The sequence below is a fragment of the Passer montanus genome, unplaced genomic scaffold, assembly GCF_014805655.1.
Source record: "Passer montanus isolate IOZ18808 unplaced genomic scaffold, ASM1480565v1 scaffold64, whole genome shotgun sequence".
Lineage (NCBI taxonomy): Eukaryota > Metazoa > Chordata > Aves > Passeriformes > Passeridae > Passer > Passer montanus.
Window position 1 is genome coordinate 565,523 of NW_024371482.1, and position 284,749 is coordinate 850,271.

General features: G+C 49.0%; 5 protein-coding genes and 1 long non-coding RNA gene across 13 annotated transcripts; 2 read left to right on the top strand and 4 right to left on the bottom strand.

Moving 5' to 3' along the window:
• The first annotated feature begins 8,774 nt into the window (after positions 1 to 8,774).
• EMILIN3 (elastin microfibril interfacer 3) lies at positions 8,775 to 18,500 on the top strand. Its single transcript, XM_039728165.1, has 4 exons — positions 8,775 to 9,140; positions 12,060 to 12,182; positions 15,163 to 15,410; positions 15,926 to 18,500. Exons 1-4 carry the CDS (start codon positions 8,944 to 8,946, stop codon positions 17,818 to 17,820), a joined length of 2,463 nt encoding a protein of 820 aa, XP_039584099.1. The 5' UTR covers positions 8,775 to 8,943; the 3' UTR covers positions 17,821 to 18,500.
• A 3,388-nt stretch (positions 18,501 to 21,888) lies between these two features.
• Positions 21,889 to 29,750, bottom strand: LPIN3 (lipin 3). The gene is made up of 18 exons (XM_039728143.1): positions 29,559 to 29,750; positions 29,127 to 29,222; positions 28,162 to 28,373; positions 27,832 to 27,936; positions 27,282 to 27,402; positions 26,693 to 27,122; positions 25,993 to 26,092; positions 25,711 to 25,871; positions 25,535 to 25,628; positions 25,286 to 25,355; positions 25,104 to 25,196; positions 24,468 to 24,529; positions 24,195 to 24,324; positions 23,805 to 23,953; positions 23,559 to 23,645; positions 22,480 to 22,632; positions 22,087 to 22,198; positions 21,889 to 21,996 (listed from the first exon to the last, which is right to left on the bottom strand). Exons 1-18 carry the CDS (start codon positions 29,748 to 29,750, stop codon positions 21,889 to 21,891), a joined length of 2,475 nt encoding a protein of 824 aa, XP_039584077.1.
• Positions 29,751 to 37,528: 7,778 nt separating this feature from the next.
• ZHX3 (zinc fingers and homeoboxes 3) lies at positions 37,529 to 84,013 on the top strand. Of its 5 annotated transcripts, none has more exons than XM_039728099.1 (4): positions 37,529 to 37,872; positions 54,683 to 54,789; positions 74,324 to 77,210; positions 78,421 to 84,013. In XM_039728099.1, the coding sequence occupies exons 3-4, from the start codon at positions 74,474 to 74,476 to the stop codon at positions 78,429 to 78,431; spliced, it is 2,748 nt and encodes a 915-aa protein (XP_039584033.1). In that variant the 5' UTR covers positions 37,529 to 37,872; positions 54,683 to 54,789; positions 74,324 to 74,473; the 3' UTR covers positions 78,432 to 84,013. The 5 variants fall into 5 exon arrangements, with proteins under 5 accessions (XP_039584033.1, XP_039584037.1, XP_039584034.1 ...); XM_039728103.1 differs by having other exon boundaries at positions 37,530 to 37,872; positions 74,324 to 77,044; XM_039728100.1 differs by lacking the exon at positions 37,529 to 37,872 and adding an exon at positions 39,200 to 39,306.
• Positions 83,612 to 125,736, bottom strand: PLCG1 (phospholipase C gamma 1). Of its 4 annotated transcripts, none has more exons than XM_039728097.1 (32): positions 125,470 to 125,736; positions 107,786 to 107,938; positions 107,341 to 107,434; positions 106,847 to 106,894; positions 102,509 to 102,593; positions 101,379 to 101,462; positions 101,187 to 101,209; positions 100,023 to 100,095; positions 98,914 to 99,015; positions 98,127 to 98,245; positions 97,254 to 97,339; positions 96,800 to 96,920; positions 96,258 to 96,426; positions 95,751 to 95,873; positions 94,775 to 94,876; positions 94,354 to 94,541; positions 93,843 to 94,043; positions 93,327 to 93,446; positions 92,790 to 92,970; positions 92,443 to 92,520; positions 91,884 to 91,987; positions 91,541 to 91,637; positions 91,369 to 91,438; positions 90,984 to 91,141; positions 90,389 to 90,485; positions 89,728 to 89,952; positions 88,805 to 88,953; positions 86,959 to 87,073; positions 86,685 to 86,846; positions 86,092 to 86,180; positions 85,305 to 85,492; positions 83,612 to 84,996 (listed from the first exon to the last, which is right to left on the bottom strand). In XM_039728097.1, exons 1-32 carry the CDS (start codon positions 125,669 to 125,671, stop codon positions 84,954 to 84,956), a joined length of 3,849 nt encoding a protein of 1,282 aa, XP_039584031.1. In that variant the 5' UTR covers positions 125,672 to 125,736; the 3' UTR covers positions 83,612 to 84,953. The 4 variants fall into 4 exon arrangements, with proteins under 4 accessions (XP_039584031.1, XP_039584030.1, XP_039584029.1 ...); XM_039728096.1 differs by having other exon boundaries at positions 85,305 to 85,489; positions 91,369 to 91,441; XM_039728095.1 differs by having other exon boundaries at positions 91,369 to 91,441.
• Positions 125,737 to 130,317: 4,581 nt separating this feature from the next.
• Positions 130,318 to 196,299, bottom strand: TOP1 (DNA topoisomerase I). Its single transcript, XM_039728126.1, has 21 exons — positions 196,130 to 196,299; positions 195,609 to 195,633; positions 167,114 to 167,216; positions 157,168 to 157,294; positions 156,571 to 156,629; positions 153,758 to 153,853; positions 151,274 to 151,349; positions 150,228 to 150,325; positions 145,784 to 145,899; positions 142,407 to 142,528; positions 141,562 to 141,684; positions 139,960 to 140,147; positions 139,191 to 139,335; positions 138,012 to 138,155; positions 136,796 to 136,981; positions 135,236 to 135,304; positions 134,527 to 134,641; positions 133,701 to 133,828; positions 132,530 to 132,624; positions 131,689 to 131,838; positions 130,318 to 131,558 (listed from the first exon to the last, which is right to left on the bottom strand). The coding sequence occupies exons 1-21, from the start codon at positions 196,160 to 196,162 to the stop codon at positions 131,456 to 131,458; spliced, it is 2,301 nt and encodes a 766-aa protein (XP_039584060.1). The 5' UTR covers positions 196,163 to 196,299; the 3' UTR covers positions 130,318 to 131,455.
• A 544-nt stretch (positions 196,300 to 196,843) lies between these two features.
• LOC120511315 lies at positions 196,844 to 202,353 on the bottom strand. The gene is made up of 3 exons (XR_005629694.1): positions 202,222 to 202,353; positions 200,522 to 200,676; positions 196,844 to 199,142 (listed from the first exon to the last, which is right to left on the bottom strand). It is a non-coding gene; the product is annotated as an uncharacterized LOC120511315 (long non-coding RNA).
• Positions 202,354 to 284,749: the final 82,396 nt, after the last annotated feature.

Consider the following 284,749-nt stretch of genomic DNA (forward strand, 5'->3'; position numbering starts at 1 on the left):
CCTCAGCCCTCATCCCATCAACCTCCTCCACAGGAGCATCCAACTGTGCCCCAAACCTGGAGCCACAGCTCAGATCAAAATTATGGGAGTCGGCTTTTTCACTTCCTCCCCCTCTCACAGCCAGCCTGAGCCCAGATGTTTATTCAACCTGACAGGCGAGTGACTTGAGCCTTGGAGGCGATGTCTTAATTGCAGGACATCCTCCATGGCGTTTTCTGGCCATGGCCAGTAAAAGAAACTTCTCTTCGCCGTCCTCCCTCTGCCCCCCCAGCAGCACTGAGCCGTGCCGAGCCACGAGAGCTGCCCAGACAGTGGGGATATTGTTTTGGCCATTGCCTGAATGGCCCAGCCTCCTCAGCTGTAAAATTACCTAGAGGATAACTAAACAAATCCCAGACAAACACTTCTTTAAAGGCACTGCTTACTTTGCAGCAGCAATTTCCCCCTGCCCGCCACATGTGCTCATGCTGGGTTTTCTTTTCCTCCTTCTCTCAAGGGTGACACACTTGCAATGCCCTTGCAAGGCATTGGATGGGGAAGAAGGGACATGGGGGGGCATGGGGGATGCCATGGGCTCTTCTGGACCAGGCTCTGCTCAGCCCAAACCCAGGAGAGGGAGACCTTGCCATGCCAAGGCATCCCAAGCAAACAGGGAGGCAGAGAGCAGCTCCTGGGGCTGGTGCTTGTTGGAGCTGGGAGGGGATGGTGTTTCTAAGGGTTCAGCTCTGACCCATTTCCTGCAGCCTCTGGGGTTTTTCCCAGAGGAATACTGGTCCAAAGTCCACTGAAGCCAGTGGAAAAGCTGTCCCAGACTCCAGCACCATGCATGGCCCAGGGTGTTGCTGAGCTCCTGGGGACAAACCCAAGAGTTAAGGGATGATAAAACCCCTCTGGACTGTACTGGTTAAACAGGGAGGTCAGGACTGGTCCCCTCTGGGAGGTTTTGCTGCTTTCCAACTATCCCTTATAAATAGGAGAAAAGTTCTGGCCAAATCCTCCTTCAGAGTCAATCTAAGCATTTCCTGAGTCGGTGTTGATTTCACAGATTAAAGCTGGTCAAAAACAACCTGGTTGCAATCCAGACAGCATTAATTTTAGGAAAAAGACCTTGAGGAATTTCCTTTGAGTTTGTTCTGATGGTAGGGGCTGTGCTCTTCCCACCCAGAACCTTGCTTGCTTTTGGAATACGTGCGATAAACACATGAACATCGAGCCATAGCTACAAGCAGGAAGGCTGCCTTCTGCTGCAAAGGCTTTTTTTTTGTTGTTTTTTTTTTTTTTTGGTAAAAATATGGGTTACTAGTTAAGCTGAGGTTATGGCTTTAATTTCAGGTCCACCACTAACCCAAAGCATTACAACTGCACCCAAGTTTCCATGTTCATGAGGGCTGCAGTAAAAGCCTGTGTTTTGGCATGGGGAAGCAAGACAGGAATTTAGGATCAAAAATCCCACTGATCCCATAATAAAGGGATGTTAAATAAATCCCTCTGTATTCCTGCAGCCTGTCACAATGAGACTTTCCTTTCTGTTGTAGTTGACTCATTCAGAGAGCCCTTGCAAAGACAGAGGTGGAAACCTAAAACACAGCACCACAGCGTGTGCTCTGGAAATATGCACAGCCCCACTGAGGCAGATCCCAAACTTTGGCAGATTCCTAAGATCAGGAAATTCCTTGAGAGTTCGGGAAATTCTCCAAGGCTGAACCCAAGCTATTTCACTTGCAGAAGATATCAAGTTCTCCTCCTCCTCCTCTTTTTTTTTGTTTGTTGGTGGTGGGTGAGTGGGACCTTGGCGAGCGCACGTTGCTGGACAGTGAGACAGAGGATTAGCAAACCCAAGCACAGATGCAGGGCTGCAGGAACAGCTGCTTGCAAAGGGAAGAGGGTGAAGCCAAGTATCAGCCATGAGCTCCAGGCAGGTCTGGAGGGAGCCCAAGCTGGTTTCAGTTACTCTTTCTTCCCTGTGCATAAATAACCACCTGTTATTTACGGCCATTCTCATCGCACCCGCGTGCCTGCGGTGTCACCTCAGGGGATGGGGCAGAGCTGGCTGCAGCAACAGGACATGAAGGGGCCCTCTTTGAACCCAAAAATAACTGCCACTCATCCTCTTGCCTCAAGAGATGTGGATGATGGCAGGGTTTCAGCCCAGCTGTCCCACATTTGGTATAGCCAGAGTCACCCAGTGCTTGGGGACATGAGGGAGCCGTGCTGCCCATGCCTTGGAACAAGCAGGTCATGGCCACAGCCAAGAAAAAGCAGGGCTGAGATATGGGAAAACTTCCTGCTGTCCCAGGACCCCATCTCCAGGAAAAATTGCCATGGCTAGGAAAAAACAGGCACAAAACAGAGAATGAGATGTGCAGGATAACTTATCCCAGGTTGGCTGCTCTCCATCAGTCACCACAGAAACACTCACTGGCCACTGGGACAATCCTCATCCAAGGGGAGGTGCTGTGGATACATCCTGGGAAGTTCTATGTGGCTTGTGCCTCTAAAATGCAGGAGATGGGGGAGAGGGGACAAACCTCAGGCTGCTTCTTCACAGAGCCCTGCAGCAGCCTCTGCACTTGGCCATCACCCCTTTGGGCTCACCAGGTACAGGGAAACCTGTATCCACAGCTGTGCCTCATGTTGCCCTCTCTTGCTGAAGTCACCCCAGCAGACCTGGCTTGCTGTCCTTCCCTTGCCTGCACAAACCAGGTGCCCAGGGGTGAATTTAAAAAACCAGTCACCTAGGAAGTTTGTTTGTATTATTGCCCTTCAATATTCCTCACATCCCAAAGAAAAAGTGTTTTCTTTCTGCTCCTCTGGTGCTTTTCTTCCACTGTGTACAGCAGTGAGGTCACTGAGCAGAAGTGTTGTGACTCAGTTGCTGGGTGGCTGCCATCATCCTGTTCCCAGGAAAGGCAGAAGGTGACTCAGCTGGACATACAGCTAAGGAAGAATACGGATCTTCCTAAAATCCAAAGGCACAGCAAAGATCAGGCCGTGCAGAAGCAATCAAACATATCAGTTCTGGGGTGTTTCTTTAACCCAAAAGCAGTTTCTCGGACAGTCCCTAGTGCAAGACATTGACACAGGAGCCCTGAAGCCACACAGTTCCCCAAAGCCAGGGCTGCTCAGGCCCTGCAGACAGCAGTCTGTGGGATAATGTGATGCTGCTGGGGATGAGCTGTCCCAGATCCATGGACTGGCATCGCAGACCCCTCTTCTCATGGCTGATTCTCTGTGAGGACACCAGGGACCCCCATGGTCTCAGCCAGGCTGAGCAAACCCATGACCTGCTGCCAGAGCCCTCTCCAGCAAAGCCAGGATGGACAGGAGTCTCCAGGATGGACAGGAGTCTCCAGGATGGACAGGAATTGCCTTGCAAGGTCCTCAGCTACACAGCAGTCCCTTCCCTCACTGCACATGGCTCCAGCCCTGCTCCTGCCAGCACAGTCTGTGCCTGACACAGCCTCAAGCCTGCACTCCAAAGGCATTTTCCTCTCCTGCCCCTTTCCTTTGGCTTCAGGGATATCCTTTCAGGTAGGCAGGAGCTGACTCACTTTTTTCTTGCCCTAGGGATCCCTCCCAGATCTTTACCTGCCCACAGAGCAACCTTTTCTCTCATGCCCTGGGAAACAAAACCCCTACTCCTCCCTAGCCCTGGCACCAGCCTTTTACAGCATTCCTAGGCTCCTGCTCAGCTGAGATCAGGGCTGCTCCTCCTTGGGGCTCCCAGGGCCATCTACCCCACCACCACAGCTTCCCAGAGCCCCACCATCACCATGCTGGGGTTTACTGGGTGGGTGTCATCTCCTCCTTTCTTCAGGCTTCATCCTCTTCATCCTGCTGAATCCTGCTCCTGCTCCATCTCCACGGCTGTTGCCTGTTAATGCTCTCATCCCTGGAGTCCTGGCAAAGCTGGGAAAAGTTTTTTAAGCACATCACCTCCTGCCTGCCCCTCATCCTTGCTGAATCTCCCACTGCCAGTCTCCCTGCACATTTTCCTGCAGGAAAGACACTAATGGATATATAAATAAAGCAACCTGTGTATTCTTTTCCCTGCTCAGAGCTTGGATAACCTGTGGTTGACCCCTCCTAGTCCTCCCTAAACCACAAGCCCAGTATGTGCTGCCGCTGCTGCTCTGGCATTTTTATGAATGGCCGTGAGCCCGGGGAAGAGACGTGAGCCTGGATTTGGAGCAGCTCCATCCCTTCCACCGCAGCGCTAATCTTGACAAACGATCAGCGTGTGCCTTCCAAAGCACAGATAAGGCTGGCTGGCCACTTCAAGCCGCTCTGCTTTCCCACGAAGAAAGGGATTTTGTTCTCAGCCCCCTTCCTCCAGAGCCTGGGCAAGCCCAGGTGCCCCCAGCCCGCAGTTTGGGGGACACACTCTGCAATGACAGCCCTGGGAATGCAGCCAGGGGCCAGCTCAGAACAAAGCCTTGGCAACCTCCAAACAGGGCAAATGTTGTGACCTTGCCTGGGTTTCTGATGCACCAGGGATGCCTCCTGCCTGCACACCTGCATCTCCTGCCTGTTGTGACCAATGGGAGAAGTGGTCCATGCCTGGCAAGGAGCAGGAAAGGATGTTCTGTACTGTCTTCCAGTCCTGTAGCTGAATCATGAGCATGGTGGACTTCCTTGAGCTCACTTGTAAGAGCTGGAGCACTTGCAGAACTCTCACTGTTCTGCTTGAGCTGGTACCCCACTGCACTGCTGTGGCATTTGGGACAGGCCTCCTGCCTGACAGTTTGGGCAACACAGTGCCCCCACCCCTCCCCAGGGCTGGGGAGGCAGTGTGGGATAGCTGTGGGAGCTTCCCAGGGACTGGGACATGGGAAAATGAGCCCTGAGTGGCTCCTGATGGATGTGCACCTGGGAAATCCAGGCTGTGCAGAAGGCTCCCTCTGTCACACAGACACAGACACGCTGCCAAGAGAAAAGGCCTCTGTGAGTGCCAATTCAAGGAATGCCTTTGATCCAGTGGGAATCACTAGGGAGAAACTCTGCCTCTAAATAGAGCTGCTCTCTTGCCTTGCCACTTTGGGAAATGAATTTGTACTTGGAAAAAACTCAGGCTGGGAGAGCTCTTGGGAAGCCATCCAATCCATTTCCCTACCCCAAATTGGTCCTGACAGGTTTTTTTTTTTATCTAACCTTTCCTTTAAAATCTCCAGATGGCTCAATACAGTCTCCTCCAGGGCTATATTATTTTTACTAGCAGATACTGTTTTATTATTAATATTCAACTGAAATTTCCCTTGCTGCAATCTGCTCCTATCCCATGGCAACAGAGAGAGCAACTGCCCTCTTATTGCCCCGCATGCTGGGGGGTTTTCCACCCTGGTACCTATTTAAAGCTCAGCATTAGGGTGGGCAAGGCTGGTCCTGGCCAAGATCAGGCTGAGCTGCAGAGTTCCTGGGCTGTGCTATCACTGTTGCTGTCTCTGTGGGTCTGGTGGTACAAGAGCACACACCCACCCCTGTGCAGGCTCCAAACCTCGTACCCAGATGGGAACGGGAGGTCAGGGGCTGCTGGCTTGTTGACCCATGAAGGGAGGCAATTACTCAGCTGATGAGGCCATGCAAGTGTTAATTAAAAAGCATGGGAAGCAGACCAGGTCAGTGTTTGGTGCCACCCGCTCGTGAAATTAGCCTCGTGGTGATTCCCCAGCCCTCCCCAGGGGCTGGAGCAGGGGAGCAGCTGCCCGTGGTGCCTCTGCTCTTGCTCTCATCTCTTCCGGCTCAGCTCCTGTTTCTGGGTGCCTCCTGTGTCCTGCATAATGCTCCTGCTGGATCCTTGGTAGGGGAAAACTTCTGCCTATTCATTTCTGGGCTGGCTTGGAGCAGGAGTGAGAGGTGTAACCAAAATAATCAGCTCGTGGCGGTCCAGGTGGAGAAGGAAGCTCCCTAGGCACATGGCCATTGTAGGATGTGCTCATATGGAATGACTGATGGACACAACCCTCCTGGTTAGGCACCCCTGTGGTAGGGATTTCCCTACCAGCATCCACATTTGAGCAGCAGCAGCAGCTCTGCTCTGACCCCCTTTACTCTCCAGGTGAAGCCAGGGGACAAAGCAGATCTTTCCTCTGGGAAGCACCGAGGGCTGGTGCTCCCTGACCAGAGAGCAGCTCTGCAGAGCCTTTTGGCAGCAGTTCAGTGTGGCAAAGCCCTTCCATTCTGCTGGAGAGCTCAGTGCTCAGCATGTGCTTCACAGCTCTGGGAGATGGGGCTTGGCATCTTCTCCATCAGCCCTGGGACGTGCCCATGTTGGGAGGATGCCCTGGGAGAAAGGAGTCTCCTGTTTCTTCTCCACATGAGACCTCTCCAAAGCCAGGCTGCCATGCCAGGCTCCTCATGGGCACCTTCCTGTGCCTGGCCAGGGCTTGCAGGGTGGTGGGGACTGGCAGAAGCACAGCTGAGCACCAGAGTTCAACCTGAGCTGCTCCCTGATAAGAGCAACTTCACAAATCCCAGTTTCCTGCTGCTCTGTGTCTCATGGCTGGATTAGCTCACAGCTAATAAGGCACATTAGGGTTTTCCCCATGATTTGGGGCACCCATAATGGCTCTTTCCTGTATGGATTCCTTGATGTCTTACAAAAGAGTTGGTGATGAATCCATTTCCTCAGCTGGGACCTGAGTTTGGCGTTCTTCTGTCTACTCAGATGTCTTTTTTCATAAACAATTAGACGATAGAACAAGAAAATGGGATTCAGTGTCTCTGAGGATCTGCCTCACTCTGAAATCTGGCAGAAAGGGACCTGGTGCTTCAAAGGTGGGTTTGGACAGACAGACAGACACACCCACCCCAGAGCAATGGCTCCCACCTCCCTCCCTCTCCCAGCCAAGCTGGTGAGAATGAACGAGCACTTTTAACTCGGGCCCATTGTACCCATTCAGCACAGCACAGGCTCCAGGGCTGGGGCCAAGGGCCCTTTCTGAAGCCGTGCAACACCAGATGTTTTTTTCCGGAGGCCTCAGACACACACGTGCAGCATGCTGTTATTAGAACTGGCTCACACTCCCTGCGCACAGGGAAAAAAAATTAAGGCCGTGCTCAACTTCGTTCTCCACTTTGGCATCCAGCATTAAACCAGGCAGGCTCGGTCAGCTTTTGTTTGTTTTTACAGAACTGCTTGTGGCCCGTCCCTCCTGCAGCATCCCAGCGGAGCAGAACAATTCAGTGCACCAGCTGGATGAGCATTGCTTCATGTGCTGCCAAATGTACCACCACAAACCACGCTGCAGCACCTCTGGGGTGCAGCCTGACAGGCCGTGGCAGCTCAGCAACACCCTGCAGCAGCTTGAACCAAGAGGATGCACTGCTTCAGCGCTCAGGCTTCCTCCTCTTGGTTTTCTGCCTGGTCTGTCCAGCTTGCCTCTCCCAGCTCGGCCTTCTGATGGATTTTTCTTCTCCTGATAATGTTTCCGTACTCACCTCAGACCGAGCCAAAGACTCATTTTAACTGACAAAGGCTGTTTGTCTCAGTATCTTATCATCTCTGTCTCAGCCCGAGCCTTGATGCCTCCTTCCCCCAGCAGCAGGTTTCACTCCTTCGTTTGGAATTTCACACAGCCACCTTTTCTTAGCCACCTCCTGTTTTCCTCCAAGAGTTTTGGAGAAGCACGACACACCTTGTCATGGTGCTTTCCTGGCTTCTGCCAGCCAATGTTGCAGCCTGAAAGCCAAGATAGGACTCTCATCAGAAAACCACTGGTGAGGTTTTGGTGGGATGCTCAAGGGTGTAACTGCCTGCATATATCACAAAATTTCTTGGTCCCTGGCATGGCTTCACCTCTGCAGGACTTCAATATGACCTCTACTAGGTACCAGGGATGTTACCCCCTCCCAAAATGCCCAGTGCCTCAGGGGAGGGTCCTTTCCCCCTACCAACAGCCGTGGCTCACACAAAGGGTCCTGACCCGCTGTGGTTAATGGTGTGGAGCCTGGGGAGGGCTGGCAGGGCAGGGCAGGGTGCTCAGGGTGCTCCCTGTCGTGGGTCACCCGTGGGTGGGGGCATTGGGGTGCAGGATAGCAGGGATCTCTGCAGGGCAGGATGGCAAGGAGACACAAACATGCCTTCCAGAGCCATGAAAGATGAAATGTGCTTGGCTGTGGGAGATCCAGGGGTCTGCAGGGAAAGGCAAGGGATTACCCCCTCTCCTGGAGCCTGGATCCAAAGCCAAAATCTGGGGAGGGCTCCAAAACAGCACCACTTCCCTCTCCCCCTTCCTGCAGGTGCTGGGTTCGCTGGGGAATGCTCGATGCGCCAGGCTGGTGCCAGCCATATGATTGACAGCTGCCAATCTCCAGCAGCACAGATATCCCCGGGGGCAGCGTTAGGGTCGATTTGTCCTTTCTCTCTCTTGTGCTCCGGGATGAAGCGGGTCAGAGCTGGGGATGGGGGGAACCAGAAGCCACAGGGCTCAGACCCCGCTGCACCTGCTACCCCGGGGGGGCAAACTCCAGTGCGCAGGGAGGGGGCACCGGGAGACGGGGGGAAGAGGGGTCGGGAGAGGCTGCGAGCCCCTTGCAGCCGCCGCCGGGGTGGGCAGCGCGCTCCGCCCGGGCTGCACGGCCGGAATGGGGGTCGGGGGGCTTCGCTTTGTCTCCCCGCCCGCGGGGCCGGGGTCGGCGGCCGTGGGAGGGCGGGAGGAGGAGCGCGGCCCGCCCCCGCCGCCGCCCTACAAAAGGGACGGGCGGGCGGCGGAGCGGCGTGTGCCGCCGGGCAGGGCTGGGGACAGGGACAAGGACGGGGACAGGGAAGGGGACAGGCAGGGCAGGGGCCGGGCAGGGCGCAGCGGGCGGCGCTCCGCTCCGCTCCCCTCCGCAGCGCTGTCCCGGCGGGGCCCCGCGTCCTCCCCATCCCGTCCGGTCCCATTCCATCCCCTCGTATCCCATCCCTCCCGTCCCGTCCCGTCCCTCTCCACCGCCGCCGGGACCATGCGGCGGGCGCGGGCGCTGCGCCGCCGCGGAGCGCTGCTCGCCTGCCTCTCCCTGGGGACGCTGCTGGCCCTCGCCGACGCCAAGGGCGCCTTCTACCCCCCCGCCGCCCCGCTGCCCTTCGGCGGCAGGTACAGCCTCTACACGGCCGGTTCCAGCCCGCAGCTCGGCGCCGGCAAGCCCGTGGGCAAGCACAAGTAAGCGACCCCCGGCCGCGGCCGCGCAACCCGTCCGGAGCGCCCCGGAGCCGCCGTGCCCCGCACCGAGCCGGTGTCCGTCGGGCATCCTTTACCGGGAGCAGAGCGTCTGGGCTCTGCGGGCAGCATCCCCGGGGACGGGCTGCCGCGGTGCCCGAGCCCCGGTGCCGGCCGCGGGACCTTCCCCAGGGCTGGGCGGGAGTCCCCGGTCGCGGCATCCCGTGCTCCCCGTCATCCGCCAGGTACTGAGCAGGGGCTGGCAGTGCCCGAATGTCTCAGTGCCTCCCTCCATCTAGAGGAGGCTCCGGGAGTTGTATTCCCTATTTCCAGCAGGGAACGGGCTGCGGGCTCTGGGGACACGTGTGCTGCGGGACGGGCCGGGGGAGGTGGGGATGGCGGTGCCCGTGTGTGGTTTTGGGGTAGGTGCATGTACCTGCTCTGCGTGACATCGGCGGGGGTGCTGATGTGCGGGAGGGGAGGATGGCAGTGCACAGACCTGCGTGTGAAACAGCTTGGTTTGGGGGGAATTGCTTGTAAAATGCATACATGCTGGAGTTTAAATACGTTTTCAAGAAACCTGGAAAGCTGAGGCAGTGAGGAATGTGGGTTTTACACAGACTGTAGACTTTTTCCGTTCAGTTGCATAAGAGCTGTTACATTGGGGGCGGAGAGGGGGGTGTTGCTTCCCTCTCTGCTTGTTTGCTAGGGCAGTTTCTGCCGGGCTCCTTTGAAAGAGGGAGGATGTGGGGTTACGAGAAGCTGAAATGAATAAAGTAACGCTAGGGATGAACAATACTGGCAGTGCCAGTGAGAGCTTTCAAAAACCCATAACATTTTCCAGCCGCTCACTCTAAAAACATCAGGCTGGAGCTATAAAACTGCTTGCCACAGGTGTGTGAGAAGGGAAGGGGTTCTGAGAGGGAGAGAGAGGCAGAACCACACTAACCTGAGCAGCCAGGGCAGGCAGGGTTTATTAGCAGTGGCTAGTAGATCTGCCTGCATTGGCTGCCAGCTACCTTAGAGGTGTTTGTAAGCAGGTCCTGGATTTATGGATAGACGGTGATCCTAAATTTCCACATACACACATGAGCTCCCTTGCCTCCAGCTGAGAGAAGTGGCTGGCCTTCCTTCTCCTGGGGTCCTGTGCACGGATGAGTGACTCACTCGTGGAGGAGCAGGGAGCAGCACAGGGCTCATGCTCTGAGCCTGGCAGCCCCTTGCCAGGGCAGAGCTGCTCAGGAATGGGCAGGCTGGAAATGCCAGTGGTGTGCCCATCCCAGGGGTCAGAGAGGGGCTGGGGGGGATGTGCTGCTGCAGCTCGTGGGGGGAGCAGGTGGGGTGTGCTGGGGGTGTGGGATCGGGGGATCCCTGCTGGAAGGGAGCAGAGAGAGGCTTGGAGGGAGGATGGCCCTGCTCACACCTTGCTGCTTCACAGAGAGAGCTCCTGGCCCGGGTGGGCTGTTGGAGATCGTGTAGCCTCTGAATGGGGGCTCTGGGGGGCAGCTGGGGCTGCTGCAGCTCAGCTGCCTGGCCACAGGCTGGGATGCAGCCAGAGTTCCCTGGCATGGCCACCACATGGCCTGTGGAGAGCAGCCTCGGGGCTGAGCACAGAAATGAGCTGCAGGGCCTCAGCCCAGCTCTCATGGCCTTGCTGTGAGGGTCTGGACGATGTTGAGACACTTCTGGCAGGTGGAGGTACAGGAAAGGGACTGTGACTGTCAGGATGGAACAGAAGGGTTTGGTAAGAAGGGCTGTGGTGTCTCCTGTTTGAGTGAGTGTGTGTGCATGCACAGGGTGGGTGTGCACAGCCCTCCCCCAGCCTCCCCACCACGTCAGGGGCCAGAGTAGTAGGATTTTGGCTCGCCCTGAGTGGGGAAAGGTCGATGAAGGAGGGACAATCACTGATGGCAAACAGGTGAAGACAAAGTGTGTTCCCTACCCGTCCATAGCAAGCCCCCAGCTGGCACAGGGGCAGCCACGTCCTCCCGCCTCACTGAGCACCTCTCTGCACCTGCAGCTTGTGCTGGCCCATCTGCTCTGTCCCGCTGACCCCCTGCCTCAGCTCTGCTCTGCTCCGTGGGCCTGTGCCCTCCTCTCCTCCTGCTCCGCCGTCTGCCACATCCCCCTGCCCTTAATCCCTGCCTCCCCACACATCCCTGCTGTCTCTGCCCCTGTGGACCAAGTCCATCTGCTCCTGCCATCAGCCCTGCCTTCAGCTGGAGCAGCCTTGGCCTCCATCTGTCCTACAGCACTCCTGCATCCTTCCCACGCTGCCTTCCTCCCAGCCAACTTATCCTCAGCACCTGGCTGTGCTGCTTGGCTCAGGAACGCTGACTGGTTCCTGTGGCACCCAGCTCAGGGGGATGGCAGGAGGGGAGAGGCTCTCAGTACTCACTGTCCCACAGATCTGAGGGGGTTTCCAGCCTCCACCACAGATCCACTCCATCCCTGCCTCCCTGATGGGGGGACCCACGATGCTGCAGCCCTACAGAGCAGCATCTCCTCTCTGTGCCTTGTCTGTGGCAGCACCCACAGCAAGGGCTGAAGGCTTTTGGCTTGGCCCCTGCACTGGCAGCACTCCAGGAGCTGCAGCAGGATGGATCACCCTGCCAGGCACTGCTGGAGCTGTTTCTGGGATCCCATTCCTACAACTGCTGCTGCTGGGATTCTGATTGTCCTCAGAGTCCATGCTGTGCCGAGCACAGCCCAGCTCTGGGGACACCACCAGCACTGGTGGCAGCATGGCTGTGACTGACACTCCTGCAGCATGGTTGCGATGCCCCTCCCCAGCATCTGCCCATGCTGGGGGGCTCCTTCCAGCTCCTGCCCCCCGAGCTCGCTGGCAGTGTCTGGCAGTGCAGGCACTGCTGTGTGCTGGGCAGGGGTGACAGTGGTGACAGTGTCTCTCTGTTCCCCCAGGAGCTACTGTGCCTACGTGGTGCAGCGCAACGTGACGTGCACGCTGCAGGACGGGGCCGAGAGCTATGTCAAGGCTGAGTACCACAAGTGCAGCTGGGGACCCAAGTGCCCAGGGAAAGTGCTGTGAGTATGGGGGGCACTGGGGCACGGCTCCCTTCCCCTCCCAAAGAGCTTTATCTCCTGTGCCACCTTTCTGACCCTGACCCCCACTTTCCAGAGGGCAGTGAAAGGGGCTGAAGGGCTTTTCCTGGACATGGCAGGGCAGTGGTGCTGGGAGGAGGCAAGGTGGGATCTGCCAGGAGGGAGAGGGAGCTCTATCCCTCCTCTGAAACTGTCAGGGGGGGTTTAGATTGGATGTCAGAAGAAGGTTTTCACCCAGATGTCAGTTGAGCATTGGAAAAGGCTCCCCAGGGAAGTTGGTCATGGCACCGAGCCTGACAGAGTGGAAGAAGCATTTGGGCAATGCTCTCAGGCACATGGTGTGATTTTTGGGGGTGTTCTGTGCAGTTGCAGGGCACAATGATCCCTATGGGTCCCTTCAAACTCAGGGTATTCAAAGATTCAGAAATAGATCTGTAAATCATGGGAAGTGGGGAGGTGCCTGTGCAGGTGTGTAGGAAAGCAGTTTGTCACAGACCTGCCGTGTGGCAGAACGATGGCAGCTCAGTGAGAACCTGGCTGAGAGGAAGTGGAGCCTGTGGCTGGGGATGGCTCAGTGCTTCCTGCTCCAGGAAAATACTTACAAAACTCTGCCACCTCGTCAGTGCTGGAGGGAAACACTTTACTGTGCCACAGCTGGAGCCACCGCTGGGTCTTTGTGCTTCACCACCCTCCAGGGACACTGCTCCACGTGGAAAAGCTCCTCTCCTGCATCCTCCCCAGGCTGGAGGAGTGGGGCAGAGCTGAGCACAGAGGAAAACTGGGATGAGAGAAGCTTTTGTCAGAGCCTAGTACCCATCCTGTGGCAGCTGGCTGGACTCTCCCTGCCCCAGTGGTGCCATGGGCTCTGCTTGCATTCTCTCCTGGCAGAGACAGCAGCTGGACCCACTCACTCACTTGTTCTTCCCATCACAAGTGTTTTAGCAGCATTTGGGGACTTCAGGACATCCTGCAGCTGCTGGTACCCATGGAGGAGATCTCCAAAGCCTCTCCCCTCTCCATGATGCCCTCTGTTTGTCTCCTTCAAACAAAACCAGGGTGAAACCGGGGTGTTTTCTGAGAGCAGATGGACCCACAGCTGAATTTTCTGCAGAGCCTCAGATGCTGCATCCATGGACAACAGGGAAACATGGATTTTCCACGTGCTGGGGCCATCAGTGAATGTTTGTGCAGCTGGCTGCAAATACTTCCCCTTGCTGCTGTTTGGAGCAGGAGTGGAAAGATTTGGAGGTGCCCAAGGCTTTGAGCTGCTCTGTAGAGGCTGGGATGACACAGAGAAGGTGCTGTGCCTTGTGGATGCCACCCTCCTCCTTTCTTCACCCCCTGACAGTGGCTGGAGCAGCAATGTCTCATGGTACATCCAGGAAGGTTTCTGCACACTACAACAGAAGGAAAGATCATTGAAACTCAGCAGCATCTGTGAAGAGGAGTAACAAGAAGAGCTTGTTTTGAAACTGTCCCTTTGGGAAATTGATGTTGAGAATTTTTTGAAGAGATTCAAAGAGCAGAGGCTTTGGGTTTGCCTTACCCCCCTGCCCTGTGTGTGTATGTCTCTGGGAATCAAGAGCAGAGGCTTTGGGTTTGCCTTACCCCCCTGCGTGTGTATGTCTCTGGGAATTGTGTGGAAGCAGCACTGCCAGGGGCTGCAGCCTGGGCTGGGGACGCTGTGGATTCAGACAAGGACGTGGATGGCAGGGGATCAGCCCCACGTGCTGCCCTGACTGATGGATTAGTGCCTTCTGCAGCCCCTCTGCAGCACGGGTGGCTGTGCTGCTCCTCAAAGACCTTCTGCTGAACATGAAGAAAAAGAGGCTGGTGGTGTTTGTTGTTGCAAAACAGCAAACGTCAGGATTTTCAGGCCCTGGTAAATTCAGGTTGGATATTTCCAGAAGGCAGGCTTAAAGCATTGGTATTTAGAGGTGGTGAGAAAAGTGCCATGTTCAGCCCTGTACAGCTCAGCTGGTGGGAACACAGGTGCCAGCAGGGCCCTGCCCCATCACTGCTGCCTCACAGGACAGCAGGGAGCAGCTGGATTCTCCCCATCCAGAGCGAGAGCAGAGGGGGAAGCTGTGAGGGGAGCTTGCACCCTTTGTGCTGGGTATGGGAGGATCAATGCTGTAGTACCCAAATTCATGATGGAGACACTTCCCAGGGCATCCCAGCAGGGTAAGGAGCCATCCCTCTGTGCACATCACAGCATCACCCTGGAGACCCTCACCAGGCCAGCTCAAGCTCCTTTAGGCTTCCCAGCAAACTGATGCCCTCCACACAGAGAGAAAACACCTTCCCAAAGGTATTTCAACCCTCATGGGGACTTCCAGACAGGATTACAGTTGAGAAGAGGATTTTTTTTGATCCCACTAGGAAATTCTGTAGGTCAATTCAAAGTGCAAACCACTTTTACCAGCAGTCCATTTCCCTCTTGGAAGTGATGTGGGCTTGCAGGGCTTTTGAAATCAGTTCCACCACTTCATCTTGTGCTCTGCTGGCCAGAAGTTGCCAGTGTGGCATCTGTCACAGTGGTCACCTATCAGGCCAGGGATTGCAGCAATTGTGGGCTTGCAGGGCTTTTGAAATCAGTTCCACCATTTCATCTTGTGCTGGCTGGAAGTTGCCAGACAGTGTGGCATCTGTCACAGTGGTCACATATCAGGCCAGGGACTGCAGCAAGACACTTAGAGCTGCAGTTCTAAATCAACCCAGTGTCCCAGGTTAAAAAATACTTGACCAAACCCCCACCATAATGCTGCACTGAGCTATGGTGCAGCAAGAGCTCTTGGAGAAGATGGGCCATGGTCTGCAGGTGCAACACAAGGATTTCAGCCAGGCTTCCCCCTGTGCCCAGATCTCCCACATCCAGATCTGTGACCCTGCACTATTGCTTGATGTTGAGGTTGTTTCTCTAAACTGTCTTCTCTCTCTCTCCCTCCCCTCTCCTGGCAAGGTACCGCACCTTCTTCAGGCCCAAATACAAGATTGGATACAAGACAGTGACCGAGCTGTCCTGGAGGTGCTGCCCAGGCTTCATGGGAGAAGGGTGCCATGACAGCCCAACAGACCAGCCTGGCCTTCTGCCCCAGCATCCCAGCCCTAAAATGCCCCCTGGGCAAAAGATGTTTCCAATGCCCAGACTTCCTCCCTATCCCAAAAGCCACCCTGACCTGTTTCCAGGACCAAAGAAGAATCAATATGGTGAGATCCTCCTCCTGCTTCATGTCCCCAGGTCACCACACCATTGTCATGCACTTGAACATCCAGGTTCTCTCTGTTCCAGTGCAGAGCAACAATCTGGCAAAAATTCAGTGGGTGACATGTTTTCCATCAGAGTCCTGACATTTGATTGCTTTGAGGACCAGTTGCTTTTTAAATCTTGTTTCTTTCAAAACATGCAGCTTCAAAATTGCCTTTCCTCATTGACTTAGAGCATTTTCCCATTAATTATGGGGTTGATAGGGGATGTCTCAAGAGGAAGCTCTCCTGGGCTGTTATCATCACCTGCTGTTGAACTTGGGAACAGAGGGCTGGATCCCAAGAGGAAAGAGGGTTTCCTGATAGCTTAAGGAGAGATGTGGGCTGAGATTTTGCTGAAATGCCAATAACAGAGGGCAGGACACAAGATTATTATGGGAAAGGACTCAAAGGAGGGAAGTTAAAGCAGCACCAGCCCTCACCCTCACTGTGCCCTCTCTATTTCTTTCCCTGTGCAGGCAGGAAGCTGCCTGGCCTCTTCGGGGACCGCCTGGATCGGCTGGAGGAGGAGGTGAGGCGCCTGTCCCAGTCCTACGACAGCCTGCACACCATGGTGAGTGGGCTGGGGGACCGCCTGCGGTTGGCCATCCAGGAGGACACCACCAAGATGATCGGCTCCCTGATGAACAGCCCAGGCACGCCAGACTCATCCGTGGGCTTCGGCATCATTCCCGACGGCCTGGTGGATGTGGCGGACAAAGCTGACATGGCCACCTACCCTCCCGTAGGGGACATCCTGACCAAAGTGACCGAGGTGAGCGACGTGCTGAAAACCAAGGCAGATCTGCTGCACGAGGTCCGGGGCATGGTCCTGGACCACGACGGGCAGATCAAGCACCTGCTGGAGTCCTCCCGGCCCTCACCCCTCACCTCCATCGACCTGCTGGAGGAGTATGTGGACACCAGGCTGAGCAGCCTGCGTGGAGAGCTGCTGGATGGCTTCGAGAAGAAGCTGGGCAAGATCCAGACCACGTGTGATTTCCGCATCCAAGAGGTGCGGCAGCAGTGCGAGGAGGAGAAAGCCGCCAACCTGCGGCTGCAGCAGACGCTGGATGGGAAGGAGCTGGAGATCAAGAAAGAGATCTCTCAGCTGGAGACCCAGATCCAAGGGCTGACGGTGGTGGAAAGCTGCTGCAGCAACCTGGACTACCTCACCGATCGCATGAACATCCTTGAGAAAGGCCTTCACAGCATCTCTGAGTCCCAGAAGAACCTGCACTCACGCCTGGATGGAGAAATCTCCACTGCCACCCTAGGGAACCTCTTTGAAGGGCGCTTCGAGGACCTGGAAGCCAGGCTCAATGACACAGAGAGGGAAATGGGGAGCTGCTGCTCTGGTATAGAGGACAGCATGAAAGGCACAGTGGTGGCAGAGGTGGATGGCATGAGGACTGCTTTTGAAGACAAAATGCAGACCCTGGAGGACAGGTTCATGACCATTGTGGGGGAGCTGAACAATGTCAGCTCTCCCATGGGCATGGACGGAGCAGTGGTGCCTGTGCTGGAAGGGGAGCTTGCCAGCATGAGGAAACGGACAGATGAGACACTGGAGGCGTTGCAGAATCGCCTCATCACCCTGGAGACCACCTGCTCCCTGGGCTGCACCTCTGCCTCCAAAGATGTGGAGACCTTTCGGACGGAGATCGAGGACTGCCAGAACAAGAACCAGGACCTGCTCCTCCGGATGGACAGCAATTACGACCTCCTGCGCAAGCTGAACGCCACCATCCTGGAGATCCAGCGGCGAATCGAGGAGGAGGCATCGGGGGCTTTGCAAGGGGAGATCACCTTGCTGAAGATCAACCTGAACACTGTGAGCAAGTCTCTGACAGGGCTCAAGGACTCCGTTTCCCAGTACTCAGACACCGTGACACATGTCAACTCCTCACTAGATGAGCATGAGAGGAAGATTGAGGATGAGGTCCACTCCATCCAGGAGAAAGTCAACGACCAAGGTTCCCAGCTTTTCTTCAGCAACCGCCGCGTCCTGAACCTCAAGGGAGACCTGGAGCGACTCAAAGCCAGGATTGTCAGCGACCTGAGCTCCTGCAAGAGCGTGGCCCACGGCCTGCAGCAGGAGGTGTCTCGCTTCGACGAGCGGGTGGCGCGGGTGGAGAGCGCCTGCGGCAGGCTGGGGGCCATCCCCGGCAGCCTGGACGACATCAGGGAGGAACTGGAGAAACACACAGGCAGTCTGTGGGACTACATGGACCACATGAACGGGACACTGGCTGCCCACTCTCAGGAAATAACAGGACTGAAGGACAACTTGCTTGACTGCCAAGCCAAGGTCTCTGAGCTGGCAGAACAGGTCGGGCACTTGGAGGAGAAGGCGGAGAGAAGGCAGCACTAGCTACATTGCCATGCCATGTGTCTTCCTTCTCCTGCTGTGAAGGACAGGATTAAATTATATCACACAGACTCACTCCAATGTGACAACAGTTCTTGGGATAACTTTTTTTTATGAAAAGCTGCTACATTTTTTTCCCCTTAATCTTGTTGGTCCCACTTCTCCTTAACTCCACCGTGCTGGTGCTCCCCTCCTGATGCTCAGCAACTGTCCTGACCCTGGCACAGCAGTGTCACTGCCTCCTGGCTGGAGGTGTTGCTTTGGCTCCTGGGCTGATGACCCCAGAGGGACAATTCAAGAGTAAGCTGGAGGCAGAAACATTTTTTTTTAATTTCATTTTTGTGGATTTATCATTTCTTGAAGAATAAAACCCTGTAGTTATCAGCTGAGGAATAGTTTCTCTGACCTAAAGACCACCTGCATCTTAATCCAGAGACTGAACAGAGCCAGGGCTCCTTGCAGGGAACAAAACTCACCACAGGAATCGTAGATTTCAAAGAACACACGTATTCACACGTCCCTCCGGGAACTGGCTTCCCTTCTCCGAGATGGCAGCCCTCCTTGTGTATGGTAAATCCATTTATAATGCTCCCTCCTCCATGCAGATGCATATGCCTTATGGAGCATTAGGATGTGCATTAGGAAAACACATATGCATATATATATATATATATATGGTATGTGTATGTATATTTTTGAATGATTCTGTGTCATGGTGCTCATCTGATTCCAGTTTCCTACTGCTGCCCCCATGTCCTCTGCCAGATTCCAAAGACCCACACTGAGTAGCTAAAAGCTGTGGCAGCAGTGTTTGGAGAGAGCCCCATGGTCCCTGGGGTTGCTGTGCTTTGCAACCCCGCTTTGCTGGGCTCTCTGGTTACACCTGGGACTGACATGATGGTTATGGAAAACACGTGTCTTCCCTGAGGAGAGATGTCCATAGGTCTCTGCAGAGACCAAGCTGGGCACAGAGCAGTCCTGTCCTCCAGCTCTGGCTCTCTCCTGTTTTATTGCTTAAGCTGTGAACTCCATCATCTCATCCCAGGCAGGGTGTGAGTGCAGCAGTGGAGGAGCAGGAGCCTGTGTCCTCCTCATGCTCTTCTGATCCCACTGGGATGCCAGTAGCCCTCGGACCAACACCAATGTGGAACCAGGCAGGCCATCTGTGAGAACACCTCTGGAGGCCTGTTCTCAGCTCAGAATGAAAAACCCACATCATTTGCCCAGTTTGACTCTGGTTTCCCACAAATAGGCAGGCTGGAAAACATTGTCCATGTTCCTGAGCAGCTCCAGCCTTGTCCTACAGAGCTGTTGCACACAGAATCCACCTCTCCCTAGGAGCCCACCATGGGCACCCTCTGCTGATCAGCCAGTGGGGACTTCATTACCAGGATGAGGAGGAAATTAAAGAGCCTCCATCCAAGTAACTCTGGCACTTTATAGAAGAGGAACTTACTTTTGCCTCAGCATTGTAGCTTATGAACCTCCCAAACCAGCCAGGCTCTCACACAGTGCCTGTCACCCTCAGCAGGCTGTCCCTGCTCATCGTTCCCTCCTTGATCCCCCTGATTGCATGAAGGAGCAGCTCTGTGCTCTGACTAGCAGAGCTCAGCAGCTGCTCCCAGCAGAGATGCATCTGGGCACCTTTTTCCCCCAGAAAATCTGGGTGAGCTCCCTTAAGCATGCTTCCAGTTTAGGGAGGACCACAAGGATCACTGAGTCAAGTAGCCACACCATATTAAAAGCTCAGTCCCCTTCCAGAGGAGCACAAGCTGTGGGAGCATGGAGAGGACACATTGCTCCCTCACCACTTGCCCACCCCTGGCCAGGTGCTCACAGCACCAGAATTCACTCTCACTGCTCTGGGCTTTGCTGATTTGGAGCTACCCTCCAGCTGCTGAGACACTTCTCCAGCTGAGGAACAGCCTCCTGCTGCCTTTGGGCATCCTGCAACCTGCTCTTAGACAACAAAACTTATTTTTTCCTCCAGCCTAAGGAAGGAGTCTCAAGGCAACCCTGAGTACTTTGTGAAGGGCCAGGGGAGCCCTCACCCTGCAGGGGGAGCATCCTGCCTAAGCCCCTTTTCCATCCCCTCACACCAGGGAGAAAACCAAAGAGAAAACCAAGACAAGGGCCAGGCTACCTGTTCCCCAGCCAGGGCTGGGTTAGAATGGGTGAACAGGAACAGCTTCCCCAGAAAAGAGGGAGCCAGAACTGGCCATTACAAAACTAGGACAAGGAAGAAGTCTGACCTTCCGGAAAATGGTGCTATGTTTGGACTATTCCTGACTAGTCACTTGAAGCTATGGACAGTTTGTTATTTCAGTTCTCAGCTATTCATGTTTAAAAAATGAAAGGAACTTTGTACAAAATGGGCATTTTATAAAAATTGCTTGCAAAGTAAGGAAATGCTGCCCATTGGGTTGTGCTTGCATGGGCAGCTTTCTGAGGCAGTTGATAACTGATCCTGTTAAAAGACTGTTCTGTTGTTTTTAAAACCATGTCTATTTGTTCAGATTTTAAAAGCTGAAAAACTGTTTGTACTGGAAAGGAAAAAAATAAAGTATTTCTTGCTGAGGTTTCCAGGATCAAAATGACTTGTGTGGCTTCCAGAAGTGGCAGACAAGATGACATACACACAGGGGTCAGGGAAGGAGAAGGTAGATGCCAGACTGGAGGAAGGTGCCCAGCAGTGCTTCTGCCTTTGTTTTACTTTGTAACTTCCCAAGAAGAGAGAGTTGGGGATGCTCAGCCTGGAGAAGAGAGGCCATGGGGAGGCCTCACTGCGACTGTGCAGGACTTGAAGGGTCCCTTAGGAAAGATGGGGACAGAGTGTTCAACAGGGTCTGTGGTGGGAGGAGAAGGGGGGATGGCTTTCAGCTGCAGAAGATCAATTTAAGTTGTAACTTAGAAAACTGTTATTTTATTAAGGGTGGTGAGGCACAGGCCCAGACTCTGCACAGAGGCTGTGGATGCCCCATCCCTAGGAACATCCATGGCCAGGCTGCATGAGGCTCCTAGCAAGCTGGTCGTTTCTGCCTTTGTTTTACTTTGTAACTTCCCAAGAAGAGAGAGTTGGGGATGCTCAGCCTGGAGAAGAGAGGCCATGGGGAGGCCTCACTGCGACTGTGCAGGACTTGAAGGGTCCCTTAGGAAAGATGGGGACAGAGTGTTCAACAGGGCCTGTGGTGGGAGGAGAAGGGGGGATGAGGCTCCTAGCAACCTGGTCGAGATAGAAGCAGATCCCATCACCCCCAGGACCCACTTGGTAGGATGCTTGAATAAGACCAATCACATTTTAGAAAGGAGTTGCAGCCTGGCTCCCACTTCTATGTACAGGGCTGCAAGAGACAGCCTTGTTTAAGGCACTATTTACTATTGGGTTTTGTTCAGAACACTCAAAACCCCAGCACCTTCCATTGACCTTTACAAGTTGGTGGGCAGTTTCAGCTACCAAACTGCAGGTAGCTGGACTGTCTGGATCACTGGTCATACCAAAGGTAGTAATAGCTATGTCAGAGGCTCATCAATAAATACAACAGTGAACAACCACCACCCTTAAAAAAGAGCCAGGCTTTAGAGGAGCTAGAAACACCAAAAAAGACACAACTTCCAGGAAATTGTGTTTAGCAATTGGAGTTTTTATAGAGTCAGAACTCTCTCTTACCCCCTTAGGCTTCCTGCTAAGGAGTGTCATGACCTCTATTACAAGTGCAAAATGCCCAAGCAGCAAACAGGGAGGATGAGGTGCATCTGGAGCATTTAGTCCTGGCAAAGAACACGCAGGAGACTCTGGGTCAGGTCTCCACAGGGATGGGGTTAGGGCGAGCCATTCAAGTCATCATCAGGCAGTGGAGGTCTCCAGTAGGCAAAGTGGCTGTGCTCTGAGGACATCAGAGCAGTGCTCTCCCTCTGTCCCACAGGAGGGAAGAAGACCTCCACCAGCTCCGACAGCTCCTCATACCTGTGGGGGTAAGAAAGAAGTTACATTGGGGTCACTGGGTGTTTGTTTGATGCTTCTCTGCATCAAAGCTGGTTCATCCTGAAGATGCAGAGGAACAAACACTTTGCTTACGTTGACTTTTGGTTCTTTGAGAGCTCCTGGATCAGCTCTCCTTTGGGGTTTACTGTGAATATGCGGCTCTCTGGCAGCCCCACTTGCTTGTAGGCGTAGACATCCTGCCCAAGGAAGGCCAGCATGGCATGAGAGCTGCAGGAAGGCACCAGCACCCAGCCTGAGCCCCCCTGCACACCTGGGGACACACTCACATTGGGCCTGTTCCCAAAGCCTGCATAGAAGGGAAACTTTGTAGCAAACAGTTTTCGGATGTCTGTCAAGCAGGGGACCTTGAACACCTCTGGGTTCTTCTCAATCACCTCCCTGCAGCACAAGAGACACGGTCACAGTGCCATCAGCTGGCCAGGACTGTGGCACCAAACCTGTCAGGGCTCAGGGAAGTGATTTGAAGGGGAAGAAGTTTTGTGCATCAGAAGCTCCACTGTGAAGCTCCAGCAAGGCCAGGCAGCTCCCCTGCTGCCTCCCACCAAAGGCATTGTGCACCAACGAGGGCAGAGCAGGTCAAGGCCAGGACAACCCTCAGGGTCAAGCTGGGGAAGGGGGTGCTGTCCCAGGGTTACAGGAAGTGCAGGAAAAGAAAGTACCTGTGGAAGGCAGACAAGAGGCTACTGGGGGAAAGCAGCATGGGGCCCATGGGGAGGCCACAGCCTTGCTCATTGACCCATTTGAGGTAGCCTTTGGTGATGTGGGCCATGCCAATAGCCCTGGCTGAGCAGTAGAGGAACTTGTAGCCATTCCTAGAGAGAACACAGGGAGCCACTCTGAGCTGTGGCTTGGGCAAGGCATTCTCCTGCTCTGAGGAGGGAGAGGTAGCCAAATATCAGGCCTAAGACCAAATCTTCCTGCAGCAACCAAGGTGGCTCCACAAAGAACACGAATCCCTTATGTGGAAACCCCGACTAATCCCAATCCTCACCTGCCTCACACTGGGAGCCCCTGCACCACCCTCCATGCTCGTCCCAGCACCACACACCCCCAGCGCAGCTGCACAGCCCCCATTGGTGCTCAGCACCCTCACACAGCACTTGTACCCCACAGCGCTGCCTGTCAGTTGTGGGGGGCTGTACCCAGCCCTTGCAGACGCCCGGGCGGGGCACAGCTCGGCAGAGGTGGCACCGGGTGGCCAGAGGCAGCCGAGGTGCCGGTCGGGTCCCTGCAATCCCCCGGAGTGCATCCCTCCCATGCTCCTCCCGGGGCCACAAGGAGACATCCACGGGCCTGCAGTGCCTCTCAGTGGCCACAGGAGCCAGGCACCAAGCTAGAGGCTCTGCAGGGACTCACTGCTGGTGTCACCCCTTGCAGGTGAGTCCCCTGGGCTGTGGGAAGCGATCGCTGGGTGCCCGGAGAGGTACCAGCACCGCAGTGCTGGGGACCCCCGTGCCACCTCTCTCAGGTGTGACCTTAGGTGGTCTTGTCTCCTCTGCTATTCAGCTACATGTCCCCAGCAAAGCCTCCTCTGACACACACTCCTTCCAGGGAAGGTAATGCCAGCATCTGCTCCCAGGGGACTCCCTGCTTTCACCCCTCAACATCGTGTAGGCGTCGCAGCCAGCATCAGGCACCACTGACAGCAGATCTGGGCCTGCATCAGCGAGTAAGAAGCCCTGACTCTGACTCAATCAGCCTCCCACTTCCCCTTGAACTCAGCTGACCCAATACCTACAGGTGGATTTTGTGGAAGAGTTTAACAATCCCAGGATGAGTCCAATCTTTACCCAGCTGTGGCAAGATCTGTCCAAGAGCATCGGATCTCAAAGGAAAGGAGGCTGGGTTAGTGTCATCCAACGTGGTAACTGTCCACCCCCACCCCAATCTGGTTTGTGCTCCCTTCTGCTTATGCAAGCCTTTAAAGGAGACTTTCCCCTAACAGGGGAAAACAAGGATTTGGGGTGGGAGAAGAGCCTTTTACTTGGTGATGGTGCCATCAATGTCTGAGATGACCACTTTCTCGTTCCAGTTCCACAGGTAGATGGTGGCCTCACAGCGGCACGTACCCTGGTACTGAGTTGTCACGCTGAATGCCACCTCATTGGGACCATCCTGCAGATTCAACTTTACCTGGGGCAGAGGGGCACCAAAAGTGTTACACCAGCACCAATTCACACTACTCCAAGGCTTGTCAGAGACCCAACTGCCACCCAGCCAGGCCAGAGATGCCAAGACTCTACAGGGTGGCCAACAAGGGCAAAATATTTGGATGCCCTATGAAAAGATGAGGTAAGGAGTAGAGAAATCCCTGTTTAAGGGTTGTCTCACCCCTATACACATGGACAGTGAAGATGGAGGAATAAATACATACAATTTGTTCAGAGGAGAGCCGTAGGGTTTTCCTGAAGGTTGGCAGAGGTTTCTGAGAAGGAGCTTCCTCTTCCAATATGTCCTCAGGATGCTGGGGCTCATTGCCATTGGGTGACTCCTTTTCCTCCTGCCTACACAAAGAAGAGAAGGGGTCAGCCAGAGTCTTAAAAAAGCTTTCTACACTCTTTTATTCGGCAAACTTAAGAATAATTAGTCACATAGGAGAACAGGAGTATCCAGACTCCAGAAGATGGCCTGGGAGGGAGGCACTCACCTCTGCTGAACAAAGTCACGCCACATTGCTCCCAGGCTGGCTTTCTCTGGCCTTGGCTGCTCCTGCAGGCAGAGAGGGGTGTGCTGGTTCTGGTTAATTTTCTTCACTGTGACTGGTATGGAGCTGTGTTCTGGATCTGGGCTCAACACAGTGTTGGATAACAGAGCTGTTTCTGTTTTTGCTGAGCAGTGCTTGCACAGAGCTAAGAGCAACAGCATGGGCTGCTTTGCTTTTCTTCCAGTTGGAACAGAATGCCAAAAGAGTTATCACTGCAGTCCCTGCCTTCACAGGGACACTGCTGATGGAAGAGGAAGCACAGCCTGATGCTGTGGTGGGGCAGGGAGACCAGCAAGCACACATGGTGCTCAGGGACGTGGCACCATGACAGGTACACAGCAGGAGGTCTCACCACTACAAGGTCCACATTACTGCATTACCAAGTGCTGCTCTGCTGCTCAGGCATTAACAGACCAAAGGGGACAGGTAGCAACCTTAATAAGTCATCTCATCAGGTCCTGGATGTCCTCATAGTCAACCTCAGGCCATCCCCCAGACCCTGCTCCCACCCTGGCCAGTCAGCAGAATGATGCCTGTCCCCTGGGGACATGGTTGTCATATCCACTGCTGCAAACATACCTCCTCTGTTGGGGATTCTCTCCTCCTCCAGGAGAACCAATATCTTCTGTCTTTCTTGGGCATCTTCTCCTTCACCAATTCGTCAATGATGCTCTGTGAACATGGCAGAACATGGGATGAGGTCACTCCTCAGCCCAGGCCCTGCTGAGAATCATAGCCAGCAAATGTGTTGCACCACTGACCTCAGGAATGTTCCTCTGGAAAGCCTGCAGGGCCAGGACTATGGGACCAGCCACTTCCCAGTTGTAATACCTGGAAAAAGCAAGAGGGATGAGTACATTACCATCCTGCAGCATGGGCAGGTCCCACAACTACTTTGGTACAATCATGCTCTGGGATGGAGTCACATTCCTACAGGAGGGTTTCCACAGGGACAAAAGGGCCATGCTGTCCATTGTGGGATGAAGCAGCAGGAAGAGTAGGCCACTCACTTCTTGTTGATCATTATCACCAGGTTTGGGTCACTGATGAGCCTTGGATTCTCAGCAAACTGCTCGTAGGAGACCATGTGCTCCATGAACTTCTCTGGTGGGACAGAGGCTGTGTCATGCCATTGGAGGATAGAAAGCATTTCAGGGCTGCAGATTGCCCCTCTCCTCCTACCCACCATGAGAGATCTGTTGCTCCCTGAGGCCCCCACACAGTGACAGGGCAACTGTGGGCATCGAGTCAGAGTCCATGGGGCTGTTGGCAGGCAAGGTGGATGGCAGCTGGATAAGCAGAGGGTTGCTGGAGTCTGTCACAGAACTCCAACTCTGTTCTGTGTCACTGCCAGCAAGGGAAGAAATGGAGGTGACATCAGAGAATAGCTTTAAACAATACCTCCATCCTTTGTGCCAGGGGAATTGCTCAAAAATGTCTGAGCTTGGCCAGCTGGGGCAACTCATACCTCTCGGCCAAATAGAGAGCCACTGGCTTCTTGCTCGGATCGGAGAAGTCTTCCAGGTAAATGGCTCTGGGACCTGAGTGAGGACTTCTCTTGGTGGATCCTCAATGCATAGAGAGAACAGAGAGAGCTTAGTTGAATCACCTTTCCAATCACCCCAGCATTTATTGAGAAAACCAACAGCATTTTCCTCACATCCATGTACCATACAAACAGGGCAGACATTTTCCTACTGGAGAAACTGCCATAAGTCAACAGCAACAGTAGTGCCTCAAGACACTTGCACTAGCATGATCCTTAAATACACTGTGGAGGAGGGCACTGAAGTGCTTCTCTATGATTTTCCCTGACTTGGCAAGCTCAGGATGAAGACACAAGTCAGGCCAGATGCTGTCTGACACTTGAAATTAAGATACGGCCTGTACTGCTGAAAAATCTAAGTATGCAAAAGCAGAGACATTGAAGGATGGACTTCAGGTAACATAAGGCAAGAAAGCCTTCCTGGGAGCTGGGTGGTCACTGAAAGGTGGACACCTAATGCATGTCTCTTCAAAGCAAAACAGCTGGTAGCACACAGAGAAGGCAAAGAAAACACACCACATCTGGAAGTCATGGAATTACGCTGAAGGGACAACCCAGGGGCTCATCTGAGTCAGACACATCTGTAGGCTCAAACACCAAGCAGCACCAGTCACCCTCTCACCTTGCATCCTCTGCCTCTCCAGCTGGGACGTGGAGTCTTCTGAGCCCGTCTGCCTTGGAGCAGTGGCTCCCTCAAAGTGCTCCACACCTGGCTGAACCTCTGGCACAACATTCACTTCTGCCTTCTGTTTCTCTTGTGGGACTGAGTAGGCCCCCAAAAATTTCTTTACCCTGGCAGCACGGAAGACACCCTTCAGTTTGGAGATGCTGTTCCCAGTCTGGGATGCAAGTGCTGGCTCAGTTGCAGAGGCAGCCAAGGAATGGGGCATGTCCTGAGGTTCTGCTGGGCTTGAATCCCTTCCTGGATGTTCAGAGGTGGCAACAAGAGGGGTTGCCTCATTCACTGGGACCAGTTTCGCAGAGGTGGTGGTTGCTGCAGCAGCAGTGGTCTTTCTGGACTTGGCTGGTTTAACTTTCACCAATTTACTCACCTCAAGGGAAGCAGAAGAACAGGTTTGAGGATGGGAAGTAGCCCAAAGCATCACACAGAAGAGGACAACTTCTCTAAGGCTCCCTGGCCACAGCCTCCTCTGCTTTCTGCAGGTCTTTTGGACACCCATTCCCAGCAAAAAGCAAGAGCAGAGACTTACCTGAGGGAGCCTTCCCCAGGTCCACTTCATGCGGGATTCAGCCCCTAGAGAAAAGCTTTCCCGTGGTTTGATCTCCAGTTCAGAATCACTTTTGGGAGAAGACTGATGGCTCAGCATGAAGCTGCAGGGAGAGAAGGTGATGTGGGGCCTCACCTACACTGCAGCCCCATGCTCTCCTATCAGTGCAAGGACATTTAGGGCCAAGAACCCTGTAAGGCAGGTTTCCTATAAAGTCACTTCTATCCTATGAGATTGTCACTCCTGAAGGACCAAGATCTATGGAAGCTGAGGCCCAAGGAAGCAAGGTGATATGCCAGCAGTTGCCCAGATCAGCAGACAGTCCTGTGCACACAGGCTTCTCACACCTGTGACCACGGCCACAAATGTCCCTTACGGTCTCTGAGCTTTCCTCCAGGCACAGCATATCAAGCTAGGAGAACTCTCCTCTCCTGACACCTCCAAGTCACTTTTCCATACCTCCTTCCCTGCCATGGGGCATGTGCCCTGTCCTCACCAGAGCTGAGCAGAACACCTTGGCTCTGCCTGTTACCTGTTCCCTTCGAGCCTCTCCCCGTCAGAGTACGGGTGTAACTCTTGGGGCTGCAATGACCCAGTTTCTTCAAGGTGATCAGCGAAGGATGAACGTGATGCATCACTGCAAAGGAGGAAAGAGAGGGAACTTGTGCTACTCTCAAGTGGCAGCCTCCTCTCCAGAAAGCTGGTAATACCCAGTTTCACCATTCTCCCTGGCCTTTTACTCCACAGGAGACTGGGCTCCAACTTGCAAACACTTTCCCCCTGTGTCAGTACTGCTAGGCATCACCAAATGAACCCACAGGCTTGACCTACTGCATCACCCTGCCCAGACCAAGCAGCTCACCTTGGGGCTGGCAGCTCTTTTTTGATCTCATCACTGCTGTCAGAATCTGAGTCCAACACCTCCTTCTTCCTGGGCCTTCTCCTGCGTCGCTTCCTCCTGCGCAGGATCACTCCAGCTCTGGAGACCTCCAGCCCATAGGAGGGTTGAACAATATCATGTGGGTCCCAGTCCTTGCAGATGGGGGACGTGCAGAGGAAGACGGGGATGGTTTCCTGGAACAGGGATGGGGCAGAGCCCATTAGCTCCCTCCAGCACACTCCTTTTCAGCCTAACACTCCTTGCTCTCTATGGAACAGCACTATCAACACCACCGAGCCCTCAGCTCAGGGGTGGTTTTGTGGCCTGGCCTAAAAGGAAAGGATTTGTACCTACAACATGTGAATAAAAGAATATTATGGTGATCCAGCCACAAGCTAAAGACATCCTTAATGTGGGCAAGGAGAGACAGGCAGAAGATGGCACCACAAGACCAGAATTACCAAGGCTGCAAATGGGATTTGATTCCAGAGCCCTTTCCTACTTCCAAACCCAGCCCGAGCCAGCAGTGACCACAAGCATGCCTGACAGAAGAGCTGCCAGGATTTCTGGAAGCCACAGCTAGTCTCATCCCACTTCCCATTGGAGCAGGCAGCCTGCCACAGCATCTGTCTCATTCTCATCCCTGCCACAAGATCACCTGAGAGGCCAAGCTCCAACATATCCACCTGTCTGGACAGCAGCCATGCCCATTGACGGAGACCAGTCTGGGATGCAGATATTTGGTCTAATATTCCCTCAGGGTGCTCCACCACATGGGTTGCAAGGTCCTTTGAGCAGGAACCTTTCCAGACACAGAAAACATCAGATGGGACAATGGAGTCACTCTGGGGAACAGCAGCATTCCAAACCTGGTCATTCTAACTCAACACTGCACTTCCAGGGAGTCACACCAGGACACAGACATGCAGCACCTCCTCATAACCAACCTTACGCTCCTCTATCTCCTCGACAAAGAAGGCTTCTCCACTGTCTCCCAGCTTCATCTGCAGGTCCACAGGCTTTCCGTTGATTTCAATGTCAACCTAGCAAGGGACAGAAGCAGCCTGTCCATCTGAACCCCCTCATCCACTGGAGCACAAGGGCACTTCCAGATGGAGAGGGTGGGTTGAAGTTGCTCACAGGGCTGACAGCCACACAGCCTTTGAGGAAAGGGACCTCTCCCAATTTTCCTGGAGAGCACATCCCTCCCTGGAAATGGATGGGCTCCATTTGGGGGCACCCCCTCAAAAACTTGGCAACCCTTTCAGTGGGCTCCCACTCCCCTCAAACAAAGTTCTTCCATAACCTGTGGGTTATAGAAGATCCTGGGTCTGGAGACACTGGGAAGGAAGTGTAGCCCCAGAGCAGGAACCACTTACCACCTTCTCCTTGGAGTGCAGCACCCCCAGCTTCCCAAAGCGCACATGAAATGGGGAGCACTTGAAGGAGTTGTCGGGCTGCCTCACCACGATCACATCGATGCAGCCCGACAGGTTGGTGGGGTTCAGGTCATGGTACAGATTCTTCACCGTGACGAAGACATTCTCAGCCAGGTTCCCCACATAGTTCATGGTCGGAGACTGCAAGCGAGAGACACAAATAGACCTAGGCAGGAGAAGAGAACTGCAGCAACTAAAGGCAATGTGAGTTTAGTGTAGGAGAGTCATGTCATGGCTGCAACACAGCCCCATCATGGGGACAGGTAAGCCTCTAGAGAAACTGAGGGAAACACCTGAGGGCTTTGATGAAGACCAGCCAGGGCCTCTGTGGGCACCAGAAAACAGGACAGAAGCCAGAGCATGAGTTATTGCATCCAGCTTGAAGGAGAGATGTCCTTGCCATTGGGATACACCGTCACATCTCCTCCTTGAGAGGACAAATACAACCTCACAGCAATACCGCACAGCCAAGCTGCCAACATCCCATTCAAACAAGAATTGGGCTGGCAGGAGACCTCCTGTCCTCCACTAACTTATGGCAGAGAGGTGGGAAGTCCGAGCTACTCCATACACCACACACTCACTTCCAATAAAGTCCAAATCTAACATTTGCCACTCAGAAGGAAAGGCATCCCACTTAGGCATTGCAGAATTGGTCAGACATGGCTCCTGTGCTGGGCAGCATGACCAGGTGAAGGTGTGGTGTCCCCAGGGACTTTCAGCACAGCACCCAGTGCACACTCATCCCAAAGAGCAGCTGGGGGGAATTGGTTCCTTACCCAAAGGGATGATGACAAGCATGTGCCATACAACAAGCCCTCTGCCCCAGCGGGTATCCAGCCTCTCCGATCCGTTTTGCATAAACTCAGCCCTGTCCCATTCCCAGACATCCCTCCTGGAAGGCAGTCTGAGCAGGCAGATGTGGTTCCCACTCCATGCCCTGTCCCCCACCTCTCCCTGGCAGCCAGGAGTAAGCCCAAATCCCAGATCCTCTCTGGAGGATGACAGCAGGGAAGTGCTAGCCAGCTCCCGAAGCTTCGGTAGCTCCATCAGCTCTGCTGTGAGCGGGGCTCGGATCACGGGGCCTCTCACCAACCTGCTGAGCCCAGCTTTCCCAGGCATTGCTGCCGGGGCAGGCAGCCCTCCAGCTGCTTTCCCTGCCTTGCCAGAGGGCCTGGCAGCAAACAGGAGACAGCTCCTCTCTGCGCATGGGGGCAGATTTGGAGAGGAGGAATGATCAGACTGACCTGGATGCTCCCCGGGCAGCACTAATGAGCTTCCAGTTGAGATATACACTGACACAGACCTGAAAAGTGCATAGGGAAAGTCCTGGGCAGAGAAATCCCACAGAATTTGGAGTGTGGGCTTGGAAATTATCCCCAGATATGATGGACTGAGCACCACCTTCATGGTGAATGCAGGGTGCAAGAGCTCTACACAACACTGCAGCCACACAGCAAAACAAGTGTCCCCTCTGCAGAGCCACTGTCCCCCCTTGCCTCAATGGGCAGCTGCCCACTCCCCAACTATCTCATTGCTGGGGACTGCATGGCTATGGTACAGTTTTCAGCTCAGTAAATTTAATTCCCTGTGGGTCTCACCTGGGACATCTTGAGGAAGGCAGGGAACGGAGAGAAAGAGGCTTTTCCCTGCAGGCCTCGGCCCCACCATGGATGGAGTGGGCCTGTCAGGGAGGTGAAGGGTAGGTTATAGTTTGGAGAGACATTAATAGGCAGACAGGACAAAAGAAATGGTCTTCAAGTCATATTCAATAAATAAATCCTCTAGAGGAATGGAGCATCTCCAGCCCTCAGCCCCAAAGCTGCCAGGATCACAGCCCTCCGCCACGCAGCTCTTGTGGAGGATGAAGGGGACAGTCCTCCCCTGCCAACAGCTCACATCAACCTCCAGACCCAAAGAACCGCCCAAAATAAACCAGGTGCCTTGCTGACACCAGTGTGCTTTGCTCCTGGGCCACCCTGCCCACAGCCACAGCCACAGCCGTGCTCCCATCCATCTCACGCTGCAAACCAACAGGGCCTTCTCTGTTACCGGGGCAGCTGCTGAGCCTCAGCACCGCCTCGACTTCGGGGCAAAACCAAACCCCGGGGCTGCTGTGTGCCGGCAGCAGCACTGACCCTCAGCTCCTCCTGTCCCTGCCGCTTCCTTCCTCTCACCCGAGCGAGCGGAGGGCCCGTCCCCGGGCAGCCCCGGGCTGCGCGCCCTGCCTCCCGCTGGGCCTCTGAGGGCCCGGCCGGCCGTGCCCCTGCGGCGGCGCCGGCACCTGCGGCTCGTCCAACTGCCCCTCGGCTCCTGCAGCCCCGGGCACGGCTGCCTTGTGCCCGTGGAGACCCTTCCTTCTCCAGCCCACCGTCCTGCGAGGACACGGTGAAGCCTTAATGAGGCATAAAGGGTGGCCAAACCTCAGGGGCTCCTCTGGCCTGCATCGTCGCCATGGGAAAAGAGGGCGCGGTGAAAGGAGGGCGCGTAAAGGAGACAAGAAAATTGATGCTCTCCAGATCTCAGGGAGCCTGAGAGCAGTGGGGGAGCGATGTGGGAATAGCTGGGTGGACTCAGGTCCTGTATTTACCTGACTTCTGTGCTGGTGATTCCCCAGCAGCCTCTCTGCTGGGTTTTGGAGTGATGGGGATTGAGTGGTGGCACTTTAGGGATGGAGGCTCTCCAACACATCGCTCATGGAGCTGACATTGTGCTGTGAGGGCAGGGAAGCACCAAAGATCAAGGGTGGCTGCTTAGGACATCTTTAGACCCTGAAGAAGGGTCCGGAGCTTGTTGGTCCCAGATGATGGATTGATCTGCAGAAATGCCACAGCTCATTCCCAGGCAAGCCCTCTCAGCACCCAGTGCCTCCCTTTCCTCAGCTATGCTGCTGGCAGCTGGAGGCACAGACACCCTCTCTGTGCCTGTCCCGTGCCAAGCATGGCCTGGGCACAAGATCCCAACATGGGAACTTTCCTGAAGGCTGTGGCAAATCTGCTGAAGAATGAAGCTTATTTTCCAGCAGCTTAGTCTTCTGAGAGCTCTGGCCCTCAGTGAAATTGGACTGAAAGCAGCTATTGTAGATGGCCTGGCATGGCTGCAGTCCCTGAGGAGGGTGGGCTGGCACTGCAGGGCAGGCAGCTGCCACCAAACCCCACAGCCCATGGCCAGGTCACTGGGCACGTCTGCCCAGCAGGGAGGAATCTGCTGGAACCTCCATCAAGACAGCTTGGGTGTGATATTTCAGGTGATTTCCTTAGACTGATTGCTGATTCCGCTGGAGTGGGTCCCACCCAGGGCAGGAGGTTACATCCTGCAAGCCCTGAGCGTGTAACACAAACCCCAGGGCTGGAACACAAAAGCAGTCCCCCATTTCAATGCAGATTTCAATGCAGATGGCTGCTAACTGGGAGGACTGCAAATACCTGATAATTGGTAAAAAATGCTGCAGAAGACATTCAGCAAAGGACATCCGAGCACAGGACACCATTTCTTCCTCAGCCAGCTGAGTGCATCCTCAGATGAACATGGAGAAGGAACAAAATGCCAGCAGGAGCAAGCGGACAGCTCAGCCTTGCTGTGCCTCCAAGCCCCCACCCCCTGGACACAGGGATGAGCTCCTGGCACTTGGGAACCCTGCAGAAGTACAGACCCCATCACTTACCTCCAAGGCTCCTTGCCCAGTTGGTTTTCCCCACCAATCTGTATTCCTGGTTCCTGAAACACCAACCTTTGCTTGTGCCCCCGTGGCCCTGCAGCAGATCCCCAGCTGCACCATGGCTGTTCTGAGTAATGGCTATTCCTCTCTGCATCCTTTCCTGCAATCCAGGCTTTTACTTCCCTCTCCTTTCCTTCTTTCTCCTCCCAAGAGCTTAGAACACTTTTAATTGCTGTGGTAATTTTTTGCAAAGCCATAAAATCATCCTTGGTTCCTGCCAGCTGCTTTTCATACTTTCTCTTACTCCCCTTTCCTCTTTTTTGGAAGGTGAGCCTTGCAGATCCATCCCTCCTTGTGCTTGTAACCCTGCACCCCCCAATTTCTCTGCAAATTTTGTGCATCCTCCCCCAGGAGCTGTTCCATCAGGGAAAAGTTTCTTTCCCCTTTTGGGAACTCCACAACCCACAGATGTTTGCAATGAGCCTTTGCATAACAAGACAGATTTCTTTATTAGTCAACTGAGATGCAATATTTTCAGCTCCTTGCATTCCAAAAAGCTCACAGGCACATCCAACCTGGCAGCTTTTGTCCTGCATCCCAGCACTCCCCATCCTTTCTGGATGGCAGCCTTCACCCCTAACGGGGCACCTCTGCCTTGTGGGCTGCCCATACCTCCACTGACTCTTGTGCTGAAAGCCCTACACCCTGAGATCCTGGGCTTCTCTAGGAAAACTCCATCCATCCATCCATCCATCCATCCATCCATCCATCCATCCATCCATCCATCCATCCATCCATCCATCAGCTTTGCAGTTGGGAGCACCAACAAACTGCCCAGGAGCCTCCTAAATTTTCCTCCCAAAAAGCAAGTTATGTCTTTGTTCACAGGGTGGGAGAGTGGACAAGCTGCGTCAAAAAGATGGGCTTCTTCTTCCCCCTCTTCACATTTTGACAGCTGCTGCAGCCCAGCCAGGTCACAGCCAATTCTCCACCTGCCTCCAAGGTGGGAGTTCATGAGGGCTTTGCCTCCTCTCTTGACCAATACATTATTTCTCTGGGATTTTCCCAGCTGTTTAATATTTGAGCTGCCTGGGATGCATCTCCTTGGATCCTGCCTTGCTCCATGCCTTTTCACAGGCCTGAAATGTCTGCAGGGAGGTCAGAGAATCCAGCAGTGAGGCAGACTCGAGGAGCTGGCTGAGACCCGACACAGCTCAGCTCCCAGAGATGCTGCAGAGGACAGGAGGGGAGCCAAGCTGACTAAAAAAGGGTCTTTGCTTTTCAGACAAGCAAAGCTGGGGCTGGAACAGGAGAAATCCCCCCAGCTGTGGGGCTCAGCCAGTAGCTGGGGACACCAGTACTATTTGATAGCTGGAAGCCCACACTGCAAACTCCTGCAGCATCTGAATCCTCTTTTCACCCCAGAGCCAGGAAGCAGTGTTCTCCTGTTTCCTTTCCCACACCAGAAGGATGCTCCAGAACCTCACTGTTCTGTGGCACAATCCTCTGATGACCACTAGCCTGGCTCTTTTCTGAACCTTTCTGTGCCACTGTTCTGTGGCACAATCCTCTGATGACCACTAGCCTGCCTCTGCTGTCTTTACCTTCACCAGTGTCCCCTTCACATGGGGCTTTCCTGAGATGCTGGCAAAATCCAGGCAGCAGCCAGGCAGGCTGAGGCACGGCTGTAAGGATGCCTTTTCCTGTAAGGATGCCTTTTCCCGAGTGCTGTGCACTGAGCAGGATGCTGCAGGCACCACGGGTCTGGTGAGATGGGGCTTTCCTGAGATGCTGGCAAAATCCAGGCAGCAGCCAGGCAGGCTGAGGCACGGCTGTAAGGATGCCTTTTCCTGTAAGGATGCCTTTTCCCGAGTGCTGTGCACTGAGCACTGCAGGCACCACGGGTCTGGTGAGGGTGGCCAGAGCCGTGGGGCTGGGTGACAGCAGTCAATCAAGCCAGCAGGTCCAAGGTCCTTGTGCCAGGCAGCTCCCAGGAGCAGCTGCCTGCTGCTGGCCGAGTTTTCAGCCCTGACTGACATTCCTCTGCTGTGACCCTCCGGGGAATCCCTGCCAGACACTGGGATGTGAAAGGGCTTTCTCATTATCATGGCCCCTTCTCCCAGCAGGGAGAATCAGCATTTTAAGAGGAGGGGGAGCTTCAGGAAGGTTGGCAGAGCTTCCTGACCCTCAGCTGACTGGGCTGGGGCTCCCATTTCCTTTCCTGGATCAACAAAGAGCTCCAGAGGCTTGTGAAAGGAGTGATTCAGCAAAACAGGATGAGAGGAGATGCAGAAACACCAAGTCAGCACAGCTGGATGGGGTCAAATTCCCATCCTGTGAAAGCCATGGGGAGCAAGGCTCAGGTGTCCTACTCCCTCAGGCATGGGGACAACTCCTGAAAGTCCAGCTGTTCTGGATACCAGCTCTGGAGTCAGGAATACAACAGGAAAACAGCGTTGTTGGTTTTGTTTTTTCATTCCCATTCCCAGAAAGATCAAGTCAGACTGGCCTGGCATGCGATGGAGTGGGTGGGAAAGCCATTTTGCCTGAAGAGGAGGAAATGCCATCCTCAGTCCCCAATCACAAGCATTGAAAAAGCTGAATTACAGCAGCAGGACTGGTTGAAACCGTCCACTCTGGTTTAAAAACATGTTCTGCTGATTTGGCTCCTAATTTCTGACCTGTTGGAAGTTCACATTTCTTCTGTAAACACAAAGGGTTCAAGCTTACTTAATAAAAAACCCCCAGAAAGCTGCAAATCCCACGCAGTTGTGTGGCTCCAAGAGCCAGGGCTTGCAGAGAAATCCAGCAATACCCTCAAACTGGGAGAGCGGAGAGCCCTGAGGAAAACACAGTCCTGAAAAATGAAGTCTCTGAACTGAGAGCCCTCAGCTTTTGTGTCCCAGCTCCCAACAATCCAGCCAGGACACGCACTCTAAAGCCAGTAGCTTTAGATAAGTGATATATTTACATCAGTGTAACTGTGAGCAGAGTCTGACCATCAGCTCCAAATCCAGGAAAAGTGAGATAATGTGCACATTTAGGCAACTGGAAAATCTTTTATCTTTTGTCCAAAGCTGGTGTCTGATTTCAAGACAAGATCTTTCCAAGACACACTTTATTTAAAGGAACTAGTTGGTGCTCGGTTCATTCCTGACCTGCTCACAGCAGGCGGGAGTGACGCTACCAAAGCCTTGGGGTGCAGCGGTTTGGGCACCCCAAGCACCTCTCCAGCCCGGGGAGTGCCGGGGGGCAGACAGCAGCTCTGGGGTCCAGCTCACCCCTGAGCCCCCCGCCCGCAGCAGCTTCCCGTCCTGGAACAGCCCCACCGGCCGGGGGACAGCGGCTGGGAAAGGGAAGGCTCTGGGGGCTTCCAGCCACCAACCACCCATGCAGGGCTGCCCGCCCCGAGCCGCCCGCGGTTCCTGACAACGCTGACCGAGACCGCGGACCGAGCGCACTGGTCACCCTCTGGGCCGGGTCAGCTCCCTGCGGGAGCGGGGGGAACAGCGGGGCCGGTGTGCTCCGCGCCGGGCCCGGCCCCGGCCGCACGCTCCGCAGCACCCTCCGCGTGTTCGGGGCTGCTCCCCGGGACGCGCACCCCTCGGGCGCCCGGGGGCTGCTGCGAGCACTCGGGGCAAAGCCCGGTGCAGGCGCTCGCCGCACGCCCCGGTGCCCGGTCCCGGTCCAGATCCCAGTCCCGCTGACCGATCCCGTTCCAGATCCCAGTTTCGGTGCCCTGTCCAGACTCCAGTCCCGCTGACCGATCCCGGTCCAGATCCCAGATCCCAGTCCCGGTGACCGATCCCGATCCCGGTCCAGATCCCACTCCCGGTGACCAGACCCGATCCCAGTTCCGATCCCAGACCCAGTGACCAACCCCGATCCCAGTCCCGGTGATCAGTCCCGATCCCGGTCCATATCCCAGACCCAGTGACCAACCCCGATCCCAGATCCCAGACCCGGTGACCAGTCCCGGTGACCCGTCCAGATCCCAGTTTCGGTGCCCAGTCCCGATCCCTGTCTAGATCCCAGTCCCGGTGACCAACCCCGATCCCAGTCCCGGTGCCGGTCCCGGGACTGCCCCGACCCACCCGGGTGTCCCCCGCGCGCACGCGCGCTCCGGCCGGCTGCGGTGACGTCAGCGCCCCCCCGCCCGGCGATGGAGCCCGGCTGATGCCGGTGTGTGTCGCGCCCGCCGGGGCCGCGCTGCCCTGGGCTCGCCCGCAATTAAAATTGAAATAAACCCAGTTAGAAATCGGGTCCCGCCGCTGTGGGAGCGCGGCGTGAGCACCCGGCGGCGTGGGGCGGCCCGGGACCCACTCGGCTGCGTGGGGCGGCTCGGAACCCCTCTCCCCCGGCTGGTCTGGGTTGTTTTTTAGTCTGGGTTTTTAGAGGAAGAAAAGTGCTTTTTTCTAGCCCTCACTAGCTGCTCGCTCTGCGGGCAGCAGACCCCACTCGTGTCGCAGCCGGGGCTTGGAGGGTTGCTCGCAGTGGGGAATTTTGGAGCTGTGGGTGTTGCGGCAGTGCCAGGTTTAAAGTGCCGCTGCTCGGGACAAACCGGGATGAGAGCAGACGGCATCTCCCTGCTCACAGGTAGGAAAGCTGAGCGGCCGCTGAGTGACGAGCCCGAGGCCGCACAGGAAATCTGCGGCGGAGCCGGGACTAAACCCCACATTTCCCGCTCGGTGCTTTGCTTGCCTGGCTGGGGACAGTGGTTTAACCTCGCACTCCGGGCTGCCGGGTAAAGTCCTGCCCGGGCTGTGCCAGCTCCCAGGCAGGGCTCCTGCGGGGGCAGGCGGGCGTGGGGCCAGGTGCCAGCAGAGCGAGGCCTCTCCGCTGCCAGAGGTGGATTTGGAGCAGGGATGGCCCTTTGGATAGGATGTGGGTCCAAGGTGGAGACTGGGTTTGTGCCGCTCGGGTGTCACATTGGCTTGGCACGCTGGCCTGTGTGAGAAGTGCCCCATCGTGCTGCTCAGGGCACGCTTTGTTGCACCCCCAAATCTCAGAGAATACGATTTTTCAAAGGAGTTCTCTGCTACTCTGATTACCTGGTGGGAAGCTTTTGGGAGAGTGGTAGGTGATGTGTCTTGTAAGGCCATGCGACATACCTTGAACATCTCATATACAAGCCTTTCTTGGTCTGTTTTTTCCCATTTCTGCCCACTAAAGGCATGAACTCTGCCCAGCCAGCCTTGGGCTTTCTCTCTGCACAGTGCTGTAGGGTGGCTCCAGTTGCACAGGGAGGATTTCCCTGCTCTTCTCTCCAACCACCTATTCTGGCTGCAGTCCCCAAACAAGGATCATAGTGTCCTGAGGAGCACTTCTCCATGGATAGGAAGCCAGAAGTTTACTTCATTATCTGGAACAGCTTATTCTAAACTAATCTCTCTTTAAGAGATGAAGAGGAAGGGAAAACCACCCAGATGCTCAGATGCGTTTTATTTACCGTAAAAGAAAACAGCAATTTAATGATAACTTCTATTAACTAGGTTGGGTCTGTGACCTTGATGTATTTTACAACGTAGCTGAGAAGAGGGAGCAGACTGTTCCAGTCTGTTTATTGTTTCCTCTTAGTGCATCCCAGTAACTCACAGCACACAGATGCCCACACAGTTCTGGAGTCCTGACCCACCTTTGGGGGAGGGAAAGAGGAGGCTGTTGGATCTGATTTGCTTCAGATACAGCCGAATCTGTAGCTGGTGTTAATTATATTATAGATGGGTTGGGGTTTAGCATAGGTTTTTCTGACAGGGCTCAGCCTCCGCAATTCTTGCTACTGTAGAAAAGCTGTAGTAACTTGAAGCCCTGAAGTCACTCGTGGGAGCACATCGCTATCAATAAATTCCTTGTTGTAAAGCCAAGTGAAACCAGCCCCATGGGGACTGCTGGCTTTCATCGGGGAGGCACAGGGCTGGATGCAGGCGGTGCTCACAGCCTGGAGCAGGTGAGCCAGGCTGGTACTGAGAGCCATCTGGGTTGTCAGCGTGGGGAGATTTCAACAGCAGTGTGCCTCCAGTTCTCCTTTATGTAAGTGTGTCTCCTTGCTCTGCAGGGTTTTCCTTCTATTTAGACCTCCCTCCTGCTCCTCCTCTCCAAAAAGGCTGTCCCCTGGTGTATGCCAGCTTTTCCCTCTGCTTTGGTTACTATGGTGCTACTATGTAAAAACAGCTCGTCTTGTGGCTCCTGGAATTATCTGCACCTTGGGTTTGCAGTCCAGCCCGGCGACACGGGCCTGTGTCCGTGCCTTGTGCAGCCTTTCCCTGTCTGTGTGGTGGGACAGGTCTGGAGGCAGCGTTTCTGCAGGGCACGGCTGTGCCTTGGTCCCACGGCACCTGCCCCAGGTTTCTGGGCACCAGGATCCCGCTGCTTTGTGCCAGGCTACCACACAGGTGCATCTCTTGCTATTCCTGAATGTGGGACAACATCTGGGCTGTGGTGAGCCCTGCAAGACCCGCTCACATTCATTCCCTCCAGCGACTGGGCTGACGGCAGACAGGGCATCAGCTCCCCCTGAAAACTGTTGGGAATGGAGACAAACAACTGGGAGTCTGTAGAAACCTGTGCAAACAAAAGGCAGAAGGGGGGAGCAGACATCTCCCCCCATCCTGCTCAGCCCCCCCGGCTTGTGCAAGTTAACCCCCCTAGGGCTGGCTTGTTGCTCCAATGGGTCCCTTGCTTCCCTTGCCTGATATTATTATTCCTTTCTGGTTTTCCACCTCATTTGCATGTAAAAAAAGCATGAGGGAGGTTCACCCCATGGAGAGGTCCTTGGTTTGCTCACAGCTAATGTAAATTATCGTTTTCCTCATTCTTGCAGGGGGCTGGGGTCACCCTGGAATAGAGGGATTTTGTTGGGATTGCAGGAGCCCAGAGCCAGGTCCAGGTTCCCCCCACCCTGCTCATCCTAAGGGTGATTTTCCCCCTGCAGACACAGAATCATGCTGAGTTGTCTGTCTCTTTGCATTAACTCCATAAGAGATCAGGAGGATTATGTCAATAACTAAAACACCTGCTGCAGGTGGAATGAGTCTAGCCCTGCCATGGAGGCTGTTTTGGAGAAGGTCCTGCTTGCTGGTGCCTGATGGTCTTTGTGCTGAAGGTCAGCAGCCTCGCTCCCTCCGGCAGCTGTGATGACTCTTCTGCTTCTGTAGAGTGGGGTGATGCTTCTAATTATAAAGGAAGAAGTCTTGTGCTTCTTCCCTCCTTTGTTTGTTTGCTTTTTCTCTTTCTTTTTTTTTTTTCCTTTTGACAAATGTTCTAAATAACAATGCTTAAAATGCAAATGGAGCGAGCTTGCTGAAGTGCCTGGGAAGGCCTGCTTGGGGTGGACTGTGGTGGAGCTCAGGAGCTGGTGATGACACGTGGCACAAGAGCAGAGCCCAGGCAGCTGGGTTGTCACCAGAGCAGTCACAGCCATGGCAGCCGTGGCTCATCTCCACGTGGAGGATGCTCTCACGTCCTTCAAAGGCTTTGTGGTTTCTCTTTCCTCTGCCCATTCAGAGGGACACTATGAGGGTGCCCTCTTCTTGTTCTACAGGCACAATAAGGGGACATTTATCTGGACTCCCTTTGATCTGTGTGCTCTTCACCTCTTATTCCTACCTTTTTTTTTTTAATTAGAAATAGAAAAATTGGACAATGAGCCTTCTAAACTGTGTGTCCAGTTGCAGTCATGGCATCTGTAAGGTCCCTCCTACTGCAGGCGAGTGCTGCCCTTGCTCTTCCAGCCAGGTCCCTCATGTGTTTTAGCACTTGCTTGGGGAAAAAAAATGAAATAACATGGTGTTGAGGTTGCAAAAGTTTCCATTATAGCTCCACCCACACTCCTGCCCAGTAATACTCAGAAAATTCAGTCTGGGTGATGGGGCTTCCCTGCCTGCTGGGCTGCTTGGGGGGAAAGGGGAAAAGCTTTTTAAAAATTATTATTTAATTTTAATACAGAGATGCTTGAGAGTCAGGACTAGGGTGAGGGAATGAGCTCTAGTGCCTGGCTCCTCAATGAAGAGCCTGGGTGGCACAGGTTTGAAGTGTGAGCACTCAAAAATTCACTGAGCAACAGGCAGATGGATCAGTAGAAAGCAGCTTCCAGTGGGGCAAGGTGGCTCATTGCTATTTGTGTCGGTGTTGTTTAACTCTTCTTCTCCTGAAGAAGTGCCTTGATGTTGTTTTCAGGCTGATTTTGCCCCACTGGTGTAAAGTTTGCTCCTCTGGGAAGGATAAGAAGGGAGTCAGTTGCTCCTGGAACATGGCTCGGTGTGCGGGATGCTTGCAAATGCTCTGCTCTCATGCCTCAGTAAATAAAGAGGTTTTCATGGGACTTATAAAAAACTTCTCTTTTGGAAATAGGTCAAGCAAATATTTATTTCCCTAAGGTGTCATGCCAGTGTTGCACAAATACTTCAATGGGTAGTCATTTTATTTTTCACTGCTTTGTTTCTTCCTAAGCACATTCAGTTCTTTTTGTCCAGTGGTGTAGGGACACGCATTAATAATTGTATGTAATCAGTCCTGTCCCTCTCTCCATCTGGAAGTCTGTGCATATTCTGTGGGCTTGTGCTCTACAATTGCAGTGCTGTAAATAGGAAGCTGTGACACTTTTTTCTTTACATCCAGATGCTTCTCCACTGTGAAGATATTATTTGTTTTCCAAAAGAGTTTCAGGTCAGTGGTGGGCCAGCTGCTGCAATGAATTTAAAAACAAAGCTCCCAGAATACAGCAAAGCTCAACAAAATGGCCATTCTGGTGTCTTGCTTTCCTGTCCTAAAGCCTCAGCCGTGGCATTGCTGGTGTCCTTTTGGAAAGTAAATTCATTGCTTGGGTTATCCCACAGATGGAGAGGGCAGTTACTGCCAAAAGCTTGTGTCCTGCTGTCTCATGGAGCTCCTGTCTTCCTCATATAATCAGGGATCAGTTGGCATTCTTCTTTAAAGAGGGATTGAAACTTCTTGCCTGCTCTTAAAATGGTAAAAGTGAAGAGTTTAGTTAAGAGGACCAAAATTAGTCTTGAAGTCTTGGCTACTTGATCTTAGAGCTCTTCATCTCCAGGTGTTCTCAGTGTAGGAGTAGCAAGGGTCTGTGCTGGAGTGCACTGGAGTACTTGGAGTGTACTTTGTGCAGGAGGATGTTTGAGATGGGGTTGTCTTGGATGCTTTTTGATGTGTAGCATATGTAATGAACTGAAGTCTTGGCTCTCTGTGCGAAGGATCCAAATGGACTTCTGGCTCCTCATGCTTGTACTCAGGGCAGGCTGCAGTGGAGACCCTCCTGGTGCCTCCAGGTCCTGGGACTTCTGGCTCCTCATGCTTGTACTCAGGGCAGGCTGCAGTGGCTGGAGACCCTCCTGGTGCCTCCAGGTCCTTCCCTGGGGCATGGGAAGCACAAGGATCATTCCAGCTTCCAGTGATGGAAAGCACTGGGCTTTCTCTTACAGCCTGCAGCCTTCAGGCTGTGGTCACCTCTCAACCAGCACCTTGAGCAGGTGGCTTTGGAGGCCTTGAAGGGTGAATGTGATGCCATTTTTCACAGCCCTGCTAAGACAGGTGTTTACACTTTGCATTAAAGGTTAATTGGCTCTTACATTGTTTCCTGGGTGTGGGGTGGCCCTTGGAGACAGATCAGCCTGACCTGTGCCGGGGGTTGTGCAAGCCTGCTCTGTGCTGTGCTTTGATTTGTTAAACAGGATGTAAAAGCAGGCTCCCCTTCTGAAACGTATCCTGCTCTTTCTTTCTTTGCTAGGAATCATTTCCACGTCAGAAAACATTTAAGAGAAGGGGAGTGTCTCTGTTTTATAGAGGCAGAGCTGACTTAAACCCAAAAATCCAAGCACAGACCCCCTCAGCTGTGCTGGCACAGGGGAGGCAGGCTGTGGTCTGAGCTGTGAGCAAGCAAATGATGTGAATATTTAATTTAGATCATAATCCACCTGTTGGGCTTCGCTCCCCCAGCCCTGCATGCGCTGGGAAGTGCAGCAGATGTTTTAAATGGCAGCCAGCACTCCCTGCTCCCATGTCTGGCATCTCCATGTTCCTTTACAGGCAGGAAAGACAGAGTCTGAGGATGATGTAGCAACTGCTGCAGGTTTGCAGGTCCTTTGTTTTCAGTTGTTTTCCCTCTCTTGTTCTGTCTGCTTTGGTGGTGTTGTCCTGCTCTGCCAGCCTGTGCTGAGCTGTGGTTGCTGTGTTACGTGCCAGCATAATTCCTGGAGGTTGGAAATTTGTCCCTGGGAGCACAGTACTGCTGATTAGAGCACTAGAAATGAAGGTTCTGTGGAGGAGGTATCATTTGAGTTGGTGTACTGGGGGTTAATTTTACAAAACCCCTCTCCTGTGAGCAGTCACTGTGTGTCCACCTGCTCCTAACCCTTTTCCAAGATCTTTTGCTACTCTCTGCTCTCCTGATTTTCCTGGCATCTTTCTCTTTCTTTGTCAGCTTTTTAAATGTGTTTTTTCAATCTTATTTTCTGCTGTGGGGTCACCTGTGTGTTTCCCTTTGGCATTGCAGGACATTGTTTTTCTTGTAAAACAGGATTTAGATTTCTGAGCAGCTTGTGGGTGCTGAGCAGTTTGTGACAATCAGGAGATTGGGGTGTTTAAAGGAATTTTAAAGCCTTCGTGCTCCTACTTTGATCTTCTCTGGCACCTAGGATAGATTTTGATTGTTTTTTTTTAATTTAATATGTTTTTGGTTTGTGGTTTTGTTTTTTGTTTTAGTTTTCAAGGGGATGGTTGGAATGGAGAGGGTGGAGGTGAGAAGCAGCCTTGCTTTGAGGGGTAACCACAAATAAACAGCACTGACAGGCAAACACTGCATCCCTTGTGTGCTCAAAGCCCTGCTGTTGACAATATTGTTATGCCAGTCCAGGTGAAATGAGATGGTAAATAGTATTTGAGATGCAGTAGTGAAATTAGGGATCTCTCTGCTGAGTATCTCTGAAAAAAGGGTTTCTGTAAGGAAGACCTGGGAGCAGATTAGGGTGGTCCTTGCTGCTGGGTGTTGTTGGGCTGGGGTTGCTCTGTCCCTTGTGCTCTCCTGGTGTGGGGATGAAGCCACCAAAGTCCCCCAGAGCTGTTCATGGGGCAGGGGACATCATTCCTGCCTCTGTGTGGGCATTCCAGCATTGCTGGAGCCTTGGCCTTGGAAATGGGGGCTCGTTTCCCATGTGTGGGGAGATTCCCCTTCTTAATTGCAAATGTCAGCAAAAGGGTATGGTTGGTGTGAGGCAGTGGAGGATGGGGGGAACAACAGAGGTGTTGATAAACATGGGAGGTTGCATTGCCTTCCTAAAATATCTGCTCTGTGGATTTCATTTCTGCTCCAGTCCTTAATGCTGGGAAATGCCTTGTGCATCTGCTCTGCCGGGGCTGAGTCTGTCAGGGCATTGTAGGCATGAGGCTGGGAACAAAATGGGAAAAAAACCCCCATGCTGAATGTAAAATGTCATTGATTTCTTTCTCTATTTTTTTCTATTTTTCTTCTAATTTAATCAATTCCCTACTGGGTTGTAAATTCCAAATGTGAATGGGAAATAATCTCACCAGTACAATAATTAGCATGTAACCAGCAGATGAAGAAAACCCAAACTGCTGAGCTGATTGGTGAATGCTGACTGTTTTCTGAATTAATTTCAATAATCACATCTCCCATTAAAAAGAAGACGGGGTGGGGAGGAAGTCTTAAATTTTCGTCAGGCTCAATGTAGCGAAAAATGGTATGTGCAATGTAGCTGTTCTGCATGTGATTAGAAAAAAGAGCAGAGGGAGGTTCTTGGATCTGAATTAGCAACTAAGTATTGCTAATTTTACAACCAAGTAGCTCAATTTCACCTGTTTTTTTTGAGAAGAGAAATAGAATTGTAAGTCAAATATCCATAATTTTATGTAGGTGTCTAACAGTAAATAGTCTTCTGCTAAGTATTGCTAATTTTACAACCAAGTAGCTCAATTTCACCTGTTTTTTTGTGAGAAGAGAAATACAATTGTAAGTCAAATATCCATAATTTCATGTAGGTGTCTAACAGTAAATAGTTTTCTAGTAGAGGAAAACATTCCCTTGCAGTCGTGCCTTGCTACAAGATGCAAAAACAAGTCCACTGGAGTAGTAGTGAAATATGGTCATTAGTAGTGAAATATATTTAGTGTGCATCCATCCAGCTCCCAAATATTTTGTTCTTGTGTTTTGGAGGGAGAGATGGGAATTGGTGTTTGGGAAGGGGTGATTTCAGAGCATCCAGGAGCTGCACACCCTCTTGGCACAGGGATCTGCAGCCCTGCTCTGCTCTGCCTTCCTCTCCTGCTTTTTTTTTTGTCTGGTTCTGCCTCAAAGGTGGGTGGTGTTTGGAGGAGGCAGAAATCCTGTCTCAGCCTTGATAGCTCCATGGTGTCACACCCAGACAGCACAAGGAAAGGTCACCTCTGCAGAGCTGTACCTGGCAGCTGGTCTAATTACCCACCTGAGTTCACAGTCAGGATTAGCAGAAATGATTTTATCTCCTAATGATGTTTTTCCCCTCGTGGCCATGGCCACCTCACCCTCAGGGCTTGTTTTCCAACAGCAAAGCACAGGTGATGCTGCTACCAACTGTTGGACCAGAGCATCACTTTAGAGATGCTTCTTCATTCCAGTTTAAACTCAATTTTAGGAACATTTGTGAAGTTGTGATAGCTCGGTGCTTGTAGGATTAACATTTTTCATTTAGAAGTGCAGGGATGGTCTGCTGAAACCCTAGGCATACAAGAGGTGGGTCCACGCTGTGCTGCAATGGTGAGAAATCCTGGAATGTGTGACAGAGCCACCTTTTAATTAATGTAAAATGCTCATTCTGGCATGAAGCTGGTGATGCCATGTGCTCCCTGTTTCCATTGTGGGGAATGACACCTGCCCAGAACCAGGGCAGTGACAGCCAGGAGGGAGAGCAGGTACCACAGACATCTCTGGTGTGTGACACTCATGTTCCCTTCCTCCCAAAGCCTCAGGATATGCTAGCATATGATATTATTGTCATACATTATTTAAAAAACAATTTGAAAAAGCCAGGCCAGCTTATGTGCTTTGAAACAGAATTTGTTGTTTTATCAATTCAAGCTTGGTGTGCTGTGGGAAGGTCTGCAAGTGGAGCACTATGGGATTTTCTTGGCATGTTTTCCTAATGTTAGAGACTGTCTCAAAGAAGAATCACATTGTTTCATTTCCCCTCCATACTTGATTTGGTTGTTTTGTTTTGTTTTTTTTTTAAAAAAGCTAATTCCAGCAACCTTACAATAACCAGTGAGGAAAATGCACATTCTGCACCCAGTTAATTTTTTTTTGTTGTTTTTTGTTTGTTTGTTTGTTTGTTGGGTTTTTTTGTGTGTGAAAAGCAAGATTTAGCTGGCAATCATGTCATGAGCTATGGATAAATATGCATGTTTTAAGCCACCTCACTGATGGCTTTTGCTTTTTGCCTTTTTAAAATGCAATTAATCGAGTTAGAGATTTGAAAAAAAAAATCAAAGCAGAGACTGAGAAAAGTCATTTGAGGTGAGTAAACAAGTTGGCTTTTTTTGTTTAATGAAGGCTCAAAAAATGGCCCACTGCCACTGTGTATGTTAAGGGTACCTTAAATACAGAGTGTCCTTCAGTGCTGACAGGCATCCCAAACACCTTTTATAATAAACCTCTAATTATAGCTTAGTGACTTTATAGGTTCTCTGGATCAGCTTGGGAATATGGCACTGAAATCAGGGAGAATATTTCTGTTTTCTGTGTCTTTATGTGTGAACCAGATTCAGAGCTGGACTTGGTGAGCGTGGTACAGAGTGATGTTATTTATGGTGTGTTAGAGAGTTGTGCTTGCAACTTTGGGGTTAAACTCTGCATTTTGGGAACTACTTCCTGCCTGCAGCAGTGTGGATTCCCAAATGCAGACCCCGGCTGAGCTGGTTGGAGAGGCTTCGGCTGGTGGCCAGCGCCTGCAGCCCATCGCTGCCTCCTGATGTCTGGCTCTTGGGGCTCTTGGATTGCAGCCCAGCACTCAGAACCAGAGACTTCAGTGAAAACCTCGGCTTCTTAAAGGGAAACAAAACCTCCAGAGCTTTGTGGTTGTGGAGAAAAGCTGGAAAATGGGAATTCTTGGGCAGAGAGTGGTAGGGAGATGCATTGGCCTGGTTGTTTCCCAGTATCCCAGACTGGGAACAGTGCCATGGGGTCCTGGGCTTGACTTTTGGCTTTGGAAGTTGGCATGGCAGACACTGCTAGGTTGGTTCTTTTCTCCTCTGTTTATTTGTTTCTTCCCTCCTTCATTTTAATACTGTCTCCTGGGAGATTCCAGCTGAAGTCTATTAATTGCTGGGATGTTTCTTTTCCCCCATGTCGTGGATGCTGGGCCCAGTTTGGCCACGGATTGTTTCTGGCACAGAGGGAGGAGCAGCAGGACAGAGGAGCTGTGCTTGTGCTGGGTGTGTGTCTGTCTGTCTGTCCTGCAGAGGTGCCCTGTAGGTGTTACACACTCGTGTTTGGGCTCAGCCACACTTCCACAGCAGCAGCAGCAGAGCCACTGCTCTGTGCCACCAAGGCTTGTCCCCCATCAGGAGCTCTGTGTGTCCCCCAGGTTTGATGAACCTTGCTGAGTCAGTGTGGGGCTTTATTTCAATTTATATTTCTCTTGCAAGCCTAAGTTGGAGGTTTGTGAGACGGCTGATCTGATGCTAAGGGATAACTTTGGACATCTTCCTGTTGGTCCAGAAACTCTTGGAGAGGTCTGGGAAGTTCCCTCCAACAGGTAGTCACCGGTGGGACACTGCGAAATCCTGAGGATGGATCAAATCAAGTGACAATTCCTCAAAGGTTCCTTCTGCTTGGCCATCACTCCTTGAAAATCTGGGTCACTTTGCCCTCCTACTTGAGAAATTTTCTCAAGAATTGTGCATTTTTTTCCCTATCCTGATCAATCTGAGGTTCTCATGACCCCAGGAGATGGAGCTTCTCTTATGCTGCTGCTCCCTGCAAGGGCATCTTTTCTCTCTCCAAGTATTTTGGAGCTCATGATAAAATTGCAAGGCTTTGGCAGTGCCCGTTTGGGTGCTATTTGTGTGCCAAACCCTGCTGAATACATCTTTTATCACAGATTTGTAACAGTAGCTGTTGGAGAGGAGCTTCACGGGAGAAGTGCTTTCAGAAGTATGCTTTTGTAAGGGAACATTGTCCTAAGGAAAAAAAAAAAAAAAAAAAAAGAGAGAGAAGAAGAAAGGCCCTTGCAGGCAAAAAAGAAAAACCCAACATTTTTCATGTTGTAAAATTTGCCCATTAATTTGGATGAATCAGGTTTTGCTTCCATTTCTAGACAGTTTTGTCTCTCCTCTTTGTACAAACAAGCACTGTTATGCTCCAGGCATTTTTTGGGGGGGAAGAAAAAAAAGACATTGAAGTTCAGCTAAGAAATGCCAGAATCCTTGTTTTGTGTAACTGTCCCCAGGCTGAGCCCCAGCCAGGTCCCTGCAGGAGCTGGGATTGGGACCCAGCTGGCACTTTGCTCAGGCTGGCCCCGTTCGAGGTGTGCATGAAGATGGATCTGTTCATCTGGTCCATCTTAATAGGAGAATTTAAGGAGAAGAAGAGGCAGGAGGGTTCCTGAGCAGGAGATGGAGTGGTGATGAGGAGGTGCAGCCTCTGGGGCAGGGCTCTGCTGGGCTCAGCTCTTGTCTCTGCTCGGGGTCCCCCTGAAGCTCCCTTTGTGGCCACTCTTGAGCTGTGTCTCTGCAGGAGCTTGCTGTTCCTCCATGGCAGAAACATAAAGCTTGTCCTCCTACGTTTGCCTCACAATTATCAGTGGTTTTCCTTTAATAAAAGGATTTTTCATGGGAAAACTTGCAATCAAATCACGCTAGAGTCCAAAAGTGTTCTGGCTGCTGAGCATCCCATCTCCAAGGAGGGGGGACACGGTACTGTGCTCCATTTCCAGTTTTGGTTTGGACCATCATACATTGTTCTTAAGTAGCCATTTACTCTCCTTCCCATCTCTCTGGCACAGGAGCAAGAGAATAAAACATTAAAAAAGGAATGTGATTATGATCCTGTAAAAACTGTCAGAGGAATTTGGCAGTGGTTGCAGCCTGTGAGTGTAATACATAATATTATATTCATTTTCTAAAATGATTAGATTTCAAGCTGACAGTTTAAATGACAAGTCACCTTAAAATGATATTATGGACAGTAAAGACTGTCAGTGTGGTTTTTTCTGTGTTAACTGTGGAGTTTTCAAGGTCTGTGCAACCCCCAAAAAATAGGAACCTTTGGTTTTTGGCAAGCTGCATGTGGAAGCTGAGACCAATGAGGTCCCTTGTATTAATAATTTGTATTATAATAGCATTGTCACTGCTGGCTCCCAGGCTTTTTTTTATCCCTGAGTTAATGGCAGGGCTGCCTGTCAAAGGGAATTTTTTTTGGAAAAAACTTATTTTTGATTTTGTTGTCTCTTTGCTCCCACAAAACCTTGTGTGAATGGCACCAGTAACTGCAGCTGGGAGGGGCTGGAGATGAGGGCAGAGGAACTGTTCAGCCATGTTATTGAATGTATTGACAGTTTAAATGTGGTATTCAGCATGGGAAGCAGATCTCAGGGGACAGACAGAGTTCCCCATCCCAGAATATCCCAGCAGGAGCTGAAGCTAAAGATGCCAAAACCTCCAGGCAGTGCAGGAACGGAGCCACAGCTTCCCACATCCTGCTGTAGGCCTGGGATTTTTGGATGAAAGGGAAACCAGTGCTCTTCTGTCTCCTCAACTGGAAAATCACACAGAGCCCTATCAGGCCTTGAATAAAATATGGAAGAAAGTGATGATTACTGCTCTCAAATAATAGATTAAATTATAATTTAATCTAATAATAGTTAAATTTATTAACAGTTAAATTTATTAATAATAGTTAAATAGTTAATAATAGTTAAATTTATTTAATAATAGTTAAATTTATCTATTTGTATCCCCTGTGGTCCTCAGAGCATCCTTTGAGCAGTGAGATGAAAATGAGAGGAGTGGGAGTCTGGTGTTTCCTTTTCTTGGGTGAGAAGCTGACTATCTTTGCTGGCTTTTAATGCACCATGTTGTATACATCTGTTTGGTTGTTTTTAAACCCAACCTGAATAGGATTTGTAATTTTCAAAACTCTGCAATAGGAATTTTTAGCCTCATGGGAATATTCCATAATTCCTTCTCTTTGCAATGGAGAAAAAATTATTTCAGTAGACATGGATTGAACCACGATCTGCTTGTAAATTCTTGGGGGCTGGGCATAAAACTCAGCTGAAAAGAAACATCAGCATCAGGAGGAGTATAGTGCAGAAGGATGGGGGAAGGTGCCTTTGTCTGGTTCTGGCAGGAGAGAGGAGAGTTTGGCTGGAGGAGATCCAGAGAGTTGTAAGGAGATTGACTGGAGGTCTGAACAAACCGGAGCTGTTTGGCTCTAGCTGGGAGAAGAGCAAGGCAGGAAAAGCATCTCCAGGTGCCTGAAAGGGAAGGGGGTGGTTGCTCTCTGTGTACACAATGGGAAGAGCAAGAGGTCACAGTCCTAAAATTGCAGAGAAAAAAGTTCAGATTAAATCATGGGCAAAATTAGGGCAGTACTTCACCTGAAAGTAACAACAGGATTTGATGGTCTGAAGAGCTTGTGGAGCATCACTTGTCAGAGGTTAAAACAACTTGGAAATAATCTTTCTGATATTTCTTGATGGTCACTGATGCACGAGGAAGATGCAGTTTATTCCCCTGCAGTGGGAGTTGTCTCACTGCTCTCCTGTGCTCCCTTTCCTCCTGGCCTGGAGTGGTGAGGCTGGGGAAGGTTGTTTTTGATCTAAAATAAGCAAGAGATGAGAAATGATGTTCTGTGGCTTAAATTTTCAGGCACTTAAAAAAGATTGACGTGACTAAACATAATGTAAGTCTGCATGCCTCCCTACAAAAGCAGATGTTGCCTAGAAATATTTTATGCTCTTTGGTTCTGAAATTGAATGTTATGGACATTAAATTGTACAACATGCCTCTCTCGGTGGTGAAACTTTTCTGAGATGCTGGTTCACTCGAGTTGGAAGACACGGGAGGGGAGTGAATGATGTTGCTTTTAGTACAGCTATTTCTCTTTAAAGAAAGATCAGTGAAGTCGAGTTCCAACTCTGTAAATACTGGAGAAATAGAAACAGCCACTTCAGAGATCCTGAATGGTAACTTGTCAGTCTTTTAATTGTACCTTGGGATTTTTTAAAATCAGTGTTCCACAAGCAGCAGAGGCTGCAGGGCCAGACAGTCTCTGCTGGGCAGTGTCAGAAGGTCTCACATGTCTGAGAAGTTTCCTTCAGGTCCATGTGGACACCTCAGGAAGGTGCCCATCTCTGCCCAAGCTGGAATCTTGCAAAGTGCCTTAAGAGCTCAGCTATTTCCTAGTTCTGAGAACTGCAAGAAAAGGTGAAGCATCCCTCAAAGCATCCCCTTTGGAGACTGGTGGGCAGGGGAATTGGTTTTGTGTTTTTCTCTATCATTTTGTTCTTCTTCAGCCCAACCTCTGTGTGGACAGAGAGGTGGGCTTGGGGCTGCTGTGCCTGCTTGTGTGAGTCTCAGGGTGAACCAGGCTTTGCTCTGCAAGGAAGCTTTATTCTGGGGCAGCCTAGTTCCCTTTTCAGTCACGTAAAAAAAAAAATCTCAAAAGAGAGCAAGATCTGTTAAGATCCCAAAAGAGAGCTAACAGCTGTTAAAAAAAAAATCTGAGGCGGGGCTCTCAGGTAAAAGGAAAACAGAATAATCTCTATTTTTGAGCGTTTGCAGTGGATTTGATTTTGAAATGTTCAGTCCCCCAGTGGCTCTCTCACAGGGGTGCTGCCAGGGGCTGGAGTTTCTCTCTCCCCTTTCTCGAGCCTACTGGCCCGGCTGGTTCAGACACTGCAGTGCTAAACCTCCAGGTACAGTAAGATGGCTCACTGTGTGTGTTGAATTTGCTATTTGGGGAAGATCTTCTCCATTCTGGAGCTGTTGGCAGGTTTTGAGCTGCTCAGTGAAGCCTTGGGAAGCCGTAAGGACGGCAGTGGGATGGTAATGATGGCTGTGGTTCTGGCAGACAGTGCAAATAACTGAGACAGAAGGACCTCAGTGTATCTTGGCTGTTGGATGCTGGGATTTTAATATCTGAAAGAAGTTAGGGGAAAAAAGCATGCCTTGGTTGTCCTTGTTGCTGTTCCAGTTTCAGTGATAAGCAGCTGAGCTGTTTGCATGTTCTGCTCCGAGGAAACCCCAGTCCCCTCTGTGTTATTCTTCTTGAAGCAGCAATTCCAGGGAATTCAAGGAGGAGCTGCCAGGGTAATCATGGCTCATGGTGCCAAATTTGCAGGGGCTTTACTCCATATTTCAGAACGAGGTTTTGGAAGACTCAGATTTATCTCTGCCTCCAGCTTAAGTTTCTATTTAAGCCACCTTTAATTTCTAGAAGCGCGAAGCTGTTCTGACTGCTGTGATCGAGGTCACTCTTTAATTTAGGTACTCCAAGGAATGCAAAATCTTGTTTGCTAAAGTCTTAGGCATATGCTGAATCCCTGAAGGGGTGTGTGAAGGATATTAAATGTACCATGGCAGGGGGAGAGGAGCAGCAGTGTTACAGGAGGAGGAACGGCAGATAAGCAGTGGGGCCATGCTGTTATCGCTCTGTTTGGGAGGTGCTGGGGTTGTGCAAGCCAATATAGGACATTTACACAAATTGCTGGAATAAAAACCCACTCCATCAGCAGTCTAGTATTTGTTTCTTATTATATGTTAAATTTTTTCTGGCACAGCAAAGTTTGTCACCTGTTATGTCAAGGTCTCGGCATTCAACACTGGGATCTTTCCAAGTGTGCTGAAACCTAATTGGTTAGGGGTAAGCCTTCCCTTCGTTTTAGGAGAGGAAAAAAAAGAAAAGCGAGGAAAAAATAAAAGGCTGTGGCATCTAGAAGGCATTTAAAGTATTTTTTCTTGTTCTCGCAAGTCTTGTGATTTGCCAGACTTAGGCCTCCTGATTTTTCTCCCCTCTGGTTCTGGGCTTGCTTTGCTTTTCCTGTGAATTAAATTGGGAGAATAACATACCACAAATAATGTGTAACAAATAACACTGAGCAGCCAGCCCTGCAGGTCTGGGGAAAGCTTTCTCCAAGCATGGCTCTGCAGCAGGGAACATTGGGACACCTGAGTGCTTAGTGAGGGAAAACCTTTGTGTCCTTCTACCCTTATCCAATTGTTTTCTTTTTTTAATACTACTGAGTTTGGTCTGTAAAATTACAGCCCAGACTAGAAATTTCTTGTCTGCAGGATGTTGGGTGAGTTTGGGGAGCTCTTTCCCGAGTTGGATTGCATCTGTGCCAGGTATTTGGTGAAATCTCTCTGTGCCACTTACTTATTTAATCCAAGAAATACAACAGCTGTGTGCAAGGCATGTGGTCAGCAGGATCCAACCTCAGAAGCAGCTCAGTGGGGCCTGGCGGGGAACTTTAGGGACTGGAGCTGGCTGAAGCACAGGGACACTTCACAGAATCATAGGATGACAGAATGGTTTAGGTTAGAAGGGACCCTAAAGATCATATATTGCAGCCCTCCTGCCATTGGGCATGGGACACTTGGGACATGCTGCTGGGAGAGGAGGACCTGTCACTGCTCGGGCAGGAGCAACAAACAACTTTAAATTTTCTTTTACTTGGGCAATCACAACCTAATTTTCCTGGTTTTCATCCTTGTTCCAACCTCTGCTCACCTTTTTCCAGGGCAACTCTTTGTTTTTCAATATGCTCTTTTCTCCCCTGGTCTGAACTTAATCCCAGAAATCCACTTGGCTGCTTATCTCTTTAGACAGTAAAGTCTAGAAATTAGGAAATACATGGAGCTGGCTCTGCTGCTTCCCCAGTGGTGAGGGAACAGGGATTGGATGGTAGTGGGGGGAAATGAAGGGGAGAAAAGAAGGCCACAGCTCCGAGCAGAGCTGTGTTATATTATTATATATGTTATATTTAGCTGCTGCAGTGGCAGTGGCAGTCAGGGTGCTGTGCTTGCTGCTCTAAATATGTTCTGGCCAGTTGAGGTTTCCAGCCCTGTAATGGACTGAGTCCACAGGGAGCTGGGCAGCAATGTCACTGGTTTCCAGCACCCTGCAGCTGGGGAATTGCTTCTCTGGGTAGAGGACGTGGTGATTAATTCAGCAAATTTGGGTAACTTCTGGTAAATAATGTCTTTACTAATTGGGAGGGGGAAAAAAACCCAAAGATGGGTGTTTAGGGTGCTTCAGTGGGGATGTGCTGTGGAGCAAGGCAGGGTGGACACCTCAAACTGATCAGTTTTATTTTTGATTTTAGCCTTTGCTAACCAAAGATTGCCTTCTCCTTTAGGGGTGCAGCAGTAATTTTTGGTGTCACGTCTTCTCTTCTAGCCCTGAATCCTGGTGCTACTGAGGCAACTGCAGGCACTTTGAAGATGTGGCTGAGCACAGAGGAGGGGCAGGAGAACGACAGGCTCAGGACGTGGTCCCTCGAGCAGGTAGGACACTGCTGTCACCTCGGGTGCTGTGTGTGATGTGAAACCTCCTGTCCTGGGCAGCCTGGTCAGGGCAATGTGGTGTGTTCCAGTGTGTCACAGAGATCCCTGTGCAGGGATCCTGATGGCTGAAGGAAGTGATCCTGCAGTGGCTGGCTCTGCTGCCTTGGGAGCAGAGCAGGGGCTGCTCTGTGGTCAGATCAAGCTTGGTTTATGCTTCCAGGTGTCCCTGAGAAGGGGGAAATTTTTATTTTCTTTGCTTTTGGATATCACTCCTTGAACAAAGCAGAGTTCAGATAGCCTGTGTGTTTGTACTTTTCTCCTGGCTGGCTCCTCTATCTGTGTGCTAGTTGCTGATTTACTTTATTTCCATATCACTTAATAAATATCCATCTGTCCCATGGTGTGGATGAAGGGTCAGGAGAGCAATGCTTTTTCCCTTTGGCTTCTGTGGATGGAAGAAGTGTGCTTGGAAATAACACTCCAGTTTCCATTACACCGTTCCAGGCTTTTGAAGAAGAAATTGGGTCTCATAGCAGAGCCAAGCCATTTTATTTGTACAAAAAGTAAGCTCCATGGTTGAACATTAGTGAGCAGACTGGCAGTGAATTTGTTCACCCAGTTCATGGCTGTGTGATAAATGACAGTGTCCCTGTGGAAATGGGGATTTTCAAACCCTGGAGTGGTTTCTACCCAGCTTGTGCCGCATCTGGAGACTGCTTGTTTCTAGACTTTATTAAATAATCAGCGTTGGGAGTACAGTAACTGGACTGATGCTGTTTGCTGCAGCTTTCCTGACACACTTCCAGTTCTGTAGCCTGTTAAACTGGTAGGAATAAACTAAGGCACCCTGCTGAAGCATGTGATGTGCAGGATCCACGTGCACCCTCAGCCCCCTGAGAGCTGTCCTCCTTGAAGTTCCCTCCATTAATTGCATCTAGGTGGGTCCTCAAAACCTTGTGGCAGTAATTGTGCAAATGCAGTGAACATTGTGGCTCCCTGGGTGTCTGGCTATTATAAACAGGGAATTTTGCAGGAGGAAGAGGGTGAAGCTTTGGTAGCTTCGCTCTGCCTTTGTAAACAGAGTCGGTCTCTTAGGACGGAAAGTAGGGAGAAGGGCATTAAATTTTATCTCCCTTGGTATCTGCCAGGGAAAGACAGCAATCATGGATGTGGATGGATCATGTGGAAGGTGTCTGGGCAAATAAGAAGGATTCCTTTGTGTTCCATCTGCAGAAAAGGACATTGTTCATTACTGGAGGGCCAGCACCCAGAGCTGGCTCATGGCTTGTAGCAGTGTGCCATCCTCCCTGCAAGCTCATGGTCCTGTGCTGGCCCACAAAGGCTTTTCAGTATCTTCTCTGGGAGCTTTAAGAACCAAGCTGAGGATCTTTGCTGCAGAAGTTGGCTCCTTTCTCTCTGCTCCTCCTTTTCCCCCACCCTCCTGTGGTGTCCTCTCCCTCCCAATTCATTTGTTTTTTAAACGATTGTGCCATTGTGTGCATCAATACGTGCATGGCCTGTCTTGTTTTTCTCTTGGCCTGAGAGTGCAAAGCAAATCTGTTTATGGTTTTGGTGAGCTAATTCTTCCCCACCCTAGATTTTTAAAAAGACTCTTTCTTTACCAAGCTTGCAGAGCTTGCAGGATGTATTGAAGTAATGGGAAAAATATGTTGTGTGTTACCCTTCCTTTTTTGTAAAACTTTATTTACAAGACCCTATTCCTGGCAGTGCATCTGGGAAGTGAATATCTGGATGCTGGAGAAAGTAGAAGACTTTGAAATAGCAAAATGTGCATTTAATGCATTTGGGGAGGAAATGTTTTGAGTTTTCCACGTTCAGCGCTTGCATTGTGAAGCAAAGTCTAGTGAGCTGTGCTCAGTTGTCCCTTTAATTATTTATCTTCGCCTGCAAATCCCAGTTTCTAGGCTTGGCTGTTCCCTGGGCTGTCTGTTACCTTCAAACAGGCTCCTCCAAGGCAGCTGCTGACCCAGACCTTGCAGCTGAAGGTAGAAGCAGCAAGGAATGCTCTTGGCCTGTAAATAGTGCCTTGGATTAAGGGCTTGGTATGTCACTGGTGTGTTGGAAATGTTATTTTTGCTTCTTGATTTCATCCTTCCTGCAAATCAATCTCAGACCTGTCTGTTTAGGTTAACAGCCTTCTCTGCATCCCTGGGGGGGTTTGCAGAGCTCTGCGTGCAGCATTTTCACCAGGGTGTTTTGGCTGCTGGGGCAGAGCTCAGCTCTGCCGTGGGAGCACTGGAGGAGCCCCAGGGACACCCCTGGCCATGATGCCTGCTGCTGGCTTCCTTCCCAGCCCTCGTGGTGCCTCTCTCCTGTAGCCTGCCCTGCCACAGCACCTCCTCACCTCCAGCCTGGCTGGGAGTTATTTCTGGTGACAGCTCTGAGCTGCTTGTGGCTGGCCATGGGGCAGGAGCTCTCTGTGGAGATGTGGGGCTTTGTGCAGCCTGGTGCAGGTTGGTGGGGCATGGCAGCAGGGCTGGACTAAGGTGATCTTTAAGGTCCCTTCCAAAGCAAACCATTCTGTGATTCTATGGCCATTACATGTGCAAATGCACTTCTCCAGCCCCAGCTCTGTAGGGCTTGGCTGAGGCCTCTGGGTACTCCTGTAACATAAATAACCAGGAGTAGGATTTCAAAGCAAGCAAATTTTTGACATAGTTGATGTCACGCCTCTTCAGCCCTGTGTTTAGGGCCCAAGGATCTGCAGGCCCACAGCTGCTAGTTTGGTCTTGTTGCTAATAACCCTCTGGAGGTGTTTCTGCTGAGCTGCTTCTTGCAGAGGGCTGAGGGGCTCACCCTGATCTGACGGTGTCAGGGAAGAGAGGCTCCATGGTGGGAACTACCTGAGGAGCTTTCCCAGAGCGGGGTGCCCTGAGTGAAGCTGCAGCCCTGGACGTGCTCCTTGCTGGGTTTATGGTGTGGAATGTCACTCCACAAGGACTTCTGGTGAGTAGCCTCAAAGCAGAAAGGGCTGGGGCAGGGTTATCCCACTCATGCAGCTCTTCCACCCAGAGCCTCTGCTCTGCCAGAGAAGAACAGATGGAGAAAAGAGATTTCATTTCCTCACCCTGAGAGGTAAATTTTGCAAGAGCTTCGTTCACCTGCAAATCTACAGCAGAGCTCAAAGCAAAGAATTCCCCACACAAAGGCTTTGCAAAGCAGGATTGTCCTTTGCCCGTGTAATTTGGTAGCACATTGGGTTTCTTTCTCTAAGAGTCTTAGAAGAGGTGAAGCTCTCTCTCTTTTTTCCTTTTCTGTCTGTTAAGCTGGCAGTGTTGGTGCTCCCCAGGAAGGTGATGGCTGGGCTGGCACTGAGCAGTGCCCAGGCAGGGGCTGTAGCCCTGAGCATGGAGCTGTGAGGCCTCTCTTACCTCCTCTTTTCCTATCTCCCCAGTCAGTATGTGAAACTGCAAAGTTTCCCAGCTTGCAGATCAGATGGAATTCTCCAGATGCCCTTGCATCCTTTTCCCTCATTCTTCTCTTCCTGCTCTTACTTGTTACTGACCTATTTGCTCAGGACATGTATACAGTATCAGTGTGACAAATTAAATTCTTGTACTCAGAAAGATGAGGCCACTGGATGCATAAACTTCTTAGCTAGCCCCACACTAACAGTTTTGACTCCTGCCCCTCACATTGTATTTTGTGAAAGGCAAATTCCATCCTGCATGTCCCTTTCCAAACCTATTGCCCAACACTTCCACTGTTTGTCATCAGCTGGAAGGGATCTGAGCACTGCAGATATCCACAGATGTGGTTTGATTGTCTGTGCTCTTACAAACCACATCTGTGTATCAGGAGGGTCTGGCTTTGCTGTTCCTCTGTGCAGTGGTGCTGCAGTGGCTCTGCTGTTCCTCTGCTGAGGTGAGCAGTGCCCCAGCAGGGCTCTGGGCTCCAGCAGCAGGAGACTGCCAGGAGCAGCAGTGGATGCTCCAGAGATGCCTTCAGCCAGCCCTGCCTGGGGGCTGTGGAAGGCTCCAGGGAGGGCTGTGTCCAGCCTCTGAGAAGGGACTGGGGTATGCCTGAACAGGTTTTCTCTATGAAGGGAAAGAGCTGTGCCTGTGGCTTGTGCAAGTCTGGATAAAGCCCATTGTATTGTTTTGTCCCAACACAAACCAGTGGCACGTCAGGTTCAAGGACAGGCCTGCTGCAGAGGGAGAGGCTTTGGCACGTCTGGCTCAGAGCTAAGGCTGCAATATTGTGTGTCCTCAGAGGTATTTGTGAAAGAGGACACAAATCCAAGGTGAAATGGCGAGTTCTTACTCACCACCCTTCAAACTGTGGACTGGAGGCCACCCTTCAAAACAAAGTGATTCACTACAGAGGAAAAACAGCTTCTTCTTTCCCAGCTTGATCTGGAGCCTTGTAATCACTTTGGTGGTTCAGCTCTCTGCAGCACTGAGGAGTTGTCTGTTCCAGTGCACTGAGCATGCTGCAAGTTTTATTTTATTTCCAAAACATCCCTTTAAGCATGTTGGGCTGTAAGGGAAACTCGTAATAATTCCCTCTGCCAGTATAATTCAGTGGCAGTGCAAAATAGGAGGGTATCTGACTAAAGGTGACCCATTAAAGGGTGATTTCTGATAAATAACTAGACTGGGGACTCACAAGTCCTGAGTTTAATTACTGACTTTGCTATAAGCTTCCTGTGACCTTGGGCGAGTTATTTAAAATTGCTTTGTGCCTCATTTCCCTTTCTGTAACACACTGGTGACAGCATTTCCCTTCCAGCAGGAGCTGTGGCAGTGGGAAGGTGTCTGGACCCTTTTCCATAGCTGCTGTGTGAAGAACCTGGATGGACTAGGAGGCATCTCATGGGCCTCTCTTCTGTTTTCCTGGGGAAAGAATATCCATTTAAAAGGTTTTACAAGCACCCAGAGAATAATGTTCCATTATTATACTCCTGGCATAACTGCACTAGTAATGTGGTTGCTCCTTGAGCTGTAAAGTGGTCCTGAGCACTGCTCTCAGCTCTTGAGCTCTAAACTGATGGCCAGTTTGGGCAGAGCAGGTTTCTGGTGCTCCTGTGCTGCCTTTCTGCTTTGAACCCAGGTGAATGCTAGGGAGGGGCGATGGCTTTGGGGATAAAGATGATGGCACATGATCCTGCTCCCCATGGCAGTGTGCAGACACACCTTGGGCAGAGCATTTAATCTCTCCCTGCTCCTTCCCAGTGCAGGTAACAGCACTGACCACCCCTTTTCCCACTCCCTAAATGTCAGGAGAAGCTTTCCAGCATGCCTGAAATGTGCTAAAACCTCGTGGCTGGAATAGCAGACATCTGTGAGAAACAAGGGGTGGCTGTCTCCTGTGTGCTGCTCTGAAGGCTCCCTGCCATTCCCATGGGATGAGCTGTGGGAAGCCCTCACATGACAGCTGTCCTGGGGGGAGCTGCCTCTCTTTTAGGTACAGCAGAGTTGAGAAGGAGTGATGCTGAGCCTCCTTTGTCCTGGGGACATGCAGCCCCTCTTCCCTTTGCCATATCAGGGGTGGAAGTGGGACAGGCACCAGCCTGAGACCCCCACCCTGTGGCAGTGAGTGAGCTCCAGATGGTGTGGGATGCTGTGGGTGGATGGAAGTGATAATCTTTGGGATGTGGCAGAAAATCAGACCTCATGGTGCTTGTGGGTGGGAAAATGTTCTTCGGGAGTATCTGACTATCCAGAAATATTGAAAATATTGTTATCTGCATTTCCCTCTGGTCACACAGCTGGTCCAGTGGCTTGTGCAGGCCGGTGAGAACCAGCAGTGTGAATTGTGGCCCCTCTTTCGTCTTTGGTGTGAATCTGTCATACAAAATTTCTATCACCTGTGCGAGAGGCATGGCCCAGCAGCTGGAAAAATCCATCCATTTTGGACAGAAGCTTTGCTTTCATCTCCATCCTTCTCTTCCCAAGAGCCAAAACCCCAACCCCCTTCTCCTTCAAGGTATCCTGGGTTACTGCCTGTCCTGCTGGGATGCTGCAAGGCTGGACAGCTGGCAGCATGTGGCCTCCAGGGCACAGCAACAGGCTGGGGCTGCTTCTAGACAGGATTGTAAATCTCAGGCTGCAGGTAGGTCTGGCTGTTCCCTCAGACTCTGCCTGTAACTAGGAGTAAAACTGTCTTGAACAGCACCCCTGACACTAGTGAAAGGGAAGAAATTGAATTCAATGTACAGGATGTGGTATCATTAAGCACTTCTGCCGTCTAACCCTCTTGTTTTTCCCTTTTGTGGTTTGAGTGATCTTCCTGCTGTGCCAACAAACACTTAAGGCTGTGGATTTTTCCCCAAGTTGTGAGACTTTTAGTTGTTCAAGCTGCTTTGTTTGTGGGGGAGGGTGAGCTCCAGACTTAATGTGTGTGGAAGATCACATGGATGTGTGACTTCTAAAAGTCTTCAGGGCTGTCTGTTGGAGGATCTTGGAGCACTGGGGAGAGGCTTTGCACATGTCTCTTGGGAAATTCTAAAATGCCATGGAAATAACTACTGACCAAGGAAGGGAGGGATATGGGGAAAATGCCAGGCAACAAGGAGGAGGCTGGCAGCAATTTCCTGATGGAGCTGAACCCTGGTGAATGATTTCAGAACGCTGATGTACTCTGGGGGATGGCAAGTGACTGTACCCTGAATATCCCTCAGACAGGGAGCTGCCATCCCGTGGGACCTTGCCCAGGATGGCAGCTTGAGTCCTTTAAACAGTGAGGGTGTCTCCTGCACTAGCAGCTTCCCAGCACTCACCAGCACTTGCAGGTGATGATGAGACTTGTGCCAAATTGTAGAAGAGTGGAGAGGATGAAGGGTGCAGATAGGAGCAGCTGGCCATGAATTTTGTGTGTTGCTCCTGTGGTTGCTGCTTGCTTTTGATGTGAAAACAGATGGTCCAGAAGAACCCCAAACACGGTGGCAGTGCTTTGGACAGTGCTGCCAGCCACTTCCCCAGCTATCCCTGGCAGGCATGTGCAGTGTTAGAGCAGTAATCCATGGAGAGCCCCCTGAAGGATCCCTGCTGCTCTGGCCCTTGGGAGGCAGCTCGATGTGGAATTGATCGCAGGGGTGTCGCTCTCGTGGGGCTCCTCTGCCCTGTCTGCCCTGATGGGATCAGGGACGAGTCCTGCAGAGTGTGAGGGATGTCCTGCAGGCTGTGAGCTCTGTCCCCCAGCTGCCCTGACATGGGAGGCCTCTATTCCCTTAGTCCTGTGTGGTGGGTGGTGATGGGCTGCTGCTTGGAGGCAGTTCCTGCTGTCCAGGGTGACACGCTGTCATTTTGGTGCAGTATCATCAAGATGCTCCCAACTCCCAGGATCTTTGATGTTCACTAGATGTTCACTCCTAGCCCAAAGAAAAGGGCAGGTGCCTGGAGGACCATGTTCTCCTAACCTGACTGTGATTTGGGTGCTGGCCTAGAAATGCAGTGCTCCATCATGGCATCACCACTGGGTCACCCCCATCCCTGTGAGTGCAGGCTGCCTGCTGACACAGCAGGGATGTTTTTACCTTACTGTCCCCCGTGCTGACTCCTGCAGTTTACTTTATCCTGCTGTTTTCTTAGTGCTGTGAAACAGAGTTAATAATGTTGCTGTGCCCTTTACCCTAATGAGGATAATGAATGTTTTAGATTGGTGTAATGAGACAAACCTTCATTTTTTTCTGAAAAGCCAGGAGGGATTTGTGATTTCTGACCTGCTGAAGTTATAACATAGTCTGTGATGCCTTTGGTGCAAACCAGAAATGTTTCTGTTATTCATGGGATACTTTGCAATGAGAACTTTTCCGTGTTTATTTGAAGGGCTGGGAAATTTTAAATTTGCAACAGATGGATTTTCTCCAAAGGCTCCAGGTTAAGTCAGTTCTAAGGAAATGACAGTCTTCATATGGCAAACTGATTTTTTTAAAAATTGACTCTTATTTCATTTTATTCCCATGAAGGATGTTGTTCCCCTCTGCTACTCCTGCACCCAGTCTAACCTAAGTCCATGCAATGTTTGTAAAGGGTGGGATGTTTCAGGAGGACAAAATGCAGCAGTCAGCTCTCCTGTGAGCACTGTAGTGGTAGAAAACAGGCACAAATCCTTTGTTTTCTCACATCACTCCCCTTTGTCACCTGTCTGCAGGTCTGATTTGGCAAATAGAGCAGCTGTTAGTGAGCTCCTCACTGTGAGCTGGGGTGGTGAGGTGGTAACAATGTCTCTTTGCACTCCTATGAACATATTAAATACTTTAAAAAGTCATCTAATACAGGTATTGGAGATACCTGTAGGTTCACACCCAGCTGCATGCACAGAAAGTGAGGATTTCCTTAGGCTATCATTTCTAGGGATGGATTTTTGAAGCCTGTGGCCAAGACCTGAAGATAGGTTTGGTATCAGTTGGTGGTAATCGGGCTGTACTTGCATAATGATAGTAATTTCCTTCTTCTTATATCTTAAATTTGATTTATAAGACCATGTTGCAGTGTGACTTTAAGTGTTTGTCTCTGCTGGCAGTTGGCAGTGTATTAGCTGTGATCCTTTACAGAAAGAAGTGTTCAGTGTTGGAGCTAAATTGAATAATATGGTGGTGTTTGTGTCTTAATCTTCCAAATAGCTCCGTTAAGTTTGCTACATTGATGTCTAAAAGGCTTAAAAATAATAAACTCCATTGTATAGAGCTTTGAATACAGAGTGGAAGCTCAGTAATTGCTGGCAGTTCATGGGCAGACTCACTAAAACATGGCAAGGAGGCAATTCTCCCAGCACGCCTGAATTTTTTAAAATAATCTCCCTGTATCAAGGCCTTGTGATCCACAAGATACAAAGTACATCAATATGAATTCAGGCGTGTGGGACTCGGTCCAAAACCCCAAACCCTTTAGTTGCACTCTCATATCAATTTCAAACACCTTTTGTCTTCCTCATCAGTCTCCTGGGAGCTGTTTGCATCCCCAGCTTTGGGGCAGGGTTGGTGGAGTGGGCTCACCTTGGTTGTCAGCAGAGAACTGAACTCCTGAGCCCCCATCCCAGTTCCCAACCTTTTGCTCTTCATAGGAAGTGGGAAAAAAACTAAATACATGGTGGTTTGTTTCTTTTTAATGAGGTTCTCAGGGAATCAAGTGTCAAAGGAAAAGCTCTGCAATCAGGGATCTAGCTTTGCTGTTTCTTCTCAGAAGATGTCTGTGGTTCCCCTGCATCCTTGTAAATGAGATTTAAATGAGGAGTTGCAAAGAGCAGCTGAGGAAAAGGCTGGTTGGACTAGCAGGAATGATTTAAAAAACAAACAACAAACAAAAACCCCAAACAACCAATTCCTCCGGAACTTCCCCCGCAAAAAAAAAAAAAAAACAACAACAAAAAAAAAACCAAACAAAAAACCCCCAAACAAAACAGGAGAGGGAAAGGAGGAGAATGTGATTTGTTTATCACAACTGAACTTGAAACTAATTTTAAATGTCTGTTTTCTGAGAGTAAGGAAATTCCTTTCGCTTCCAGCAGTAAATAACTGGGATGCTTTCAGCTCACAGCTGATCTAGAGGATGGTGAGTTTTCAACTGAAAAAATAATTGACTCTGCAGTAAGGCCACTTCATTCCAAGTGTCACTAAACAGCTGGAGGAAGAGGAGAGTCCTGACTGGCACAGTTCATATCACAAATAACCCTTGAACTTTGTTCTGTGTCTCTGAGTTCTGTCCAGAGTGTCTCGACAAATGGTTTTGAGCAAATACAGTTTCTAACCAGGGAGCAAATGACCAGGATTGCATCTGGGTGGCAGGTGTGTGATCCAGATGCCCAGATTTTGCCCAGAGAGATCTCAAATCACGTCTCAAATCCATTTTTCTCTTGCTATCAATCCTAAAAGACATGGTGAGTATTTCAGAGAAAGGGAGAAGGTTGTCTCATGGGAAGTCTTGGGGGTCACTGAATGAGGGTGTGGTGGTAGGGATGGTTGTTCTCCGTGCCAAGTTCTTCTTGGCCACTGAGTGGTGAAGGATTTAATGCTGGCTGTGGTGAGCAGGATTTCTGAAACTCAGCTTCTCCCCAGGCTCATCTCAGCAAAGGGTTTGGCTGTCAGAGATTCTGAGCTCTCTTAATGGTCTGCCCTTGTCTATGCCAGCAGGGCCTGTCCTGTGCACCCCAGTTGGGACTTCCGGAAGTCTCTCACTTATGTAGGTGCTAAAAAGGAACTGAACTTACTTGGGAACTGGTGTTCCAGCTGAAGGAGCTGAGCACTTGCCAGTCTGACCATATGCTTCTGAAGTTCTTGTGGTTCAGTGCTTTAGTCCAGGATATTTCCTATTTAAGGCAATGGAAGGAAGCCCTGTGCCACTCTTGCAGAGTAGGTATGTGAACTTGAAGCATCAGGACCAAATGGTAGTTCTAGAATTAGATGGTGTCCCTAATTTCCCTCTTCAGTTTTAAGTGGATGCAGCATTCTTCACTTACAGCCTCAACTGTTGTGTTGCATTGTTGTATGGGGTTGAACATCTGCCCCTTCCAGCCACAAAAGTGGCTGTGTTCCAGTGGTGGGTGGTTTCTTTCTATTCAGGGATCCTCTGAGGCCTGGAAAAGCTTGACTATTAGGCATGACATACTGTCAACTGCTGCAGATCCCCTTGGCTCCCTCCTCCCAACATCTGCAAGGCCGGAGTTGTCCAGCTTGGCTTGTCCATGTACAGTGCACGGGGCAGATAAACCCAATTCCTCCCAGCTGCTGCTGCTGAGCAGGGGGTGAGCCCTCACCAGGAACCTGCCCATCCCATGCAGGAAACATTTGTGGTGCCAGCCTGTAGCAGAAGAGAGGGAAGAGCTATCACCAGCTCCCTCAGGAGGGCTGTGGTGCTGGGACCACAGTCCTGGGATCTTTCCCCACTCGCAGCACCCCGCTTTGGGATGCTCATCCTCCCCCCAGCAGCTCTGCCATAACCCTGCTGTTCTGTGGGGTGGCAGAGGATGGAGCAGCAGCCCTGGCAGGAGCACTGTGCCACCACGTTAAAGGCTTGGATGCCAAAGCAGAGCCGTGGTGAGGGACGAGGTGCCTGTCTCACACAGGTCTCTCAGCCCAGTGTTTTTTCCCTGCAGCATTGTTTCCCTGATTGACTGGCGCTGGCTTGGCAAAAGCCTTTTGAATATTCATTTGGCTGACGGGAGATGAGAGCGCGGTAGCTCCTTGAAATCAGCTTGGGGAGGGGAAGCAAATAAGACTGCCTTTTTCTCACTCCTAGTGCTACTTGAACTCTCTCAAATGCATGCTTCACATGGATAAATGATTGCAGAGGCCTCAGCCTACCTAACAAGCCTGCTGTTGTATAGCAAAAATTACAGTGCCTGCATGCTTGCCATCCTCATTTAAAAGCCCGTTCCTCATTAATATCACTTTATACATATTATTGCAGCTTGAAGTGCCATTCCTCTTCTCCCCACCCATTTCCTTGTCTGGCTGTGACATACAGGAACTACACCCAGTGCTTGACTCGCCTCTCCTGACCTTTTGTAACTTGGCTCCAAACTCCTTTTTTTGGGTCTTTTGCAAAACACTGTCAGAAGGGAAAAATCCTTTGTTAAAACACAGCCAACTCCTGCCTCAACGTGGAACAGTTTGTTCTGCTGAAAGAATGAGCCAGTTCAGTGAGCAGAAAAACATTGCCATAAACCAGCGGGCTCAATAAGCTGCAAAAGCCATCGGCTGCGCGCAGCGTCTGAAAGGACGACTCTGAAGCAGAATGCATGGGGATGGAAAAAAATAATCCACAATCCCAACCTGCCAAACCCCGTTTCTTTGCTTTCAGACAAAGTATTTTGCAGTTTTCTTTCTGGTTATAGCAACTGTAAGTGGAGGAATGGGAGCTGAGGCTGAGCCAGGATGTAACACAGCTCTCGAAGCTGCATATTGCAAAAGGGCACAGGGGATGAAGTAATCCAAAAATGCTCAGCTGGGAAGGGGCTGCAGCACTCACAGTCATCAGGCTGTGCTGCAGATGATCAGCTCCAGCGCCTCTGGTACTGTTTAGTAGCTTGGTTTAGTCCTTCCCACCCACATCTTGTTTTAAAGCTCTGGGCACTCTTTACTTCCCTGGAATTGCTGCGGGTCTGTCCCTTTTGCGGCTGCTCGGTAACTGGTGATCAGCCTGGCTTCAGCAAGAGGTTCTTCATGCCACAGGGGACTTGGATGCTTGGTGAGAAACCTGTGTGACAGGCTTTTGGGTTTGTGTCTGCAGTGGGATCGTTTTGGTGCTGGTATAAAAGCTGACACTGGTTTTGTTTGAACAGTAGATGTTGTGCTGGCATTAGAGCCGTGGTTCCCGAATTTGGGGTGACGGCCCCTCGATTAAGGTCTCCCGTTATGGAGGTGATGTGCAAGCCTGGCAGAGGGGCTGTGAGCAGAGGTACATCAGCAGGGTGGGCTCCAAGGCTTCCCCAAGATGATTCCCTGGGATGGGGCAGGTTGTAGCAGCACTGAGAGCACAGAGGGGCTGTGGCACTGTGCGTGCTCTGTTGCCATTGGGTGCTCACACCTGTGAGCTCCTCAGCAGCTCAGCCAAGCGTTCCCTGCTGATTTAAAAGTCTCAAGTATCCTTGTTGGAAATTTGACGTGGACAAAGATCTACCTCTGGTGCTTATTCGTTGCTCTGAGTTCCCCAGTAGATTTTTGTCTTGGAGCTGGTTCAGTAATTTCAGATAATAAAAACACAAAGAAGTGTATTTTAGGTGTAACCTATTAATCTTCACATACATGCTGAAGGGCTGCATCTGCCAAAGCTGGGATGTTCTACAGATATGGTGATGCTTGACAGTGAGCTCCAAGGTGTGTGGCACATCTGAAGGTGGTGTGGCAGGGTATAATTGATGTGTGAGGTGCCTGTGTTTCAGACGAAATGATGAACAAAGCCCTGACAATGCAAGCAAAGATAAAACATCCTAGAGAAAGCACAAGGGGCTGAAATGGGAACTCCAGTGTGTTTACAAGCATGTTCATACTGTCCTGTTCAGGCACAAACCAGCCTGCTGGCAGTCACCAGCTGAGTGTGAGGTGATGGGACACCCACATACTGGTGAGCTGAGGGACTTCTTGAAGCTCCATTAATGCTAGCTGGTGTCCTCTGCTGGTGGTGCTAACTTCAGAGATGTGATTATCTGTCTGCTGGGCCTTTTGCTTTGGGGGAATGCCGGGAATGTTCTGCAGCATGGACAAAATCTGAGGATGGAAGCTATGGAGGTGGGTGCCTGGATTGCTGGAACTGTGAACCCTGCTAAGGTAGTGCAATGCGGAGCAAATCTGTAATGAAGCCTCTGTGCCAAAAGAGATTATTACTTTTTTGGAAGATGTTAATGGTATGATTACATAACATTTATTTTGTGCTCAATCAAATGGATGAAGGCAGAGGAAAAGGAGTGAATTAATGTTAGTGATGTTCAAACAGAAGCACGCAAAGCTCTGAGGGATGATCAGTGGTTTTGTTTTGATGTGTGTTGTGGTGGTTGTTTTTTATTCCTCACATTCTCCTGAAATATAGCACACAGGCTTGTCTCTAAGGGGGGCACATTGCCAATAGTCTAAAGGTTATATTATCCCAGTGACCTATTTTTATACTCTAATCGTGTTCTGTTTCAGCCAGCTCTTTCTAACCTTCCATCTTGCTCAGTTTTGTGCTTGTCTGGAGAGGAAAAAAAAAAAAAAGCAGAGATAATTGCCCTTAGTCCCTGAGTGCTGAGGCAGCCTCTGCCCAGATACCAGCACACAGGAGAGGTGCTGCTGCTACAGCACAAGAGCAGCCCAAACACACAGCTCAGAAATGGGCACCTGCTTGAGACAGGGGGATGAGGAGCACTGTGGGGCAGAGGAGAGAGGGCTTCTCTTAAGGGCAGGTTTTAAATGGAGAAGTCCAGCAGTTCGGAGAAGGGTGAAATTTTAATGAATAGCTCTGTTTAACTGGTCCAAATGGAAAAGACGCTTTTCTGCTCTAGGCCTGCCAAGGAATGGAGAATGAATACGATTGTTCGGTCAACCGGCTCCCACTGCATTTAGACTGTACCCGTGGTTTCAAAGCCAGGCTTAAGCTACAAAGCACCCTGACCAGTTGGCATAAAGAGAAATTGTTCCTTAGTACAAACGTTGACTGTGATGCTGCTTGAAGCTCAAAACTGCTGAAGTTTGTGCGTGTGTTTGTACATTCGTGCAGCGTGAAATAATAAGATGTGAAGAGCCTTTCTTGTCTGCGTGGCCTCTCTGGGGCTGTGGTTATTGTATTGCTGGTGGCCCTGCTTGTTCATGTTAAGGTTTGAGTGCCTGCAGAGTTAGTGTGGTACCAATCTGCTCTGGAGGGGAAAATCTCACTAACTGCTCATTGATGAATTTACAGTCCTGAATGGTGGGCGTTAAGCCCCTAAAGAATTAAGTGTGTCACGACCTCGGTGTGGGTCATGAGCCAGGCTTTGGGTGGCAGACACTACTTCCAGGTGCAGGGGCATGGCATGGGGATGTGTGCAGGAAGCCAGGGTGCTGCTCTGTTGCTGGCATTTTTAGGCTGCTGGAGATGTTCCCATGCTGTGACTTCCTCCCAGCTGCAGCCTTTGCAGAGTCACTCAGGGAGGATGCTGGACTCCAGCTAGCTGGGATGCACAACCACAGAGTGGGAACAGAGGAGCTCAGCCCTGCCAAACCTTGCCCTTTCTTCTCCTTCACAGAGCCATGCTGGCACGGCTGGCAGAGCGGTCCCTCCCACACCTTGGAAGTTTCTCTGGAGAGGTGATCTGTCCCTGCTGGCTGTGTCTGTCCGTATGGAATGACAGGGATGTGCCTGGGGGAGGTCTGAGATGTCCATCCACACAGTGTGTCCCTGGGGTGGATTAGCAGTAGCCCCCACTGGGCATCCTTCAGCAGTAAATAACTTGGATTGGTGAAACTCCTACATGACTTCTGATGAATGGACTGCAAAGGCAGAAGGAATGTTAATGCCCAGCCAAAGAGGAAGAGTCCCAGGACTGCCCTGGCTGGCAGCAGGGCCTGTACCCTGTACCCCAGATACATGGAGCTGTTTGTCCTCCCTTTCCCAGCACCGTGGTAAATGCCCCCAGTCCCAGGCTGCTGAGCTGGCTCCCAGATAAAACTGGGTGCCTGTCATGCTGCTGTCAAGCACAGTGGGATGTTTGTGGGGGTGGGAAGGGGAAGGGGGCTCAGCCCTCAGGTTTGGGGTGATGGTGGTGGCTACAGGGATCATTTATTTGATGGCCTGGCTAATTACAGTGTGATTGGGAAGTCATCTGGAACTCCCAGAGGCAGTGCTGCATCTTTTGACCCTGGCTGGAGGTAGAGCCTGAAGGGGAGAGACAAAAACTCAAAAACATCAACTTCTTTTCCTCCTTTGATTTCTTCCTCTTTTCCCTCTCATATGATGCTATCAGCTGGGGCCTGCAGAGCTTCAACTCAAAAACAAACCACTTTTATTTAAAGTGCCAATATTGTGCTTGGCTCCATATGAGACAGAAACATTAACTTTGTCTCTGACCTGGGGAGCGTGTCTGCCTGCCTAGCAGGCACTGAAAGTGTTGAGAAAACTGTTATTTTACTTCTATTTTGGTGCCGATTTTTAAAAATGGAATTTTTTATTGATTTCATTTTATTTTAACGGAGCATTCCCTCTTCAGCAGAGCAGCAGAGCCCACAGAACATGCAGCCATCCTTTGTGTCCCCATGGAGCTTTGTCCCTGGTGTCAGTGTTGGCTCAGGAGCTGGCAGGGCTGGGGGCAGGGGAGGGCAGCTGTCCCCGTGTTCCCGTGCCTGGGCAGTGGGACTGGAGCTGCTGTGTCCTGGTGGGTTTTCTGGATGCTGTTTCTAGGCGAGGTTTGCAAAAGGTCACAAAAAAATTAATCTGCTAACTGGGGACCTTGGCAGTGCATGCAGTGAATGTTTTGCATTAACAACCTAACTCGTTAATTCAGTGAAACATTTAAAACCAAACCAGTTATATCCAGCCAAGCTGGAAAAAGCTGAAAGTTCGTACTCAGCAGTGCAGATTTCGAAACCTCCCTTTGTTAATCTCTGTAGAAGTAAATTTTCTGCTATTGCAGAGCTCACTGTGACTGGTCTGGGCATTGTTTCCCTCAGCAGAGGCAAAGCTGCTCTGCAGAGCGTTGGTTTTGTACCTGGAACTGCCACCTTTCCCTCCAGCCTTAGTTTCTGTGAGCATCACTGTGGAAAAATTGGTTTTACTCTGCTTTAAGTCAGTTTTCCCTCAAATTTCCAGCAGCAGGGATGATTTAGGTTCACTGGACATTTGACCTGTTTACTCTGCTACCTTGCCATGAAATTAGCAGGTATAAAGTGAATAGGAATCATGAATTTAAGTACAATAACTTTGTCTTCCTGCCTTCAGGTAAGTCTTCCATTCAGCTTTGTCTCTTTGCTCCAGTTAATCATAAAACAATAGATAGGAAACAGAGTTCTTCACTCATGGCTGTGCAGATGGGTCTGAGGCATCTGCAGTGGTGATATATACACTGAGATCAATTGTAAGGATCTTTTTCAATTGATTATTTTATCTGCCATTAATTTACCCTATCCATTAGAACAGACTTACTTTAATGAGGGATAAATCAGTGAATTATCCATTTGTTATATATTAGTGCTGTATTAAAGTATTAAGTGCATTCTAGAAGGTGAGCAGTGAATAAAACATATTCCCAACATGTGGTTATGCAACTGTTCCATGGAAATGAAATGGACAAACAGTACACTTGATTAATTTTTTTCCCCCCAGTAAATTGCCACTGTGATTCACTTCCAGCTAAAATTTGCAATCTGTGTTCTCAGGTGGCATTAATATTGGAGCCCCGCAGGAGAGCTGTGGTGGCTGGGGCTGCTTTGATTGCATTTTTAAGGAGAGTTGTTGGAGAGAGCACAGAGTTTGATGCAAATGTGCTGGTAAATGAAATGCAGAGCTTTTAGGTTCTCTGTAGGTGGGTCAGGCCAGTCACACTTACCCAAAATAACAGCGGTGGAGTGCTCGGGAGAGGCACTTTGTTAATGTGGCACAATGGGGGTCTTTGTGTGTCGCTGTTGCTTTGTATCAAATTTACTCTGTTGACAGATAAAAATCATCTTTTTGATACCTAGAGACTCCATAAACACTGGGTCAGATCTGCCAGGGAGTGGAGCTGTGTCAGTAATGGAGACTGGAGTTTGCTGGAAAGAAAAAAGGTTGCAGAGGGCCCAGCAGCTTCTCTCTGTGCTAAAGCTGCAGGATGAAATGAAATAAGAATTCCCTTTTACCACTGCTTTCCTGACATGAAACTCGTCTCAGCCTTTAAAGCTGTATTTTGTAGCCTTCAGGCTGATCTTACTGCTTTTTCCCTAATTGACTCGACTTGGAAAGGTCATCACATCCTGCTAGACTGTGTAATATTTAACTTAGCATCAAAAATGAGGATCTCAGGATTGGTGTCAAATGGATGCTGTTCCCCTCTGAATAGCACAGCCCATTCATAGTCATCCAAATATTCCACTTGCTAATGCTAATGAACAACTCTCTGGCCCTCTGCAGAGGGCAGGACCAACCATGGGAAGGTGGGATGAGAGTGGCACAAAGCAGGTATTGAGATGTGAATCCACGCCGTCTAAATCCAGCTCACACCTTTAATACCCGTTTTATTTATAGAATTTTTTTTAAAGTTATAACTTCTAGCTCTTCAGGATGCCTTAGCATAGCAAGCAGTCTTTTCTGATGCCAAGTTCAGCGATGACTAACACTGTTTACAGGACTGTTTTGTAATCTCAGATCGGCCCACATTAACGGGAAGTTACGTTTTCCCGTCAGTCTTTCAAACGGTGCCTGAGAGTTGCTGAGGCCAGAGCCAGCCATCCAGGCCCTCCCGTTTGGAAAAAATGATGTCAGCTTTCAGAACAAGCTTTTTAAAAAAATCTAATAAAGTTAGGGAGGTCATTTGAAATTGAACTTCCTCCATTTGATTTTTTTTTCTTTCTTTTACATGAGGATCTTTCATTCCTCTGTTCTAAAAACTACCAACAAAACTAAGCACAGGAGGTATTGCATAAGCACCAACAAGGCATTTGCCTGATCTGCATTTCTCAGTGCATGAGATCAGCTCCAAATATCTGATCTGAGAAAGCTGCTGGTGCACAACTGCTGTAACTGATAGGAATGGACTCTGTGAGTCATCTCATAGGATGGTAAGTCTTTTTTTTTTTTTTTTTTAAGTTCAAGTTTTTATGAGTGTTTTTATAAAGCTCAGTTGCTGTTACTGTAAATCTCAGGGAAATCTGGCACAGTCTCTTTGTAATATGAATCAGTGAGTCCATATGCTTCCAAGTGACCTTGCAGTCTGGAAAAATACCATTTTATCCCTCTGTTGAAGAGAAAAAGAAAAGCAGAGTTGCTGTAGAAAAGGTTGACAGAGGGGTGGCACCAGGCAAGATGACTCCTGGTGCCAGCTACAGCAGCTCTGCTGCCCTGGGGTCATGATCTCAGGCACAGAGCATTTGCTGTGCAAGTGGGAAGGCTACCTCAGGCCAGGAATAAGGTTGTGGCTAATGCCTCAGCCAGCCCTGACCTTCCACGGGCTGGAGCACTTCAGGGTCTGCTGTGGCTTCAGAGGAGGAAAAAAAATAAAGGAAAAAAGTTATTGTTGGATGGTTGGGTTTTGCTTGGTTTTGTTCGGTTTTGGTTTTAAATGTAACAAATCTCTGGCTAGCCCAAGGCCAGCGAGATGGGCTTGCACTGATGAGAAATGACCCTTTGTCAGGGAATCCCCCAGTGCTCTGGGGGGTGTGACTGCCAGGAGCTGCAGAGGGGCTGGGAGGGGAGCCTAGGAGCCAGGAACATTGTGGTGCTGCTCTTGAGCTTTGGGGCCTTTACCTTGCCTTGCAGCGCCTGGTGAGGACTCACAGATGGTGTTGGAACAGGAATGAAGTGTGCACAGGATGGGAAGGGCATCTCCCAAATGCTTTGCAGGCTTGCTGAGCAAGAAGGGCTGAAATACTGCAGCCTCCTCACTCCCAGCAGCAGCTCTGGGTGTCTGCAGAGACTCTTGGCACAGGCGCAGTGCTCTGAGCTGGCAAGAAACTTCCTGACAGGATGGACGGAAAATGCTGATTTGAAGAAATTGAAATGTTCTGTAGGGAATATGTGGATTTTTCATCCTGTTTTTGTGATGGAAAGCAGGCATCTTTCCCAGGTGATCCTGCCTGGTGTCACCTCCTGTGTGAGGCTGAGCTGGGACCTGGGTGCACAGGGAGCCCAGGCACTGCTCTCCCTGCTGAAACACCAAGGACGGGTCTTGACAGGGTAGAATGAGGGGGAAATTCAGTGTTTTTCCTCCTTAAATGAGAATTTGATGTGGGCTGTGAAAGTGGCATGTTTGTGCGTTTGGTTTGAAACAGACAGTTCACAGGTTTAGGTGTGAAAACACAGTAAATCCAAGGTCAAGTGAGATTTTTCCAATGAAAAAAGAAAAATTATTTATTGAGTGAAGCAGTTAAATACCAGAGCAGTTGTACTTTGTCGAATACCAAGGGAACTAACCTCCTCCCTCTCCTTGTCCTCAGGTTCAGTGGCAAATATGAACATTTGTCAACAACACCTCGGGACATCATGAGTTTGCTGGAATCTGGACCACAGAACACTTGCAATAGCGCTTTCTAAATTTGAATTTAATTTAAATGAAAGAAAAATAGTCCTCTGGATCGACTGCAGCGATGGCTAGCAAAAGGAAATCCACAACTCCCTGCATGATACCAGTAAAAACACTGGTGCTTCAGGAGACCGAACAGGACGCTGGAGAAGATGATCATGAAGGAACACAACCCGAGGCTCCTGCAGAAGGACCAGCAGCGAGTGATGCCGGGGCTGGCAGCGGTAACAACGGAGCTTTGTCCAACGGGCACCGCGGCGTTGCCGACGGTGACACTTACATCTGCAGGCCTTGTGACTTTGGCTCTCAAGACCTTCACCAGTTCTTTGGCCACTTGGACTCTGAGCACTCAGACTTCAGCAAAGACCCTGCGTTCGCCTGTGTCGGGTGCAGCTTCCTGGCCAACAGCCACGAAGGGCTCTCGCACCACAACGCTGAGGCGCACGCCGGCGAGGCCGGCTTTGTCTGGAGGCTGGTGAAGCAGGACAGTCGTACGACCGTGGAGCAAAGTCTCTGTGAGGCCACCAGCAGCCACGACCTGCCAGGAGAGGTCCCTGAGGAAGGGGCGGACGGCCAGTCTGAAATTATCATTACCAAAACCCCTATCATGAAGATAATGAAGGGTAAACCCGAGGCCAAAAAAATCCACACGCTGAAGGAGAATGTGTCAAGTCAGCTGGGTGGTGAGGCAGAGGTGAAGGATGGAGAGCATTCATTCCCAAATGGGTCTGTGCCAGTCAGCCAGCCCACTGCAGGTTCATCAAAGTCATCCCACATAGTGAATGGCTCCATCATAGGAAACGTGCCTGTTCTGCAGGCGGGTGTTGCACAACTTGTGTCTCTGCAGCAGCAGCCCCCCTTGCATCAGCAGCTCCCTACATCCAAGTCCCTTCCCAAGGTGATGATCCCACTGAGCAGCATTCCCACGTACAATGCTGCCATGGACTCCAACAGCTTCCTGAAAAACTCTTTCAACAAGTTCCCCTACCCCACCAAAGCTGAGCTCTGCTACTTGACTGTGGTGACCAAGTACCCAGAAGAGCAGCTGAAGATTTGGTTCACTGCCCAGAGGCTGAAGCAGGGCATTAGCTGGTCACCAGAGGAGATCGAAGATGCCAGGAAGAAGATGTTCAACACTGTTATTCAGTCTGTGCCACAACCCACCATTACAGTGCTGAACACGCCCCTGGTTGCAAATCCTGGCACTGTTCCCCATCTTATCCAGGCAACTTTACCAGGCCACGTGGTGGGGCAGCCAGAGGGGACAGGGGGGCTGCTGGTCACGCAGCCCATCATGGCAAATGGCTTGAAGGGCACCAGCTCCTCTTTCACCTTGGCAGTGACTTCTGTCCCCAAGCCACAGCCGGCAGCGCAGCACAGCACCGTGAGCTCCAGCAACACATCGGGGGTCAAGGTGGTCAACAGCGGCCAGTCCCTGCTCACCGCCTGCCCTGCCATCTCCTCGCAGACCTTCCTGGACCCCAACGTCTACAAAAACAAGAAGTCCCATGAGCAGCTCTCAGCCCTCAAAGGCAGCTTCTGCAGAAACCAGTTCCCTGGCCAGGCTGAGGTCGAGCGGCTGACAAAGATCACGGGCTTGTCCACCAAGGAGATCCGAAAATGGTTCAGCGACAGGAGGTACCACTACAGGAATGTGAGAGGCGGCCGGGCCGTCTTCCCTGGAGACAGCGCTCTTGATTCCCTGCCCGAAATCACCTTAGACGTCCCACCCCGAGGAGCTGAGCTGAGCCCTGCGGCGGTGGCGGCCACGCCGGCCCCTCACCACCCACCACGGCGGCAGTCGTGGCACCAGGCGCCCGACTTCACCCCGACCAAGTACAAGGAGCGAGCGCCGGAGCAGCTGAAGGCCCTGGAGAGCAGTTTTGCCCAAAATCCCCTTCCTGCCGAGGAAGAGGTGAACCGCCTGAGGGGGGAGACGAAGATGACGCGGAGGGAGATCGACAGCTGGTTCTCGGAGAGGAGGAAGAAGAAGGTGGCGGAGGAGAATAAGAAAGTGGAGGAGGTGGCTCAGCAGGAGGACGAGGAGGCAGAGAATGGCGGCGGGGAAGGGGAAGACTCCTCGGATGAGCAGAGGGCCACGAGTGAAAACGGCTCAGTCGACGCCTCCGGCAGCAACCCCAGCGCGGCGGAGCGGAAGGTGAGTCCCATCAAAATCAACCTGAAAAACCTGCGAGTGACCGAGTCCAACGGCAAAAACGAGGTACCGGGGACCGGCGCAAATGAAAAGGGGGACGGCAGCTCCAGCCGGCCGCCCACCCCTCCCAAAACCAAACTGAACTTCAAAAAAACGGCCCAGCAGCGGCATCTGCTGAAGCAAATGTTCGTGCAGACCCAGCGCCCCACGAACCAGGAGTATGATGCCATCGTGTCCCAGACGGGCCTGCCGCGGGCCGAGGTCATTCGCTGGTTCGGGGACAGCCGCTATGGCTACAAGAACGGGCAGCTGAAGTGGTATGAGAACTACCGGCGGGGGGTCTTCCCCCCGGGGCTGGTGGAGGTCAGCCCCGCCGGCCGGGAGGTGCTCGAGGACTACTACGAGAAGCACAAGGGGCTGCGGGAGGAGGACGTGCCCGGCCTCTGCGAGCGCGCCCGCCTCGGCGCCCAGCAGCTCAAGGTGTGGTTTGCGGTGAAGGCGGAGGAGCAGGGCAGGGGCTGCGGCCCCGAGGCGGCCGGCAGCCGGAAAGGGCCGTCGGAGAGCAGCGAGGCGTGGGAGCCGGGCGGCCAGGAGGGCAGCGCCGGGAGCCCCGCCGCGCCCGGGCCGCCGCCCGCCACAGGGCCGGGTAAGGCCCCTGCTCGGCGCGGGAGGGCTGCGGGGGGCTCGGGGCGCTGCGCCTCGCGCGTTTCGGAGCGGCTCCAGCGGAGAGCTGGGAGCCTGAGGTTTGACTGAGGAAGTGGTGAGGAGCTCTCTCTGAAGGAAGGAGGGTGAGGAGGGTCTGGCAGGGTGATGCGAGTGCCGCTGCCTGCCTGCCCTTTCCTGCCTTGGTCTTTGGGTGATGGCACCACTCAGAGACCAAGTCCTGGCTGTATTTCAAGCTGGAGCAAAACTTTAGGGGTGTCTTGTCATTTTAGAAGATGACCCATGGATTTATTTAATTTATTTGGTCAGAAAGGGGCCTGGCTGCTTGTCCTGTGCTGCTGGTTCCTTCCATGTCCCTGCCTGACCTCCAGCAGCAGGGACACCCCTGCCTCCTTTCTCTCTCCTGCTGCCTGCTTTCCGGACGTGAGCATCCTTGTTTGGTGTGGAGAAAGGCTCAGGTGGTGAAGGTGGAGGCTGCAGAGGCAGGAGGGGACCTGGAGTCTGCAGAAGTCACTTTTGGAATGCGTGTTTCTGTGTGTGCGTGTGTGTGTGGAGGAGAGCACAGGTGCTTTCCAAGCCCTTTGTGGGCTTTTCTGCAGTGCAGCTGGGGGCTGCTTCCAGCCTGGTAGGGTTCCCACCAGGTGGGGATGGCCAAGTGCTGGCCCTGTCCCATGGTGGTGCACGCACACAGCTCCTTGCTGGCCAGCTGGGATCTTCTCCAGTCCCACTGCCTTGCTTTGGAGCTTCCCACATACCTCTGCCATGGCTGCAGACCTTAAAAAATAATTATAAAAATCAAGTAACATTCATTGCTTGTATGCTTTGCAGGGGAAGGGTGGGTCTGGGGACTGGTGCAGGGTCAGCTTTTGTGCTGGGGAGTGGCTGTGCCTCTGCTAGTGCCCTCTGATGAGCATTGCTTTCTGCCAGCCAGAGCGAGGGTCCTGTCAACCCTCGTGGCATGGAGGTGCTTAGCAAAGGTGCATCCCTCCTTAGGGGTGGAAAACCAACTGCACTCCCTCAAGGATTTTGGGTTTCCTGGCCCCTCTGAATGTTGCTAGCCCTTCTTTGCAGCTGACTCTATCAAGGCTCCTGATCTTGCCTGTCCTGAGGCACTCCTGTGTCCCCTCCTGCCCACCCAGCACCCCACCTGGAGCAAGGCCAGGAGCATCTCTGACACCTGTGTTCTTTTTCAGAAACAGACTGAACTGAAGCCAGCAGCCCCGGAGGATCCGCTCTTACCCTTGAGAAGAAATCAGTGATCTTTCAGAAGCCCATGGGCCGGTCTGAGCCAAGCCTGAGGAGCAGCACGTGGTGATGAAGCACTGCCATACCTGAGACCTTTGAGCACAGCACGTGCTCACACTGGGCACTCGGTGCTGAGCTCTTGGTGGCCCAGCCTAGGAGATGGCTGGGAGCTGGCAGGGGCTCAGCTCACACCCAGGAAATAGGATGCTCCTGTTTGCTTTCCAGTGACAGACTTTCAGATTTCATATTCATATACCGATGCCTACAGCTGCCTATACAAGCATAACAAATCTCAGACATTGTAAACAAGGTCATTGCTTAGATATGGACTATCATGGCATAGTACTTGTTTCTTTTTTCTTTTTTTTTTTCATCTGTCCATTTAGGTGTTTGTTCTCTAAAGGTTGGCATGGCTGCATATATCCTCTCTGCCCTTTCTGGTCCTTAAGCCCTGGCAGTGAAGAGCTTTGTGGGCACATAGGTGTGAGTGTGTTAGGAAAGGGAAGGGATTTGAGAAGAAAACTGCCAATTTTGAATTTGAGTGAGATTCTCACCCCTCCAGATGAGGTTAGAGTGAGCATTGCATACTCTCTGATAAGCAGCAGGTTCCCAGACCGAGGCAGCCCAGGAGATGGAGTTTGGTGTCATTTGTCCCTTGCTGGCTAGAACACTTTCCCTGTGCTCCTGGAGACTGCCTGTAACAGCCTGTTAAATCTCCAAGTCTCTCTTTAATATCTGAGAACTAGCACATAATAATTTTTGCATCCTGACCTGGAATCCTTTTCATTGTTTAGAGAGAACAGTCTGTTCTTCAGAGAACAAACACAGAGAGTCACAGCGTGGCTGTGAGTGGTTCAAGTCATTGTTGTCACCAAGGCAGCGGCTCTGCTGCCACCAGGAAGTTTCCTTCTTGCAGCCCTACATGGCAGATCCTCCTGCAGCACCGCTGGTGATTTCAAGTGTTTGTTCCAGTCCTTTTTGTTTTTCTTTTCTTATTTTTCCCTTTTTTTTTTCCCCCCAGGCCATGTGCAATAGTTCTGGAAAAAGAGCAAAATAAATTTCCCAGTTATCCTGCCTGCTGCCTGGTACCTGTACATTTTTAATGTGTGTTGTCTTGTGTGGTTGCTGTGTGATGCAACTGCTTGGACATTTTTGCTTTAAATATTCTTTTCTAATAGAAAACAAAGTCTAGAAGGGAAACTCTTGAGCTGAATAGTCCAGCCAAATGCTGTGTCAGATCGTTCTGTCACAAACTAATCAAATCCCAGCTCCAAATTGGTTCCATGTTTTGCCTTCACTTTTGCTCTTGGAAGGCTAGTCCAGAAATTGACTGCCTTTGAGTGGTTAGAAACTGTATTTAAATTTCTAGTTTGAATTAATTTGTGGCTGGTACATTCCTGGTTTGTTTTGGAGCCAACATTGTCCTTTAACTTAAATAGTTTTTGGTGTTTATCTGCTGATGTATTTATGGAGAGTAGTCATAGCTCCCTATTTTTTGCCAAGCCAACTCAGCCAAGCTTTTTCAGTAGAAGGTTTTTATTTAGTGAGAGCTTTTTAATGTGGGAGACTTTATTGTTGGTGGTAAATGATATTTATTAGGAGGGTGGGTAGCAAACCCCACAGGATCAGATCCAGAGATTTACAAAAAATCTGTTTTAAAAACAAAAAAGCTCTTTCAGAACCTCTTCCAAAGATGGTGTCTGATTTCTACCTTTAACTGCCCTTGCTTTTGCAGTTCTTTCTTTGCCCCCTCTTCCAGAGGCCCCCTTGCTCAGCTGCTGGAAGGGGCTGTGGCTGCTCAGTGCTTTGGCAGAGGCTTCCCCTCGCCTGGTGGGATGTGCTGGGTGCTTGTTCCTGAGCTCACAGGGCTTGCCTGGTGTGAGACCATGGCCAGGTGTGACCATCTGCTCCAGACAGGTGAGCTGCACCCCACGGAGAGCGGGGTGACACTGGGGTGTGCCCACTGTGCATCCCACAGCCAGAGCAGCCACCCCAGCACGCTGTGAGCAGGGCTGCCTCCGACCTGGAGCAGCCTGTGTGGCACCAGGCTCCCTGAATTTGCCTTTGGGAGCACTGCTGATGGTTGTGACACAGTTGGAGGCAGGACCAGCAGCCATCCCACCTTGGCTGGTGATGGCTCAGCTGGTGGCATCCCCATGGGTCCCTCTTTGGGGACCAGGGACAGCTGCCCTGTGGTGACAGCCCCAGGGGTTCACCCTCATGGGTGCAATCCTGTGCACCCCAAAATATCAGAGAGGGTGGCAGAATCTGGGTGGTTCTAGAGCTAAAAGCAGATGTGGGAGTTGTGCAGCCTAAGAATATGGATGTATGTAAGTGTCACCTTCAGAGAACAAATACAGGTAGGTCAATTTACTCTGTAGTGTCTGTGTACATGCAGGTTTATTTAACTACACATATATACAGTTCAAATATGCCATTGATTCTTTATTGCATTATGATGTACATTACAAATGTACACTTTTACTAACTACTTGCTATATAAATACGTTGGAAGTGTAGTTTGCCCATTCAAGGTGATTTTCTGTGGGATTTTTGATGTACACTTTAGGGCCTATGGCTGATTGGAAGAGTGATCCCCGCTCCATCTACAGGAATGCTTAAGGACTATGGTATGAACTGGTCCCTTCAAACCATGTTTTGATGCACTAGCTGAAATATTTTGCACTTGGATTGTATTCAGCCAGTTTTCCAGAAAAATTGAAAAGAAGTCTTGTGAGCTAGAGGGAGAATTTCCCGGTGTACACAGAAAAACCAGCCTTGAGGGTTGGAAGCTGCTGAGGTTTTTGAGCTTTGTCTCCATGCATTCATACAAGCACAGCAGGAGTTTTCTTTCTTTTGGGTCGGAGGAATTTTAAAAAGTGGTTCCATGCAGACTCCCCTCGGACATGGCAACGGGGCTGGCAAATGCCTTTGCATGGGGAGGGTAAGATTTAGACAAAAAAGAAATCAAAACATGATTGAGTTCCCTTTCTAACTCCTACATTCCTTGTTATCTGCATTTTTTAGTTGACTTGAAATCTCCGTAAAAGTATAAGCTGAAGATTTTTGAGGGTTTAGCTCTGTGGTCTTCTGTTTCTCTGCTGAGGAGGAGAAACAGGTGCCATCTCCAAACAGACTGGGTTCTGGTGCAGGACATTGGAAAAGTGTTTGCATCTGAAACTGAAAAGAAAAATTGAGAGGTGGCTTGACAGTCCCAACAGCAGCTCTTGTGGTGTTAAGAGGAAGTGTCACCACAATTCTTCACAGTGTGTGAATATTTATCATCATCTAATCAAAGATGACTATCTTGACTTGAAAGGGGTGTAAGATCGAGGTGATGTAGCCATCATCAGTAAGGAAGGGAAATTAAATTCTCCACCTCCATCCGCTGTGCCTGAGCTTGGGCTTGGCAGGCACAGCAGAAACCATCAGTTTTAATCCATGTGAATCTTGTTACTTGTGTCTCTGAGGCTGCTTAGATTAAGGACACAATCCAATTGCTTAATAACCCGAAACCCTGATTTGTGTTTGCCCTGGCTTGCTCATGGGAAGGGCTGCTGGTTCTCCTGGTGCAAGGAACTGAGTTTCTTTATTCATTGATGTCAGCAGCTCCTGCCATGAGATTTCTGTGCATTGTCCCATGTTTCATTTGGGTACCTTATTTTTCAGCTCTGTAATTAGCATCCTTGAAATTTATTTTTTTTTTTAGCAGAACACTAAACAAACAATGATCTACAGGCTCCTGTCTCCACTTGCCTGAGAGCTGAGTGATGCTGCACACCAGGCCAGCAGCATGCTGGGAGGATGGGCACAGGTGCTTGCAGGTACTTAGTGTGATTTCATGTCCCCTCCCTGAGCTGGTCACCAGGAGAAGCCACCAGCAAGAGCAGTAGCTGCTGGCAGAGAAGCACTGTAGTCCTTAACCTGGTTGGAGGATGCTCACCAGAGCTGGAAGATACCTGCTGGGTTAATTTTTGTTATATGTCCCCTGACAGTTCAAGAGAGGGAAGCTGTAGGAGGCTGGTTTTTCATTTAGGGTTTTGGGTATTTCATTTTTTTAATTGGAAAGCAACAGATTTTGGTCACCTGAAGAAGTGTTATATTGTTTTCCCTGCAGCCCCTCTGTTACAGATATAACAGAGGCAAACTGATCAGAAGCTTGCTCATTGGCAATCAGAAGAAAAATATAATTTTCAGCACTTGGGCACAAATTACAAAGTGAACGGGATGCTGCACATTCCCATTAGGGTGACAGTATTCAAAATGTTTGTAAATGTCTTCACCCTGTTGCTCAGATGATTTTGGCTTTGCTCTCTTCAAATCAGTCAAGGTCCTGATGTGATTCAGCTCACCTGTAAAGCTCTGGTGTCACTTCTCAGCTGATCCCAAAACCAGCAGGGTAAGATTAGCACATGGAGGGGAACGAGGCACTTGCAGGCTATCCCTGTTCTTCTGTTTATTGAGGAATTTAGTTTCTGCTGTATGTTTACTGGCAGTGGTGTGTGCCAGGAATGTTGGATTGGCATCAGAAAACTTGAAAGCAGAGCAAGTTAGCTCAGTTATGTAAGCAGTGATTTTTATTTTTTTTTAATTTTGGGTTTTCTTGTTATGGCCCAAGTGCTCAATATGCTTTTGGCATATTCTGATGGCACCCTTTTTCCCTGTACTGATGGAAGGTGGTGTTAGGAGGATTCTTGCTTACTGGTGCTAGTGAAGGTTGGGCTAGGAATCCATGGCATAGAAAATTTCTAGCTAAAATTGCACTTTCTCTCTGCCCCATCTGGCTCGTGGTGGTGTTATGGGTACGTGGCTGTGATTCCCCTTGCACATACTAACATTGCACTAAAAGAGAGACTTTGGGAACAGCGTGTTGATCACTTTGTTTCTCAGCAGACCACAAAGTCAGCCTAACGGGGTCTCTTTTTTTTTTTTTTTTTTTTTTTTTTTTTTTTTTTTTTTTTTTTTTTTTTAATTATTGTTATTTAGAAATCACGCTGGTGCTGAATGACCTGGAATTTTTGCTTGGATTTATCCAAAGGAAAATGTAATTGTAGCTGCAACGGGACCTTTCATAAGGGTGGCCGGTGCAGTGAGGGAGCAGGGTGAGAGCTCTGCTGTGTAAAGCTGTCTTTGTACCGGGGAGGTGTGGGGGGTTCCAGGGGGTTGTTACTTTGGTTTTTTTTTTTTCAAGACCACAATTTTAAATGGTCACCTTGGCAATGGTGTGAAACAGGAAATAGTTTTTACTTTTGGTAAAGGTTTTAAAGAGGAAACAAAAAAAGAAGCTGCCTGTGATTGTGGGCTGTAGCTATTATTAGGGCTAGGGTAGCTTGTATGTGCTATGGACTTTACCTGCTCTTATTCTGAGGGCAAGAACTCCCTGTAGCAACAATGCCACTTCTGAGAAGTGAACGGCAAGTTTCCCTTCCTTTTGTATATGTGGATGTGAGGGTGGGCAAGGGGAAGAGCTTGCTTGTACAGTTTGTTGAAATGAAACCAGACATTTTTGGTTGTTCCTAAATAAAGAGCGTAAAAATCAAACGTGAGTTGAGTGGTGCTTGCACTGGGGCTTGGGAGGGCCCAGGAATGGCTGTGCCTGCCTTCCAGCTTCTGGGCTGGGAGTGCTCCATCACAACCTCCTCTTTTATTTTAAAAGAACGACAACTTTTCCATGGGGTAAGGCCATGAGTGAGTGCCCAGACACCTCCACCCTAGGGGTGCTTCTTCATCCCAGAGTTCTGTCTCCAGCCTGCCTCAGAACAGCACAGGAACTTTGTTTTACCCTTTTGAGTGAACAGCATAAAACCTGGGGCTGGTCCTAGTTATTTTTCATCTCTTAAAGCCAGGAGAAAGTAAAGAGCAGTGCAACTTCTCAGGAACGGCTGCACCTCAGCTCTGCAGGGCACAGACCACCAGACACCTGAGCCAGCACACACATAATACTGACACTTTTATTGTCATTTAAAGCTAGAGTGGCCCTGTAAATGTAGAGTTTCACTACTGGACCCTTCGGCAGTGGCTATACAGGTCAGACGTGGTGGCACCAGGACAGACAGAGGTGCTGCTGTGTCACTGCAGGCCCAGAGCTCTGGGAATGGACACAGCACGGGATGGCTGCAAACAGGCTCCAGCAGCTGCACACGATCTCTGGGTTACAGGCAGAGCAGTGATGCAGAGGCTGGACGGGGAATCTTTAGGTCTCTCCTTGTGATTACAGACAGTTTGGTCTCTGGCAGCCTGGCCGCACCGACACGCTTCTTAAGGGCTTCGTGGTGAAGGGTGCTGGGGCTGGTCCGGGGTGGGGTTTATTTCCAATATTTTTTTTTTCTTTTTTTTAGTTCTCCACTTGAACACACTTCAGCAGAGAAACCGGAAAAGCTGCCTGAAAGTAGGCCATAGCAGTGCCGTTTCCATAGAAACCAGTTCACAGCGTGCTGTGAGATTCACAAGCACTGGAGGTGCTTTCGCCCGCCAGGATGGGCTACAGCCGGTTGTCCCCGTTGACCCGGGTCCTCCGCAGTACCCTGCAGGGGGGCACACAGAGGGGACACAGCTCAGCCTCACGGATGACCAGGGATAATGCTCTGATGGTCCCAAGTTGTCCATTGGAGTAAAGTGGGGGCTCAGCCACATCGCCCATGACTGGGGATAATGGCACCAGCTGTGGTGTCCCACCCTACCCCCACAACTTGCAGCTCAAATTTAGGGTTTGCAAGCAGCAAACGCGGCCGCAGCTCCACTTTGAGTTGGTTGCATTCACTGCCTGCAGCCAGACTCAATGCAGGGAGTGTGCTATGCTGCAGGGGAAGAGCTGAATGGGCACTGGCCTCACCTTCGCTCCCGGCTCTCGAAGTGGTCAGCGAGCTGCTCTGGGGACACACGGAAATCCTCGAAAGGCTGCTGGTACCGCAGCTCAAAGGAGCCCTCCCTGCCTCTGCTTGCCAGCAGCTGGCTGGAGCCATCCCCTGCTCGCTCCCGTAGGGATGAGGCATTGAAGAGGTTTATTTCGCCATTTTCCTGCTTGGATGAGGGAAAAAATGCTGTAGTCAAGGGCTTGTGATTTCAAAGCATACATCCTGGAGCAAGGGCAGTTGTGGGGCAGAGCCCTGCTGCCCTGCAGGGTGTCCAGGGCTCATGGGGGCTTGGGGTTTGCAATGTGCAGCTGCTCTAACAGCCATCGCTGGCTCCCACCAGCACCATTTGAAATGCAGAAATAAAAGAACCATCTGTCTCAGAAGGAGCCCTGCCCTCTGTTTATGCCAACAGGGACAGCCCCAGGCCAGCCAGCTCCATGATCCTGAGCTGCAATGTCCCTGGAGCACAGACAAGGCAGTGTGACAAATCCGCCTTCTCCAGCTTTTGCTGAAGGGATTTCAGGCAAGTCAAACCCAGTGCAGGCAGGGCCCTGCCTGAAAGACCCTGACTGCTGCAGGAGGCAAACCCAGTGCTTGCTGTCCTGTGGGCATCCCCATGGAGCAGCACTGGGAATTCAGCCATCCACCACTGAGCCTCACTGCCCCAAGTGGAGCAGGAGAGTGGGCAGGGCCAGGCTGGGCTCACTGCCTCAGCTCCTCAGCCCTACAGCATGGTCACCTTCTCATGTGTGCAGCCAGTCTCACCTTGCAAGGGAAAATGTCTATCTTGACAAGCAGAGAAGCCAGCTCCAGGTTCTCACTGTAGTTGTTCTTCAGGGGAACAGCTCGGAAACCTACAGCAGAGACAGCCCTGGTGTCACTCACAGCACAGGAGGTGAGGTGGCAGTGCCCTGGCACAGAACTCAAGAGGGTCTTTCTCCCACAAGACCCTTTTTCTCTTCTGCCAAGAGAAGCTGTGGCTGCCCCATCCCTGGAAGTGTCCAAGGGCAGGCTGGATGGGGCTCAGAGCAGCCTGGGACAGCAGATGGTGTCCCTGCCCATGGCAGTGGGGCTGAAACTAGATGGCCTTTAGGGTCCCTTCTAATCCAAACCAGTCTATGATTCTGTGATTCTCCAAGCCCCCAAATTTCCCTCAAACTGGCAGGTGGCCCCAAGGGCTGTTAGCAAATGGCTCTGCCTTCCTTTACCTGGTTGGGGATGTGACCTGTCATGGGGACAGGCTAAGCCAGCCTGGGGCCCAACAACACCCTCCTATGAAAGTCAGCATCGCCCTGGCTAACAGTGTGAACTGGTGAGGATCCCCATGACCCCCCTCCCTGCTGTCCCAAGTGCTTCACCTGTCTTCAAGCCTTTCACCAGGAAGGTGGCCTGGGCCAGGAAGTTCTCGTCGCTGAACATGTCCTCCTCATACACCACGAAGCGGAGGAAGGCAAAGTCAGGGTTGCTGACCTGAAAGTGGAACTGCTTCGGGGTCCAGAGAGGGTTCAGGCCGTTGTCAGCTGCTCACAAAACACAGCTGTCAGTGCCAGGCTTTGCTGCAGAGCCCATGGCTCACACCAGGGTCAGGAGTGCTGGTGCATCCCTCTCCCTTCCCTTCCCCACGCCACTCACCCACAATCTCTGTTTTGTGCTTGGCATTGTCGTACTCAGCACCAGACACCTCCACCTCCACGAAGGGACAAACGATTCCCCTTCCATTTTTGGGAAGGTGCCGGGCCCCCAGGACCTGAGCAGAGGGCAGGAGAGACTTGGTAAGAGACAGGAACAAAGGGGAAAAAATGTGTTTGCATACCAAGACATTTTCTTCCCAAATAAATCACCCTGGCTCTGCTAATTGGAGAGAGAAGCAGCACTGAGAGCCAGCCCAGCCCACATCTTGGAGAGAAACAGCTCCCACCCCTGGAAGCTGCTGTAGTGTTCTTGATCCACAGTTTGACTTGTAAGCCACAAAAAAAAGCAGCTGAACTGCTCCAGGTTGTGCCTGCTGCTGGCACAGCCAGGCCTGGGCCACAGCATCCCTCCCCAGGTGCCAAGCTGGAGCTGGGCTCCCCGCAAGCACCGTTCCCTGCTGGCAGCACCACCCTGGACCCCCTCATCTCTGCTGAACTTCTCGGCCCTCCCGCCTCGGTGTGAGGAGAAAAAGGAGCTGCTCTCCACCCTGCTCTGCCTCGTGCCTGCAGCACAGCCTGTGCTCCCTCACGTGACAAGAGAGAGCAGGAGAGCAATGGCAGCTCCCTCTTGCCCGTGGCCATATGTCGCCGCTGCTGCAGGGGAAGGACCTGCTGCCAACGCTGCATCATGTGCTTTGAGTCACGCTGGGCTCGAGATGGCTTCTCCATCCATGAAAGCTGGCTTTGCTGGGGACAGCAGGCACTTCTGCCAGACAACGAGAGGCTGAGCCTGTCTCTTAAAGGCGACAGTGACTGGCACAATGACTCTTGACACTTGGTGGGGGCAGCTGCATCCTGAGGTGCAGGAAGAGCTTGGAAAACAGAATGGGGCAGGGAATTTTTAGGGAGACAGTGAGCATGGAGTCAGTGGTGCAGAGGGTACATGACAGGGTGTCCTTATGGAGAAGAGCTGTGGCTTTTTTAGGGTGGATCACTCCAAAACAGAGGTGGCCACAGAGGAAACCTGTGAGCACCTGAAGGCAGGATCTCCACTGCATCCTCCCCAAGGTCTGCACGAGCTGAGGGGACTGGCAAAGCAGACTGTTGACTCATAGCTTGGTTCTGTGACCACAGGGAATGCCTGTACAGGCTACTGGACGCCACTGGACCCCAAACATGAGAGCCAGCTGGTTTGGCACGGCCCTCCAAAGCTTTGCCTGGTGAGCTCTCCCATGTCCCTGCAGAGCCTCTGCTGTGCAGCTCTGAGAGCTGACACAGGAACAACCCAGCCTCAGTTGCACCGTTAGGGAAGTAAAAAAAACTCATCAAATATCCATACCCCATCCTCTGGCACACCCCACCCTCAGCCCCCCTCCTCTTATCACCACCAGCAGCACAACACAGAAATGGCCTGAAAAGTTTGCCCTGACCTCGAGCAGCTTTCCAAGAGGGGCCATGAGCAAGGGGAAATGGAAACCTCGAGCCTGGAGCAACTGAGTGACAAGGAGGGGACAAAGCACAGCTCTCGTGTTGTTAGCCTGTGGATGCAGTCCTGGCCACGCTCTGGGGACAGGGATGCCACCTCTGCGGCTCGTGGATGCCACCTGCTGGCACCGGGACCTGGACTGGAGGAGTCCTGGGGGAGCAGGCAGGGATGCTCCTGCTGCTGCTCTCCAGGCACCCTCAGCACACCCACGAGTGCCCCTCTCCAGTCTGTGCTGCTCAGGGGGCTCGGTGAGGAGCAGCTGCAGGCAGAGCCAGGAGCCCAGAAAAACCATTCTCTCACCCCAAATCTGGTACCCCACTGGGGTCTGACCCTGCATTCCCCCACAGCAGGAGGTACTGACCTCAATGGAGATGGAGAGTGGTTCTGTGCCCCTCAACGTGCTCTTGTCAAAGGGGTCAAAGATGTCATCCCTCATGTTGGTCGGCTGCAGGACGTACCCACACTGGCCACTGGACATGAACAAGGCCTGGTTCATCTGCATGGGCTTGTCTAGAGCACAGGCAGGAGATACAGGAGATGAAGGATGCCCTGTGCACAAGCTGGATCATCATCCCCCTCATTCCCTTGGCAAGAGGACCTGGCTCACCCCGTGGCAATGCTGAGCAAAGTGTCCCCACTGCAGCCCGTGCACATGTCAGGGCCATGAGGTGACTCTGTCATGCACGATCTGCCCACCTACCCAGAGCCCTATGGGTCACCTCCCTCTTTTCCTCCTATTTTCAGCTTTCCGTGTGCTGCCTGTAGCATTTGCCAACCCCCCTATGAGCTGCTTGAATTCACAGAAGGAATGAGAAAGCTGGCAGGAAAAAAGAGGCAGGTTGTTTGCTGGTGTGTCGGTGAGCTGAGCAGGCTCACAGCAGGGCTTGGCAAAGGCCAGGAAAAGGAAGGCTGGACTGCACGGCAGGAGCAGGGATGGAAGCTGGGCAAAGGCAAGAAGAGCAGCCAGCTGGACTCAGACCAAGCAACCAGCTGGTGTCCCAAGCCTGGGGCAGCACCATCCCCTCTGGCGCCTTCCCTGCCTGCCCTGCTTGTCACCAGGGACCTGGGAGAACCCCCCGCCTCCTCTCCATTCCATTTTGTTCTCGTGGCACAATCCCCAGCCTCAGTGCAGCTCCCTGGCTCAATCCAGCCCTCTGGAGCACATTAACCCGGGTCTCACTGCCTGCAGAGCCCTTCCAAGCCCCAGAGCCCCTCCCAGCCCCCATGTGCCAGGAGCAGGGCTCAGAGGAGGCACAGCCCAGCCTGCCTGCCCGCTGCCCTCACCCGGGGTCTGGAAGTTGAGTGCCACCAGCTGGCTGCCACAGATCCACATGGGCAGGGGGTCGTAGTTGGAGGAGTCCAGGCGCTGGCCCTTGGGGTAGATGCGGGACAGCTGCAGGCGGTTGTACTGCAGGAACTTCTTGCCCTTGATCTTGTTGACGTACTTTTCTGCCTTGGTCTCGGGAAAGGAGGACATATCCCGGTAGCAGGCTCTCTCTGTGCCGATCTCTGGCAGGGGACAGCACTGTGTGAGCAGCAGCACACTCCCTCTGCTGACACTTAACCACCCCAGCTCCCTCCTGACGCCATCCTCTCATCCCTGGCACAGCCAGAGCTGTGCAGACCCTGCTCTGCCCCAGGGGTGTTTGCCAGGTGCCCGACCCCAATGACAGAGCACCAACACAGCTCCCACTGAGCAGGCACGATGCTCCCCAGCCCCACTCCCTCAGCAGCTGCTCTGTGTGCTCACAGACCCCAGCAGCACAGGGACAGGGAAGGGATCCCTCTGGAGCTACCCCGAGCTCCAAGGTAAACTGGGGATTTGGACACCTTGGACACCTAGCCTCTGCTGAGATCTAGCCAAAGCAGCCCCTTGGGGCCCACCACAGGGTCTGTAATGCCACAGTGACTGCCTGTGATGGCCACCAGCTCAGCAGATGCTCACTCTCTTCATCAAAGGGCACAGGTCGGCAGTAGACCACCAGTTCTGAAAGCTCCAGGGCAATCTTCTTTCTCCTCTCCATCATCTTCCCTTCAGAGAGCTGCCAAGAGAGGGTGAGAGAGGTGTGAGGCCAGGTAGGAGCAGTGGTGATGGATGACCCAGCTCCTGAGCTGACCCTCACTGCTTGGTGTGGCTCCTGCCCACACTGTGGGGACCACCAGCAGATCTGCCAGGGGACACCACACAGGTAGGGCCTGGGTAGGTCCTGCATCCTGCCCAGAGCAGGACTGGCACTGGAACCAGCACAGGGCATCTGTGGCCTTGCCATCCTCCACAGATGGAGACCCCCCCCCACTTCCTGAGGCTGTAGCACCCACCCAGTTGTCCAATCTTCCCAAATATCCAGCCTGAACCTCTCAAGCCGTGTGGCCATCACCCCTTGCCCCACTGTCCAAGATTGCTCTGGCTTTACCACCTCTGCAACTGCTGTGCCAGCCATCACAGGCTGTCACCCCACTGCCCCCCACCAGCCTCCACCTGCTCCTCAGCCCCTGGAAAACCCAGCACTGGAGACCCTGGAGATGCTCCCCAGGCTCACCCTGGCATCAGCTGTCTGAGCTGCCTCCCGGATCTTCTTCACCCAGTCCAGCAGGTCCTCGTGCGTGTCGGCCGCCACGTCCAGGGACAGCCGTGACACCGAGGACATGCTGATGGAGAACACGAAGAGCCGGTTGTTCTTCCCCTCGGGGCGGATGGCTGTGGGGCAGGGAGCAGGGGACAGGGTCACTGCAGGTGCTGAGCCAAGCCCTTCACAGGCAGGGTGGCACAAGACAGGCACAGGGACTCGTGGCTACCCCGGCACCCTGCAGCTACAGGGAACTCCCATTCCTGGCCACTGGAGGCCACAGATGCAGCCCAGGCAGTGTAAGTGAGGGCTGAGAAGCCTCAAGGGGCCTTTGCAGTGTCCCTTCCCTGGCACTCACCGATCTGGCAGGAGGGCACGTCCAGGACACCTCCCAGCAGGTCTCCCAGGGGGCTGTTCTCATCCAGCTGCTGCTGGGAAGGAAGCACAGCAGGATGGTGCTGGGCACGGCGGGCAGGGCAGCCAAGCTTGGGGGCACAAACCCTCCCTGCTGCACCCATGGCCACACTCACCTCCCGCTCTGGCTCCAGACTAGTGGGACTAGTAATTTCCTCCACGTAGTTGGAAGGGAACCACAGCTGCTTTTTGCCACCATAATCCCCTCTCCACCTGGAAGGGAGGGAAGGGGCAATGTCAGCACCCACCACGGGACCCCTGAGTATGCTGAGAGGGGGTGAGGGGAACAGGCAGCTCTTCCATCATCTGCTTTGAGGGTTTGTGAGGCTTTGGAACTGTGCTGCTCATGGGTAATCCCCAGACAGACCCACTCCTAGAGTGGACACACCTTTGTGTGGATGGTGACAGCAAGGTTTGACCATGTCCCCTAGGGAAAAGGGAGGCTCAGTACCAACTCACCAGCCTCCTTCCTGTTTCTCCACATTCTGGATGATGGCATTTTTGGTGAAGGTGAGCTCGTCCTCCCTCTGTGCCTTGTAGTCAAACAGGGCTTTGACTGCACACTGCAATGAGGAGGGGTCCCATGAGGCTGGCAGGGAATGGACACGTGGACAACAAGCCCACAGGACACCAGATCACCTCCCACCACAGACATGTTCACTGGGGGGCTGTGAGGCACACCATGTGCAGGCAGGCAGCATCCAGCCCTGCTGCCAGACCTTAGTGACACCTCAAAGAGCAAATCAAGGTCTCCATTCACACCAAAGCAGAGCTCACAAGTCTGGTATGGCCCCACACAGGCACTCTCTTCTGTCCCAAGAGCCACTGAGAGGCTTAGTTTGGAGAGCCCAGAAGAAGAGGCAGCCCAGCCTGGGAACCTGTAGGTTCAACCTCCACTGTCTCTCACTTATGGTTTAGAAATGGGTGTGCAGATGAATACAGCTCTTACAACACAAAAAGATCCTTGCTAAACCCTCCAGCCCTGCAGTTTGTTTTGTGCCAAACAGTGAGAGTGTACCTTGAAGGTGGGCATGGGGTTGGCTTCCACATAGAACCCAGGATGGCGTCCCTCATACAGGGCTCCATAGTCCGGCTCCTGTGGAAGCAAAGGGACAGTGGTTACAGCAGTGACTGCAGGAGAAAGGGTTCCCTGCCTTGGGGTAGGTGGGAGAGTGCCCCAGGAAGGCACAAGAACAAAGATGATGCTGCAGACAGCAAAGAGCAGCCGAAGCCTGGCTCAGAGGGGCAGCACCAAACTCCACTCAAGTGCCAGGAAGCCCCAAGAGGTGTGGGCTGCAAACACCACCACCTCAAGGCACCAGCTCAAAAACAGCCTGTCCATCACTCTCTGGCTCCTGCGCTCACCGCTGTGCCGATCTTCTCCAGGGTCTCCTCGTTGATGGGGTAGCGCAGCTTCATCTTGCGGTACAGCGGGTGCTTCTCGTAGTAGCTGATCAAGTCCACCAGGCTCTCGAACTCAGAGTTGCCCAGCAGCACAGTCTGGCCCTCCTGCTGCACCCGGCAGTGCTTGATCTTCCCTTCTGCCCTGCAGGGAGGAAACACAGGGAGAGGCCGCTTGGCACCTGGCAAGAGAAGGTCTCTGCCAAAATGGAGACACCAAGGAAAAGGTGTCCCTGGTGAGGTGGCTGAGCACAGCCATCTCCCATTGGAAGATGGGAGGAAGGGCAGGACCTCAAGGATCAAGGGCAACTCCAGAGCAAGAGGAGTGCTGGCAGGGCTCAAGGCTGGCTGGTGGCACCTGTCCTGCCCTCTCACACACTGCAGTGTCCCAGAGCAAGAGGAGTGCTGGCAGGGCTCAAGGCTGGCTGGTGGCACCTGTCCTGCCCTCTCACACACTGCAGTGTCCCAGCTCCACCCCCAGCACCCTGTGGCAGCACACACCTGAAGGAGATGGCGTAGGAGCTGGGCTCGCTCCTCTTGCGCACCAGGAAGGCTCCGTCGCGGGGCACCCGCATCAGCATGTGCTCGGCTTGGGCCCGCGTGAGGCTGGCGTGGTACCACCTGCCAGGAGAGACATGGCTGTGCACAGGTCACACACCCCCAGCCCATCCCACACCTCTGCCACAGCATGTGGCTCCCCCTCCAGCCCCCGAAAGGCTCCTGGAATTCTCCAGAGGAAGGAAGGGACTGCAATGAGGCAGGCAGGATCAGAGTCTGTTGGGGAGGTGTGGCACAGGCCAGGGCATCCCAAAAACCCAGCAGCTCTGTGCCCTGCACTGAGCCTCCGTGACATTCAGCTCAATGAACAACAGAGCTGGCCAGCATGGCTGCTGTGACAGAGCTCCACGGGGAGAAAACGGGGACCAGAAAGCTCCAGCAAGGGAGGAATGGCTGAGGAGGGACCTGGGAGAGCTTCCTAGAGTGTCCCGGCTGCCCAATGGACACGCGTGCACTCACTCTTTGCTCTCGTGGGCATTGGTCTGTGGCACTGGCTCCGTCAGCCTCATCTCAAACTCGTTGCACCTCAGTGGCACCTCCTGGTAGTGGGTGATGAGGTCGTAGAGGCTGTCAAACACCAGGTTGTCCGTCAGGAAGAACTTGGGGCTGCCGGCGTCCTGCCGCGAGTGGATCCGGCAGTGCTGCACCTTCCCATTGCGCCTGTGGAGCAGGGAGGGAGGGAGGGAGGGGGTAAGCCAGGCTTGTCCATGGAGATTTTACACTTGCCTCAGGCACAGCTCCAGCCTGACATGGCATTCCTGCCCCAGTGGAGAGTGACTGCATGAGGATCCCAAGAGACTTGAACTTTCTCAGCCGGGAGAGAGAGCTGGAATGATGCTGGGGCACAGAAACAGGGGAGAGACTGCTCACAGGCCAGCCAGGAACGGGACCCCACCACCAAAGAACAAGCCAAGAGGAAACAACCCCCCGGGGGTGACACAGAGCAGCGGGCTGGCCCTGGGGCCCTCACCAGAAGGACAGGGTGTAGTCCCCCACGAAGGTCTCGCTCTCTCTGACGAGGAAGGAGCCGTCGGGGGCCCCTGTCTCGATGCAGTACTCCGTCAGCAGCCGCTCCGCGATGTGCCGCCCGTCACGGCCCGCTCCCAGCTTCCCGTGGAACCACTTCTCTGTGGAGTGAAGCTCCGTGCTGTTGCTCACCTGGCAGGGGGAAAAAGCCATCGCCTTGGGTCACTGAGGGCAGGCTCACGGTGCTGGATTCTGCTTTGCTCAGGGGTTTTCCAGCTGGGAGCAGGGAGCTCCTGAAGCAGCTCGCGTCCTTCCCACCACAGGATCTCCCCCTGAAGCCAGCTGGCAGTGGCAATGCTCAGCCCCTTGGACAGTCAAGTCCTTTCCTTATGGGACAACTCATAGTCCCACAGGAGAGCCCTCACCTCCTTTTGCTCTTCCTCATCCTCGTTTCCTTGGTCACTGGTTGTCTCCCCAGAGTAATAGATCTTGCTGCTGGTCAGCACAAAGTAATGTGGGTTCCACTCCTGCAAGGAAATGAACTCTGGCAAAGAGACCCCTGGGGAAGCACCAAACTGCCCACCACCCACCCATGGCATCATCATCTCCTGACCAGTACAGGGAGGGACAATCAGGTTTGTGAAGGACAGCCACCAACACTGATTCCAGTGAGTCACAGGAGCTTTCAATACATCCCCCAGATCCCCCAGAGGCATGGATTTAAAAAAACCAGCATGTGACAAATCACACTGCAAACACCCCAACACCTAATAAAAGGAGATGACCAAATGAAAAGCAAATCAATGCAAAAAAACCAAAAAAAGCAAACCCAAGTCTGCATGAACTCAGCACAGGGGCAATCTGAGGTGAAGATATCAGAGATGTTTATGTGGATTTACCATTGCATTTTACTGTTTTTAAAAAAAAGCCTGTTCCGTTAGCATGTGGCTTTGCCAGACAGACCCTCAGCAGAGTAAAGCTGCTGAAGGTGGGCTGTGAGTAAATGCACACAGTGATAAGCACTTGGTGCTTTACAAAGATAAACCCTTGCTTAGGTGTGTCAGGTGTGCAGGCACTTGGCAGGAGGCAGGGCTGGAGCGCAGCCATCTCCAGAAATTCCTGCAGCACAAATCACAGGCTGCAGTGCCTTGGCCCAGAGCTCCCTCTAGCTCAGCCTTCTGCCTCTACCAAGGGCCCACAGGAGATTCCTAGGGAAGAGCACAGAGAGCCAGCATAAAACACCCCCAGCCTTCAGGGACACCTGAGACACCAACAGACCAAGAGCCTCTTCAGTCACTGGCACCACAGCCCTTCCTTCCAGCACCACAGCACCTGACAGAGCCACCAGGTCATTGACAGAGCCCTGAGAGCAGGGCCTGGGCCACCATGGCACAGACATACGTGATTGATGGGGTCTTCCAGGTAGAGGATGCCATTCTTGATGGAGTTGCTGATGTCATTCTCTGAGTACATCACAGACGAGGGCAGCTCCTCGTAAGCGCTGCCCTCCGCCAGCTTCTTGTGCTGTGGGATGAGAGAGGGGTCAGGCACCCCAAAAGCAGTGTAGATTTCCTGGTGAACAGCCCTAAAAGCCCAGATCTGCTGCAGTGGGGTCCCTCAGATTAGAATAAACGCCACAGGGATGATCAAACAGCACTGAAGTCCCACCCCTCAAGCAGAAATACCAACATTCCCCATGCCCTCCAAGAAAGGCAGCACCCAGCTGCTGAGCTCATTTCCCAGCAGATGCTGAAGTGAGAGAGCTTCTCTGTGTCCAGCTGTTCTTAGCATCAGGTCTCCACTTCCACTCCTACACTGCCAACCACCCCCTTCCAAAGGCAGCTGCCTTCAGTCCCATACCTTCACCCATTCCCTCACTTAGGAGCCTCACTGGGCAAGGGAATTCACCTTGATGAGAATCTTCCTCTTGAGCTGGTTTGGAGATGGAAGGCCATCAGCAGAAATATCGACTGGTTTGGTCAATAGCATGTCTCCAAAAACCTTCTTGAAATTCTGAGCCATGTTCCTCTGCTGAGCAATGCTGCAGTGGTCCTCAATGGACAGAATGACAGGGAAACTGGGAGAAGGAGCAGAGCCATCAAAACCAGCATGGGATCTGGATGGAACCAAGGACTTCTGAGCTCTGAATAAAAACCTGGCCTCTGTGCCCTCCAGGAGCAGCTCACATCAACAGCCATCTGTGCTGCCTGTAGCCACCCTTCAGGAGCTCACAGGGTGGAGAAGGACTGCCAAACTACCGGGGTTTACCCCAAGCCCTCTCCCACAAAATTTTTCTGGGAAAATTCTCTCTTTGGCTGACAGACATGACACGCTTTCTTCCCACCACATCCAGGCCTTGTGCTGCAGCTCTGGATAAAGTGAGCTCCACTTGCTACAGCCCTGGCTCCACCCTCTCTCTGCCCTGCTAGCCGAAGTCCTGCTGTACTCACTCAGAGGTGACAAAGGCGTGCTCCTTGATAGTGACCAGGACATCAGAGAACTTGATCTTGGTGGTTAAGGTGTGCCCGTGGTAGATGACCGGCATGCCATCGGGACCGTCCCAGCAATCCACTGAAAGAGACCCACAGGGGAACCTTAGCCCAAAGGCTGAACAGAGGCAAGACATGGACAGGACATGGACTGAGCCAGGTGCTGCTGGGAAATCTACTGGAAGGCAATAAAGGAGTGAGGTGATCAGGGAAAGCCCTGATCTTTCTGTGGGACCAAAACCTCAGGCACAGATCACCCAGTCCCACAAAGCAAACGACCTCAGCTCTTTCTGCACATCATGGTGTTAACGTTGCCCTGGCCAGGCCAACCTCCAGCTCTGCCTTCCTTGCACAGCCTCCCCTGAGCACCCCCAGCTGCTGTGGTGGCAGACAGAGGGGCCCGTGGGGTACTCACGTTCGATGCAGCGGCAGCCCATGCGCAGGCAGCGGGCGTAGGCCTCCAGCGAGGACTCGCTCGAGAACTGATCCCCCGTCAGGTACCTTCCAGGTGAGACAACACATCAGCACAGCGACAGCCCGCCGTGGGCACAGGTGTCTGCTGGGACACTGCGGACCTGCCTCTGCCACGTGGGAATGGCGGGAGTGGTGCTTCTCCACACCTGCCACTTTGCCCGGGTGAGGGGTTCAGCTCTGCCCCTGCTGCAAGGGGCTGCCAGCACTCCTCTGAGGTCCAGCCCCAGCTCCTGAGACAAACCTCAGACAGCCATATCAGCACTGGTGACACAGAGAGCCCCCTGCAGCCTGAGAGCAGGGTCAGATGAGCTCTTGCAGGCAGACAGGATCTCACTGCCTGCCCTCAGGGCTGCTCAGCTGGCTTCGGCTCTCAGTCCTTTAAATTTGGGTTAGCATGAACACAGAGCTCAGACAGAGCCTGTCTGCACAGAACGCAGTTCCTGCAAAATTATTCTAGCAGCAGAGAGCGGAAAATGGCCCATTTCAGCCTGACAGGGTTTATCATATCTGTCCTGAGAAGCTCTGGAGAATGACAGTGCTAATGGTGAGAAATTACCAGAGCAACAGCTCAGGACGTGAAGGCACCTGAAGGCCTGTGCAGATCTGTGCTGCTGACAGTGCCTGAGCAAAACATTTATGGCTAAATGACAGAAGGGAGGAGGGAGGCACCAAGAGGAAGGTCTCTGATGTACTGGCCTTGGTTTGGAAAAGCGTTTTTGACCCATCACTGGAATCAGGCAAAATACTCCCACCCTAGCATGAGAAAAGGATGCTGAGAGCAGCTGGGTGGAGAGAGCCCTCCCCTTGTCCTTACGTGTTGTGTGAGGAGGAGATCCAGTAATGGGAGAGAGGGTTGTTCATGTTCTCCAGACACACCATGTCCAGTTGTGAGTTCCAGATGCTGTTCTCTTTGGAAAACAGGAAGGTGAGAAACTGCTCAGGAAGAAACAGAAATGTGTTAATGATGCAGGGGAGCCAGCTGCTGTGGTTTAGCTTCACACACATCTCCCATTCTGTGCCAGCAGACATCCACCAGGGCTGCCCACAGCACACCAGCTACCTGAGCCAGGGTGCCTGAGTGACCACAGCTTGGGCACTGCCACCTACCCACTGAGCTCTGCCAGATATCTGTGTGCCAGACCCTTTGACCCAGCTAGACACAAATTAATGGCTCTGCATTTTATTTTGCAGCTCACATGGCAGGCAATAGCTTACTAAGGCCATGTAGGTCAAGGGACCTTGGCTTAGTCCAGAGTGCCAGTGACATGGTCATCTCTAGCTGCTTTTATTCAGCTCTTTTTGCTTTGAAGAGATCCTTGCATACCCCAAGGCAGCCTTAAGCCAAAGGCAGCCCCTCTCCTCCTCCAAATGAGCTGCCTGGTGAGTACTCCCAGCTGCACACACTCAGCACAAAAGCACAGCCCAGAAGCCATTCCCTTTGCCAACCACATCCATCTCCCAGGAGCTGTGACCCTTCCAGCACGCCCACCCTGCAGCAAAGGCACAGAGAGCAGAGCTGCCACACCACATGACACATCACACCAGGGGTGCCATCCCCTGTGTCACCCCACTCCACACACGCCACCTTCAAGGTGTCTTACTTCGTCCAGGGAGAAATAAGGCTCATCAATCTCCCTCAAAGGATCTCTCAGGAAGCTGAACATGAACTCCTGTACCTGAAGAGTATCTGCAGCCCAGAGCTCCTGCAAAACCCAGGGGAGACATAAAAGAAGCCATTTCAGAACGTATTACTGCAAACCACATGCAGCTCATCCAGTTGGAAGCTTTAACCATTAAGGAGGCGGTTTTTGATGCAAGTCCATCTCTGCCAGGAACTCAACTGTCAGCACAAATGCTGGAGAGCACACAAGGAGGAAATCTGCCCTGCTTCTGAGTGGGCTTTGTTTCCTCAATGCCGTGCATTTTTCTCTCCGATAGCTCCTTTGAACAACATCTGCCATCCCTCCTCCTTCAGCAGCAGAAGCCAACCCAGCTTCCTTTGGCTCTCTCATCCTGGGTTTCTTTCATTAGCCACCAAAACACTGCATCTCCCCACTGATTAACTCCCTGCTGGCTGCAGACCACAGGCAGGGAGGTGGCAGTGGGGGACAGGGCAGAGCAGGAGCTATGAGCCATGGCAAGGTTTTGCCAGCCAGCCCTGCCCTCCTGGAGGAGACCAGCAATGAGAAAGGAACCTGGCAAGAGCCAAGGGGTCTGTGCTGCCCACAAACGCACAGCTGGTGCCTGTGTGTGTGTCTGCACATGCATGCTGTGCTTGCTGAGTGACCCAAGATTGCTTTTAAATTGAAGAATCAGCAGCTGAATCCATCAGCTGCTCCTCAGGAACTGCTGACACCTCCTGAGCAACAGGATGGACATGACTTCTTGGCTGCAGCACACCTTTGGTAACCAGTTGAGGTCACGGGGACTGGGTCAACTTCCACTGTTCAGTTCCTGCTTCCTGGGACCCCCACTCCTCCCAGATCTCCTGGTTCCTTTCCTGGCCAGGGTGCCCAGCTGAGTTCAGGTCTGCCCTCCCCAGCACCTCCCCTACAACACCTCCTGCTCCAGAAGGATGAGCTGTGCCAGGCAGAGCAGCCCACAGCCCAATCATCCCAGCCCCACAGCAAGGCTACCTTTGGAGCACTGGACCCCAAATGTCACCAGTGCCTACCCCATTGTCCCTCCCCAGTGCCTGTGCTGAGCTCACCCTCTGGTACTCCAGCAAAAACTTCTGCAGCTCCAGCAGCGACACCCTGAAGTGCTCAGGCCTTTCTGCACCCCTGACAAGCAGAGAGAGAGAAGCTTCAGTCACTTGTGCAGCACCTCGTGTGAGATGCCATCTGCCACCTCCCTGGCACGTGCAGCCAGATGTGCCCCGAGTGTGCAGCACTGAAGGAGCAGAGTGGGATGAGCAGAGAGCTGAGGACAGCAAACACATGCCCACATCCCAAAAGCAGGGACTACTCCAGGAGCAGTACAGGGTTCACACTGACAAGGGCATGGTAACATGAAACTCTGGTGAAGGGCAGCAAAAACCATTAGAGGAATGGATTAGTGAAAAAAAAAAATAGAGGGTTTGGTTTGAACCTGGGTGTAAAGAACTAAATAGAGGCAGGGCAGTTAAGGGGTGACTGCAGACAGGACAGACCTACAGGTATGCAGAGAACATGGACTCATGGAGGCAAGACACAGGGAAAGAAGAAGGGAACTGTTTGTAGCTGATAATCTCGAGGGACTGGTCCATGACTGCAGTAAGTCACAAAGCCAAGGCCATGCCAATGCCAAGTCACAGCCAAGGGCCATGCTGGGCACTAACACCACAAAATCCAAAGTGGACTGAGCAGTGCTGGCTGCCCTGGGCAGAGGGATGAGCCAGATGCTCTGCTGAGGATCCTGATGTCTCTTTTCTATCGTTATAGGAAAAAAGGGAGGAAACCATTGGGAATTAGCCGGACAAGTCAGTAAATCTTTCACTCTTTAGCTCCTGTGTCCAAATTCAAGCTCTTTCTATCACAGCCAAGGTGAGCAGAGGGCAGGGAAGGGCACAGCTGGCAATGGCACCAGAGGCACTACCAGGGTGGGGAGGGCTCTGCAGCCACCACGAGCATAATCCCTGGGAGATGGCTCAAGGTCTGATCACTTCACATCAAACAACTGACCTGAGCTGGGATGTGTGGGAGGGAGAGATCCCTCCCTGCCCCGAGCTAAAGCGTCTACAGCAGTGATGCTTGTTGAGAGCACAGAACACAGGCAGCACAGGAGCAGGAGGAGTGCATAATGCCTCAACCCAGCATGCTGCTGCAGGCCCCAAAGCATGTTATGGAGCAAAAGAAAACAGCCCCTTCCCCAGAAAACACAGAGAATGATCCACCTTTCCAAGAACGGGACATCCATCTGCAAAAGAAGAAGCACAAGCATTAGGTTTGCACTTGGTACCTTCTTTACTCCCAAGAGAAGAGCTCACCCCAAGGGCAGCAGGGTTAAAAAGTCAATTAAGTGGGAATGCCCAGTAACAAATATGGTTTCTCCCTTCCCTCTCCTCCCTGGAGGATTCAGCTCTTACTGTTTTCTGGGCGCTGAACATCAGGCTGCGGTAGAGCTGTGCAAACTGCCCGTACGTGATATCCCCGTTCCTCTGCTCCACATCCTGGAAAACAAACCAAACCCAGAGGTTTTACAGACACCACAGGTAACTCTGTGTGGCTCAAGGAACGTCTCTTCCCACCAGAATCCCTGAGGAAAGAAGGAGGGGGAAAAGGCCAAAACCCGTTCAGACTCTGTGTCCTGAACAATGGCCTCAAGTTGTGCCAGGGGAGGATTAGGTTGGATATTTTGAAAAAATCATGAAAACAGTGGTCAGGCATTGGAACAGGCTGCCCAGGCACTGGTGGAGTCACCATCCCTGCACATGCTCAAAAACACATGGATGTGGCACTTGGGGACATGGTTTAGTGGACATAGAAATCTGGGTAATGGTTGGACTCAATGATTTTAGAGGGTTTTTTCCAATCTTAACAAATCTGCCACAGTCTCTGCTGGGGCCAGCGGGACCCTGCAGTGCCCAGGGCACAGGCACATCCTAAAATGAGTTTCATGATTCCCCAAGCTCACCCACACAAAGGCAACACACACACTGATAAAGTGTCACCACTTACTGAATACTTACAAAAGGATAATTTGATTTTTTTGTTTGCCCAGAATATCTGAAGTGTCTGGAAACCACAAGACCCAAAGTGTGTGTTCTCCTTTGGATACACCCCTCTTTGGCCCTGGAGTTTTGGGCTGCTGGGGGCAGCTGGTCACCATGAGGTGACCCTTCATGCCCGGGCCAGTGGTGATGCTGGCAGAGCATCACTGGCTGGCAGGGGGTGCAAGAGCCAGGACACAGGACCTGGCAGCTGCTCTGCACTCTCCCCCAGCAGCACCAGCCCGTGACTGGGGCCAGGAGCAATGAGGGGAGTGTGGGAGGCAGGGTGGGGTAAGGAGAGGGTGCTGGCCACAAATGGGCCAGGGCGCGGCACCCAGTGGGAGCTGGCACCTCTTCAGTCACCACCGTGGGTGGGGGCCCTCCCAGGAAAGGCTGGGAGGCTCTGCAATATGCAAACACTCCCTGGGAGTTGAAGCACCACCAGTTTTTGCTCAAAGGCAGGCAGTGGACTGCTGAGGGGCAGAGTGGAGGGGTCACACACTCACCGTGAGTCTCTCCCGCAGGAACCTCATGTTGGGGACCCGGTAGTTGACCTGAGACAGCATGTTCTTCAGATCCTTGGCAGAGATCCTGGCTCGGCAGGGGAAAGAGGGGAGACCTGTTCAGCAGTCTGGGAGGGAGGGGTCTCACCCTGGGGCTGGAACATGCAGAGAGAGGCCGTGCCCAAAGGGGCACCAGCTGTGGCACAAGGATGGATGCGTGACCCCAGAACCATGCTGAGGCTGGGGACAGTGGGGAAGATGTGGGGTGCAGAGAGAGGGATCTGCAAACACTGCTCCTGTAACTCCTGACAGAGCAGGGCGAGCCCAGCAGCCCCTGCCAATCGAGCTGATGCCACAGCTGACAGGCAGCACCCACTGCTTTAAAGGAACAACCAGGAAGAAGCATTTTTCAAGTATCTGTGCCCCAATATGGATGCTGGGTGACCAACTCCCTCCCAAAACCCACTCCCTGGACAGGACAGGCTCTCTAAGTGGTTAGGAGTCAGCTAATTTTATCTTAAGGAGAGGAAAAAAGCCATTTTAGGTCCCCAGCCACAGGCACAGCACTGCCACGTCGTGCCCAGCCGTGCTGTCCCAGCCACACACGCTGCAGGCAGGGAGCAGCCAGTGTGGCTGTGCTTCCCAAAGCCCTCCACACCAAAGGTGCTGGTTCCAGAGCAGGGAAAGCTCCAGTGCCAGGATCCCACAGCCCAGCAGGCAGAGACAGGCAGGAAGGAGCTCTGGGCTGCCCTTGCCTGTTCTGGAGCTGTCCCCACATGGGGCACCAGCCCTGCAGCAAGGAGAAATGAGGATGCCTCCCATCTGCAGGATTTAGAGGGGTCTGTGTCCAATCATCTTCTGGCAGCTCCTGCCTTAAAAGCAAGTCCTGGGAGTCCACCCCTGCAATCACAGATGGTGCTTCTGTCCCCCACTGAGCACGTGGGAACACAGGATCCTGCAGGATGCTCCCCCATCCCACAAAGCATGGGGCAAGTCTGGAAATCCTTATGGCTTTGGGGTGCAAATATAAAAATACCAGGGAAGATGCCCTGCATGGGGGATTTAACCTGGGGGCACGCTGGCATTCACATGTGCCATCTTTTTTACACCCTTCCCTGAAAGCAGGGTGATCTCAAACAGCACAGGAAGGAGGAGGGATGGAGAGAGCTCCAGGGAGAGGGAGAAAGCAGCTGGTGTCAGGCGCTGCAGAGCCCAGGGCTGGGCAGCCAGCAGGACACAGAGAGCCCTTGTTCCTGGGCTCAGAGCCCTGGGGACCCGGACACACAGGGCCAGAGCAGGACCTGGCCCAGCCCCTGTGGCCTGACCAAGGACTTTGCAGTGTCCTGCCACTCACTGGCAGAAGAGAAAAAGAAAAAGAAGAAAAAAAGGAGCTGGGAAATGGCCCCAGCCTCCCCTTTCCTCACAGCTGTACAGACAGCAACACACACAGCACGAGTATCTCCCCTGCACCTTACCTCCCTGGGCAGTGAGGCTACCCTGGGGGCTCAGAGTGAGTGTTCTGGGGAGGAGATCCTGCCCTTTCCCTTCTCCAACACACCCAGATGCACAGTCATGTGCAGGGTGCTGTGTGACCCCCTGGGCAGGGGTCCTGGGTGACAGGGAAGTGTGTGGAGTGAGCCAGGAGTACAAGGAGAGATGCCCTCACACGTCAGGAACCACAGCTGTAACAGCTTCATGGGACCCCCAACAGGACACACAGAGTCCCCAGGGCTGCCCAGCAGCAATCCCTCCTTGGTGAGAGCATGAGACTGCAAAAAAGCTCTTGGAAAAAGAGCGGGAGAGGCTGAGGAGCAGAACCAGCAGCAGCCATCCCTGGGGAATCTCTGGAGCTGCCACTCAGCTCTGGTGATGCTGAGCTGTTTCACAGGAGGTGCTGGACCACAGCCCTGCTCCCTGATGTGACAAGAGCAAGCCCTGTCAAAGCTGTGACCAGCATTTCCCTCTCAGCTACAGACAGAAGACAGGGTAAGGAAGGATTTTATTTACTGTGTGTTATTCATCATGTTAAAGTGCTGGAGACCTTGGACAAACAGCTTGGTAGTATTTTCAGACTAGAAAGTAAAAACAAAATAAACTAATTTTTTCTGTGGAACAATTTTTAAGGTTTCATGACAAACAGGCCAGAGGCCCAGCCCTCTCACAGGGCATGGAAACATTCCCCTGCCAGCCCTCAGTGCTGCAAATGCTGCTCCCAGCCATGGGCAGCTCTCCTGGCCAGAGGTGAAACAGTCTCCTCCAGAGCAATTAGGAAAAAAACCCCAGCATCCTGTTATCCTCCTCTTTCCACCTAACCTCCCCTGGAAAAACAAATACCCAAAGGGCCAGCAGCCAGTGGAAACAGCCACCATCTGCTGGGGCTGGAAGGGACAGCCCGGCCCCCAGCCGAGGAAGGCGGAGAGCAGAGAGAAGAAAAAGCTCCAGCACAAGAGCCATGGGGTACACAAATGCTGGGAAGGATTTCTGCAGCTGCCAAAACCCTATCTGCTCTGGAAAGGATCAAGGATGGTGTGCAAGTGGGGTTTTTTAAAAAAATAAAAATCACAACTCACTGTTCCCTTTGAAAACCCACTTCCAGGCTGAAAAGGAAAAGCAAAGAGCTCAGTGACACTAAATTTAATGCTGGAATGCCTCACAGGGGCCATGATTTAATCCAGGAGATGTTTATGTCACATAACTGTAGCCTCTACCTTGCAGAAAACACGTGGATGCTTGTAAAATGTTTGTAAAATGGGAAGACCCCAAATCTTTCCACAGCCCTTCTGTTGATGTTTTGCTCCTCTCGCTGCATGGGCTGGAGCAGCAGCTCTCCTAATTAAGGGTTTTGCACTGAAACCCTTCCCTGTGGGTGACAGGTAAGGAATATATTGGATTTTTCTGCCTTAATTCTAAATGCTAATAGAAAGATGATATCAATAGAAACAACAGGGATGCAACAGGCTGGCTGTCAGCTCTGCTGATTTGCCTTGGGCACACAGATCTATACATGCAATCTCCTTTTGTACTGCTGGGATGCCATTTCATCAGTTTTACTGCATAACCAGAGGGAAAAAAGGACCAATTATTTCCACTTTTCCTGCACTCCTCCTCCAAAACCTGCATGCAGCTACCCCTGCACCTGCCTCAGTGCTCTCCATTGCAGAATTAGGAAATATTGTGTCCAGTCACCACTGTGTATACAACCCAAACCTGGATTCAAAAGGTGTGTGGCTTATGCACAGCAGCTGCAACAGATTAAAGCTCCTCTTCTTCCCTTCCTGCCTCTGTGAGGATTTACTCCCCCTCCACAAAATCCCCGTGCACACAGCAGTGCACCACAGTACACCACAGTGTAAATCACTGCAAAGGCAGAAACGTCCAGTGCAGCAGGGTCTGCCCCATCAACACACTCCTGCCCTGGACAGGGTCAATTTATCCCTGGCTGCCTGTCCTGGGAGGGTCACAACAAGGACAAAGCAGAGGATGCTCCAGACCCCAGTGTTCTGCAGCTCTCTGGACATCAGAGCATGGAAAAGGGGCAGGTGGGACCCACTCGCAGCTGGAGGGAGGCAGGGCTGATGCCCCGGGGGAGCACATTAACACAGGAATCAATGCTGGAAGGTTAATGGGCTCAGTTAACATCACAGGGGGGAAGCATGGCCCACGGATGGGAGGAGGCACACAGCAGCAGCTCACAGCCTGGCAGCCAGCACTGGGACTGCAAAACTGGTGATGGCAGTGGGACAGAGAGCAGAGCACGGTGGAACTCACCTCCCCAGCAGGAAAATGTCCCCTCCCTTATCTCATGGTGAATCATGACCCAATTCCCTTCCCTCACCTCCTCATGACAAGCATGACATTTTACTTGCTAGGACAACACTAAGTACCCAACCAAGAGCCCCACAAGCCAAGCAGTGGGATGATCCATGCCCTCATGGGCCACAGAAAAGGAGAATGGAACAAACAGGGTGGAGAGTAATAAGCACAACCCAGTTCAGCCCTGATGGGGTGCCCTGAGCTGCCTCCTGGCTTTTTGATGTCTGCTTCCTTGGGTGGTGCCAGGTGGGGGGAAGGTGTTTCACACTGTGGGCTCTCAAGGTGTTACTGGGTCCAAACAGCTGAGAAACAGCTCAGGAAAACAAGACAGCTTTTTTATGCCTTTTTTTTTAATTCAGTGAAAATCAGCCAGGGAAGTTTGGGATTTGGATTAAGGTTCCTTGAAAAAGAGCATTAAAAGCCTAAAGAACCCAACAAAAAACCCAAAGGCTGGGGTTTCAAGTCAAAGGTGAACTCCTCCAGCCCAAACCCTCCCCTGAACACGACTGCAGGCTCCTCCCTCCTTACCTGTCCTCCCGGTTGCGATCCAGGGAGTAGAACTGCTTCCGGAGCCACCTGGGTGGGAAGGCACAAACAGGCACACACTCAGCCCCTCAACACCCAGCTCCTGCTCCAATCCCTCTCTGGAAGATGCTCAGTGGCACACCATCCACTCCCACATCCCTCCTGCCCAGCAGAGAACCTGGCTCTGCCCCCTTTCACAGGCAGCCCACCCTATTTTCATACAAGTTCTGCTTTAAAAATGCCTCTGCACTGAAGTGCTACAGATAACACAGGCTGTGCACACACAGAAACATCAATTTGTGGTAAAACTCCTTCTCCCTGATGCATGAGATCAAACGCTGGGGTCAGCAGGATGAGGCTTCTGGAGTGCAGAGGCAGAAGTGCTCGGTCAGCACAGCTCAGAGAGGGAATGAGATGTCACTGTGCTCACCTTCTTCTGTTAAAACAGACAGAAGGGGGAAAAAAACAAGTGCAGGGAAAGGACAGGCTTTCCTCACCTTTCAATCTGCAGGGGGGTGGGTGCCCTCAGAGTGTCTGCCACCAGCCAGTTCAGCCCCTTGATCCACATATTGACCTCATCCTCGGAAGTGGCTGTGGAAAATGTACAGGAGAAGTGGGAAGAGCAGACACACAGGCTTGATCACCAAAACAAACCTCTTGGGACGATCCCCAGCATCTACATGCCCTACTCCTGCCTTCATCCCCTTTCTGGTAACATTTCCCCCCCATGCTGATGCTCTGGCTGGCTCCTGTCCCTGCCAAGCTCCTGCTCCTCTCCCGTGGGATGGACGTGGCTGGCTGGACCTCTCACCCCTGCATGTCCCACTCCCTCCTCCTCCACTTCCCAAGAGCTGTGGGATGTGTGTAAGCGAAGCTGTTTGGGCCCTGTGGGGATGAAGCTCTGGCTCAACCCTGCCTGGCACACCCCCAGGAGAGCTTTACCTTGCAGGCTGAGGGTCTTCAGGCGGAATTCCGTGCCGTAGAGGACGACGAAGCAGTGCGAGTGGTCTGCTCGGAAACACGGGTCCTCCTGGTACCGGTCAAAGTCGCGCGAGTTCTTCCCTGGACGGATCTCTTTGATCTCACGGATGTCCACTAAGGGGAAGGGAAAACAAAGGGTTTTCTTTGAAAGCAAAGGGAATGTTTGGTGATTCTCGGAATTCCCACAGCACTGGAGAAGGAAGGGCACAGATGAAGTGGATTTAGTCACCTGAAGAGCTGGGTTACAGCCTGTAAGCACAGCCCCCTCTTACTACTCCCCAAGGAGGTTTCCCCAGCCAGAACCCCCCCAGTTACCTCTGTGTTCCCCAAAAATGTCTCCCCCACAGGAATCCTCAGGAAGGGGCAGCTGTGAGCATGCTGGAGCATTAGCACTAAGCAAGGAGGACACTGGTAAGGGAACATCTCACAGCCTCCCTCCCCAGAGGAAATTCTGGGAAAGGACTTCTATTGCCATAGAACAAAGAGAAAACAACAGCAGCAGCAAGGCAAAAAAATGCAAACCAAAACAATAAAACCCAACCCAAACCCAAGAATTTTTTCTTCCTGGAAAAATAGCTTCTTAAATGCTCATGGGAATCAAATAACAACATTTCTGAGTCACGTTTCCAAAGCAGATGATGCTTCTGAGCAATGCAGGATGGAGATTACTGCAAACCTGGCATGTAATTCATCCCAATTAAACTCCACTTACTGCACTCACTGTGGATCATCTCGCCTTTCATTTCTATTTACTGCAGTTTAAAACTAGACAGAAATGTGACCTGCTCATCACCCACAGCACTAAACTGCATCATGAGAGATGATGCTCTCTCCAAACCCCACAGCAAGGCAGACACAGGGTTTGACTTTGGGAGGACCTGTAAAGCACAAAGAACACGGGATTCTCTCTTGGATCCTGCTCCTGTGCAGTACTGAGGGTGCACCTGGAGACAGTGGCAGCCTGCTCATTGTCTGGCACAGGATGTATCCAGACTGACCATTCTATGAATTCTGGGGGTGTCCTGTGCAGAGCCAGGAGTTGGACTTTATGATCCTTGTGGGTCCCTCCCAACTTAGGATATTCTATGAATGTAATAACCCTCCAAAGCTCATCAAGCTGTGACAAGAGCATAGAAAGACCCAGGTCCTTGGGGCTGCAAAGCAAGGGCAGACAAGCTTCCTAAAATAAGCAAGAATGTGACTTTTTGAGGCATCATCTACCCTTTGGAAAGGAGCTGTCTGGCAGCTCAAATGTTAGCATGCTCTGCCATAACCTTACCCATATCCTTAGTGACACAGCAGGTTATTTTAGCCCACAGAAACCCATACCACAGCTCAGGTCTTTGCATCCAGGACACACAATGGGGCTGAAGGCTAATCCTGTCCTTGGAGGATGCAGGGTTTGACCAACACAGTGGGGGAAAACATGTCAGATGAGTTTTCATGGTAATTTACCAGGCAAAAACTACCAAAGTAAAGTGCTGGGATATTCCTGGCGTGCCTTTGCACCACACTGCAAGCATATTCTGCACTTTGGGATGCTGCAGAGTTGGCTGTGCCCTGTGCTCACCCCTCCCTTCACCAGCAGGTTACTACCTAGTGAGGCAGAGCTGGTGTTACAAAGTGCACACCTAAAATCCACGAAGTGGAGAAAGCCCCGGAGCAAGTGAGGTGCTTATCAAGGACAAAAGCACGCAGGGAATTCCTAGGGCAAAGGGCAGCCTCCGTGAGGATGGGGCAGAACCTCCAGCCCACGCACACTTGCAGCTGCTTGCTGCTCTCTCTCACCCTCCCAAACCTGCCTGAGTGTGCCGGGGAAGGCAGCTGGGGTTTGCTTTGTGCAGCCCTTTCTCACCAGAGAGCAGCACAGCAGCCTCGCCCACCCGCTGCCTCCAGCACCTTGCTGGTCCCCGGGCAGCTGGAAGAAGTGACTCTGAGCAGGAAGCACAAATGGCACCATCCCCAGCAGCAAGGGCTGCCTCTGGCAGTGCAGGCCAGGAACCACCACGGAAAGGAGGGCTGGAGGGGTTTGGAGAGCCCAGGTCTCACAGAGACACTCTGCAGGCTCTGCCCTGCTCAGCACCAGGGTGGTGTGGGCTCTGTGCCATGACCCACGTGTCCCACCATGGGGCTGCACCTCGAGGCCTTGCTGGGAAAGGCTCACTGAGGATGGGAGCAATAACACAGGGTTAAGCACCTGGTGGGGTCCCAGCTCCACAGGCACACCTGGGCAGGGGAACAGGGCCAGGTGACCTGGGGCAAGCCCTCAAAGACAAGTCCTCTGTCACCAAGGTGAGCCACACCTCCTCCTGCCCGAGCTGCCCTGTCCCACGGGGGAGGCAGAGGGTACAAACTGGTCCTTATCCCACCTGGGATGTGGCAAGAGAGGAAGAGCGTGGTCCCACAGCCATGGCAGAGGGAAGCTGTCTGATGGAACATGCACCCTGCCGCAGCCTGGCAGAGCTGGATGCCCCAGGGAGGAACCAGCAGCAGGCAGGGGTGGATGAGCAGCGGCTGAGGTTGCAGCCTGGAGCAGGCTGGCTCCTCTCCAGCCCTCCTGGGAGGGCGTGCAGACAGCAGCCAGGAGAGGCTCCGGGAAGGAGGCAGCAAAGCCCATCCAGCCCAGAGATGCTCTGAGCTCCCCACATGGTTCCACAGTGCACACTGAGCCATCCCACGGCTCTGCAAACAGTTGTGCCCTTCACAGCCTCCCAAACTTCCCTGCAGACCACTGCCAGAAGAAACAGCCTGGCCCTCCCTTTGTCTCCAGAGCTGAAAAAAAAAAAAAAAGTTACATTTCTGGGCAAAGAGCCCTCTTTCAGCAGGAGGGGGTTGCATCAGAAAGAAAAAGCTGACCCCAGATCCACCTCCCTCACCATGTAAGAAAAAAACCCACCAAATTACCCTCTGGTTACATGAAAACCAGATCCACCCTTGAAGTCATTTAAAACTGAAACTTCATCCAAGCCTCATTTACCCGCTGATGGATAGGGTGTTGTAACGTGCAAGGATAAGGACAGCCTGGAACAGGCTCTGAGGGTTGCAAAATCCCCACCTCCAGAGGATTTCTGGAAAGATGGAAAACTGATTAATTTTTTAAAAAAAAATTTAAAAGCTGACCAAAAGAGCATTTAGCCAGATCACTTTCCAGGATGGGTTTATCAGGGACAGCCTCCAAGCAAACACCCACCTCCTCAACAGGCATTGCTGGGTCTGTGTCTCCCTGGGGAGAAATGGTGCAGTGAGAGCCACGGGGTCACTGCCAGCCCAGCTGGCTGACATGGCCTGATCCTGCCCGGGGGCAGCGGAAAAGCCTCCAGCCTACTCACTCTGGCAAAGAAAAAGAGGTTAAAAAAAGAGTCTTCCTGCTATTTAGCATTGTGGATCCCACTGAGCACAGCCATGTGGTCATCCCCAGGCTTCCCATCACGGGAAGGGGCACCGGAGGGTCAGGTGGCCCCCAGGGAGAAAGAGGAAAAAGACATGTATGTGCATGTGAGTAAAATACAAGAAAAATCTATTATGCAACAGCGAGGAGAGTAAAGCAGTGCCACCTCCCTTTTATTATTTCAGTGGAAGCCCCCTGAAGTGGACATTTGGGCCAGCAGTGGATGCTCGGAGCTGCAGGAGGATCCTGGCTCACCTGCTCCTGCTGGCACCCGCCAGCCGGGTGTTCCCCCACCAGCAGCCCAGCCCCTGGCTCTGCTGCTGCAACCCAACACTGCCTGCAAGAAAAACAAAACCCCACCACAACTCCCCCGTGAGCGAGCCGGGCTCGGCCGGGCGAGCTCTAAGTGCCGGGCTGGCCGGGGGCCAGGCCCTCAGCACCTCTCAGTCTGGAGCTGCCCCACACTGCTCTTCATGGAGCCGCGTTCTCCTGCACAGCCCCAGAGCCCTGCCAGGCTGCAGGGGAAGCAGGAGAGCCGGTGAGCTGGGGTTTGGCACGGGGCAGGAACTAGGGGGGCTCTTGGCACACGTGTGACACCAGCAATGAGCACAGCGAGGGCTGTCCTGCCCTCTGCGCCCCTTCGGAGGGAGCCAAGCACTCAGCCCAAGCAATTAGGAGTGCATGTCACATTAGTGCTGGTGTTGGGAGTGACAACTGCTCAGCCTCTCAAGGCCACCAGCTCCCCTTCATTGACAAGCCTGAAGCAGGCAGAGTAATGGTGAATTGAACAGCCTGAAACAGCAGAGTGAGGGTGAATTGAACACCCTGAAGCAGGCAGAGTGAGGGTGAATTGAGCACCCTGAAGCAGGCAGAGTGAGGGTGAACTGAACACCTGAAGCAGGCAGTGAGGGTGAATTGAACAGCCTGAAGCAGCAGAGTAATGGTGAATAGAACAGCCTGAAGCAGGCAGAATTGAACACCCTGAAGCAGGCAGTGAGGGTGAATTGAACACCTGAAGCAGGCAGAATTGAACACCCTGAAGCAGGCAGAGTGAGGGTGAATTGAGCACCCTGAAACAGGCAGTGAGGGTGAACTGAACATCCCTGAGTTGAACACCCCTGCTCAGACGAGGTTACCACATCCCCCTCACATCCCCCTTGCTGCTCAGCTTCGGCTATCAGGTTTCCAGAGGAAGAGCCAGTGCCATTAGCAGATGGCTTATCCAGACAGGACAACAAGAAACCAGCTGAGGCCTCTCATTTGACCTTAACTGGTTTTTCAGAGGGCAGGGAGCACGGCTGAGGCACCCACCGAGGCAAACAATCACCAAAGCAGCAGCACCCTGTGCCCCAGAGCATCCCTCACCCCCTATGAACTAAAAGGGCAACTCAGACTTTTCAGTTAAGCACTCAAATCCATGTAAAACTTCCTCTCACTTCCCTTGTTGTCCCAGGGAGGAGCCATCCTCGTGCCCAGGGGATCAGTGGGTCCCACTGCTCTTGTTGGTACAACATGCAGGTGGGTACTTCTGTCTCAGGAAAAGAAGCAGGCAAAGCTATTTTCCCCTCCAGACTCAGCTCAGCTGTGTCTCAAGTTGCTCCAACAAGGTGCTTCATCTCGCCTGCATCAGCAAACTGGATTTTTTACTCCAAGCCACTGGATTTTGCTATGAAGCAACTGTCTCAGTATCACTACCCCAGTGCCAGCAATGCAGAAAGCACCTTGGGAGGGGAGATGCTGGGGGGGAAAAACAGCTCAGTGGGCTGGAGAGGGGACAACAGGGAGTTCCTGACTAGGCAGGGTGACTGGGGCTAGCCTGGACCCCAAACACCACCTGGGAAGTGGCAGCAGTGCCAGCAGCACGGCCTGGGCAGCCCACACAGGGCACATGGGGATGAGCTGGCTGCTCTGTGGGCACCACGGCTTCCTGCCCGAGCCTCTGCCTGCCACAGCCTCTGCTGTGCCCCCCAGTCACATGGCCTGTGGCTTCTGGGCTCCTGCTGCTCCCTCCCTCCCCTGTTTCCCCCCGCAAATCCTTATCACCTGCAGAGGAAGCTGCAGGAGATGTGCAGGGAGATTAGGAGATGCTGCTGAGAGGATGTGAGGAAGAGGCCTCCCCTCCTCCACCCCACACATATCCCACGTTAGGGCTGGAGCAGGGAGGCAGAGGTCCTGCCCAGACACTGCTTCTTCTAAAGGGCACAGTGGCCTCCTCCCAGGCTGCCCTGCCAGCATCAGCCTCACGCAGGTGCCTTCAAGAGCTCTTGAACATCCTCTTGATGTGAGAACCAGAGGCAGCTGTGGGCTGGCAGCTGCCTGACCTGTTATCATCAGCACATCTCTCCTGTTCACCCTCAGCTGCAAGAAAATATGCGTAAAAAACCAAAGCTGATCCTTCAAGTGAGCAAAGCAGGATGCTGCTACCTCCCAGCCTCTGCCCACAGGCAGTGGTGGGGAGCTCAAGGAGACAGGCAGCAGATGGCAAATGCCAGGCAAGGGCTCCAGCAATCCTCCTCCTGGAATGCATTGGGGCTCCCTCTCGTCCTCCAAGGAAATTTTGTCTTGCTGTAGGGTTTTGTACCAAATCCCAAGCTGGGCATCCAGGGCTGCTGGTTGCACCCACTCCCACAGGCAAGGCTGACCCCTCTGAGAGCCATGGACTTGTTGCATTGTCCAAGGACATGGGAGCACATTTCCACCCCAAATCGAGGCAGAGCTGCTCCAGCTGAGGCAGCCCCAGTTTTTGCTTGCACTGATGCTGCTCTGAAGACATTGGTGTCCCTGTCCCAGATGAAATCAGGCTGGTGGCAGCCAGCAGAGAGACCCAGAGTCATTGCCTTGTCTGAGAAGCACAAAGTTCCACTGACTCATCTGGAAAGGGGAAGCTCAGCACTGGTGCTCTGGTCAGCCTGCCCAGGGAAGGCTCCACAATCCATCCCCAACGTGACCTTCCTTCTGCACGGCACGGCAGGTTCCATCCCCCTCATCCATCCCCTGCCTGGGTGAGAAATGCAGTGACCTTTAAGGAGCAGAATAAACAGGAGGGAGGATGGGATGAAGATCTGTGAGCACAGCTCCTGCCACTGCCACTCTTCCTCCCTCCAGGGAAGATCTCCTTACAGGTGTGAGGAGACCCACAGGTGGGCAGGGACAGATTGATGAGGCACCAACACTTGCTGTGTCTCAGAACAGGAGAGGGTGAGAGGCTGAAGGAAGCTGCTCTCTGGGCAGGTGTCCTTCATGGAAGGGATGAACAGGGAACCCTCCTGTGCAACATCTCTGCATCCCTCTCGGAGCTTACAGGGTCACTGATGTCCCCAGGCTCTCAGCCAGCCAGAGTGCTCACTGCCAGTGAGGGGAAGGGGATGTCAAGCAGACTGGCAGAAACCAAGCAGGACAGAGGGGCAGAGGTGGCAATCCAGCAGTTCTGAAAGCACAGCTCACAGCTGGGAGCCTGGCAGGGCCAGTGAGGAAGCCCTGGCAGAGCTGGGTCTGGGGACCCAGGTACCCAACAGCAGCAAGATCTCCTTGGAGCATTTTGGGGATTTCTGCACTCAACAAAGGTTCCTTCCCAACTGTCACACCCTGTCACAAAGCAATTGGAGACAAGAGTTGGACACATTGTCCCCAGGACAGGGCACAAAGGCAAGCAGTGAAAACCAAAGGACAGAAAAGATTCGTCACAGGGACAGCAAATGTCAGTGATGTTCAAATGCTGGGACTCAGTTTTCACCCACCTCTCCAGATGATGCAAGCAAGTTTCCATGACAGATTTACAACAGAGGTGCCTGCTGGCCAGGACCCTCTGTGGGCAGCAGGCAAGTGGCTTGTTCCTGTCCCTGCCAGGGCTCGAACTCTGCAGGGTGAGGGCAACACTGGGCAGAGAAGGATGGGATGAAGATCCCATCTGCTGCTGAGCTGCTCGAGGTCACACAACAGCCTGGCCTCTTCCTACCCCATGCTCAACTCAAAAGCTGTTGAGTCTGGCAAGGCTGGGTATTTGCCAGAGCACAGATGTGACTTCCAGATGTGTGCCCTGCCCTCCATCTCCCTCTGTGCCACTGTCTGCAGAGAGGCCCAGGGGCTGGAGCATCTCAACCACTAAATGCAGGGAGCACCTCCTCCTGTCACCTCCTCCTCCTTGGATTCTCCACCTGAACTGCTTCTCCACCCCAACACAAACCAGACACAAGGTTACCAGAGCAGCTGCAGGTGAAACCAAACCTGTTCCAAGGTGGTTAGAAATGGAAACAGTGACTCTTCTCTTCCCTTTCCACCAGATTTGCTCTATCTGCACTAACCACGATGGGACCCCCTGGGCGGGTTTCACCTGCCAATGCCAAGGCAAGATTTTGGGGGATAACCAGCCAATGGCACGCCTTACAGCATCATCCAACTGAAGATGTCCAGCCTCTGAGCAGACACTGCCCAAGCCACACACCGCCCTGGCATGTGACAGCATTTTCAGTTTATGGGGGGGGGAATCAGAAGCTCATGGTGATGCTGTGAAACTGCTTTGGACTGGTTTTTTTAAATGACCTTGCCTGGGATTTATTTGTCCCCCAGAGCTGGAGATCTCTTCCTGTTTGTACTCAACCCTGCTCCGTGATTCGTATCAAACCTGATGTATCAATGCTCCAAAAATTTCATTCCCTCACCTCTAGAGCTCTTCACAGCATGCCCCAGAGCCCGAGCTGCTGGAGGTTACAGGGACAATAATCCAGCTAGCAGCAAGACCTTGAGAACAGGCTGACAAGGTTCTACAGGACATGTGAGACACAGAAGAGGAAAAAAAACCCAATAAAAATCAATTTCTGCTGCTTTGCTGGGACATAGAGATAAGCAGAGCCAACTCCCCACTGCCCTGGCAGTGCCTGGGGTCTGCTCTGGAATCAGGGACTCTTTGGTCTTCTGAAGCTGAGGAGGGCTGTGAGCTGGCAGGGATTAACAGGACAAGGACTGCAAACTCAGGAGAGAAGGAGGGTATCCAGGAATCCTGGCAGGAGGAGCCAGAGGTGGGAGAGTGATGTCTAAGGGCAAGTACCCAAGCACAGGAGCTTGGAGAGACGAGGCAGCAGGCTCTGTGCTCTGCTCTGATGAGCCCAGGGGCACGAGAGCCTCACACCAAGAAGGACCTTGAGAGGCAGTGCCCAAATGCTCAGCAAACAAACCCAGCCAGCCCCTGCCCCACCTCCTGCCAGCTGGGAAGCAGATTTATGGGGAGCAGATCTCCAGGGCAGGGAGCCAAGGGGGTGAAAGTCCTCTGGGACATTCCCTGCTGCCAGCATGGCCAAGCCCCCACCCACAGCCAGCCCCGTTATCTGACCTGGGCTGGGGTCACACCACCAGAGGAGAGCAGGAGGAGGGATGAAAGATGCACTGGCACATGCAGGGGGCTGTCCTTCAACCACCACAGCATCAGCACTTCTGGAGCAAGTAAACAGGAAAAAGGCTCTCGAGCAGCTGCGGTGCCCAGCGTCCCTGCGGAGCGGTGACAGCCGTCCTTGCTGGGGTGACTTCCAGCCCTGGCTGGCATGGCCCCACCACGGGGTGATGCTCAAAGGGAGCAGGATGGGGCTTGCACGGGATCCCAGGAGGAGAGCAGCACAGGATACCACAGAGGGAATCAGAGCAGCTCCAGCAAAGATGGAGAGCAGGACAGCTGGAGCAGCTGCCAGAGTCAGGAGGCAGCAGAGTAGCCACAGCAGGGCTCTGTGTCACCCAGCCACCAGGGCTGCTCCTGCAGCCATGCCTCCAGGCACTGGGGTCCAGGCTGTGCAGGGGACACACCACACATCCAGCTCCTGGGGGATGGAGTTTGGAGCCAGCACAAAGGTAACCCTTGTCCCTACAATGCTTCAGGCAGGAGGTCCCTTCCCAAAGGACCATGGCTGGGAAGGCAGGAGTCCTGCACATCCCTCCACATGGATAAAGGCTGGGGGTGAGCTGCAACACAGGGCAGCACAGCTCTGGGATTCTGTATGTCAAGGCAGGACAAAAAGAGTCATATTCCAAGAAAAGGGAAATAAATGCACTTGTAATGGGTTGGGGAGAAAACACAACCTCTAAGTCACAGTCCTGCCCCTTCTGCTGTGGCTTTTGGCCACTGCATCCTTAAGGCCAGTGGGCAAACAGCTCTGCACAACATCTCACCTCACAGGAGATCTCCTACTGGACCCTGACCTTCCCTGGGATGATTTTAAACCAGCACCATGGGTTTGCCCAGCTTGGACAGCCAGGAGTGCTCTGGGGCACCCCACTGACAGCACAAGAAGGAACTGACCAAAACCTCAGAGCCACAAATGTTTACAAACAGAAGGGAGGACCTGCAGAGGAAAACAGGGGAGATGTCCATCCCAGATTCTGAAAGGCTTTCCATGGCTCCCCACCCAGCCAGCCAAGTTCAGGACCCCAGATCAGGCTAGAGAGCCACCAGACCACAGGGACAGCAAAGATAGAGCTAAAAATCAGTTTGAAAATCACAGACACTTTCAGAGTATGGGCTGGCAGCATCCTGAAGCTCTGCTGACAGATTTAGTGTGGCCAGCTTCTGCTAGAGACATCAGCCCAGGGCTGTTGGGGTGCTCAGGGTGCTCCACAATCCTGAATCCTCCTGCATCAAGGTGTTCAACAGATGACAAGGACAGATCAACAGGCAGCAAGGTGCTCAGAGATGAGGACACCTGGGACAAGAGGGATGAGCTTGCCAGATCAGAGGCAGGCAGTCCTGGCCTAGAGTTCCAAGTACTGGGGGACCTCCAGAAAGGCTGAAAATTCTCAGAAATGAGGAAGTTTCTCATTGGAATCAATGTCAAAAAGCTTTTCCATGTAAAACAGCACTTTGCTCAAAACAAGAATACTCAAAACTTAAAGATGAAAACCACTTAGAGGGACAGCTTTTTCCAGCATTACAGAGTGCCTTCAGGAATGGCTGCTGTCACCATGCCCCTTCCCAAGGGCTCTCCCTGGTCTGGAAGACACCCTCCCACCACAGCCCGATGAAACACCCCCAGCAGCAAAACCACGCTTGGCGGAACAGATGAGCAGGAAAAGCCATGAGATCACCCAGGCAGCCACCCCGTGCAGGCAGGACACAGCCACAGCAGGGATGCTGAGCTGATCTCCCATGGGACACCAGCAGCAGCCACCATGACCCAGTGAGCTGAGGAGCCCCCCAGGTTTCTGTGAGCATCCCCAGATGTCAGGCAGCACACAGCCCTCTCCACACAGCTGCTGTACCTGTGTGGAACACCCAGAGCTGCTCTGTGTCACCCCTCTCTATTCAGGTATCCCTCTAGCTGCTCATCATCTTCCACCATCCACTCACCAGGGGAAAGAGGGAGGATGTGGGGGGGAACTTTTCAAAAGCATCGTAAGAGCTTCAAAATATTCTGATTTCTACCGCCTTTAAACCTCAGAGAACACTAGAAAAGTAAAAATTCTTCTCCACTGACTTCACCCATTTCCTTCTACTGCATGGTAAGGTGCAGCCAATGGTTATAAACTCAGAGCTGCTGGGTTTTCTGCACTCAAAGGCCCACACCTCCTCACCACACGCTGCAAGTTCTTCCTGGGCTCCCCACACCCTCCAACACTGTGAGCTTTACGCTGGGTCTCACCAACCCTGCAGCAGCTCAGGAGCAGGGACACAGCACGGGGGCTGGCTGCAGCCCTGCCAGGCCACACAGCTCCACTGTCACACAGCTCTGAGCCCAGAGCCACCAGCCCAGCTCCTGGCTGGCCCAGCACTAAGCACAGACTGTCACTGTTGGCTCTTCACCTGCCAGACCACAGCCCACCACCAGCGTGGTGCTGGGGTGCTCCCGCAGCCCTGCAGGACAGCAGTCACAGGCTGATTTCCAAGAGAGCCACAGCTCTGCCATGGCCTGGATGGATGCTCAGCACAAACTGACTGTCAAGCCAAGCCCAGCAGGACCCCACTTCAGCAGAGACAGAAGAGCTGGACACACAATCAAATGTGTTCCACTTCCAGCAGCTTTTGAAGTTCTCATCCGCAGGCTGAGCTGCTGCAGCTCATCACCAAGCCTGCACCTCCAGCAGCAGTGTGTGATGTAGCCAAAACTGTAAGGCAGTCACAGGAGAGGGTCTGTTCTGAGAGCTCCTGCTCCATCCCAAGTGTTCCCAAGTGTTCCATCCTGGCCAGGCTGCCCATCACAGCACACTTTGATGTGGGTCAGTTCCAGAAGGACACAGCAGCCCCAGTGCTCTCTGCAGGGGAAGGTCCCAGCCAAAGAGCAGTGCCCAGGCTCCCAGGAACACAGAATTTACACCAAGTCTGCCCTCCTGGGCAACTCAGTGGCCAAGCCTGCCCTGCCACATGCAGCTCTTGGGGACTGGGACCTCAGGGCTGCTCAGGGCCAGGGACTTTAGCACTGACTCAAGGCTGCAGAGCCTTTCCTCCTGTGTCTGCAATCTGTAAGATATGCAGGAGCTCACAGGCTGCTCACAGGCTGCTCACACCGGGACAGGAATGTCCTGGGGGTGTTCACAGGGCAGCCACTGCCATCAGATAACAGAGCCTTATCTTTGAGATAAGGATGACCATCCCCACTGTGCAGGCAAGGCAGCTCAAAGAGCAGCAGAGAGATCCCAGACTGGGCTGGGCAGCTGCAGGCTCACCTCCTCAGCGTGGAGACGGGGCACATTGAAGTCCTGTACAAAATCCCACAACAGAGCAGCCCCCAGCGATGGGAGGTGATGGAGCTGAGCATGGCACCTCTTGGCACACGCTCTGCAAGGCCAGATGCTCAGATCCAGCCCACTCAGGTGCTCCTGCTGCCACACATGGTGTCCAGCCACGGCAAGGAGAGAGCCAAGCCCTCAAAAACTCAGCCCCTTGATGTTGGTGAGAAATAATCAGTCCAACACTTTGCAAAACGTCTCCAGCACATTCTAATTAGTGGGCTTGAACCCCATAAGCCAAAATCCTTCCACGTGGCTGACTGGCAGAGGAAGGAACCAGATGGGCAGATGACGTGGGTGCAGGTACTAGAGGAAAACACCAGCCAGCCAACCTCCAGCTGCTCTCCAGGTTGCAGAGAAGCTTTTGAGATACCAAGAAATGAGGCAACACATCTTACTGCATGGGGAGGAGTTTTCTAACCCTCCTGGAAGATGCTACCAAGAGTAAAACTGGGATGAGAAAGGGATGTGAAGTGAGGGGAGAGGCTGTTTCACTTTGGGGGTGAAGGCAGAGCAGAGCTCACTCACTTTGTGTGTAGCACAAATGCCCTCGTAGGCAGGAAGGGGGACACAAAAAACCTGCTCTCAAGAAGCTCCCACAACAGTGTGTCAGCAGGGGAAGCTCCAACCATCCTGAGAGTCACAAGCCAGGCTCTCCCCTTCCCACCCCAGCCCTTCTGCAGCCCCTGCTCCAGGCACCCCAGGGGCAGCTCCCTCCTCCCATTCCTGCCCACTGCAGGAGCTGCATCCTGCATGCATGGCTGCAGGAGCAGGAGGGGACCCTCCAGTGCAGGAGCCATCCTGCACCCCAGGAGGAGATCACTTCTGAAGTTATTTTATCCTTGAAAACCATTTCTGGCTCACTCACTTCTTAAGAGCTCCAAGCTCCTCAGCTTAAGCAAATGGCCCCAAAAAAACATAATTAAAAAAGCTGTGCCCCAGTGGACTAATGAAGGAGGTTGGTTCTTGAAACGGCTGAGGCGAGTACGAGCCACACTTCAGAGCCACTTTGCATTAATATTTTACAGCTCATTTCTTTTCTTATACGCAGGCAATGGCTTTTCTCCACCTCCAAGGGACTGAGCTCATTTCACTGAAGGCAAGAATGCAACCAGGGTTTTTGTGAGGTAGTTTTTTTTTCTCCTCTCTCTCCCCTATAAAACAAACATCTGCTCCAAATTTTCAGCTCACTCTCTGAGCAAACTCTCTGAATTTTCTGACGTCTTTCAAGGCAAACAGTTCAATTTGAAGCTGGCCTACAACCCCCCCAGCATGAGAAGGTAAGAATGCAAGACCCTATTTTATTAAAAATAAAGAATCAGTTAACACAGGAAGTTTAAAAGAAAATAAATGCATGAAAGACAACTGACTTGAGGGATTAGCTCTACTTTGCTCTGGGTGCTTAACAAAAAGAATAGAAAATTATTAGCACTCTTCCCATTGTAGCAGCCAGGCCCTCTGCTGAGTTGATTAGCAAGAAAGCAATGAGTTGGTAATTAAACCTGGCTGGAGCCCTAAGAATAAAAACAAGTATTAATTGAAAAAAAAAGGCTTTTTTTTTTTTTGGCACAAACCAGGATTGCATTTTGCACAGTTTTGAAGAAGTAGAGGAGATGGAGGCAAGTGCTTTGGAAAGGGAAAGGCTTCCTGCCCAGGGGAGCTTACCCCCCCTCCCCAGCCCCGTGCCCACGGAGACTCCCATCACCCTGGAGTGAGCTGAAGAGCTCCACGAAGAGCAGGGTCCTGTCCCAGAGAAGAGGCTCTCATGGCAGCCCAGCTGGCGGGAGGCCCTGCTCTGCTGAGCCAGCCAGGGCTGCTCACGGAGGGCAGGGGGACACACAGGGTCTTTATGCAGCGCTCACAAGGGGCACACGGCCCCAGAGGGCTGTCACACCAGCAAGGGCTCTCTGCTCTCTGTCCCCCAGCACTCCTGGCTCACGGGCAGCTCCAGGGTGGCCAGTGAGGCCAGCTGGGTACTGCACATGTGGTGATGCCACCCAACCCTTCACAGAATCGTTAGGGTAGGAAAAGTCCTGTAAAACCACCCAGTCCAGCCACTAACCCAGCACTGCCAGGGCCACCACTGAGCCATGTCCCCAGGTGCCACACCTACACAGGCTCCTCCCCAGCCAGCAGCCCCCTGGTCCAACCTCACTGCTCTCAGGAGATGCTGCAGCACAGAGAAACCTTCATCCGTAAGTGCCAGAAGCTCCTTGCAGAGGCCAGTCATTCCCTGCTGGCTTCAGTAACTTGAAATGAAGGTGGCACATCACCTCTGGGCATGCAGCATGGCACAGAGAGGGAACTCAGACCCACAGCACCAGGCTGTTGAGGCACCAAAGGCACAGAGCACAGGGGTTCCCTGACCTCTCTCCAGTAGTGGGGTGACTTTCAGCCTGCTCAGGCTCTGTTCCCCTCTAAGCTCCACATCAGAAATCCAAGCACCACCCAGACATTGTTTTTAAAGCAAAGAACTGGTTGCCTGTTGCAGTTCCCTGACCTCTCTCCAGTAGTGGGGTGACTTTCAGCCTGCTCAGGTTCTGCTCCCCTCTAAGCTCCACATCAGTGTGCACAGAAAGCCAAGCACCACCCAGACATTGTTTTTAAGGCAAAGAACTGGTTGCCTGTTGCGGAGTTCAGCAGAGATCAGAAGTACTGACAGACCAGCCCCCGCAGATCCTGGGGCAGCAGCTGCTCCACAGCACCTCTGACAGCGATGGCAAAGCTCCAAAATGAGCACCACCACCTGAGGAACGATGGCTGTGCCCAGAGCCCTCTCCTCCTGCCACACTGCAGCTGAGGCAGCTGACCTCTGTCCCTTCCTGCACTGCCCACCATGCAGCAGGAGCTTCCCAAGCTGCAGCCACAGGGACTGTGCTCTTCCCAACACTGCCAGCCATGCAGCCAGGCCCCCATCCTCACCCACCCCTCCCTGGGACAAACACACATCATTTCTGTACAACCCACCAGGAGCAGAGAAAGGAGCACAGATGCTCTATAGTTCGTGTCCATGGAGACAGACCTCTCCAAGACAAGGCCATCCACACAGACATGCCCCGAGCCCAAAACCTCCATATGTGATATACTGTGGATGCTAACCTGTTCTGAAATTGAAAAATCCCCAGAATTATTCCTACTTAGACAATTAACATGTATCTAGGGTCCTAAAACTCCCTGGTGGTCTCCAGCTCTCAAGAAACCCAAGAACATCCATCACTGAGCCATGAACACAGCAATCTTTGACCTGTAAGTCCCCAGACACCGTTTGGAGATGCTGCTCCATGGGAAGGAACATCTCACCTCCTGACAGCTGGCCACCCCCTCACAATGCAAGCTGGGGCCAAACCAGAACCACCACCAAAAGCAAAACCCAGTCTTCCTACCAGCCCCAGCCTACTGCTCCCTGTGCTGGCATGGCTTGTGTTCATGGGGACAACTGGACCAGTCACTGCCCATGGCTGACACCACCCTGCACTCAAAGTGATGAACCCAGCTCCAGATTACCTCCCCCTCTGGTTCCCACCATGGCCATGCTGACCTCAAGGGATGAGCCAGGAGGGGAATACCTTGGTGTATGTGCCACATGAAGTGGAGCTGTCACACACCTGGCTTTTCCCAGGCATCCTCTTTCTGCCCAGAAAGCACATCCAGATAAAAATAGGGAAGCTGGCCAAGAACCTAGTACTGCTGGCCATCGATCCCATGGCTTTGCCTTGCCTGCCTAGAAACCCAGGCACTATTTGTGTACACAGGCTGGTATTTCCAGCTGGAGCCCCACAGCTCTGTCCAGGAAGTGTTAAAGCAAAGCTCTGCTCTTCAGCCTGATGTCCTCTGTGTCCAGCAAGGCCCACCTGGCCCCTTGGGAGGGTCACACATGGTGTGGGAACACCACAGCACTGGGAGGCACACACGGGGAACCCAGAGCCCAAAACAACCTGGCAGACACCTTGCCTGTGGCACAACAGAGAAGCCTCAAGGAATTTTCCTCTGCGACATTAAAAGAAACACAATCATCTCGGTCCCTGGGACACTCTGCTTTCACTGCTCTTGGATGTCTGCACAGCACAAGAATTCCTTGCCAGCCAAGGCTTTATCATTGTCAGGGCCACAGTTCAGGTACAGAAGCTGAAGTTCTCTAGATTTCCCCCAAAGGCTACAGGGACATACCTAGGTCTGTCCCCAGGAGCAATCACCCATGCAGACACCAGCGGGGACCTCTGTCCCCCACGGGCACACGTGCTCTGGGGGCTCTGTCTCAGACCAGAATCTCCCCAGCAAAACCAACGTTTGCTCTGCCTGAGTTTAAGAACAACTTAAGCCCAGGGTCAATAGAATGCTGCTCTCTCCTCCCCCTCACACTGCCTCATCGCTCCCAGAGGCCATTCTGGGAAAGAGATGGGGGAGCTCCACATCCTCACGATGCTAAAGGAGCCCAAGGCTCCCTCCAGATCTGCCTGCAGACACCACAGGGCAGAAGGTAGAGGACTCAGGGCAAACCACAGCCCCAAACTGGCATTTTGTGGATCTGCCACAGAGATGTGGCCACCATCTCCATGCCCTTTCCTCATCTAAGCCCCTGGTACTAACAGCATCCCACCCCTCCATCCCGGACCAGCAGCACTTGCCAGGAGAGATGACAACCCCTCCCTGGGCTTGCTGGGCCTCAGTCGCCTCCTCAGCATGGGGAAGGCCAGTGCCACAGCCAGCACCAGCTCTCCCACCACCTGGCCTTCGTGCATGTCCCCTTTTCCTCATGTCCCACACAGAACAGAGACCCTGTCCTCGTGCTGGCACACGGGGGCAGGAAGGATAATTTGAGAAAACCTGGCAAACCAACACCAAGTTTAAGAGCGCAGAGCATGCCAGATCTGACTCCCTTCCCACCTTATGCCCACGCGTAAGAAACCCGGTTTTACACTCGGGTTTCTTACACATCCTTTCCTCTGTCCTCCCCGTCCCCATCCAGCACAGGAAGCCGGGCCTCACCTGACCCTGTGCCATCGCCCCCGGGATGATGTGCACAGGGCAGCGGGGAAGAGGACGGAACTACAGCACAGTATTTTGGGCTGTTTTTCCCACTGTTTAACCTTTTCCGTTTGGTCTCATCTGTTGCTCCGAGGTGCAACCGCAAAAGGGCTCGCACTAACCCTGCCTCCTTCTGAGGCTCCCTAAGGCTCGCCGAGGCACCACCCGGGAAAACACGTCGTTTATCCCAGGGGAAGTTTGGTGCCCAACAGGGATGCGGAAAGTTGGGAGGCGGCGCTGGGCGGGGGCAGCGGCGGCGCCGGCCCGCGCATCTCCCGCGCATCTCCCGCGCATCCCCCGCGCACAGGGCGGCGGGGGCGGCCCCACGCCGGGACCGGGACCCCTCTCCGCCCCCCGGCTGCCCGCGGGGGGATACCGGGCACGGAGAGCCCGCGGGTTCATTATTTTTCATTTTCTTCCTCCTCTCCTCGCCACCGAGCCCCGGCGCTCCCCGAACGGCGGCTCCGGGAGGGCTCCGGCCCCGCGGCCCCGCAGCCGCCCCTTCCCGCCGGGCTGCCCCAGCACTCACCGGCCCCCTCGACCTTCTCGGAGCCGCGGCTCCAGGTGACCTGCCGCGTCTCCAGCTTCACCTGGAAAGTTTTCCGCTCGGGTCGCTGCGACTTTTTGGAGTAGAAGAGGGTCATGACGGTGCCCACCTCCAGGCTGCGGCAGAGCTGCGCCGCCTCCGCCTCGCTGGGCGCCCCGGGGCCGGCGCCCGGCCCGGCCGCCATCGGCGCGGCGAACAAAGGGGAGCGGGAGCGCCCGAGCCCCGCCGCGCCCCGCGCCGCCGCCGCGCGGGGGGTCCGCGGGGGGGACACGCACCCGGTGCTGCTGGCCCGGGGACCGGGGGCTCGGGGAGGACACGTAGCCGGTGCTGCCCGCCCAGGGGGGGACACGCAGCCGGTGCTGCCGGTTCGGGGGGACACGCAGCCGGTGCTGCCCGCCCAGGGTCCCGGGGCCGGAGCGTCCCCGCCCAGCGGGGCTGCGGGACCCCCTGCGTGCTGCGGGATGCCGGTGCCACAGACCACCCAGCGCGCCTGGGAACGGCGCGACCCTCCGCACGCCTGCGGGACCGGGGCGCTCCGCACCCGCGGGACCACCCTGCACACCGCAGGGCCCCGTGGGCCACACAGCTCGCGGGATACCTCAGGGTACCGGCACCCACAGCGGGGTTTGCGGGGGATCCTGGCGTGGCACATGTGGGGTCCCCACATCGCATCCCATGGTGGCTTTTCCTGGGGACAGACCCCTCCGTATGGCTGCGCTGGCACCATGCTGTGGCTTCTTGATCCGTTTGCTGTAGTCTTTGCTGTAGTCTCCACACAGATCCCAGGCAGATCCGTGCTGGCATGGAAAGCAGGACGGGGCTTGCAGGGTGGCCTGTGGCATCCTGCAAGGACCTGTAGGGAGCCGGGGGTCACTGGACACTCTCCAGCTGCTCTCCGGCCCCACAAAAAACCAGGGTTAGAGACCACACAAAAGCAGGGTTAGAGAGGGGATAAGTGGCTGAATTGGGAAGCATTTCAATGCAGTTTGCTCCATTCATGTGGTTAAAGCCTGTGATTTCCCTATCTGTGTGCCACTGACCTTCTTCCCTGTGCCCTCCTTTCCATCAGAGCACCCCATGGCACACTGGGTGCTCAGGCTGTCCCATTTATATGTATAAATGTATAAATATGGGTTACTGCTTGGACCTGATGATCTTAGAGGACTCTTCCAACTTTAATGATCCTATGATTTTTTTTTCTTTTTTCCAAACTTCATGATTCAGTGAATACACACACGTACACACACATGTCCACAGGCCCGTGGCAAGGCAGCCGGTGCTCAGCAGCCCTTATCTCACCCCCCAGCTCACAGCTGGGACTGGGAGGGGCATCATCTTCTAAGTGAGGGGCCCATCCCTGAGTGGATCCCACATCTCTCTCTCTCCTACTGCTCCCCCAGCCTCCACAGGGACATTCCCCAGCACACACACGTGCACACACACAGTAGGAACCCTGTAAGGTTGTTTAGGATCCTGCCTGGCATCTGGGCATCAAACAGGCAAGGTGGGAGCCCAAACCTGCCCTGATAGAAATGAGCGGTGTGTGACAGCACTGTAAGGATGCTGGGGATGTGCTCAGCTGAGCCAGAGCTACCGGAGCCTGTGCTTGGTGCTGGCACAGCACTCTGGGCCTCGTTCTCTCCGGGGTGAGCTCCTGTGGCCGCCAGGGAAGCGGCTCCTGGCTGGTGTAATGGCCTCACTTGGGACCGGCAGGAAGCAGCCGGCTCCCAGTGCTCTTAAAATAGCCGAGCATTATGGGAACACCCTTGTTTTGGAGGGCAAAACCTGAGAAGGGAGTGTGGCCATCGAAGAAGCAGAAAAGGTAACTCCCTTGTTCCCAAACACTGCCTGTTCCTGCTGATGGAGAGCACCTGGCAAGGTGCGTCCTCAGCTCGGAGCTCAGGGTGACTGAGGCCAGCACATGGAGGATGTGGTTTACAATGAGCTGTTTGTGATGGATATTTTTTATTTTCTAAGTTTGGCTGATCATCTTTCAGCCTTGCATTAGCCCTCTGTGTCTAAGATGCTGGATGCCAAGGAATTCTGCTGTTTAATTTGACAGCACAGGAAATTTGACAGCCTTTGTGTGCCTGCTGCCTGACAGCCCCATTTGGTGGTCCCAGCTCCTGTACCAGCCAGGCTGTGAACAATCATCCCCAGCCCTCAGGCCAGCAAAAACTTCCATTATGTTCCTGTTCTGCTTTGGAAGAAATTCCCTGGACTGTGTTCATCATGTAGCTGTGGAAGCCTGCGAGTTCTGCAATCTCCCCTTGCAAACACCTCAGGGAAAAGGGGGATTTTCCCCTCGGAGTGGCCCCAGCGCCTCCCCCTTCAGAGTTCCGAAGCACGGGATGCCATCCCCCATATCCTGCAGGATTCATGGAGCAGCTGCATCCTCCCACCGGGAACAGGCCAGTGGCCAGGTGACCTCTGGCTTGAGGACAGCCCCAGGCGTGCTCAAGGCCAGGGGAACAAAATCCAGGGGCACAGCACTCTGAGCCCACCCCAGAGGCAAGAGCGGGGGTCCCTGCAGCCCAGCATCCCTCTGACCAGTGTCTGGGAAGGGATGCATCCCTCTCCTGCCCGGGGGACCACACACTGAGAGGGGGTGCTCGATACTCAGCCGAAGTGGTGCAGTCCCTGGGAGCGATGCCCACAGAGCAGGCAGGAATTATTTATGAATAAATAATTCCTGCCTGCTCTGTGCTGCCGGGGCTGGGTGAAGACACCACCAGCTGAGAAAATCACCACGGGGGAAGAGCTTCCGAGGTGCTGCAGGGAGCAGGATGTGGAAGGAAAGCCCGGGGGAGGGCGGAGCGGGGCTGCCCGGGCTGGTGTTGGCAGACACGGCGCAGGGCTGTGCGGGGATGGAAAGCAGAGCCGCCCGGGGCTGTGGAGCTGCTGCGGATGCTGGCGCGGTGCCGGCCCCGAGGAGCCGGGCAAAGCCGTGCCCGCAGGCTGCCCCCGCAGCCCCTGCCCCTCCAGCCATCGCCGAGTCCCCCAGCACCCGGTGAGAAACCCACTGCTCCCCGTCCCCGCTCCCCCGTGATGAGCGGGGAGCACACACTTTTTTAATATCGAGTTCACCTGGTTTCAATTTTCAGCCCTGGAATCCTTCAGACTTCAAGGGGGATGGGGCTGCATCCTGCAGGGTTTTGCACCTCCCCTTGGCCGCCAAGATCCCGTTCAAAGCTACCTTTGTGCCCTCCCCACCGGTCATGTCACTGCTGCCTCAGTTTCCCCGGCTGCCAAACACGGGCCCTGTTGTGGGGGTGGTGGCACTGGGGCAGGCGAGCACGGGCGCTGCAGCGGAGGGATGCAAGACAGGATGTGGCACGTTTGTGGCCATGTCTCTGTTTGCACAGTGAGTCAGTGGGCTCTGGGAATTCTCCATGGAAAGCGTGGGGTGTGTGGTCCTCACCCTGCTGTGCCACAGGCAAAACCCTGATTAAACCCTCCTCAGCCCCCTGCCCAGGACAGAGCCTGTGCTCCCCAGTGCTGGGAGGGATTTCAAGGGTGGGTTTTGCACCAAAATCCTTCTCCTTGCTGACAGAGAGGCACAAATGCTCCAGCCTCGGACATCAGCCTGGCCTTGCACTTCCAGGCAGACACAGATCTCCCAGCCTGGCCACAGCACCCCACCATGCCCAGGGAGAAGGTGGATCTGCCAGCAGCAGAGCTGGGGTGGGGACCCCCCTCAGCATTGCTGTTCTTTGTAGGAGAACAACCCACTGCATTCCACAATTCCCTATTCAGTGGTGCAAGACACTGGAATTTGTAAGACGGGGGATAATTGGGCCAGGTCTGCAGGCGGGAAGGAGGGCTGTATAAATAGAAATGATATTTTTACAGGCTGCATTGTTCAGGCACGGGCAGGCCGGGAGCACAATGAGCCCCTTTCCCTCCGCGCTGGCATTTTCGCCGCTGCACCTTGGAAAGGCCCCAGAGAGCAAACGGCAGCTCCTGCCAAACTCCAAGTCTGTGCAGCCACAACAAAGTGCCTGGAAGATGGCAGCGAGCAGCAGGAAGCCCTGCTCAGGGCTGGCTTCCCTGCTCAGCTGGCTGGGCCTGACCCCACAGCCACCTCGGGGGTCTGGGAGCCCACTCCAGTTCTGGGGTCACGGGGCTTGCAGAGGAGGCAGGGCTGTGCCTGCTCCACAGCCCCCAAGGACACCAGGCCAGGGCTGCTCCCAGTGCCAGGGAGGGGAATGCATCCATCAGCCTCATCACCTGTCCTGGCCTTCACCTTTGGCTTCATCACCCTTCCCCTTGTCACCACCTGTCCTTGCCCGGCCTCCTGCCCTTCCCAGCCAGGAAGGGGAAGGAGCTGCTCTCCTCCATCCTGCTCTGTGCAGAGGGCTGGGGCTGAATAGAGGCAGCAGAAAACCAGGACGAGCAGCCCTGGGGTCACTGCAGACCCCTGCTCCTGCTGTCCTGGCAGGGCTCCTCCCAGGGCAGAGCAAACTGAGCTGTGCCTGCATGGAAAGGCACAGTGGGCACCACAGAGGGTGCAGCACAGTCACAGCCAGGCAGGGATGGGCACGTCCTTCAGGGAATTCCTGCTGGGGCTGGCAACAGGAATTGCACCCCACCATCTCCCCCAGCCCAGTGACCACAGGAGCCTCACATCCAGGGCCAGAGGTGAAAGAACACAGAGACACCAACACTCAGTTAAGTTGTAGGAATTTATTTTAAATAACCTACAGTTGATTAAAAGGGAATTCATGATAAAAATAGAAGATACTTGTTGAGGAAAGGCTGCAGGAAATGGTCTTGCACACACACTACGCTAACAATGCCTCTAAGACTAATGATTATAGCAAAAAAAGGTTTCACATTAAAATTCTGCTTTTTAATTTTTAAAATTTTTTTACACAATTACAAAAGAAAAAAATAAAAGCCCTAAAATCTTGATTATTTTCCTTTTTGGACCAATGCTCATTTCCCTCGAAATTTATTGACCTGTGAAACTTCTTTTTACACAATAAAATCTTTCAAGTAAAAGAGGGGAGTGGGGCTTAGAAAAAAAGGGGGGGAAAGGTAAAACAGTCTGACAAACCTAAAAAGTAGATAATTCTTGGAAGTGTACAGAGCGTGTTCAGAACAAAGGGTGATGGGAATGTTATTTGTTTCCAATTTCACTTGTCCTCAAATTCCACACACATCTTTCCATCACACGGCCCCCTCCCCCCACCCGCTCCCCAAACCTACACGATCTTTAAGATCATAAAGAAAGAAAACTGTTTAAATATTTTAAAATAATTAAAAAGAAATAAAAATTCACATTTAAAATAGGAACACTCAAGTCAGGAGGCCGATTTCCCATCATGATTTGCTCTGAACAAATGTGGTGGATATTTGTAATTCATGTTCCAATGCCACGACTGTTTCAAGTGACAAATTGAAAAAGATTTGGGTATTTCCATGACTATAGTGACAGCTGTAACAGGTGCGTTGGGTTCCTTAAATTTTGTTTATTTGTTAAATTCTGAAATGGGGCGGGAGGGGGAGGGGAAGGGCAGGGGTTAAGGAGTCCATTTTCTATTAAAATATAGAAGTTATTGCAAAACCCTAACTGTAAAAACGCACCAATATAATTGGATTTTGTATACAGTAGCTAAAGATTCCCACGCTCTCAGTGTGATGGTGAATTTGCCTGGCGGAAGGTTGACAAATCCCCCATCCACTTGCCCTGCCTCAAGAGAAAAACCACACAAACCAGACAGCTAGAATTTGGATCTCTGAAACATTTTTTAAATAAGTTGTCCATAGGACAACTGGCTCAGCTCCTTTAAGATATTTCCAGGTTATGCTTTCTGCAAGATGTTGGCTGTTTTATCTGATGCTCACTTGCCCCTTTCCTCCCCCTTCCCCAGCATCCAAGGACAAGTAAGGCTCACAGTTTATCAATCTCCCTAAAAACCAGGCTACTCCCTTTTCCCATAAAATTCATCTCAATAAAAACAGGTTAAAACTCATAGTCTTCCTCTGCCATGTCGATAGCCCAGGCAAATTTCTCTCGTTGGGTTTTGTTATAAATCTTCTCTATAGGAATTCCCCACTTCTTACACCTGCAGGAGAGGAGATGCTGTTAGAGTTAGGGATAAAAGGAAGGCCCTGCCCTTGTTGCTGTTTGGGGGAACAGGACAGAGGTGAAGGAGTGGGGTGGGTCACCCCAGCACACCACAGGCAGGGGCTTACCAAGCAACAGAGATCCTGGGATCCAGATAGTTGAGTTTGGAGGTGCCCAAAGCAATCTGCTTGTTCTCCTCCCTATCTGTAGCCTGAACCTCCAGCTTCATCAGTTGCTCCTCGATCCTCTGCACTGCTTTCTTCTTGCTTTCCACTGTCCTGGGGTGGCAAAGAACAAAGCAGTGAATCACTAATGCCTGCCAGCACTGTGGGAAGCCAGAGGGACTCTGCTCAAGGTAAGCAATGCCACACAGGGCAGCTGTGTCAGCACAGATGGTGACAACAACACACTCACACATGCAATTAAGAACTGACATTTTCCAAGAGGCAGAGCAGGAATCCTAAGCAGCAGTTTTGTTTTTAAGGGTTGGAAGCAACAGCCTGAACTGTTCTATGCTACACCCACTCCCACACCAGCCCATCTATCCCTCAGCAAGTCATGCTGTGATCCTGCTTCCAGAGCTCCTGTAACTCAGCTCCCCCGTGGCTGCTCTGCAGAGCCCACATGGAGCCCCAGCACATGGTGTGTGCCACGGGCTTCCAGCGGGGGGTGTGGAACTCAGGGAGGTGCCTGTGCAATTAATTAATTAATTGTGCAAGCCCAGGCTTCCCAGGAAGTCAGCAATGCTGCACATTGGTCATGGGCAGCAGCAGGGTGGCAGGGGCTCAGCGCTGAGGGCTGGGCACGTCAGGAGCTGCAGGGTCAGACCACCCCACAGGTGGCCATTTCTTCATGCACAGAATGAAAAGGGCAAAAGTAAGCTTTCCCAAATGACAGGCCAGGAAAGTGGAATACAGGTGAAGGGCCCCTTCTGGGAGCATTGCTCAGCCCAGTTACACCAAGCCTTACTTTTTAGACTTCTCATCCCTCCGGACCTTGGCATCAGCTTTGGCGCTTTTCAGTTCCCTCCTGGCATCAGCTAATTGCTCCTTCTTGGCATCAATCTAGGAGAGGCAAAACCAGATGGCAGCACTGAGAACGAGCTGCTGACAGCTGTGTCAGTCACCCTGGGCAGCAGGACCCAGGAAGCCAATTTGTGACCACGTTCAGAATCTACCAGCAGTCAGCTCCACTCCTGCAGAGCAATCAGGCCACTGGCCACTGCACAGCCAAGTGTGGTGAGATATTCCCCTCAGAAAACAGGGCCTCACTCATTTCCAGAGACAAGCTGATGCTGGGAGCTTTCTCACACAGCTACAACCATGCAGGCTGAGGAATTGGCTTGGTCTGGCCAACAAACCCCTCCTGGCAGCTTGTCTGCCTTCACTGCATCCCACCACCAGCAGCTCTCTGATGGTACATGGAAGGATGATCCCTGATCCCTCAGCAGAATCAGCCCCAAATCCTACACACTAAAAGAAAGGTGTTAATGCCTCAGGCAGTTCTACTTCAGTAAGTTTGAGATTCAGGGAGATTCAGCATTTTGCAGCCCCTGTTCAACCACTCCCCTTAACATCCCCAAGCTCTAGGATCTAGGGTGAAGGCAGCCATGTTAGGTGTTATGGAAGCAGGGGACACTGCAGTGCCAAACCAGAACTCCTTATTGTGAAGGTTATTCTAAAGCCAGACCAGGAACAGACCTAACCCCTTTGGACCTCATGGCCTTCACCAGAAACAATCTGCAAAGGAAGAGGTCAGGTCAGAGGGGCATAATGTACTATGTACCACTGACAGTGGCCTGAGATTCACACAATAGGGGTGGCTGCCCACTCCAGGTTCTTTGGGGGACACAGATCAGAGCCAGAGACTGCTGCTCTCAAGTTTCAAAGGCAGCAGAACACACAGCTATAGGATGAAGGGCAGAAGAGGGGCCTGGTCTTGTTCTTTACAGGTAAAAGACAACTCAGAGAAGCCCTTTCCAGCTCACTGCTCATCTCTGAGCAGGCCCGTATCTGATGCACACCACCAACCCCTCACAGGGCAAAGCAGGCCCTGCTTTCACCCCAAGGGAAAGGAATGCTGACTCCTGAGATGCAGCACGTGGAGCCCTGCTGCCCCAGAGCTGGGCAGAGGGAGGTACCTTGCTCTGCAGGTTCATCATGGACTTCTCGAAGGTTTTGGGCGGAGCTCTCTGGTGGTTACACAGAATGGCCACCGCTCTGTTGGCACGGTTGTAGGAGAGGATCTTTGCTGGGATGTTGTCATCCGCTGAGAAGGACAGGAGTGGTGAATCAGTGAGTTCTCCAGGGTGTGCTGCCACAGCCAGTGTCCCACAGCCACTGCAGAACCAACCTTCCCTTCCTATGTCCACTCTTAACACTGCACTCCAACTTCTGTCCCAAGCCTGGCCACTTCCATCCCAGCCCCTAACTCCTTCTGGATGCTCCTCATCAGCACTGACACCCCCTCAACTCAACAGAGGGGAAGCACAGCCAGAGCAGGGGACAGCAGGACCACCCTGCCCAGGACACCACTGGGCTTCACGGGTCCAATGTGGCACTTGGTGAAGCTGCACAGTGCAAGGCAGCACTGCTCACAGGGGTTGTGCATGAGCAGCCAAGAAACACGGGGCTGCTACACATGTACCTGTCTTGCCTGTCATCTACAGCACCCTACAACTAACAGAAAGCAAACAGATTTGGTTAAGGCTAGGCATAATCTGGAAAGCACACCCTGGTGTGCTCACAAGTCAGTTCTGTCCTGCCCCAGTGCTGAGCTGCTCAACTACCCTAAAAACTGTCTGACAGCAGATTTTTGGTCAGACCTCAGCTGCCTGACATTTGCACTGGGAGAACTGTAACAAGGAAGTGGTGAACAGATACACAGCTTGTGGCTTAGCCAAGGAAGCCATATCTGTATTGCAGGGTAAGATCTGTTCCCCTCACAGCTTCAGGGGCAACACTTACGATTCGTGAGCTCTTTGAGCTGCTGCTGTAGCGTGATGGAGGCATTGTAAGTACGGAATACCTTGGCTGTCAGTCCCTCCATAAGGTCTTGAAGGTGTTTATTTAAGATACTGGTCTAAAGAAGCAGAAAGGAGATGACAGTGAGCACTAGGAATGACCACAGTGTTTGTGAAACCTCTGGATCCATGGCTGACACAGACGTGCAGCTCATGGCTGAGACCTGGTGTTCTCAGACCTGACCACAACAGAATAGCCACAGCATCACTGAAACCACAGCAAAAGTGAACAAACCAACAAGTATTAGACTGGTAACAAGTACCACAAGTGGCCAAAAAGGACTTCTTTGGTGTGGAGGTTTTGGTTTCCAACAACAATAAACATGCCTGGACCACCACAGTACTCCCACAGAGCCGAGTGTGCAGACAGGGATGGCATATGAAAATCTGTCACCTCACACATTCATCACCTCTGAACTCTGAAAAAACCTCCCCAGGTCAGAGCCAGACAGGCTCACCAGGACCAAGGGCCATCACTTTGGGAACCTGTGGGCACAGTGGACAATTCAGACACCAGACTGAGACAGACTCTCACTGCTTTGGAGGAAAATTTCCACTGAAACCATTTCTGGAACAGAGCAGCTGTTACTGCCTGGTGCAGAGCAAGCCTGTTCAGGATGCTCCACCACCCTCACCATGAACTATGTGCTTACATTGAGGCGGTCAAAGAGGTCATCCTCAGGCTGCTTGTTCTCCATGAACAGCTGAAGATTCTTAAACACCTGCAAGGAACAGAAAACCAGGAATGTCAGGCACACAGACCAGACAGCACTGGGCAGTACTCAGTTGTATGAAAGCAGAACTGCCAGAGAGCCATTAAACTGCTTTCAGGGAACAGTGATGATGCTGCATGTTACTTCCCAGCAGGCAAAGACCCATCTCTCAATGCAATGCTTGTGCTGAGGCTCCTCCCCAGCAACAAGAGGCCCTCATCATCCTTTGGATCAAAATTACAGTCAGGAGACTTAACTGCTCTGGTGTAGCTGTCTAACAGAGAAAGAAACCCCAAAGCTACTGCCTTTTCCTTACTCTCCCATTATTACTTGTGCCCAAGAGACCCCTGAGCCATTTCCCATGGACTGAAGCTCCAAGAAACCCTGCTGCATTGTTTCATACCATTTCATCCCAAACATGTCTCACTGGGGTAGGGAGAATAATCAAAGCATCTTTGATTATAACACAGACCACAAATCCCAGCTCTGTGTGCTCCAATTCTCCAGCTTCTCAACAACACACATTTTTCTATAGACACCCAATATACAAAGATTTCTAGTTCCACAATACTCAACTCCCCATTTAAGAACTGAAAAAATACCAAGAGATACCAATAAATTTAAATAGAAAAAATATGTTTTCTTCTTTACACAGGGAACCAAGAATTCCAGCACACATTAATTTCTAGAGCAGCAGTAGTTTCATTTTTTTCAGTTGTTTTGCTCCTCAAGGCACTAACATTTATTGCTGGCTGTCATGACAATTACCACAGTATTATACCCAGGGTATCTAACTCAGACCACAGAGTTGTGGGCCAGATGCAAAGATGTTACATCCACAAAAACATTTTGGATAGTGCCCTCCAGATTCACGCTGCTGGACAGGGATAGATTCTGAAATGAGGCCAAAATCACAGCAGATTTGAAACTAGTGGATGACAGAAATAAAAGAATTGACATGGCATAAGAAGTCTTGGCTGGCAGACACCCAAGTTCATAGGCCAGAGGTATCAGGGCACCTTCTCCACAGGCTCTGCAGCAGCCAAGATCAAGATCTACTCTGTGAGTGCTCAACTCCAACGTGACCCAAACCACTGTGACAGAGGTGTCTATTATCAAAGCCCCAAGCAAACTGCTGCTCTGCCAGTGCCAGCAGTGTTTCACAACCGTTTATGTAACTTGTCACACGGGCCTGCAACTCCACCATCTACAGGTGACAAAACCAACTCTGATGATGAGAATGAGACCCAGGAAGCTTGTCTAACACGGCTGTTACAGCTCTGTATGTCAACTCTTCACACTGAGACCACAGGGAAGAGCTGCAAGATGTCTGAACATCTCATCTGCTGGGCTGTGTCACACAAGGATGTCACAATAACTGACTTATTTTCTGGCTCGGTATCTGTGCAGTGGTAAAGCAGCCTGTTAATGCCACCCAGACCATGCTGACCACATCTCTGTGCTGTTCAGTCTGTGTATGTGCTTGTGGAGGTGCCTTACCCTCTTCTCCACAGGGACCTTGTTGTAGTATCGGATGGAGTCCTTCCCGAGGAAGTCGAACTCAACCACGTATTCCTGCCCATCCAGCTCAGGATGCAGCTTGATGTGCTCTACTCTCAGAGAGCAGCAGCCCACGGTGTCAGCTGTCTCTCCTTCTTCTTTTTCATTGCCAGCTCTCAGGGCAAGCTACATTTATATCAAGACAAGAGAGGCAAGGAATTCAAGCTGTCCCCAGAACAAAGTGATGCTGCAAACCTTCAGATACTGGCCTAGAACCAGCAGGGTCTAGAGGAGAATATATATTTTTTTTTTTTAAGAGTTTAAGCCAGGATGCTTTATCAACTTTTGCTCATTAAGTAACTCAAACTGTGAGACAGGTCTGACTAATGGAAATTAATTTCAAAAAGTGTGGCAGTTTTTAAAAATCAAATTGACTTCCATGTGAACTCTACTTGAAACAATTCATACGGTTCAGTTGTTCCTCTTCTATGATTCTACTTATTCACTGCACACTAAATACATTTCAAATAGCATACAGGTTATATAAATATTGGCTTGTATAAATTATCTAAAGGCTACTTTTGACTGCATAAAACCCCCATATTTTAACAGTGCTGGCTAAAACAATTTCTAACTTTTGAAATCTTCAGTGGTCATATGAAACCACAACTATTCACATCAAAGTTCCCTGGTTTACATCAAACCATTTTGAACAAAACCTGATAATTTAGTTAGTCAAGACACCATATGCTACCAGGGAACAGCTCTCTGGGAACTGGTTTTATGTTGCTTTAAATGCATCAACACAATTGCAGTTTTCTTTATGCCACGCTGAAAAAATTAGCATAATCACAAAGCCTCACAACTGTGACCTCATACCGAAGAGGTGACAAACTAGCAGAAATACCCAGCAGGAAAACTGAAGCAGCTGGAGACAAAAGGCCCACACAAACTTCCCACTAATCCAACTGGGTGATTCTGGAACCAGGCTGTGAGTTTTGCCTGAACTAAACAATGCTGCCTGAAATAGCCGTGTTCAGTACAATAGTGCATTGCTCTGGATTCCAGGTAATGGGAAGGAAAAGGAGCCTGCCCACCAGGAAGTCTCAGGATACCTTAGTAACTGGGCTCAATTCTGCCTTCAAGACAAACACAGCATTGCCAAGTATTCCCAGCAGGACAGGGAAGGCGAGAGGAGCCAAGGAAGGAGCCTCACCTTATCAATGAAGTACAGTGCCACAGCCCTCTGCCGCACTTTCATCTCTTTGGATTTCCAGTCTTCTCGGTACTGATTCCGGATTTTATCTACACACTTCTTCAACCTCCGAGCTGTCTCGTACTTCTGCCAGTCCTTCTCACCCTGCAGGGAAGTTGGAACAGAGTCAGCACTACAGAGCAGGCAGAGGACTAGCTCCAATCTGCATCTCAAGGCTTTGCAAGCCCCTGTGTGGCAAACAGGCTCGCTGTACAAAAGCACTGAGATGCTGCTGCTGCACAGCTCAGCTTCACACTGTGCTGCCACACAGCTGCAGGTCATTCAGATTTCCATGATATTAAACACTTCCATGGAAGCAACTAGAGAGAGACACAAAAGACACATCTTCCCTGCTTCTCAAAATACAAATGGTTTCCTTTGCTTTATTCAGATGGCACTTATGTTCTTTCAGCTGTGTAATTAAATACCCATAAAAGGCAAAAGCAACATCAACAGTTCATCATCATTATTATATATTCAAGACACAGCAAAAAGAGGGCAGGAATTCACAAGGAATAGAGATATTTTTCCTCCTGTATTTGTAGGACAAACTCCTTGTTTTCAATCCAGGAAAAAATCTCTCAGAAAAATACTTCATGAAAGGAGCTTAAATTCTTGCTTTTATGGACTTGATCCATAATACCCACAGACTGGGTATTTCCTCCCACAGCAGGAGTTTGTTTTCCTTCAGTCATGAGCTCTTTACCAGCCTTCTCAGCCAGGAGCCTGGCTGGGTTTTTAATTTTACAAACAACTAATTAACAACCCATGGTTAGAACTTCACTACAATACCAGGCAGGAGAAGTTAAGGCCAAATGTATGTGAAATATCCACCAGAGCAAGACTGTTCTTGGATAAATTGCTTCCTTTTAGGTTTACACAGGTGAAAGGATTCCTACTAGAAATGACACGATGCTTTTCAGGAGACATTTTCCAGATTTCACCTGCTCTCCTGGGCAGTAACTCTATCCTCTCTTTTCAAGGGGGAACAGAAGCCTCCCTATGTTTTTCAACCACTGTAGGATGAAACAGCCAGGTAGCTTTACCTCCTACCTTTCTCCTAACCACGAGCTACATTTGCTTCTCAGAAACATGACCAAGAAGATTGCTCTGGTTTTGCTTTTTAAACTGGATCTTTACCTTAATTCTTGAGCTAGGGTTCAACATGATGTATTTGATAGAGCCTTGGATGTTCTCAGTCCATGACACCAGCCAGGTCACCTTGTTGTCATGCCGAACCTCCTTCCATTTGTGTCCTGGTGGAGGGGCAGGGATTTTGGAATCCCTAGAGAGAGTTAGAAAACAAATGATAAAAGCTAGTTAAATAAATTCCCACCAGCATCAAAACAGAGAAGGTAATAACAGCATTACACAAAGAAAGTGCAGGGAAAGGAACTGAGGCAACAGAAGTGCATTATCTCCACAAGCAGGAAACCAAGTAAATAAAAATGAACAATGTAACTACTACCAACGTGTACCTGCTGAAGAATTATACTGTAATTGCTAGGACCAGTTTTGATTTGTGAACACTGTATGTAATCGTGTGGACACTTATAAGGAGTAGAGAGAGTGAAGAAAAGCCCACCAAACCTTAGCCTTCAACATCATGGAAGACAAGGTAGGGCAACTTATGTGTAAGAAAATTATTTTCTGGAAATACCAGCAGGAAAGGCAGTTTAGACAGATGTAGGCTGTAGGCGTGAGGAAGAAAATATGTTGAAAAAGTTCTACATGAAACCCATGATTGCCTTGCTCAGTCTTTTCTTGTATGACTCAGTTTCTTATCCATATCAGAACAAGATAAGCTGCATCCCTAATTCTACATGTTTGAGTATCAACATCTACAGGGTTTTAAAAAATGAGCTCTAGAAAGCAAAGCCAAGGAGTGCTAGAAGCATGCAGTGCTCACTTGCTGCAGTTTATGATGATGTCTTCGGGCATGATGCGCCTCTTCAACATCCCCATTTTGGGATGGTTCCCACGACCTCGGAAGAGACCTGGGGGCTCGATCTTAAAGTTGGCAATCCTCTCCTTGTGGTTGTCCATCACACAGTAACCATACTCCTTCAATAGCCGCTCGTTCTCCTCTTTGATTTTCTGGGAAAAGCCAAAAGCAAAGGTGATATGGCACAAGCAGCACCACACGCACATTTATATGCCAAGACTTGAAAAATGTTTATGTTTGTGCCACACTAATGCTGAAGACCCAACCAAAATCCAGATCCCCATCATGGCAAGTGTATCAGATGGCCAGAAAAGCACTCATAAAATGCACACAGCACAAAGAAATTGGAAAAAGGGAAAGAATGTGTGAAAACTCTCTGAAAAGTTGTATTTGAGGGAAAGATCAGTGCTGGTGAAGGCAGCTACAATTTTGCCACAGTAGAGGTGTGTATCTCTATCCATGTATCTCAGCTTCAAGGGTACCCCTAGCACTGTACTGCCACTTTATATTTTATACTGAGCATTTGACATCCACTGGACTTCCTATCTTGTTGTTTATGTATAAAAATTCTGTGTATAAAAGACTGCTGTGTTTGAACTCAGCATCAGAAAGCAGGCAAAGGAATGTCTCCAGGCTGCTGCATGTCAAGCCTGTGTCAGCAAATGGTTTCACAAGCAGAACACAGTCTTCTAAGAAAGAATGTGCTGAGATTTCACTGCATACTTCTGTGCCTAAACTCTAATTATATAGCAGGAAAAATAAAAACACTGCAGCTCAAAATAAAACATCTGACCCACAGACAGCACTGCTGTACCAGCTAAGAAACAGAAAAAGCCACTTCTGTTCCATTTTAAGAGCCACCATGGACAGGAACTGAAGGGCTCGCCCACATTTATCAAACAGAAACAGCAGGAAGACAAGGGCTCTCCATTTTGGTGGGATCCCTCTGATCCCAAAGGCTGTAATTCCAAGCTGCCAGGCCCTTCATTCAAAGGACAACTACTACAGCACTGCAGAATATCAAGCTGAGAACCTGGGGAAAATTCCCACCTTCCAACACCCATTGCAGTTAATTTAATTCTTAACCTATGAGACATGTAGCCATGCTACTGGGTAATAAAGTTCATTTTTTATTAAAAAACCAGCATTACTTGATGTTTAAGATTTCTTCTCTCAATTTATTCAGTAATGGCATTGCTGCATCCTTTCCACCATCCGGATCTATGCCATCCTTAACTGAGTATCCACTGCTCATTTCCCAGGGACTAATGAACCCAGAGGCAGCACCTTTGATTCTCCTTATTGGCTTAAGCAGTTACTTAACTTTACTTAAGCAGTTACTTACTTAACTTTCTTTCCCTAAGCAGGATCAGCCCTATCAATATCATTTCAAGTCAGGATGAAGATTCAGCTGTAAACACAGTGCTCTGCCCTACCTGAGCTGCACAGTTCACATGAAAGCAATAATCTGAAAGCTGGTGAAAAACACTGACGTATGCACAGCGAGGGGAATGATTGCACAAAGATGTTTACAACCATGAAGCCTCCTAGAATTCCCACTGGTACCTGTTTCTCCTCCTTGGACATCTGTTTCCTAGCTTCCGACTGAGCTTTGAAATACTGGCTCATGTGGGTGAAGTCACACTTGCTGAGGTTGGTGATAGTGCTCTTCTCTTCAGAGGTCATTTCCTTGCAGAAGGAAAGCAGTGCTTTAAGTTTACACACACACACAAAGTTTCATGTCTAGCAGAGCTTACCCTACTCCAGGCAGCCTAAACAGGAACAACAGGCATGTTCTTACAATAATCCCCCAGAGAATCCCCAAATTCTTGCACAGGCTAACTCCAGCTGAGGTCAAAGAGGAAAGGACAAGCAGCAGACCCTATGGAGCATTGGCCTTGCAGGGTTCTGATCTCCCCAAGCACTGGGCAATGCTGCACCACTTTCCAAAGAACTCCCACATCCTGACTGGGACTGCTGAGGGATGGGGAGAAAACCCCAGAAATATATCCAGGAAATCTGCACCAAACTTATCTAAAGGTTTGCTGTTATGGCTGATGACTGAAGTGAACATCTCTGTTTTAGTTCTTTGGAAGGGGTTTCCTTCTAGTAAATCTGGCCCTTACACAAGGCCAGATTTACTATTTACATGTAACAGGCCAAGTCAGCTACACCCCATGGTGCTGCAACAGAGGAACCTGACTTTGTTGATTTAGAAAGGCATTTATGGTAGGGTCCTTCCTGGTGAAAATACAGGATAATGGGAAACTTCACAGCTACAGTCTGGTGCAGCTTTCAGTTGCCTCAAGCCAACTTTCATGTGCATGGAACAGCAGCCCCTTTTCTCTGTTCAGTGCTGAGGAGACACTGGCCATGTTCACAGTCACTGCAGCCCAGGACTATGTGCATACCTTTCTCCAGTCCTTGAAGAAGTTTTTCCTGAAGATCTCCTTTGTAGTGTACTCATGATCAAGCATTTTTGCAAAGAATGTGGCAACTTCTTCTGCTTTGGTACTCAGCTTCATGACTTTACCTACAAAGAAAGGTTTTCTTCTTAAAGGAAATGGTAAACAGGAATCAAAGTCATAAAGAGAACATAGTAACTACCCTAAAGGATTATATTTTTACTACAGAGAAGTTTGTCTTAAAATGTTACATAATACAGCAACTTGAATGGACAAAGGAAACAGAGGAGCACAGTTGCTTGACTTCCACCACAAACATTTTGAAAAAAATTTCCTCTGGAATCTAAACATTAAAAAAAGCAACAGCAATTTGATGTGAGGCAGGTCTGGGCTGCAGGGCAGGAAGGGGAAAAGGCCTGCTGCAGGAAACCCTCTGCTGAGCCACCCCCGTGCTGGGCATGCTCCTGGGGAGACACTGCTGTTTGATGTCAAAAAAGCAGGGATTTTATTCAATTTCATATTCCAGCACTCAGACGTGTGGGAAATACAGTCTCTGTGTTCCTTTTCAATGCACAGCCAGCCTCCACCTTGGAACACCCCTTCCAGCCTTTAGCTACTTGTAGGCAGGAAGAGCCTTTCCTCTGCACACACCACAAATAGGCTGGAGAGAGATGCCAAATATTGAACTCTCCCTCATTGCAAGGAAACGTGTCAGGGTTCTGCTAACTGTTCCCTCTGCTGTGGGAATGCACTCCTGCATCTCCAAAGCAGGCTCAGAAGGCAGTCATTTTTAAGAAAGACTGAGCTGTCAGTGAATGGAGGGGTCACATTCCAGCTGCTCTGCATGACTGCAGCACAAAGTGGAATTGCTGCAAGGGGAGACTGAAGCACAAGGGAAAGAGGCTGCTGCTGCATTGAGGCTGTGGATTCAACATCTAACATTCCTACTGAGCATTTTTTGGTCCTGATTGCATTCTTGATGAAACACGGGGTGCCAGTGATCCCTCTGAAGGATTCTGCATGCAGCTCACATCTCCAGCTAGTTTAGTTTCAAGAAATATTTAAAGTTCCAATGCTTGGCTGTCAATACCTGGGGATTTTTAACAACCATTTTACTGCACACATTTAAGTGAACACAAGAAACTGTTAAATTTGTGCTCTTGGAAAAAAAAATACCATGCTCTGGGTTTACTACATATTTTCAAAAGTTGCATCATCTCTAAAATTAAAGCATGAGAGTCAGCTAAAAAGCCTTAGGATCTATAAAGCCTTGTAAAACAGGACTTAGCAAAACGTCCTCCCAATGATCTGAGAATATTCCACAATTAAATTAAACCAACAGTAACTCTGCCAATTTTTAAGCTGTAACCTAAAATACACCATTTGTTTGCTTATAACAGGAAATGGGGGAAGGGAGAGACAGCAAGGGAAACTGCTTTTCCAGGCTGCAATTTCAGCTTGACAGAGGCTATCAAGTTAGTAACATGTTATGGGGCTAAAATGTCTGATATTTTTCCCTAGCTGAAGGCTCAGTCACCTTTATCTAATCACTTTAGAATACATTTCATTGGAAACAATTTCCTTTTTTTTTCCCACAAAGGTTTGAAAAGGCTCTTAGTGACAGAACTGGTAAAGAAAGGATTTATTGAAGAGGCATGAATATTAGTTACCTGATTTAAAACTGAAAACCAGAGAGCAACCAGGGGACATAAGAAGCAGAAGAATCCCCATGGCTACGACTGCAACTGCCACCACCTCCACTCTTACCTTGCCCTATCTACAGAAAAATGTAGATTTTATTGGAGTCACCTCTGGCCTATGAGCAGTGACTGGTTAACCCACAGGCACTGAAAAAAGATGGCTTTGGCATTTCAAGCTCCTTCCCCGAGTCAGTATTGCAGGCAGTTCCAAGAGCCCCAGCAGTTTTTATGTGAGATGAAAGCAGGCAGTGAATCCCTGGGCCAGGGACAGATTCCTCCGGTGTGAGCCGGCTGCTGGCCAGCCACAGCCTCATTACTGGGCTCTACAAATCACCCTGGGATAATCTTGAAATGAGACAATGCCTTGTGAGCACAGACAGAGGATCTCAGCAGCTGCTGTGTAAATCAGACATCTGATTTTTTGCCTAGTTTCTCAAGGAAGACTTATGGGATGTCTTTATTTGCCAGACCCCCTCCCTGTCCAGCCCCTGACTGTCGAGCTTATTGATGAATTTCTGCGATGACAGAGGCAGAGGTTGCAGAAATCCCTGCAGAGGCTCTGTGAAATAGATGGCTGGAGAGACAAGGAGCTTATTGCTGTCTGCAGCAAGGGATAGCACAGGGCAATCTGCCCCTCCCCTTCTCAGACAACAGGAGAGATCATGCATTTTTCAGTACAGGAGAACAATTTCCAACTTTGTATCAGTTCTTATCAAACCCTAAGTAAAAAAGGCTGCAGACATCCTTGATCACTGTGCTACTTGCCTGGAGATAGCCTTTAATAGGCTACAGCATATTTATTTCATTACTTTGCTGCTGAAAATGTAATGCCACCTATTCCTCAGTATTTAAAAACACTGTGTCATGTCACATGAAAACAGCACGTTGCTCCTGGAAGAGGTCCATGTGCAGATGTCCCCATCACCAAAAATTATATTTTCATCCATTCAAATACCTCCCACTTAATTCAATTCTGGGTTAATTTGATCCTTCATTTAACATGATCACAGAAAGGAAACACACAGGTCATCAAGTCCAGGCTCCAACAGGCATCACATCATATAATCCCTTCCACATGAGCCTCTACCAGCCAGGCAGCCCAGGATACTTGAATCCCACACCAATTAGTTCTACCACAGGCAGTGGTCAGGGAATGGGACCATGACTTACATGAGAGGGCCGTGTCCTTGAGACCAGGGTCATCCCATTCATTCCTACAAGATCCTAATCATCTGTACCTAAATTCAATTGTCTTTTATTTCGCTCACGCCATCAAATGATGATGAATTTCACCATGGATGATGGAAGTTGCAGTTCTTGAGGTTAAAGAAAACAAGAGCAAGCCTAAAGGTGACCAGTGATGAGGCAGCTACAATTACATACTCCACTGGTCACTGCTACTCTGAGACATCAGACACCTTCATTCTGCTGAAGAACCTGAGAGATTCACCCCCATAAGGCACTGAGAGCAGGTTCATCCCTGTGTCACTTCAGTGAGCAGCATTCAGCAGGCTCAGGTACACTCCTTTCCTTCCACAGACCTCACTTTGCTGCTGAGCAGCTGATTTAAGTGAACCACTAAAACACAACCACCTCCTCAGCGCTTCAGTCCCCAGAAGAACACTGCAATACTCTGAGATGTTTATTTCTCTTCCTAACAAGTAGAAACACAGATTAACTCACCATCATAATAAAACTTGACATTTTCAGGCAGAGGTTCATATGGTGGAGCAAATACAGGACCTTTGTGCTCTAGGAACTTCCATTTGATGCCTTCAGGGTAGCGCTCTTCTTCCCACCTTCAAGAGAGAAATATGAACCAATACAATTTTAAGCTCCCAATCTTCATTTTATTACTGTGTGGGTATGAGAGTATGCTAAACCAGCAAGAAATCACTGCTTTGTCAGGTACAGGCCAACAAGTAATACTCAATGTACTACCACCATTTAGTTTCTTTTTTTCTTCTTTTTCTTTTTCCAAAAGCACAGTCATAACCATGAGCAGAACACCTTGGGCTGCAGATTATCTGATGCCATGTTATTCCTCACCTCTCATTTGCTCCTCTTTTCACAAAATCACACAGCTGAAATTGCTTAGATCTTAAAAAAATAAGACTTGGACCCTGTAAACCAGCTAAGATCACGCCAAATTAGTTTCAGCTGTGATCTAACATCAGGTCCAGGATGCCTGCTCAGCAAAGTCAAACAATTGTGGTATATTATGCAGCTGCTTTCAGATGTGGACAATATGCCACTAAGGGCAGAGATAAAGAAGCAGATGTTCATTTATGACCTAAATGAGAACAAACCTGCTTGGACAAGAAAGACTAAAACCTGCTCTGTCATTTAAAATTCATTCCAATTCTCTGGGTAAGAAAAGCATAGCTGAAGAAAAACAGAGCAGCCCAGAAAACTGCATGTTTGCCTTAAAGACGCTCTATAAAAATGCTTTGCAAGTGATGCATTTGGTATCACAACACAGCAAGGCAGGCGCCACCAATCCCACATTCCAAGGGAACAGGGTCAGCAATTCATCTGCAGAGAAAAGGGTCCTGCCAGGCCAGTTCCCAGTGCCCAGGCCACTGATTCCACACTCCTCCCCTCCAAGCTCCTTTCATGATTACCACGACATTACTGCTACATGCTGCTGGCACAGGATTCCCTGCTGGGAAGGGCTATTTCACCTCAGTGATCAACCAACTGGAAGACCATTAACCTGTCACAGCACTCAGTCTCTGAATTGCCCAGACAACTTTGTCGAGCAGCCATGACAATAAAAAAAGGAGTTTAAGCTTCTGTCTGGTGTCAGCCCTAAGGAGCAGCATTCCCATTTCAGGTGCCACAGCAGCTGAGGAAAGATGTGAATGGACTGCCTGCATCTCAGGAGTTGTGATGCACTGACTGATTGCTTCATCTCTACCGAGATAGAAGTCACAGCATGGAAGATAAACACTGCACAGAGACAAGAGTTTCTGCCAGAAGACACTCAAAATGCTTCACTTGTGTCTGTACATCAACAATTTAGGAACAGCAGCAACACAGCAGCTGGCTGGAGTTTGAAAGGCACTGTCTTCAACCACACCACTGGACCTGACTTCTTCTTCTGATGGGAAGCAACAGCTTTAACAGCAAAGCACCCAAACCCAGCTATCAGTACACAACTGCATGTCAGACTTCAGTCCCTGGCTGAAAACAAGGCTTCAGTAAACCATGTTGATATAAGAAATAAATATTGATGCAGATTCCAAATATTTACATTCCTAATGATTGTTGTGTTTTGTTTTGTTTTTCTTTTTTTAATTAGAAGCTAGAAATATAAATATTTTATCAAACATAAGTCTAGGTTCTTCCACCCAGAAGTCTCCTTTCAGCAAAATAAATCTAAACCACTCTCAGCCAGAATAAGCTTCTTCTCTCTCACAATGAGCAATTTTATTCCAGTAAGAACAAAATAAGGGCATTATTCACAGTAGTTACTGCTTTTCAGGACAGGTTTGTCATTCTTGGTTTTTTAAATTTATTCCTCTGGTATTTACTTGGTGAGAAATTCAGTACCTCTATCTCTTCCTGTTGTTTGACAAAGGATGCATGTAAAAGCAGTATTGAAAGGCAGCAGTTTAAATAGACAGCAGAAGGACATTGTGCCTTCTGGGAAGGCTACAAGGAAACATGGGATTCACGAGGTAGTTTCTAAGCTCAAAACTACCAGAAAGTGTGCCCCAAAAAGACCACAAACCACCCCCAATCCCACCTCCACCTTCCTAAACATCACACATAAGCATTAAGACAAAAGATAAAAGTGAGTCTCCTGAGTGTAGCTCATTTTTCATCCTCATTTAGTTTCAAACAGGAAAAGCATTACAGCACCACTGCCCATGGCAGTTTCTGGTTCTAAAGCAACGTTGTATACATGATTTTGTGGGAGAATGCTGCCTATTAGGAAAGCTGCCTCACTGATTCCAGCAACAACTCATCAGTCATACAGGCTTCTTAATTAAATCCCACATCAACCTTGTCTAAATATGCCAGGGTGGCTCTGGAAAAGAAAAGTTGGAGAAGATCTTTCAAGTGGAATGAAAAGAGAGAACATTCTTGGGGAAAAAAAACAGAACATAGCTCAGGGATATGTTATTTCAAGGAAATGAACTTGCTGTAACACAAGGTGGGAGAAGTGCTCCTAAGGTGCACTTCTGGATGACATTCTTCACACGCTGCCAGGGCGTGAAAATGACCTCTGCAAGAGCTGCACACGGTGATGAATGAGGCCAGTGCCTTGGGGATGTCTGCATCAAGCATTCACACAAGTGAGGATGAAAATGCTCAAGGCAGCAAGCACTTGAGGAAGCAGCCAAAAAAGGTATCAGACGCTCAGAAAATCGACTCAGATGGAACATAAAATGCCCTTAAGAGAAACAAGTGAAGTGCAGATGAAACCTTGTCCAGCAGAGACACGCTATACAAAGCTGCAGATGGATGACAGGAACATCAGCAGGAGGATGCAGCTAACTTGTGCCAAATTCTGCAAAACATGCTTTCCAAGGCACTTTCCCTCAGCAGCAAGCACAAACTGCAGGGTTTAACACCACTACAGGGGCCTGTACTGCTCAGGCAGGTGAGGGGAGAACAGCACAGCTTTCCAGTAAGGGTCTGCTGTTCAAGGATACAGCCCACAATAGAAGGGAGCTGGGATAACAGAATATTGTTAGACAGAACCAGTAAGGGGAGCTGAGACAAAGCCGAAAAGACAACAGATCGTTAAGGCTTAAAAAGACCTTCTGTAGCTTCCTATTGCTTTATGTCCCTGTGGTTTGGTAATGTTACAGCACATTAAAAATATGCTGTCAAAGGATTTGAGAAAAAAGTGGATTGCTCAGGAATAAGGGAAGTTTTGGGGAGAGGCTGAAAACTAAAGTTTCTAAGGGAGTATTCAAGTACGAAAAAGATTTGCAAGTGCTGATGTTCTGAGGAATTTGTGACAGTTAAAGAGAAATATGTAAAGACTACAAACACTACAAAAGATTTTTTTTTTCTTTTTAAGGATGAATCAGTAATAGTGTCAATAAAAGAATAAAGGATTGAATCTGAAAGGATTGAAGAAGATTGCAAAAACTTTCCCCAGCTGTACAGATCTATTAAAAACAGCCAAATGATCTGAGAAAAGATCAAGGAAATATCCCTGAAAGGTCATAAAAATACATTACAGGTGGGTAGAAAACACACATGCTTTCAAGAAGTACATATGCACTAAAATGAGGGAAGTACTAAGGCCAAAACTTGAAAACACACAAATGGTAGCTCCCTCAAATCTAGAAATAACAGCTTAAATTACTACGGAGGGCAAAAAAAAATCCCGCAGGTTTCTTACACAGAGTGCTACTGATGCATCACAGGTCTGTCTTCCAAATGAACCACAAAGGTCAGGCTTATTTAAAAAAGGTTCTCAAAAAACTTAAGAGTGGGTGAAAGTACAACTTCAGTGATGTTACTTAAGGATCCTGAGCAAGACAGAAAGAAATTTTCATTTAAAACTAATTTTCAGAAATCATTTGTCAAACAGGCTGAGCTAGCTGGTCTCTTGACCAAGTTTCATTTTTGTTCCAGAGGCAGGAGCAGTTTTGAGAGGCTCAGCTGACACCCACTCATGCTGTACCTCTATGGAACACAGATAAATTCTACTAGAATACTGCTTAACATATCTGCACAATTAATATATTCCTTAATCCACCTGCACCTATTAATATATTCATGCTGACACCCCCAAGCCTACAAACTTTCATACTGCTCTGAAGAGTGTCAGCACAGATCAGCTTCTGGGCACAAGAATATTGGGATCTGATCATTATAGGCAGTCTCTACATGACACACATAGGGAAAAAAAAACCCAACCACCCAGACAGCCCCACAAAACACTTATTTCCTGTTTTAGGGATATCACTTCTACTTCAGAGGATGAACACAGTGAATGAGATATTTATTTAGAGCTTACCAGAAAGTAAGCCAATTATTCAGAACAAATCCTCATGAATCAACAGAAGAGAAAGCCAGATGTGCTTATTCAGCCAGCATGGGAGGTACAGGCAAGTCCAGGTGCAGATGGGAGCCTACAGCACTGCCTATATATAGTTACCATTTCCATTTTTGCTCCTCTTCTTTTTTCGGCTTCTTTCTTTTGTCTGCTTCTGGGACTTTCTTATCTTTGCTCTTGACTTTCTTTGCTTTGCTGTCCTGCAAAATGAGTAAGATCCTGTTAGAACAACCTACTGTACTTCCCTCTCCCATGAAAAGATGTGTTAAAACTAAAAGACTCTCTCTTGGGGTATATAAGAGCTGAATTCCTGTGGCTTCACCACATAAATGTGCTCTTAGATCATCCCATTAAGTCAAAGTCTGCTGATGGTCCCACTCAAGTTTTCAGTCAAATTCTTTCACTTTACACTGGGGACATGCTAAATGCACACAGCCAGTTATCACCTGATAAGGGGCAAGTCTGGGCCATGGGAAGGGAATTGCTGTGTTACAGAACCTCCTCCCAGGCCTGCACTGGTGTGTCTGGTCTGGCAAATGCTGCAGAGCACAACCACCATAGTCAGGTGGCTTCTGGGAGTGTCTTGGTGCATGCTTAGTGTAGAGACACTTCCTTTGAAGGGAAAAATTAACCCTATTGTCCAGAGGTGCTGCAACATGTGTCTCACAAGGGTGTCTTTGCTAGGTGTGTAGTTTGTCAGTCTCAAATTATGGCTAACCTTTTCCAAGTCCCTCTCCAAAAAAATTTCCACCTAGGCTCCATCTAAATGCTTTAAGCTTCCTTCTAGCATCTAATCAATTTTCCATCTCCCCTGCCTCTGAACCCTGCCACATCAGCTGTGCAATTACCACATGTTGTGAGCAAGGCTCCCCTGCCAGCTCCTCAACAGAAGGACTGTGAATTGCCTGGAACAGCCTGGAAGTTCATGTCCTGGAGGCATCTTCTCCACCCATTGTTTTAAGGGTTGGAAAGAAAGTTTCCCTTTTTACAAATTACAGCTCAGATAAGTTAATATCTGCACCATAAGTGGGGATCTGCCACACACAGCTCTGTTCCAGACAAAATCAGATTCCCCCTGCTCTGCATAATCCCACACCAAATAGCCTGGCGCTTCTTTATGATAAAAATAAGCTTGTCTGTCACATTACCTCTTCTTCCTCTTGTTTCCTTTTCTTTGCTTTCTTGATGTCTTCTGTTTTGATTTTCTTGGGTTTGTAGTCAGCACTAAGAACAAAAATACTTGCTGATGAAATTGATCCATTTTCCAGTACAAATAAAGAGAAGTCACAGACATGCAAAGTTTATGTGCACAAGATTGCAGCATAGCTGGCATTTTTAATTTCTAAAGAATATACCCCGCTCTTTCAGAAGACACAATAATCCCAATCCAGCACAACAGCCTACAAAACCTACAAAATGTTATTATCAATACCTCTCCACAAGTTTCACTGCTGAAACAAACATCTTCCTCAATGAAGAATTGATTCAAAAGCATTAGCAGCCACGCAGTGATTCCATGGGATGGGATAAACAACCTTACTGGCATGTTCTATCCCAACTCTCTTTCCAGTCATCAGTCTGGGATCTTGCCCACAAGACTCACTCTTTGCACCCCCCACTAGTTCAAACAATAGCAAAATTGAGTACTGGCAAATTACATAAACACAACCTCATTTCCAGTGAGGTTGGAAAAGACCTCTGAGATCATCCAGTCCAACCTATGACTCAACAACACCTTGACAACCAGACCAGGACATTGAGTGCCATGTCCACTCTTTCCTTTAACACCTCCAGGGACAGCGACTCCACCACCTCCCTGGGCAGCCCATTCCCATGTCTAATCACCCTTTCTGTGAAGAAATTCCTCCTGATGCCCAACCTAAACCTTCCCTGGTGCAGCTTAAGACCATATACTATTGTCCTGTCCCTTGTTCCAGAGCCTGACCCCCACCTGGCTGCACCTCCTGTCAGGGAGTTCTGGAGTGGTAAGGTCACCCCTGAGCTTCCTCTTCTCCAGGCTGAGCCCCCCCAGCTGTTCCTCATTGGACTTGTGCTCCAGACCCTTCCCGAGCTCCACTGCCTTCTTCTGGACTTCCTTCCACACCTCGATGTCCTTCCTGAATTGAGGGGCCCAGAACCTGAGGTGCCCCTCACCAGTGCCCAGTGAAGGGGCAGAATCACCTCCCTGGTCCTGCTGGCCACACTGTTCCTTATACAGGCCACGTGCCATTCACCTTCTTGGCCACCAAGGGCTCATGTTCAGCTGCTGCTGACCACCATCCCCAGGGCCTTTTCTGCTGAGCACTTTCCAGCAACTCTGCCCCCAGCCTGGAGCACTGCAGAGGGTCATGGTCAGTGTCAGAACTGGCACTTGGTCTTGTTGAACATCATGCTGGTGGTCTCAGCCCATTGATGCCCATGACAGCCTCCAACCACCACATCTCCCACCTGCCCGTCTGTTTGTAAACAGCAGGTCCAGCAGGGTACTAGCCTTCTAAGGCCACAGCTGTCCTTACCAGCTGAGACAGAAAGTTATTTTCCACACACTCCAGGAACCTCCCATCCTGCCTCTTCTCTGCTGTGTTGAGTTTCCAGTAGGTATCCAGCAGGTTAAAGTCTCCCACAAGAACAAGGGCTGGCAGTGGTGAAACGTCAGCCAGCCACTCACAGCACAGTTCATCCACCTCCTCCTCCTGGTGGGGTGGTCTGGAAGGAGGCTCCCAGCAGGATTATCTGCCTTACCAGCCTTCCCCTTGATGCTCATCTACAGGCACTCAACCTTTCTGTCACTGTTCTTGAGCTCTATGCAGACAAACACTCCCTAACGTACAGGAACACCCCAATTCCTAATCTTTCCATTGCAGATGTGAGAGGGGAAGTCATACAAACCTAGCAGAAGGCAGCAAGTGATTACACAAAAGAAAAGATGTCCCACCCATATCTCTTGGAAACTGAGACCTGCAGGGATGGAGTGCCACCATGGTGAAACCCTTCCAAGCCTTTAACACCTGCCTGCTAAAAAGGACAAACTACATGAAGAGCTGGATGAGCACAGTGGCAGATCCCAGTGAGATGGAAGTGAGCTTGTATTTCAGTGGGTTCCTCTGTCAGGAAAACATCATGGGTGTTTCTCTAGGAGACAACAACCCTCAGCATTACTTATGACACATTGAGACTCCAGGCAAACCACGCCAGGCAGTGCAGGCAAACCTCCCCCTGCCTCCAAACAGGCTGACAGTGCATTTTTTACCTCTTGTGCAGTCATTTCCTCGCCCAACAGAAACCACTGCAGCCACTTAGCTACGTTAATACCTCACGTGCTCACATTTCTGTTTTACAGTCCTCATCAGTCTTCACCTGCCTTCTGGGGTTTTTCCTTTTTATTTACTAGTTCTGCAACATTTCACAGCACCATCTGCAGAGGCAGGTAGTGGCATTTTGCCTTGCACAGCACAAATACTATCCCTGCCCTGCTCACAGAACTTGTAACAGCATAGGGAGTTTGGTCTCAGAGCTCCAGTACCCATCTCAAGAAGCCTGTGCTGATCACTTGAAATTCCACCTGCTCCCTCAACGTTCTCCTTTTAAAACCAAAGGCAAACATCCAAGTCACCAGCACCCACGCTACTTACTCATCATCCTCTCGAGGTCTCTTCAGGGGCTTGGAGTCCTCTTTAGGAGATGCATAGAACCCATCATCATCTGGTTCATCTTTAATACGTGGTGGACTACAAAAAGAAGCAAAGAAACACAGTTCTACTTTTAAAGATGAAGTTTCTTGGAAACCAGCAACAACTAAGTTTTGAGAAATAATCATTTGCAAAATGGGCACGTCTCCCATGGAATGTGCTGCCATCACAAGACAGCAGAGGCTTGAGATGTGTCATTTTCTGAATACCCACAGACAGTGTAAGGAGAGTAATTCAATATCTATGCATTTGCCATTTCTCAAGAAACATCAAGTTCAATTTCAACGACTCAAAGTTCATTTTGTGTCTCTGAGGTTTTGAGTAAAAACAACTGTAGCTTCCAGCACTTTCAAATATACTCAAAAACTGAAATGCCTGTGTGGACTCAAATGCAGGATGTTATTTAGTTTCAACTCAATATCCTTATTGAGCCTTCTAAGACAGAAAAAGATTATCAACTAAACAAAGAATTGAAAGCTATTCCCTGGAACATTTTGCCAACTAAATATTGAGGCATGTGAAAACCAGAAAAGGAAACAAAGATTTGGCAAAGTTAAACAGATCAGTCTCTTTTCACTGTCCAAACTGGAGGAAGCAAACAATCCTGTCCCTTTTAACAGACCACAAATTTAGGCTCAATGTTTTCAGCCATAGTGTCCCAAGACATTAGCAGTAAGAAAAAACCCAGAGTATGAGTGCAAGAGACACTATTCAGTTAGACAAACTCATTATTTCTAGATTTCAGAGAAGCATTTCACTGATCTTTGTAAAGAAAAGGATGTCTCAAAGAGTCCAAAATTACAATTTGAAGCACTTAGTGCCATCTTGGGCTTCCTTATCCATGTCCCAGCACAATTTCTATATCAAATTGACTCAGTTTCCAAGCCAAGATGCAGATTTTGCAATCAGATGAAGGAGGAGTTAAAATAAGCAGCATTCAGCTTTGTAGACCACAGTCAGCAGGAGACATTAGAGAGTCTCATGTTAGCTGGCAGTGTGTCCATGAAGCAGAACAAGCAGTTTGCTCCTTCACAGCTATAAAGCCACTGCAGTGCTGGAAGATGCAGCTCAGGGGAGATACAAACAAGCTGCTCTACGAAGCCATTTCTGGTGCATCGCCTGGAATTGACTAAGACACGAGTCTGCAGCACAGAGACAGTTGCAAAACATCTATGGAAAAAAAGGTAATTGTCCCACTTAATATATTCTCCCTTTCAGGCAGAAATGTAGAACTACAGTGTGTAAAGTCACTAGGAATTTTAACTATTTTAACATTGAAACATTGCACAAGGTTTTGTAATGGAAGAAATAGAGTGTGAGTGTGTGAAAAGAAAGGAGCTCTATGACCAAGCTGAACCTTGACTTGCATTGTTTCCAAGACTGTAATGCTGCTCATCATACCAAGTCTTAAGGAAGAAAATCAAAACCATCTGAGTGAGGACATTTTTTCTCTGCAGAACTCGTAAAAGAATATTTCAGCAGGGAAAAAAAAGAAAATAATTACTTTACTCTTAGCCAGCACTTGGCCCTGAAGAAGGCTCAAATGCAATGGCTCCTCCAGTCTTTTCTCAAACACATGAAAAAATGCTCTTGGACCTAAGGAGGATTCAGTTATATTGATATGAGAGCATCCAACATCCCTGGTGAGATTAGCACATCATGCCATTCTGCTGAACAGCAGAGGCTAGAGAGAGTTATGAACTGGCTGCCCCACCATGAAACACCTGAATGTCACTGCATTCTGCTTCCAGAGTATTCCCCAAAGGGCCTGGAGATGGCGCCTCTGCCCTGCGCCAAGCCTGCCTCCTTCCTCTGCATTTTTAAATAAGAGAGGGGTAATGAAATAGATGCAAGAACTCATGTCAAACTCATTGAAAACAAACAAAGAATACCTAAAAGGCATGGGCCAGACAGGTGCCTTCTCCCAACCTCTCTGTATCCACTGAACGTGGTGAGACTGGAAAGATTCTGTTTGTTTTGATTTTAAGTGGGCTCACAAACTGAAAGAATTAATGAACTGAGTGCTGTTCTTGACTAACAGATTTGGATGCATGCATCCACCATACCACACACCTTCAGTAATTTAGTGGCCTGGATTTTGCACCTTAAAAATAACCAATGGCTGGATTGTAAACAAGTCACAAGAGATCTTGGTTGACTATTAAGAAAAAGTACTCTCCTATCAATTGCTCACTTCAGGTTTTTAATAAAACTACTTAGCGATCACTGATACAACACTCAAGTCCAGGAGGTTCTATTATAAGCAGGAATTTAGTACTAGAGCAGGACATTTATGCACTTCCTGAAGGTACTTCTGATTTTATACATCACTCTTGTCACTCCTCTGCAAAGGCTTCAGGCTGCAGTCACAATACAGGACAGACACACAGGACTGGCTTTGCTGGGTCCTGTCTCCAGCAGACTGTCTGCAGGGTCAAGTTCCAATTTTACAACAGAGATTCTTTCAAATCCAGCTACCAGTGTTCCCACAGTTCAGTCTGTCCTCAGCAGAATCCAGCTCCTGAATGCTCAGACAAACCCAGCATGTGCAGGCAGACACCAGGTATTCCACAGCTCCCATCTCCAGTTACTGGGTAAGCAGATCTACCCATTCTCATAACTGAGAAGAGCATATCTTCTGAAAGGCTTAAGAGTGCCCCAATTTTTTCTCGTGACCAAGTGAGAGGATTCAAATACTGAGCACCTATGAAAAGTCAAACTGCAGCTTTTTCCAAATCATAGACCTGATTTCTTACCTGGAGAAACCATTTTCCTTTTCCTTCTTTATTTTTATGTCACCAGAAGATGACTTCATCTGAAAAACATAAGAAGTAGGAGCTGATTAGCATTTTCCAACACACAACACAGAGTATTTAACTTGCAGAAGGAACTGTGACTATCTCTGTCCCCTGCAGTCCTTAGTGACCTACATGACAAAAAGGCAAGATTTTCTGCAAGTCTTAGTCAATTCAGTACTTTTTGGCCCTCCAATTTCCTCAGCAAATTGGAATTAAGTATATAGTTTGTTCTTGCATGGACTGAATGTGAGATGACTGATTTTTCTCCCTTGTCTCTGAACCCAAGCTTGACAAAGTGAAATGTAACAGGAGAAAATGTGGAGCCAGTGGACACAGCTCCACAGTGGAACTGTTTCTGTTCACATACCTGCAGATAAAGCCCTTTTGAGTTCATACCTAGCACTCCACAAAAAAGTGTCTGGGTTAGCACTGGGATAATTCTCTCCAAGTTGATAAAAACTTGGAAGTACAAGCTACATCTAACCCACTGAGTTTGTACTATTCAGTATTATAAGCCAGAACCATCCTCTTGTCTCTCCCACAGGAGACACCCACCTTCTCTTCCTTTCTCTTCTCCTTGTCTTTATCTTTGTGTTTGTCTTTGTGTTTCTCTGAGCTGCCATCTTTGTGTTTGGTTTTCTCCTTGTCTTTGTGTTTCTTTTCCGAGGAATCTTTGTGCTCACTGCAAGACAAGAGAGTGTGTTTGCAGAGGAGAACACAAGGAGATTTGACTAATACAATTTCCAATGGTAAAGAGTCACAGGTTTTGATGATTACAAGCCCTAAAAAATAAGGGATCACCTTAACAGGAAGATCCACCACAGTCTCCTGTCGGGCATGACCTGTTCTCCTTGGGAGGAAGAAGAACAGGAGGGATACCACAAAATCCCAGTTGCCAAGCCTTCACTTCAGGACACCCATCAGCCTGGACTGCTGAGGAAATCCACAGCTGCTACACTTAAAGCTCAACGCTTTAGGATGAATTCCCACTGTCTCTGCTTTTCCTCTTTTTCCTAGTCCACATAAAAGGTCACTGGAACAGAGCCGCCAGCCCCGTCAATGCCCGTGTCAGCTTTTGCTCAGACAACAGTTTGTCATTGTAGCAGCTCTCATCTCTGGAACTTAAAGAGAAAAGCGCTGATCTCTATTATTCCCAAACAGATGGGAAAACCAGAGCAAACAGGATATGTGATGTCCTTGTGTTTATGCAAAGTCAAACAGAAAAGGCAGGAATAATGCTGCAGTCCTCAGCTGGAGCTGTTGATGCCGCCAGAGCCAGCCCAGCCCTGCTGGAACAGCCCCATCGTGTGGGGCAAGAGCCCAACAAAGGTGTTTCCAAGTGACAGTCTGGTTTGTAACTACTCTGGTGTTATGCATAGCAGTACTGAGAGTTTAAATACCTAGAATCTTTAGTCAGAATATGGGAGAAAATGCATACAAGGAGAAGAACATCAACCTTTATTATTCTGTTTCTACCCACTTCTGATTTCTGAGACATCATGATAAATTTGTATCACATTTTCAACTTTTTCTTATCCACTGGAAACACACATGGCTGTTTTCAAATGAAAATGAGGTTTCTCATGGAATGACAAACCTTGAAGCCAAAAGTGAAGCAATACTCTCAGGAGACTCAGAATAGAAACATCAAGAACTGGCCACAAGGATTAGCAGCAGTGATGTGGAAGCCAAGCAACAAGCCTGGCAATTCTACAGGCCTTCAATACACACTTATAAGGTTGTGTGGACTCCCTGAGGTCACCCAGGGCTTTAGCAAGCCAAAGGCATGGTGTAAATCAGCATGGATATGCACTAACCAAGCTGCGTTCCTCATGCTGGCTGCTCACACTCTCCCTTCTCAACACTTGAGTCCCATCACTGCTGTTCTCTGGGACACACTGTGCTTCTCCTCAGGATTACAAAATGCACTACACAGCTTTACTAGAAAAAGGCACTTTCCTTATTTCAGTTATTTCAACACTCAGGTGCAAGCTCAAACCAATCTGGGTGAACACAGCCCTGAAAAACAATGGGAATGCTGGGCAAGGGCATGATTTTTTAAAATTACAGATTCTTTGAGATTTTTTTCTATCACAGAAACAGACTGCAAAAAGGTTGATGCCTACAGAGAGCGGGCAGCACATTAACCAGTTCCCACAGTCTGTGTGTGATTAGGAGCAAGGCAATCACAGTCACAAATACACCAACCCACACCCAGCTTACAACTGCAGACACCAGCGTGGACAAATGCATATGAACCTGCCAAAGGTCTAAATAATTCAAGCCCAGAGTAGCTTGAATAATAACACTCCAATAAATATACATTGAATAAATTGAATAAACACACACCAGCCATCCAAGCTCAAGCAGCTAAAGCATGAAAATCCATCTCCGAAGGAAATCAGTACATTCACATGCTGTGTGACACCAAGAGATCAGCAGCCAGAGAAACCAGTTTCATTTTAACTCTCTAGCAACCTCTCCATACTAAGCAGTGAAGGCCTATCTGAACATCAAAAGGCAACAGGCACTCTAGAAATGCTTGCAGTTAGACACACAGCACATGTTGCCTGTGAGCAGACTCAACAACTGCAGACTATTCTTACCCAGCAGATCATGTTATGTACAGTGTGTCAGGCCATGCGAGAACAGACACGGAACATCCTGACACTGGATCCTGGAAATCCACGACATGCCTGCTGCTCTGATCTCCCATCCCAGCTTCTGTACCCTGTTTATTCATCAGTATTCCAAGCTCAAGACACCTATTTAATTTTCCTTTGCTCCAATCAGATTCACTGACTGTCTGAAAGCAAAAACTCCACACATTACTAATAATTTTTAAATTCAGGAAGGTCTGGAAATTCTGTCTTGATATTTTGCACTGGTATCTGTATGCCAGGTACCCCATTTGCCAAAGATTTAAGGTTGACAATTTAAGATGTATCTCAACCCGCATATATTTAAACCAATACTCATAATAATAACAACAACATTCAATATCAATAATCAATATTCAACCTTCCTATATCAATCCAAGTTGTGGATGCCCCATCCCTGTATTCAAGGCCAGACTGGACAGGGCTTGGACCACCTTGTCTGGTGGAAGGTGCCCCTGCCCATGGCAGGGCGTGGAATGAGATGAGCCTTAAGGTCTCTTTCAACCCAAATCATTCTGTGATTCTACAATTCTAACATTAAAAAAAATTGTAATAAACACACACAAGGCTCAGACTCATCTTGTTCTTTACAAGTCTACTTGTGTTTATTTTCTGACTCTTTCTTGTTCTTATTTGATATTTAAACCCTACCTGAAATAGCATGTTTTACTGAGACATTAATTTGGACTGTTAAAGCATGGTACACACTGCAGCCACTGGAGCTGGTGCTCTGAGGCAAAGTTCATGACAGTGGCTGTTGCTTGGGAGTTTGGAATAGCAAAAAAAACCCCACAAAAGACCAAAAAAGAGAAACAATTTGGCTTTCCAAAGCACCATACTCAATCACACTACCAGCCAAAAGCACTAGCTTTCAGTAAATGACTGAAAGAGCCCTGGGATGTACACAAAGCATGATTAAAAGCAAACTAATGGATGACAAACTAGATCAGTAAAGCTAAGATTGAAACAGAAACAAAATCCCATTGGTCTAGAGAGGCAGAGATAATATTTGTGTGTGCTGAATGCTTACAGACCACAGCTGGAATAAAAAAAAAAGTGCTAAAACCTCTAAAAACTTAGGCTTGTTTAAGTAGAAGCTCAAATGACATCCCTCTTGAAAGACAGTAAGTGGCCAGCATTGAAAAGCTGTCATGCAATTTAATCTCACTTTTTCAGCACAGTTTCTCAGATCTTTCAGCATCAGAGCCAGATTCAAGAAGTCTGATTTCCTGACTCATTCTTAGTTGTTGGTCTTAATTTAATTTTTTTATCATAAGACTATCCTTCCCCTTTGCTCTGCAATGAGCAGTAAATTTCTCAGCCAAGCAATGTGTGCTCAGATAACCTAAGGAAACTCTGTCTCCAGTTTCACTCTGCAGCTTCATTTTCCACAGATCAGCACTGCTGGCTTGGCCCCGAGGTGCTGCTTGCTGCTGCTCCCGGTGACTGGGAGGAATTCCCTAGATAAAAATCTGATATTGTGTACTTTTCACTCCAATGTTAAAAGGGAGCATAAATTTCTTTCCCTTATTTGTAAGTGGCCTGCTTGCCAGCCCTGCTTCCAGACATTGGACCACAGCTCTTCTGCAGCTCAGCACAAAACTTCTGACATGTGCATCAAGGAAGGCTTGTGCCCCTCTTTTCTTGGAGGGATGGAAATCTCCATCTCCCAGAAAACCTCCCTTGGAAATGAGCTGATAACAAAGGCCTCAAGCAACAATCCTTAGAAGAGGAACTTCTTTTTTGTCCCAAAGCAAAGCAAGTTGCTCGCATATTAACTGCAGTCAAGCTGAGCTGCTTTGGTCTTTCACTTGGCTCAGATACACATGTGAGCCTACAGGGAACACAATTTAACCACCACACTAATCTCAAAAGAAAAGAGAAGGCAACAGGATGCCATCCTTACCCCGAAGATGGAGTTTCAGCCTTCTATCAGAAAGCTATTTCAGACAATCCCAAAGCTATTATTAGGAGGGACTGGGAACAATTTAAAGATCAGAAGCCTATCTTCCTGGTCAATTCAAAACTGGAAGAAAAAAAAAATCACTTTTCTTTAAAGAAACCGAGGAAAATGGTCTCAAGATCATAGAAGGCAACAGGATGCCATCCTTACCCCGAAGATGGAGTTTCAGCCTTCTATCAGAAAGCTATTTCAGACAATCCCAAAGCTATTATTAGGAGGGACTGGGAACAATTTAAAGATCAGAAGCCTATCTTCCTGGTCAATTCAAAACTGGAAGAAAAAATCACTTTTCTTTAAAGAAACCAAGGAAAATGGTCTCAAGATCACATGCACACTGCTAATTTTATCTTGAATTCATTGTTCAGAGCTCTGTGAATCCTTTGTTACCTTTCCTGCACATATCTCTCTGCCAACAAGCCAGCTTGGAGTCATGGAAGTAGGACAGCAAACCCCCTGTAAGATAGAGGGAAGCTCCAGGGGAAGCTAGCCTGAAAACAGGACAAGTGGATCATAACAATTGCTCATACCCAGCCCTGCTGACAAAGTAAAGTCTTCCTTCTCACTCAGACCACTGCAGTTGCATCACTGCAACAGAACTCAGAGTTATGCTCTTGAAGGTGTTTCAAGACAAACCTGCAGTGTTAGTGTTTTATTAAGGTAACCAAGAGCAGCGGGAGATTACATTAACACAGGCAGAACAAGGGATTACATCATCTACAGGTGTATCATGATACTACTGGCTTAGCTCAGACAAAGGCCAGGTGAGTACACACATCTCCTGAAGCACTCTATCCTTTGTGCCAGCTTGCTTACTGTCTTCCATTTACAGTTTTAGCGTAAACAAGGACAGCCAAAGGCTGTGGAGAGCTCAGGCTGAAGCACACGAAGCAGAAAATGCATCAGAAGAAGCCATTTCCCTTGTAAGCATGGATATATTTCCCAGTGAGAATGCCTGCAGGAGAGAGGAGAGGGAGAGGAAGGGAGCCCAGGCACCTGGCAGCAGCTGCTCAGGCTGAGATCACATGGGAAAGTCACAAGTGGAAAGTGTTTCCAAAGAACAGCAGATGTGCAGATCACAGCTTCCTCCTTCAAACTGCAACAGCTTTGCAGTAATTTAACACTGCGTTCTTCAGGTGCCATTTATGTACGTTAATAATCCCTTCCCAGGCCCTTTCCATTCCAGCTTCAAAACCACAAGCTGGGAAGGATGCTTTATCTAAAGTGTCTCTTATTTCCTCTCTCTGCTGTAATTAGCTCGTGACAGGGAATCTGCTACTAGCGAGTGCCAGCGCCGGTTGCCATCGGAGCTGTGCCTACTCGGGAGCTGCTGCAGCACAAGCGAAGCGTAAAATCCCAGGGAGTTGTGATTTCAGTGCAGCCTAAAACCACGACGGGGACAGGGCACAGGTGACACAGCCCGTGTCTCGTTTGACGCAATCCAGTATTAATGGAAACCTGTGATCACATCCAGGCTAATGCACACCGAGGGAGAGCTGCCTGTGCAGGGAGTGCTTCCAAAGCGACAGCACCCCAGGGAAGGACGGGTTTGCAGCTGGCTTGCAGGATATTATGCTGTTAGAGGGTTATCATATGGAATTACAGCGAATAAACACGTGAGCCCCAAAGGTTTTGCTGGGTTTCTGGCAGTGAAATAAAACAACCTGAAACCATTCTTCCCAGTGGTGAAAGGAGTCTTTTTCACAGATAACAGATCAAGCCTTCAGCAAGAGGAACAAGATAAAAAGCTGGACTAATCAACAGCTGAAAAAAATTTTAGGAATGAGAACAATATTCACACACTGAAATGAGGATCATGCTTAGCACATGTCTTCCATGGACATGTGAGAATTAAGTAGACTACTAAATAAAAAGCAAAATATAGTCACTACTGGAAGGCAGTGTCACATCAGAAAACTGCTCAAGGTGAACTGTGCACTAAAATGGAGTAGAAAAACAATCTCACCCATGCTGGCAAACAGCAGGTGTGAAGTCTTTTTTTGAAATTGCCTTTACCCCTACACTGGGTATCCCTGCCTCTTCCTGTCCCCAACACACACCATTCAAAGCAGATTAGAATTACATAATATACCAGAGGAGGTGTGCAAGAAATCAGAACTGAAATTTATCCTCATCCGTGGCTAGCAAATGCCTGGAATGTGTGTTTTTCCTAGCAAAAGCATAAAATTAGAAGATGCCAGTGAAGATAAGGTCTGCGAATCCCTTCTGTGTTCCAAGCTTCAGTTCATCCCAAGCTGTGATCACAAGAGATTTAGTAAATGGAGGAAATATGCAATCTGACAGAAGATTTTCTTCCCGCGGCTCCGTTGCTTGTCAGGCTGGCAGCACGGCTGAGCGCTGCAGAGCAGCCTCTGCTCCCATCCCCTGCCCCAGGCAGCCCTGCCCTGCTCACTCCTGGCAGCCCAGCTCCCTGCAGAGAGCCCGGGACAGCTGGCACAGACACACCTGCTACTGCCAACACTTCCAACCCTCTCTCTAACAAGGCTTGGCTTCAAAGGACCTGGTATTCCATTATTTTATGTGGTCTACTCGTCTGAAACACTCAACTCCCACGGATCAGAAACCTATTGCCACATGGGATTTGTTTCATTTTATTTTTATAACCACTGACATTTATATTTAATGGATGTGTATTAGATTTTTGTTTGGAGACCAGGAAGTATGGGGCTGAGAAAATGAGCAAAAAACCACACTTTGTTGGATAGTGATGTGGATTTATTTCTTGATACAGACTGTTCTTAAGTGGGCTTTGCATTTTCTTTTTTTTGAGGGGTGATGGGTAGGTCTGAGGCACACAAATGTTCTCTGTCAGTTTACTACAGCTGTAAATGAGTGGTTAAGACACAGAAGTGTCATCTTGTGAGTGGGAGAGGAGGAAAGCAAGAAGCAAAATTAAGAAGTTCTACATACCATTCCACACACTTCTGTCATATGAAATCAAAATTGTCTATTTTAGGTATTTCAGAGACTTATCTTGGCAGTTTAGATCCTTCAAAGTCTGAATACAGGAAACATTTATTCTCCTGCATTGGAGTTGTTCTGTCTTCTTGAGGCAGGTTTTATTTTAAAAGTCTTTTTTAAGTACAGGACAGGAAATGAAACTGTCAAACTATTACAGACACAGAAACGATCTGCTTCAAACACAACCACACACTGCTCTTAACTGTGCCCAGTGTGCACTGTGCTTCTCAGAATGCAATCAAGGGCTCTTCACACACCACAGATAAAATATCAAAGGTACCAATCCAAGTCTCCCAGAAAACAATGGCTTCAATTTCTGCTAAAGCACCATTCAACGTCTTTTTGAGAACTACCAAAGATACAGCACAGCTTTTGCAGTAACACAGCAGCTTTTCTGAAATGCAGAATGGATTTTGTGAAGATTTACATGCAATTTGATAAATCTAAGATAAATTTTTCCAAAGGATTAATTTACAGCCTTTTATCATGTGCTTTAAAAATTCTTCATACAGGTAAAAACCATTGAAACCCACCCACCCCATTCTTGTATCCTGGAAAATTTTTCTTTAATTTCTAGATTCATGGCTCTTTTCCACTTGTTTCTCATTGTCAAAGGAGAAACTTCAGTACAAACAGGCAGGCTTTTTTTCCTTCAAACAACTGTCACCTAAAATCCCATTCTCACAGCAACTTACATTTACAGAATTGCATGGGTGACAGCTGAATCAAAGCATTCAGGGGAAGAAATGTTTAAATTTCAATTATTTCTATGAAGTTCTGTTACAAGTCTACTGTTCTTGCACAGCAAGCAGTGAGGTACCCTGTACATGACTGAGCATGAAGGGGATAGTGAAGATTCTGGAGTACTCCTAAAGGAGCGATCCCAACAGGATCAAGGCACATCCATGCATGTTAACTTCCCAGGAAACACCTCCAAAACCAGATCTCAAGATTCAGCACTATAATACTTTCATTTTTAAGGTGGCAGCTCTGAAAGGTAGCGTGCACTCAGTCTGAGAGAGTGAAGCCTTCCCTTGTGAAGGAACCTGAGGGGCAAAGCATTACTGTGTATTCTCTCCCCAAAAATGCTTGAACCAACCCCCTGCACATGCATGCACTCAGTCATGCCACCCACAGACAGGGACCTTGTTTTGGGACCCCAGGATGCAGAAGATACTGCCCTCACAGGACAAACAGAGACATGAAAACAACTGGGAGCATTAGGCACAGTGCCTAGACAACATGATACCTTTCCCAGAGGGATTTCAAGACAACATGGTAGGGAGGAAGGAAGTACTTCAAGATAAGGCATGATTACATGTTACCTCCTCAGCTACACCTCAAAACATCACAGCCATTCTACCTTCTTTCCACTGCTTTGGTATTTATTGTTTGCAAAGTCAGCTACAAGTTATGAGCCATAATTAGTTTTTCCAGTTAAAAACATGCTGACCATTTCCAACTCCTACACAAATGAAGCCAAAGCATTAATGAATTTGGGAATTTAAAGACAGCGCTTACATTACTCCTTACAAAAGAATGTGCTCTGCTAAGATTTTAGGAGAATGGTTTTTCAAGCTAAGCAATGAACATTTGGACATGTGAGGCAGTCAGTTTTACGGTGCCTGATGATCAGGAAAATGAAAACTGGAAATCAAGGCAATATAGATGTGCGAACAAAGGCAAAGAACATGTCCAAAGAATTTCATCCTTGTTGTGAGAGCCAGCAAATGCAAGTTATTTGCCTAGGGGTTTTTCCCCATCAAAGACACATTATGGAACAGTAGGCTCATGTAACTTGTCATAAGATCACAGAAAATTCAAAGCAAGTGTGAGCCCCATAAAACAAACCCACTTCTCTGCACAGACTCCCTCCTTTTCATGCTTCTTTTAAATAGAAATCGTTGTTAACACAAAGTTTTTTGCTCCTTTTCGGACAGTTGCACAGCAATTATTTAATACAATTGCTTGCCCACAGCATAAACACTATCTGTCATTCACCAAGTGTCACACCAGAAACTTTCCCTCCAGGGACTGGCTTTTGCAAGTTTTGGTGGCCATTTAGGCTCCATGACACTTGTGTGTCAGGACTTACAACAAGGAAAATTTCCCTGAGTAACATCCTAGCTGTGACGTATTTGCCCCATGCTCCACCACACCAAATCATCACACAGACCTCCACATCTTGGTTTGTGCAGCTCACAACCCAGCCTAGGGAGCAAATGGACCAGCAGCTCAAGAGCTACAGGCCATCACATCAATGTGGGTGACCTGGCAAGTGACTGGCATGAAACACCTTCCCCATCCAGTGGCAGAGTAATGTATAAATCACATTGGACTAAACAGCACACAATCCTTTGGGATCCCTCTAACCCAGCAGTTTCCCAGTGCTGCCTCACACAGTGGGATATTCAGCCACTGTGGTGGCAGGCAAGGATACCACTGTCATTCTGGGGGACCATCTTTCCAGGCACTTCTGATTAGGAGAAGTCTCAGTAGCCACATGGGGGTCTCACTATGCTAAAGCAGTGGGGGTCTGTACCAGCATGAAGAGAACTCCACACTCCTGACAAACAACTGGAACCACACACAAAAGATTATGAACAAAACCCACCAATCTGCATGAAGGGAAGGCTGAGGTAGTGTTCTACACCTTTAACAACTCTAACTACAATAATCTTTTATACATTAGTATCAGCTCACATTTGCAAGATACACAGCTCCAGCCACCCACATGGAAATGCAGGCAACGACAAAAATCAGGCTTAAAGCTCCCACACTTACAAAACCACACTCAAAATGTAGCAATTTCATGTTCATTTATTATCAGAGTAGTAATGTAAGACTGCACATTCAATGGTTTTTTAGCCTACAAAGACTTCATCCACTTTTCCCTCACCTATTACTGTGCTTGGACTTTTCCCGGTCTTTATCCTTGTCCTTCTTGTGCTCTTTGTGCCGGTGTTCTCGGTCTTTGTGTTTATCTTTGTGTTTGTGAGAATCTGTAAGCAGAGAAAACAAAAGAAATTAAATTGGGAGAAAACTCCACACCTCCCTCGTGAACCTCTGCATTTTTCCCCACCGCATTCTAGTATTTTTGTGATTCAAAATTTGTAACAAAATTCTTGGTTTCAGAGGTCCTAAATGGATTCATTGTTCCTGCAGCACAAGTTAATTCATCTTGGCAACAGCTGCATTTTCACGGTCTTTAGTTCAACGACCTTTAAATGCTTTATAGACCCTGAAGAAATGCAATCCTTCCATTAACTAGATACCTATAGATATAGCAAGTTCAACCTTATTTGGCAGATGGGCAGCCTGGCTTCCTATGCCTCCAAGGATTCATGCTGAATACACAGAAAGGATATAGGAACAAAGCACAAAGCTGAGGTGTCAGACCTGTTGAATCCCAAAATTTAATACTTCTATTTCCACAAGTATTTAATCTTGACAAAGCATCCTTCCCTTCTCCCTGCTGTGAATTAAAACCATTTCTTTCTTATCCCCAACAGTATATAACATGACAGGCAGCAGGCAAGGAAAATGGGGAGTAATGGCAGAAAATGAAAAGAAAGGGTGAAAAGGAGCAAGAATTCTCTCCTCCTGCTTCTCTACTGCAGGACACATTTACCTCCCTCCGATAACAGCCCCACCAAGGAAATGCAACCTGACAGCTGTAATGAGCTGTGTTGGTGGTCACCCACCTACACAGGTCAGGGCGGGTCCCAATTATGTGACAGGTCAGAAATGGGAGTTGGCACTCAAGTGAATCTACAGGAACACAGTAATTTTATTGCTATCAGCTTCTACTCTGAGTGACACTTCCCATCCTCAGTGACAACTGTGCTGTACAATGAAGTCCTTTAAAGCACCAAGGAAATGAATTCAGCAGAGAAAAAGAGCAACACAGTTGAATTGCAAATAAATGCATTTGCAAGCATTTTTTACAAGTATATTGAAAAGGAGATGAGGCTGAACTAGCACCTCAAAACCACCTCAAAAGGCCATTTATAGTGAAGGTCAGTATAATGGGAGGAATATATGCAATACCCAAAGACTCCCCCCAGGTTTTATTTTGAACATGCTACTCAAAAGTAACCAAAATTAACCAGGCTCTTCAAGAAACCTAAAATCTGTGCTGACTTTGGCAATTGTTTTTCAGATACCAGTGCTAGAATTTCCACCAGAGATCCTGGATCTAAGGTATTAATGCTTCGTTAATTGTAAAGATGCAAATATGCTACCATTCCTCTAAAAAGACTCCTATCCCGGCACTAAGAATAGGAAACTGCAACAAAAGGATTTTGTGACTTTCAGAATCACATGGGAAATGCACTGCAGAGCCAGGAACAAGCCTCATCCTCCTGACTCCAAGTCTTTCGCCACAAATTCATTTTTCTCCTTAACTGACACCAGCTCTTAAAACCTCAAAACATTCAAATGGATTTAGAAGAAACATACCCACAGAACACGATTTTAACCTATTGCTTTCTGTAACTTCAGGGTTTGCTTTCAGACACCAGCAGAAATTCAAGATAAACCAACACAAGAATATTGACGTTCAAGCCGCCAACTTGCCCTGTGCACCTTTCCTCCATCCCCCTGAACTCAGCAATGTTTCCTGGTGCTCTGGTGTACACAGTGCACACATTTAAATCGCAGAGCTTAAGTTTTCCATATTTTGATATACACGTGGCAGGTTTTGTGGAACATTTGGTGTTACAGCATAAAGCACCCAAGAGCTTTCGAGTACCTAAAGAGCAAAATCTCTTTCGCAGCAGGCAGAGTCTGCAGGCATCTCTAGCAAACTGTGTGGGGACCAGACACCCACACGCTCTGAACTGCAGAGAAGCAATTTCTCTGAGCCCTTCTTCCCACCAGGACAACACACATTTCACTGGCAAAAATGTTTTCGCAATGCGTTTCACACTTGTGATTCTTCAGTTCAGCCAGGAGCTGGAAGCTCTGGCTGTTTGCAAACTGCCTGGGGTTTATTCCACAGAGGGTTTACTCACTGATTCCCACAGCCCTGGCTGCAGCAAACAGCAGCTATTTACACTTGATGAATAGGTAAATTGCGAGAGAAACCAGCGTGATGCTGTACACAGAGCTATGTACAGTCACAGTATAGCACACACACAATCAATTTTTCCTATCAACCAATCAATGGAAAACGTGTGTGACTGTGCTCAGAGCTATCCTTTTTAGAGGTAACAGCCACACGATGACTTGTCACCAAGAAAAGCAGGTAACAGAACAGTTTATCTTGATCACCAGATTTCCTTGCAGCTGACTTGTGCTTTACAGCTGAAATTAATATTTACCCTTGGAAACCAGCTCCAGGGATATACCCTACAATTGCTTGAACTGAATATCTGTTTCCTCAACCCTTGGCTCTGCTTACAATGATTTGGTATTTTCAGGCAATTAAAGCCTGGTACTGCAGGAAAAAAAAATAAAAAAAAAGAGAGCTTGACCAGTTAAACTAGCTCTGCTTGCTAGGATTTGTTGCCAGACAGCTTTCCTTTGTTGTCTACCAAAGGACTGCTAACAGGAAGGTCTTCCATGGAGCTGTTCAGGCCCAAAGGCCACAGTGGCTGGGGAACAACGGGTCCTGTGCATGGTCTCAAACCAAAAGCAAAAAGATGTCAAGGCAGAACTGCCTGGTGTCTCTCACAATGAACAACACTTTAAATGTAGTACTTCCGTGGAGGTCTACCTCCCAGGCATATCACCTAAGGATTAAATTATTCTGGAATATTTGCCTAGTATTCAAACTCCATGGTGTTGCTTTCCGGCACGATGCCATGAGGTAGGTTAAGAATGAAGACTTCAAAAGAGTTTATTCAATTGTCTTGAACTGACATCTGTATGTCTTCAGAAAGCATTAAAGCTCTTGGTCTTTCTTTTTTTGTTGAGGGTGGAGCTGGATGAAGTTCAGGAGACTGGGTCATTAAAAAAGCACAAGATTCCTTTTTTTTTTGCATTCTACACAAAAATGCTTTGTTCCAGACTGGCTTTATCTATGAGTCCATGCCAATGATTATTTGGTGGCTGACATGAAACAAGTTTAAGCCATTTCACTCCCATTTGTGCACCCACTTGCCAGGAACCAGGGCAGCATCACCTCTGACTGAACTAAGGCAACAGATGACTGAGCTGGGAACGGGGCCACCTCACTCCAAGCCTCATCAGCTCCCAGGCAATCAACGGGAAGTGTTCCTGTCTGTAATGTATCTTCCTTGATATATTTAGCATATTGATTCCTAGAAGAATCTTCCAGCCTCCAGTGACTCTCTCCCAGCTTGCAGCTGATTAGTAGTTGACTAAGTCCAGCCTCACATCAGCTACAGAAAGAGCTCTGACATTATCACACATTCAGATTTGTTTCCTGCCTTATATGTCTTCCAGTAAGAATGTCTGATCCCTCTAACACTAAACAAGGAGATAAATACTACTCCTTCTCCAAGACCATTAGCAAAATCCACCATCTACCGTGAGCAAAGTTTAAACCCCCAAAAGCTTATGTGACATTTAAATATTTCTGAAAATGCAAAGTCTCTCTTCAGCACAAGGTTACAGCAGGGACAGAGGTTATGCTCACTGGGCAAGCATCCATTACCCCTGAGGCTTTCCCTTCAGTATCCTCTAGCCCAAACAGAGCTTTTGGCATCTCTTCTGTTCTAGAAAGCTTGATGTCTCTGGCACTGGATCTCTGTCTGTTAATGCTGAGCCTGGTATGTCTCCAAAAGATTACCGCAGTCCCTGTACTATTCCTGCCATTCCCCTGTACCTCCAACAAATCACGAGCAGCTCTGCATTTTTGCAGGGTTGATTCATCTTTTAACTCTGTTAGATTACAAGGACGCTGAGTTAAGGATGGGAAATTCTAAGCACTTTTGGTCTGTGGCTCTGTGTTGTTCCCTGCTCCGCCTTCGCTCCAGCGCTGAGTCCCTGGGGAAAGGCTGAGTCATAACCCTATTTGCAATACTTGTATATGTGTCTGCCTGGAACAGGCAAGTTTTACTCTTTATCCAGGAACAGAGCTGTAAAAGGTCAGGCATCTCCAACTGCAGCATGGCAAGAACAGGGATGAAGGCAAAAAAAAGCCTCTTCCAGCAGGCAGTTGTCACCTGGAGAGGAAGAGTCCCAACAGATGGCAGAGGTGAGTGGTCCCCTTTCATAACAAGCACAACCCTTAGCTTAATTAGTCTGGTGACAAAACAATTATGTGGGACTGTGATGTTTTAATTCACGAGCCAAATTCATTTGCCACAAAAACACTTGTGAACACCTATCTCTGCACACCTTCCAAAATACTACTTACATGTCACAATCAAGGGAAGTCGGACTACTTCCTACATTCATATTGCAGTTTTGACAGCAACTTTTCTAACAAAATACTGAAATCAGAGAAGGGCATAAGCTCTTGTATGCCCAACCAGTACAGCTGTCAAGAGAATAGTGTTGGTACACGATACAGGATCCTACAGATGCCATTTTATCCCACTCCCACCCCCCCACTTTTATTTCTCTTCCATCACTTTGCACTAGAATTTTTTTTTAAGAACTGAAAAAAAAAAGTCTGAGCACAATCTGGTTCCTTCTAATTTTTCCCCAATTAAGTGAGGTAGCCAGCAAATTAACACCTGGTAACCTCAATTTCTGGTCAACAGTAGCTTTTCCAGATAAATATTATCCTTTCAGATTTGCTGTCTTTCTGTTCACCTTCTTCTAAGTTTTTGTGAGCACAATTTGAATAGCTCATTAATCTGCTTACGGAGAGGTTTCTTTGTTCTTTAAAATGTCTTACTAGATTCTATGGACAAGGACTTTTTGTATTCTCCTTCTGGTTCCAGAAACATCCCAGTTTCTTTTCCTCTTGCTAGAAATACTTCTAATGCTGTGTATGCTTGAGTTTATGCATCATCTCAATACTTCTCTACACTATGTCCAGAATGGTGATTTAAGCTGTCTGGATTCCTGGAAATGCAATCTGTGCCCAAAATCTGAGGACACAGCATGAAAAATCCATCTTGTTACCAACATTTTTAACTTCTTGTTATTCCAGTAACACTTCTGCTTCAGATGAGTGGCTGAAATTTCTGCCCTGAGTTAAATCCAATTCCTCAGTGTTAGTTGTGTGTTACAGGAGAAGCAAATGAGCTCTCAAGGCTTTCAGGATGACTGCTGTGCATGAGAACAGGGCTCTCTCTTGTACTCAACTTGAAGCATGAGCAAGAAACCCTCTGGTATTGGCAGAGATGAAACCAGCAGGGTCTTCTCAGCCTCTCTGGAAAGGAGAAGAGAGTCTTAAAAAAGGCTTCTCCAGTTCCACTGTTAAATTATGCAGCTGAAAGAGAGGTAACTCTAACACTGGATTAGGTTCAAAAGCTGGTCAAGTTCAAAAACTTCCTGGAAAAATGGTCAGTCTCTTCTCAGCTGAAACACCACCTTCATGTAAGGCCATGTACTCCACAGCAGCCTCTTTACTAGTTAGCCTGAATTCTTCTCTCTGATTGTGATGCAATAGTAAGCAAAGCTTAAAGTCTCTTTATTATTGCCCAAATGAATTTTACAGCTTCTTTCCCTCCCCCACAGGCTCTCTTTTTAAGCATTCATACTAAAATGCAGATTATCAGAAAAAGACTTCTTACTTTCAAGGAATTTTTTTCCATTTATTTTGTCAAATCATATTACTTTTAAAGTTTTAATCTCTTCCATTCTGTACATAAAGACTACTATTAAATTACTGCAGTTTAGTTGATGAAATGATGCCAGCAGGGTTGTGAGTGTTCAAACGTGTGAATGTAGTCCAAGGTGTCTAAATATTATTCATGTTCCTGGCAAAGAACACATACTTTTGCCCTTGGCATCTGACCAGAAGGGTCTAGTGTTGCACTAACTTTTACAATACACAGATACCAGCCAGTAGAGAGTGTAACATTCAGTCATTATCCGAGATCTGTAACACAGATAGTGACGGGGTTATAGTACATTACCTAAACAGGCAATGCAATCCCACGTGTAAAGGCCACTCTGCGAGGTGCTGGTCAATTTATAAATCTTGCCTGAGAAAGCAAACATGGTGGCAGAGTTATAAAATCCTATTTGCAGGCCCTGTGTGGCTCAGGGCTCAGAAAAACCACCATACAGCAAACATGGCATGGTCTAAGGCACAGGGACCCTCACTCTTGAACAGGTTTTAACTCTGGACAAGTCATCTGACTTTATGTGTCTTGATTTAACCATTTAAAACCTAGGTAGAATAATCCCTCCTGAGCAATCTGGAAGAGGTGTAAACTTTTCTACAATATTTGTATTCCAGTTAGAGGAAGTCACATTATGGTCATGGTGTTCCAGTAATCAATGAAACAGCACTTCTGGAATTTATTTAAATGGATTGACACTGCTGTGGCCCAGAAAAGAGAGAAGAGAAGCTCCTGGGCAGAAAACAACTGCAGCTAGGTATGGGAGACAACAATTTTCCCAATAAAGCAAGGCAGACAAAGAAAACTGAAGTGTACATATGAAAGGTACAGAAACTGGAAAACCTTTCTGCACAGCTACACGTGTCAAGAGCAGAAAACCATACCCAGAAGGCATTGTTCAGAGAGATGATGGTATTATGGATGATACATTGGAGTAGAAAACCATAATCTAAAATAAACTTCCCAAGTGAAACTGGATATGTCACTTACCAGCCCTATTTACACAACTGCAGAATCCACATAAAACATTTACCCTGAGAAAGCATTGCAGGTCTGTTTGCTGTGCTGGTTTATTTCTGCAATAACTCACTACAAAACATTTGGAATACTGAAATGAGAGTGACTGAAACAGTGAAACCACCACTTGAGTCTCCCATAACCTAAGCCTGAAATTCAATAGCAGAAGTAGGATCTGGGTTTTCAGTCAAAAAAGGAAAGAAACTACAATGATAATGAAGCAAGACTGTCTGGCTTCTGCTTCCTCATTTCATAACGCCATACTTAATGGCAAAGATATCCATTCCAAAAGCAACTTGACACAAAGCCTTTTACCAGTGTTTATAAAGAGATCTCCACAATCTACACTGCTAAACAAATTTAAATCCTTAAAGCCTTCCTTGAAATCAAATTTAAATGAAATAAGCTACTGCGCTATCACGAGCTTATTTCACTTCAGGTGCCTCACTGGGTCAGCTGCAGCAGTTGAGGGATGCTGACAATTCAACACTTCACTGTTTCCCTTCATAAACCAGATAAAATCTGAGTTTTATAGTTTACTGCAAAGCAACTAAACTAACTGTGACTAAGCACAAGTGGAATACACAATGCAGCTCTTTACTGTGAAGTTTAGATCTGCAGTCATTCATTTTCCAATCTTCTTCATATAGAAGAAAAAACAGTTGTGAAAACTCAAAAAAACCTACAGCAGAACAACCCAACAGTTTTTCCATTCTAGGGCAGGAACTTTATTACTAAAACTACCAGAGAGCATTCTTCCTTTTTCTAAGGGCTCAAATGAAGGAATATAGCACAACTGAATAGATTTGAGTCTATTCATTTCCCAGACTATATTTACTCTGAGACAAAACCTGTTTTGAGCGGAGCCACAACTGACCACACCACATTGTACCCAATTCTGCCAAAGCTTGAAAACTTAGTACTTTTGATAGAAACACAGTAAAACCAAGGACCTCACAACCCCTCTCCACACTTCAGCAGTTACTTGATGCTCCAGGGCCAGACAGATATTATGTCTTTTTCCTTAAAAGGACCCGTCTGGGAAACTTGGCTTCAGAACAAGACAGACCCCTTAGACACTGCATTCTTCATTAATCTTGTCATTTGAAGGCCCAGTATCCCTTGCTTTTGAATAGAGGGAAAAGAGAAAACCAATGGAACGACTTGGTGATGAATCTTCACAGGAGAATAGAGACAGGTGGATATTGTGTCCAGCCACTCAGTCCTTTAGAACAGCTCCACCAACTTCCCAAGAAGTTCCCCATGTTCCAGTTTTAGTATGCAAGCAAGGATATTACATAGCTTGTTTAAAACACAAAGTTTGGAAAACAACATCAATGCACCTTTTGCTCCACTGAAACCTCAGGACAACTTCAATCCAAGGAAGAGAGGTAAAACAACGTGCCAGCACTGCTGACAGGGACAGCACATGGTGGCCCCAGGACAGGACAAGCTGGTGTGTACACCTGTCCATACCCCAAACATTAAAAGCTTATCAGGGAGACATTAAGGATGCCAGAAAAAAACCTGACTGATCACTCCTACCCTGTGTGACTGGAGCCTCTGGGAGATGAAGTTAACCCGAAGCAAATGTCACTGCTGGCATTTCATCAATCTCACCCAGACTGCAGAGGCTCGGGAGGCAAAGCAAGATGTGTTTTAAGAGCCTCTTCAGAAAGAGGACAGACACTCTTAGTGCACATGTTTTGAGCCCTTCTTCAAGTTTTTTTTTTCAGCCACACTGGATTAATTGCTTATTTTCTGTGCACCTCACTTTTTCACCTGCTGGGGAAGCAGCTAATACTCTGTGGGTAATTAATGCTTAAGTAATTGAGATAGCTGTGTGGCATACAGGGATGCTAACCTTAAGAAACTGCTACACTACAGGCATCCTGCAACAAAACAACTCATGGTGTAGACAGAAGCAGCAAGTTTAATGACTTGTCAGCACCTTTTGCATGGCCTCTTCCCAAAGAGGTGGCACGTTCACAAATGCCCATTCCGCAGCAGATCTTAGTTGTTCTAACAAATGCATAAAATCACTGCAAGTAAAATTGCACTAGACAATATTACACAAAGAACAAGTCCAAGGAAGCCTTATAAAGCATGAAAATACATGTTTGATCAGGACAGAAAGGCTAAATTAATAGCTGCTTCTTACACATGCCAAAGGGCTCCCGACCGAGAGGCAACAATGAAGTTTCAATCCATTATTTGCATTCAAAACCAAAAAAGTTCCATGTGAACAGAAACATGTGTTTCCAGGGATTCCCAAGATGTAAAACATTCTCCTGTAACTGTTATATATAAGAGTCAGAGACTGAAACCCATTAGTATGTTTCCACTAACAAAGCAGAATAAAACAGAACAGCAAATTAAAACTTCAGGGAAATGACCGGTGTCAGTGAACAGCTTAAAATGCTGCTGTGCTGGCATGAAGAGAGTTACATCCAGAGCAGTCTCCTAAGGAACCAAGAGCAAACTCATTCGTGTCCCCAGTGATATTTATTCTTATAAGGCTACACTCTTATGAGTGGAAGTACTTATTTTCCACTGCCTCCTCCATTTAGAACTGGAGTTCCTTGCCTTCCCTTACTGGGGTAGAAATGGTTTCAGCAGTTTTTTCCTGCTGCTTTATGAGTCTGCAACCACATGAAGAAACAAAGTTCTGCACTGCACATCCACCTTTTAAAAAGAAGCAAAACTAAGACACACTTCTGCTTCAAAATCTAACAGCCATAGCCCACACTCCTGCACATCAGGAGGCTGGGATGAGGCAGAGTGTGGGATCTAAAGAGCACAAGCAGATCTAGGGGAAACAAGTTTAATCATAGATACCTCTGAGGTTTCAAAAGCCTTACACATATTGTAGCTCCATCTGCATCCCCATTTGCTAATACACAAATATACAAGACTGGAATCCTGAAGGACTTACAGGTACATAAAGTGACTGTGGCTGAGCACAAACAGCTGTTACAAATCGACAGGAAGGGGGAAAAGTAGTTTATAAAAGCAGATTCCTTGCGGATTTCAGGTCTACTAATACTGAAAACTTTTGCTACACCATCTAATCTCAAGATTTTCCAAGTTCTCCCCTGCTTCTTCCCTATTGCGCAAAGCACAGCTAACACAACCGGCACGGCAGGACAGACGGACTCGCCAGGAAAGCCTGGACAACTGTTCACAAACCAGTCTGGCATCCAGGGGTGTAAAACTAGCTTAAAATTATGAAAGAAGGTAAAATTTCAGGGCATTCAAATAGATAATGCAAGGGGGACTAATCCTATTTTCACAGTCAGAAAGAAACCAACCTTTAGCACAGATGCACAGCTCGGCGCACAAACTGTCACGCGGTGCTGTCACACAAAATCTTTTCCCGGGAAGAGACAAAGGGAGGGATGTACCCACCGCACTGAGGGATGTGTGTGCGGGAGACAGAGACAAAGAACGGCCAGGTCACCCACCAGAGGCTGAGGAGAAAGAACCAGGGCACCACCCCTGGAGAGCCAGGGCAGAAGGTGAACAAACAGGGCAATCCCAACATTTACAGCCCTGTTTAGACTTCGGAGCTATCAGGGACTGCAGGAGATAACCTATCCCTTACTTCAACATTATCTAAAGCAAAGCCCTTTTTTTATTAACCCTTATTTTTCTGGTTTGCAGGAATCTCTTCCTTTAAGAGCTCTTGGCAAACCGTTTTGGCTGCAGAATTTTGGGGACAACACATTACTCTTCATCAGTCCCTTCTCAGGTGGGATGTGCAAGCCAGGTGGACTGAAACACCAAGTGCACATACACCAAAGGCACTTTAACTCTTTGGTTGCTTCCAAGCTGGAAGAACCTGAGCCAGTGCTCAGCTGCAGCACAAGAACTCCAGCACAGCATGCAGTGACAGCGCTGCTGCCTCACTGTAAACACAGGTAGGCAAGAGCTGGATCACCTTCGGGAGAATTTTGGCAAAGAACTGCCCCAGGAACAGCTCTGAGAGTTACTTCAACAGAGCGGGTCAAGAGCAAAGAGAATCTTTTGGTGCAATCTGTCACAACTTCGCAGTGCAGACAAGAGAACTTCATGTTCTGTACCCATCCGCACACTGAGTCAGTGCCCCCAGCACAAGCTCCTTCCGCCTCCAAATGCTCTTTACACCATCATTAGCCTGGAAAGGTGCAAACAGCACAATTTGTGATGCAAAGCCAACAGCTGATTACTGCATGCAGACTTACAAGGTGAACCAGGAGAAAACAGGGGCGAACAACGACAAATCCTCGTCCTTACAGATGATAATAGAGACGTCAGCCATATTTTAAAAATAGGTTGATATTATAAGTTTTAAAACTGTAGTCGATTACAAGAAAGCTGTTGTGTTGTCAGGAGTAATTACCTTGCAGTGATGTCAACTGGAAAAACATTTTCTCTTGCTGGCTGTGTAAATCACTACTGTAATTGGATTCATGGAAAATGAATTTTTTTTAAAGACTACCTGCAATCCTGATACCTCCTTAGCACAAGAGTGATGTCCCAAGAGCAGCTCACACAGGGCCAGTGTTCACACCAACACCACACAAGGACAGGGCTGGCGTCTTTGGCTATCCTAATCCAGAACAAGGGCTCCCCCAAGGAGAAATTTAACAAATCAGGGGGGGGAAAAAAAGCAGTTGCATTGACTTGCCTCTCCTGCAGCAGTGGATGGCCAGCCTGTGCCAGCAGCCAGGATCACACAGTTTATACACATGGGAGTGGTACAGGCTCAGCGTCCTCAGGGAGAGGCTCTAATGGCATTTGCTCAAAGCCTTTTATTAACCATGCCTTGACAACTCCGCGTGGCTTTGGCCAGTGCTGGGCTCCTGCTTGCTGCAGGGAGGAAAGCTAAAGAGGCAGCACCCTTGGGAACAAGCCTCTGCAATGCTTAGTTTGAGAATGTAAATTGAATGCACAAGACAAAAAGAGTGGCTGGTAGAAGCTTTACACCACCTCTACCAAGCAATACCAGAGTCAGATTATTCTCCTACTTGTTTAATATCATTCTCATTAAGCTGAACTGATGGGGCAGCATAGCTGAAGTTTTAGAGTAAGTTTGTTTTAGAAGACTGTGAACTTATTTTTATTACACCTGAGCTGGTTCCTCACTGTAGGAGCAACTTCCACAATGATCCCAGACAGGATTTTTTTGGCTGGGTCTTTTTTATTTCCTCGTATCTACAGTGATTCCCTTAAAGCATAGGGCTGCAGTGGATGGATACAGCCCGATTTCACCTCTGTCCCCATTGTGGGTGAGTTAATTGATCATCCACCCTCAAGAGGCCAATTCCAGCAGTGTCTAGAAGCATTTTATCAGCATCTGCCTTGCCACAAGTCCCATTCTCAAGTCCAGGGAGGGAATGCAATTCCCCAGCCTTAAGGGGATTTTACCACAATTAGCATACAAGAAGAAATCTGATTCCAGCTAAAACACACAAGAAAGTCAACACAAGGTAAATGTTTAATGACAGTTGAGATTTCTGCACTTTTGTACTCCTGAGTCTTCTGAAGGAAGGGAAGGAGGATGCAGAAAGAAGGATCACAGAGCAGTGTAGGACAAGGTAGTGTGAAAGTAAGACTATGACTGCAATATTTTAATAAGTAGCTCCTAGATATGGTGTACTAAATTCCACTGCAAGTCTTCAATTTACAAAATGTTACTTTAAGTCACTGATTTTAATCTCTTCACGCAGCTGTAATCTGTTTATTATGTTAAATCCAGGCCAAATCTCACTAGTTGACAGCTGTTACATCACACCACTACAAATACCTGAATATAAAGCATAACCTATTGACACAGGATAAAAGGCTGTGGCTACATTATTATGCATGGTACACTCCTAGCTTCTTCAATTAAAAAACTCCATGCAATGTATTATCAGTTTGGTGAGGGGTTTTTTTTGTTGTGTTTTGTTTGCTGGTTTGTTTTCTTTTTTCTTTTTTAAAAACTAATAGCTGGCATCTCTTCATGGAACACAGAGCCAATATTTTCACATTCCACCCCATAAAAAACTCGAATCTGCCTTGAATAAGACATGAAGGGGAGGAAATATTTATGCAATTTATTTCCCATCTAAAAGAAAGCAAGCATAGTCCTCAAAAACAGAACTGAATCAATTCTGGTTACCTTGTGCCTCAATTTTAAGAGCACTCCTTTCTTTACCTATGCAGAAATAACAAGTTGTGGAAACAGCTTTTTCTTTTTAGCTTTCAAATGCCCTCCACTACCACAGTCACTAAATGAGCTGTTTAAACCAAAGGAAATAGGCTGCAGGTGCAGAGTGTCATCAAAAGTTCATTTATCACTACACTTCAAACTCTAAGTGCTTAGCTAAAGGCTCCCATCATATCAGAGCTTCTGTTTTACAGCTACTGCAACATAATCACATTCTCTGTTTTCCAGTTTTTTGAACATGGAACCAGATATTTTTAAAATGTTGACTGGTGAGAGGGGTAGAAACATGCCTGAAAACTATGAGGAGCATTACAGAAGCGACCATAAAGATTCAAGGCTCTGTTATTTCTCTTTAATATAACCTAAAGTGAGAAACTCAAGTTATAAATCTTATTTTCAGGGGTATTCCAATGCATTAGGAAATAAAATTTATTTCCATTTGATTATTTTACAGCAGAAATAGGCAAAGGAAACAAGATGAACATTTAAGACTATTTACAGTCCCATAATTTATTCCTGAATGATTCAGCTGTAATGCTATGAAATATTTTGAAATCTCTTGGCTGCCAGTTTTATGTATGTTGAGACAATTTTTTTAAAGTTATCATAATTCTTAATAGAGTCAAAATGAAATCAATACATTTATTAAAATTTATTATCAATTTTACATGAATGACTAATATCAGCATGGAAGCTGCAGCCACACCAGCTGATTTAGCAGTTTATTCTTACACCAGGAGCCCAGAGCAGCAGCTGCACCATTCCCTCCTGTCCTGATCTCCCAAATATTTCAAGCCTGTGCTAGACAAAACCACACGTGGGAGTGAGAGCACTCTGCAGGTATCCAGCAGAGAGCCAGGCTCACTCTCCTCTGAGCAAATTCAGCTTTACTCAGGAGTGCACAGCAGCCCCAGCAGCCTCTGAAACTGCAATACCCAAATACATTTAAGCTGTTTGAGTTTCCAAGCATTTCAGTGACATTATTCTGCAAGTTTTAAAGTGCACCACATTATTTTTGAACTAGCAATTATCTTATTTCCTGTACTCCAGTCTCCAGCAGACCAGGGAAAATTTGCTCATTTTCCTGTGGTCACAATTGCGACCTGTGATCACCTTGTACTTGATCCTCTCAGATGTAAAAAGGCTCCAACAGTGAAAGCCTGGAGCCTTCTGCTTTCATTAATGGGCTGTGTAATACTAAACAGGGTCCATCAGTGGGGAAAGCTGCATGACAAGTAGCCCTAATACCAGAAGAAAGAATAATTGTGAATAACCTATTCTGAAAATTAGCAAACAACATGAGATACTTAACTTCACAGGCCCCTCTCAAAACTCTTTGTTCCAAGAGATCAAGACACTCCTGAAGAAAAGGGTGTAATAAAAATGAGAATTAAGTAACAGCTTGTAACAGGAATACTTTTCTCCTGATATTGTACTAAACACCCCAAATTTGTTGGATACAACGTAAATTCAATCTGGTTTCCCAAGGACATGTTTGTGCCTCTACGAGGTAAAGCAGCACAGCAGTCTCTGCTCAAGAAAGGATCTACGACCACAGAAACAGTTCAGCATTAGGTTTTCACAACAAGAGACTTTGCAGTATGAGTGACTTGAGATCAAAATATAAACCAAGACACTTTCTGTCACTGCAGCCACTGTGACAAGTAGTGAAATCCTGTTGCACTTCACAGTAAGACAGCTGCCCTGATAGAGAAACTGCAATTTTCCTTTGCAAGTGAAAGCCATAAGCACGGACAAGTAAAACAAGGAGGAAATTTGCTAATACCAAACATGATAAGCTAAAAAAAACCCCACAAAACAACAACAAAAAAACCCCAACAAAACAACAACCAAAAAAACCCCATCTAACTTTGCTACTATGAAAAGTCTACAGTTTAAGGTCATACCCAGCATCTGTTCCATAACAGAATGTTTTACAAACTACGTGCACATCTGATGTACAAGGGTAATTCTGGGTGGATTAAGTGCAAGGGAAAACTACAGTGATCTACAGGGAAGAACATCTTCTGACTTTTGGTGTACAAAGATGCCTGACAACCTAAGTCTGTGCCTTTTTGAAGTATCAATCTCTCCAAGTAATTTGATCTGAATGTAACTAAATCCATTCAGATGCCAGGATCTGGGAAATCACATACCTGTAGTTAGCAAAGTGCTGAACACAACACCTAGTAGTACATACACACCTAAAAATACCTGGCAGTGATGGGGAAGAGGCAGGAAAGATTTAAGCAAGAGCCTGAGCTTACAGGATGAGGAACCAAACAAGTGTCCCTGACACTCGCTGACCAAATGACACCACCTTCAGAACCAGATATAACAGACCTGGAAATGACTCAAATCTGCATTAATTCTTGAACCTTCAAACACCTCATGGATGCTTAGAAGAAAGCTCTTCTGAACACTACATCTTTCCTGAACTGAAAACCAGTTGAAAACTTACTTGTCTGGCCTCTGGAGCTACTATGATAAAAGTAACTTGTTATTATACTTGTTTGTAGTCCATGTACTACAATAATTTTAAATACTTTTCTTAGTACTGGGGAAAAACAAAGCCAGGCCATGTTTGACTCTGGTTACCTATGGAGCTAATTGCCAAAGACTAATTCCAGAGCTCTGCTGAAATTAAAATGTTAATACACACAAAAAGACAATATAAAAACTTACCTTTGAAAAAAAAATCAAACACTAACAAATTCCCTTTGGAATTCAAGTTTTCTTACTCTGGATTAGAATCTGCTCCTGTGCTAGGGTGAATGGATGGAGTATTTACAAAAAGGAAGAAAAAACACAAAAACTTAAATTAAAACCAAACTAATTCTGCTCTTAATAAATGAGGCTCACATCTGTTTTTAACACTGTTTCATGCTATTGTGAAATACAGCTACAGGGGACTTATTTCATAAAACAATGCTCCACAGCTCATTCCCTACAAAGGAAACCATTTAAAAATACACCCTAACTTCAGTACACAAAGACTTAGCAAAGCTCTGATCCCTCAGAAACGTGGCCGTGGTGTCAGCATCGTTTCACATTCTCACCAGGCACACTGAGCAGCCATGGGCACAGCCCAAGCACAGATTAGCTCCTGGGAGATCCAGTGCCCCTGCTGAACTCGCTGTTCCTGCTGTCAGCAGCCCTGTACCCAGCCTGCTGAAGTGCACGCAGACCAGATTCAACTGGTGTGCAAAGGCAACACTGGCAGCTTTGAAGAAAAATCTATCAGATTCCTGAAAGAGGCAAATATTGCCCAGGATGCGTGTTGCAGGAGAGACCCACTCATGAACACAGGGAAGGAGAATTTTAACTCAGCTATGGTTCAAATGTAAATCCATGTTTTGCTGTGCACAGACAAGCTCATGTTTTGACAGTGATGTGGAGCAAAACCATAAACTGATGATTATGCATCAGTGGACAGAAGTCACAACAAGAGGACAGGAAGGATGGAGAAAATATATTAGACTTAAAGCAGTGCTTCCAGAACAACAGCTTTACACCTTCACTTGTGAAAGAAGAAAATGATGCACTTGCTAGTTCAACCGCTTCTGCCTTTTGCCCAGGATTCAATTTAAGAATTGAATTACTGGGATAGCCTTCTTATTGCCAGCTGCAGCCTCCATCTACTGCAGGACAAACTATAGACTGGGGCAAATGAACTACACTGTACTGGGCTCTCCCAAGACCTCATGCTGACAACTAAAGCTGCCAAGCACTGAGCATCAAGGGCCAAGCTGTACTTTTTATATCTATACGATTACAACAGCCTAAAACCCAGGAAGCAGCTTCCTTTAGACACAGGTGATGCTGAATAAGCCCACTTGATGATAAAACACACTGTTTATGACAGCTACCAAAATCTAGAGAGCAGCATATTTTAAATTAGAAGACTCCATCTACTCATAAAAACAGGTATTTCAAGGACAGCCTGCTTATGCTCCCTAATGAAGTGCAGGTGACATACACAGCTATGATAACATGACTCAGACAAGATGACAGCTCCTCTCACAGTCTTCCAGGTTTTGGAGTAGGAAGAAGGCAGGAGGATAGGAGATTGCAAAAGTGTAAAAGGCTCTTGAAAAATGCAAATGTTTTCCACATTCACGTCCAAAGGTATCTTGGACAGCTGGAGAGATGTCCCATCTGATGGAGCAAGACGAAGTAACCCAAACACCCACACACTTCTAGGATGACAACTCGCGAGCATCAGAGTTAACAGCACTGACATTCAGACTCTGATTTGTGCCAGTGCTTGCTTACTGCAAAGATGGATGGAGATGACACCTACAGAGGGATTGGGCAACACTGCAGAAGTTAATCAAGGTCACTGTTGTTATGAGTTCATCTCACTCATCTTGCACCGCATTTCTGTCCACATGAACCTACTGCCCCTGGGTGTCTGGGCACTTAGGCTGTGCACAGGAACACAACCTGCACCTTACTTATTCTACTGCAGAAAGCACTCAAAGACTTTTGCTCTGTATTCCTGAAGTGCTCTGTAAATCACACTGCAAGAATCTCATCTTCAGCCAAAACCCACGCTAAAACCCAAGTGTTGAGGGGAAACACCAGCAAGGAAAGTTAACTCTGATCCACACATCAAAGGGTTTGCTGTGCACAAGCAGCATTACCACAGATACAGCACATTTTAACAGACTCAGTGACATTGCCGGTCCTCAAAAGAAAAGCAGGCTGCCTTTTATTCCCCATCTGGTGGTCATTAACTCTAGAGAACAAACCTCAGAGTACGTCACTAGCTCTCCTTCATCCCTCCATTTTGTACATGCTGCTTGTGTTGCAATGAATCATCCCCTTCACATGGATCTCCAAAGAGCTCCAGCTTCCCATTTCCCAAAAGGCTGGATTAAACTGGAGAGTGCTCGTCTGACTTGTAAGGTGCCTTCCTAAGGCAAGTTTAAACCAGTACCTGCCCATCCCAGCTATTTTATCTTTCCAAAAACTGATCTTACTCACACACTCACCAGCATTCACAAACTGGGAGAAGACATAATTTGCTCTTCCTATTGCTCCAGGCCCAGTTAGGAGACACTCATGGCAAGGTGGCCTGTATGTTGCAAGAGACTGACGTACCTGGTACCAGAACCCTGCACACAAACCAGGAAGACACTGTCTCCCTATTGCAAATCCAGTGATTTCACTAATTGCAGAACCTTCCACACAACGTTTCTAATCTGTACTGTATCACAAGTATTTGTAAAATAATATAGCACCACAGAAAAAATGCCCACCTTAGCTCCTGAGATTTGCATACAACACTATGCTAAAACTAGAGAAGCTCCTTTATTTTCTCCTATGTGCTGCCCTTTGATAAGCACCTCAGTTTTAAGCTGGAGAAGGAATTAAAAGTCAGAAGCAAGTGTCCAAGAAGCAAGTGAATCTCCATCCTAGCCAGACAGCTTTACATCTATTTCTGTGCTGGAAAAAATCACTCCACTATGTTCTGGTTTCTCCAGCTCTGAGAAGAGCAGAGTACTCCCTCTTTCCCCATTGTGTTGCCTATTTAAACAAAATGGCCTGAGGACAAGATAACAATGTACAGCACAGATGACCTTAAACCCAGACACAGCATCCATGAGTAACAAAATGTCCCTCCCTGGTGCTTCCTGCCTTCAGCTTCAAAGGAGTTTCTCTTCACATTCAACCCTTCACCCTCATGTCCTGAGCAGAGCACCAAGCACTCCAGACAAGCTGACAGCTGGCAAGGCAGCACTGCACCAAACCAGAAGCTGGAATAAGAATTGCCAACTTATCAGCTACTAATCTCCCTAAGGACAGCACAAACTCCATCCACTTGCATCTGCTGCAGAGCAGATGAAGGAAGACAGCCCTCCACCTGGTTATCAGGTCTCCAGAGAGACTGTATGTAACAGGGGGTCTGTCTCCTGCTACTATCTGTACTTTTCTCCTCCTGAAACTCTGCTTACAAGTTGTGCTTAAACCCTAACTCCAGAAATCTCTGCCTTTTACTTAGAAGATCTGCAAGTTTCTTAACTCTACCTCCAGCTACTGGAAAATCTGCAACAGACACTGTAGTTTAAAGGGGAAAAAAATCCTGAAGTGACTTCTCTCCCAAAAGGTCTTCATAAGCCACCTCTGCAAAACAAGAAAGTGCAACCTCAGAGGAAGAGGAGCAGCTGTTTTGACAAGTCTGGCCCTTGTTCAAATACCAGGATAAGCCTTGAGTAGTAAAATATTGCCATCAATAAAAAGTTCAACTAAAGTACATTGCCCTGGCCCTAAAGTACAGGTCATCTATTCCATGTTACATACACAGGAAAAGCTGCTGCAATGTTGTTCAATTGAAAATGTGTACAGAAGTGACAAATGAAAGAAAAAATGTTCTGGATAACACTCTGCAAGTTCATGCTCTCGTGTGTCAGAAGCTGTGTTAGGCAACACAGCAGAGTATGTGACAAATGCCAGGAAAAAATTAAAAAGCTATCTGCACTTGGGGATTGCTCCATGCCTTGGAATTATTTTCTTGACTTTTTAACTATGAAGCCATGTCTCTAGCCAATGTCTAAAAACACTGTTCTTAAAAACTCTTAAAATTATTCCCTTCAGACACTGCCACACATCTAGCTGCACCAAACTGACAAGACATTTGGATGGAAACAAGACAACTTCCGATTTCCTGCTGCATGCACTGAGTAGTAGAGTGAGCCCAACACTTCAGAAATTCCAAAGCATTCAGTAAAACTTATTTCAGGGCAGCCAAACAGTGGGTTTTAGACAGAAAAGTTGTATGCAATTTATGCATGTTCAACACCAGATCTCATATTTCATTTCTTCTTATCATTTATTCTTAAGCACAGCAAAATATTCAACTACTGAGATCCTTGCTGCAAAAATTAGTAACACTATGCAAATCAATGACTGGGATTACAAAACGAGCAATAAGGAATAAAAGCCACCAGGGTCTTATTTTTAGAAAATCACTGAAAAATAGCATTATGGAAAAAATTGGACATCTTGAAGAACCAGAACTATGCCTTCATTGAGAATGTAAGAGTATTTCTCTCCCAAATAAAGCTGCACTATGTGCTGAATGCTGCATGTGTGAAAGAGACTGTCAGCTGTACACTGCAGCTGATGAGACCTAGCAGGCACTTAGCTAGTTGTCCAAACAACTAAAACATCAGTGTGTTATCAACACTATTCTCATACTAAATCCAGAAGCACAGCACTGTACCATCTACTATGAAGAAACTTAACTCCAGCCTGCCCAAAACCAGGACACAAGTCCATCCCGACCATGGAACATGACTTTAATGGACATGGCCAAAGATGAGTTACACAGATTGATCAAAATATTTTAGTGAAGCTACAAGTACACTCCAAGCTTTCCTGAGGCAGAAATCAATCTCTCTCCAGTGATGGAAAGATACAGGCAGCTGCAGAATTACTCTGCTGCAAAGCTGAATTCCATGAATGTCCATCTGTCTGTAACATGTCTATGCTGGGCAGAACTATGAAGGAAAATCTCCATCTTTTGGTGGGCACCGTGAGGCTCAGCATTTTGCAATACTGATAGAAAAGGAAGCCATTGTCTTGCTAACACTCCCCAAAAAGCTCCTTCTCTGACGAAGGTATAAGATAAAAATACATATCGGGACACCCACACAGCTCACAACTGCACAAAGCATATGGCAAGCTTGTGAATATGAACAAATACACTCACGTCAAAAATATCAATAAGGAATCCAAAAACCTCTACTGATCGGAAGCTCTGTGGGAAGCAACTTTTGTCTCTCTGAGACTGACAGGAGCCTCCAATTAAAACCACTTCCCAACAGTGTGATGGTGTCCCTCTTTACCCTGCCAACATCCCAATTTCAGAAGTCAACACCTTCAATCTTAGAAAGGGGTTTAAGTACTCCAGGTGGAGATGCAGGGTGTTTTTCTTGAGGAGACACTGTCTGAGGCTGAGTGACAAGCACCTACACTAACCTTCCTGCTGTGCTCCAGTGAGCCTGCACTGCCCCCATCCCATCAAGACAAGCACTTCAGACATTTTCCAGCCCCTGCCTCCAAAGCCTCCCAAGACAGGAGTAAGGCATGCTCACTGCTGCCGTCCTTGGGACTCCTTCATGTTGGGAACAGGCAGATCCCAAGCCCAGAGCAGCTGTCAGTGCAAGTCATTCTTCCAAACTGAACTACTGCTGCAACAACTTCGAGGGAAACTGTTCAGACTCAAGCAACAGCCATGAAACAAGGTGAACTTCCCCAGTGAAGCAGCAGTATTTTATTCCAGCAGAGAAACGGGCCTTGAGATGATGGGAAACATCACCAGAACTCTGTGACAGCACTAGAAAATTTGTGAGGCAATTCTTACTTGAACCACTGTCCTTCTACTCATCTTCCCTCATTACAGAACTCCACCTCTGTCATTAATATTAATAGAGAACTAATTGCCAAGGTCTCCCATGTCTCCAAAAGCATCAAGTCTGATCTCCACCAGTTGGAGGATCTCCCAGATTATTGTTTGTTGCAAGGACTGGCACAAAACTGTATTTCCTGCCACCACTCCTGCTGACACAGACAGGCATTTTTAAAAAATCCTAATTTTTTCTCAAAGAAGTCAGAGAAACATTGATGCTAAGTACATGTTACAAAAGAACAAATTTCAGGAAGATTGACTACTGCTCCACATTCTCCACTTTCATTCTCAACTCTGAAGCTCTCACTTGATTATCAGCTGAGCAGCTACAGAAGTCAAATTTAGAAACCAAATTTCCACTTGAGAACATGCAGGTATGCTCATATTTCTGAAGCCAAAACCAATTTTTTAATCCTCCTTATACATGCAGGTCACAAGAATCCAAAATTAACTTCACCCTTTCTTTTCACATCACCTTCCAAAAGTCCTAACTCTTGCTGTAACACCGCAAGACATTACAGCAGTTGACTAAGAGCAGTAGTTTAAAAAGCAAGCATTCAAGATGAAAATATTTCCAACTATAAACCTCATTAAATCCACTGGAACTATTTAGCATTTATGTCAGCCAGGACATTTTGAACAAACGCTGTGCTAAAAATACTGTGGTCTCATACACACCGGGAAACCACTACTACAACGTGTTCAGCTGAGCTAGGAAATAGCAGGAGCCTGCAGCAGAAAAGGCTCTCTCTGCTCTGCCTGGAACAGCACCTCATGCTGTAGCAATTCCAGTGTTCTACCAGTGATGGACAGTGGAAGCCACCAGAGCACACACAGAGGAACTCGCTGGAGCAGGCAGCTACTGGCAGAGTAAGGACAACAGTAACTGGGAACACTGTTTAAAGGAGTAATCCTACTGCAGCTATGAACTGGGTTTTAAATTTATTTTCTACTGTTTTTTTTTCAGAAGAGCAGAACAGCAGCAAACTTGCTGCTGAAAGCACAGCAAGCCCAGATCCTTCTCTCATTCCCTGACCAGGAGGAACCATTCTGAAATCTAAAGATGATCCACATTTGAACGCTGACAGTGCTGAACAGCACAGAACAGAGAGTCCTGCAGGCAGATGTGTCATATGCTCTGTCAAAAGGAACAGTCCCAGGGCAGCAAGGTAATAAACACTGATTTCAGCATCGACTATCTTCTCTCAGATTTGGAAAGCTAAGACACAGACCTTCAAAAACCCAGGCAGAAGCAGAATATATTACACTAAATAGATTTTGCTGCCATGTTTTGGAGAGTGAGCTTTTCTATAAAATGGGGAGCAGTATAAAACTGGAAGCCACAAAATCAGTTAAATTTAATGAGCCAATAAATATTTGTAAATGCTCTACATGCTCTACAAGGATATGAGAAACTGTATCAGCACAACCAGCTCAAGTGGACTTGAAACAGAAACTGTCCCATCTTTAAAAGCCACAGGAAAAAAAATCTGCAATGATTTCCTAGGTTAAATTGTATTTCTCTTAAATAGTCACTGTGACATTAAAGCCCATCCCTGCAGTCCAGTAACAAAAAAGCAGATACATTGTCAGTGCTCCACTGATTTTAGCAGAACTACAGAAATTTACAACACCAGGAAGAATCTGACCTGGAGCCTCCCTCTAACAGGGCAGTGGCTTGTGCTATTTCAGCAGGTATTACTTTAACAGGAATCCAGTGAAATCATTAACAGAGGAATCTGAGTCAATGAGATGTTAAGTACTTGCTATAATTACATATTATTGCAGTTTCTGCTGACAGTGCAACTCAGGAGGTTGGAATTCAATGAACTATCTAACGAATATCTGAAGTCACAGTTGTAAATGAAATTAAATCTGATTTGTGCTTGATCACATTTATGAGCTGTGTGTCTAATTTACATGAAGCCATGTAAAAAAAGCACACTTTTACACAGGTGCCCTCATTCAAAATTGTTCATGTTTTACAAAAGCAAACAAAGAAACCCCGATAACACATTAATAACAGAGAGTGCTTAACACTGGAGTGGAAGAAGAAACATCTTAAGAAAACCTGCCAGGAGGAAGAAACACACGGACCATTAACCCCCGAAACACATCTTCCAGCACATTTAAGTAATTCTGCTGAGTTTTAACAAAAACACAAATCGGCTGCAGCTCCCAGAAACACACTCAACTCTCCACTCCCACCAGACACCCATTAAGTTTTAACCTAAATGCTGAATGTGTCAGAACAATTAACACAACACACCTCAAGGTCTTTAGCAAAGCCCTTCTGAGGCTTCTGCTGGGGGAAATAGATGCAACTAACTTATGCAGCACATGGTAGTGAAGAACAGCTTACCAACAATATGTTTATTTACATTTCTGAGAAGTGTCATGAATGATAAATTTAATTCAGAGTACTCTCACCTATCATAATCTGAAAATTCCCATAGTGAAGCTACGCTGTCATATCCTAAAAAGCCCTGAGAGAGATTGCTGTGAACATATTGAGAATCAACACAAAAACAAAATTAAGAAATTTTGCAGAGATTGGTGTCTTATGTAAAATACTTCTGAAATTAAAAAAAAAACAAACAACAAAACAAAAAAAACCTAAGTGGTTGCAGACTTAAAACTACCCAAGTATTGTTCTGAGGCTGTGGGCAGCACTTCCCACAATGCAGGCTCACCAGCAGCACTGCAGTCTGGAGCGAAGGCAGGGAGCCATGCAAGGAAGGAACAAGCTACATTCTTCTGGCTTCTCATCTCCATGTATCACAGAAAAGGCAAAGGAAATTTTCAGCAGAGATATCAATCTGCACCTAAATACTATTAATTACCTTTTGTACTTTGGATCCCTTGCCAAACGTTTGACATTTAAAGCATTCCTGAGACGTGTTCCCAGGGAACTTAAAAGACAGTTTCTCCCTGACATGTCACACACACAGAGCACAGGCAGTGCCTTCACGCTTCCTAAATCCGTGCAGTTTGTTTAGCACAGTGGCTCTAACAGCAGTGCTAAGGTACACACAGCCCTATGCCAGAAGTGGCCCTGCTCTCCTTCAAAAAACTCTCACCCATCCAGAAGGCGCCAGCAAAGGCAGCAGCAAGGAAGCACAAATCTGGTCTCCAACAGACTGTTTCACAACCACTGAGAAATCCTAAAGATCTCTGCTGTGTTGCTCTACAGTTTGTTAGCATTTAAATCACCCACACCTCTTATTGCACAGCTCTGTCATACATGAAACATGAATTTAATGCAAAACACAAAACGTGCTGAAATTCCTTAACTTGTAAGGCATTTGGTTCAGCACTCCTGTTATTTAATTTGAATTTCCCTCTTGCTCATTCCTTCGTGCTGCCAGCCTGATAAATACACAGATGCCCCATGAGAGCTTGGGCCAACAAAAAAAACCTGTCAGTTCCTGATAAGATGCTGCAGCAGTAAGGGCTTCAGTTTTTTCTCCAAAAAAATACTCACTGTTAAAGCAAGCTCCTCCCTGAAACATGTTTGAATTCCAGAAGCCACCTCTGTGAGGCTGGACAAATTCACACTTGACTCTTGTTAAAGCACTGTAATGGTCACTTGACCTCAAATTGCATCTTAACATTACTGGCCAAATCAACTGGAAGCAAAAAGCACTGCTTGGGGTGATGTCCTCAGTCTCCACACTGAGCAGTTCTGGATTTTACACAAGTTCTGATCACAGGCTGCTGAGCATCCGAGGCACTAATAGCAGTTAGTAGAATTTAGTAGTTTTGGAATGCAATTTGATTATTTTGCAAACAAAAGTAATTTTTATCTACTGCACTCTGCAAACACAATGGGAGAGCTCAAAGTCAAGATAAATTGCTTTTAGTCTCATTGCCCTCAGTAGTAAGAGGTTTTTACATCCAACCTAAGTAACAAAGCTCTTAAAGGCAAAACTCAATAGAATCCAAATCTCTGGAGGTGGGGACATTTTCAGCATCCAAGCTCTAGTTGGAAACAACAGTTTTGGACTCCATTTCCCTTCTGAATGCTGAAGACTGCAAGGATGTTACTTGCAGAAAAGACTGTCTGTTTCAGCACAATGCTGCTCTCAGCATGGTCTGCAAACAGGCACTGCTGGGACTGAACACGGAAAATTCTTTGCAATGCGTAGGGATACTAAAAATACAGCTAAGGTGAAAAAAATACCCACTACAGCCAAAAAGGGGGGAGAACCTGGATATTGAAATGGAATGCAATTACTCAAGCTGGAATTTGCCCAGGACACTCTTGCTTAGAGTGATCTGGCTATTTAATGACAAGAAACAGCCAGGAACACGTATTTACTGCTGGCACCCCCTCTCACACCCACACCACCCTGCTGTCAATGAAACGGGCGTGTAACCAGAGCCAGGCTCCAGCCACAGCCCGGCTGCACCGTGCTGACCTGCAATGGGCAGGTCCACCCAACGCACTGCAGCTGCAACAACTTGTGTGACTACAACCCGAGGTAGTGTGTCCACTGACCCAGATAGGAACATTAATTACAACAGGAAGTTTCAAAGTGCTTAAGCTGCCCTATTACTGATACACTTGCCAAAAGTCACCCCAAACACTCTTTATTAACAAAAATGTTTACTGCTGCTACACTCAACACTCAGAATGAGTCAGTACCAGCCCCCAGAAAAACTTCCCTTCCCCCAAATGTGAAGTACAGGAGGCCAAAAAAGGAGAGTTTGGCTCTACTGTTTAGCGCTGCCTGACAATAATCGAAGTACAAATCAATTCTAAACATCTGGGGGGAAAAAAACTGGGCACTTGGGATTCCTATCACCCACTCCTAATCTTTGCCACTAAATTGGATCAAAAACCAAGAAAATAAGAGCAAGAGGCTCGGTGCTCTGTCTGAAGGAGAACTGCTGTTCCCACATCCGCATGTGACAATTCCCGACGCACCAGTGCAAAGAGCTCCTGTGCAGAGGAAACCAGGCTCAGAGCAAGCAGAGGTGACAGATTTTCAGGGAGATCAAGGGTGGTCACAAGGTCAGAGAGTCCAGTGTCTATGCAGCATTATTCCCCTAGCAAGACTAACAGGGTTACACGTACCTTCCAGTGCTGAAAAGGGTTTTGGGGTTTAGGGGCCTCTGATCAATGACAATGATGTTACATGACTGCCACAAATAATTACAGTAGGAGGGAAAGGGTGCTGATGCCTGCTGCTGGTGCTATGGATTTGTAGGGTGTGCTTGATTTACCAGGAATTTGGTTTTTCTGTCAAGGTGTCTTACTTTGAATTTCTGTATTGAATTCCTTCAACACATGGTAGAAATAAAAACCACAGGAGTTTTAAGAGCTGTATGACTAAAGCTCTTAGAAGAATAAAACAGCACATGGTCACAACAGAGGAGAAAAATCCCTCTGAAAGGTTCACTGGAAGATGGAGTCAAAAGGTCAAATATACATCACTTCCCCTATGTACAGCAGAACTAAATAACTAAAGCTTACCAGGGAGTATTTTTCCCTAAATAAATGTGATCCTTAGATGAAGCAAGTGTTTTCTAGCACAAGAATGCTACAAGCATTCCTATATAAGCTTATATTTAAATGCTTCAAGAGTTACACCCGTACTTCTTAGGAAATCCACTGCACCCTTTTTCCTGATAAAAATTATTCATAGAGCCCCACTATAAATTCAGAATGAAACCTGCATATTTAATGCTGTGTGCCCCTGCTGCACACACACAATCACATGCCAATGAACTGACAGAACGAAAGGTGCTCGCAAGCGTAGATCTGTAAATATTTACACTCAGTAGCCTACAAAGCAACCAGGCACGTGGACATCATCCAGAAAAGCATTCTAAAAATTAGTGTAACTATAAGTCAAGCAGATATTTTCAACCACCTTTTTTGTCCTCTCTCTCACCTCAGTAGTCAGGGGACAGCTCAGAGCTCCTCACACATCCCAAACAGTGACAGTAATACACACACACAAAGGTTGGTTGTATACCCTTCACCCTATTTAAGCCCTTCAATTTGACACCTATCAAATGAGGCAAACTTGCAATTAGCTCGCTTCCTATAAAAATGAATAAATTATCAGAAAAAGTTAGCAGTCAGGCTGATTAGAAAAGATAATATTGTATGTCTGTGTATATATATATCAATATAAATATACATATAGACAGATATGCATATATATTCATATATAAATATATACATATACAACAAATTATATATAAATTGTGTACATATATATATATATATACACATACATATATAAAATTACAGGAGTGCTGTAAATGTTTCTGAACAAAATGAAGTTAGCTTGCAAAGTCCCTAAAGTGATGCTGTCTACCTTTCTGGAATTGTCTACACTATGATCTGTTGGGTTTTTTAACGTAGGTTTTTATTTTAATTTAAAAAAACCCATCTAACAAGGTAAAGTCACATCATTTAAATAGCCAGGAAGAAAATAAGACTGATCTTAAAATGGATGCAGCAGCTTCTTTTAAAGAGCAACATGTTGCAATCACCTTTCATTTTAGGGGAAGGGAGGGATTCCCTCAAAGGAACAGAGACGGGGAGCAGTGGGGGGAGGGAGCCTGCGATTAAAAAAAAAAAAAAAAAAAGCGACTTGGGATTTTTAATTTTTTTTTTTTTTTTTTAGCTAAAAACTTTGCTTTCCCCTCGGTTACAAGGGGCTGGTGCCGGGGATGGCGGCCCGGTGCCTCTGCAGAGGCGGCTCGGCGGCAGCTCGGGGAGGAGGAGAAGGAGAGAAAAGCCACAGAGAGAGAGAGAGAGAAAAAGAAAATGGCGCAGAGACTAAGTCCCGACCGTCGACAAGGCGACTTTCCAGGGAGGAATCGGGGCCCAAAGGCGACCCCGGCAGAGCCGCTGCGCTCGGATCGGGGGCCTGCGGTGCCCCCACTCGGGGCGGCGGGGGTCGGGGGGGCCCGATCCCGGCGGGAAAGGGGCGCTTTTGGCAGCTCGATGGGAACAATGGGGCCGGTGAGCGCGGAGCCGGGACTTAGTCTCTGGGACGCCATGTCTGTGCGAGGGGCGCGCCGGGGCCGCACTCACCGTTCGCTCGGAAATCCGCCTCGATCTGCGGGGAGAGCACACAGGGACACACCGTCAGCACGCCCGGGTCCGCGCCGCCCCGGGGGACCCCCACCCGCGCCCTCACCCGCATTTTGAGGGGAATTAAATACTAAATGAGAAAAGCCCGGCGCGATGCGGAAGGTGATGGGGGAGCCGGTGAAGCGCCCCCCCGGCCCCGCGCAGCTCATGAGGGGACCCCTCCCGAGCCCCCCGAAGGGCAGCGAGCCGGGGCAGCGCGGCAGCCGCCCGCTCCCCTTCTCCGCCCAGCCCGGGGGTCACACGCGGGTCCCCGCTCCCACCGCCCCCCATCCCACCGCGGGGGGACAGCTGGGCTGACAGGGCTCTGCCCAGACTTATGGGGGCGGCCGCAGGGCACGGTCCCCGCGCTGGGGTTACCGGGGGTGGTGAGGCGGCCAGCCCAGGGCCGGCACGGGGAGATGCGGGCACCGCGGCGGGGGTCCCCCGGGAGCGCGCCCCGCGGGCGGGCACGGGGCGCTCACCTGGGAATCGTTGTGCAGCTGGTCCCCGCTCATGCCGGAGGCGCGGGCGGCCGGGCGGAGCGGGAGGAGCGGCGGGCAGAGGAGCGCCGGGCGGAGCGGGACGCGGGGAGCGCAGCGCGGTTGTGTAACAGACTAAGTCCCGGTTTCGGCGCTCTGCGCAGGCGCGGCGCCTTTTAAAGCGGCGGGGCGAGGACGGCCGGGTAGGGGGCGGGAAGCGGCCGCGCGCGTATTTGCATCCGGGCCACGCCCCCAGAACCGGCATGATTTGCATGCGGGCCACGCCCCGCCGGCGTGACCGCTCCGACCCGCTGCCCCCCCCCCACGGTGCGCTACGCCGGCTCGCTGCTTTACATATCCGGTCCCGCCCCTTCCTCTCCCTCATCCAATGGCGCGGCAAAACCCGGCACTCATTTACATGCGAGGCCCCGCCCCCTCCCCGCGGCTGCACGGCCCGGTGCATTGTGTAAGAACCCGTGCTGCTCCGTGCGCGTAGCGCGCATGCGCTGTGTCTCCGCCCCGCCGGCTGTATTTGCATACAAGCCCCGCCCCCACGCGCAGGCCCCGCCCCCGGAGCCGCATGGCGGGCGGGCTGCTCTGAGGGGAGGCGGTCCGGCTGCTCCCCGCGGTAACCCCACAGCGGCGGCCCCGCAGCCCCCGAGCACTGTGCGGCCCTCAGGGCTTCTCCTGAAGTCCCGCCGCGCCACAACCCCCAGAGGCACCAGCTCGTGGGCAATTAGAGCATTTCCTAGTGAGGGGAGGCGAGTGCGCACCGTTCCCCCTCGTTATCTCTGTGGCTGACCCCTCGCTGCCCGTCTCTGTACGCCGCCGCACCGGGCTGGGGTGCGGAGGCCGCGGGAAGCACGGGTAGATGCTGATGGGGGATGCAGATCAGGCAGCTTTGGGCTCACTTGACTCGTTTGAGTCAAGGACAGCACTGGTGCATTGCATAAAAGAGCATTAAAAAGGGATCAGCCCGCAAGGTTTTTCTTCTGGCATAAGCAGGCTCTTAAAATTTCTTTCTCCTGAGAGGAAATTGAGGGTAAAAGGGGGCCAAAGCTGCATTTTCTTTTAGGTAATCTGGTAATGAAGCACGTGCCTGCCTAGAAAAACACTCCTCCTTCCTCAACCCAAACCCGAAGACATTTATTTCTGTTCCGCAGCAGCTCTTACAAACGGTGTTCTTGTCGGTGTACTAAATGGCAGGTTTAGTATGCATGGCTGGTACGTGTCTCACAGGACTGCCTCCAGTCTTCTTGGAGCTTCCATCCTCTGCTGCAACACAGACTGTACCTTTCCTCAGCTTCTTTACACAACCAGAGCTTTGATTTGACACTAAAATAACCTGGCGCTGCCAGGCTATCTGAAGAGATACATCAAAATGTAAGCAGTGACAGCAGCCACCTATTTGCACTGCATATTTATATCCTGCAAAGGGAAAACTCTGTCACTTTCTTACCGTCTTCAGAAGAGGATCTGAGGACTTCCTTTTTTTTACCGAGAGCAGGCAAATATTTCTGGCTCTGGAGCTGTTTATTATGCAAACTGCTTTAGTCACTGTTAGATTTTTAAATATAAACATAATGAAAGGGCTGTTTCAGACGCCGGGAAGAGGTGTGTGCCCCTGGCTCACAAGAATGAGGTGAAAGCAGGCTTTGCCCTGGGTTTGAGCCCCTCCTTACTGCCATCCAGGGCTGCAGGGCTCTGTCTTTTGAGACAGCCTGGGCTGGCACCTCCTGCTTCCAACATTAGAAATTCCTGAAAGCTCTTCCTTTGGAGCAGCAATTTCACTTTAAACCTCGCATCTTTGCCTCCACAAGAAGCCCTGCTCACAAGACAAGGAGCCACCACCATGCCCGGCACGCTGCAGCCGCAGCCAGCCCTGTGCAGGGAAAGGCAGCACGGCCCCTTCCAGCAGCTGCCACCTTCACAGGCTGCAAAGCAGAGCCCCGAAACCGGCACACGAGGGGTTTAGCGCTGTGCTGCCGGCAGGAGCCTGCTGGCAGCCGGGTGGGAGAGCTCGGAAGGAACAGGGAGCTTCCCAGTTTGCTGTCTCGGGTCCTGACAAGGACCACTCCCGCGGCAGCAGTGCCACAGCCATTGGTGACGAGCACAACCTTGCTCGAATGTCAAACCCCTCTCACACCACGGGGAACCTGCAGCTCAGACAGCCGTGCTCGAGTGCCTCCCAGGAATCGCTTCCCATCTGCCGCACGGAGCTGCCTCCTCTGGAGCTGCTGGAAACCCACCGGGACACAAACCTGTGCGACCTGCTGCAGGCGAGGCTGGACTGGGTGTGCTCCAAGGCACCTCCCAAACCCAGCCATGCCGTGTGATCCCTTTTGTCCCCAGTTTTCCATAGGGTTATCCTGGGCTATGATAGGAGCCCTATCCACAGGACTCCTGCAGGGAGCCCCTGCTCTGCTGTTAGAACCCAAAGGGCTTCTAACAGCAGGGAAATATACAGCTTGTTCAAAACACATTAAACCGGAATACCTGTGTGGCCCCATCTGTTGCAACGAGCTGTGTGATAAAAAAAACTTCTGATCTCCAAACCTATAAGCAGCAGCACCACCGTCCAGGAGGCTGAACCTCCCTCACCTCCTTCCACGCTGGCATCCCTTGGCACACGGGAGGCTCTGCCAAAGGAGAGGAAGGCTCGTACAGGACACACCACTGTGAAGTGGTCGTGGCCTCAAGCCTGCCAGAGTCAGAGAAGCATTTGGACAACGCTCTCAAGCACAGGGGATTCTTGGGGTTGTCCTACGTGGAAGCTGGACTCTGTGATCCTTGTGCATCCCATCCGGCTTGGGAGATTCTGATTGTAACCATCCCTTTCCACAGAGGAGGCTGGCAGTGGAGGGGTTAACGTGCTTGGACCTGCTTCCCTGGCGAGCCTGTGCACACCCCAACAAGATAAATGGGGGGAGTTCACACCTCGGAGTGCTGTGGTCTCTCTCCAGGGCTCCCTGGGACCAGTACATCACCATCGGGTTAATGTAGCCTAGGTGATTGCCTGCAAAAAGAAACAGCTGGAAACTATGTGTTTAAATTAAACCATAAATCACCCAGGATACAAAACCAGTAGAAAAGCCTCCAGTTCTTGATCCTGGTGAATTGCGAGATTTGATTTATCTGGTGCACTGGGGACCTCATGCTGTGCTCAGGGTGCATGTTTTGGGAGAGGGAGGTGGGTGCTGTTTTCCTGGCCAGCTGTGCAGTCCTGTATCAGGATGGGATCCTACACTGTGCTCCAGCCCGAGTCCCCACTCTTGTGGACCACCCACACAAGAAACCTCGACATCCAAACCCCTAAACCCTCCACAGCCCTCTTTCCAAGCCTTGCCCTTAGCCTCAGGTGAAGCCATCTGCATTGTGTTCCTTCAGTTAATTCGCCTTTATATTTGATTATATGATGCATTTCAAGTTTGAAAGCAAAAGCCAGTGGTAATTAAATACACTCATGTCTTGGTATTTTTGATTACAGTATCAAAAGGTCAGGCCTTAGAGCTTATTTTGGAGGGAAGAAGGAAGAGCACAACACTGCCAACACATGCAATTTTATTAGTAGTCCCACATATCCAAGTCCACTTGTTTAGTTTTTCTTAATATAATTTTGTAAAAGTCTCTGCTTTTGTCAGAGGCAGCATCCAGTTTCTAGTATTTATGTTTAGGAGGAAAAAAAAAAGCAACAAACTCCTTCCATCTGAATACAAAACAAATGCATTTTACTTGTGAAGAGGTAAAAAAGAGCCAGTTACAAAACACATTTAAACCCAAAAATCTAATTTTTATGAGCCTGTCGTGATTTTTTTAGTCTCAGGTCATTTGTAAGAGCTATGGTTTGGATATTTCTATCACTACTGTATGGTTTTTTCACAGCCAGAGACCTGCCTGATGTGCAGGATTCCCAACTGGTGTCATCCTCTAAACCTGCTGCCTCTAGAACCAAGTGACACTGGTACAAAATAGGAACAGTCAGATACACGACTCCCCACTCATTTTTCATTAGCATGACCTGCTCAAAACACTCATACTTATTATGTACTGTCGGGTGCATCGAAACTAAATGATCTCAGTGCTCTGAAAGAAGTGCACTTTAATAAACTGCAGCAATTATTCACAGTTTTATATGTAAGGCAAGGGAGCAGATTAAGCAGAACCAGCAGATACGATTGTAAGTGGGAGCTTTCAAAGGTCAGTCTTAATTACTGAGTTTCACCTGGGATGGGAGAAGCTTACAGAAGTCCTGGGAAATTACCAGTTAGAAAACAATAGCTGATATCACTTGAGCTTCATTATGTCCTCATTTGCTTTGGATAAGAGACAGCAGTGGTAGAGAGGTTGGTGTAATGGAGAGGAGAACATTCGGATCACAATCCAAGGAGCACGTACCTGGATTTCCAGCTGACACTGCCAAGCACATACACACATCTGCCGCGATGGTTGGGGCTGCTGCATGGCCAGTGTGTAACACCAAATGCAGTCAGGCACAAATATTCCTCTGTGCCTCACTGCCTTCCTGCTCCTAGCAAATAAAAGTGACTCTCCTGCTTGAGAAAACAATGAGAAAAAAACCAATAAGCCCATAAACAACACCTTTCTTCAGGCTGGCCTCCTCATCTTGCCGTGCAGAGCAGGCAGTGGCCGGTTTTTGGAGGTTACCCCACCCCGGGGCTCCCAGCAGCAAAGCGTGGGCGCTCTGGGAGCCCCAGAGCACGTGAGAAAAGCCACCCTTGCATAACGTGGCAGGCGTGGGAGGCAATAGGATGGCTCTTTTAGAGCGTTCACATGTTGCAAATATAGCAGAGATAAGGAGCCATTTCATATAATCCGTGCCCCTGGAATGAATTTCGCATGAATTTAGGCTAGCTGGTTTCACTTTTATCTCCTGTAGTTGATTTCAGTGGCTGTTTCTCACAATGTGACATAATTCTGTGATGCAGATTCCTGACATTGCAAGGAAAAGCTCCCAAGGATTTCTATTCACATCAGAACTGCTATTAAAAAATACCCAGAGTTAAATTTGGTATCCACAGTTAATAAACGACTCTCCTTCACAGTACAATGAGATAATATTTCTCCTGTGTCTACTGTTTTCCATCCAAAGGAGAGAAGAATCCCCATTTTGGGAAAGAAACTGCTCACTTGGACTGTTTCCATTTCTGGAGTTGCGCCATGTGGAGAATGCTGGGCCCAGCTCCAGGAGATCCAAGCAGCCCAAACCCATCCAAAATCCACGGGAGCTCTGATAGTCGTCACTCCAAGTGCCAGTCCAGACGTATCCCAGAGACTGGCCCTGCTGAACTCGGGAACACTTTAGAAAAGGAGCCTTTAAAGACTTCGAGTCAGTGACAAGCACTGAAAATTCAGCAGAGACTCTTGGCACAGTTCCCCTGTGACGTGCCAGTTGCCATCACCCTCCTGTCCCATGCCAAAAAATCTACTTTTAGCTGGAGGGCTCTGAGACAGCCTAAACTCAGCCTAGCCTGGAAAACTCAGTAGAAGAGAGCCCGGCAAAATGTGGGGAACTCACCTTAAGCTGGTTTGCCCTCCAGGCTGGAGAGGAGTGCGGCCAAACGCGGGTGCATTTCGACTTGAAAGCTCGAGTGAGGTGTGAATTGCTCAGGCCTTAGTCAGGAGGTGACATGTGGCCCCATTAATGGCTTTATAAGCTTTGGTGGCCCCGTGCAATTTGGGGCACTTCCCAGTGAGAAGGAGAGCCCTGTGCTCCCGGGTCCGCTCTGTTCCTGCTCTGGCACAGCTCTCCCTTGGTGTCTGTGCTCACGGCAGGGATGGCCCCAGGAGCGCTGTCCTGCCTGGTGCACCCAGCTGTCTGGGGATCCCACCCTGCATCCCTTCCCTTCCAGCACACTCCTTGCACAGCCAGAAAGGCACTGGCAGCTCTTCCCGAGTGCCTCAGCTCTCTTCTGCGGCTCTTCCCGAGCTCTGGGTACTCTGGTACCCTCATGGCACAAAAAGAAATAGAACAGAAAGTCTTTTGAGAATTGACACTTGGTAAAGGTGAGATAGAGACCAGCCTTGCTTTTGGGGCTGTAAAACCCCTGCTTTAAGGAGGGTCTATTGTAACTTACCCTCTTTTTTGGGCCCTCTGTGCTTCAACTCATCTGGCAGAGAAAGCTCGTAGTTCCTCTGTGCCAGTGGAGGTGATGGGTGAGAAAAGCAGGTATGGGATGCTCTGCTGATCAGGTGAGAGTGACCCAAAGTAGTGGCAGCATTTTCAGCTCTGAGCTAATCAGCCTGATTAATACTTCCATCACTGAGCAGCTATAGCTCCAGGTGGGGTCTGTTAAGGTCCCTCTTCTCCCTGGAGGTGGGTTAGGCCATCAAACTGTGCCTAGGTCCAGCCTGGGTGCAAATCCTTGCACTAATACCAGGATGTGGTGAACCATCAGCAGGGGCAGAACATGTCAGGGCTGTTCATTCTGTGGGGCTCACCCCACAGAGCGAACCCAGCAGCATCTGCACCCTGGTGCTAACCGTGAATTCCGTGTCACAGCCAGATGCCATGTCCACAGGCAGCATCACAACAGGCTGGAGAGCTTTTGGAGGGATGTTAGTGTCTAAGCCTAGGGCTGTCCTGCTGTCAGGCAGGATACGAAAATCCTGCTGGCTTTGAAAATCAAATGGCCAAATCTGTATGATAGATAGCCCTGCTTAGAAATGTCCCTATCACTGGCTTTAAATGCATTTATCATGGTTTTTGCTGGATCATAAATCTTTCCTAAAATAACTTGCAATGTTAGTATTGTAACAGAGCTACAAAAGCCAAAGCATGAACCCTTGATCAGGAAATCCACCAAAACCTCAAGTGGAAATAACTACTTTAATGTAATTTTGTCAAGGAGGAAGTAATGAAGATACTTCATAAGGAAACAATAATCAATCTCAAAATATGAATGAAAATAATGATGGAACTGATTTTTAAAATAATGACATTTTTGGCATGCCGTTTTATTTTTAAAAGAGGGTTGTTATCTTCATTGGAATTTAGATTTTTAAACTCTCTAAACCCTTCTGGAACATTAAGAAATATTTCCATGTCCTGTAGAGCTCTTGATAATATGTGAGATGAATATTGTCAAGGCCAAGGATTTCATACCTCCTTTCAAAAATCCCTGGCCTAGAAATAATGAAACTAGATTTAAAATAATAAATGTAACTTTCTGTTTAAATTCTTCGCAATGATGTCTTGGAGGTGCTTTTTATTATCATTTATTAAGATGAGGTGGAACAGAAACATAGACCTGATCTGCTCAATATAGCTGCACTGATTTAACACAACAGCAAATCAGTTTAATTAGATCAGTGATTAGACCTTATGTGAGCACTCCTCCGTGCTAAGGGAAGCTTACACTGCAGGTGAATTACATCTTTGGGTCAGAGAAACAAACTGCTGGCTTAATAAAAATAACAACAATAACAACAACAGCAATAATAATAATGAAATAACAAAAACAACAACAATGCTTTTCCTTTAATACAGATTTTTTTTTTCTGGATGAAGCCAGAAAAGGGGCAGGTAAGTGGTGAGGAGGGAAGTTGCAATCACCCCCTGTGTCAAGGTGGTGGGTTAAACTTCTTATGGTGGTAACCTCTAAACCCTGTTCAACAACATGTCCTTGTTGGGTTGGGCAGGATGGAGCAAGGCAAAACACACAAACCATAGCTAGAAAAAGGGTTGTCCAGCAGATCGAGTCCTTGGTCTGTACCATCCATGTCTGACTCAACATTTGTGTCAATAAGAGAGAGATAGCCAGGCAAAAATCATCACTGCTTTAGAGAGCCCAGATGCTGTGGAGACAGCTCAGAGATGTGGATCACCAGCTAGCTAAAATGGTATTTGACCTAATCTAAGCCTCTGTCCAATGCTGATGAGGATGCTTATCTTTTGCTACTGTTCCCAGAACAACAGGAGCTCTGTGCAAGCAGCTCCTGGTGTCTGCTTGGAGAAGGGGGTAGAGCTGGTCTGGGCACTCACACAGGCAGCTGGCAGCAGGATCAGCCCTTCTCAAGACAGGGAGCTTTTCTTAATGTGTCTGAGGGTTTCTTGCAGCCCCAAGACCTCCTGGCAGCAGGCTGTGACACAGACAGCAGATGACTTCCTAAGGCTTGTATCGGGGCAGTGCTCCTCTGAATTCATCAAGGAGATATGTCAGTATTAACTCTAGGTAATAAAGCAAGGATGTGCAGCTGTAATTATAAGGAGAGGTTTATCCAGCTCTATGTGACTTGAAATATAGGCTTAAATATCTTTCTGTAGGGTTGGTATAAGCAGTGTGTTTGTAGGAAAGCAGCCTGGTGGCAAAGCAAAGCATAGCTCATATCACAGCCCAGCCACGTGGATGTGAAGAAGCTTTAAAAAATAAATAAAAGAAACAAGGAGCCCATGGGAAAGTATCACTTCAGAGCCTGGAGCTGGAGTGGGAAGACAGAAATAGTGGTTTTGTCTAGTCCTTGGTCTCCCTGAGTTCCTGCTGCTGTGGACTGGGGCACATATTTCCCTCCAGGGACACGGGAGAGGCTCCAGGAGCCCATGGCAGCTGCTGCAGCCAGGCTCTGTGGCTGCGAGGGGAGCAGCCAGCAGGGACATTGTGGGGGCGATAGGAGGAGGAAGAAAGGTTCAGGAGAGGATAGAGATGCAACTGTTGATTGCTTCCAGGCACCAAGTGAGAACCCACCCAGGTGGGACCAGCTCCTTTCTCACCTCCAAGCTGGGCCTCAGCTCGGGTTGCTGCTGCTCCTTGTTCCTTTTCCAAGACCCTCCAGACAGAGCAGAAGAAAGAGTGTTGGAGATGGAGCTGTACAGGAATGCCACAGAGCAGCAATTTCCATTCATTCTGCCCATGAAGACCACAGCCCCTGCAGTGCTGGGAACTGTTTTTTGATGATCATACTTAGAACAATCAAGATGCAGAAGAAATAAATGCAAATACACTGGGCCAGCTGCTGGCACAACACTGAGCCAAAGCCACTCTGAAAGCAGCAAGAAAGGTTTGTTATGGTTCACAGAGCTCCAGGAAGGGTCCCAAGCCAGACGTGCAGAGGGAAGGGGACACATGACACCAGGGCAGCCACTCACTTCCAGTGTGGTCTGGAAGCACAGGGTGAAATGCTGGTTCCTGGGAAGCTGTGGGTGCTGAGCATCAACCCCAGCAGAAAACATTTGAGATGTAAGAGAGCTCAGTGTCTGAGTGACAGCATCCTGATGAGCCCTGACCTGGCTCAGAGAGGTGCTGGAAAGGTTTTCCCAGGAGTATGGGCAGAGCTCTTGGGCACACGAGGTGTTGGGCAAGTGACCAAGCTGTCACTGTCAGGTTTACACGGTGTGCCTCGAGCGTGTGATGCTGCTGTGTGCTTTGCCAGTGCCGCGTCTTCGTTTGCAAGGAGCGTGTTGAAATCAGCCATCCTTCATCTGTGTTGTGTTAGCTGCTGGTAAAATCACAAAGCGTGAGCCTGGGGGTGCACAAGGGCTGCAGGCCAGCTGCTGGAATTGCCTGCCTGCCCGAGGTCCCAGTGTGATTCCAGTGGGGATGCCTCTCTCCCAGGAAAGCCCTCACATGGCTGGAGTGTGCAGCCCAGCGTAGCAGAGGGAAGCAGCACCCACACAGCCTGTGCTGCTGTGCCAGGGCGTGGGGACTCAGGAGCTGTTTCCCATGCGGCGGTGCCAGCTGGCAACCTGGCACAAGGCAGCTCACGAGTTGTAATCCAAAATAGTTCCCAACAAGTGGGCATGGGGCCAGGCTGGAGCTGGGAGGGGAGCGTGGCACTGTGCCCTCTGTGGGGTGCAGGTATTGCGCCCCAAAGCTCTGCCATCCCCGTCCTGTGCTGCTGCTGATGTCAGAAATCCTGCTGTGCCTCCTCCCTGAAGTGAGACACCCCAGGCCGGCAGGGCCTGCTGTCACCAGAGCAGGGCACTCATTCATAAATCCAGCCCTGGCTGGGATGGAGCTTAGGGGAGGAGTTGGGAATGGAGCAGGAACAGGGACTGCTTTGTTGGGATGGAGCTGGCATGGAGAGCCTGTGTGCATGGACAGAGCCAGGGGAACAGGATCGGTGGCTTTGTGGTGGAAAGCTCAAGGTCAGCTGCTGCTTGCACTGCTCGTGGCACGGCTCAGCCCCTGAGCCCCTGCCTGGGGTCAGCACATCCCAACCCCTGCTCTGGTCTTCCCAAAGCAGGCCTGGGAAGGGCTCACAGCAGGGAATGGTGTTGGGAAAACCCCCTTATGCCAGCACACAGGACAAGCCCCAGAGACTGCAGGCTCTTCTGGCTGCTCGCTTTCTTGAGGGTGCTCCTCAGTGCCTCAGTTTCCCCTGCTGCAAAATGGAAAAGGTGATGATACCTCCTTGAAGAGCTTCAGAGGGAAAATCCTGCAGGAGAAGCTGGCAAGGAGAGGAGCTGCCATCAGCATTGCTAGCCCTGAGGGAGGATGGGGATGGGTGCTGAGCAAGGTGAGAGGGTCCCATCTGGCAGAGAGTGGCAGCCTGGAGCTGGGCAGCAGCTCACGGGTGCTGGGCAGACAGTGGGGCAAGTGCTGCCAGTGCCCATGGCCATCAGCAGTGTCCATAACGCCTGCAAGGATCTAATCCACATCTCACACAGTGCTGTGACACCTGCAAGGTGTGAGTGGAGTCACTGGGGGCCTGTGCAGATCCTGGCCCAGGCATTCCAGCATCATCCCTTTCCTCACTGAGATGGGCCAGGTAATTTCATCCAGGATGGGCTCTGGGATCTTCCCAAACCCCACATCACTGTTGAACTCTGCCTCTCTGCCTCTCCCTGCTCTGCTCACACCTCTCCAGCTGCCCTGGAGTTACTCCTGATTTACACCTCATCTGGCCTCATTTTTTTTCTCCTTTGTACCAAATTGCTGGCGTGTGTCTGAAATCCAATTATTTTCATGACCATTATAAAAACTAATAAACTTCAGCAAAGCCTCTGGAAGCCCCATTGCTGTGTTTGTGCATCTGTATGGTCACCAGGGCAGGAGCATTAGAGCTGTCAGCACATCCAGGCCCATACAGGCACCCCTGGGGCAGTCAGACGTGGTCACAGTGCTTAGGACCGTGTACTGCACTGCCTGATAGGTAACTTAAACATAATGAACTTGATCAGCACCAACCCAAATTGCTGTGAGCAAGGGAACAGAGGGAAAGGGCTCTGGGAAGGGTTTTCTGCTTCAGCCAGAGCAGAATTACTGCTGGCTCCTGAGCATAAATCCACATCTGTGGGTGAGAAGGTGCTTTTGCCCTTTCTGTTCAGTCTATTCCTGTCTCATGGACCAGTGTCAGTGTGACTGTGTCCCATCACACCCCTGTCCTGAGGCAGGGATGGGGACGTGACCCTGGGAGCAGCTGATGGTCACAGTCACTGACAAAGGCAGGAGATGCCCCAAATACAAGTGCAGTGGGTTGGAAATCTCCTCAGCCCTCAGTTCCATGACCTCTGGGGCCTCCAGTCTCTGATTAGCATGGGCTTTGTGCTGCAAGGGGCTTTGCTGGGTCCTAGTGCTGCTGCCCAGAGGAGCCTGGCTGTCTCCCCTGCTATGGGATAAGTGCTGTCCTTCCATCCGTGCTGGAGCAGCCCCTTCTTGCCATGGATGGCACCACGAGCTGGCTCAGCCATGAGTGACGTGCACTCACAGGTCCTGCCCTCTGTCCTCCACCCACCCATGCACACCCCATGGTGGCCCTGCACACTAGAAAGTGAATATCCAGAGCCACATCTTGAAATGGGCAGCTCAGATTTGTTTCTGAATTACTGTGCACGGCTTCCTCTCCTGGATTGGGGTGGGAGGGGATGCTGGCTCTGGAAAGTAGAAATCTTTAATTCACCAGGTTTTATTACACTGGTGAGGCTGTCTGTCCTCACACCCCTAATTGTCCTGATAATTTCTCCCAGCTTCATGCTGAGGTAAAAGAGAGGAAAAGTCCCAAGGAGGACTTTTCCTTGTCCCAAAAGGACAAGGGAGAGGCTGGAAGACTGTGTGGAGGCACAAGGCTGAGCTGCATCTCCCTTGATCATTAACTCCTTTTCTGCTGCTCTCTGCTGCACCCTTCTGTGGCAGGGTTGTGGGTCTGATCTGCCCTGTTGGCAGCTCCATCAGCAGCCTCCAGCCTTGGGAACCAGGAATGAGGAGCAACAGCAAAGCATTAACGTGTCTCTGGTCTCCCCTGATAATTAAAGAGCCCTGCAGATGAGCAGGTTTGAGTTGTCCCATGTGTGCCTGCTGAAATCTTCCACCACTTGCCAGCAGAGGAGCCTGCCTTGTCAGTGCCTGCAGCTGACAGCACCTGCTTGGATTTTCATGTTTTCAGACTGGTCATTTTTAGAATTCAAAAGTTGCAGCCCATTTAATTTTTTTTACGTTTCATTCATCTTGGCAACTGAAAATAGTCCGAGCAGTTTCAGATCCTTTTTTTGTTCTTCTTTGTTTTTTAAATCATCAGCTTCATTCTCAGACAATCTCTTTGCTGAAAAAAAAAAAAAGTGTCTTCAGATAAAGAAATTTGTCTTGGTTTAAAAGCTACTGGTAGAATGGCCCAAATAAGCACCACCTGCATGTGCTCTGTGACCATGAATCCTTGCCAGATTCTCCCACTGGTAGCCAAACTGATCCTGAAGGATCAATGTCAAAGGGCTTATTTTTGCAATTCAGAAATGGATTAGACATTGTGCTTCTGAATTTCCAGGATACTCACCACAGGACCAGGGTGTGGGGCTGTGCATGTTTGGGGTTACCTTGTGCACAGGATGAAGGCAGCCCTGTGGCTCTGGGCTCACACACAGCCCAAACCACTGCACCCCAGTCCCCCTCCTCTGCTCAGGACACACACAGACTGCACGAAATATCCAACTGAAAATGAAAACTGAGTGATACTGATTTCAGATTAAAATGCATTATACATGTGCATTTGGGCAAAGGCCACAAAACAGCAGCAAACACTCACTTGTGATACCAGGGAAGGGAAGGGGAGGGAAGGGAAGGGAAGGGAAGGGAAGGGAAGGGAAGGGAAGGGAAGGGAAGGGAAGGGAAGGGAAGGGAAGAGAAGGGAGCTGTGTCTGTTAATTCAGGAAGAGTAAAGGGATGCCACTGGTTATTGGAGGTGAACATCCAGATCCAAAGTGCAAGAAATCTTTCTTGCTGGGCCCACTCCAAAAGCATTTCCCATCCCAGGGCTGGAGTGCATTAAGCCTGGAAAGCCAAAGCCCCCAGTGCCCAGCCAGGGCTCAGGGGCTCACTGCAGGGCTCTGCTGAGCTCTCAGGGTGCTGGGTTAGTTATCAGTCACACCACACAGAGCTGCTGTCACCCTGCACTTTGCATGCTTGAGATGGGATTAACATCTGGCAAGGGCCACAATGAGACTGCCTGGTCAGCCCCAGCTCCTCACCCCATTCCTCAGCTCCTGGCTGAGTCCTTGTCCTCTTGGGCTGGGGGAATGAAAATAAACACACTCACAGCTCTGCTGCCAGTCAGGCACAAGGGATAGCTTCAAGCCTGCATTTGGATTGGTTACAGCAGCAACAAAGTTATAACAGGAACTGATATTTTTATTCTTTTCATTTGCATTTGAAATGTCACTCTGGGGACTTCACTATTATTGTTACTGCAAATGCTGCCTTGATTTTTCCAGTCCTGACCATGCTTTACACACAGACACTGGGACTGATCTCCTGCCCTGCAGAGACCAGCCATCCAAATTTCACTGCCAGGCAGAAATTAATTGGAGTAAGAGGCAAGCAGAAATTAAATGGGGTGGGAGAGAAGCATACACTCTTCAACTGAGGAGTGTGTTATAGATCTGCTTCTGCACTCATGTCCACTTTGGCAAACTAATAAAATCAGCTTGGCAACAATAAAGTTTCTCCTGAGTGTTGTGATTTATTTGTGATTAATTCCTACATAGCCTGGAGCAGAAGTTTTTATTTCAAAGATATTCTTGTTGCTAGTAGTTTTGGAGTGACACCCACGGGAGGGCTGCCATGGCTGGGACTCTCTCTTTAGGTGCTCTACAGACACAGGAGCTGTATTGCAGCTGTACCTCAGTGGAGCTGAATGAGAAGCTAAATCCCTTTTTTTCTAGGAAACCTTCCCAGACCCCCTGCACCCAAACCCCTTGTTGCAGCAGCCAGGGAGTCTCGTGAGCAATGTGTGTGGCCGGGGTAGGTGCAGTTGTTGCACATGAAAGGAGTCTGGGTCCTGGAAACGAACCCTTGGATTTTTTCCCAGTGCAATGTGCTTGTAGGAGAATAACAAACAGAAGATCACAGGGGGCTTTACCAGGTCATGCACCATCTGGTCTCTCATTCTTGGCTCCAGCAAGGCTGAAGGGCTTGTCTCAGCCCACCACCTCTCCTGGAAATGGTTAGCATGTGTGAGGGCTCTTGGCAGTCCCCAGCACTGGCCAGGGAGAGCAGGGCTTTGAGAGGAAACTGAGGTGAGCTGGCTTCCTCTGACCCTCCTGGGTACACCAGAAATATTTGGGTGCTCAGATCTATGCTCAGCTCACCAAATGGAGCTGGAGTCCATCTCGCTGTCTCAGGTGATGCTGTGATGTGAAGGACTTGTGTTGGTGAGGCAATGAGAAGAGAAGAACCTGTTGCGCCCCACGGTTGTGATCACCACACCAGGAGCTGCTCTCTTCACTCTCCTTGCCCAGGCCTTGCCAAGTGCCATCTCCAAGTGTTCTGCATCCAGCTGGTGATGGCTGGTGCCATCTGTGTCACCCTGCCAGCAGGGTTGTCCTTTCCTGGGCAAATCTACTTGTCTCCCTCAGGCTTTGGTGTGGCTGGAACACTCTCAGCTGTGCTGTGACAGCAACAGAGACCCGCTGCCTAAAGGGGCTGGGATCTGCAGTGGTGCTTTTATTTCAGATGTTCACATTCTTTTCTCCTAGAAAACACTCCAGCTCTTCCTCCTTAGCAGGGAAAAAAATAAAAAAAGGCTGCAGGAATGGATCTGGAACATGCTAATAACTGCACCCGCCTCTTGGGGCACATAGCGGTGTTCCCACGATGTTCCCATGGAGATGACCCAATCCTTCTTCCTCCTTAGCAGGGAAAAAAATAAAAAAAGGCTGCAGGAATGGATCTGGAACATGCTAATAACTGCACCTGCCTCTCGGGGCACATAGCAGTGTTCCCATGATGTTCCCATGGAGATGACCCAATCCTCCTTCCATTCCAGAGCTCTTGAACCTGCTGCACAGGTTTAACAAAATTTTGTTAAAACCAAATTTCCAAACATCCAGCTTGCAAAAGTTCTTTTGGGAAGGGAGATGCAGGGACTGGAGCTGCAGCAGGGCCACCCTCTGCTTCACCTCAGGGGAGGAAAGCAGTGCCCAGAAGGGAGCTCAGCCTCTGGGAAGGAAGGGAAAGATCAAAGCAGGGGGAACACCCGTCTGATGCCTGAGGTGGCCCAGGGGAGTCACAGGGTGACCCACGCCCATGTTTACCCCATGTGATGTTGCTGCCTGCCCTGCTGCTTCCCTGCAGGCTCTGGAGTGAAAGGGAATGATGCTGGAGGGCTTGCTACTCCAGCCTTGGGAGAAAACAGCATGCAAAAGTCATGGCTGCATCTGCTGAGGGGCTGATAACTAGGGGCCAGCTCTGCTCATGGCTAGGCCAGGCCATGTTGTAGATGATAAGGACAAAACATGGGAGGAATGACAGAGAAATATAGCTGTGGCACCTTTACTCAATGAATTCCTCACTTTTCCAAGTCACCTTGGAAACTTTGAGGACCAGAAAAGGCTTGGAATGCACTAGCACAGATTCCCAGTGATTTTTTAAACATGACCAACTGGCCTATTGCTTCCCAATTTCTGCTGGATTCTCCCTGTCACTGATAAAAAATGTAGGAAGAACCCCATAACCCCCATAAGCTGCAGCTCTTACCCAACCCAGGGACCCTGAAAGTCACTACAAAAATGGACCAAATTCCTGGATGAGCCAGGTCAGATCTGAACAATTCACAGTGACAAATTTAATGACATATCTTGCATCAAGGCAGAACCTGTCAGTGCCAATGTGACAATCCCATGGAGATAACACAGCCATGGGTACCCCAGTGAACTCTGGAGCACTTTCAAGCACAGCTGGGTGAGGGGCTGGGAGAGGAGAGTGTAGACACCATGGCAAGGGCTCTTTGGGTCTGTCTGTGAGACCTGACAACTCCAAGGGCCAGATCTGCCATGGCTTTCCCATGGGAGCCTCTTCCCACACATCTTGTGCACTGTGCCCCCTGCTTTGATCTTTGCCTTCTCCCCTAAATCTGCCAGCTGGTGACCCTGCCATAACTCCCCAGCCTGAAACCTTTCTGAGCTTAAAAATAAAAAAAAAAAAAGTGCAAAAATATCCTCTCTATCACCCCATACCCCTGACAACACCATCATTCTCCTTAAGTGTGTGCTAAATATGCTATATAAAAATAAAATGTATATTTTCTGATGACACAGAATCCTAGTCTTAAAATGTAATTTGTGAGGGAGGCAGAAATCACCGATAGCCAGCATTGCTTCTGCTAACTCATGAGAAAAAGGCTTTGTTCTGAAATCTTGCCTGTGGTGTTATTGGCAGTGATTATTCTTATGGAAACCTCACCAAGTTTACCCAAAGTCCCTTGCAGATATCCCTGGAGTCACTGTATCACAGAGGGCCCTGCCAGCTTCCCCACAGTGTTTGGTAAATTGGGGTTTGGGCCACAAGTGGACTGAGCTGGGCTGGTTCCCCTTTTCTGCAGCAGACATAGCACAGTTTTATTCCAAACCCACCTGAAGTTCAGGTGTTGGAATCAAAAGTCAGCATGGACACAGGCACATTTAGCAGGATTTTTTCACATGCTTCTCCCCCAACCCCAGCAAAGAGCTGAGTGTTAAGAGAGGGTGAGATTTAGCTTTAAAAAGAATGAATTTTCACCACTAAGAGGATATTTGCAGAGCTTAAGGAATCAGATATTGAAATCTGAGAGGAGGGGCTCTGAACATCTGACCCTTGCTTTTTCCTTTGAAAGCCATCCCCCTGCTCAAGGCATCCCTGCTCTGTGCCAGCATTAACCAAACCCCCAGCCCCATGCCATGAGCCCCATCATTACGTGGATGTTTGTCCAAAATCCCCGCTGGGATGTGCTGGATGGGGGTCCTGGTGTGGTGGGGTACAGAGAGGCCATGGCCCTGCGTGCCAGGACACTCCGGTGCCACAGGCATTGCCACAAGGCAGATCCCACCCTTCCCCGGCCCCCTGAAAGCCAGCAACAGGAGAAATAGACTGAGAGCGAGAGGGAAGCCGTGCCACGGCCAGGGCTCTCCACCTGTGGTCTGCGCTGGCCACGGGAGAAGTCCCTGAGCAGCCCCGGCAGCGCGGGGAAAGCGAGAGCTCCGAGCACCATCGTGTGGCACGGACTGTGCTGGCATGTGCTCTACACAGCGCTCTGCCGAGCTTCCCACTGCTGAACATCCTGCCCTGGTGAGCATCACACACTGAGCATCCCACCCTGCTGAGCATCCCACCCTGCTGAACATCACACACTGCTGATCATCCCACACTGCACATCCCACCCTGCTGCTCATCCCACACTGCTGAACATCACACACTGCACATCCCATCCTGCTGCTCATCCCATCCTGCTGAACATCACACACTGAACATCCCACCCTGCATCCCACCCTGCTGAGCATCCCACCCTGCTGAACATCCCACCATGCTGCACATCTCACACTGAACATCCCACACTGCTGCATGTCCCACACTGCTCAACATACACACTGCACATCACACACTGCACATCTCACACTGCTGCACATCCCATCCTGCTGAACATCACACACTGCACATCCCACCCTGCTGCTCATCCCACACTGCTGAACCTCACACACTGCACACTGCATGTCCCACACTGCTGCAGGTTCCACAGCTGATGGACTGCACACACAGAGCTGCTGTGTGGGCTGCAGGCTGCCATGCAGGCTGAACTGCCCTGCTCCAGGGGCTGCAATAACCAGCAGCAGTGTTTTTTGACATCCTGAACACATCCACTCATCCACACACCAGTGCCAGGCACCAGGGGAGTGCTTGCCCCACCTGTAACCATGGGAATCACTGTACAGAGTCAAACAGATCCACACTCACTGAAAAGGCCAGTTCTTTGGCTTGCCATGGGCACGGTTGCTCTGGGCCTGGCTGGCAGCCCCCTCTGTGCCACCACCACTGCTGGCTCGTGTGCCTGGTCACTTCCACTGCCATAAATCAGACCTGAGCAAAATGCTCTGGTCAACTGCACAGAAGAAGAAATGAAAGCCTTTGTAAACCTCTGCAAGAGGGGCACTGTCCCACATCATGGACTCTGTCTCCTTTCCTGGGGTTCTTTGACCACCCCCTCTCTGCAGCCTCACTGCCTTGTGCTCCAGCTGAGGGAATTCCTTCATTTTAAGCAAGAAGTTTCATTCTAATGCTGCCCTCCACTGGGATTTGGCTAGGTGCAGGGGATATGCTGAGAATATCTTACAGTGCACAATTCTGGAGTTAAACCCTGGTACACACAGAAAATGATCTCTCCTTAACAGAATATTAATAGAGAAAAGAGAAAGGAGGTTTCAGTTTGTTGTTTGATGCTAGAGGAGAGCCCTATATTGAGAGCACACCTGGGGCACAACAGCCCTTCTTGAGCCTCTTGGGTGTGTCAGAGACCACGGCACATCCCAGACCCCTCTGTGCATCTGAACTTGTTCACAGCAACTCTGTCTGTGCCTCAGTTTCCCCACAGGACAGCGAGGAGCCCCGTGCTGCCCTGCAGCTGGCAATGCCTTGGGTACCCAGCGGTGGAAAACGCAAGCGTGAGGCTCAGCGTAGTGAAACTTTTTCCTCTGGAATCGAGATTTATGGCACAGCTGGGGGGTGCTGGGGGCAGGAGAACGGGATGCGGCTGCAGGCTCCCAGAAGATGGCACTCGTGGTCTGCAGATCGAGCCACGCTCTCTGAAGATGGCTACGGCAAGGGAACTCATAAATAGCCCTGGACAGGCTGTCAGGCAGCCTGATTTAAGCACCAGAAATAGTGAAACTGTGGAGGTTTCTCAAAAATTAATTTTTCTAAAATGGGAGAAAGATGAAGCCAAGCCATTTTTTACCTGCTTCCCTTGCAAGCCTCTTCCCCATGAGGAAATCAAATTTAACTCCTTTGTGGCTGCCCCAGCAGCATCCATGGCCTTTGGTGGGGCTGGGTCCCACCTGTCTGTCACACTGCTGGGGTACCACTCCTTTGCCCTCCCCAGTGCTGTCCACAGGGCACAGCTGGCTGATGCTGCAGCCACGGGATGGGGCAGGCAGCACAGTTTCTATCCCTTGTCATCATTGACATGGGATATTTGGAAAAAATTCTACACTGCGAGGGTGGTCAACACTGCAGAGAAGTGGCAGGATTGCTGTCCCTGGCAATGTTCCAAAAGGGTGTGGGTGTGCTGCCTGGGGACGTGAGTTACTGATGGGATTGGCAGTGCTGGGTTAATACCTCACCTCCATGATCTTAGAGATCTTTTCCAACCTTAATGATTTAGTGGGCAGGTGTAATTTAGGAAGGGAGAGGTGATTGCCATTCCCCTTCCTCTCAACTGTAGATCTGCAGGTCCTTAGTCTCGTTTACACATCAGCTCTAGAGACACACTTTAAGCATAAATACTGGGCTCCTGTTACTCCTCACACTGACAGCTTGGGCAAGATTTACTGAGAAGTCTAGAGGGTGATCTCCCTCCTCACACACACCAGCAGGCGCCTACCCCAAAACTCCCAGGACTTCTTCAGCTTCTGCTGGTTACTTAATTAAGACTTTCTTCCTGAGAGCCAAGTCCCTCAGTGAGAGTGGATTAGCTTAGCTCTGAGCTGTCATGTCCTGGCAGGGAAAGTGTCCCTGAGGACCAGATGTACCTGTAAGCAGGAAAAGGTGCTCGTCCTAACCCCTGCACACCCTGGCAGGGCAGGGCAGGCAGGCATGAGGACAGATAACCTGCAGCCTGCTTGCAAGGCAGCTCTGTGGGCAAAGGCAGAACAAGCATTGCATTGTATCTCCCACTGCTCCAGGCCTTGAGGATGGTGATGAGTTGGAGGAACCAAGCCCCTGAGAGGGCACAGATGTGCTCAAGGCACTGGGACAGGCTGTTACCATGCATGAATTGAGGTGCAGGCTTGTGGGGTTGCCTCAGACCTCTGGTGTACAAAGGATGGTGGGGAATAAACACCAAGAGGGGAAGAGCTGTGCGAAGGATCAGAGCAGAAAAATGTGACCTCTCCATCTGAAAAACCAACCATGGTGAGCTGACACCCCTGCTGGAGAGATGGGAGGGATGTCCCCTGCTCTGTCTGCAGGAGCATCCTCCCCTCCACCTCTGGGACAGACACCCAGGAAAGGAACAGGAGAACAAACAAAACTGCCTCTCTCCTCCCTCACCAAACCCACTCAGTGTAAATTATGCCCTAATTATTGAGCACTGACTGCCCCCTATAAATTATGGACCTGTCACTGTGTGTTGTTCCCCCAGGAGGTGCTGGGTGATTTTTGCAGTCCCTCTGCAGCTGCAAACCTGCCTGGGCCCATCAGCCCTGCAAAGGAATTCTCAAAAAGGGAATTTTGTTTTGTTTTGCATATTTTCCTGCTTTTCTTCAAATCGGCTATTAATTGTGCAATAATTTAACAATTATTTGCTGCTGATTTGAGTGTTCCCTCTTGGTTATGGATCCTGTTACTAATGTACCAATCACACCTACATCCCCTCAGTTCTCTCCACTCCTGTAATCTGGGATTGTTTGGCCTCCTGTACTCCAGGATGGTGCTCAGGCACTGCCACTCTGTGCCAGAAGTGCAAGCTGTAGTCAAAAAGCAGAGACATGTTATTGGGGTGGAAAAAGAGAGGTTTAATTTGAGATTTTATTGGCCATGCCCAAACTGAGAATAAGATACTCTCCCAAAGAACATTTGTGCTCCACCTAATATTTTCAGAGTGGTGGAGCAATGAGATCTGGACAAGTCAGCAAAGTCAATAACAGGGCTGGGAGCAAAGTACCAGCATGATGGGAAAATAGCCATTACATACTGCATTTACATGGGGTTCTTAATTACAGATATCAATCAATAAAAAAATAAAATTCATATGATCTATAGCCATGTAAAACCAAGAGACAAGGGAGTCCAGACCCAGGATATTCACTATGGACTTAGGCCAGTGATGAATAAAGAAGATCAAAAAAGCTTCTTTAAGGTAATGGAACTTTGTTCTTGCTAAGATAAATCATATTTTTAGCAAAAGATCATGAGAAAGAACGGGCTCTAAATGCATTTGTGGGCAGACATTACAGTGAAGAAATTGGGGATGGTTTTGGTCCAAGCTCAGAAGGTTGGAAACTGGATTGAGTATATTTGAGTTTTCTGCACAATGACATGATGATGGACACCCCTGCACCCAGAGCCACCCTGGCTTTGCCCAGTTTATCTCTGGTGCCCTCAAACTTCCTGCTGCAGGATGCAACTGGCACTTCACCCCATCCTCAGCTACAGAAGGTGCTTCTGCCTGAATTGAGGCTGAGCAGAGCTGCAGCCTGCCAGAGCACACCTGATGCCCCAGCACCTGCAGCCCAGCAGGAGAAATGGGTGTGCAAGAGAAAAAAAGGAAAAGGATTCCTGCTGCACTCTTGTGATCCAGCACAGGAAGCATCAGGCCCAGTCATGGGGCTTTAGAGAATCTCTGCCTTTTTTGTAGTTGCTTTCCTAGCAGAAAGGTGTCTTGGAAGTCTAAGGCTGGAATTTGCAGAGTACGTCTCAGCTGATTTTAGGAAGAGAAAAATTACTTTGGAGCTGAGCTGCCCTGGGGTGTCTTGTATTGCTCTTTAATGCAAATGTGAAAATGCAAGTAGGTTCTGAAGGATTTCTCAGGGAAAGACCCCAAAATACACAACCAGTCCAGTCACTGCAGAGCTGCTTTGGCAGTGCCATCACCTCAGTGACACTTTCTCAGCATCTCTGCAGGGAGAGGGGATGTACAGACCTCCTCAGCTGCACAGCTTGGAAAAACAGCACTGAGCTGTCTGATGTGTCATTTGAGACTCTGCTTCTCCTTGAGATCACACAATTACTGGGTGTAATTGTTTAATAGAGTCACAGCACCATCCTCTTGTGAGAGGCAAGGGAACTGACCACATCTCTTTGTCGAGGCAGAAATCCTAGGGGTCTAGATTAGCCAATTACCATAACCTACAAGTGTTGTGCAAGGTACTTTTGATAGATGAAACTGATTTAGGGGCCTGATAACTTGTCAGTTCAAAACAAACAAAAATTTTGCCTTGTACGATGGCTGGAGAAGTTCTGATTTTTTTCAGCTCCCCACCTCAGTTTTGAAATCACAGTGGAACCCCTTCTTCTTGTCTTTGTAGTTCCTTTTTACAGTGCAGAGCTCAATCCTGACCACCCCACTGCTGCTCAGTCTCAGGGTGCTGTGAGGTTTGGATGCCTGTGGAAAAACAGCCAGTCTGGGAGTGTTTCTCCTGATCTGGATTACACGGTTGAGACATTTGTGTGATGTCCAGTGCTGAAAACATGAGAAATGGACTTGTTTCCTCAAAGTGCAATTTCAGGACCATTCCTGACAAACGAAGCCATCTGCTTACCTTAATCAAGGCATCTTGTTATGGGCTGGTCCTAGGAGTGAGTATTAAACATACTGCTCTGTGGCATTATTTATGACTTGCACTGACACCGCATCACTCTGTTATCCATACTTATAGAAAAAGACCCACTGTAAGTATAATTAGTTAATAAATCACCATGAGTGATAAACAGAATGATGGATGCAGGTTTCAGTTGATCACTTTTTTATTAAGGAGAGATAAATCAGCATCATATTGTTGCTGTAAACCTTTCAAATTGGTCAAAAATCTTGCAATGCTGAAATGCAGCAGGGAGGTGATTAACGTGTCAATTGTGCAGCAACAAATTGCACCTGATAATTGATATCAATCAATCCTTTTAATTTCTCTCCCATGTAATGGGTGTTATACATCATCCTGCTCTCCTGCCTCTTCACCATGGCTTTTGCAACCTTTCCTCCACACCCAGGCACCTTTCCAGGCATCTCCTCCAGCCTCAGCCCATCTCCTGTAAGGCCTTTCAACCTTTAACTAACCCTGCAGTACTCTTGGTCTTCTGGTCTCTGACCCCAGCTGATATAAGAAAAGGCCAACACAGCCCCCACACAACTTTCTGGCTTTATTTTTGCTAATAACATCACTCTGTCAGAGATACAAGCCTCACTGATAAAGGCTGGGTAAAACTTCCAAAGGCGGAGGCTGTGGAGAAGTGATGGTAACAGATGAAGTTGGGTCCTGCCATCCACCCAGGTGTTCACCCCAGGCTGAATCAAAATCTAGCAGCTTTGACCTGCTTTATGCAATGAGATGAGAAACTGGCAATCAGGGGGCAACATCCCTTCCTCCCAAGGAACAGACAGGTCAGGCACAGGGGGGAAGCGCTGCAGCTCTCTGAGGAAGGGGCTGGAGCAGAGATGCAGTGAAACCCCTGGCTTTGCACAAGCTTTTTGGTCCCTTGGTGATTAGCCACTGCTTTAAAAAGTAAATCTTTGTTTTCTGAAGGCTGGGCTCACAGCTCTTTTTGGTGAAAGAATTTATATTTTCTTTATATTTTTTTCAATATACCAAAGGAGAAAACCCAGAATTTTCCCCTTTTCCTGCACATAACAGCCAGGGAGGATTATCTACAGAGATTGAGAGCTGTCTGCAGTGGTTGCATCCCTGGCACCAGGGAAAGGGCTTTCTCCTGCATCATTTACTGTAGGATTTGGCCACACCAGTCTCCTGTTGCTACAGCCTGTGCTCATACAAAGTAAAGGGGAACCAGGAGATGGCCCAGAGACCTTCCCTGGATGCCTGAGTCAAACACCACAGGGACAGGGCTTGTACCAAGGATGCTGCTTTCACCCACAGCTGCTGTTAAATAGTGTTTTGATGCCCTTTAACAAGTCAAAGTGTTTCTAGTGCAAAATTCTGCCTGCAGCTCAATGCAGAGGTGGTAAAAAAATGCTTAGGAATTACTTTCAGCTAAAGTTTAGCCAGATTGAAACAGGGAAGCTTACTTGGAGCAGGCTGAGAGCTTGGCCTGTGCTGCACATTCTGAGGAGTCAGATGTGCAGCAGACAGGAGCTGTGTGCTCTGCCAGCTGGAGAGAGCTCTGCGAGGACCCAGCTATATTTAGCCAACAGTGAAATATGTGCCTTTCTGCCCTGCTCCCAAGGGAGTCTGCTACTTCCTCCATAAGACCACAGCACCTTTTATAGCCCATGTGCTTGCATAGCAGAGTCCAGCTAATAGGCAGGATATTATTGGATATTATTGGAAGCAATCATTTTTCTCTTTGCAATGTGGCCATACATTCACAGCTCGTTCCTGGTGGTCCCCTTGGTGCCACATGTACAGTTCCACTGGAATTAGCAGGCACATGAATTTCAGTTGTCCACTGAATAAAAACCAAAGCTGAGCAGCTCTTGCACTGGAGTTGGTGGGGACGGGGGCTTTGCCTTGAGTCACAAGTGGATCCTCAGCCTGTAATCACACCATCGTGTCCTCAACTGCTGGGAATCCACAGGGCTCCATGGGAATGATGGAGCTTCCACACATGGAGGAGAGGGGTGGCATCTTTCACCCCCACAAAACCCCTTTCCTGCCCTATCCCCATCCAGCCTGGCTCTGGCTCTTCCTGCCTTTTTCTGTTTCCTCATGGTTTCCCCTCTGTGTACATCGTACCTGTCAGCTCTCATATCCCCATGACATAGCATCCTCTCATATTATCCTTGCCATAATACAGAGAAGATGAATATTGCCCCATAAATGCCTCTTAAGTTAATGTGAAACTACATCTCGCTACATCATGTATTCAACAAGCCATCATTTTCCTCATAAATTTTGAGGAGCATTTTACCTTCTTGAAACGATTGGCTTGTGTGTCCAGCCAGGAAATAATCCCAGCCCGTGGCCTGGGCTGGCTGCAGGGGCTGTAAATCATCCCAGGGCTGAGCAGCCATCCTGCCCTCCCCTCCCCAGCCAAAGTGCTGTTGATTGGCTTTATGGCACCAGCTCAGCACGAGTGACCCTGCTCAGCTGCCAGCCCTTAAATCAGCACCAGGCAGGTGTCACTCCGTGTGGGGAAGAGCCTCACTGCTTCCTTGGGATGGAAAGAGATTTCTGATGCTGCAGCATTGATCCACTAGCAGCAATCAGCACTCAGGCACTCATTACACACTAACAGCCTATCACTTTTTATTTCACTGGGTTATTGCTGACACTTCCCCTTCTGCAGTGGTGAGTACACAGCACCAGAACCACTCCATTTCTGAATATTCACCAGATTTTCCATTTTATCATGGGCCTGTGGAGCCCAGAGACCTTCTTGCACCCTGGAGTTGCATTCCAAGCTGCAAACTGTGCTACCCCTTTTCAGTGGGCAGGGACTAAAAAGGGAGGACTCTTACTTGGGATGCTCAGCTTGAAGGAGATTTGAATTTACTCACGGAACAGGGACTCCTGACCATTTTAATTGCTCTGTGTAGGAAGCACCACAAGCTATAGAGATGCCAAACCACATGAATGGACTTGTCTTATTAAAATTAAGCAGGGGATCTGCTCACTCTGGTATTCCTCAGGACAGAATAGAGACCAGGGAAGCAAAAGCAGCCAACCCCCCCTCCCAGCTCACACCAGACCCTTTTTTTCCTGGTAGCCACTGTGACCTTTAAACCACAATTGTGGGCTGAACTCTGCTGCAAATGAGTTTCCAGGCCTCCCTTGGCAGCCATTCCCCTTGACAAAATCCATCATGCACTTTGGCCTGTACAGCTAGTTCCAGCCTTTGGTTTTGGGGAGGCTTGTCAGGAAAGACACCAGATAATGCACACTGGATATGCCCGGAGTACACTCAGATACATTTTGGTATTAAATCCCTTATTTTTCCATACACAGCTTTTGCTGCCAGTGGCAGCCCTGCTAAAGCCAAGTGATAGCAGTTTAAATGCTGTTTTTATCACATTTTTAACTACTTGACAAAAGATTTCCCTCTCCACAAGCAGGGTCAGACTCGCCCTGGGGCTGGACATGCCCGTGGTCTTCAGGCAGCACCTCCCAGTGAAGCCCACCCTGCCCTGGCTGCTCCTGCCATTTTTCCCTGGACAGCTGAACTGCCTGAAGCCTTCCTTGGAAAAGGAAATGAATTTCCTCCTGGCTGCCACTTCTCTGCAGAATTGCCTTTTGGGAAGCTTCAATAACACCAATTCCCTCCTGCATTCAAGTACCCCTGAACGAATGACCCTGCTAGTGGTGCAGTTTTTCCCTGTGCCCGCCTCCCCCCGTCTATTCCCCCAACTTTGATTTGATCAGGCCAAATCTGAAATGATGTGTGAAAGTAATGATATTTTGTAATTAAATCTCTGGTGATGGCGCCTCTAATTTGTGGTACATGCATTGTTCATAAGGAAAAAGGCATCAATTCATTTTCTGACTGGCTACTCCAGGGACTCGTAATTAGACCCAGTTCATCTCTTGCTGCCTTGCATATTAAAGAGCTACTGAAACGCAAAGGGAATTTGGGAAAGGGCTTTTTTTTTTTTTAAACCCTTCTAATAATGTTAGCTCAATTAGAAACACTCAGGAATTAAAAAAAAGGAGAAAGTTCTGGATCATCCAGAAGTAGAGGCAAAATTTTGAACAAGTGGACCAGGGCAGGGCCTTCACTGACCAGGGACCAGTTTTACCTGTTCCCTGAGACACTGTGATGTTCTCAGTATAATTTGTAAAAGAAAGGCATGTGGCAATACATGTCGCAGAATCCTGTCTTCAGATGTTACTGCTCTGCTCTGCCTCCAGAATAAAAGGGAGAAGACTTTGATTTTCTACAATTTGAAGAGAAACATCAAGGAAACACATGAAGCAGCACAGTGTTGTGGAAAGGGAAACAGGGCAGCAGAGACAAAGGTTGTTTTGTAGGGTCAATGCTGTAACTGTGTATTTACATACCACATTATTGTACATTCACAGAATTTGCTGGGAATATTTTAAACAAGTCTCAGATGGAAAGTGCTTGGTCCTGTCATAGTTACCAAATAACATAATGAAAGCAAATTCAGTAGGTACTGGCTGTAATGAGCAACAGCCCCCAAAGATTCCCCGAGCTTCCCACTTGCAGCAGCATGAGAAACTACATTCCCATCCCACAAGGATTTTGAGAGAACAAATTCCCTCCCTCAACTAGCACAAAGTTGAAGTCTCAAAAGCACTTATGTCCTGGTTACCCAGCAAAAAAAGTCACTGGGGTCAGAAGAGTTTGGGTTTGACCTTTCCAACACTTTAAATGAATCAATTCTGCCAGTGTTTGCTTCCCAATGAGAAGTTGCTTCAATATTAGAGTCAAACACTAACAAAGATGCTGAAACCAAACACCGACACTTTCAAAACCTTTTCCTGCCTTCGCATTCACTCCTCAGGAAAAAAAGCAAAATTCCAGAAGAAGATGCACATCTGGGGAATCTGTGTTTCCCGGCACAGCAGCAGCTTTTGAGATCCCTTCCCAGTGCTCTGGGTCCCAGAGCAATGTTGGCAATTTCTTGCCCACTGTGGATGTTGGTTGTTCTGGCAGCACCAGCTGCAGCTGGTCCCTCTTGCTGGTGGCCGTTCAATCCATGCAAATTATAACAACTATTTCTGGCCCCAAACATCCCTGTCACCCCAAGAGGCACCTTTGGGTCTCCTGGTGCACCCAGACAGGCTATTGATCAGAGCAGCACCCCCAGTCCAGCTCAGGGGATTAAAAACCAGCTCAAAGTGGGGGTTTTGTGCTCATCCTCAGAGTTTCACAGTAGGCATATTTATTGTCCCAACACCAACAAATCCCTGGGTGGAGGGATGGGAAGGGGCAGCTGCAGAAGCACCTAAGGGAGGGGTTTCACTGCACACTCAGCTCTGGAATGTTCCCTGCCAAAACAAGCCCAGGGAAAGGAGCAAGTGATGAAGAAGCAGCTGAGGAACCTGCAGGAGTGAGGATCATCTGTGTCAAGAGCAGCCAGGCTGGCACACACAGCACAGACACCAGCCAGGAGCACTAATTCTGGATATTTACTGTGGGACCTCTCTGGGTGCAGTTAAAATGCTGCAATTTCTGCTCATGGAAAAAAAATGACAGAAAAGCAGAGAGCAGGTTTCACCTGGGAATGCACCCTGACCCTGGGTGCTGCAGAGATGAGCAAATCTCTTATCAAAATCCACACACTTTTAAAGAGAGCTATTTTCAGTTAATTCCTCTGCTTTTATGGGGAGTCCCAGCATCTGGCAGAGCCTCCCAGCCCTGTGCCATGCTGAGTTCAGCTCCTCTGGCTGGGCAATCCTGCTTTTTCAAAGCAGGCTGCAAAGACCCTGCTTCATGGCAGGGTAAAGCAGCCCCAGGGTGGGAATCCTCCTCCCCTGCCCACCCCAGCCCCACACTCCTCTCCAGCCAGGGCCACTCTCAGGGTTCACTCTGTGCCAGGCCAGGGCTGTAATTTTGAGCAGGGAAAGGTATCAACATCTCAAAACAGTTTAATTATTCTGAGAATGCTTAGCTATTAGCAAAGACAAGAGAGCTCAGGGCTATTTTTCAGCATTAATTTTCCATTTGAAATGAATTCCTTTTGGTTACACTTTTTAAATGTTTCTTTTAATTAGACGCAATTACTTCAGAAGAATTGCTTTTATTTCTAAGCCTGAGATCTCAATGATAAAGCTGTTAACTGGCTGAGCTGAATGCTGTGTATGGCTCATTTAGCTGGTACACTAAAGTATATTGAACTAGGAAATTATACAGTGAATCAGCTATTAATTCATTTTATGATCCTTTCACTCTAACATCCTGAATGAGATCTTTGGGGGAAATTTAGTCACAATACATATAATTGTTCAACTATATATATGCCACTGGTTTACTGCTCTGAGGTTACTGGCACTGCGGAGATAATCAGAGTGAACTGTGCAAACAGCATTGACTCCTGACTCTGGTGCTGCAGGGAGCATCCTTAGAGCAGGGAGAAGCAAAGCACAAGCCATGGACACATCCCCTGTCCAGAGCTGGGAAAAACAAACCTGAAATTCTGCTGTTTGTCAGTCCACAGACCATTGCTGTCAAAGGAAAACCTGTGCTTTCCCTTCTGGGCCCAGGTGTGTTATCACAATGTTTGGGGCAGGCAGGAGCTTGGTGCTGGCTGAACATCAAACCTCTGCCAACCACCTGAAAATTGTCAGTGAGGTTTTCTCCAAGGGTTCTGTTCCTTGCAGAAAATCAGTCCATTCCCTCAGACCGTGTAGTCCTTGAACCACAACTTGTACCTTTCAAACTAGGGGTTGCCTAAGCAGCTCCTACAGCACCAGCTGGTCCTGTGTGGGCAGGACCAGCCCTGGTATGAAAAAATACCAATACAACCCTGGATCCCCTTCCTGTGTGCCCATGGCAGCACCTCACCCTGCAGCTTTGCCCCTCCTTTGGGTGTCTTATCCTGCTGTGTGGGGCAGAAGATGCCACAGTGGCAGCACACACATCTCACCAGGGAGCAGGAGAGGAGCTCTGACCCTTCACCACTCCTCAGAGCCTGCCTGGGAAATCCATGCCTGGGCTCATTTGCCCATGTCACTGCTGGATTTCAGGCCAGTGGTGGGCTGTAATGCTGATTTAAACTCATCCTCACAGCTCAAGGGGTTATTAAAAACATCTGGTGGTCTAAACCAAAGATTTGTGTTTCAATTTCCAGGAATTTTTCTGTTGGGAACACCTAAATGCCACTCCCATTCCACAATCAGTGTGGGAACCCAGTAAAAGCCCCATATCCCAAAAAGGATTTTCCAGCAGATCACAAGTCCTTCCAGCACTGCAGCAGGGCTAGGATGCATGTTAAGCATTGTACATACTGCAGAGTCACCATATGGATATCTCTGTAATTGAAAATGTAATGTAAACCTTGGCATCCAGGGCTGTCTTCTGGAGAAATCATTGTGGAAATGTCATATAATTAATGAATTGCATCAGCTATCAGGGAAAAAGACATTTTAACCATGGGATCATGGGACTTTATTACTGTAGATGGACTAAATCTATATCTTCCCGCATAGATCAGTCCTGACAAAAGTCTGAGGTTGCCAGCTGGCCAGGTTTGTTTTTACTAACTTTGCTCTCTTATTATTTTAATGAAGTTCAACTGATGCTGCATAAAAGCCAATTTCTCTAAATGCTGCCAATAAATTAAAATAAAGATGTTGTGTGTGAAGATTGGCAGGTGTCTCCCTGCAGATTTTATCAAGCCTCCAAGCAGAGCCCCCCACTTCAGCAAAAGCTGTGGCCAAATGTTCCCTGTGGAAAGCAGCAAGGCAATGGAGCTTGGAGCAATTAGCAAAATTGTAATTAGTGCCAAATCAGCACCTATCAGTGGGGGTGTGCAGAGAGAAGGTCCCTTTGGGCCATGGAGATGCCAGCCCAGGGTTTGTAGCAGGAGCTTTGTGCTGGTGCTACAGCCCCTGTGGGGACGTGGGATGAATGTCCTGCCCTGAGATTTCAGCCACATCAGAGTGAAGGTGACCATGTCCATGGTGACATCAGAGTGAAGGTGACCACTGTCCATGGCCAGTTCTCTGTAAAATGCAGCACTCAGCAAAACCCCACTGTGGCAGTCATATTTTCTAGAAAAATCCCCTTGCCCAGGAGTCTTCTCCTGGGAAGCTGAGAAGCCTCAGAGAAAAAGGAAAACAATATTATCTCATTTGCTTCTCCTGTGTTTTGCTCCTTTGGAATGTGGTTGGAGATTGTTTATCCAACAGGTGATTGTTTCATTGGTTTCTGGTGTGAATTATTTTGTCTTTTTGGCCAGTTGGGGCCAAGCTGCGTCGGACTCTGGAGAGAGTCATGAGTTTCCATTAGTATCTTTTAGCCTTCTCTCTGTATCTTTTCTGTATTCTTTAGTATAGTTTAGTATAGTATAGTTCAGTATTCTTTAATGTAGTGTAGTATCATAAAATGATAAATTAGCCTTCTGAGAACATGGAGTCCGATCCATCTTTCCTTCCTTCATCTGGGAACCCTGCAAATACAAGACCCCACTCCCTGAGGGACTGATCTCCTGGTGACTGCAGGCCCACAGGTGCCTGTGGGGCAGAGCAGGGCTCTGCAGCTGGGGCAGAGCCAGGCTGCGGGAGGAAGCAATGCAGCTTGTGTTTCCTCTGGCAGGAGGAAACCAGCCCGGATCTGCTTGGTTTGGGAATTCAGTGGCAGAGTGCCACTGCCACAGCCTGCACGGGGGGAAGTTGTTGGGGGAGCACTCGCTGCAGTCTGGGCTGTCCCAAGCCCTTGTTGATCCAATGTCACTGCTAGGTTGGGTGGAGTCCGATCCATCTTTCCTTCCTTCATCTGGGAACCCTGCAAATACAAGACCCCATTCCCTGAGGGACTGATCCCCTGGTGACTGCATGTTTTTTATTTTGTGTTCTCTAGCTTATATACTCTTAACAAAGTATGAACTTAAGTCATTAATTACATCACAATAACTTATTATATTCATTAGTGCAAAGCAATTAGCGTCAATATAATTAACAAAAATTTTAGAAATCAGAAATTTAGAAATCTTTAACAAAAGTTAAAGAAATTTAATAAAGCACATATACACACACATCTACTTATGCATGTAACTTAGCTTACAAATATATTCACATATATTTTCTAAATTGTTTCTATGCTGACAGCTTTGTCTTCTTCTTTGCTATAAATATACTTGAAAATCGTAAGTTGTTATTTCTTCTATTAACTCAGCTTTGCTTGAAGGCCAGCTGTCAAGCCCCTTCATACTCAAAGCACTCACACATCCTCCTGGAAAAATCATTCTGGAGAAATCACTGTGTATTAGGCTGCTGGATTTAGAGAAGAGCATCCATCCACCCTCAGCAGAGAAACAGCCCAGATCCTCAGGGGGGAGCCATGTTGTCCTGCCTACAGAGCTGTGACACCCAAATGTCCCCAAATCATCTCTGCTGACCTGTCTTGCCGTGCCAAGAGACTTGGTACTTAGCTGTTCAGAAGTGTTTGCTTAATCCACACAGGGTTAATACCCAAAAAATGCACTATCCAGAAAGCAGAGCTACCAGGGTTATAACAAAACTATGCATTAATAGGAGTTGCTTTAGTTAATTAGCCATATAAATTCATACTAATGTGGTACCCTTAATTATATTTATCAATTAGCAAAGCAGCTTTCTTGTATTGCCATTTTCCATGTTTTCATACATTTAGTTGGTGACAAGTTTCAGTGAAATTCTCTGAAAATTCAGAAAGGCACCTGTGCTGAAGCACTCCTGACACTTCCAGGAATCCATCCCAGGCTGGATAGCCACCCCTAAGCTTTTTGCTATGCACTTTTGTTGTATTTGCACTTATAAATTCAAGCTTATTTCGGCAACTAAAGCCACTTGAAAAGTACTTTCCCATTTAAAAAAATGAAGTTAGCAGAATTTTGCACAACCCTGCAGCTGAACAGGCCCCATCCACTGCTGCTGTGACAGTCTTTAGTTACTGTATCCCACAACTGTCACCAAAGGCTTGTCCATCTTTTCACCTGTTTCATAAGAAGGGCTTGGAAAGGTTTTGCAGCTTCACCTGGAAGCTCAGACTGCACTGTGCCTTCCCTCCAGAATCTGCCCAAGCCTGGCTGCACCTGCCAAGGACACACTCATGGGGATGCTCAGCCCATTCAGAAAAAACAACTTTTCCCCTTAGACCAGAGTGCAAGTTGAGTCAGGCTGGACTAACTCTTTAGACCCTGCTCCAGCATCCCAGCTGGAGCTGCACACAGACACTTGTGCCCGTGCAGCTCACAGAGTTTATCTGTAATGTCCCATTTTCCCTCCTCTGCCTCCAGCAGTCCAGTCTTCATCTCCATTGGCACCTTCCTCCCTCTTCATGGTGCTGCTTGGCTTCACATCAAGCAGAGGATGGATATCTCTCTATCAGGAGAGATAAAGCTCTCTCCAAAGGGGAAGGTGAACAGCCTATTGAAACACACAGCCCTGTTCTCCTTTCTTGCATTGCTGCTGCCCAGAAACATACAGCAACAAACAATATGATTCAGTAAAGTTATTGAGTGCCAGCCCTTCACATTTGTCTTCCAGTGACTCTTAAGTCTTCCTTTTCTCTATTGAGTTCCATCTCATTGACTTCCTATAAACACTAATACAGAGCCACAGACCTGCAGACATGCCTGGAATACAACCCACACCTCACAGACACTGCCAGGGGCTGGGCTGGAACCTCAGAAAGTCCAGACTAATGCAATACAACTACTACAGCATTCAAAAACAGCAGTCTTCTCCACACCTCAAACAAAGCCAAGCTTATTTTCTATTCGTCTCCTTTTCATCTGTGAAATTCAGGAACTTGTTCTGCTTTCTGGGGTTTTTCCTTTCCTTATTTTTTTGCCTCAAATGGAAGCTGATATTTGCATGTATTCTCTCAATTCCCAAAGGTTTCTTTTCGGAGAAAACCACTCCCTGCCCAGACAATGAAACCACCAAGCAAGACACCTCACTGCACGACACGGAAATGCTGTTAATGCTAAAGCAGGCTCAGAATTCAAAGCGTGCCTCTAATTAATCACCAGTTACCCAGCGTCGTTGGGTGGCATCTTCCATCTTGTTTCCCACACAATGGGCTTCCTCCCCTTTTGTAGTCACACACGTTCCTCTTCCTCCTGGGCTTGATGACTTCCAGCCTCCTCACCCACCCATCCATCCACCCTGTTGAAATATTAACCCGGGCTGGTGAATGGCTTTGCTGACTGATACATAAACAAGTGTCGTGTAGCTACCGGTCTGCCACAGCACCAGCCCTGTTTACATCTGAATATCATCCCCCCTCAGAGATTGCTGGGACAACAGGGAAATGGACAGACAGAGCTTCCAGAGAAGAGGAACCAAATCAAAAAGAGGAGCTGAAGCAAAGCTGAGGGGAGGAAATGGCCATGGGCAGCCTGTTTTCAGCAGCCCACCCTGCTACTGCAATTACTGCCCTGTCATTTTTGCTGGATGAAACATCCTCATTGACTCTTCTTCCCGTGTTCCCTCAAGCTACTGCCCCCCACTCCTGGCTGTGCTCCCTTGAGTACATCAGTTAGGGGTTATTATACTTTAGTATTTATTCTACTGCTGCTGCTGGGCTCTGGTGCAGGTCTTTTACAGAAAGGACATTAGAAGCTGTTCTGCTGAACTAGTTTGCCCTTTGGGTTTGTGCAGTGCACGTACCTAGAGAATAAATCCTCTGCCTCCTTCACACCCAAGGCCCAGCTCTTGTGCTGCTCACAGGTTGGACTTTTTTGCAAGTTTAATCACATGGCTCAGCCTTCTTTGGGATCTGCTCAGGAAGGGGTATCCAGGCAGGTCATGGGAGAGGTGAATCCACAAGTGTGCCTGTGATCCAAACCTGCCTGGAGCTTCACTTTGCTGATCCCTGGTTGGCAGCAGGGATAGCCAGCTTGCTCCAGAGCCTTGTGCTTCCCAAATTCAGCTTTGCAGACTCGAGCACAGGTGGGCACACACCTTCTCATAAGCACAAGCACTTTCTTAACCCAGCACTGAGGGAAACAGCAGCCTGGCAGGGAAGCAGTGCAGCTACCTGTGATTCTTCACACCTTCACAACCTACACCAGCTCCCACGCTCTCCTCTGCTTTCCAGCCACTCTTTGTGGGATAAAACAGAGAATGTGCTAAAACATCTGATGATGCAGGTGGCACCATCTGCTCCCTCAGCAGCTGCTGCTAGCACTTAACCATGTTTCTCTATGAAATATTAGAAACCCAAGGTGACCACATAAGCAGCAACTTTCAGGATGGTTGCAGCACAGGAGAGGGCACTTGTCTTGTTAGCAAGTCCTGAACCTACAGCCACCAATTGTCATTCCTTTCCTATAGCCAGGTGAGGTTCTGGTGTGATATAAAACCTGACGCCAGTGGAATCTAACCAGTTCCCAGTGTCCAGTGTGTCTCTACCCACAAATTTATTGCAGAGCTGGACACCAGGGCTCCAGTGTAAATCATGAGCCTGTGCAATGCACAGGCTGGAGTGACCACACTGAGGAGCACTTCAGCTTCTGTTCCATGAGTACTTTGAGGAGAGAGAGCAGCTCTGTTCTCCATGCAGGATCTGTCAGATTGGTGTGTGGTGTCTGGGCACAGAGCCTGCTCAGAGTGAAGCACTCACCAGCCAGCTCTGCTCCCTCTGCAGCCACCAGGAGAGTGCATGCAGGAGAAGTGCCTGCAGTGCTTTGGTTTGCAGACCACAGCTGTGATTGTTCCTGGAGAAGAGGATCCAACCCCATTCTCTACACCATGCTCTGTTCCCATCTTTCCTGTCTGTATCCAGGGCATTGCTCAGAGTAACCCATGTAGCACCTGAGGGAAGTGCCAACAGGGCCCATGGTCTCCTTCAGAAGTGTTAATACACCTTTTTATTTTATTAAGGGTCACATCCAGCTGAAGTGTATCCTTTACTCTTGTTTGAGAAGTAGCTCCAACCAACCCACTTCAGAAAGCATCTTAGCTGTTGCAGTGACAGTTCTACATGAAGCTCTGGTGGTGTTGTCCTTCTGCAGAAACACGTGTGAAGCAAGTGAGTCACACTTTACCCATCACCCGAATTTGTTGTTCCTGTGGGGTCCAGTTGGAGTCAGATTATACTCAATTTTCTGAAATTGAAAACTGAAAAAACTGGTAAAATCTGCTAAAATGAACAACAAACCAAAGACTTAAAATGTAGGGGTCCAGTGATATAACTGCACAGTTTCTAAGCATGAAAAAGATGGTGGCACAATGGTATCCAAGGTGCCCTCAAGTACAAAAACTGAAATGGGTCTTGGGCTTTTCCTGCTGCCTGCATATCCATGATATTTCATATCAAGGCAGGAACGGTTGAAATAGTGATCAGTCATTATTCACATAAGACACTGATGCTATCATGCATCATTTGGTGGTTATTTCAAATATGTCTGGTCTTAAGGGCAGATACAATAATTTCTCAATAGATCAGCAGTGGCTGAACCCTGACAGCCCATCAGGACAGAGTCATGTGCTTTCCTCTGTTAAAGAGAAGGAAGCTGGTGTGTAGCTTCCCCTCCTTATTTGCAATTTTTCTTTCCTTTAAAACAGCCTGGCTTTGATCCCACCTCTGCCAGCATCTCTATTTTTGCTGACTCCTCTCCAGGTGTGCTGGAAAGGGAGGCTAAACTGCAAAGAGTGCTCACAGTTAAGTTTCAACAAACTTATCAACCAGATTTCAATCACACAAGCATCTACCAAACCCAAATTACACTCTGTTAATGCAGCTCACTCAAAATCAGGATAGAAATATCTCTTTGAGTCCATCAAAGTAAACCTGGTTTTCAACAATTTACAGAGCCTTGTAACTTTTGATTATTGGTTGCAAACACCAGTGCTTCTAGTAAGGACACAAAGACAATTCAAACCCTTCACATCTCACCAGTGCTCCTTCCACAGCTGTGGCAGCAGAAGTTGCTTGTAGAACATAAAGTTAGCAATCCTTCCAGACTCCAGCTCTGCAGCTCAGGGACTCCTCCCTGAGCCAGAAAGGATCATTTTGTTTAATGGACACGGCTGGCTATTTCTCCTGTGCATTTGTCTAATTGCATTTGGAAGCTTCCTAAGTGGCCAGGGTAGTTTCAGAGCTGAGCTGGGATGAGCTCCACCAGCCCAGCTTGGTCCTTGCAGGGAGGCAGCACCCCACACATCACCCCCCAACATGCAGGGCTGGGGACATGGCTGGAGCCTCCAGTTCACTCACTGAGGGTGCCAGAGCTGCCAGGTCTAGCACAGGAATTGCTTTGTAAGAGAAGTGTGGTGCCTGGAAAAAACATTCCACTCGCTGGGATTGGAAATGCTGCTCTCCAACAGTTAATCCTGCCCTCCTCACCAACTCTGCAATTCAGGGTGAGGACAGATCAATGGACAGTGTGTGTTATCTTCCTTTAACAAACAGCCCAACCAAAGGTAAAAGATCAGTCACATCCCTAGGCTAGAGAAAATTGCCTTAGTTTAAAATGAAGGTACAAAATTGTGAGTCACTGCTGAATTTTTAGGTTGAAAGGCATTTCTTTGGTAGGTAAAGTGTAACTAGATAAAATTGAATAACCAGACAAATTCCTTTCCTTCCCCCCTCACTGCCAGGCTGTCCCCTGGCAGACTGACTAGCAGCTCTGCCTGTCTGGATACCACTACTCCCACTTTTAGGGAGACTACTTGAAGTGGTAGTTTTTAAGAATTCCTATTCCACTCCAACAGGGGGCAGAGGAGGCAGCAGAGTCCGTGTGCTCAGGGGGATGAAGGTCTCAGCCCACATTTGGGCAGTTTCAAAAGCCTCAGCTCTGAGCACAGAGCAGAGCACAGAGCAGAGCACAAACCCCCACCCTGCTCCTCCAGCACAGGCCAGTCCCTGAGCCCCCCACGCCAGCCTTCCATGCCCAGGAGCTCTGTTCCACCCCCCCAATTTCTCAGGGCTTTTTGCTCCCCAGTGTCCAGCTGAGCCCCTCCAGAGCAGGGCTGATGAGGAGGCACCAAACACCCCACAGGCAGAGCCCCTCAAGGGAATAAGGGATTCTTGTCTGCCTGATTGGAGTGTCTTCCTGCAGACCAGCATGACCCCAAGGCTCAGGCACATTTGAAAGATGTGCCTTTGGCATCAAAACACCTTTAGGGTCCACCTAACACCCATTTTCCATGAGGAAGGAGACTCATTCCACAGGGGTGCTCATCACCTTCCCAGGAGGGGAGAAGAGGCTGGATAACACCTGGGTTTTCCACCTTTTCCAAATAGCTGCCAGATTCATCACTCAGGACTTTGCTTGTGATGTATTATTTAAAAAATATCTAGAAGATACATTATAGATGCAGGGTCTTTTCTTTGCCAGTTCATTTTAAGGTTATTGATTATTCTTTAAATCACTTATTTTGATTTTGCTCTGAAGCATTTAGTCTTTAGGCAAAGGCACCAAAAGCAGCTTCTCAATTTATGGATGCAATTTTTGCTTTAGCAATTCATAGGCTGAACAACCCCTGCCTTTTGTCTACACCAGTAAAAGCAATTTTTACATGCAAAAATTCCAGAAAATTTGAATTGCTTTTAGAATTTGTCCTTTATGTTGATTAATCCTTCCTTTTTTTGGAGATTGGTTGTGAATTCACCTTATGTGTAAAACTGATGGAGGAACCTTGTCAACCATGGGTTTTCCTTCTCTTTTGAAACATTAACAAGTTATTTACTGGCTTATTGTATGTTCCCTTTTATTCACTAGAACACTATTGAATTTTCTAATGCTAGCACCCAAGCACTTCGAGATGCACACAGAAGAGCCCATGTCCTAACCACGGCTCATTTCTGCTCCTGGAAGACAGTTTTGGCAGGTTACCGTAAAGTAACAAGCTGCTTTCAGCAAAGGGCCTGGTGACAAAGCAAATTAGTACCTCTGAAAGGCTAGGGCAAAACAAAAACTTATGAAAGCCAACAAAAATGTAATATACAATGCAGCCAGGTTGTGCAGTTGCCCATTGCAGGACTGCAGAAATTACTAGTTTTAAATAAATGATCCCTCTCTTCGCATCTTCTTGACTCTTCCAATCTCTGAGGTATTTGAAATCTTTTTCTGGCTGTCCTAAGGGTTTTAGCTCCACAAGGGCCAAAGGAAAAGCAGCTTTAAGCTGGAAAGCACTTCTAGCTCACACTCCAAGATCAAGATCTGTGTTCCTGGTGCCTCTGCATTTGCTTCCCACGCTGGAGAAGGCAGATCTGCTCCTGCTGGGGCACTGCAAGGGTCACCTGGAGCATCTGAAAGCATTTGGAGACCTGTGCCCCAAAACTCAGCACTGCAAACCCCACCTTGGGGTGCCCCAGTGACACCAACAGCTCTGGAGGCTCTGGCATTCCAGCAGCCTCTCAGCTGCTTTGCTTTGCCTGAAGCTCCTTCTCTTCCCTGGCAGCAGGACGCTCAGGGATCAGCCTGTGCAGAGCTGTGGTTTGCTGACAGCTGCACTGGGAATTTCCTTGGTGCAACTTTGGGCAGCTCATTGCAGAAGTGAACAACACGTGGCTGCTCCACCAGCCAGCAGCTCCTGCAGTGCCTTCCTCAGAGCATCCCTGCCCCATCCCTGTCCTCTGCATGTCAAGTCTCAGGGTGAGCTGCCTGGACAAACTTTGGGCTTCTTGCTCCTGCTTGGCAGGGTCCCACCCCACACCAGCAGTGCTGCACACCCGGGGCACACCAGCTCCCCCCTGCACAGGGAGCAGCACCAGGGCAGGAGCTTTTCCAGCCATGGCAAGGGAAGAGAACAGGTGAGCAGAGGGAGGTGGGTCCCACCACTGCTCTTTCCAGTGTAGCTCTTGGAGTAATTTCAGGAGTGTCCCTTTGAGAAATGCAGCCCATCCTTGTTCTCTGCATTGAGGACTCTCAGGGGGAGGGGGGCTTCACTCCTGGGAGTGGAATTCCCCTGCAATTTTTGCTGTTTCAAGCTGAGCTGGCATAACCTAACCCAAGCAGGTAAGGCCACTGCACACCGTGTGCCATGACACACATCTCAGAGTGGTCTCTGCTAGACTGAGCCTTGGTGATCCCTGCTGTGATATCCCCTCCTAGCATCCCCTCCTGACTGGGCACAAAGCTTCATGGCTCATCTGTTTTGACTGGGGAGTCAAACTGCAAGGCCAGCACTGATGCAACAGCCCCACCATTGTCCAGACAGCCGTGCTCTGCCTTCCCTCTCTCCCCAAACAGCAGCTCCTTCCCACTGCCCTGCCCACACGGGGCCTCTGGCCCTGCTGTTCTTCACATGTGCACCCCGAGCATCTCCATCCTGCCTGTTCAATGATTAACTCCTGGAGCTGCAGTTGTTGGAGCTGGGAGTTACCCCAGCGTTGTATTTGCAGGGTTCCCAGATGAAAAAAAGAATGATGAATCTGACTCCATGTTCTCAGAAGGCTAATTTATTATTTTATGATACTATATTATATTAAAGAATACTAAACTAAACTATACTAAAGAATACAGAAAGGATACAGACAGAAGGCTAAAAGATACTAATGAAAAACTCATGACTCCTAGAGTCTGACACAGCTTGATTGTTATTGGCCATTAAGTCAAAACAATTTACATGAAACCAATGAGACAACCACCTGTTAGATAAATAATTTCCAACCACATTCCAAAGCAGCAAAACACAGGAGAAGCAAATAAAATAATTAGTGTTTTTATTTTTCTCTGAGGCTTCTCAGCTTTCCAGGAGAAAAATCCTGGCAAAGGAATTTTTCCAAAAATATAACAGTGACACCCCAGTCCTGCAGTAAATGACCAGGAGGTGAGCAAAACACTTTTAGCCATCAGCTTAAGAGAAATGCTCATCTCTCAACACTGGATAAAATGCTGTTTATTTAAAAATAAAAGACCAATGGATACTGCCCTAAGATTAAGAAGGTCCAGGAATCAAACTCAGCTATAGAAAAAAACCACAACTGTTATGGTCAGTTCAAAACTCCAGGTTGTGGGGCTAACACCTCCTACACTGAGCATCATACCTTTGGAACATGGCCTCATGGAAAATCAGTTCCCAGCACAGGGAAGCTAAGTGGCAATTTCTACTGGTGTTGCTTTACCAAATTTCTGGCAAGGGCAGGCTCTTGCCACTGCCAAGTGTATTGCACTGCCAGCAAAATTTATTCATAGTGGTGGAGCTGAACGGGGGCTTGAGTACCCCCCTAGCATCCCTGTGCCATGGGAGCAAACAGCTCCCCCAGCAGTAACCTCAGCTCAGGGGCCTCAGACAGCTTCTCCCAGGTACAAATCATCCCCTGGCACTTCATGCCCTCTCTCCAACCCCAGGATTTTGTTCCAGACCTGGGAAACAGTGAAAAGCAATCAAACATTTCAGAGTTAGAAAAGGTGTCTACAGTGGATGTAAATTTGCAGAGTTGCTGGAGCTCTTGCTTCATAAGGACCAGCTCACCCATCTTAAGCTGATTCACTCTCCCACTGCTATCCCTGATAATCTACAACTCTTGCCTCTCCAAGCCTCCAGAGAACAGAGTTAGACATGACTTCAGATTTGTCCCTAGAGATAATCTCCAGGAACGGTTTTTAATCCCTAGAGCACTTTGCAAAACAGCATGAGTGTTGTACTGCAATTACACTGGAGTGGGAGGGTGAGGAGGTTTAGGTGCTTGGGAAAGTTTAAGTATTATTTCAGTCTCGTGCATAGGGTATTAAGGCAGTTCTAGTGAAGCCAGGGCACTCACAGAGCACAGAGCACTGCCACAGGAACACTTTCAGTCCTAGGGCAGAACTACTCCTTCAGCCAGGGCTCTGCTGCAGGGAGCTCAGCCTCCCTTCTGCCAGGGGAAGTGGACCTGCTCTCTGCTACAGGCTGTTTTGGACCTGCTCTCTGCTACAGGCTGTTTCTGGAGATGCCACCAACCCCTTTCCACAGCACCATACAGGGGGGACACTCTTCCACCAGCACAGAATGTCCCTGGCTGCTGTGCAAGAGGCCAAAACCAGACCAGAGCCATGGGGAAGAACCACCCCATCCCCAGTAAACACCTTTGCCAGCTAAATTTCCATGTGCTCATCTCCTTTGTGTCCCAGTGCCTCCCTCCCAGCAGCAGCTGCCCAGGGAAGCCTCCCAGCCACGGGGCAGTGCAGGCACTGTGTTCCACTGGCACGCCTGTGCCCAGGCCAGGCCACTGCCCAGCCACAGGTCAGTGGGAGCTGCAGGGATCCTCTGCCTCTGGGAAAATATATCCAGGCTAAAAGCAGCTTCAAAAAACCACATGTTTAACCTGAGCTCTTATCTTTTATCCCTTTAAATATCCAAGCCGCCACTTTGCAAGCCTGAAGCCTGGACTCCAGCTACATTTATTTCCCTCTTTCATCCCAGCTGCAGCTCCTCAGAATTTATCTCTATGGTTAACTTCCCCTTTCATAATATTAGCACAGTTGAAGCACTTGCTTTCCTGTTGCAGGCAGTGATTATATAGCAAATTAACCACAAGCTGTTCAGTCCAAGTCCAGCAGTTGGAAAGATGCTCCTCTGAGTAATGGTTTGTGTAGTTGATGCTTTCATCTGTAATTTGCATTTGTAATAAATGCAGGAATAAAAAATGGGGGCCATATTTTAAAGAATAGCCTGGTATGGCAGGGGCAGGCAGGCGAGCTAATGGGGAGGGAGAGCCCTCAGGGGTTTGGGGGCTGCATCCCAGGGCACCACATTCCCCTGCACAGGGAGGGGAAACACACACACACACACACACACACGCACACACACACACACAGAGGCTTCTCCTGCACACACATGGGCTGCCTGCCCAGGCAGATTTTACACAAGGAGAGGGGGCACAAGAAATTCCAGCAGAAGTGCTGGAATTGTGCATGGCTTGCACTAACAGAGGCACCCCAGCAGCTGCCAGCACAGCCAGGCTGTTTGGTGCAGGGATGGGAGCCCAGCTGACATCTGGCATGGTCTGTGGCCTCCCTGCTATGGTGGGGGTACAACATCCCCTCTGCAGGACCCATGCAGGCTGTGTCCATCCTGCTGAGTAGCGGGAGAACACCTGAGACAGCTTTGCCAAGCTCCAGCCTGTGGGAAGGAGATCACTTCAAGGGTGTGAGGCTCAGCTGAGACAAGCTGGCCCCACCAAGGAACAAAACCCCCTGCATTGCCTTGACCAGGCTGCCCAGCAGAGCTGCCACCTCACCACACAGCCAGGGACACTCAAGCACGGTGACATTTAACCAGAGAGCAAGCTGAGTACACAGCTAAAACACTGTGGGCAAGTGGTGATGCCTGGAAAGAGGAATGCTGCACCAGAGTCCTGCCAAAGGGGCAGTACTGGGAGGAGGAGGGAATCTCCAGAGTGCCTTGCTGAACCACCAAGGTGCCAAATCTCTTGTGAGGCCCTGGAAAGGCATTGGGAGGAGGAAGGCTCTTCTGTGACAGCACTGATCCTGGCTTTGCCTCCTACCTGCCTCCTCAGTCACTGTTTATCATTCTTTTGATCCCAGTTTCTCAAGTGTAAGCCAGTTCCACAGTCCAGCCTTAAGAAGCTCACCAGGACATGAACAAACAGCTGTGCTAGTGATTCCTGCCATCACAGCACCACACAGCCTTAGCAGCCCCATCCCTGCATCCCTCCCTCCCAGAGCTTCAGAGAGCATCTCTCCTCTCCCAGGTTACCCCAACCACTGGGGCTGAGCCTGCACACTCTGGCTTGGTGCTCCCTGTCTGTATTTACCACTGAGCACAGGCACAGCCACTGTCTGTGCACCTGCCCCAGGGAATGCTCTGCCAGCTGGGAGGGGGCCCTGTGAGGTGACAGTGACAGCACCACACCAATACTGATGCCTCAGGTTTAGCTTTTATATTTTTCACATTCTGTGCTGCTTTAGTGTGTAATTCTGAGCTTCATATGAGGGGATGGTGAACTCTCTGCACAGAGCAGGGAGACAAAACAATTCCTTCTCTAGCTGGGGACCAAGGACAAATGATCCAAATCTCAGCCCCAAGAGCACAAACAAGGTGGGGTGAAGAGAGAGAAACAAGCAGAATGGGACTGCAGGGGCTGAAGCTGGAATTGGACAATGAACTGCAATCTGCAGATGGAGCAGAGCTGATCCCAGGGAGAGACCCTTTGAGCACTTGTGCATTTTGAGACCATTTTGGTTCATCTTGGGTGCAGCCCTGGCTGGGCTCTTGTGCTGCCCAAGGTGCATCCATTGAGTCCTTTTAATAAATCCCTGCTTTATTCTTTAGCTCTGTCCAGCCTCTGCTCTAGGACAGCCTTCACAAGGCATCAATACCTTCTGGGAGATGCTCCTGTTTGCCTCATTCCTAAATCCCAGGTTTTGTGACACAGACTCACAGTCCTGGAGACCGAGAGAGAACAGCAGGCAGCAGAATTCCATCCTCTTCCCCACGGGCAGCAGCAGCCAGGCAGCCACAAGCAGTTGTTTTTTTTTTTTCCTTCCCCAGGCCACAGGTGTGCCCAGCCCATGCTGGTGAACCTCCACAGCCCCGGGGCTGCTTCAGGGGACTGTTCCCATGCTCAGGACGTGCCACTCCTGCTCATTTGCTGAGGTGGCCCAAGAGAAGCATCTCTGCTTCCTAGAGAGGACACCAGAGAGAAGGCAAGGTGGCTGCCTGTGACTTGTTCCACAGAAAAAGCTCTGTGTTTAATTAAATAAGAAGGACAGACCAGAAGAGCCAGGTCCTTAATAAGATTAGGTAATATAATTATTTGCTACAATTAGGAACCAACTAAAAAGGTTCCTTGCTAACACTTTGGAGAAGCCCAGGATTTTAAAGCTGACTTATCTTGATGCCGGGGACCAATGTTATCTTTGCTTCTGTGCAACAACAAGCACATTTTACAGCACTATACTGTAGTTATTACTTTAAAATCACACACACACATGCTGTGGAGCTACTGAAAATATATATCAGCCTTCCCAGATGGGCAGCCCCAGACCCAGGACTTAAGCCTCCCTTGTAAAGCAAAATTCTCTTGCAGTGATGCTGAAGTTCAGCCAGTGCTGGCACATGCTCTGCCCTCTCCCCACACCCAGCTGCAACAGGGCAGTTTGCAATGCTGAAACAGCGCATCTTTCTGACCCCCTCCATAGCCAAACACACTAATCCCAGGTTCAAAGCGTCCTACAGCTTTTAAAGACTTTAATCTGAGCTGATATGAACTGAGCTGGGGCAGGCAGAGCCCTCCAGCTGCAAGAACCCAAGAGCAAAGCAGGTATTTGTGGGCAGGTAGGAGCCAGAGCTGGGAAACAGGGGCTCTTCAGGCTCTTCGCTTCTCAGTCCTGCAGCAACAGGATATCCTCACAGATAACACTCCTTCCTTCCTTCCTCCTGCTCTGCAGCCTTGAGAGGCTCGTGCTGGGGAGCTCCTGCTTTGCCTGTGGCCTCCACAAGTCAGAGGGCACTGACTAGCAAGGAGGTACCTGGGCAGAGGGACAGGAGGGACATGGGGAGGGAACTGTCCTGAGAGGCCTGTGGGAGCACCCCTAAAAGAATCAAGGTAAGAGATGGATGAACAGCATATGCACAGGAGGGAAGTTACACACATTGCACAGAGGGGAGAGGGGGAAAAAGAAGATTGAATCTTCCTGGAGACCAGTGAGATTCTATAAACATAATCAAAATGTAATAGAAACTTTTTGGCAATGCTGTTAGAAGGAGAAAGCATCAATCTTCATGGAACTCCACTCAACAGGCTTTCTCCAGCTAATCAATCACGGTCAAGACATGGGCCGTCCCATCTGTCTGTGCAAGGGACCAGGAGGAGATTGCTAAGTGCCTGGGCTGGAGCTACCAGCTCAGTACCAGGCAATTCATCATGCAGGAAGGGAAGGGGGGAGAAGGCAGAGAAGGAAAATAATGTATAACACTAATAAAGTTTCTCCCCCCTCCTTCATTCCCAACCAATTTTTAGTGAAGGAGCCCGATCCGGAGGGGTTGTCAGTGGGGAGGGGGATGTGCACTGGGGAGGACTCTGGGCACAAGATGCACTCCAGTAAACAGAGACAAAGCCATCATCTGCACAGCAGCCCCTGGGCACAGCCCAGGCTGCCACCCTGGCTGTTGGCAGCTGCACAGGAGCTGCTCTGCCCCTGCAGGGCTGCTGTCCCCTGCCCCTGGAGCTGGGCAGGACACCACGGGGACAGCAGGGCTGGGGACATGCAGAGGAGAGCCCAGGGCAGCCTGAGCAGCTGGAAGAAGATGCAGACAGCATACTTTTTCCCCTAAATGTGCCACAGCACTTGTGGGGGGACCTGAAAACGGAATAAAGAGGAGCTGAAGGACTTGCAGCCTGTCCCACCTGCAGCAGAGGGCTTTTCATGTCATAACAACATGTACATACAGAGGGTGGGACTGACACTGCCCACAGGAACCCTGCACTCAGATCCCTGCTGGCTTTGAGCTGCTGTCCCAGTCCCTCTGCTCCCCAGCTGTCCCAGGTGCTCACCCCCTGTCCAGAGGATGCTGCAGCAGCAGCTCCTGCCTTCCACCAAGGGTGCATGCACAGGCAGCCCCTCCCCTGCCACACACACCCTGCAGTGATGCAATGCCACTCCCTTCCTGTCCACCCTCCTCTTTTTAAACCTCGAAGGTTTCTCCTTTCCCCCAGATTTTTGAAGAAAAAAGCATGTGGCAGCACCTTTGCCAGAGCCAGAGCTTTAATGTACCACTAAGAGACCCAAACACAACCCAGGTTTGAAATGTTCTGTGCCACTCTTCTCATCAGACCTCAAAGGGCTTGACAAAACTCCCCTCACGTTTGCAAACAAGTAGAAAACCACCACAGATTTTCCTTCCAGGACTCCTTAGACCTCACTGCAGACTCAAGCCCAGCTCTCTGCCATTTCCAGTCCTTATTGTAACCCCCAAATTGCCCTGGTTGCATCTAAACACAGTTCTGACTTCTTTATAAAGGACCTTTTCTTCCTCATTTTTATTGCACAGATATTCTTCCCACTAGTGTTTTTGCCAACTTTTGTAGAAATTCTTGCATATTCAGCACCAGGTGAATGGGCAACCAGCAAAATGTGCTCCCATCAACTGCTTAGAATAAAAGGTCATTTGAAATAGAAAACCAATAGAAATTTATGCCCTAAACTTTTTTTTCTTGCTCTAAATTTAATCTAGTGAATTGCCTGGGCTCTACAGGTGAAATTCAAAGAGTGACAATAAGTAGATGAGAGATTTATTTTTTCAGAATATTTATTCTTCCAGAGCTATGATGACCCCACACCTTCCAGTAAATATAAACATTCTTCTCTCCCTTCATGGATAAAAATAGACCCCACATAAACATGGAGCAACACAGGATTTTAGCCTCTACTGTCAGTGTAAATATGGTAACAAATTAAGTAGAACCACCTATTAAATAATGTTGACACCCTGAAAGAGAAGTGGCTTCATGTTTAACTCTTACAGGCTGCTCTGTGCCCAGTGACAGGAAGACTTAGTTTAACTATTATTACAATGGATTTGCTTCTGGTGTCAGTCCCACCAGGTGACACTATTTGTCCTCTTCTGTCAAAGCTCACTTCTCCCCTTTTCAGCCCCCTACAATAAAAATGCCAGGCCAAATTTTTTCCTGGTGTTTACTGCCATGAGAAGACCATGCAAAACTCTGCTCAGGCTACAGACAAAGCAACAGAGAAATTATAAACAGCTAAAAAACTTGAAGTTGCTTAAAGTGTACCAATCTATCAGTTATCAGGGGCTTAAAGCACTAACACATGGTTTGTAGCCACCTCACCTACTTCTAGGTGTGCTTTTAAGCACAGATAATCACCTATTCCATAAATCCTAAGGTGCTTGTCACAGAGGTAGCAATATATTAACCCTGTACTGCCAGAGTCAGCAAAAACCAAGCTAGAGAGGCTACAAGCCCATGAAGGAGGTCCACTATGATTTACTGAATTCAGGTCACATTCCCCCCAACTCTCACAGTGAAATTGTGGAAGAGCTGCCACCATCAGGTCCTGCACAAACACAGGGCAGGGAGCATTGCTCGAGCCCTCTCAGAGGGCACACAAGCCCAGAGAATTCCTTCCCTGACTCCAAAAGCCAGGCTCAAGTCTCAGAGAGCAACCAGCTAGCACGGCCATAGCTCTGCTCAGGTGTTCTCCCCTATTTCTCCTCTCAGACAAGAGAGGACACCTCATGCCAGAGAAACCAGAGGAGACACACAGAGCCCTCAGACCCCTTCAGAGTGCAGCACCCCCAGACACTCTACTTCTCCTGAAGATCTGTCCCTCCTCCAGCTGCTCCTCCTGCTCCATTAACTCCTTTCTTTATCATCCCTGTGCTCTGCTCAGCTGGAAGGGGCAGGAAGGCTCTGCCATGCTGGGAGCACTGGGAGCAGCACTATGGGGTGTGGGGGTGTCTGCAGGAGCTCTCCCCACCCCAGCTGAGCACAGTTCCAGCCTGGCACGGCCAATTTAGGTGGCAGCATTAGGGACAGGTTTCCCGCACAAAATCTCTTCTTTTGTTGATGTGGCCTTATTCTCAAAGCATAACCTCCCTCCCTAATTACCATGAATGCAAATGACCTCTGGTGTAAGGTTTATTGTAATGATAATTGAGCTGTGGGTTTTTAATAACAACCTCCTGGATTTTCCACTTGATTTCCCGATTTGCTTTATATTTCCAGGAACACATATAAGGGTCTGAGTCTTCACCAGGCTGTTTATTTCAAGTCTGACCATGACCTTCAGTGGCTCTTCAGGCCAGAGTGTTTTAAATTGTTAGATGCATCCAAGCTTTTGGGTTTTCAAGGGTTCTTAGGGATTTTGGCTGTGTGACATGAGTTCCACAGACTTGCTGTGGGATGGGGATAGCAGAATCCCATTGTCAAACACAGGCATTCTACTTTTCATCTCAACACGGGCAGCTGAAGTGCAGATCTCACCCTGGTGGAAGGAGGGAAAGCATCCAAACAGTGACATGAAGTGACAGGGAAGGAGCTCAGTACTGAGATTCAGGCAACTTATTGCCTCAAAGGAAGCTGGGAGAAGAAAATACAATCTGTAAACTGCTGGAAGACCTTAGGTAGTCAAAGCAGTGGAGAGAGAGTAGATCTCCAGGCAGTGGTGGACTTGGGTGCAGAGGAAAACTTTCAAGGCAAGAGAGGAAGATGGACTGTTCAGCCCAGTCCAAGCCATAACCATGCAGAGACATGAAGGTGAAGACTTGTCTTGTTTTTTCAAAAACATAAACAGCAAACAAAATCCCATCTTGTTTAAAGATTATTCAGTTTAAGTGGGAGGTTGTGTTTTTACATTATTGCTAATAAAGCACACCAATAATTAATAAATGTTAACTAGTCCCCAGGGCTTTCCTTTTTCACGTGTTTATTTTTGTGTTATAAATGACATCCATTTTCCACAACTCACTAAACTGGTGGATGAGGAAAAGAATCCAAAAGAAGAGCCATAATCCTCAAGGGGAAGAGCAAGCTGTTGTTCCAATCAAGATGTATCCTGACAAGTCAAGTTGTTGAAACCCATTAATTAGCACTTTTGGAAACAGTTGCAAAGTTAATTATTCTTCTCTGAGATGAAAGAAAGCTAATTTCTGGCATTTGCTTTGACAGTGACACACGCTAACATTTTTAGAGCTGACATCCCTCAAGATAAATGATGCTCTGAAGTGTGCGTGCAAACATTTTGACTGGGAGCTACTGTGGTGAGCTGACGGCCCTGGCACCTCTTACTGCAAATATTTTTCATCTGTTGGGATTGTGATCAAAGTTTGGAGGCTGAGAGGAGGGTGGGGAAACTTTTTCAGCTTCAGGGAGGGTGTGGGTGACTGGCTTTGGATGGGAGGCAATGACATTGTGCAGGCAACACAATCTATTCTATTTAGGTAACTTTAATAGGGAATCTAAACATTTCTAGCTAATTGCTGACAAAAAGAAATCCATTTTTATACCAGTGGAATTGCCCTGCTGTGGGATCATCTTCTCTTCATGGGTTGGTAGGAGCAGGTGAAACAGAAGGTCCCAAAAATGAAATTCTCTCTTGATATGGTCAGGTGTCAGTATCAGCTCATGTGTGCTTGAAAAGGCAAGATTTAGGTTGTGTAAATCCAGTAAAACTCCTGCCAAACCCCAATGTCCTCATTGGGAGGAACATTGGTGTGGTTTGGGATTTAGTCCCAAAAGCCCTTTTGCAATTTTGGAAGCTGCCTTGATCACGTCCTACATGTAGAAGGGCAGTGAGGGGAAGGATTTATCTGTAAATATAAGTTACTTAAGCCTCCTCTGAAGAATGCATTTCAATCCAGGATTGCACCATTCCAATAAAATTCAAGTATATGCCTGAAACCTTGCCTTCCTCTTGCAATTTTTGGGGTGTTACAGATCCTCCTTTTTTCACTTCAGGCCTTTGGATCACTGGCATGACTCCATGATGGATTTAAGTTGAATTCTAGGACCCTGGTTCATCAGTTTCTGTCCTCATCTCTGGAAGTCTGAAGGGACAGTGTCAGATGAGTGAGGGCAATACCTAAAATGTAGGGACTGCTTTAAACAGAAGCTGCACTGCCAGAAGAACACATTAACCACTGCTGCTCTTTGGAGAATCCCAGGCTGACAAGCAGGACAGCTGAATATCTGATCTGAGAAGGCCAAAATCTTGCTGGTGGTTCCAGAAGACCCTGCTCCTCTGAGCCATGCCTGGTTTGGGGCACCTTGGGCTGGGGAGGATGCTCTCTGCTCCATCCCCTCCAGTGTGCTCAGCTCAAAGCACTTCAGAGCAATCTTCCTCTAACACACAACCCTTAATAAATTATCAGCCCACTCTATCATCTGGGGGCCAAACCACCACTTTAGCAACCTGTTGCTCCTTTGATAAGATTCTTCAGAAATAATAAGTGCAGGCAGGTACATGAAGAGAGGAAATTGGTGGTAGAAAAAGTATTTAATTTGCTTTTCAGTCAGCATGTGGGGGGGAAAAATTGAGCTGGGAAGGTGATCTAAAGGACTCCTTGGTTGGTATGCAATTCACACACAGCAGGGCACTCAGGAATGTGGAAACACCGGGTGCAGAGGGCTCCATCCAACGTGGGAGGCAAACACTACCTGTTCCTTCAAAAAACATGACGTGTGCTAGCCAGTCCTTGCAGACAGACTGGCCGTGCCGAGGCTGCTCAGTAAGGACAAGACTGGAGAAAAAGGGAAATAAATAAATAACTAAAATGAAGAGACTGCCTGGGAGCAGCTCCCTGCGTTGTGAGGAGCAGGGAGGTGGCAGTCCTGAGCCGAGGCTTGTCCTCTGGCACATCCACGCGCTGCTCTTTGCAAATTCCCCTGTCGTACAGAGCCCTTACTGCTGCACAAATTGCAGGGATTATTTTCTCTTAACTGCTAATGGATTTAGAGACTGTAACTGGGGTAGTGCTCAGTAATTTAGTGCCCGAGGGGAAGGTACCTGTATGGGAGATGAACTTTTTTCTGTGGGCACACAGAGCTATGGCAGGAATACAGGTAAAAGGGGAGATCACTTAGCAGCTCCCCACTTTTCTGTGCTGTGGAAGGTTTAAGAGCTTTGGAGCATTTTTCAGTCAATGTAAGCAAGGAGAGATTTTTTAATTTATCATTTTCAGTCTCCTTTTGCAACATTTTGATAATACCAGGGTTCACTTAAAAGCTGTAGAAGAAAATATTTCACTCTATATGGCACAGAAAAAACAGAGATTAAAACAATTTGGTAATTGTGGCTGGTGCTGTGCTGAGTTATGCCCTGAAATTATAACTTTTAAACCCCCTGTCTGATAATTTCCCCCATTTATTTCAGTATGATTTCAATCAGAATATCTATGAGCCTTGCATAAAGGCATTAGCCGTTGATTTATTTAGCAATGCATATATTTATTTACATTTTAGCTTCCAAGTGAGTCATTCTTCTGACTTTGCTGTCAAAGGTTAAACAGTTTGATCCATCCTGGGGCAGACACAAAATGTGGAATAAACAAGTACAGGGAAAGTGCAGGCCATGAAAGGCAGAATTAACTCTGTGTTTACACCCCTAGCAGGCAACACTCATTCTGTGTTACAAAACCAGTCTGTACAGTAACACAATTTTTGTACCCTCAGATAAGCAAATTATGTATTGTAATTCTCATGGCAGAATAAGAAAAGAAAATACGTGTGAAATTTGAGTGGAAAACCAAAGGTAGGAGAAGGAAATAGTGGCTGGAAACCCTTGGGAATGTGAAGTTGGGTCCAGAATACAGAAACAAAATAAACACACTTTCAGATATATTGTGACTATTTATTTTCTCAGGCCTCTGAAGTCCATATCCCAGGGTGTGGAGAGCATTTTTGGGATTTCTTCACACGTTTTGGGCTGTGAGGAGCTGTGTTGGGCCAGCAGCAGTGAGCGCTGACGGGCAGCACGTGTTCAGCTGCCTCCATCCCCATTTCCGTGCAGCAGCACCTGGAAACAGCCAGCATGGAGATGGCTCCTGCTCACACAGGCACATTCCAACCTGCTGCTCTGCTGTCCTCTCCCCAGGTAAGCTGCAACAGGGACTTTGTGTGGTATTCACATTCTCTGAACAGAGAGAGACACAATTCCCTCTCCCAGGATTTTTCCTGGGGAAGGCAGTGAGAAGCTCAGAGCAGAAGAGAAAACAATTCTTATCTCTATTCACTGCTCCTGTTGTTTGGCACAGGTGGAATGTGTTATGGGGATTGTTTACCAAGAGTGATTTGATTATTGGACACTGGTGAAGGTTGTTTTGTTTCCTTGGCCAATGGGGTCAAAGCTGTGTCCTGGCTGTCTCCAGATACTCATGGCTTTCTTTAGTATCTCTTTAGTGTAGTATCTTTTTACTATGTAATTTACTATAGTATTAGTGTAATATAGAATATATTAATAAAGCATTTATTCAGCCTCCTGAATCATGGAGTCAGAGCATTTTTCCCTGTGTTGGATTGCCTGTTTCTACTACAACTTTGTTTAAAAGATGGCAGAGCCCATTTAAGATTCCCTATTAAAGCTGGGCAGCTGGAGTGGGACAAACACAGTGCAGTGAGGGAGGTGGCTCCATGGATCCCTGCTCACTCAGGAACCTTCCTCTCTCTTCAGATACAACACAGTGAGAGGGCAGCACACATCCAAGGACCACATGGACATGGTAGGACCATGTTCCCATCATTTTCTCCTCAATTTGGTGCTGTCCTGGTTGAATCTGTGTGTTTATGGTGGGGGATATCATAGGGAAAATATTTGAGTCAAAGTGCTGAGGGTCAGCTCTGCTGAGCAGCTTGAAGCCAGCCCAGATGAATTTGATGAGCTTAGAGTTCTTTTCCAACCTTAATGATTCTGTGATAGCCCTTCTGACCCCAAATCTTAGCTTGGTGACAAGCTGGCTCCTGCAGGTTTTGGCTGTGAACTGGAGGTTTGGGGAAGTGGGTGGGTGCTCTCCAGAACAGAAATGGAAATCGAACTGGAGCTGGGCAGGCAGGAATGGAGAATGAGACTCCTGAGCTCCTGCCTGGCACTGCTGTATCATGATGATAATGGCTCCCCTTGGGAATACATCAAGGTCTATTTATCAATGTTTGCTGAGCACTTTGAGATCCTTGAACAAGGTGTTCTGAGGCTTGTGATAAATGGCCTTCCTCTCACTGAAATGTGGTCTCAAACACATTCCTGTTCTGAAGATCTAGAAATCAACCTCAATATTGTGTTAATTTGGAATAGAGTTTTTACTTTATATATGCATGTATTTCTCAATATACTTGCAGTAATTAACTATTAGCTAACATGTATATCTTTTCTTCTCTCTAATTTATTTCTAATTAACAGAGATAAAGGATTGTATTCCTTATTAGTGCAGATGGTTACTTATTTCTACTTGTATAATTACAGTCATGTCCTGGCTTTGATCTGGATCCTGCTCTGTTGGATAAAAGGTAAAGAGGTGAAGCACAGAGAAACACAAGTCTCACTGATCTGCTGTGCACAGAACTCAGTGCTTTGGAGCGATAGTCTCTCTGTTAAAATCACATTATTGGGGTGTGTGTGACTGAGCAGAACCTGTCCTTATTGCAGAATCACAGAATGGTTTGGGCTGGGAGGAACCTTAAAGCTCATCTGGTTCTAATTCCTTGCCATGGACAGGGACAGCTTCCACCAGCCCAGACATGGTGACTGCAGCCCATCCTCTCTGGTTGTTGGGGATGTTGAAACCAGCCTATATGTGCCAAGAAAATGAGGATTCCTTGGGCCTGGCCCCTCCAGGTGCTTATCAGCCCATCTGGGCAGGTACAAGGATCAAGTCTTGCCCAGAAGGGATTGCAAATTATTTTCTTTGGAAGTCTGTTTCAATCCCTTTAGGAGCCCAGTCACTTCTCCATGTTGGGGCATGAGCCCAGCTGCAGGGATGAGCTCTAGCTGCTGATGGGGGCAGCCAGGCAGCTCCTCATCCTGCTCCCTCCCTCAGATCCACAGGGAGGAGCGAGGGGGAGCGGCCACAATTGGCAGCAGATGAAAAAATTCCCAACGAGCAAAATTACCCAAGGAATCTGGAGTGGCCACATGCACAATACTGGCCTGGGAACTTGATAGTGGCATCAACAGGGACTGATTTAATCAGACACAATGGATGCACCGAGGTGTAAATCAGGAATAACCGCACCAGTATGAGGGAGAAATCAGTACTGGCCAACACTGGAACTGATGTGCTGAGTGATGAACGTCCCTCGCTTTTGGTCCTCTCTTTAAAGATCATTTTGCATTATATTGCAATTCCTTTCACAAGGGAAAAAAGAAAAGGCCTCCCTGATTTTCTTGAAGGGACTCAGAGATAAAGACTGATCACATTACGCAGTAATTGGACCTTCATATCTATAATTGCATTGATTTCTCCTAAGTTTCAGGCATTGACTCTGGTGAGTAAGAGAGCATTGCAGCAGGGCACGGCTGCCAAGAATCCTCCTGCATTTGGGAGGTGTCAGCCTGTGAGGCTCACCATAGTTTGGTAACTGGCATTGCAAATTGCTTTATGAACAGTTTAATGCATTTAAGAGGGTAATAATTTCAGATCCTACCACACCATTTGTTGCAGTGGTGCAGAAGCATATCTATAAACTTCCAGGGTGAAGGAAGGCAGGGAAAGGAGGGGAAAGAAGAAAGGAAAGCAGAGGGAGGGAGGCATTGCAAGGAGGTGGAAAACCTAATTGTTTTAATCATGCTTGATATTACACTGTGAAATTATAATTAACTTAAGAAGTCAGTCAAAACCAGTTAATAACCGTAGTGCAACGTGGCTGATTTGAAGTGCTGCATGGAGGGGAGAGGAGCCACGGCAGCAAAGCTGCTGGGCTTGACCCTTGCAAGCTGAAGCAGTGCAAGGGCCCCCCAGACAGCTCTGCAGAGGCTCTGCACAAGCAGGGGCCAGCACACACAGCATCAGCAGGGCTGGCTCAGTCCCTCCAGCACTCCTGGTGGTGCATTGGGAAGCCCTCTCCAAAGGGGGAGCATCAGCAAGCTTCCCAGCACATGGACAGGAGAAACTGAGGCAGTGAGAGAGAAGATGATTTATGACATGTCAGCAGACCACTTCCAGAGCCAGGGAAAGAGAGGGCAGCAGACAGGAGGAAGGATCAGGCCTGACTTTCAGCCTGTGCTGATGTGGTACTTAAGCAGGAGCCTCTGGAGAGTACTCAGTTTGTTCTTTAAACATCCCTTTTCTTTTGCTCAATGGAGGGTAAATCTTTTCCAGTGACTCTGTTGCAGCCAGAAGAAATACAGCCTTTAAAATGATTTGCACATATGGGAAAATCTCAATCTTCAGCCACACAGCTTTATTAAAATATCTGGGAGTACAATTAAGTGGAAACAAAGCTAGAGCTGTGCAGTCTTCCTTGCCTGCGTAGGTGTACAGGTGTAACAAGGGTTAATGAGTGGGGAAACAAGAGTGCCCTGATGGTATTAATATCCCAAAACACATATATAGATGTGGACAGTGCTGAACCCTGCGGGAGGCTGACAGTGATAAGGACAGTGACACTGCAACCACCACCAGCACCATAGCAGAAATATTTGTCACTGGGAAGCTGCACCCAGGGAAGCTGTGTGTGTGTGTGCCAGATCCTGCTGTCACTGGCTGCTGGAGAGGCAGCAGCACTGATATTTACAGTCTGCAGGATATATTGGGAGCACTGGGTGGTGGCTAGGTGTCAGCATGGACAGAAAAACAGGAGAGGGAGGAATTAGAGTGGAGTGTGGGAACAGGTCTGAAATCTCCTCTTGAGAGATGTGCACTGAACGCCTGCAGCTGATTTGGGGGGAGCTTTTACCACCTAGTGCTGTGGAGGAGGGAAAGATGTTCTGAAATGGCAGCAGAACTCCAAGTTTGGGTATTTCCTGCAGCCAGGTTGGGTGAAGCACAGTACCCAGGGAGCTGGGTGTGCTGAGTGTCCCCATGCCCTCAGACTGTGGGCTTTGGCCAGGGATGGCCATGAGAGCAGCACAGCTTGGGACAGGGTCCTGCCAGGCCTGCTCCTGCCAGCAAACTTACATGAGGAACTTGTGACCATAACATGTGCAAATGTGGCACCAGCACAAGCTCATGGTGCTCTGGGTTGATGCTCAGATCATTTTTCTGCATATTGGACTTCAATGCCTCTCGTGGAGGTGCAGCTCTGAGGGACTTGGGTGCCTGGCCAGGCTGGGCTGAGCTGGCTTGGTCCTCACCAGGCACCCTAAACCCATCTTTCCCATTCACTCAAACCCAAGAACAATTTGTTCACAGGATGTTCTTGGTGACACCCAGTCCGTGCTCCCATCCACTCCTCTGTGACCAGTGTACCTGGTTTAGGGGCTCCATGACCACTGCAATCGTGGGGCCTGCCCCAGCAGAGAAGTCCTGCAGCAGGGCTGGGAGACTGACAAAACCAGGCAATTTTGGATGAAGCAGGGACAATTCCATGGCCAAAGCACCTGGCCCTGATTTTACCAGCTGTGGCTCCTGCTCTGGGGCACCCATTGAGTGACAGGTGGGGAAGGGTCTTCAGACTGTGTTAAGAGCTGGGCAGGTTCTGTCTCTCTGGAACATCTGCAGCACATTTTGGCCTTGCTGCTCAGCTGCTGGAGAGGGGTGGAGCAGATTGTTATGTGTTAATTTTCACATTTTGAAAATATTACAAACCATAGCTAATCTATTAACTTAGAAAATACCAACAACTGGAAACTTTCTTGAAAGACATCGGTGTGTCCTCCTCCATCCTAACAACTTCTTTAGCTAGGACCTACTGGTAGAACAACCTGACTGAAATCAAAAGCCCTGAAAACACTAAAAGGTTTCTTCCTCACTTTGTCTTTTTTTTTTTTTATTTTATTCACCATCAGTATTTCTGTGACAACTCAGCCCCAGCAGCCCCAGGGGACAGGACAGAGAGACGAGGAGTGGAAGTGCCCTTTGACTAAGCGGGCATTAAATGTTGGCTAACAACCGAGAGACACCGTGAGACTGGAGAGGGGGGAAAGTTAAAAAGAAAGAAAGAAGAGCTTTTCAATATGAGCATTCATGTAGTTTTGACAGGAGCAATTTATCATGGCTATGAAAGGCGGCTCTGCCTGCAGCTCTGAAAGACAGCCTGGTTAAACTTTTACCTGCCCCTCTGAAAAGGGAGCTGTGCCGCCGCCGGGAGGGGACTGCTCCCTGCTCCGGTGATGCATCTTTCCATGGGGCTGGGGGAGGGAAGGGAGGTGGTTCCCAAACAGCTTGTGCCCATCTGTTGTGCTCAGAAAGAAGCCCTGACAAGGAGGGGGGAGGGAGCGTGTGAGCCAGGGAGCTGGGGGCTCCCGGATGGCCGCGTGGTGATGGGAATGAGGGGATGGGATGGGAGCAGGGCTGGGAGCTGACCCCCAGGAGAGGCCGCAAATTAGGGCTGAGATCTCACCACCCACCCTTAGCTGCCCTAGAAGTATGACAGTCCGTGGAGCAATGCTCCCAAGCTGGACAGAGAGGTGACCTGACATCCTGGGGTGGGCAGCAGGGGATGGGGGAAGTGGAAAGTGCAGTGCTGGGGGGTAGGACACAGTGAGAAGTCGTGTTGGCATCCCTAGAAATTATTTGGAAAAAGCAGAAGAAATTATGATGAGAAAAAAAACTCATGGAAATATCCCTGAACAATATTCAGCTGAGGTATTTTTTTGTCCCAGGGTTTGTCACGGGGAAAGGCGTTGGTTCTGCACCAGCTCATGGCAGGCAGGAGCTCAGGCTGGCTGGGATCCTGTGCACAGGCTGTTTTTTGCCATATTCCTGTGTGGATTGACAATTCCCTGAAAAAATAAATTTCTGCTGAGAATAATTACCTATTTAAATTAAAGCATTTCACCACAAAGAGTAATTTCATTGAATTTTCATTGAATTTTCAATGGAATGGTTAACAACTTCCATAGTCATGCTTTTTTTCCAATAACTAGCTGGTGCTAGGCTAAATTGTACTGTATTTTCAATATTTTACATGCTAAGATTATGCTATTTAAGTGGCTGTATTTTACATTGTGCGAAAGAAGCCGACCAATGTCATAATAAGACCTTTTCTTCTCATGAAAAACTTCAGGATTTCACATTTCCCCCTCCCTCGATGAAGACAGGATGATATTTTGAAATCTCAGATGAGCAACCAGATCTGACTTTTCCCTGCCTGTGCATCCATCAGCACTTGTTTAAGCACAAGTGGGACAATTTGTATTATTAAAAAGAGGAATGTGCTAAAATATTTCCCACATTTCAGTACAAAATCCAGCAGTGCTGCTTCAGCTGAACAAAATCCAGCCACCCCTCTTTGACAGCCAAACAATTCCCTGAGTGTGACACGGCACACTGAGTTGTCAGGGGCATGTAGTCACATACCAAACAATCAGTACAAAATCCAGCAGTGCTGCTTCAGCTGAACAAAATCCAGCCACCCCAATTCCCTGAGTGTGACACGGCACGCTGAGTTGTCAGGGGTATGTAGTCACATACCAAACAACTGAACTCACCTATCTTCAACCATTTCAAATTTAACTTCTTTTTAAAGCCAGAAATATGATTTCTCCTTGGACATAAGAGAGAGAAAGAGGGAGACACGACTGCAAAATATTTTCTTCCCCTCTGAAATGCAAGGGCTAAGGCATGGCTAAAGCTAGCTGAGAATTAAATTAATCTCATTTCTTACCCTCTGTATATTTAATTCCTGTCCAAAAGCTGTTGATCACTTTGAGACAGCTCAAAGAAACACAAGTTGTTCTAAGGACTGTTCTGAGAGCCCTCTCACCACGGACAGTGACTGTGTGGAGCGGGAAGCAGAAGGGGCATTAAGTGTACAGATATTCCCACCAGGCTTTTCATGTCATTAACGGGTGATCTTCCGACTCTGAAATAACATTTTTTCCCCCTCACATTTCTTATTTCATTATCCCCAGTTCAATACACATCAGTGCAGGATGAGGCAAACTAGTTAGATATATCAGGAATTATTTAAATTAGGGAGAGATGTATGGGTAGTTAAATACTTGGTCTTCTATTCTACCCTAATTACGTATCAAATTACACTCAAATTATACCCAAAAATAGATGTAGGGAGGTAGTTCTGAAATCTCCAGGAGATATCAGTGTAGAAAGGTGAAATGAAGCAGGTGTTGCAAGTAGATCTGAACTAATGCAATATGAAAACCGTGCAGGACCATCATTTTCCATTGTGTCCTGTTATTACCAACATTTGCTCAAAATTTCTTTGCAAACAAGACCCGGTAATGAATGAGTGTTCTCTGGGCCTGGAGGAAGCATTTTATTTTACTAATGCAAGAGAATTTTGCTCTTGATTTTAATGCTGTTCTGATTCTCATTTGTCTTTGTGACAACGAGAGTGTTCCGGTAATGGAGCAGGTTTGTCAGACTGTCCAGCCACAGGGGAGGTGCTGGGGTGGTGCCTCTTGGACTGGAAAGAGCTCAGGCTGCTTTCATGGAAGTGAACGTTGCTTTCATGGCAGAGCTGTAAATCTGCACTGGCCCTGGCACATTACAGTGATTAAGCTAAGCTCTTGCTACACCCATGTCCTGATTCACTTGGTAAAATGGTTTTCAAACACTTAAACTGCTTCTTAGAGGATTACAGAACTAACTGAGCTCTGAAAGTATTGCCCAGCCTGGAATTTCTTCTTTGAAAATCCTTTTTAGGTGGACAAAAGCAGGAGGAATGCACAGCAGCACAGTGCCAGCTTGGTTTGGGGAGTCCCCAGAGCCCATGGCCCTACCCCAACTCCCCAGAAGGGTTGAGTGTCCTCAGTTCTCTGGGAAAGGACAGGACTGGGCTCCTGCACACCAGCCAAAGATGTCACTGCAGCCAGCAGCTGTACCTGGCCCATGTCCTGGCTCTTTACCTGCAGGCTGAGTTCAGACACACACCCACTTCTCAGCTGGAGAGATATTTCTGGCATCAGCTTTGGAAAAAGCAGCAGATGGTCCCTGGAACCAGGTGTCCATCCAGCAGAAACGAGCAGCAAACTCTACAGCTGAGGGGAACATCATCATTCCGTTACTTCTGTAAGAGGAAAAACCTTCTGCAACCTGAAATAAAAACCCAAACAACCCCCCAAACCTGCCAGCATATTTATGGCCTTTGCAGAGCTCAGCATCCAGCATCCCCACTGTTAGGATGTTAAGAATATCTCAGTGCTGGGGAGCAGTAACAGCAGGTCTGTGAGTGAGATGAGCAGATTCTCACTTTGTGTCTGAGGTGTGCCTCCCCATCAGCTGCTGCTGGAGAGACACATGAAAATATATCATAGACAGGGGGATGGTCCTACCTCGTTATTGCTGCTGGGTCCAACATCAGGAGGACGGGGAGAGTGGCCTGTAAATAACAGCTGCTCTCCACTCAGCTGAGGTTACAGCAAGGCAGACCTCAGCATATGGTGGAAGGTGTCACAGACTCTTGTTTGCCTCCCTGACAGAGGCACAAACTGGCTTCTGGGTAGAGCCCACATCTGTGGACTGCAGGGCATTCCTCTGGAGCATCAACAGATGCAGAATTGGTTTTAGGCTGGACAAATGTCTGCTGAGAGCAACAGAGGCAGAACTGACAGTGTGGCATGGAGGAAAGGACTGCAGGACCTTTGGTGATGCCTTCCAGGTTATTTTCTGTGAATCTGGGAGTCTGTTCAGATTGCACCTATTAGGTTCAGTGCCAAACTCTGAGGAATGGGTGGTGAGGGACCAGCCCAGGGCCTGAGATGCAAAGCTTCAATCTGGAGTGAGGGCAGGGAAGCTGGCTGGGGAGCATCTCCAGCACACCACTCACCATGGCAGGTTTGAAAAGATTTTCTTTTTCCACGAAGAAGCCAAAATCCCATTTATGAAGTTATGTAGACAGCAAGGCTCAAGTTCTCCAGGGCATCTGACTACCTGTGAGAATGATATCCAAAACAAAGGCAGCTGATTACTTAGATCTCAGAAATATTCAGGAAGCAGAGCTGATGTAAATATTACTGAGGCGGATTCAGAGCTGGAAGCTCATCTGGGCACTCTGGATCTTCCTGAATCTATTTTTTCTTCACTTTTGTGAGCACTCAGAGAGATCAGCCCCTTTGGTGATGGACCATGACCTGACCTCCCTGGAAACTCCACAGAGAAGCCAGAGAGGAGTCACAGTGGGCTGAAGTTCTCTGCCCCACATTTCCTCTGAAAAGAGAGCAGCAGAAAGGACACAGATACTTAAAGCAATCTAGAAAACCCATGCTCTATTTCCAGCATCTCTTTCATAGGATAATTGCCACTAATCAGAAGTAAACATGCATACATATATTTATACATTCCTGTGCAAATTATATATTTACATGGAACTGACGGACTTAGACATCACCATTTTTCATGTCATTATGGAGCAACTCAGTCAGCAAATGCTAATAAATATTTGGCTTTTGCAAATGAAACATTTTTTATGTGCTGCACCAACAGGCAGGGTAAGAAATGCCTGCTGGCAGGGAACAAGCCCTGCCTTGGCTTTTTAATCTGGCTCCCATTGGGCTGCATGACTGGTGGGATGTGCTGTGTGGGTGTAAGACAAGCAGCAGTGGTGTGGTACAAATATTCTCATCAAAGCCAGGTTTATTGGTGGTTCCAGTCTGCACTAACATGAAAAAGATCACAGTGGCATGAACTTATTGACGGGCAGAGCAGTGGCCTTGGACAGTCTGGTACATAGAAATACGACCCTGAAATTGGACTGATCAGCTGTGTCACTCTCCTCTTGGTGGGGAGGTCTGCAATGAGCACAGTGAGGTCATGTTTCTCTCTGTGTTGTAGAGCCTTTTTGTTTGTTTATTTTGCACATGGCTCCTGGTCCATCTGCAGCAGCTTGTGGCTTGACATTTGAAATTCAACCTCTAAGTGGCAATGGCTGGGTTGATTGGATACTTAGGTCACATATGACAGCCTTATTTTCTTGTTGGACACACTTGGCTCCTAGAATTAGAGGCTTGCTTGGTCCACATAGTTCCATTTTTATTTTTAGCATTTAGCAGTAAAATTTTAGGATGGGAGCTCCAGCTTTTGTTGTGTTTGTACAGTGCTCAGCAAAGTGTCCTAATATGGCTTGGACTAAATTTTTTGTGCTATAATTCTAAAAGGAAACAGTTAATATACTGGTCCCTTGTATATTTTTTTAAAATATATGATTAAGAAGAAAAGGGATCTGAATTCAAGTTATAGCAAATCTGTTTAAAATATAAATTTTTAATAAACCCCATTTTCTTGCCTAATAGAGTATTTTTCTAGCTTCTGCTATTTTTCCTTTTGCTGTGCCTGCCTCTCTCATGCTAAGCAGCAGCAGGAACTGGACATGTACACCATGTCCTGTCAGGCCAGACCTGACTTTTCACACTGATGTCCCTTTGCACACCACAGAGGCACTGCTCCAGAGGGGAAGAAAAAAAAAAATCTATTTGCATCCAATCGACTGAGCTCTTTAAGTGCTGAAACTAGTAGACCAAATGAGTTTATTAGATTATCATTGCGGAAGTTAATAAAGAATTAATTTCTCTTCATGTGACATCCAAAGGCAGTTATTTCAGTGGCCTGTCCATTTACACAAAGCCAAGTATTTGTCAAGTGTCAAACTCAATTCCCATGACCCAGGCCTCCTCAATAATTCTGGATTAGGAATACCCTTAAATGACATTACAAAAATTTTATTCCAAGATGCATTGAGCTCCTGGGACTACTCAGGAATTTCAGGTTAGTGAAGGTTATGTAGTCAGCAAAAGCTTGTTGGATATAAGATCTGCAATGGAAGGATAGGGTGTGCAATGTTTTTGTGACAGTGGAAGGCAGCATGAAATTTTTCCAAGAGGGGATCTTCTCTCCTCTTTCTCTCCCCTGGAAATAATGCAAAGAGGGTTTATCTGCATTGCAAAGTAAGTGGCCAGTGTGATCTCCAGCACAGGAAATGCTGCAGTGCTGCTGTAGAAAGAACAGCCTGGGTGCCATGAGGGGGAGGAGGAGGGGGCAGAATTGAGCCATCAGTTGCTGCTCTGGGAATTCAGGGCTGTAAAACATCTTCATTCAGAGAAGGAGTCGAGAGTTTTGCACATTCCCGACTACCAAGTCAGACATAACATCAAAGAAAGAGGAATCTCTTTTATGTTTTCCTGTTCTCATTAGATTTAGACTAGAGATAAACTATATGGAGACTAGGAATAGGGATAGTCTGGATATAAGGATAATCAGAAGGTGAGGTGGAAGATATCCCAATAGATAGACTAGATACAAGGAAGTAATTTTTTACAGTGAGCTTGGTGGAACACTGGAACAGATTTCCCACAGAGCTCTGGATGCCCCATCCCTGGGAACATTCAAGGTCAGGGGCTCTGAGCAGCCTGGTCTGGTGGGAGAAGTTGCTGCTCACTGCAGGGGGGTTGGACTGGGTGACCCTTAAATGTCCCAACCCAAATTATTCTGTAATTCTGTGATTTACCTCTGATGACCAGACACACAGAGCACACAGGGTGGACACACAGCCTCCTGTCTTTCTCTAAAAGGGAAATGGTGTAGGGTGGGACTAGGATTTTAGGTAAAGGATGGTAAAGAGGAAAAAAAAAATCCATTTGCATCACTTGAGCCATCAGAAAAAGAGAATCCCTGTGCATACATTGACTTTATTGTATTTCAAGGTTATATGAAAATGGGAAGCTAGATGATAATCAGTAGGGAGAGGTGCTGAGCACTGGACCCCTCTGGTTGGGATAATTGCACCTTTAAAATGTAAACAGACAGTCTCAAGCATTGTTTTAATCATTAGTAATTTTTCATTTGAAGGAGTCACTCCATCATCCCCACAACTGAATTTCCCTCCCTCCCCTCCATCTCCTCCACTTCTCCTTATTGCTAGGACATTGTGAGTGTTTCCACCCAACCTTCTGATTAATGCTGGAATAAATGTGCCTGAGAGTTGGGGTACAGGACCTTCAGCTGGAAATCTGTCCCTGCAAGTTTCTGCCTGTGGGGGAAACAAGGACCTGACAGTGTATTTCTTCTAATTCCACAGCTGTGTCTTCTTCTGTCGATGGCTGTGAGCAGAGCTTGGCTACAAGGGTGGGCACTTCCCATCCTTGTTCTCAGGAAACAACTGCCTAATAACTCACTGCAAGGCTTTTGTGGCTCTGAGAGTGAGACCTGGATTCATCTCACCTACCCTCATGGTCTGAAAAATGTTGAGAGTGCAATGTTTCAATGTTTTTTGCTGCTGAGAAGTTAAGTGACTAATCCAAGCTTACAGTCTAGACTTCCTCAGCTGCCCTGGGAAAAAGGCAAGGTTCTCCACAAACTGATTCATCTGCCCTAAAATGCTTGCCCCAGACAGAAAGGATGAATCCTCCTTCAGAGGAGGCCATTTCTGATCCTGATTACAGAAGAAACTGGAGCTACCAACTTAGACAAAGTGCCCAGCCTGGACATGTTATGTGGGCTGAGTTGAACCTGCTCAAAGGAGCTTGGCCATGTGAGTAAGACTGACCTAAGTCTTCCTTGTCAAAAACTTGTGGTTATTGTCACACAATGGTCTTAAGTAAAACAAAAAAGAAAAGACATACACAACATTAATAAACATTTGAAACATAGATTTAAGTGACCACTCAAGTCTCACTTATTCATTAGTGTTGGGCTTAACCAGGTGCGTGTTCGTGATGAAAACTAAGCACCTGTTTGATTGCTTTGATGAACTGTGACACTTTGTAAATCCACATGCTGGAGTCATTGCACTTTTGAAATTTAGCCTATTTATATAACATAATCTCAAACTTCCCTCCCCCAGGTGAAATCCCAGGCCATGACCCCTTGGGCAGTCCCTGAGCTCCAGAACTTCATCCTCAGTGCTTGTGACCCATGCAGGGCGGGTCACCCATGCAGAGGGAGGGACATGGGTGCCCTGGAGACTCTGCTGTGCCTGCTGTCCTCGGCAGCAGCCCCTGGGCTGGGTGATGGAAGCTTTGCAGCTGGACCTGGGCTGAGTTCCATCAGCTCAGCTCCGCGTCCCGCAGTGCTGTGACGTGGCAGTGACACAAAGGGCATGGTGAGGACACACATGTGACATGGAAACTGGGGTTGTGCAGGAGGAAAAGGGTTTGGAATGGCAGTGCTTTCTTTTCTATGGCTGATTGTCTCTGGAAATGTGACTGTTCTGGAGGTGCATTTCCAAGACAGAAGTAGGGATCCGAGGTATAACCTTTTCCTCTCTCTCAGGAGAGACTCAAGAAGTGACTTTGATTTAGAGCTCAGACAGCCTCTTCCTATTGAAAGCCCTTTAATAATCTACTTTTCCTTCTTTTCTTAGTAGAAAAACTTCTTGTCTTTTAATAGCCAATGAAGATGTTCAGGCAGCACAAATTCTGAAATTCTTCCCAGCCAGGAGCCTCCAGGATGAAAGTGTGCCTTGGAGTCTCAGGGCTGGAAATTAGCCTCAGGGTTTTCTTTGTTGCTTTGGGCTACCAAAGCCCAGAGCCTGGGCAATAATTCTGGGCACTGTTTGCAAAGACATTTACATTGCCTACTAATGGTCACTGTGAGGTTCAGGAATAGGACTCTGTTGCTGGAGCATCTAAAACACTTATCTGGATAACCAGAGACAAAACTACTTCCACAGGAGTTCATTTTTTGCTTCATTTTTCTTCCTTTTCATGCTGCTTCCTGCTGGATTTGAGCACCCTGTCCCCATCACCCTTCTCCAGGCTGGCAGGGCAGCAGGGCGGGGGTGAGCTGGGAGCTGTCAGAGAGTGATGCACGCAGGAGAAGGAGGGGCAGCCCGTGTTCCCAAGGCACAGCAGAGGCTGACACAGCTGGGGAGATGTTAAACTTTAACCAGCTGGGCTCAAACCCTTCCCAGGGCCAGCGAGTGCCCGCAGTGCCAAAGCGGAGCCGGGCAAGGAAGGTGCTGAGCTGCTGGATGGTGTGTGGGTGAGAACAAGAAGGAGATGCTTTTCCATATCTCTCCCCCTATCCTGCTGTGGTGCTGCCTGGTGGGACAGCAGGAGCCCCTGGGAGGGTTTCTGCCCCGTCCTGCCTGCTTGGGTGTGGTGCAGAGCTTCCTTGGAGAATGGCTTTGTCCCCGGGAGTTTCTCTCCCTCCTGTCTCTGGAAGCTGCAGGACCCTGATGAATGACTCCCATATCCTGATCAAAAAGTCTCCCTAACAGTTTTACTGTGTTTGTGTCCCCCTAGTTAAGATAAATTAGACAGGCTAATGAGACTGATTAGTCTTTAGCTGCGACCCTTGGCCTTTAGGATGTACTTTGAGCTAATAGAGAGAATGGGGATTATAGGCTGTGATAATGTGCTTGTGTTGGCCTTTTAAAGGAAAACACATTTATTGCTGCTTAGAGGAAATTGATCTAACTGTGCTGGAAGCATTTCTATGGACTGAATATGGAATTTTTATTAAGTAGGTGACTCAGGTTCAGCCAAGATTGCCAGATTGGAAATGAGCAGGAGATATTTTAGGAAAATTCCACCTGCTGGCTGCCTCTCCAACTGATAACAAGTTTCACTCATCCCAACTGTGATCTGCTGCTCTGCATGTCATCTGTGGAGCTCTAGGAACTTGGACTGCAATCCCCAGGTCCCCTGGCTCAGGTCCCAGCTAACAAATCATCAAAGACAACCAGTTGTGTTTGCATGTTTACTAAGAGTTCAACTATTTGATTCCCTTCTCAGTCTGCAAAGCCAAATGGCTCCCTGAGTTATCCTGGGATCCTGAGGCAAACAATGAACCATCACACAGCCAGTTCAGAGCACAGCAGGGTGCTCAGGGGCCCAATCCTGCCCTAAGGATAAGGTTTGATTCCTAGCCTAAAGCCTCACGTTTTCTGCTTTGTGCACAATAGAAGCAGTTGTGTTCCTGAAAGTTTTCTCTGATGATATCAGCTGGACTTATAAAAAATACTCCTTCTTCCTGCAAGCCCTTATGGGCTCATGCTCTGGGTGGGTCTGTTCCTCCCTTCCAATGCATTTGGAGAGTTTAACTGGTTGTCAGCAAGCTCTGACCAAGCACTGCTCCCACATCCCCTCTGACAAGTCCCCAGGTTTGGGTTTGGGTGGGTGAAACTGTAAAACACTTTGTACATCCTTACAAAGGATGATGCAAATGCTGCTGCACCACCCCAGAGGTGTTCTGCCTCCACTTGGATAAGGTGCAAATGGAAAATGGTGCAGGGAAACCAAGGCAGGTCCACTCAAACATCACATCCCACGGGGGCTGGGGAGAGCAGCTCTGCCAATGTGACTGAGGAGGAGCCCAGCTGAGCTGCACTGCACCAGTGCCAGCCTGGGCTCCCAGCAGTAATGCCCTGCTTGCTGTGCCTCTGGACTGTCACACAGCAGCTGGACTGGAGCTGGAAAATAAATTTGGCTATAAATAAGAAACTAAATTTGCCTAGCTTAGTTGGATAAACATTGTTAGATAAAAATGACAGGATAGATTTGCTCAAACAGAGACCTCAACCAACCCTTTTCATGGCTGCAAACACATCACTGGGTGGTAAGAGATCCCCACCAATGGACTATCCAGGCTTGGGAAATTCAAACCCCCTACAAACAGAAGTTCTAGACAATAAAACATGCTCTTTGTTAATGACCCTCCCCATATAATACTGGACCACAGCTGATTTTTGTAAAAGCTCTTTGACCTTACTCACATCTCCACCCTCCATTTCCTGACCCAGACTCAGCTGGTTTTCCAAAGCTTCATCTCTCAGTCACTGGAAGGTGTTCTGTGTCCATCTGACTCTACAAGGAACCAAAGGGGATGAGGTGTGCAAACCCCTGTGCAGTCTCCTGCCACATCTGATTCCCTAATGTATTTTTTTCTCTATTTCATTGGAGTAGTGACTGAGCACCTGCTCTGTAAAGCTCAGCAGCTCAACGTGCACTTTCAGTCACGTAAAATCACAAAAGGGCTCTGGGCAAGTTGCAGCTTGTAACCCAAATGAACCCATGCAAAAAAATCTGATTTATTATATGCAGTGATACCCCCTGTGACATCACCTTGTCATTAATCAGGTGATCCTTGACACTTTCCATATTCAAGCACCTTGCAGTAAATAGTCTTATCAGTCTTTTACAGCCATCACAAGTGAGGTCTGACTCAGACAAGGTCCATGTGGACCCATGGGAGCACTGGAGCTGCCACCTTCCCCACCTCTGCACTAGTCCCTCTTTTCTGAGAAGTCATACAGCTGGTCAAAGGTTTCAGCCACAGCCCTGGCGTCCTGGAAGGGCTCCCCAGCAGCCACAAATCACTTTATAATGCTCTATCACATGAGATAAGTCCTGAACTTTGCCACCTTTCCATGCAATGCTTTAGGATGCTGAGAAACCAGGGAGCAGCAGTAGGAGCCAGCAGCACAGCAGCTGAGGTTTGGAGTGGAGCTCTGACCATTAACACCAGCTGTCCTGGTGTTGTCCAAATGAAACAGAAAGAGAAGCCAGCTTCCAAATGCAGCTCTTTCAGTGAGGACAATGCTGAGATTCCTCAAACAGGATGGAAAATGGCAGCAGCACAGCCCCTGTTTGTTGTCTCTTTACAGACACCCAAGAAAATGAATCTTGCAAAATGTTTTGTGGGTTTACATGGGGGGAAAAATGCAGGAACAATATTTAGCAACTGATCTGTATTACTTCAGCACTAATCCTGCCACAAACCATTGGAAAATGGCTGTATGAACACTGAGCTGGGAAGGCCTGATCATGAATAAGGTTACTTGTGAAAGGGAGAACAAGCCTGTTAGCAGGTAAGCCAGAGTATTTTAAGTGGAAACATTCTTGTCTTTAATTAAAGATGTTCCTTTTCTCCCTCAAATGCAGACTTTTATATTTGGGTCAAAATTTTGCCAAGTTTAGTAACTTTTAATAAATGGGTACTGTTATTTCCTGAAATCCAGCCCAAGGTAAACGTGCCCGGTGTCCCTACTGTTTAAATTCAGGGGGAGCTTTCTAGATTCTTCCTCTCTGGTGACTTGCTCTTGTGTCTAAAGGTCTCTACTACCTTTGTTTTAACCTGAGATTTGTCAAGGCAGGAACAGAACCTTCATAACATCTGCCATTCAGATGATGGCAGGCAAAGAATAGCCTCCAGCTGCCAGTAAATCAAATGGAGTTGCACCAGGGTTGATGTTGCTTGAAATTCTTGCATCAGTGCTCAAAAGCCAGAGAGTAAGAAAAAAAAAAGGAAAAAAAGATCAGGAAAGAGAGGAGTGAAGATGTGCTGCTGATGGGAGTGAGAACAGGTCACTTCCCTGCCCTTCACTGGCAGGACTGAGCCAGAGGCTATTTTGGGGTGAAATGAAGAAGAATACGTATTTGTCATAGAATCATAGAATGGTTGGAAAAGACCTCAAAGCTCACCCAGTCCTACCCCCTGCCATGGTCAGGGACAACTCCCACTGTCCCAGGCTGCTCCCAGCCCCATCCAGCCTGGCCTTGGGCACTTCCAGGGATCCAGGTGGAGCCACGGCTGCTCTGGGCAACCTGTGCTGGGGCCTCCCACCCTCACAGGAAGGAATTCCTCCCAATATCCCATCTAACCCTGCCCTCTGGCAGTTTAAACTCACTGCCCCTTGTCCTGTACTCCATGTCTTTGTCCCAAGTCCCTCTCCAGCTCTCTTGGTGCCCCTTTAGGCACTGGAAGGGGCTCTAAGGTCTCCCTGGAGCCTCCTCTCCTCCAGGCTGAACAATCCCCACTCTCTCATCCTGCCTCCATAAGATAAGAAGATTTTTCACTACTGTTTCATGTGAGCACTGAGGGAAAGGCAATGGAAGCCCAGCAGCCTCTCCACCAGCAGAAGGTTCCCTTTAGGAGCCATTTTCAGCTGCACACATTCAAATTCACTGCACTTTATTAATGACTGGAGAAAGAAAGGGCCAAATACACATAAATAAATAAAACTGGACGGCTGCCATGACGAGCACTAATTTGGGTGGTTCTGTGCTGATGTCTCTCTGTGTACAGTCACTGGAGTGAAAAGGAGATATTTTAAGTCAGAAACTGAGTATCTGTGGCAGACAATTTGGGTACAGACAAGAGCAAAGCTCTCTGCTAAGGGGCTGGGGGAGAAAAAGCCATCCTCTGAAAATATGAATATTTGAAAACGCCAACTGCTACAGCTACTGCAGGCTTATTTACCAGCACTCTGAGCCTGGCTGGAATCGATCTGTGGGGATAGGTTTGCAGAGAAGGAAATAAAAACAAATGGGGCTTCTGCTTCTGGGATGACACTGCTCAGTTGTCAGGAACAACTGGTTGTGTCCTCCCTTGGCAGGGGCAGCAGGAGAAGCTGTTAAACACGGACCCAGAGCCTGTGGCACAAGGGTTCAGGAGAAAATGTGTGGCATTTCACTGGGATTCCTGGTGCAGGGACTAAAACAATGTTAATTGTGGAGAACTGATTTATTCAGCATAAAGCCACTCAGGGAATTTGAGTTTTGGGTGCCTGAGAGCAGAAAGCACTTACAAGAAAGTTTAGGAATAAGCTTTCTAAATTCACTTTGCTCTCCTATGAACCTGTCATTTGTGCCTTCAGGTACCAAGGTGTATTTTCCCCTCATCACTGTTCCTAGTCCATTGGTGGGGAAACTACACAGAGAAGAGCAATATCTCTGCAGAAGGACCTTGCAATTTCAAGCTTCCATCAGCACATGGAGGCAGAACAGGAGCAACCTGCAAGTGGTTTTACTGACATACCTGTTCCTGTCCAAGTTTTACTCCTTTAAACAGTCCAAATTTTAAGGCAGAATGGCCAGAAACCACCCCTAAGGCACTTCTGTAATTGGCAGTTTGTTGTATTAAGATGCTGCTACCAATGCACAGTGAGGAATTAGTCCCTAATGTGAGGGATACACAGGGTTACACTGGTGTAACTGTGCTCATACTGGGCAGAGCAACCGTAAAAAAAACAAACAAACAAACCAACAAAAATTAAAAATCACACTTCAGAAAGCTCATTAGCAAACAGCCCCAACCTGAAGCCAGGATCTGAGCCTGGAATGAAGACTGGGGTGACATGGAAAGGTCACTGTGGAGAGCCCTGGCCTTGAGCTGAGCTGAGCTTTGAGCGAGGATGTAGCTTTGAGTAATTCTGGCATCCTGAGGTCTCAAGTAATTCCCACTTGTGTTTGCTTGTATTTTTACTGTCTGTCTTTTGCACTTCTGCCTCTCAGATTACTGGGGCTGGTGACAAGGAAATATGGGAATAGCCACCCAATCAAATTAAAAACATTAGAAAGGTCAAGCGCATACAGGTTGCTTTCACACCACGAGTGGGAATCAGATTTCCTGGTATCTCAGTAAAAGTGCCAGATAGTGTTAACCAGATAAGGAAATGGGAGCTTCTAAGTCTAAAACCAGGAGTAATTTGCCAGGGGATCTCTTTTCAAGGAAAAGTGTGTGGTGGTTAGGTTTCTTTGACATTTCTACCCTGTGGATGGAAACAGCCTGACTGTGCTTTTGTGTCTTTCCCTGCCCAGTGTGGTCCTGGTTCCACAGGCATGAGAGTTCCTGAAGACCTGCTGATGCTGTAGGAGGTTGGAAGAGGAGCAATAAATAAATGCAGTATTTATCCTGGAAAAATTACTGGTAAATACCTTTATCTAGGAGGGAATCAAGGTGCTGAAGCCTCATCTCACAGCTGAAGCCCTGACAGATTCCACCCTGATGGTCCCTTCCACACATAACTGACTCTCCAGCAGCCTGCAGACAAAATATCCATACAGTTTTAGACAAGAGTTCTAGGTGTTGTAACTACCAGAGCTATCCAATGAAAACTCCACAGAGCAGCATCTCCTCAGTAGACAGAGACCTTCTCCTCTTGAAGCACCACCTAAGGACAATTTTAACATGGATTTTTGGAGACACAATTGGAAGTTTAGACATTCTAAGGTATAGACATCTTGGGAGAGTTCTGCTACCAGGCAAGACCAACTTAGTCTTTGCTTGACCAGATGGGCAGCAACGACCATACACTGGGAAACATCCTGCCCTGCTTTTCTTGGTGAGCTGTTTTAGATTTGTAATGACTGTGGGCTGTTTCTCAAAGGTCTTGCTTCAACTTTATCCCAGGACCAGTGCTTCATTCAGGATTTTGAAGACTGTTTCACAGGAACAACCTTCATTTTCAAAGATAGCAGCTCCTGAAATAATGAGTAAATAAACCCTGTCACCTTGACAGGCTAACATTTCCATCTCCCCCCTCATTATTTATTTATGTATGGTTCCTGAAACCCATTTCCCAAATTCTCCACCCTCACCCTCCTCCCCGTACTTTGTTTTAATGAATTGAGGATTGAATTCTAGAGCACACCTTTGAGTCAGAGATGATAAAGCACCCAGTCTTTTGGCAGTCCTGTAAATGCTACGGTGGCTTCCAAAGAGTTAATTCATTATGGTCCATTGTCCAGTCAACTTTATAGCTAGCAGCAGATTGGAGCCAACTTGAAATGCTGAAGTGGGAATGAAAAATGAGCAGAGCCTTGGTGTGCATTAAATATTTAATATTCTCTCAGTGGGAGGTGTCAGGAAAAGGACCATATAATAAATACTACAAGAGACAATTCCATCACTGACTCGTCTGTTAATGACCTCATTTGCTTTGACAGAAACATTACAGATGCAGCCTCTTCGCTTCTGTGGCCCTAATAAGCAAGCACATTCCAGTTGGAAAGCAAATTCCTGCTTCTGCAACGCAGAGGAGTGGGTTGGAGCTATGATTGCCTCCTTCTCCCTCTCTCTGTCTCCCCCCCACTCCACAGATCTGGGGCATTTAGAAAGAATTTTGTGTGGCATGAAAGGTATTTGTGGCAGCTGTGTGATTTTGGCAGGAAAAGCGACAATTTTACCAAACTACCTGGAAAACATGAACTCAAAAAAGTGTTCCCTTCTCTTAGAGGAGAAAAGCGCTTCCCATCTCCTTCTTAAAATCCCCAGCTTGTGAACTGTGAGAGCTTGGCAATGGTGTTTGAGGATGTGGTGGTGACCACCTCCAGTTTAACCCCTGTAGACTTCTTGTGCCAGGAATGGAAGGATGCTCAAGAGGATTTATCCAGATGCCTCCTGGTGAGTGTTTCCCACCTCAGCAGGCATAGAGATTTTGGATCCCATTGCATTCCTGGCCACACATTGGCCAGATCACAGGATTTTCTATGAGTGCTGTGACCTGCCTGAGCCCCAGTATTACAGGGGCTTTGGCTTCAAACTAAGTGTGAGCAGCATGTTTTCTCTCTTCCACTATTTATGTTTGAAAGGTCTTCAAAAGCATCCCTGCTCTGATGGCTGGAAGCCAGCTCTACATGTATTCATATTCAGTTCCTGTGGAGTTGATCTTTGCCAGGTTTCCCCTTCAACTTAATTAATTCTTTTCCTGCCTGGGCAGATAGATCCTGGGATGTTTGTATCACTTCTCTGTCTCTTTTTTTAATCCTGGTTGAACAAATCAACCTCTTTGTGTTTGTCTAGAAAGGTTCCTGATGGCTCTCAGCATCCCAGTAAACTTTTCTTCTGTCCCTGCTTCAGTTTCTCTTCTTGAATAGCAATAACTGATGAGGTTTGAAATGCTGTGTAAAATTATGTACATTCCAGCTTTTCTCTAGTGGGAATTCCTCCCATTCAGTGTCTGCATTACCCTGTAGGGCCAGCTTGGGAGCTCAGTTCTCCCCTCCATGGACAACTGCTGGGTTAAATTTGAAGATCTCAGTATTAGTAGTCTGGAATCCATCCAAATTCTAACACATTTCCTTTCCTTCTTACTGCAGCATAAAATCATGTTGAATTTCTCTGAACTTCTTATTTACCTCCAGTAATAACTTATTCTCTCTCCTCCAAACTTTCTTCTAAGGCCTTGCATGACTGCAAAATTTCAACAATTTTCCTGTATTTGTCTAGGCTCTTATTCCTTCTCTTTTTTTAAAAAAGGCTCAATTTTCTCAGAAAAATAGTAGTTTTTGTAGAACAGTAGTTGTTTTTTGGTTTTTTTTTTAATAGAAACAGTAGTTTTTGTAGGACAGTATGGATGGTAAACACAACTCAGATTGTAAAAATGAAGAGTAAAAATAGCTATTTGTCTTTTGCTCAGGTGAAGTGCATACTGGGAGGCTCAGACTCTGCTTTGTACATCTGGGGTTGACAATACTCTTGCCCTCTGTTTTAAACTAGCAGTTTTGTGCCTCAACGTGGAACTTGAATATAAGCACCTTAAAAATTGTAAAGATGATGAGGTGGTGACAGGAGCCTTAGAGACACCTTATAGTTCAGTGCTTGAGGCCTGGACAGCTAATCTGCTGGGGTAGGACTCCAGAGTCCAAGCTCAAATGTCAGCATCTTTGATTAGAATCTGCTTTTTGGGATGGATTACAACCCCATTACCTCCCTCCTTCCCTAACACTGCCTGAACCGAAGCCAGTGATGAGGGAGGAGATGTCCATTCTGCTCCCTGTTGGGGTCAGGGTGGAAGGGGCCGTTTGCTGTGCTTGCCATGGGCTAAGAGAAGGTTTGGCAGGGTGGGAGGCGAGGCTTCTTCCCCTGCTGTCCCTACAGGGACCGGGGGCTGCGCTTCAGAGGGTGCAGGGGGAGGATGCTGAGCACAAACCAGCCCACTGCAGGCTCCAGGAGGAACGGGGAGCAGGAATGAAAAGAAAAAGCTGGTCATAAACGGGAAGGGAACGTGGCTGTTGCTCACTCTGGCCTGTGTAGGCTGCCTCAGATGCCGGGCATTCTGTGCATTACAACGAGGCACTTGTTCCTAGCGCTGGATCCGTGCAGCCGCCAGATAAGGTTCTGCCTTTGTATCAGAAGCAGCTGCAAAGGGGCAGAAAGGTCTTAGAACAAGAAATTAGTTCATTTGAATTCTCCCACTCTCTCTCTTTTCCTTCTTCAAGCCAGACAGTGACAGCATCTCCCTCCTCTGGTGCTGTGCAGGGGTTCTGCACCGGGTGGTACCAGCAGGGATTTGTCTGTCTGCCTCTGGACTCTGTGCAGGGGGGGTCCCTGGCTGGGCTCCTGTCCTGGGGACTGAGCTCACAGGGCAGGCAGTGGTGTGGCTTCCAGAGGAGAGCTCCTGGCTGTGAAGGCGTGGAGGTAGCACAGACATTCACACCAGCCGGGGCTGGAGCTGCTGCTGGGCTGTGGTTGAACAAGCCCATGGCTACAGCAATAAGACAATAAGAGGCTAGAGAAAGCTCTAAGATGGCACAGGTCATCCATTCCATGTCCAGCATGGGGAGAAGGAGAAAATACCTGGACTATATACTATGAGTCTGTGCCATAACACATTCACAGACTGGATGCATTCAAATGAACCTGGGCAGGCAGCCTTGAGCATGACATAGCTACTGTCTGAGTGCTTGGCTCTGCAGCCTTAATGATGTTCTTTTAATGTAGCTTTTAAAAGTGCATAATATAATATACATTGTCTGTGCTGTCTGTCTTTTATAGCTTTAAAAAATGGATCAGGTATATGCTCTGACATATGGATCCATTCCACCCCCACTCACAGACAGACACTCTGCCACCTTCCTGCACTTGCTGAAGCACCCTGCAAGGTTTACGTTTGCTCTTAAATAATTATCACCCATGCAATAAAGAAATAACCCTTCAAAACTTTGCACTATTAATTTCTTAGTCTGTGTTTCTCAGGAGCTGGGCAGTCCCCTGGCTGTTTCTCTGCAGTTCATTTCTGGCCATGCAGTCTGGAAAGCTGTGAGTAAATCTGGACAGGGCTGCAGAAACTGCTCAGTGCTGCTCCTGCCTGTGTGTCAGGGGTGTAAAAGGATGAAACTCACAGTCCAGGTCGAAGAAGAAGGCAGAGAGGAGATGAAATGCAATCCTGGGACTGCAGAGATGTGTCCCCTCTCCCCCAGCCTGCTCTGCCCATGAGTTACAGTCTGAGCTGGCAGTGCTGCTGCTGCTGCTGCAGGGCTGTGGAGGCTCCAGCCCTCCTGGCAATCTCAGGTCTCCCCAGGGCTGATTTAGAGAGGTCACCTGTCACTTGTGTAAAGGTCACCAGGGGTCTGTGCTGTGGACAGTCCCCACATTCCCGGGATGTCACATAATCATTTTATTTTACGTCGCCTGGGCCCTGCCAGGGGAGGGGAGGAGGAGGGATGAGACTGCGAGGTCAGCAGCATCTTTATGGATGGCAGAGTGAATGTGAGGTGAAAGGGATCGTTGCTTTTGCCTCCCCAATAAACCCCTTTTCTCTGCCTGAGCGGAAGCGACGAGGAGCTGCTCAGCTAATTTATATTAATTCAACTCCATTAATGATGAGATATCATCTCTTTTCTCAGCAGGAGAACCATCAAAAGGATTTAATACTGAGCTGCTCTTCTGACATGCCCGTGTTACAGCCACAGCCACTCCATGGCAGGACTGAACCTCTCCCAGCTTTTCCCAGGGCAGTCTCACACTGTCAGGATTATTTTTGGGAGAGTCCTCACATGCCTCAGCACTGCTCAGGCACAGAGGAGCAGGAAAGCTCTGTGGGGAGGAAAGGACATGGCACCTGTGCCCTGTCTTTCCCAGCTGCTGATGAACACAGGACATTTCCAGTGCTGTGCAGCCACCACCAGCATGAGTTGCTGTCTGCTCTCCTTGGCTGCTGCAGGGTAGAAAAATCCCTTTTTTTTTTGGAGCCAGGAGTGGCTGTGGGAGCCTCCTGCCCTGCTCCTGGGCAGCAGTGGCAGCAGTGCTCTGTGGTGCAGAACAGTCCTGCCCAGTTCCCCTTGGATGTAGAGAGCCCATTGCCCTCACCAGGGACATGCCAGAGGAAAAAGCACCTGGACCATCAGAAATGTTTGATGAGTTCCATGAAGTTGGTTATCTGGGTTTTCCTGCCCTTTCACCACGGGGATTCTGATGGACAGGCACTGTGGCACCGGGCTGTGGTGTTAGGAGGGGCTGAGGTTCCCACTGGGGTCAGAGTCTGGGGTACTGCAGAGCAGAGAACAGCACGTTGGGCTCCCTGCAGAGAGGGGAAACTGAGGCACAGGTTGGGGAGCCTCACATCCCCTCAGTGTGGGCAGCTCTGGGGCCAGGCACTGGCCCTGGGGAGCCAAAGCAAGGACCAGTTGTCAGTTTTGCCCGTGGAGGGCTGGATGGTGCCCCAGGGATGGCCACGGCAGGCCATGGTGGCCAGAGTGGTTTTCCAGTGGCCACAGGGCCTGGATCCAGCAGGGCTGCAGAGGAGGCTCTTGTTCCCTCATCCATGTCCTGGCAGCAGGAGACAAGACTTCTTGCTAGTCATGTAATTTAATTTCTCTCTTTGCTTCTGGCTGATAGTATTAAACTCCTGGCCTCCGAAACACACATACAAATATATTTTTATTTTTTTCCCTTTTATAAAAATATATTTTTTTATATTAACATATTTGCTTTTGAAACTGTGTGAGGCTTTTCTCAAAACTAATGGATTTTTTTTTTCTCCCCTTGTCTGGGCCAAATGTATTCAAATCTTAACTCAGTTAAGTCAGAAGATTCCTATCGTCTCAGCAGGGAATCCCACCCTTTATTCCACAAATCAGCATCCTTTTTATTTGACTTTCTGATCTCCAAAGGAAAAGGGATGCTTTTTTTTTAGAGGTTCTTTTTTTTTTTAAGTTTAACTCTGACGTTGATGTTGCAATGCTCTTTGATAGCTGAGAACACAAGGACTGACTTCAGGAGCAGCTGAAACTTCATCAGGAACCAAAATATAAGAAGAAGGGATTCAGAGTGGGAAATGGTAGAAAGTGATACTGTTGAAACAACCCTTTGAAATTTCCCAAATGATGTTTGATCTGTGAGTCCCTTAAAGCTGCTGCAATACCTTTAGTATCAAAATGATCTCTTTTTTATTTAGGGGGGGCAGGAAGGAGAGGTATTTAAATTTCTTTTAGTGACACTCAGAAGAAATAAATTTAATTTTAACCTGTAATGGTTCCACCTGGAATTATATTTTTTTTACATATGTTTATCTGGGATTTAGTAGGATTCTTTCATAATTTTTTTTTCTTCTTCTTGAATAATACTTTATTTCAAAGGAGCAGCAGAAGAGACACGAGGGACTGAATGCTGAGGAATAGATTACTCCTGAAAAATGCTGCATCCTCCCTTATCCTCCCCCAAAATGAAAACATGAAATAGAAACTCTTTGAGGTGAAGGAAGGAAGGGCCCAAGAGCAAAACCAGTGCTGTGGCATCGAGGTGCTGGCAGGATTCTGCGAGCCCTGAGGCTGCCCCAGCCCTCCCACTGCAGCTGCAGTGCTGCCCTTGAGCCCCCCCTGGGCTGATCCTCAGCAGGGACACAGCAACAGAAAAAGGAACTGGTGAAAATCCCTAGGGAGAAACAGATCTTCAGGGAATGACATGGGGCATGTCCAGGCCGTAGAGAAAACAAGCCTGGGGGGAAAGTGGCTGCCTTGGTTGGTGGGATAAACCTGGGAGATATTTACCTTGTTGTTTGTTCTGTGTGAAGGGCCCAGCTTTAGGTTTGGGTGGTCAGAAAAGAAAATAAAATACCTCATTAATGTCGATCCCCTACGCAGCAAGGGCATAGCAGGATTTTTGTCAGATCCATCCAGGTGAACAGGCCAAGTACCTGTGCCATGATCTTCCCTGGGTTATAATTTCCCCACGCTTATTTTGGGCATGTACTTAGGAGCTGTTCAACCAAGTATCTGCATAACTCCAGGTCACACTGAGGAAAAGGCACACATTTTTCTGATGCAGTAGAAAAACCTGCTGTCTAAAGTGAGCCAAAAAGCAGGGCACTGGGTGCAATTAGCAGTTTCACTTCAGAAAGCAACAATTTGAGCAGGTCACCTCCTTTGCAGATTGCTCAGGGAATGGGCTGCACCTACACTATTCATCCCAGCTCCTCACTCTTGTAGGAAAGCAGCACATAAAAGACTGTGTGGATTAGATGGGAAGGAGCATGCCTGTTTCTTCTGCAATTAATATCATATGCAAATGAAATGTTTCCACTGGAAGTTTGCAGAAAGGGAAATGCTGCCACTTACTACCCCATCTCTGCTGAGCTAAAAGGTTTCTTGCAGATAGCATTTTTCATGCAGTGCTGGTGTGCTTTACAGTTATTGAGCCCTGGCAAAATGTCTGTAAATCAACCCTGTATGGATTCGGCATACATCCAGCCTGCAGGAGCTAGCAAGTCACAGGGATTAATGGAATAGCATGGGACCTGCTTGACTGACAGCAGGGGAGAGATGGATGCAGGTTCTGCTCTCCCTGCAGCTCCCACTCAGTGCAATGGGTTTTTCTCCCTCCATTTGGTGTCTCCAGAAATCCAGCCTGTTCTGAGAAGCTGAAGGGCTGCTGTGCCCTGCAGAGAAGGGCACATTTCATGGGAGGTGCAGGTTCTGCTCTCCCTGCAGCTCCCACTCAGTGCAATGGGTTTTTCTCCCTCCATTTGGTGTCTCCAGAAATCCAGCCTGCTCTGAGATGCTGAAGGGCTGCTGTGCACATTTCATGGGAGATGAGAACTGCCTTTCACAGCAAGTGCAGTGAGTGCAGAGTGGCCACAGCACCCCTGAAAACCAGACCAGTTCTCTTTCAATGTGGGATGCTGTTAAAACTGGACCAGTTCTCCTCACAGTGTTTTCAACTCCAGAGGGACACTGAGCCCCAGGGCAGTGAAACCCTCAGTGCAGCTGAAGGTCTGTGACCCATGGGTTCCTCTCCAGAAGCTGGCAGCTTGCCCAGGGCATTAACAATGTGCTAAAAGAGCCCCAGGAGAAAGGAGCAAAGCTGTTCTCTGCCTGTCTCCTGTGAGCTGTCACCCTCCAACACCACACACACACTGCAAGCAACTTTTCATGGCACTTGAGTAGAATAAAAATGACTGAAACCATCTGCCCTCTCCAGCAGCAGGGTCTTGCACCCAGGTTACTCTCTGTCAGATTTTACCAGGAGAGAGTTTTAGCCAGGGCGCTAAAAATTAATATTAAACCAGAAATCTGCATTTCTAAACCAGGACCTCATGCCCTCCTTTGGAGAAGAAGCATTTTCCCTGCTCCTGTCTCCAGCAGAAATGTACCCTTTGAGGTTACCATTTCTTCCTTTGCTAATTTTGGTTCTTCCAGTGAATACCAAACATTTAAGAAAACCTGCCTGTTGTGAACAGCACATTGAGAGTGCAGTAGGGGAGATGGGTAACCCTCCTAAGCACAGTTTTGTGCAAGAAGCAGAAAACTGCTCAAGAGCTGATTCTAGCTGAGAATCAAAGTGCATGGCATCCACAGATGTTATGAAGTAGGATGGGAGTTGCTGGGGTCAGCCCGAAGCTACAGTATTAGGAAGATGATTTAATATCTTAAATCAGTACCAGGGAAGGCAGACATTGAAACAGGGCATTTCCTAAAGCAGTGCCACAATTAAGAGCCATTGCATAACCCCTCACAGTGTCAGAATGGGGCTGGTTTCTCAACCCTCAGTGGCTGTGAAAAGACTCTCACACAGTTATGGCAGTCCTGGGGTGGTCAAACGGGGCTGCTTGAATGGGTGGGAATGAGCCTTGCTGCAAGTTTGAACAGAGATCCCTTTGTTCAGGATTTGAAAATAAGTGCTATGGCAAGTTTGCTTACAGCTGCTCTGGTTTTGCCCATGGTGGCCATGGGAGTTGTCTGTAATGTCAATAAACCAGGACTGGATATGACATCCTTACTCCTTATCCATCCATCCTCTCCTAACAAGGTCTCACCCCAGGTCTACCAAAATCTTGGGCAATAGCATCAGAGAGAGAGAGAGAGATTATGATAAAGAAATAAATAAAGAAGTCTAATTTATGAAGCAAACCTTTCAAAGCGTTAAACCATTCATAGCTTTATGACTACATATTAATCTGCTCTCATTTATTGCTTTGTAAGGCTATTTTGACAAAAGTTCATTATCAAGACTGCTAAATGCTTTTAAAGCATTGATTGGGGGAATTATTACATCACGGTGATAGACACAGTGTGTTAAGATGGATTGTAAGGCTTGGACCATCTGAAATTTCCCCCCTTTTAATTGGATCGATCCCCAGAATAAACGAAGTTTAATTGAATTTTCAGGAAAATTGAGCAGTTGTTTTCAAGTCTCTGTCAATACACGTTATTTCAATTACATGATGATAAGCATAGAGAGAGTTTGCAAACAGCCTGAACGGAGGCAGAGGCTGCACACCAGAGAGGCTCCCTGCACAGCCTTGGCTTTTACTTTCTCTTTCCAGGATGAGCTACATTTCCCAAAAGCACATCAGCAAGGGCAGGAGCCCTGCTCCTGCTATTTGGATTTCAGAGGATGATTACTGCTTGTCCCTGCTTTTCCCAGCTCTGCTTGTCTCCTGTCTAGAGCTCATTCCCCAGGGTTCCAATAGTCTCTTCCTTACAATGCAAATAATTTTTCACACAAAACCCAGGCTTTTTGTTGCAAGACCTCAAAATTACTTGGAAACATTGGCCAAGATGTGCTGGCTCAGGGAGCTTTGCTGAAGTGAGGTAAGAAGCAGCTGCCCCTTGCTGTCTGTCCTGCTCCACTTCCAAGAAACAGACACTTGTCTCCCAATCCCTGCAACTTCCCTGGGAAGTGGAAAGTGCTGGTGAAGGTATGTTGGAGCTCGTGTCAGGAACATGCTCCCTTTTGAGGACAGGAGCCATTATTTAGGGAGTGGGGCAGAAAGCTGGAGGCAAGGGCAGAAGTTCACCTGCCAGGTTTCATCACCTTGACCTGGGCTGCCCCAAGCCCAGAGGGGCAGGGAGGCTGAGTGCCCTTCTACTTACACAGGGACAACTCTTTTAAAAGAAACAAATGCCATTAGCTTGAGAACTTTGGCTGATTTCTGGTCTCCTTGGAAATCTTTCCTCAACTCAGAAATATTCCTTTCTCCTCACAAACACTGGGTCTCTGCAAAAAAACATGGGAACCTTGACCAGAGGAAGAAGAATTCAGGATCCCTTGAAGATGAGCAGTGTTGATGTAGCAATGCAGAATAAAGCATTCCCCTGGCTCTCCATGGGTTTCTTTGAGCCTCCAATTAGCAGAAATTCTTTGGTACAGTGTTTTCCTCTTTCTTGTTGGTAGAAACCTGGTGATGGTTTGATATCATCTGCAGTGTCCTGAGATGCTCCCTGGCAGGGTGGTCTTCATGCCTTCCTGCTCCAAGGCTCCCTTCCCTGCCACAGCTGCAGTAGTTTGAGAGGCCACTTAGCTGAGTCATTGTCTTTTGTATTTTCTTTCATTGAATAGCCACCCAAAAAATTAACATCCTCTGCTAAGGAAGACAATACCATATAAAAATATAAAACCTCTCCATAGTAATAAAAGCTCCTTTCCCCCACTTCTTTCACAATCCCAACTCACTGAATGTTGTATGAGTTATGGTGAGTCCCACCAGTGAAACACAAGGTGCAAACTCCTTGCAGATGAAAGTGTTTCTCTTTTTTCCCCTCCTTTGACAACACCTTTCTGTGTTCACCAGGGACACACTTCCCCAGGAACAGTCCAAACCATCATGGGACAGTTGCATCCTCTGGGATGGATCAGAGTGGATGGATCAGATACTTGATGTAGTAGTTATGGGTGATAATGGATGGGTTTCACTCTGATAACACCATCAGATAGGCAGCACTCAATAGCAGCAATGCTGGGATACCCTGGAACAAGTGGCAGGATGTGGCTCAAGCTGCATCTTGGCCCTGTGGAGTCCAGGCAGGAGGTTCTGAGGCTCAGGAGTTGGTGGTTGTGCCCTACTCCTGCAACTCACCTGCAGCATCCTGTTTGATTCCCCTCTGCATCCACCTGCACTGCTCCCCTAACCCTGAGCAATCCAGGTGACAGCAGCTTCCCTCAGAGCTGCAATTAGAGGCTGGCATGGGGCAAAGTGTGCTGGCCTCAGGGTCAGGATAGCTCCCTCCAGGGCTCCCTGCTGCAGCTGCCAGCCCAGGCATAAAGGATATAGCTGTTGTTATAGATTCGTTAGTTATTCATTGTAACAGCCTTGATCCTAATGAATTCATTTGGTATTCATTGGCTGTCACGCACAGTTTTGTAAGTCTTCAGCTCTAATTTAGGACAATTAAAATGAAGTGTTAGCAAGCAATGTTTCCCCTGCATTGCACAATCTATAATATTTTCTTTTCAGGGGAGGGATGCAGACTAACCCCGCTCACGCTGCTGATGTTATCAGCGAGTGAGATCTTACAGCTTGATCCTGCAATGCTTAATGAATTAATACAGCAGATATAATTTTCATGGGTCAGTGTGTTGTGCTGGCCTGCAGATCTGTCTAGATTAGGCCTAGGGAAAGACTAATTGAAAAATACATGTCTTGGTTTGCTTAAAAACAATAAGCAGATATCTACCAGGGAGAAACGTACAAACAAGATGCATAAAAGCAAGCCAGCGATTTGTCATATGCTTCATAGTTCATGCTGTAAATTAGACAATCTTTCATAATCACAGGGCTGGGGGAGGGGGAGAACCAAATCAATTTGCCTGTAAAATTCTAAGTCCTTTTGAAAACACAATTGAAATATAATTCCTCTGTGTTTCCCAGTTAATTATCATTTACAATATTTCTGGCATCAAAGCTTTACTAGCATGGAGGGATCATTTCTTCATCACAATACCACTTTCAGGATTCATTTATCTTGTCTTTTAGACTAATTATCCCCAAATTCACCAATAGACTGTCACACTTACATGCTCCAATAAATGTAGTTTTAAATCAGCAGCTTACTTTGCTGCAGTGGTACAAGCTTTCCTGAATTGTGTCTAACTAGAGTCATTCATCTGTGATCACAACACTAAAGGGAGAACAACAACATTAAGGTTTGTATGAATGATCATGCTTATTTATATGCAAATACGTCTGACAAATCAATAATGTATGATTTAGCTGTTCACTGTGCATTAGTAGAAGTGCTGCCAGTCCCAGGTGGCGGCCTCAAAAGGGTCCTCAGCTCTTCCCCCTCCCCGTCTGGGTCCCGATTCAACCAACATCTCTGGTCAAGTGGCTGTGAAATCAGCTGCTGCCTCCTCGCTGTGTGCTGGTGGCACTGGCAGCCACCCCTGCTCCGAGGGGATCCGGCTGGGAGAGGCTTTGGGGAGGGGAGGGAGCCACCGTGGGGAGCCTGGGATGGGAGTGGGGATGGCAGCATCTGACTGTCCACAGGCTGGGCTAGCACAGGCTCCTTCCTCCAGATTTCAAGCTGATATGGAGCATAATAACACCCCAAGTGGGGTCAGTCCTGCCTGTCAGCCTTTCTGTACTCTATCCTGCTCCCTTTTCCTATCCAGAGAGCAGCTGGCCCTGGCCATAAGATCCACCTCCATTTGCTGCAGAGGGTCTGTCACCCTCTCCAGACTGTCCCTGTGGTCCAGCCTTCCTGCACAGCCCAGCCTGGGCCTGCACCACAGAGAGGGCTCCTCACTCACCCCAACCTCATCCCCTCTGCTGTCCGTGGCTTTCCTTTCTGCCCTGCCACCCCCAGCAGTGAGCAGCACCAAGCCATGGGGTTTTCTGCACCACCAGTCCTCTCAGAGAGGTGCTTTTTCTCCTTTCCCAAGGTCTCAAAAGCTCTCTTTTCTCAGAAGGAAAAGGGGCAGGAACCCTAGAGGGTGTATGGAGCTGTGCTGTCCATGCCCTACACCACTTGTGCACACCATGATGTATCTGAACCTGCCTTGGGGACCAGCTGTCAGGGTCTAAGTGATAACCAAAATAAGTAAATATTAAATATCTCTATCTTGTACCTGTGTAAATGTGGACACTGGGCTAAATGTTAATGTGGTGTGAATTCCTGCTTTTCTTCTGAGTTGTGCTTATGGCTGTGGTGAGTTGGGCTTTCAGCTAAGGTCAGAACTGGGCTGTGAGTAAAAAAACCCCCAACCTTGTGCTCAGCTATTATTCTTCTTCTTGCTGTACACTTCAGGCAAAGTCATGACCAAGGCAGACTGAAATCCCTCCTATTCAGCTGGCCAGAAACATCTCGGTGCTGTGGACAAATAGAAATAGTTATTTCCCCCCCTACAGACTCCTCAGAACACCTCCAGAAAAGGGTGGACATGGTGGGGTGTCTGTTTGTGTGGTCCCATGCAAAGGGAAAGGGCAGTAGCACCTGCACAGGGCAACTGTCTGGGACAGGGGGATGATTTATATCCACTTAACAGGACTCCCTGTCTCATCCTGGCATCACTTGATGTCCATCTCCATTTTCTCTCTGCCCTGGGTAAGGATACCCACATCTGATACAGGCAGTGCAGGCAGTCTGTGCTGGAGCTCTCATTAGCTGTGACAGGTGAAGAGAGGTGCAGCTTGAACAAATGCTATGCCGTACACTCTGTCCCAGGGAGAAATTGCTCAGCTGTTGCCAGCTTTGGAGGAGCTACTCAGAAAGCTGTGAAAGCAAGCAAGAAATCCCAGCCTACACAATGCTGGGTGGACGAGGGGAGGAGTAAGTTTAATGGCCTGCATGAATTGTCGAGCAAACCCTCTGCAGACTTCAGCATCTTCAGTGGCACATTCTCATTCTGACACGGAAGCGACATTTATAGGTTGTAACTCTTCGGAGCAGTTGGTCTCTCTGGCACTATTACACTTAAATGTGAAGGGCTTCATCTGCTGACTATCACAGTGGAAAAGGCAAGTTGAGCAGTTAAAGTAACAGTTCAGAAAGATCCCCCAGGGATGGAGTGAGCAAAAGAGAATAATCAGGCATTTCCACAACTTGCCCCAGTAGTGTATTAGTTTCTGGCGACTAAGCTGCTTTTAGCTTTCCCAGTTTATTTTTAATCGTGTCTATACAATATACTGCTGGTATTCCCATTGCATTTGTAATTATAATTGGCTATCTAACTAAATAGCCTGTGGATCTGTGTGCTGGAAACACGCTGTGCAGATGTGTTGGGCTGTGTGCACACGCACACAAACCTGCACATCCTCACTCCCCTGCCCTCACACATCCCGCCTCAAAAAAAACAGCCAGAGATTGAATTAGCTTAGAAATGGAGCATCTGCACAACCAATAATTTCATTACTGGGGAAAGCAGGAAACTGTGTTTCTCAATGAAGCCCAGATTATGAATCCGGTCATTTGCATTGGAATTTTAATAGGTTTGTACAAAAAAGGGCTGGTACACATCAGTTCCTCTTTGAATGAGGCATAATGTGAGGAAGATGCTGCACGCTGTCACCAGATGCTGGGCAGAGAAGGAAGCTGTGGTGGGCAGGCACATCCCCACCAGTCCTGCAGAAAAGCAGGAGATGGAGAATTGGTACCTGTGCTCCGCTGGGCCATTCTTTCCATGGAGAGTGCAGATTGCTGCTTTAAAGAGTTTAATATCCTTGCCATGTTTTGTCACTGGAACTCTTTGCTATGAGGGGACAAGAGTGATGGCCAACATCCCAGGGCTTGGACCAGTCCCCTGGGCAGGGCCTTTTTGGGATGAGACCTGAGGGGCTTTCATGAAGGGGTTCAAGTGTGAATGCTTGGGTAATCTGCTTCAGGAAGAGTATCCATACCCTGAGATAGAGTCTCATATGCACTATGATGTACAAGCCACACTATTCATAGGGAAGCAGTAATTCTTGCTTTCATATATTGTTTTCCCCTTCCACCAACCCAGACTTGTTGACACAGGAAGTATCATCAGCTGTTGCAATAGTCTGCATTTTGGATGATGATTTTTCTATGAGGTCTGGGCCTCCTTTCAATCCCAGCAGGTTGATGAGGCTTTATGGGTGGCCTCCCTATGAGATGAAATGCCTTGCAGCTCTCTCCAGAATGATAGAGAGGAAGACTACATCTCCCAGCAGCCCCAGGAAGGAACAGGATGAGATTTTAAGGGTGGGTTTGATTCTCTTTCCAAACAAATGGCACTTGGAAAGTCAATCTCTGATTAGCAGTCTGCGCTTTTTGTTTTCAGTGATGCTGAAGAAGTTCACAAGAATGGGAAAAGACATTTGTTGCATCAGTTTTGCAAGAGATTGTCTCAGAGAGAGACATGCACACACAGAAATCAGGCAGATCAGCTCTCACCTCAGCCTGCCGAGGCTCTTCCTGCAGGGTGCTTGCTAATATGAAATATTAAAAGTGCCATGTTCTTTTCTTCACAAATTTCTTCATATTCAGCCTGGCCACTCAGCTGACATGTAAATAAAGTGTACCACCACTCTATAAAATGCAGCTAGCCTGCATTATTTAAGCTGTGAAGGTGATGCATCATCCGTTATGTGGCTCATTGGGGGAGCCCCGCTGTGTATTTGGCAATAAAGCCTCAGAGCGCCTCATCAGAAACAGCAGTTGGTCCAGGGGAAGTTCATTTATGCATGAAATATTCACAGAGCAACAATGCAAACCTTAAACATCAGTAATTGTTAGATTTCTATTGCCGCTAACTAGTGTCTCTAAATTATTGCAAAAGACCAGCCAATTTGCAAATTACATATATTTGTCATGCTCTTGTACCTTTAGTGAAGAGCCCATAATGGTGATAGCATTTTTAATGTACACAGTCACTGAGCCTCCTTCAGAGAGCTAGCCAAAGACTAGCTCTGTAATGGGAAGGGCTGGCCAGGTTTCTGGAGAAGGGCCCTGCTGTATTAACTGACTCATTGCATGCAATTTTTTTTCCACAAATGTTTATCTCCAGCTTTCAGACTGAGAAGAAACTCCATCCAAGATGGTCCTTCCACTCTCTGTGCTCCTTGGAGAAATCCTGTTGGATCATGACACCAGTAACACCTGGGGCCATGACATGAACAAGCCCAGCTCAGGCTTTTTCAGGGCTTCTGCCACTCAGTCCCTGCCACAGGACAATGACTTTGTCCATGGCCTAAGTGGTCTCACAATTAGGGAGCAGGACCTCTGGAAAACGCAGCCTGAGGTTCCAGGTGGAAAACAAGGCAAAACAAATGCCTGGTGTAACCCTCTCAGAGGGTGCAGAGCTGCTCCATGCATACAGATACCTGGGGAAATTTGACCAGGTCTGTCTGTACCACCCTCCTGGCGGGCTCTGAAAGGAGGAAGGTGATAAACACATCCCCTGGCTCTGACTTGTCCATGGCCTAAGTGGTCTCACAATTAGGGAGCAGGACCTCTGGAAAACGCAGCCTGAGGTTCCAGGTGGAAAACAAGGCAAAACAAATGCCTGGTGTAACCCTCTCAGAGGGTGCAGAGCTGCTCCATGCATACAGATACCTGGGGAAATTTGACCAGGTCTGTCTGTACCACCCTCCTGGTGGGCTCTGAATGGATAAACACATCCCCTGGCTCTGAGCTGTGCTGGAATTAGGAGTGACACTGATCCAGGAGTGTGAAATGCTCTCCATTTCAAGCTGGGGAGTTTTCAACTCCCTTTAGTCAGGCAGAGCATGGAGACTGTCTGTAAACTACAGCTGGGTGCTCTCCTCCATCCTGCCGTGCAGT

What these genes read in the sequence shown, in the direction of transcription:
- ZHX3 (XM_039728099.1), top strand. Translation starts at nt 74,474, where the DNA reads ATGGCTAGCAAAAGGAAATCCACAACTCCCTGCATGATACCAGTAAAA.
- LPIN3 (XM_039728143.1), bottom strand. Translation starts at nt 29,750, where the DNA reads ATGAACTATGTGGGGAACCTGGCTGAGAATGTCTTCGTCACGGTGAAG. An exon ending in GTGATAATGATCAACAAGAA is followed by an intron (nt 25,356 to 25,534) that starts GTGAGTGGCCTA and finishes TGCTTTTTCCAG; the next exon opens with GTATTACAACTGGGAAGTGG. An exon ending in ATTGATGGCACCATCACCAA is followed by an intron (nt 23,646 to 23,804) that starts GTAAAAGGCTCT and finishes CTTTCCTTTGAG; the next exon opens with ATCCGATGCTCTTGGACAGA.
- TOP1 (XM_039728126.1), bottom strand. Translation starts at nt 196,162, where the DNA reads ATGAGCGGGGACCAGCTGCACAACGATTCCCAG. An exon ending in TGTCAAGTTTTATTATGATG is followed by an intron (nt 142,529 to 145,783) that starts GTGAGTTAATCT and finishes CTTTCTTTGTAG; the next exon opens with GTAAAGTCATGAAGCTGAGT. An exon ending in CCCAGGATCTCTGTTGCTTG is followed by an intron (nt 131,559 to 131,688) that starts GTAAGCCCCTGC and finishes CCTCTCCTGCAG; the next exon opens with GTGTAAGAAGTGGGGAATTC.
- PLCG1 (XM_039728095.1), bottom strand. Translation starts at nt 125,671, where the DNA reads ATGGCGGCCGGGCCGGGCGCCGGCCCCGGGGCGCCCAGCGAGGCGGAG. An exon ending in GACTACACCCTGTCCTTCTG is followed by an intron (nt 94,044 to 94,353) that starts GTGAGGGCCCCA and finishes CCTGCTCCACAG; the next exon opens with GCGCAATGGGAAGGTGCAGC. An exon ending in TCCTACGCCATCTCCTTCAG is followed by an intron (nt 92,971 to 93,326) that starts GTGTGTGCTGCC and finishes TCCTCCCTGCAG; the next exon opens with GGCAGAAGGGAAGATCAAGC.
- EMILIN3 (XM_039728165.1), top strand. Translation starts at nt 8,944, where the DNA reads ATGCGGCGGGCGCGGGCGCTGCGCCGCCGCGGAGCGCTGCTCGCCTGC. An exon ending in AAGCCCGTGGGCAAGCACAA is followed by an intron (nt 9,141 to 12,059) that starts GTAAGCGACCCC and finishes CTGTTCCCCCAG; the next exon opens with GAGCTACTGTGCCTACGTGG. An exon ending in ACCAAAGAAGAATCAATATG is followed by an intron (nt 15,411 to 15,925) that starts GTGAGATCCTCC and finishes TTCCCTGTGCAG; the next exon opens with GCAGGAAGCTGCCTGGCCTC.